This window comes from Saccopteryx leptura, chromosome 6 (assembly GCF_036850995.1).
Source record: "Saccopteryx leptura isolate mSacLep1 chromosome 6, mSacLep1_pri_phased_curated, whole genome shotgun sequence".
Classification (NCBI taxonomy): domain Eukaryota; kingdom Metazoa; phylum Chordata; class Mammalia; order Chiroptera; family Emballonuridae; genus Saccopteryx; species Saccopteryx leptura.
In genome coordinates this window covers 162,032,821-162,321,178 of record NC_089508.1, presented here as the reverse complement: position 1 = coordinate 162,321,178, position 288,358 = coordinate 162,032,821, and the positions used below count along the sequence as shown (strand labels likewise).

The window sequence follows — 288,358 nt, the reverse complement described above, 5'->3', positions numbered from 1 at the left end:
TACAAGAGGGAAAATAGACTTTCAGAGAAATTATTAAAATACATGGAGGTACTGAGGGAAAAAAAAAAAAGAAAGTTTTCCCCCAAAAAAGCCTTTTTAAAATCTATATGAGAAGCAAGCATCTTTACTGTAAACCTGATCTCTTATTGAAACATAGCAAAGACAATCTTCCAAAGCAAGCCATAGTTTCTCAATACTGCATATTTATCAAGCATTTACAATGTTAAAGTTGCTAGTTGTATATTTGCCAATATTCTAAGTACAATTAATAAAAATTAAGTGCAGTTTTTCCTCATTAAATTGATCAAACTTATAAAGATCTCCAATAGGACCTTATTGTTGAAACTTGTGGAAGAGAAGAACTCTTCTTGGTTTCTTTCCTCACTTCCTAAATTGTTCATATACAAAGGATATGATCACTCAGAGAAGTGAGAAAACAAGCTAAACCAAATGTAAAATAATAGCAATTTACAGATATTCTGTATCTTAATTTGTCTCACGTTTTTGAGGGTAATAAACTGTGATATATGGGGGTTATTTGGAGCAAATGTTTTCTAAATAGAACTTCGTCATAACTAATTTATTTCTCCCTGTGCCCCTTTATCAAGCAACCGAACAAAATTGAATTTACATGCATTGCAAAATAGACTGCATTAGATTTACAGCATAAACACAACCATCAAAGAATATAGAGGTAAGACCATTAAAATAATTAAATTATTTCTGGATAGAGGATAAGTCTTAATAAAGTCTTTCTTGATGGCAGCTTTCATCTTTCTCAGGTCAAATTTGGGGAAGGAGTCTCAAGCAAATTGGTAGAGAACTCAAACTCAGCAGTATTATGTTAAGATTTTTAAGCTCTCTGGTGCCAGCAAATCATGCAGCCTGGGGGCCTTGGCTCCAAACTTCTGCCAACTCCATTTTGGCAGTAAAGTGTTCTTTTGAACAAAGTTTGCACGTGTTTGGGGTGTGAAGTGGTTCCTCAGGCGTTTATCTGGTTTTATTCCAGTTTTGGGACTTGAAGACGAGGGTCGAAAGCATGAGATTTGTGTAGTTCATATGTGCCCTGACATAGACTATGCTAGTGATCTTGAATTTTCATTTAAACAAGGGCAGCTTTTTATTCACTGGTGTAGGAGTTATTGAAGTGGACCCTTTGGCTTACTCCTTAAATGCTAACACTATATTGAATCAGATCTCAGAGGCAAGTGTAGAGCTGTGGAAATTTCCTCCTCAGCCTCTTATTTACAGTACCACCTAAATGTGTTTATCCAGATGAAAAATCACTAAATAATAATTTGCAACTTGAGAGTGAAGGGGCCAGTAATTATTAAAACTTGATATTGTCAGATTATAACTATGAGCCTCTGATCTCTTTTTGGTATGAGTTGTCTGGCTTCATCTCTTTTAACCACCTCCACCGATCATAAAGTCATTGATTAGGAAACAACACCTGGCCCAGATGTGTGTGCTAACTTATTTCAGGGGTTCCTCTTCTTAAGGAAAACATATACAATCTCAATTTCCATTAGTTTTTCAAGTAATTCTAATAGAAAATCCTTGCATAATCTGGGTTAACACAGTTTGAAAGCCATTAAAGTGCTGTTAGAGCATTCTTTTATTTTTTGTTTTTCCTCCCCTGATTTAAGCGTAACGGGGCCCTGACAGGATAGCTTGGTTGGTTAGAGGCTCATCCTGAAGCACAGAGGTTGCTGGTTCAATCCCTTGTCAGGACACATACAGGAACAGATTGCTGTTCCTTTCTCTCTCTCTCCCTTCATCTCTAAAATGAAGAAAATAAACATTAAAAAAAAAGAGTAATGGAAAGGAAAAGTGCAAAAGTAAAAGTAACAAATGTTGAAATTATTATCTTACCTTTACCTTGAATCATGAACAATGGAATGCCAATTTTTAGAATACAAGTATGGTAATTTTTGAAAATGGTAGTTATTCTTGATACTTTAGCCAAGAGTATGGCCTAAATTCTTTTTTTTTTAGAGAGAAAGACAGGAAGGGAGAGAAATAAGAAGCATCAGCTCATTGATTTAGTTGTTCATTGATTGATTGCTTCTCATATCTGCCTTGGTGGGGGCTGGGGCCACATTCAAGCTGATGAGACCGTGCTCAAGCCAGCAGCCTCAGGGTTTCTAACCTGGGTCCTCTGCATCCCAGGTCAACACTCTATCCATTGCACCACTGCCTGGTCAGGCAACCCACTTGATATTTTAAATAGTATGACCAAGGAAGCCTCTCTGAAGAGGGAGTAACATTTAAGCATAGACCTGAAATAGTCATGGTACTATCTGGGGAGCCATTTCAGGCATTGTGAACGATTTATGACACATAAAATTCCCAAGTATAATCCAGGTAACAACCCATGTGATAACTACATATACATCTTTTTAAAAATATTTATTTATTTATTTATTTATTTATTTATTTATTTATTTATTTATTTTTAAGAGAGAGGAGTGGAGATAGTGAGACAGACTCCCACATGTATCCCCACCAGGATTCACCCACCAATCTCTGTCTGGGGCTGGTGCTCGAATCAACCAAGCTATTTTTAGAACCTGAGGCTGACCCTCGGACCAACGAGCCTATCCTCAGTGCCCAAGGGATGCTTGAACCAGTTGACTGCAGGAAGGGAACAGGGAGAGAAGGGGGAGAGGGAAGGGAAGAGTAGCAGATGGTTGCTTCTCTTACATGTCCTGACTAGGCATCAAACCGAGGACATCTATATGCTGGGCTGACGCTTTATGCATCTTTTTTTACTTTTTAAGGAGAAAAAAAGAAACTCATTAGATTTTCTAGGTACTCATTAGGTTTGAAGAAATCTCCACTTAATATCACCATTGCACCTGACCTGTGGTGGCGCAGTGGATAAAGCGTCAACCTGGAAACACTGAGGTTGCTGGTTCAAAACTCTGGCTTGCCTGGTCAAGGCACATATGGGAGTTGATGCTTCCTGCTCCTTCCCCTTCTCTCTCTCCCCCTCCCCCCTCCTTTCTAAAATAAATTTAAAAAATCACCATTACTCTTTATTTCCCATGATTATTATTTCATTATTTAATACAATAAAATGTATGGCTCTATAGTAAGGTGACCAATCGTCCTCCTTTAGGGAGGACAGTCCTTCTTTTGTAAGTTCCGTCCTCCCTCGAAAAATGTCCTCCTATATGTCCTCCTTTTTGATATTGGAAGACTAATCTGTAAATGTCTGTATTCGATCAATGCAGAGTCGATCTATTGTGTGTGATGTGACATATTTGTATTTGACATGATGATTCATCAAGGATCAGTATCTAAATGAGCACTTTTTCTTACAATTATTATTAAAAATTAATAGGCATGTAAGTGTAATTATAATATAAACTATTACAAATGTTTTATTATGCATTTATATTATAGTGTATTGTTGCAATGAATAAAATGTTTCTTTTATTTATGATATTGTTTTTTTCAATTTATTTTTGTTCTTTCCATTGTAAAAAAGTTGGTCACCTTATCTATAGACAAAGTGTCATAATAAGATATCTGCAATTTTAAAATCCAAAAAATGTTTTCTTAATTTATTAGTGGCAAAACTGGAACTGACATGACTCTAAAGTCTTTATTTAAACCATTTGGTGTGATTGTTAATGCATTTTATTGTGGAAACATGTATTTGATTAAGGGCTGCTGCACAGGAAAACACATGTTAAGTAAATTTTAGATAACATAATATATTAAATTCCTAAAATATTTTAAAATTTTTAATTTGGAAACTTATCTGGCCCCAAAGATTTGGGATAAAAGATTGCATACCTGTGTCAGATTTCTTCTTGATTCTCTGATTAAATATCACATTGATATTAATTTTTATATCCTTTATTAAAGTTAAATGTTTAGTGCTTCCAGTATGTATCTGGTGTTATGTAAATACTGTATATATTAACTCATTAAGTTCTCACAGCAACCTTATAAGTAAGTTCTATTATCTTCATTTTACAAATGAGGAACCTGAGGCACAGATTAAGAAAACTTGCCAAAATCATACACTACCAAGTGACAAAGTAAGGAATTGAACCTAGACAATTTTCTTTCATAGTTTGCACTCTTCCATTAAACTAACTCTCCCTTTCCCCATCCCTCTCTCCCATCCTCTACTTTGGAGAAGTTTTGACTCTGAAATATAAAACATCAAAACTGTATGTGTCTTTACAAGCAAATATCTTTCAATAATTTTTAAAGTTTTATTTTAATTGGTCCTGCTATAATTTAAGCCATTTTTATTTCCAATTGAAATTAAAGATTTACTTATCTTTATTCTTAGTCTGATAAATTCTCATGTTAAAATCTTGCCTTTTGGCCCTGGCCGGTTGGCTCAGCGGTAGAGCGTCGGCCTGGCGTGTGGGGGACCCGGGTTCGATTCCTGGCCAGGGCACACAGGAGAAGCGCCCATCTGCTTCTCCACCCCTCCCCCTCTCCTTCCTCTCTGTCTCTCTCTTCCCCTCCAGCAGCCGAGGCTCCATTGGAGCAAAGAAGGCCCGGGCACTGGGGATGGCTCCTTGGCCTCTGCCCCAGGCGCTAGAGTGGCTCTGGTCGCAACAGAGCTACGCCCCGGAGGGGCAGAGCATCGCCCCCTGGTGGGCAGAGCGTCGCCCCTGGTGGGCGTGCCGGATGGATCCCAGTCGGGCGCATGCAGGAGTCTGTCTGACTGTCTCTTCCCGTTTCCAGCTTCAGAAAAATACAAAATAATAATAATAATAAATAAATAAATCTTGCCTTTCGCCTGACCTGTGGTGGCGTAGTGGATAAAGCTAAAGTGTCAATGTGGAACGCTGAGGTCACCGGTTTGAAACCCTGCACTGTGTGGTCAAGGCACATATGGGAGTTGATGCTTTCTGCTCTTCCCCATCTCTCCTTCTCTCTCTCTTCCTCTCTCCCCCCTCTGTAAAATTAATAAATAAATAATAAATATTTAAAATCTTGTCTTTCACCGTCTTTTTTCTTTTCGCTGAATATTCTTAGATAATAATGAGGCACTACCCTTATTGTGGTCTTGTCAGGTTACATTAAAAATTTGGATCTAGTTTAGTGAGCAGTAGCATCTGCTAAATAAAGCTCTGTCAGTACTTTGTGGGTTTCACCACTCAATGAATTACATAACTTGCCTCAGATCACTTTATTCTAGGCATATTAAATTATAATTTTTGAGTTGGGATTGATTTTGTTTTCATTAGTTTGTTGTCAGGTAAGTGTTCTTCCATAAGCAATTAGAAACTGAAATAGTTTCTGTTCCTACTTATTTGTTTATTTATTGGTTATAGAAAAGCAAAATTGATTGAATATATATCATGAGCTTGGGCAAAGACTCTATTATGTATAACTCTGTAATATAGGTAAGGTCAATCTGAGCAAGTATAATATATTGAACTTTCCAAGTATCTATTCTTGATTATCCCAGAGATTCATTTTGAGAGATTAAACAAATCACTTTAGTCATTTTCTGTGAAAATTAATGTGTTGTCCTTGAATACAAAGATGAAGTTTCTGACACACACTCAGTAAAGCATTATCTTTTGTAATGTTGATAGACTTGTCCTGAGCCAAAAACAATTTCTCTGGGGTCATTCAACAGCTCGTGTTTGCTAAGTTTAGGGGTGTAGTTCATGGCCACCCTAACTAAAAAGGAATTAAACCCATCAATTTTGTCTCATTAGCATACCGATAAACCAAATGATCCTAACAAGTCAGTTATTAAATTGCTGGGAAAGAAATAAAAAAGAAACTGAAAAAAAATATATGCATTGAATTTGGCCATAAAGTACATCAGTTTATTATAAGAAAAACTGAGGGCTTTACCAAGGTTTACCTTGAGTAACTTTCTGTCTCCAATGAGGGACCAAAAAGATGAGATTCTTTCCTAAGTTCATGATCCTGGAGACACAGCTTTTATTCACTAGTTTCTCTGCAATATTCTACATTCATAATCTTCTATACAAGAGTTTTGAGGCACAGCATTAATATTTACCAAAGTGTAACAATGTCTGGGGATAAAAATTTAATATTTACAATTCACTTCCCCTGTATATAAATAAACTTGGATAAATTTATGTAATAAACAACTTTTTCTAGCTCTTCTGTTTTTCCCAACTTTTATTTAAGAAATCTTTCCTGTGTGGTAGTCAAGATTTGGGCTAGGTGATCCAATCTCCTAGATTCAAATCTCTGCTTTGAAAATCTAACAATGTGACTTTGGGCAAATTACTTAACCTCTGCAGGCCCCGGTTTCCTCATTATCAAATGAGGATAATAACACCAACTTTCACATAGATATATTATGAGGGTTAAATTAGTTAATTCATAAAAAGCATTTAGAAGAGGATCTGGCACATAGTAAGCATTCCATAAATGTTAACTCCCACCTCCTGTGGCATAACTTTTTCTGCCTCTCTCTCAAGGCCCAACTCAAGTTCTCTCCCTCTCTCTTTCTCCTTTTCAGATTTCAGGCCCACCAACTTTGGCCTAAGTTTAAAATTGTCCTCTTCATCACTCGATTCATCAACTGCATTGTTTTGAAAACCTCCAAGTATTCTTCCCTTTTCTCAGTGTAGGGCCATTTTACTCTCTCTCTCTCTCTGAACACTTATTTTATTGGTTCTTTATAGTAAATAGTAAATCTTCAATTAACACATTGAAAGATTTTCCTGTGATTACTAAAGTATGAGTTCCTTGACAGTAGGGACTGTGTCTTAATTATCTCTATTACTCCAGTCCCTTTGCCCTTCCCTGCTGCAAGTCTATGCTAAAGAAAGTTTTGTTTAGCCTGACCAGGCAGTGGCGCAGCAGGGGTCCCCAAACTTTTTACACAGGGGGCCAGTTTACTGTCCCTCAGACCATTGGCGGGCCGGACTATAAAAAAAACTATGAACAAATCCCTATGCACACTGCACATATCTTATTTTAAAGTAAAAAAACAAAATGAGAACAAATACAATATTTAAAATAAAGAATAAATAAATTTAAATCAACAAACTGACCAGTATTTCAATGGGAACTATGCTCCTCTCACTGACCACCAGTGAAAGAGGTGCCCCTCCCGGAAGTGCGGCAGGGGCTGGATAAATGGCCTCAGGGGGCCGCATGCGGCCCACGGGCCATAATTAGAGGACCCCTGGGATAGAGCCTTGGACTAGGATGCGGAGGACCCAGGTTCAAGACCTCAACGTCGCCAGCTTGAGCGCGGGCTCATCTGGTTTGAACAAAGCTCACCAGCTTGGACCCAAGGTCACTGGCTCGGCTCAACAAGGGGTTACTCGGTCAGCTGAAGGCCCAGGGTCAAGGCACATATGAGAAAGCAATCAATGAACAACTAAGGTGTCACAACGAAAAACTAATGATTGATGCTTCTCATCTCTCTCCGTTCCTGTCTGTCTATTCCTCTCTCTGACTCTCTCTGTTTCTAAAAAAAGAAAAGGAAAAAGAAAACTTTAAAAAAGAGAAAGTTTTTTTAATACATGAATTACTTTATTTAGCCTTTGTATTATTTATTTATTTTTATGCTGGATATTCTATTCTGAACCCTCAGTTTTACTGAAAATTCTCTTGCCCTCTTTATCTCTGGAAATTTAAACTTCACCGGGGGATGCTGAGATCCCATCCTGGATCATCACAATTTCTTGGTAGGTGGAGGTTAAGCTCCACATACTCCTTTGTATGTTAGGAAAAAAACCCACAACCCACCTGACCTCTGGTGGCACAGTGAGTAAAGCATCGACCTGGAATACTATGGTCACCAGTTACTTTGCCCTTCAAAGTAGGTTGTACTACCCTTCGCCAGTCACAACCCTGGGCTTGCCTGGCCAAGACACATATGGGAGTTGATGCTCCTCCCTCTTCTCTCTGTCGTTTCTCTCTCTCTCTTCTCCCTCTCTAAAATGAATAAATGAAATCTTTTAAAAAATCCCATTTAATGCTCCTGAATTTAGTTTTACTTATATTCTCTTGATTCTAGATAGACTAATGATTCTCTTTAAAAATCTATCAGTAGCTTTGAGAGGGGTTTTATTTTGCAGAACTCTTTGTCTCAGTCTTTATGTAAGGATAGGGCCATACCACCCTCAGTTTCTTTACATGCAGAATAAAACTCAGCTTTCTCTCACTTGGAGGAAGTGAGGATGAATTATATGTAACACATAAACAATAATATAATAAAATACCCAACCTGAGAGCTAGAACATTTTCCAGTAACTTGCATCTACTTTTTTTTTTTTTTTTTTTTTTTTTTTTGTATTTTTCTGAAGCTGGAAACGGGGAGAGACAGTCAGACAGACTTCTGCATGCGCCCGACAGGGATCCACCAGGCACGCCCACCAGGGGGCATGCTCTGCCCACCAGGGGGCGATGCTCTGCCCCTCTGGGGCGTTGCTCTGTTGCGACCAGAGTCACTCCAGCGCCTGGGGCAGAGGCCAAGGAGCCATCCCCAGAGCCTGGGCCATCTTTGCTCCAATGGAGCCTCGCTGCGGGAGGGGAAGAGAGAGACAGAGAGGAAGGAGAGGGGGAGGGGTGGAGGAGCAGATGGGCGCTTCTCCTGTGTGCCCTGGCCGGGAATCTAACCTGGGACTTCTGCACTCCAGGCCGACGCTCTACCACTGAGCCAACTGGCCAGGGCCTAACTTGCATCTACTTTTGTGTTTGTTCTCTATCTCTTCCTCCTGCCCTCAGAGGTAACCAGTATTCTATATTTTGTGCTTATCATTCCATTGATGTTTTCTTTTTTAAAATGTAGATTTATGACAATTTATATATACTAAAACAATATTTTGTTTAATTTGTGTGTTTTTAAGCTTTAAAAGATATTCTCTAATATATAGTCTTCTGGAATTTACCCTATTTAAAAAAATTTTTTTTATTGATTGATTTTAGAGAGAAAGGAAGGGAGAGAGAGAGAAAGAGAAACAGGAACAGTGATTTGTTGTTCCACTCACTTATACATTCATTGGTTGATTGTTGCATGTGCCCTAACTAGGGATCGAACCTGCAACCTTGGCACATAGGGACACTGCTCTAACCAACTGAGCTACCTGGCCAGGATTACCCTATTAACTTTACATTATATTTCCAAGATTCATTCATGTTGTTATATATAATGTTTATTAATTTTCAATACTATATAATATTCCACTGTTTGAATACATGCCTGACCTGTGGTGGTGCAGTGGATAAATCATTGACCTGAAACACTGAGGTCACTGGTTCAAAACCCTAGGTTTGCCTGGTCAAGTCACATACAGGAAGCAACTATTATGAGTTGATGCTTCCTCTCTCTCTCTCTCTCTCTCCCTCTCCTCCCTCTAAAAATAAATAAATAAATAAATTATTATGCATGCCTCCTGGTCACACATTCAAGTTTTCTCTTGGTTATATATCTATGAGTAGGATTGCTGCTTTGTAGAGTCTGCAAATATGCAACTTTGTGAGATAATGACAAATCTTTTCCCACTTTCCCACAATTTATGAGAATTCTACTCATTCATCAATATTTGGTATTTTTATACTTAATTTTTGCCAGTCTAGTGGGGGTAAAATGGTATATATATATTTTATATAATGGAAGAGTCATCTTTATGTAAAGCTTTTTAACTTCCTCTTTCTTTCTGTATTAAGAGTCTGCAGCCTGATTTGACATACTGAGCTTGGGATTCTGTTGAGAGAAGGCCATTTATTTGTGTGATGGTTTTTGTTAAGGGTATAAAGCAGAGTTGGGGGGCTACTAACTGAGTTGTCTGAATGTTGCTTTTAAGTTGATCTTACATAAAAACCAAATTATACACAGTCTAAAATTTCTTGTTAATATTTTACAGAAATGGAAATTTGTTAGATTATATTCTTTGCTATTAGGCCATCATAAATTAATCAGGCCTTGAGTTTGTATCTATCTGTAAACTATTTAAAATAAAAGGCTTCTTCAATCTGTTGATCTGGAATATTTCTATTGAATCAAGTTTAGTAAAGCTGTCTTTATATATTTCCTTGTATTTTAATTGTACCAAAGAGATTCAACTTACCCTCTTTTGACATGGTTATATGATCCAACACAAATCAGTCTCTCAAAGAAATCTTAAAACTCCAATTGTTCATCTTACTACTGTTACCCTTTGAATTGACACAAACATTAACCAGAAAAATAAGCCCAAACAGATGGTACTGCTACATTGTGCCCTAAAACATGTGAGATTTTTTAAAATTGAAAAAGTCATCTTGTATATAATGGTTTTTCTCAATAACTAAAAACACATGGAAATGGAAAAAGAATCTAAGGTAAATGACAATATATGTATATTTTAAATAACTTTTATAGCTTATGTTTATTGTCTTTAAAAAACAAACATTAGTTTGTCATTTGTCTATTTTTTCTTGCCTTTGAAAGATTTATTTATTTAAAAAAATTTTTGGATTGATTTTAGCAAGAGAGGAAGGGAGAGAAAGAGAGACAGGAATATCAATCTGCTCCTGTATGTGCCCTGACCAGGGATCAAACCAGCAGCCTCTGTGCTTTGGGACGATGCCCTAATCAACTGAGCTATCCACCCAGGGCTGAATGAAGTACTTAAGGGAAGGGACTGTGTATTTGTTTTATGTTTCTTTATTGTATTGTTAAATACAGTGTCATATTCCAAAGGGGAACTCAGAGAATATGAATTCAATGTAAAAGTCCTCTCTGTACCATCAATATTTATCGACTGACAAAATGACTAAGTGGATATTCATGACCAAACCATAAGAAAGCTGCAGTTTACTTTCTTCCTATAGTCTGTGGCATTATTGGAAATAATTATTCATCAGGATGAATACATTTATGCCAGGTGTGTGTTTTTCAACTCTATTTATATAGCTAACACCGTGTTTAGTAAAGTTGCTATCAACGTTTGGTTTCTTTCTATGTTCTCTTTTCCAGCCAAGTGTTAATCTTCATTTTCTTATTTCTATAATGCCAGGTATCCACCTCTATACTGATCAAGGAGCTGTTGAAAGAAGACTGACTCCTGTAAAATTCCCTTCAAGTGGGGGCTTTTTCTTTCTACCATGCAATGTAAGTGAGCTTCTTGTTGTTTGCTTGCTTTTGTTATTCTGTAAGTGATAATCTATAAAATGGGGCAAAGCTAGAGGTTAAGCCCTTACTTCTCACATGGATTGTGACATGACAACATCCTCACCATGGTAGACAGCCTCCAACAAGACCCTCAGTGATTCCTGCCTTCTGGTATTCACACCCTTTTATAGTCCTCTCCCATGTTGGATAGGGATTGGTCTATATGATAACAAAATATGGCAGAAGTGGTGATATGTCACTTGTAAGATTAGATTATGAAAGACTGCAAGGACACAGGGACCACAGGCCAAATTGGAACCTCAACTAGTTCTAAAGAGGTTGGAAAGTGCTAACCTGATCCCAAGCCAGGAAGATCCAGATCTTTCTTTAATCTAGAAAAAGTGAGAGAGAAAAACAGATATGTAAATGGAAATAAGTAGGAATTTCACTAAAAGATAGGGGGGAAAAATAAAGCACCCAATAAAAAGAAATGAAACACTGATGTATGCTACAATGTGGCTGAACCTTAAAAACATGCTAAGGATGCCTGACCAAGTGGTGGTGCAGTGGATAGAGCATTGGAATGGGACACGGAGGACCCAGGTTCAAAACCCCAAGGTCGTCAGCTTGAGAGCGGGCTCATCTGGTTTAAGCAAGGCTCACCAGCTTGAGCTCAAGGTTGTTGGCTTAGGCAAGGGGTCACTTGGTCTGCTGTAGCCCCCTCCCCCATCAAGGCACATATGAGAAAGCAATCTATGAACAACTAAGGTGCCACAATGAAGAATGGATGCTTCTTACCTCTCTCCCTTCCTGTCTGTCCCTCTCTCTGACTCTCTCTGTCTCTGTCACAAAACAAACAAACAAACAAAAAAAACCATTCTAAGGAAAGCCAGTCACAAAAGAAAAAAATGTATGATTCCTTTTATATGTAATGATCATAATTAGCTAATCTATAGAGACAGAAAATAAATTGATAGTTGCTTAAGGTTGGGGGTGGGGGTGGGGTGGGGGTTTGGAGTATGATGGCTTAGTTCAAAATTTCTTTGGAAGTAATAAAAATATTCTAAGACTGATTGTGGTGATGGTTGCAAAATTCTGTAAATACACCAAAGCCATTGAATTGTACACTTTGGGCGAATTGTATGGTTTATGAATTATATTTCATTAAGGCTGTTAAAAAAAAAATTGGCTTCTATCTTGGGCTTTCTCTTCTATCACTCTTTTTTTTTTTTGTATTTTTCCGAAGTTGGAAACGGGAGGCAGTCAGACAGACTCCCGCATGCGCCCGACCAGGATCCACCCGGCATGCCCACCAGGGGGCGATGCTCTGCCTATCCGGGGCATCGCTCTGGTGCAACCAAAGCCATTCTAGCACCTGGGGCAGAGGCCACAGAGCCATCCTCAGCGCCTGGGGAAACTTTGCTCCAACGGAGCTTTGGCTGTGGGAGGGGAAGAGAGAGACAGAGAGGAAGGAGAGGGGGAGGGGTGGAGAAGCAAATGGGCGCTTCTCCTGTGTGCCCTGGCCGGGAATCGAACCCGGGACTCCCGCACACCAGGCCGACGCTCTACTGCTGAGCCAACCGGCCAGGGCCCTATCACTTCTTCTTAAAGAAGTCAGCTGCCGTGTCTTGAGGACACTCAGACAACCTAAGTATGGAAAGACTTATGTGGCAAGGAACTGAGGTTTCCAGCTAACAGAGAGGAACTGAAACCTGCCAAATAAACTTGTCAATGATCTTTGCTAATCCTATGAGTGCAAAGTGGTGTCTTAGTGAAGTTTGAATTTGCATTTTTCTATTATGAGTGATATTAGGCATGTTAAAAGGCATGTTAATATGTTTAAAGGCATTTGTAGAACAAAAATAAAAACACGGACGCCATATTCAATGATGTGAGGAAACATCTTTAATCCCAAAGCATCAAATATGAGAGTTAAAAGTGGGTGGGGAAATGACAAATAACTTAATTTAGAGAAAGGTAAAACCTAAATACTGTACTGCAGAAAAGGAGGACACCAGCAATAAGCACACAGATTTGTCCCATGGAACCTCAGAAAGCCATAAGCCTCGGAGGGGTAAAGAATATGTGCAGAGAGGGAAGGGGCTGAACAGGGATGGGTAAATTATTTAAAATTCTATATAAGGATCAGGTAGAACCCAGATCCTCATCCTCCACTGCCGCCCCAGAGAGTTGATATTTTCTTCTCCTTCACTATACAGGAGACAGAAGGTGCCTTCTCTAAAGAAATTGAACTAGGGAACCTTTGAACTTGGTTACATCAGGCTCTGAGGCATGAGTAGGAAAACAAATGTATGGGATGAAAACATGGAAGTCTGTGTTCTAAACAGGACACTGCTCTTTTCCTTACTCAGCTTTAGAAAGCTAGCAACCAGATTGCTATCTCCAGGCAAAAAATAAGAGGACCTTTCTTTAAAGAACTGAACTAGACAGAGAAAATATAATTTTTTCTAATTTTAAAAACATCAGCTTCATGACAAATCCAGAGAGAGAGAAGGAGAGAGACAGGGACAGACAGGAAGAGAGAGAGATGAGAAACATCAACTTGTAGTTGCGGCACTTTAGTTGTTCATTGATTGCTTTCTCATCATGCCTTGATGGGGTGGGGGGTGGGGGGCCTCTAGCCAAGCTAGTGACCCCTTCGTTGCTCAAGCCAGTGACCTTGGGCTTCAAGCCAGTGACCATAGGGTCATGTCTATGATCCCACGCTCAAGCTTGATGAGCCCACGCTCAAGCTGTGACCTCCAGGTTTCAGACCTGGGTCTTCAACATTCAGGTCGACACTCTCTATCCACAGTACTACTACTGAACCAATCTCAAATGTAATCTTAACAGAGAGGCTTTCCCTGGTTACCCTATATTAAAAAACATCCTTAAAATTATTGTCTCCCTTTATTTTTTCATAGTACCTAATTCCAGATATTATATATTTATTTGCATATATATATATATATATATATATATATATATATATCAACCTTGACCAAAATGTAAGCTCTCTAGGGTAGAGACTTTTTCCGTTTTTGTTGACTGCCAGATTCCCAGAACCTAGCATAGCACCTGGTACACAGTAGATGCATAATGAAAAATTGCTGGCTGAAGGAATTAACCAATAAACCACTGAAAGGTGATGATAATATACTTTTTATTTTAATTTTTTAAATGATTAGTTATTGCAAAAAACTTTCTAATGCTGAACTATCCTTGCATTTCTAATGTGATTCCACTTAGTTTGGTGTTTAATTCTTTTAAAGTGCTGCTAAATTTTATTTTATTTATTTATTTATTTATTTATTTATCTATTTATTTATTTATTTTTTGTATTTTCTGAAGCTGGAAACGGGGAGAGACAGTCAGACAGACTCCCGCATGCGCCCAACCGGGATCCACCCGGCACGCCCACCGGGGGCGATGCTCTGCCCCTCCGGGGCGTGGCTCTGTTGCGACCAGAGCCACTCTAGCGCCTGGGGCAGAGGCCAAGGAGCCATCCCCAGTGCCCGGGCCATCTTTGCTCCAATGGAGCTTTGGCTGCGGGAGGGGAAGAGAGAGACAGAGAGGAAGGAGAGGGGGAGGGGTGGAGAAGCAGATGGGCGCTTCTCCTGTGTGCCCTGGCCGGGAATCTAACCCGGGACTTCACTCCAGGCCGACGCTCTACCACTGAGCTAACCGGCCGGGGCTATTTTATTTTTTAAAAGATTTTCTTTATTGATTTTATGGGGAGGAATGGCGAGAAGTATCAACTCATAGTTACTTCACTTTGGTTGTTCACTGATTGCTTGTCATATGTGCACTGACCCAACAAACCTAGGGTTTCCAACCTGCGACCTCAGTATTCCAGATTGATGCTTTATCCACTGCACTACCACAGGCCAGGCCAGATGCTGATGAATTTTATTTGCTAGTAGTTTACTTAATATTCTCTCAGTAGCTTTTCTTTTATTGTGGTGCTTTTACTAAATTTTGTTCTTGTATCTGCTTTGGATCAAAGCAAAGAAACATCTTTTTTTTTTTTTTCCCCTGAAGGCAGCCTAAATTTATCTTGCTTAGCAAAGGATAGAAAAAGAGTTTTCTTTAATTTAAAAAACAAGGATTGTTCCAGCTCATATTCTTCTTCAATATCTGAGGCTTAGGTTCCTCTCAACTCAAGTCCCATTATTGATCATGTCCATCAAAGATAGTGAAAAATTCCCTGAAAAGATGTTTATCTCTTTCAGAGGATTCAGATCTTCCCATTTGCCTGGTTAGAAATAGTCTTTCCAGGATCCTTAGATTTCCCTTCATTACACACTTTCTCTGGGTGAAGCTTCTGGGAGAGGGACCTCTGGGCGAACCTCTCTTAAATAGAGTGTTGACCATAATTTAACCCTTTTTTTTGAGAGAGAGAAATACAGGAAGAGAGAGAGAGAGAAAGGTGAGAAGCATCAACTCATAGTTGCATCACTTTAGTTGTTCATTGATTGCTTCTCATACATGCCTTAACTGGGAGGCTCAAGCTGAGACAGTGACCCCTTACTCAAGCCAGCAATCTTGGACTTCAAGCCATCAACCTTTGGGCTCAACCAGCGACCATGGCATCATGTCAATGATCTCATGCTCAAGCCAGTGACTCTGTGCTTTAAGCTGGTGAGCCCACGCTCAAGCTGCTTGAGGTAGTTAGTGCTCAAGCTGGCAACCTGGGGTTTCAAACCTGGCACCTCAGCATCCTAGGTCCATGCTCAATTCACTGCACCACTACCAGTCAGGCATAATTTAACTTTTAATTGATGACTCAGGATAATTATTAGGAACGTTAGTTATATGTGCTATAACAATGATATCCTCACTGGTTGATCCAGAAGTTGTGTGTGTTTTCCATTACCTTAAAAGACTTGGTGCATTTTGTTATTTTGTCAGCATTTTTGCTGTCCCTCCCTTCTTAACTTCTCTCTTAGAAATAAATGCCTTATTTGTTTCTTTTCATTTCCCATAGGCTTAAAAATAGCAACACACTTGTTAAAATTGGTCCTAAGAAAAAAGTCAATAGGCCTTGAGCCTGAGAGAATTCCAATGACAAAATGAAAGACATTAAAAACTTTTGACATCTCATTTGGCTGTTCAGTTTTTTCTTTTATGTTTATTATTCTATTCTAGATTATCTACTACACCATTAGATAATTAGAAAGGCAGTATAGAGCTGCCTAGGTTCAAATCATGGGTAGCTCTGGGCTTTTGGGCAAGAATCATAACTTCTCTGTGCCTCAGCAAAATGAGGATAATAATTATATTTACCTCATAGGGTTGTAAGGCATAAATGGTTTAATACATTTAGAACGACACCTAGACCATATTAGTACTCAATTTTAACTTTTATTATTATTACTATATTCCTAGAGTAGCTTTTCTTGATATTCTTTAAGTGCCTGATGAACATAGATGAAGATGGTCGAGGCCATATTTACATCTCCTTTTATCTTTTGTTCAATATTATCATTTTTCTATCTTTTAAGAAGGGAAATTGAGTCATAGAGAAAGAAAGTGATTTTCTTAATCATACAAAGCTGTTAGGAAACCATGAGAAAGACCCAACCCTTTTGAACTTTTTTCATAAATCAGTTATTTATATGATTATTTATGTACATTGAAAACGTGAGATTCATAGTTAGTGGAGTGGTTTTACTTATTTATTTAGCGAGAGATTGAGAGGTTGGAAGGGAGAGAGATGAGAAGCATCAACTCAGTTGTTCATTGATTGCTTTCTCATACAGCCTTAACCGGGGGGCTCCAGCCAAGCCAGTGACTTCTTGCTGAAGCCAGCGACCTTGGGCTCAAGCTAGCAACTTTGGGCTTCAAGCCAGCAACGATGGGATCATGTCTATAATTTCACACTCAAGCTGGCAGCCCTGCACTCAAGCTGGCAACCCGGCACTAAAGCTGGTGAGCCTGTGCTCAAGCTGGCGACCTTGAAGTTTCAAACCTGGGTTCTCAGCATCCTAAGTTGACACTCTATCCACTGTACCACCACCAGTCAGAGTGAAGTGGTTTTAGATGCAACATTCATATGGTATTATATTCTGTTACATTTCATTGGTTGTTCTAATAGACAACAGTATCACTACCATGAATTCATTCATACCCATATTATCTTAAAGATATTATAAGGTGGACCATAATCTAAAAAATTCACTTGCTCAAAGCCTAATGGGTTCTGTCTCAAACATGGACTAAGTAAAAGATAAGGTTACATATTTGAGAAGTATCAAGTTCTAGTTACAACAGAATGACATAGAGGGTAAACATCCTAGGTCCAGAACCTAGAAAGTCTGAGACATAATCTCATTTCTACTCTTACAGTCTATCCTGTCAAATTACTCTTGGTGAGCCTGACTGTTGATGGTGCAGTGGATAAAATGTCAATTTGGAATGCTGAGGTTGCTGGTTCAAAACCCCTGGCTTGCTGGGTCAAGGCACACACAAGAAACAACTACTACAAGTTGATGCTTTCCGCTCCCCTCATTCTCTTTCTAAAATCAATAAATAAAATCTTTAAAAAATATTACTCTTAGTGGTAATTTTCTCCATTGAAAATTTTAAAAAATTAGATGCAACAAATAACTTGTATTATGTCTCACCTCTGCTTTATTATTGTTGTTTTTTATTTCATTCTTTGGTTGTTCCACATCTACCTTGAAGACTTTTTTTTTTAGTGTCTCCCAATAAAGACTTACTGTCTAACCTTGTCACATAGAATCATTAATAACTAACCCCAACAGACTAAATAATTTAGGATTTTTTCGTTATCATGTGACTGAAAATCTGACTTAAAATGGCTTAAGTATATATGGAAATTTATTGGCTAACATAACTTAAAAAGCTAGGAATTATTGGTTTCAATCATACTTTGATCCAGGGGCTGGATAGTGTCAGTGGGACTTATTCCTTCTCTTCATCTCTTCATTCTGACTTCTGCTATATCAGAAACATTTCCTGGCATGAAGTACTAACTTCTTATTAGTTCCAAGCTTACAGCATCCTTACTATTAGTAATTTCAGAAAAAAAGATCACATGGCTCTCTAAAAGTTTATTGCATCTTATTTTCCACTCCTGAACCATCTCTGAAACTTGGGAAATATGATGATGACTTACTAGGTTGTAGTCACATACTCACTTCTAGACTATGACTAGAGTCAACACTGGCCAAAGTTCACCTAGTCAGAGAAGAGGAATATCGTAGTTTGTAAGAATAAATTAGAGTCTTACTACCAGAAGAAGGTTAAAAGAATGCAGAGCAGCAAAAAACAATTGTCCACTATGTGGTTTCCTAACTCATTTGTTGCTATAGTCCCCTTATAAATCTTTGTTCTATTAGGCCAGTCTCCTTATTTCTCCTGCTATATCTTGTACATTCTAATCTTTGCCACAAAACAGGACGTATTCTCCTCCAATTTATCTCTAAATACTACCCATTTTTTAAATTTTTCATGAAGGCTCTCCTGGATGCATCAAACTGTTCTTGAGAATTCATTAGTTAAACCACTCAACTAAATATATCAGGATGCAAATAAGTGAGAATGATTTATCACATGAATAATCTTCAGTCCTATGTGTGTGAAATAATATGCAAATTTAGATACCTTAACTAGTATAAATACAGATTACTGTGACATGCTATGCAATTTATGATGACAGACTATTCTACTGAGGCACCATGGTTGAGAATTGCTAATTTAGATTACTTGCTTTCAGCCTTAGGTCAGAACTCTTGTACTGTTGACTCATACTATATTATTCTTATTCTAATGTATTAATTTTATATAATTTCATAACATATTACAAATTGCAAAATGTTACTGAAAACTTCACAACTACTGCTATATTATTTTTTAGCTTTTTATATGTCATAACTCAATCCTAATCAGATTAAAAATTTCTTTGTCTTTTTGTCTGCATTAAGTAGTCAATTAACTAATATTTGTAAATTAATGGATTAAAAGATAAACTGGTGATGGGAAAATACTATAAAAATATTTCTAAGTAATTATAGTGGCAACTTAACAGATAGTTAAAAAAAAAGAATCTTCCTATTAGTTGCTGCACTGTGGTAGTCCCACAATATTTTATTCGCACTTTTATTATTGCATTTACAATGTTGGATAATAATATATCTTTTCAAATAACTATCTCCTCTTCTAAACTGTGAGCAATTAGAGCACAGCTCCTGGATTTTATTTTTTCTTATAATTCTGGATCATATTAGTAGCTGTCCAGTTAATATTTGTGGAAAGAATAAATAACATTTGATTTTGGGAGCAAAATACTATTTTCATTCCCTGCTAAAAAAATATGTATCTCCTTACCTTTCGGATTTTGAATATATTTTAACTAAATTTTCCTTCTAATCCATCTGTAGTGGAAACTATGGATATGGCTGGCTAATTATTTTGGGCTAAGAGGCACAGATTACTATAGTTTGGTGGAGTAACTATGCTCTGAGGCCTAGAAAACAATAATACCTTAAAGAGCACTCTGACACACTCTATAGAAAAGGAATAACATGGTGATAATAAAGAGATATCACTCTGTCACTTATAAGCAAGATAACTGGAATGCTATTGAATTAGTTTGAGTATAAGGGCATAAGAATCTAATGAAAGGTAATAGAGGTAGTGAAAAAGAAAAGAGGAAACATATTGCATATACTTTTATTAATTTGATTTTTTTCTGATTTAAAAGTAGTACTTTGATTTTCAATAAGAGTTTTAAGACTGTTTTATGGGGGAAAGAATAGTCTTTTCAACAAATGATGTTGGAACAAATGAATATCAACATGCAAAAGAATGAAGTTGGAACCCCATCTCACTCCATGTACAAAACTAATTCAAAATAAATCAAAGATAAGGATTACTATATTTAATAGAGCTGAAATTATAAAACTCTTAGAATAAATAAAAAATAGATAATTGTACTTAATAAAATTTTGTATATGGCCCTGGCCAGATAGCTCAGTTGGTTAGAGCATCATCTTTTTTTTTTTTCTGATTTACTTATTTCACTCCGTATAATGTTATCAAGTTCCCACCATTTTGTTGTAAGTGATCCAATGTCATCATTTCTTATGGCTGAATAGTATACCATGGTATATATGCACATCTTCTTTATCCAGTCTTCTATTTATTTTTACAGTGATTAAAGCCTTTAAGCAAACTCTTAGCCAATACAGCGAGAATCCATAAAAGAGTAGTGTCCTTAACATGTTCACCAAGTCCAAGTTGGCCCCAACACCATGCCAAATCCCTGAAAAATGCAACCCAACCCCAGTTCAGTCTGTTAGGAGCTGTCACAAGGAGCAGGAGTCCAGGAAAAGTCCACATCCAGGAAAAGTCCGCATGGCACTGGAATTGTTGTCACAATTCTATACTTTGCAGCTCATGTCCAAGTCCCAATGACCACTGCTTCTTGCTGGTAATGATTCAGGTAGACTGGAAAAGCCATCTGCAGCATGTGTGGAGATGGAGTTTCTGTTCTCCTCCGCCTGGAGAGATGAGACCAGGTTGCTTTTCCCTGGAGCTCTGCGACTGTGACTTGGTAAAGAGAACCTTGGGATACACTAAGCTAGGTGGCAGAGGTAGATTCATAATATAAGTTGGCAAAAGGGGGAAAGAGAGCTCTAAATTAGGAGTAGGTCCCAGCCTGAAATATGAGTGAGGTATTGAGGTAGTAGTTTGCAGGAGAAAAAGATTTGGCATCTCCTGTTCATCAGCATTCAAAAGAAATTAAAAAAATTTTTAAGTAAAAAGCATGATATGGTAGACCCATAGGAATTCCAGAATATGACTCCCCCCTTTTAAATTTTTTAAATTGACCTTAAAATATTTGCTGGGTACACTTTAATAATTCCTTGACTTTAAAGATTGTAAGAATGACAAAATACAGTAAATGCTTTTGCTCCATATGCAGGAGCATTGTCAGTTTAACCAGTTTAGGAAATCCAACAATAGAACAGTGCATACAGACAATGAGCTATAACATGCTTAGCAGCCTCTCCTGTTCTGACAGAAGTTACTATAAATCCAGAATATGTATCCACTGTAACGTGGACATAGGACTGTTTGCCAAATGAAGGTATATGAGTAACATTCATTTGCCAAAGTTGTCCTGGTATGGGTCCTTGAGGGTTAACTCCAAATGAAGGGGCAGATTGTAGTATAGGACCCCGTGGACAGGATTTCCCAATCTGCCATGCTGCTTCCCAAGAAAGTTGAAACTGTTTACTCAGGGCTGCAGCATTCTGGTGATGAATAGTATGAGACTGAATTGCTCGATCTGTCATGGTTGCTCCAAATAATTTTCTTTTGGGTAGCTTGATCAACAAGGGCATTCCTAGGCCCTGGCCAGATGGCTCAGTGGTAGAGCGTTGGCCTGGTGTGCAGGAGTCCCGGGTTCGATTCCCGGCCAGGGTACACAGGAGAAGCGCCCATCTGCCTTCCACCCCTCCCCCTCTCCTTCCCCTCTGTCTCTCTCCTCCCCTCCCACAGCCAAGGCTCATTGGAGCAAAGTTGGCCCGGGCACTGAAGATGGCTCTGCGGCCTCTAGAGCATCATCTTGAAACAGAGGTTGTGGGTTTGATTCCCAGTCAGGGCACAGACAGGAACAGATTGATGTTCCTTTCCTTGCCCTTCCTCTCTCTCTAAATCAATAAAATAAACATTAAAATTTTTTTGTATATGGAGTGAGATCACGGTCCAACTTCATTAATAAATATTAAAATGTTTTGTGCATCAAGAGAAATTAGCAAGAAAGTGAAAATAAAACCCACAGAATGGAAGAAATTATTTGTAAATCGTATATCTGATAAAGGTCTAGTATCCAGAATATATTATATAATAAATTCTTACAACTCAATAATAGACAACTCAATTTATTTATTTATTTATTTATTTATTTATTTATTTATTTTTGTATTTTTCTGAAGTTGGAAACGGGGAGTCAGTCAGACAGACTCCCGCATGCGCCCAACTGGGATCCACCCGGCATGCCCACCAGGGGGCGATACTCTGCCCATCTGGGGTGTTGCTCTGTTGCAACCAGAACCATTCTAGTGCCTGAGGCAGAGGCCACATCCTCAGTGCCCGGGCCAACTTTGCTCCAATGGAGCCTTGGCTGTGGGAGTGGAAGAGAGAGACAGAGAGGAAGAAGAAGGGTAGGGGTGGAGAAGCAGATGGGTGCTTCTCCTGTGTGCCCTGGCCGGGAATTGAACCTGGGACTCCTGCACACCAGGCCGATGCTCTACCATTGAGCCAACCAGCCAGGGCCGATAGACAACTCAATTTAAAATGTACAAAATACCTGAAGACATATTTTCAAAGAATATATACAAATGCCAACAATAATATGACAAGATCATCAACATCATTAATTATTAGGGAATTGTAAGTAAAAAAGAGATACTACTCTATACCCACTCGAATGATTGTTAAAAAAAAAACACAAAAAAAACAACAAAGCCAAAACCAGAAAATAACAAGTGTTGATGAGGTTGTGGAGAAATTGAGAATTCTCAGATATTACTGGTGGGAATGTAGTGGGTGCAGCCCACTGTGGAAAACTGTTTAGCAGATCCTCAAGAGAATTACGTAAGATATGGTAATTCCACTCCTGGATATATTTTCAAAAGAATTGAAAACAGATGTTAAACAAAAACTTGTACACAAATATTTATAACAACCAAAAGATAGAAACAACCCAAATGTCCACCAACAGATGAATGGATAAATAAAATGTGGTATATCCATACAATGGAGTATTTATTCAATCATAAAAAAATGAAGCAATAGTAAATGCTACAACATGGATGAAGCTTGAGAACATTATGCTAAGTGAAAGAAACCAAGCGTAAAAGTCCAAGTACTGTATGATTCTATTTATATGAAATATCTAGAAAAGGCAAATCTGGATAGTGAAGCTAGTCAGTCTCCATAGCCTGGTAAACAAAAAGCAGATTAATGGTTGCTGGGGGATAGAGGAAGGAGGGAATAGAAAATGACTGCTTAATGGGTACAGGTTTTTATTTGGAATGACGAAACAGTTCTGAAATGAGATGGTGGTGATGGTTGCACAGTATTGTAAAATGTACTTAATGTCATTAAACTGTATATGTTCAAAAGTTAAATTAAGGCCCAGGCAGGGTGGGTCAGTGAATAAAGCATTATCCCAGTGCACTGATGTCATGTACAAGAAGCAATCAATGAGTAGACAACTAAATGGAACGAGTTGATGCTTCCCTTCCTCCCACCACCTCTCAACTCAATGGAAAAAAAAATTTTTAAGGTTAAAATGGTAGACTGTATATTTTACAGAATGGGGCAAAAGTAGGTTTACAGTTATTTATATGGAAAATAATACAAGAATAAGCTCTGTTTCGCACACTCACAACTGTAAACCTTCTTTTGCCCTACCCTGTATGGTTTTTACCATAATAAAATAGTAATGCCTTATACTTTGACTGAGAAATTTCAATTTTAAGAATTCACCCAAAGGAAATAATGGGATGGAAGCAAAGTTATAAACAAAAGAATACTCACTTATTGGTTATTTAGAATGGTAAAAAAATCAGGACAGTCCAGAAGTAGGGAGATGACTTAGTTATTTATGATATATCCATATTATGGAATAATATACAGTTATCAAAAATCATGTTAGAGAATACTTATGAACATAAGGAAGTTTTATCAATAATATATCAAACAAAACCACAGATGACAGAGCAGATATAATGATTATCTTTTTAACAAGAAACTAATCTGTGAAAGGACCTGAGGGATATACACTAACTAGAATGTCAACAGTGGTTATCTTTGTATGTTGAACATACCCGTGAATTTTGATAGTGTTCCTTTAATTTTATGTGTATTTTCTAAGTTTTCTACTTTGAAAATGAATTATTTTTGTAATTTGAATAGAATAAACAATGAGTGCTATTGATAGCACTATCCCAATTCATTATAAAAATTTAGTAAGATAATTTTTAAAGTAGAAAATAGAAGTTATCTAGTATCCCACTACTTTATGAAAAATACCATAATTGTTTGGCATGGCTTTATTCACATGAATTATTGCTTACTCTTACACTCATTTTCAGTGTGTTTATTAATAAGTCCACATATATAGAGTATATTAATTACTTCAGTTATTATATATCAATCACTATAAATTAATCTTTAAGATAAAAAGACTACATACCATTGTAAAAATTTAAATGGTGACAGAAATACTTTATAAAAGTCCACTATTCCACCAATGTTTTCCCAATCCCACTCTAAACAAGTAACTACTAATATTGATATTGTTGCAGAAAATTTTGATCATTAATATACATCATGCACACACATGTTGTATATTTGTATATATATTTAGTTTTACCCAAATTGGATCATACTGTTTATACTATTTTGAAATGTAGGTTATTTTATAATCTTGGAAATATTTGCATATTGTTATACATGATATATCTTATTCTTTTTAATAGTGTTAGAGCTTTACATAGTATGAATTTATTATAATATATTTAACCAGTCTCCTAATGATGGACATTAAGTTACTTTTAAGGTTTTTTTTTTTTTGTATGTGGTTATTAGAACAGTAGAAAGGGAGCCCCTCTGTTTATATATCTCTGTATGTTTGTCATAGTATTTCTTTAAATGTGTATAACATTTTTTTTTAGATTTTATTTATTGATTTTACAGAGAGAGGAGGGGTTTGAGAAGTATCAACTCATGGTTGCTTCACTTTTGCTGTTTATTGCTTGCTTGTTGTACATGCCTTGACCAGACAAGCCCAGGGTTTTGAACCGGTGAACTCAGCAATCTCAGCACTCGACGTGGATGCTGTACCCACTGCATCACCACAGGTCAGGCATGCATGACATTTTAAAGGAAGAAATGATAAGGTTGTTGATAAGTTGGTCAGAAGCTTGATATTTATCAGTTCAACAAAGAGTTGAAATGGACATGAATTCATACAAAGTTCTGAATTATAAAACAGGATGCCACTTTATTAAATTATAGAAAGAGGTGTATTGGTTTGAAAATAGAAATCCGCCCTGGCCGGTTGGCTCAGCGGTAGAGCGTCGGCCTAGCGTGCGGAGGACCCGGGTTCGATTCCCGGCCAGGGCACACAGGAGAAGCGCCCATTTGCTTCTCCACCCCTCCGCCGCGCCTTCCTCTCTGTCTCTCTCTTCCCCTCCCGCAGCCAAGGCTCCATTGGAGCAAAAGATGGCCCGGGCGCTGGGGATGGCTCTGTGGCCTCTGCCTCAGGCGCTAGAGTGGCTCTGGTCGCAATATGGCGACGCCCAGGATGGGCAGAGCATCGCTCCCTGGGGGGCAGAGCACCGCCCCTGGTGGGCGTGCCGGGTGGATCCTGGTCGGGCGCATGCGGGAGTCTGTCTGACTGTCTCTCCCTGTTTCCAGCTTCAGAAAAAAAAAAAAGAAAAAAAAAAAAAAAAGAAAATAGAAATCCATTGTCCAGAGCTCCCCTTTTCTTGGTTACAAATTATCCGATAACCAGAAAGTTGATTCAAGAACAGTATACTTTAAAATAAGGAGGTTAAATGTATGAAAGGGATTTTTTTCAAGCTGTGAAGGATTAAGTCATCCTCCTTCACTTAACTATATACCTGTCACACAGATTGCAAGTTCACAACCCTCTAGACCTCTTAGTGCTGGAGACACATTGACATATTCTTGTTTATTTTTTCTACTCTTCAAAACAACTCTGTAATGAACTTGCCCTTGCTATTTATGATATCAGTTTCCATCATTTTGGATTGCATCTCATTTTGGACCAGTTGTCCACTGTTTGCTGTTTCTTTCTTATTTTTAAGATTTTATTTATTTTATTATTTTTACAGAGAGAGGAGCTGGGCCGGAGGGGAGGGGGTGTAGAGAAGTATAGTTGCTTCACTTTAGTTGTTCATTGCTTGCTTGTTGCTTCTTGTATGTGCCTTGACCAGGCAAGCCCAGGGTTTTGAACCGGTGACCTCAGCGTTCCAGGTTGCTCTGTCCATTGCGCCACACAGGTCAGGCGCTGTTTGTTTCTCAGTTTAAATGAAATTCTGTGCAGTGTTCGTACCAGACCACTCCTTTCCTTTCCTCAGTTCTTTCAGCTCCCAAAAGTGCTGAGGGAGGATGAGGAGCAACATTCCTTCCTTTTCTCCCTTTTAATTTGTTCTTCATTCAGCTCACCTCAAATGGAGAAATCAGTTAACTGGAACCATCAGACTACCCACCCTTTAGCTTGGAGGAAGAAAAGAGGGTAGTTTTAGCTTTTAGGGGTTCTTTGCTCAAATTTCTACAAGAATGGTAGAAGAAGGGGTGGCTATTTCAGTCACGAGTGATTGTGTTCTCCAAGTCTAAACCTAAAAATATTAAACACCAATTTTTGTGGTGGTAAATGTCACCAAACTGGGTTGCCTTTAAAACTACACAGAACCTGGCAAATATAATTTCAGCTCTTTTCTCACACTGCAGTATCCTTTTACTTACGCCATACTTTGACAGAAAAAGAATGGAACAAGCTTCATTTTGATTCATGAATGTTGTTTTTATTCTAAATGCCCCATGTGAGGGGCATGCTAAATGGACACACGATATATGCAAATTCACTTGCATACCCAGAGAAGGCAAATGAGGCTTAGTTCTTAGATTCCTTCATCAGGCTCCCTGGGTGAGAAGGCTAAGGAAAGAGATGTCTGTAACTGAGTTACAGAGAACGTCATGTTTGAGAAGGGAGAGGAGAGATGTTGGCTGCCATACAGCTCCCAGCATTCCAGAACCGGCATATAAAAGTGAGTGCAGCTGCCAAGGCAAGTGAAGGAGCTCAATGAAAGAACGGCCTTCACTGGCATGAGGGCGCCCAGGGCACAGAATGCATACAACAGGATAAAATGGAATCTCCAACCTCTCTGCTTTAGGTCTTGACCCCAAATCCTTGCATGTCACTCTTTAAACAGCTGACTATCTCCTCCTGCCTCCTCTCCGCTCTTGCAGCCCAGGCCAGGACTAGGATGCAGTGAGTGAGGCACAAAGTTTAAGGGGAGTCTAAAGACTCAGTAATCAAGATAATGTAATTTTATTTTATTATTTCAGAGAGAGAAAGAGAAATGTGTGTGTGTGGGGGGGGGGGTAGGAACGGGAAGCATCAACTCATAGTAGTTGCTTCTTGTATGTGCCTTGACCCAGCAAGCCTGGGGATTTCAAACTGGCGACCTCAGCATTCCAGGTCGAGGCTCTATCCACTGCACCGTCACAGGTCAGGCTAATGCAATATTTTTTAAAATTCAAAATTAGTGCAAAAAAGAAAATCCACAACCAAAAAATAGTCAAAATTTTACATAGAGACAGAATTCTGTCCTGCACTTGTACAATCCTCCCTTAGTCACCTCACCCTAAACCTTACTCTGGTTCCAGCAAAACTTGATTTGCAAAGCAGGTGGCTGGTTATAGCCTTCCGATTTGATTTTTTAAAGTACTGTATTAAAATATTATTTATCTTGATTACTGAGGGTCTTTTGGGGGGGCACCTATTAAATTTGATGCCCAAGGGTTAGTGTGCTACTCACTTTACTCTAGTTCTGGCCCTATTTGAATCTCTCCTTTTTCTTTTTTTTTACTTTATGATGACTCTATGAACAAGCTCTCTCCTGAACTTGACTTAATATAATGAGAACTGGGGCCATGCAGGCTGTACTGGTTTTTTCAGAAAGCTGTTCTCATTTCGCCTTCATTCTTCGCCTTCTTTCTCTGAAATCAGTTCCGCGGCAGAGCACTCTTAACTGTCCTTTCCTGTCCTCTTGCTGCTTGTCTTTTCTTTTTCCGAGCAGTGTCTCCTAAATCTAGGATCTGTCATCTCAAAAAGCCCTTCAATTCCTGTACTGACTTTAGACAACTAGGGGAAAAGAGAAATTTTCTCTGCTTGAGATGGAAGTCCTTATGCCTGAATCATGCCCACCACTCACAGGGTAGGGTGAGTTGGCTTGCTTAGAAGAATGGACGTGTGTACACGCCATGACACAGATGTGTCAAAATATCCCTGAGGTGCTTATGCCCGTGCTGTTTATAGAAGAGGATTTATTAATGGTCTTTACTTTGGGTTGTTTTAATGTTTGTGTTCTGTTCTAGGTTTGCATTACAGTGGAGTATTTCTAAATTATATACGTATACTCAATTATACACAATGAGAGGAAGGGTGGAAAGGAGAGAAAGAAATGAGAGTTTGAGTTTTGAAGATAAGGCTGAACCATTCCCTGAAATGAGGTTGTATTACAAAGGGAGCATGAGAGGGGAGATGTGAATCTATTGTTTTCTTACAAGACTATGTCTATAGAACTGTGTTTTATGAGTAGTTTAAGGACTTCTAGAGTAATTTTTGTCTATATTTAGTTTTTTCCTTATGTGTTTATTTTGGATCCTCATCCTCCCATCAATGCTATTCCACTGGATAGTAACAAATGATTGTTACTGTGTTTTTTTGGTTTTGGTTTTATGTTTTTGAGAGAGAGAAACAAGACAGACAGAGAGATGAGAAGCATCAACTTGTTGTGGCACTTTAGTTGTTCATTGATTGCTTTTTCATATGTGCCTTGAACAGGGAGCTGCAGCCACACCAGTGACCTTTGGCTTCAAGCCAGCAACCTTTGGGCTTAAGCCAGCAACCATGGAGGTCATTTCTGTTCTCCCATGCTCAAGGCAGCAACCCCGTGCTTAACCAGATGAGTGTGCTCAAGCCAGCAACCTCGGGATTTCAAGCCTGGGACCTCAGAGTCCCACGTCAACGCTCTGTCCACTGTGCTATCACCTGGTCAGGTGCTAATGTGTTTTGTAATAGTGTTTTTCACTTGTTTTCTCGTCCCTGATGTAGGGATAATACTAATACCGACCTCATAAGGTGATTAGGAGGATTAAATGAAATAATATGCCTGCTGTTTAGTAGGTATCTGATAAATATACATATTAGCTATGACTATAATAGGTCTGGAGTTGCATGTGTGGATGAAAAGGGGCCACACACTAAACCTGACAAGCTCAGGAGAGGGCTGCATAGTCAGACTTACAAACTCAGAGGTGGAAATTCACCACTTAGAATGATCTGAACATAAAAACGGTGAATAAATGTGTCTTAGGCCTGTAGCTCCTTGACAAAGGTCAAGTTTTAGGTAAGCCTGTTTATTGTCTTTTTGCATCTAAGATATCATATCTTTGAAACGTCAGAGTAATCTTCTTTTCCAAACCCCTCAGGACACAAGCACTGCACCAGAGCACAACACCACACACACAACCCCTCACTGGTTAGCTTGTTTTCCACATATCATTTCTATGTGCTGTAAATTTTAATTCTTAACTATCCTGTACCCACTAATGTAAAAGAAGTGTGTCTCTCTGTTTCACTTTATCCAAACCCAGAGATTCCCTCCTCTTTTGCTTTCTGCTGCCTCTTTAATCTACCACCAGTGAATTTCACTTAACTCTTACCTTTTATTCTAATGTATAAAACAAGCTGCAAAACTGCATTCTTCAGAGCATTTTACCAATCTGTTGAGATTTTGCTTCCCAGTAGCAACTGTTGTCAATTAGGATAAAATAAACTCATAAAAATTCTCTACAGGTTTGGACATTTTTTACATCAATGCATGGCTGCATGGTAGGTCTACTGTTTGAGGAGTTGCCACTAAAAATACTGTAGTGACTTCTGACTGTAAAGGTAAGGTCTATTCAGGCTTGCTTTTAACAGCATATTATGAGTTTTTTTCATAACAATGTGTTTAGTAAATTTATAGATCTGAACAATTACTAACTTTTAAGGACTACAAAGAAAATGTGAAGAACAAAATGTTATTAAGTAGACATAAAGTTTGAGTCCCTTTTTAATTTCTACTAATAGTTATCAACCACATTTTAATTCCTACTTCTAGTTCCAGGTGTTAATGGGAAATTAGCTTCCTTCCATCATTAGCAAGCTTGCTTTTCATGTTTAAAATATCAGTTTTGCCCAGACCAAGTAGCTCAGTTGGTTGGAGTGTCATCCTGATATATCAAGATTGTGGGTTCAATCCCCGGTCAGGGCGTATACAAGAATCAACCAATGAATGAATAAATAAGTGAAAAACAAATCAATGTTTCTTTCTTTCTTTCCCTGTCTATCTGTCTCTCTCTAAAATCAACAAATTAAAAAAATTTAGCCTGACCGATGGTGGTGCAGTGGATAGAGCGTCAGACTGGGATGTGGAGGACCCAGGTTTGAGACCTGGAGGTCGCCAGCTTGAGCGTGGGCTCATCTGGTTTGGGCAAAGCTCACCAGCTTGGACCCAAGGTCTGCTGTAGCCCCAGGGTCAAGGCACATATGAGAAAGCAATCAATGAACAACTAAGGTGCCACAACAAAAAACTGATGATTGAATCTTCTCATCTCTCTGCAGTCCTGTCTGTCTGTCCCTATCTATCCCTCTCTCTGAATCTCGCTCTGTCTCTGTAAAATAAATAAATAAATAAATAAAAAATAAAAAAAAAAATAAAAAAAATTTAAGTACCAGTTTTGGCAGTGGTACTCAAAGGTTTTAGCAGCTTGGTAAAATGACCCTATGAGCAGTTTTCTCCTGTTTTCAGTTTTCTCGTTCTCTTATCTGGTTGGTGCTCAGTCCTCATTCTGTTAGATTAGGGGGAAAGTTCCATCAGTTTTCGAGATATTTTTCTTCTCCTCTTGGCAAAATCTTACAGGAAAAGTTTAAAAAGTTATTTTACACATACCCTCATTAAAATGAGAAATCCCCCAGCTTCTATCATCCCTTCTAATCATTTTTTTTTTTTTTAATTTTTCTGAAGCTGGAAACGGGGAGAGACAGTCAGACAGACTCCCGCATGCGCCCACCAGGGGCGACGCTCTGCCCACCAGGGGGCGATGCTCTGCCCCTCCGGGGCGTCTCTCTGCCGCGACCAGAGCCACTCTAGCGCCTGGGGCAGAGGCCAAGGAGCCATCCCAGCGCCCAGGCCATCTTTGCTCCAATGGAGCCTTGGCTGCGGGAGGGGAAGAGAGAGACAGAGAGGAAAGGGGGGGGGGTGGAGAAGCAAATGGGCGCTTCTCCTATGTGCCCTGGCTGGGAATCGAACCTGGGTCCCCCGCACGCCAGGCCGACGCTCTACAGCTGAGCCAACTGGCCAGGGCCTAATCATTTCTTAATATCATTTAAATTGGCAAACTATGACCCACAGGCCTGCTGACTGTTTTTGTAAGTAAACTTTTATTGGAACACAGCCATGCCTGTTTGTTAACCTATTGTGTATGGCTGCTTTCCTGCTACAATAGAGTTGGGTTGAGACCATATGGTCCTAAAGCCTAAATATTAACTATCTGGCCTTTTAAGAAAATGTTTTATGGACCCACTGCTCTAGAGCATCAATAGCTTTCAGCTTTGTGGTTAGTTATGTGTTGCTGAATAAACAAAGTACCCCAAAATTTAGCAGCTGAAAGCAGATATTTATTGTTTCACGGTTTCTGTGAGTCAAGAATTCAGGAGTGGTTCAACTGGGTAGGTTTTTTTTTTTTTTTTTTTGTATTTTTCTGAAGCTGGAAACGGGGAGAGACAGACAGACTCCCGCATGCACCCGACCGGGATCCACCCGGCACGCCCACCAGGGGGCGACGCTCTGCCCACCAGGGGCTGATGCTCTGCCCCTCCGGGGCATCGCTCTGCCACGACCAGAGCCACTCTAGTGCCTGGGGCAGAGGCCAAGGAGCCATCCCCAGCGCCCAGGCCATCTTTGCTCCAATGGAGCCTCAGCTGCAGGAGGGGAAGTAAGAGACAGAGAGGAAGGAGAGGGGGAGGGGTGGAGAGGCAGATGGGCACCTCTCCTGTGTGCCCTGGCCGGGAATCGAACCTGGGACCTCTGCACGCCAGGCCGACGCTCTACCACTGAGCCAACCGGCCAGGGCCTCAACTGGGTAGTTTTGACTCAGGCTTTCTCATGAGGTTGCAGTCAAGATGTTGGCCAGGACTCCAGTTATCCGAAGGCTTAACTGGAGCTGAACCTTCCCTCTAAGATGGTTCATTCACATGGCCGTTAGTAGATGGCCTGAGTTCCTTGCTAGCTCTTGGCAGGAGGTCTCAGTTCCTTGCCACATGGACCTTCCCATGTGTGTCTTTAAAACATAGCATTTGGTTTCCCCTAGCTAGTGATCTGCGAAAGACCAAGGAGAAGGCTGCAATATCTTTTTATGATCTAGTCTCAGAAGTTGTATACCCTTATTTATGTCATACTCTATTTGTTAGAAGTAGGAAGTTACTAAATTCAGTCCACACTCAAAGAGAGGAAAATTAAGCTTCATATTTTAAGGGAAGGTGTATCAAAGAATTTATGGACAGATTTTAAAACTGACAAGCTTGATTGCAAACAATTTTTAAGCTATTTTTTAAAGGCCTAAAACAAGTTGACAGACATTTTCAGTAAAGAGCCAATTAGACCTGGAGAGCATTATGCTAAGTGAAATAAGCCAGTCAGAGAAAGACAAGTACCATAAGATTTCACTCATATATGGAATCTAATGAACAAAACAAACAAACAAAGAAAGCCAGTTAGAAAATATTTTTGGATTTGTGGGCCCAATGATCTCTGTTGCAACTATTCAACTGTGTGTATCAGGAAAGTAGCTATGGGCAATTGGTAAATAAATAAGCATGGCCTTATTGGTCACAATTTTTCAATTGAATTTATTGGGGTGACACTGGTTAATGTAATTATATAGGTTTCGGGTACTCAATTCTACAACATATTTCCATACAATGTGTTGTGTGTTTACCTCCCAAATAAAAATCTTTTTAAATGTTTGTTTATTGATTTTAGTGAGACAGGGAGAGAGAGGGAGAGACTTAACCAATTAATGAATAAATAAGTGAAAAACAAATCAATATTTCTTTCTATTCCTGTCTATCTCTCTCTCCCTCTAAAAATCAATAAATTAAAATTTACCTATAATTGTTCTGTTTTGCTCTGTCTAGAGAGAGAGACAGGAACATCAATCTGTTTCTGCATGTGTCCTGACTCGGGATCAAACTGGCAACCTCTGAGCTTCAGCACAATGCTCCAACCAACAGAGTCATCTAGCCAGGGCATAAAATTTAATTTACAAAAATAGGCAAGGAGTTGTATTTGGCTCATAGACTGTAGTTTGCCAACCCTTAGATCAGAAGATTTTTCAAGAACACAGAAAAGTCAACTCACATTGAAGAAACATAATTTAAAGCCAGAGATCTGTGCACCTTTGACTCTTTCCAACCAGGTCATAAGCTTCTCAAGGATAAGAACCATGACTTATACTTTTTATTCTTCTTCAGCACTTAATAAGATTCTGGGTATGCAGTTGCTATTTAATTAATAAGTTTATTATTTACTGAGTTCACAGTATTCCATTGTATGATTGTAAGATTACATGTATAATACTTAACCAATTGTTTCTGTTTCTTTGTGACTACAAGTAAGCTAAATAAATATGCTTCTACATATATATATATATTTGTATACACATGTGAGTATATTCTAGGAGAGACTCCTAGAAATAGAACTGCTCAGTCAAAGATCATGTGTACTCTTAATCTGACCAAAATAGTTTAAAATTAAAGTTAAAGTTAAATTTATTTCATATACTATATGTACAGTATTTCAAGACAAAGCTATATAGGGTGACTGTAAATTTATTTATAGACTTATAATCTTTGTAGAACCTTGTATGCTTTTTCTAGGTAAAGTAGAATAATTGAATGCTGATGACCAATATATCTATTGTCAAGGTCAGGTCTGTAGGTCACAGAGCAAGCAGAAATGAAATGTGTCTCCCATTACCATGTTTTCAGAAACTTCTTGAGATGCCTCAAAGCACGTTTAGACATCCCAGAACGTAATACAGAAACCGCCACTAGCACTACCCTTGCCAAATCAAAAATTCCTGTCTTGGAAGTTCTTGTTGCAACACAAATATATCCAGGGGGCAGTATGTGCCCTTATCTTACTGTCCTGTCAGTGTACCCTACGGAAAGTCCCAAGAAATTGGCCTTACACCATTGTACCAAGAAAGACGTTTTAAAGAGTCGTTCTCAACTAAAAGAATTATTATTGTGAGAAAGGGGAGGAATGCACCAAAATGTATTAAGTATTTACTAGGTAGCAGATTCTTTACTCATTTCCTGTTAAAGTAGATATTATCTCCCTTTCACAGATGAGGAAACATGTTTAAGGGTTTACTGACTTTCTGGTCAAAAAGCTAGTAAGTGGTGGTCAAATTGATTTGCATTGAGGTCTTTCTAACTCCAAAGCTGGTCCTACTATATTAGGCTGCTTCCAGTGTGCTCAGAATATATTGATATCATTATGATAGAGACACAGAAGACTTCAGGACACTGATCCTCTTAGTATGGCCTTGAGACATTTCAGGAAAATTTCAGCCATTGTTCTGTTTTGCTCTGTCCAAGAAGAAAGAATCAGGAGCTGTCCATCTGAAAGCAGACTTTCTAATAGGTTAAGGAAAGCCCACAGAAAAGATAGATGGGATAATGAGAAGGAATGACCTTGACTTAGAGTTGAGAGAAACAATTTAATTCAGTTATATTCTCTGGTTGTTTTGCTATTTAGAGGCATTAAAAAGGGGAAAGAAAGAGAAGGCAAATAGAAAGGAAAAGGGTGGTGACTGGGGGAATACCTAAGAATGAAACTATTTGTTATTAATGATTCCAATGAGACAAAATCAAAACTGAAACTTCTTTGCTGTGCTCTTTATGATTTTACTTTAGGGGGAAAATCTATTTTAGTGTATTTCAGCTTCTTACCTAAAAAATATTAGAAATAAACTGTGTGATTCTAGTAACTACTTCTCTCCTTGGCCAGGAGAATTGTCCATGGATTATATTTCTTCCCAATATATTATGTAATATGTATACACATAATATAATGAAAAAGTTAGAGGAAAACTTTATTCATTTGGACTCTGGTAATTAAGAATTTGTAAGAAAAATCAGTCGTAGGTTATGCTGAAATTTATGTCATTGAGAATAGTCATGTGTCACTTAACAAAGATGATGCATTCTAAGAAATGTGTCATTAGGTGATTTTGTCATTGTGCAAACATCATAGAGTGCACTTACACAAACCTAGATGGTATAGCTACTACACACCTAAACTATGTGGTATAGCCTAGGACTCTTAGTCTACAAGCTTGTACAGCATGTTACTGTACTGAATACTGCAGGCAGTTATAACACAATGGTAAGTGTTTGTGTATTTAAACTTATCTAAACATATAAGAGATACAGTAAAAATATGGTATAAAAATAAAAAATGACAAACCTTTATAGGACACCTACCATGAATGGAGCTTGCAGAACTGGAAGTTGCTCTGGGTGAGTCAGTGGTGAGGGAATGTGAAGGCCTAGAACGTCACTGTACATGACTCTAGACTTTATAAACGCTGTACACTTAAACTACAGTACATTGATAAAACATATTTTTTCAGTAATAAATAATCTTAGCTTACTGTAATTTTTACTTTATAAACTTTTAATTTTTTTAAACCTTGAAGTCCTTTTTTTTTCCCTTCAATGTTTATTTTATTGATTTTAGAGAGAGAGGAAAGGAGAGAGAGAGAGAGAAGAGACAAGAACACCAATCTGTTCCTGTAATGTGCCCTGACCAGGGATTGAACCAGCAACCTCTGCATTTTGGGACGATGCTCTAACCAACTGAGTTACCTGGCCAAGGCTAAACTTTTAGTTTTTAAAAAAACTATCCTACTCTTTTGTAATGGGACTTGGTTTAAAACACAAACACATTGTATAGCTGTACAAAACCACATTCCTACTTTATATCCTTATTCCATAAGTTTTTATCAAGTATAGTATTATGTACTGTAGGTTTCTTTATACCAGCATCACCACAAATACACAAGTAATGCATTGTGCTAAGACCTTATGTGGCTTTATCCCTAGGCAATAGAAATTGTTTTTTATTAATTGAAATTATTGGGATGACCCTGCTTCAGAAAACCATACAAGTTACAAGTGTTCAACTCAATAAAACACCATTTGCACACCATGTCATGTATACTCTGCCCCAAGTAATGTTTCTTTGCATCCCTGTTTTTCTTCCTTTGCCCACCTCCAACTAGCCCCACCCTTTTTCCCTCTGTCTCCACACTGTTGACTGTATTTATGTGTTAAGTATATATGTTTTTTGGTTCATCTTTTATTGTACCAATATTGCATCCCTAGAATAAATTCCACTTGATCATGTTGTATAATTTTTTTAAATGTATTGTTGGATCTGGTTTGCTAATATTTTATTGAAGATTTTTTTTTTTTTTGTATTTTTCTGAAGTTGGAAATAGGGAGGCAGTCAGACAGACTTCCGCATGTGCCTGACCGGGATCCACCCGGCATGCCCACCTGGGGGCGATGCTCTGCCCATCTGGGGTGTCGCTCTGTTGCAACCAGAGCCATTCTAGCGTCTGAGGCAGAGGTCACAGAGCCAACCTCAGCGCCCGGGCCAACCTTGCTCCAATGGAGCCTTGGCTGCAGGAGGGGAAGAGAGACAGAGAGGAAGAAGAGAAGGAGAGGTGGAGAAGCAGATGGGTGCTTCTCCTGTGTGCCCTGGCCAGGAATCAAACCCGGGACTCCTGCACGCCAGGCTGATGCTCTACCACTGAGCCAACCGGCCAGGGCCTTATTGAAGATTTTAACATTGATGTTCATCAGGGATATTGGCTTATACTTATTTTCTTTGTAGTGTATCTGGTTTTGGAATTAAGATAATTTTGGCCTTGTAAAATGAACTTGGAAGATTTCACTCCTCTTGAACTTTTTGGAATAATTTGAGAAAGAAGGTGTTAGTTCTTCTTTTAATGTTAGGTAAAATTCACCTGTGAAGCCATCCAGTCCAGAACTTTTGTTTGCTGGGAGTTTTTTCTTAGTATTACTGCTTCAATTTCATTAGTTGTAATCAGTCTATTCAGGTTTTCTGATTCTTCCAGATTCAGTTTTAGAAGATTGTATGTTTCTGGGAATTTATCTATTTCACCCACGTTATCCAACTAGTTAGCATATAGTTGTTCTTAGCATTTTCTTACAATCCTTTGTATTTCTGTGATGTCAGTTGTTACTTCTCTTTCATTTCTGATTTTATTTATTTGGGTCCTCTCTCCTTTTGTCTTAATGTGTCTGGTTAAAGGTTCATCAGTCTTGTTTGTTTTTTCAAAAAACCAGTTCTTGGTTTATTAATCTTTTGTATTTTTTTTTGTTTTTAGTCTCTATGTCATTTATTTCTGCTCTAATCTTTATTATTTCCTTCCTTCTACTTACTCTTGGCTTTGTTGTTTTTTTATGTTGTTTTTTAAAGATTTTGGTTATTGCCCTGGCCAGTTGGCTCAGCGGTAGAGCATCGGCCTAGCGTGTGGAGGACCCGGGTTCCATTCCCCGCCAGGGCACACAGGAGAAGCGCCCATTTGCTTCTCCACCCCTCCGCCGCGCTTTCCTCTCTGTCTCTCTCTTCCCCTCCTGCAGCCAAGGCTCCATTGGAGCAAAGATGGCCCGGGCGCTGGGGATGGCTCTGTGGCCTCTGCCTTAGGCGCTAGAGTGGCTCTGGTTGCAACATGGCGATGCCCAGGATGAGCAGAGCATCGCCCCCTGGAGGGCAGTGCGTCGCCCCTGGTGGGCGTGCCGGATGGATCCCGGTCGGGCGCATGCGGGAGTCTGTCTGACTGTCTCTCCCTGTTTCCAGCTTCAGAAAAATGAAAAAAAAAAAAAAAAGATTTTGGTTATTGATTTTAGGAAGAGGAGAGAGAGAGAGAGAAAACAGGCAGGAAGCACCAACTCATAGTCTTCTTGTATGTGTTTTGACCAGGCAAGCCCAGGGCTTCAAACCAACAACCTCAGTGCTCCAGGTCGACACTTGACCATTGCACCACCACAGGTCAGGCCTGTAGTTTTTTTTTCTAGTTCTTTTAGGTGTGGAGTTAGATTGTTCGAGATTTTTCTTGCTTCTTAAGGTAGGCCTGTAATGCTATGAACTTCCCTCTCAGGGCTGCTTTTGCTGTGTCCAAAATAATTTTGGGATGTTGTGTGTTCATTTTCATTTGTTTCCAGGTAATTTTTGTTTTTAGAAATCTCTTTTTATTTATTTATTTTTTATTACTTGATTTTAGAGAGAGAGAGGAAGGGAGAGAGAAACAGCGAGGGAAGCATTAATTTGTTGTTCTACTTAATTGTGCACTCATTGGTTACTTCCATATGTGCCCTGACTGGGGATTGAACCCACAATCTTGTTGTTTCAGGATAATGCTCTAACCTACTGAGCTAACTTCTGAGGGCACTAGGTAATTTTTTGTTTTCTCCTGATCTCATTGTAACCCATTCATTATGTAATAACATGCTATTTAGCTTCCATGTGTTTAAATATTTTTCAGGTTTTTTTTATTGTAGTTGATTAATAGTTTCATACCATTGTGATCAGAGAAAGTGCTTGATATGATTTCAATCTTCTTGAATTTGTTAAGATTTATTTTGTGTCCTACCACGTTGTCTGTCTTTGAGAATGTTCTATGTGCACGTGAGAAGAATGTATATTCTGCTGCTTTGGGATGAAGTGTTCTATAAATATCAATTAAATCCATCTGATCCAGTGTGTCTTTTAAGTTTGCTGTTGCCATGTTGATTTTTTTTGTCTGAATGACAGTGGAGTGTTAAAATCCCCTACTATGACTATATAGCTGTCGATCTCTCTTGTAATATCCATCGAGGCTTTCTTTATATATTTAGGTTCTCTTGTGTTAAGTGCACATATGTTTACAAAGGTTATATCCTCTTGCTGAATTGATCTCGTTAGAGTTATGTAGTGACCTTCTTTGTCTCTTGTTATGGTTTTTGTTTTGAAGTGTATTTTGTCAGATAGTATAAGTATTGTTACCTCAGCCTTTTGTTTTGTTTTGTTTTCATTTGCATGGAATATTTTTTTCCTTCACTTTCATTCTGTGGGTATCTTTTGTTTTTGGGTGGGTCTCTTATAGACAACATATGGGTCATGTTGTCTTATTTATTCAGCTACCTGTGTCTTTTAATTGGGGCATTTGTTCCATTTACATTTAAGGTTATTATGCAATAGAAAATTCAGCTCCACTATAATCTTTTTTTTAGTAGTTGATTTATTTTTTATTTAATAAAATTTTTAAATTTATTTTGTTAACATGGTTTCAAGTGTCCCACTCAATATAACATTTTTTAAATATAACATTCTTAATTCCCCACATTATGACCCTCCATGCCCCATGCAAAGTCTATTTTCATTCCCATTTCACCCTCTTTGCCTCCCCTCCCTCTACCTCTAGCCCCTCTTTCCATCTGGGACTTGCTGCCCTGTTATCTGTGTCTGTGTGTTATGTATATATAACTTGGCTAATCCCTTCACCTTCTTTGATCCTGTCCCCTCATCTCCCTTCCCTCTGACAGCTGTCCATCTCTTCTTTGTGACCCTGCCTCTGTTTCTATTTTGTTCCTCAATTTATTGTGTTCATTAGATTCTACATATAAGTAAGATCATATGGTATTTGTCTTTCTTTGCCGGCTTATTTCACTTGGCATAATAATCTCTAGGTCTATCTATGCTGTCACAAAAGGTAAGATTTTCTTCTTTTTCATGGCCACATAGTATTCCATTGTGTATGTGTACCATAGTTTCTTCTTTTTTTTTAATCCATTAGTCTACTGATGGATACTTGGGCAGTTTCCAGATCTTGGCTATTGTGAACAATTCTGCAATAAATATAAGGGTGCATATCTTCTTTTGAATTAGTGTTTTGGGATTCTTAGGATATATTCCTAAAAGTGGGATTGAGCTTCAGTATAATCTTATGATACTACTGTCTTATATGCTATCTGTCATTGACTAAAATGTCCTTATGCAGTGTATAGTGGTCTAGATTTAAAAAAAAAAATTTCAGCCTGACCAGGTGGTGGTACAGTGGATAGAGCATCGGACTGGGATGCAGAGGACCCAGGTTCGGGACCACGAGGTTGCCAGCTTGAGCGCGGGTTCATCTGGTTTGAGCAAAAGTTCACCAGCTTGGACCCAAGGTCTCTGGCTTGAGCAAGGGGTTACTCCGTCTGCTGAAGGCCCACGGTCAAGGCACATATGAGAAAGCAATCAATGAACAACTAAGGTGTCGCAACGAAAAACTGATAATTGATGCTTCTCATCTCTCTCCATTCCTATCTGTCTGTCCCTGTCTATCCCTCTCTCTGATTCTCTCTCTGTCCCTGTAAAACAAAATAAAACAAAACAAAAAACCCCCCAAAAACAATTTAAAAAATTTTAATGAAGTTATTGAAAGAACAAATGATGCCTTGGCCATATAGCTCGGTTGGTTAGAACATCGTTCTGAAGTGCAGAGGTTGCCAGTTCGATCCCCCGTCAGGGCACGTACAAGAATAGATCAATGTTCCTGTCTTTTCCTCTCTCTCTCTCTCCCTTTCTCTTTCTCTAAAATCAATAATTAAAAAAAAATTATTTTTTAAAAATGGTGATACTCAATTCATCTAAGAGAATTAGTTACCTACAAGTAATTTAAACAATCCCTTTTAAAAAAAATTTCATTGATTTGAGAGACAGAGAAAGAAAAAAAGAAAGAGAGAAACATCAACTCATTCCACCTACTTGTGCACTCATTGACATTTTTGATACATGCCCTGACAAGGGATTGAATCTGTGACCTCAGTGTGCTGGGAAACGCTTTGACTAGTGAGCTACCTGGCCAGGGCATACCTATAAGTAATTTAATACCTATTGTATGTTTACTGCTTCCATCTGAATAAAGGGAAAAAGTTGAAGTTATTCAGCAGAGAAATTATTGTTTGCATGACATTAAATAGCAACTGAATTAATCCATAAAGGAATACTATACAGCCTTAGATCAGCTTTTTGGGGAAGTTGAAAGTAACAAGTTAAAATATAATTTTCATAAGGAAAGGTTATACCAAAAGGAAGTAGAGAATTAGAGTCTAGAAAATATTATTGGAATTCACAAATGTAAGAGGTTTTTTGGTGACATCCAGAGGTTAGTTTTGGTAGTGTGGTGTGAATGGAAACAAAATTTCAGGGTTTCAAGGAATGACCAAGTAAGTAGTAAGGAAATGGCTTCTAGAGAATGTCCATTCCAAATATTTGGCAGACAAATTAGAGGGGAAAGCATAGTAACAATGGGGGAAGGGTAATAAGTGCAAGAGAGGAACTTTGCAAAAAGTGGGAAACTTCTGCGTGATTGAAAGCAAAGAAAGAAGACTAAGTCAGAAAAGAATGGGAAGAAATAGGGTTAAGAGGCTGGGTAGAAAAGGAAAAAATTAATAAATTAGACGTTGCAGCCTGGCTTGTGGTGGCGCAGTGGATAAATTGTCGACCTGGCACGCTGAGGTCACTGGTTCAAAACCCTGGGTTTGCGCGGTCAAGGCATTCATAAGAAGTATAACTACTACAAATTGTTGTATCTGGTTCCACCCCCGAAAAAAAAAAAGATAGATTAAACTTGTCAGTTAAAATCAGAACTGACCAAAAAATCTATCTGTGTACCATTTATCACAGAAACAGCTATACCATAAAGGCATAAACAAATTGAAAGGACATAAGTGGAAAAGATATGATGGGCAAAATTTACCCAAAACAATGCTAGTCTATAAATATTAGTACCAGACAAAATGGACCTTAAGGTAAAAAGTATTGTTAGGAATAAAGATTTTAAAAAGTAATAGAGAAATAACTTACCAAGAAGATGAATCTTAAAACATCTTCCAATAGCTCTAAAGCAAAAATGCCATTGACAAAATTGCCATAAATTAACAAATCTTTTATTACAGAGGGTGGTTTTTTTTTGTTTGCTTGTTTGTTTGTTTTTACCACATTTCCTACAGAAACAGAAAAGGCTGACAAAATAATAAGGATAGAGAAAATATGAACCACACAGTTAAGCTTGATTTAATGGACATAGCCAGAATCCTGCCCCCAACAGAGACTACATATTCTCAAGCACACACACAAAACCTATAAAACTTTTTACTACAAAGCCAGTCTCAAAAACTAACAAAAGAATTGATATCATACAGACAATATTTTCTTTTTTTGCCATAATGTAACAAAACTAGAAATAAACAAAAAGTCCCATACCCTGTAATAGAGTGATGTTTAGTTTATGGCCTTAAATAAAGGTGGATGGTAGTAGTGCCATTTACTGAGATGGGAAAGTCTGAAGGAGAAAGGGAATTCATAGCTGGATGGGTATGGGGTCAGAGGAGAGAAGAATCAGTCCAGAGATGTCTGGCCACCTAACACTTAGTAAGACAGATAGATGTATCTCAGCTGATTCACCAACCATAGATTTAATGGGCCTGCAGTGATCACATTTCTTTTCAAAGAATCCTTCTGTTTTGAAATTTTGTAAAAATTTTAAAAGATTTTATTTATTAATTTTACAGAGAGAGGAGGGGGAAACAAGAAATATCAACTCACAACTCAGTTGCTTCATTTTAGTTGTTCATTGTTTGCTTGCCATATGTGCCTTGACCAGGGTTTAGAACCTCAGACCTCAAGTGTTTTGTAAATCTGTTTGAAAATCACCTATTTCAATTATTGTGGCCAATTAGTTGGTTATGCTGCCACCTGGTGGTATACTTTAGGACAGCAGGACATGTGTTTTGTTTATTAGATGAATCCCTGTACACTTTTTTTTAAGTTAAAGAAAGCAAGGATTATAAAACCATTGGTGTCATTGTTCAGAATATCAACAGCCTCATCTCTACATTATGCATTCTTATCCATATCTTAAAATATCAATATTGCCTTCATAGTAAACTGTTATTATTGCAAAAGGTTAAATCCCCCCAAATGGAAAAAGCTTAATGCACAGAATTATAAAAATAGCTAATACTGTACTTGTTAAATGCTTACTATGTTCTAGGTACCACTGTCAAGTTATTTCATGAAAATTTCATTTAATATTCACAACAACCCTGTGAATACAATTATGCCTGACTTAAGAAAATTGAGGCATAGAGCCTGACCACGCGGTGGCGCAGTGGATAGAGTGTCGGACTGGGATGCGGAAGGCCCAGGTTCGAGACCCGGAGGTTGCCATCTTGAGCGCGGGCTCATCTGGTTTGAGCAAAGCTCACCAGCTTGGACCCAAGGTTGCTGGCTTGAGCAAGGGGTTACGTACGGTCTGCTGAAGGCCCACAGTCAAGGCACATATGAGAAAGCAATCAATGAACAACTAAGGTGTCGCAACGAAAAACTGATAATTGGTGCTTCTTATCTCTCTCCATTTCTGTCTGTCTGTCCCTCTCTCTGACTCTCTCTCTGTCTCTGTAGAAAAAAGAGGCATAGAAAGGTAAGTTATGTACTAAAAGCTTCACAGCTAGTAAATAACAGAACTGAGATTTGCATATAGGTAATATGGTCCTACAGCTCTTAAGTTTAATCATTATAAACATTGTTTAAATTAGGAAAAATGAAAATAATCTAAATGTTTAACAGTAAGGAAATGGCCCAGTAAACTCTAGTGTCAATTTGATAGAATATCATGCAGACATTTAAAATGATAGATTCAAAGATTAGGCAATAACACAGAAAACCATTTATAATGTGAAAAATCCAGCCAATGTTATGCATAGGGGTATGAGTTATATATACACATGTTACACTCTAACATTTTTTACACACACACATACACATACATTTTTCTGAGCCATTACAGTTCTTTATCTCTAAATACTTCAGCATGAATTTTTGAAAAAATTACTTTGCTCTATAGGTCTTAACTTCATACATTTACATTGGTATAATGCTTTTATATACTTTACTGTCCATAGTCCAAATTTTGAATTTAATGTAATATGGCCTTTGTAGGGTTTCCCCCTTCCAGTACAGGTTCAATTGAGGGGTCAGGCATTGCATTTAGTTGTCATGTCTCTTGAGCCACCTTAAATCTGGAACATATTCCAGTCTGTCTTTTTTTTTGAAATTTTATTTATCTTTTATTTTATTTTTAATTTATTGACTTTTAGAGAGAGAAAGAGGAGGGGGAGGCAGGAAGCAGTAATACATAGTTGTTTCCTGCATGTGCCTTGACCAGGGAAGCCCAGGGTATTGAACCAGTGACCTCCATGTCCCAGGTCAACACTTTATTCACTGTGCCACCACAGGCCAGGCCAGTCTGTATTTTTTTGACATTGACATTTTTGAAAAATAACTCCTCCACAGATCCACCTTTTTTTTTTTTTTTTTTTTAAGTAGAACACTTCATTTTCTGTTTATTTTCTCATGATTATATTGAATTTATAAACTTTTAGCAGGAATACTGTGTAGACAATGTTGTAATCTTTTCAGACTATTGCACCTGGAGGCACATGATGTCCATCTGTCTTTCATAGGTGACATTAATTTTAATTACCCAGTCAAGGTGGTGCCTGATTTCTCATCCATATAGTTATGTGTTTTCTGTCTTGCAACTAATAAGAAATGTGTGTGAGAGATACCATGTAAATATCCTATTCTTCACCAAAAATTTCCCTTAGTATTAGTATCTATTGATGATAGTTACTTGATCAATCTTTGCCATCAAACTTTCAAAGTGATGATTTTCCAAATAGCATTCTGCCCCCATACATATACCAGTTATCCCTCACAGGCCCACATTGTGACTTTCATGAGCTCTGTGCTCTTTTGCCTTTGCAGTCCCCTTTCTTCATAAATTTTTTTGAATTGTATTTTATGATCTAAGCTGCATTTATTATTATGTTAGTTTTCTTCTGATTTCTTTAAAAAATAAAAATGAAAACATTTTCATGGATCTTTGAAAGTATCATGGGCTTAAAAAATAAATGAATAAAAGTATCATGGGTTTTAGATGCTGTGTCTAATGGCTAAATTGACTCTGGATCCTTAGCATTCTGCTCTAAGCAAGAGAGTTCCCTTCTCCCCATCTCCCTCTCTCCCTCTCTCTCTCTCTCCCTTATATGAACTCATAGATTGCTATTTTTTTCAATAGTTTGTGTGTGTGTGTGTGTGTGTGTGTGTGTGTGTGTGTGTGTGACAGAGACAGATAGAGACAGACAGGAAGAGAGAGAGAGATGAGAAGCATTCGTTGTTGCGGCACCTTAGTTGTTCATTGATTGCTTCCTCATATGTGCCTTGACTGGGGGACTATAGCAGAGCGAGTGACCCCTTGCTCAACCCAGTGACCTTGGGCTCAAGATGGTGAGCCTTGCTCAAACCAGATGAGCTTGCGCTCAAGCTGGCGACCTTGGGGTTTCGAACTTGGGTCCTCTGCATCCCAGTCTGACACTCTATCCACTACACCACCGCCTGGTCAGGCTTTCCAATGGTTTTAAATTCACTCTTTTTACCTAGTTTGGTGCTCCAGTTGTTCCATATTTGGTCAATGGGAAGCCTCTTCAAGCTGGCCCCCATGTCCTTGCAGAATGCTCCCATCATTTTTTAGCATGTATAATCTTTCCTGGTATAATAAGATGTTCCAGGTCCCAAGGCTCCAAGACTCCAATTGTACCTACCTGCCCCAGTCCTGGAGTCAGCCTTTTCTCAAAGGAACCCAGGTTATTTGCTTTTATTTATTTTTTGAGAGAGATGGAAAAGAGAGAGAGAGAGAGAGAAGCATCAGCTTGTAGTTGGTTCACTTTAGTTGTGCATTGATTGCTTCTCCTACTTGCCTTGATTGGGGATGGGACCTCGGGCTCCAGCTGAGCCAGCGACCCCTTGCTCAAGCCAATAACCTTTGGGCTCATGCCAGTGGCCTTGGGCTTCAGGCCAGCAATCTTTGGAATCGTGTTGACAGTTCCATAGCCACTTCACACTCAAGCTGTCAAATCAGTGGTATCAGCATTTTGAGTTGACTCTCTATCTGCTGGGCCACCAGCACCACCACTGCTCAGGTCCAGGTTCTTTTTAGTGGGGAATGATATTAAAAGCCAAGATCTGGGCATTAGGCATACTCATTGCTATTGTGTTATATTTGCTTCTTGGACCTTTAAAAAGCCAGAACTAGGAACATGTATATACATAAGGTGACCAACTTTTCTACAAAAAAAAGGAGGACAAAAATAAATTGAAGAAAACAATATCGTAAATAAATGAAACATTTTATTCATTGCAACAATAATGCACTATAATATGATAAATGCATAATAAAAACATTTGTAATATTTTATATTGTAATTATGCCTACAGGCCTATTAGTTTTTAATAATAACACTGGGAAATAAAATTTTTGTTGCATCCACAAAAACACTTGTTCTTACCTAATTCGAGTGTGCTGATCTCAAGTCTGACATTAGTTTTTCTCTGTAAGCTACAGATTTTTTGCAATTCAAGATTTTAGTTTTCATCTTACTGTAAAACTTTCAACATTTAGTTTAACATAATGAAGTAGAATGTCTTCTTGGGCATCATCTTTGTGAAAATAAAATAATTTATATAATGCAATAAATACACTAATATACTAAAAGATATGATTGCATCAGAATTTGTCTACAATTTTGAAATAGAACATATTAAAACACTTATTTAATCATAAAATTTGCACAAAACTTATTTAAATTCTATTCAGGCAAAAATTTGCGTTTGTAGCTCTTGCGTTTGTGTACTTGTTGAGGACAATCTCGTTTGATGCTCCAGCAGTAGTCTGCTCATCACTAACAACTCCAAGATTTTCGGGAAACTTATCAAGGTGACTGTTAAGGAAGTTTTTTTTTTGTTTGTTTGTTTGTTTTTTTTTTGTAGCAGAGACAGAGAGAGTCAGAGAGGGGGATGGGCAGACAGGAAGGGACAGAGAGATGAGAAACATCAATTCTTCATTACGGCGCCTTAGTTGTTCATTGATTGATTTCTCATATGTGCCTTGACCGGGGGGCTACAGCAGATTGAGTCATCCCTTGCTCGAGCCAACAACCTTGGGCTCAAGCTGGTGAGCCTTGCTCAAACCAGATGAGCCCGCGCTCAAGCTGTCGACCTCAGGATCTCAAACCTGGGTCCTCCACATCCCAGTCCCACGCTCTATCCACTGCGCCACTGCCTGGTCAGGCTAGGGAAGTGAATCTTAACACTCATGTTACATCCAATGTCGCAGAAAGCCAGCAGCATCCTTTGAACCAGAAGTTTATAGTTTTCTGCTTTTTTGTTGCCAAGGAAGTTCTTTGTAACTGCCACAAAAGACTGCCATGTTGCTTTCTCCTCCTTATTCATCTTCCTGGCAAATTCTTCGTCACATATGAGGGTTTGAATTTGAGGTCCATCGGATATACCTGCTTTTATCTTCTCAAAAGACAGGCAGGAAAAGCAGAAATAATATGTTGAAAGCATTCACTTTCTCTATTCAAACCCTGAACAAACTGCTTCATTAAGCCAAGTTTGATGTGAAGTGGGGGAAAAATGATCCTGTCTCTATTCACTACAGGTTCATTCACAATATTTTGCATCCCTACATCCAGAGCTTCACGTTTCAGCCACTCCTTCTGTGTCCAGTGTTTCTCCCGAGCTCGGCTGTCCCACAAACACAGAAAGCAAGGATACTTCGTGAAACCTCTCTGTTGTCCTAGCAGGAAATTTACCATTTTAAGATCCACACAAATGATCCAGTTATGCTCCTCATACTTTAGAAAGTCGAGGACAGTTTTTATGTCATTATAATCTTCTCGCAGATGAGTTGAATAACCAATTGGTACCACTGCATAAACATTACTGTTGTGTAGGAGAACACATTTTAGACTCCGTTTAGAGCTGTCAAGAAATAGCTGCCATTCTGTTGGACTGTAAGTGGTAATGCCTAGCTGGCTGAGAAGACTACTGATATCATGACAGTAAACAAAGTATTTGTCTTCGGAAAAAAAGTCCACAAAAACTTGTTAACGCTTCCTGAAATGGGATACTTTAGTTGACCGGTGAAGTACATTCTTTTCTTGAAGCCTGGAGGCTAATAACTCAGCTGCTTTCTTCGATAGGCCCAAATCTCTTACTAAGTCATTCAATTCGGGTTGGCTAAACTGCTGAGGGGTTAATGACTGCTTGGCATCAGAAGAAGACTCTTCAGATTCCACAACCATCTCCTCATGCATCTTATCAAAATACACTTGATCATCATGTTCACTTTCTTCATCCTTAGAAGAAATAAAACCATTGAAAACTGGAACCAGGAGTGTCTCAGAGTGTGAGATAGGTCATATTGCTGAAGAAATATTTGGATATGCAATCATATGTTGTTTTTTCTTGCCGATGCCCTTTGTATGGATCAGACAGAAATAACAGTCACTGGTGTGGTCCTTAGGTTCATGCCAAACCATGGGAATACCCAAAGGCATTCTGGTATTTGCGTTTTCCATTTGTCCAGTCACAAAGCATTTCTTCACAATTATGACACACAATATGAGAAGCCCAATTCTTGTCTTGATCACCAAGGGGAACTTGAAAATAGGCAATATAAGCATGTGTCACAAATGATGAAACATTGCGCCTTTGATGTTGAAGTGTGTAACAGCCACATATATAACAGAAGGTGTCAGGACTATTCTTACATTTACGCCTACTCGAAGAAGCCATGATTCAATCTTTTTTTTTTATTTTTTTTTATTTAGTAAGTTTTTTTTTTTTTTAATTTTATTTATTCATTTTAGAGAGGAGAGAGAAAGGGAGAGAGAGACTGAGAAGGTGGGGAGGAGCTGGAAGCATCAACTCCCATATGTGCCTTGACCAGGCAAACCCAGGGTTTTGAACTGGCGACCTCAGCATTTCCAGGTCGACGCTTTATCCACTGCGCCACCACAGGTCAGGTGACATGATTCAATCTTAAAACAAAATAAGAGAGTGTTTCTATCAGATAATAATTTTTTACATTTATAAACAACGACATTATGTAAAAGTGATGTTTGTAAAACATTAATTGCCTTGTGGTTATGTTCAATCCAAGAGTCGTTGCCCTTTAACTCCAATTTAAAAACCAATGCATGCTGCCTGACCAGGCGGTGGCGCAGTGGATAGAGCGTCGAACTGGGATGTGGAAGGACCCAGGTTCGAGACCCTGGGTTTGCCAGCTTGAGCACGGGCTCATCTGGCTTGAGCAAAAAGCTCACTAGCATGGACCCAAGGTCACTGGCTCGAGCAGGGGGTTACTCAGTCTGCCGAAGGCCTGCGGTCATGGCACATTTGAGAAAGCAATCAATGAACAACTACGGTGTTGCAGCGAAAAACTGATGATTGATGCTTCTTATCTCTGTTACTGTCTGTCTGTCCCTATCTATCCCTCTATCTGACTCTCTCTCTGTCCCTGTAAAAAAAAATAAAAAAATAAAAACATAATTAAAAACCAATGCATGCCATTAACTGTAACAAAAAAAAATTAAAATTCCATAAAAACTAGAGCATGCATCAAAAAACGGATTTCAAATTTGGAATCAGCAATGCAGAAATATATAGAAACAGTTCTAAAACCTTGTGCAACAGAAAATGAAAAAAAAATTGTTCCCCAGTGTAATTGTAAAAAAAAAGTACTCACTTAATAAAACTAAATATTAAATAAAACTACTAATTTGGAGTGATATTCAGGTGTGTTTATCATTTTCTAATTAAAAACCATCTGATTTATGCAACTATTTAATAAAAATGCATTATTAATAGACATGGTTTGAGGTTAGATTTCCACTTTAAAACTCAAATTTCAGGAGAATACTTTTTTTATAAATAAATTTTTATTAATGTTAATGGGGTGACATCAATAAATCAGGGTACATATATTCAAAGAAAACATGTCCAGATTATCTTGTCATTCAGTTATGTTGCATTCCCATCACCCAAAGTCAGATTGTCCTCTGTCACCCTCTATCTAGTTTTCTTTGTGCCCCTCCCCCTCCCCTTTCCCTCTCCCTCCTTCCCTCCCATACCCCCCCTCCCCCCCACCCCCGGTAACCATCACACTCTTGTCCATGTCTCTTAGTCTCGTTTTTATGTCCCACCAATGTATGGAATCATGTAGTTATTGTTTTTTTCTGATTTACTAATTTCACTCCATATAATGTTATCAAGATCCCACTATTTTGTTGTAAATGATTCGATGTCATCATTTCTTATGGCTGAGTAGTATTCCATAGTGTATATGTGCCACATCTTCTTTATCCAGTCTTCTATTGAAGGGCTTTTTGGGTGTTTACACGTCTTGGCCACTGTGAACAATGCTGCAATGAACATGGGGCTACATGTGTCTTTACGTATCAATGTTTCTGAGTTTTGGGGGTATATACCCAGTAGAGGAATTGCTGGGTCATAAGGTAGTTCTATTTTCAGTTTTTTGAGGAACCACCATACTTTCTTCCATAATGGTTGTACTACTTTACATTCCCACCAACAGTGAATGAGGGTTCCTTTTTCTCAGGAGAATACTTGTAAATAAAATTATGTGTTTTTGGAAATTATTAAATAGATAATAAATTAATAAAACGTGAATTGTTCTTACCTATGATTGAATATTCACTGAGAAAGAAATAATCATGAGTCTACAATGTCGTATGTGCCGTGTCATGTTTCAGTAAGAAGTACACAAAGCCATTTGTGTGCTCAGTATATCGTGTGCTCTCTCAAGGTCTCCCATGCAGAGCACATACGTCTCATAATCGCGTCTCACCACACTGTACTGATCCTTGACGAATCATCATGTCAAATACAAATACGTCACATCACATGTAATGGATCGACTCTGCATCGATAGAAAATGGACATTTACAGATTAGTCTTCCAATATGAAAAAGAAGGACATGTAGGAGGACACTTTTCTAGGGAGGACGGAACTTACAAAAGAAGGACTGTCCTCCCTAAAGGAGGACGATTGGTCACCTTCATATACACATACATATACACATATACTTGGGCACATACATGAACATATATATAAACATAGATATTCATATTTTAGAAACCATGAATGCACAACAGTTTCTCTAATTCCCATCCACCTTTACAGGATACTTTCTTGGCTTCCCCCATTCCATACTTACATGTCTCTTCTTCCACTTTGAGAACCTTGGCTCCCAATAATGCAACACATTTACTCATTTGATCAATCTTAGATTACATCTAAAATACTTTTGGAATTGCTTTGCCCATATCACAATTAAAACTTTGTTAATGAGTTCAGGACTTGTTCACACTCTACTCTTTCCCTGCCATCCAAAGCTGAGGATATATTGTGTCTATAAGTTTGCTGGATTACTTTCTTTTTTAAATCTCTGATTCATAGAGTAAATTCTTGTGTATGGTGTGAAGAATGACTAATTTTTCTTTTCCAAATGGCTCTAATAGTAAAGAAAAAAAGACACCTAGAGGGTAATTCTCTGAAATGTTAATAATAATTGGTTGGAGGATAGGTGATTTTGTTTTTTGTATGTTTTCCTTGAAAAATATAGCTGAGCTTTCCAGCCAGAGCCATTTTTGCCTTTAGAAATCCTACTTCATCAGCACCTCCTTTGTGATATGTTTAACAGAATTAATTCATCCTCCTTGTCAGTACCTCTGTGCCTTATATGTATTTTTGTTGCTGTATTTTTCATACTGCTTTGCATTTATGTGTTTACAGCTATGTTTCCTCTACCAGCCTGTTGCTTCTTGAGGGTAGAACCATATTCTCAGTAAATATTTTCTTAACTGACCTGGTAGAGATAGAGAAAAAACATGCAGGGCTGTCTGGGGGTATCAGCCTGGTGGGACATGCTGAAAGAATTGGTGGTATACTAAATTATTGTGGTTCTCTGAGGAAAGAATTCCTGAGAAGTCTCTTCCTACCCTGTGAAAGTTTAAAAAAAAAAAAAAAATTAATTGGCCCTGGCTGGTTGGCTCAGCGGTAGAGCGTCGGCCTAGCGTGCGGAGGAGCCGGGTTCAATTCCCGGCCAGGGCACACAGGAGAAGCGCCCATTTGCTTCTCCACCCCTCCGCCGCACTTTCCTCTCTGTCTCTCTCTTCCCCTCCCGCAGCCAAGGCTCCATTGGAGCAAAGATGGCCCGGGCGCTGGGGATGGCTCTGTGGCCTCTACCTCAGGCGCTAGAGTGGCTCCGGTCGCAACATGGCGACCCCCAGGATGGGCAGAGCATCGCCCCCTGGTGGACAGAGTGTCGCCCCATGGTGGGCGTGCCGGGTGGATCCCAGTTGGGCACATGCGGGGGTCTGTCTGACTGTCTCTCCCCGTTTCCAGCTTCAGAAAAATGAAAAAAAAAAAAAAATAATAATTAATTTTTTTTTACAGAGACAGAGTCAGAGAGAGGGATAGACAGGGACAGACAGGAACGGAGAGATGAGAAGCATCAATCATTAGTTTTTCGTTGCGCATTGCGACACCTTAGTTGTTCATTGATTGCTTTCTCATATGTGCCTTGACCATGGGCCTAACAGCAGACTGAGTAACCTCTTGCTTGAGCCAGCAACCTTGGGTCCAAGCTGGTGAGCTTTGCTCAAACCAGATGAGCTCGTGCTCAAGCTGGCGACCTCGGGGTCTCGAACCTGGGTCTTCCGCATCCCAGTCTGACACTCCGTCCACTGCGCCACCGCCTGGTCAGGCCCTGTGAAAGTTCTTATGGGAGAAAGTATGGTCCTTGCTGAACCCAGAATTATTCTTATGAAATGTTTTTTATTTATTTTTATTTATTCATTTTAGAGAAGAGAGGGAGAGACAGAGAGAGAGAGGAGGGAGGAGCTGGAAGCATCAACTCCCATATGTGCCTTGACCAGGCAAGCCCAGGGTTTTGAACCAGCGACCTCAGCATTTCCAGGTCAACGCTTTATCCACTGCGCCACCATAGGTCAGGCGTGAAATGTTTTCATCATATAAACAACAATAAAGGGAATTTAAGCAAGAAAACATAACCCACAATGTCAATATCAAAAGTCTTCAATGGTTTTCAATTTTCTGTTCCTGGAGTTATTAACCCTGAACTGTCTGTCGGCTTGCTTCTATAAATAAAATGCTTTTCTGTTTCCTGTGTTTTGATTTTACACACCCACCCTCTTGGTTTTAGGTTTTGGTTTTTTCATTTGTTTGTTTTTACAGAGACAGAGAGAGAGTCAGAGAGAGGGATAGAAAAGGACAGACAGACAGGAACGGAGAGAGATAAGAAGCATCGATCATTAGTTTTTTTGTTGTGACACCTTAGTTGTTCATTGATTGCTTTCTCATATGTGTCTTGACCGTGGGGCTACAGCAGACCCAGTAACCCTTTGCTCAAGCCAGGGACCTTGGGTCCAAGCTGGTGAGCTTTGCTCAAACCAGATGAGCCCGCGCTCAAGCTGGCAACCTCGGGTTCTCGAACCTGGGTCCTCCGCATTCCAGTCCGACGCTCTATCTACTGCACCACCATGCCACTGCCTGGTCAGACTGGTTTTAGGTTTTAAACACCTTGTGGAAAGGGATCACTCATACATTTTTGTATCATCTCTACTACTAAAATTAAGCTCAAAGCAAGCATTCAGATACTTGACTGGTATTCTTCAAGCTACCAAGGTATTTTCAAGGCCTATTATATTTCAGATATTATATTAGGCTCCCAGTACACAAAATTGAGTAAAGTGTGGTATCTGCCTTTATGAAAAGTTGTAATCTAGCAGAGCCATAGCTAAAGTACTATGTATTTGGTATGGAGAAGCTATTTATAAAGAATGATGTGAATTGCCTAGGAAATATTATACATTACTATCCATATACAGTTACTGAATAGAACTAAAGTTTAGGAATGCTTTTATTATAATTACTATTTTTATTTAGCATTTATTCATACAATACATGTTATTGACTACCTACTATGTGACAGCCACTCTTCTAGCTTCTGGGAAAAACAATATTAAAGCCAACAAGGTCTCTTTCACATGAAACTTGCATTCTAGTGAGGAGAAACACAAACAAGAAAACAAATGTATAAGCAAACTATTATCAATGTGTGAGAATTGCTTTAATGAAATTAATGTGAAAAAGTTTGATTGAGGGCTACTCCTTAGATGGGTAATGATATAATATCTCTCTGAGAAAGTGACATCCAAACTGATAGCTAAATGACAAGAAGGATCCAGTCATGCAAAGATCTGGGGGAAAGTGTTCTTGGTATAGAGAATAACAAATGCAGAAGGCCTGAGGCCAAGGCAAGCGTGGTGTGTTTAAGGAACAGCAAATAGGTATATGCAGTTGGAACTGAACTAAACTACTAATAAAGGAACAGGAAAAGTAGGCAGATGCCAGGTAATATAAGATCTTATAGGTCAGGGTAAGAAAGATTTTATTCTAAATACAATGGAAAATATTGAAGAATTTTGAGCAGGGAGATGACATGTGATCTATATTTTAAAAAAGTTCTTTTGTAGAAAATGTGAGTGCTTAAAAGATGGTTGTGCTAGTCCATGGAAAAGATGATGGTGACTTATCTAAGTGATAACAGCAGGTGGTAACAGTGGAGACAGGAAGAAGTGTGGGGATTTACAATATATATTGCAGGTAGCATTGACAAGACTTGGATGAGATGTGCATGGTAAGGGAAAGTGTAGATTCAATGTCTTATAGGATTTTGGTGTAAGCAACTAGTTAGAAGGCAGTGCAGTTTACCAAAATGATGAAGAATATTTTGGAGGTGGAGTTGGAAATCAAAGTTGTATTGTGATAATGTTAAATTTTGAGATGCCTGTTAGAGTTCCAAGTGGAGATGTCAACTAGGCAATAGGATATGTGATTCTGGAATTCAGAGAGGAGGTAGGTATAGATATGTGGGAGTCATGAGCTCTTAGATATATTTAAAGCAATGAGATAACATAGGGAGCAAGGGTTGATGGAGAAAAGACGAGGTTTCTGTACTGATTCTGGGGAGTACCAACAATCTGAGGTTGATTAGAGGAGCACAAGCCAGCAGAGAAGACTTTAAATGAATGACCAGTGAGATAGGGTAAAGATCAGCAGTGTGAGGTATAACAAAAACCAAAAGAAGAAAATGTTTCAAGAAGCTGTTATGAATACTGCTGAGAGATGTAGGAAGATGAGGAAAGGGATCATTGGAAGTCATTGGTGACCTTGACTAGAGCTGTTTAAATGAAATTGTGCCGATGAAAACCCAGTGGGAATGGATTGAGACAATAGCAGATGAGAAAGTGGAGATAGAGCTCATAGACAACTGATTCAGGAAGCTTTGTTATGAATGAGAATAAGAAAGTGGGACAATGGGTGAAGGGGATATGGGGTCAAAGAAGTTCTTTATACATTAAAAAATTTTTTATTGATTGATTTTTAGAGAGAGAAACATTGATTTGTGTTCCATTTATTTATGCATCCATTGGTTTATTCTTGTATGTGCCCTGACCAGGGATCAAACCTGAAACCTTGATATATTGGGATGACACTCTAACCAACTAAGCTACCCAGCCAAGACCAAAGAAGTTTTTTTTTTAAATGGATGATATTAAGGCACATTTATCTACTGATAGGTGTGTCAATAAACAGGGACATTGATGATATAGCAGAAAGAAAAGATAAATGAGTGAGTCCTTGAAAAGGTAAGAAAGAATGGGATCTAGAACACTCTTGGAAGTATTGGCTTTTTATAAGAATAGGAACAGCCCTTCCAGTGTAGCAGAGAAGAGTGTGAGTACAGGCATGGGACAGTGGGCACATTGGTGGTGGAAAGAAGAGGTAATGACTGTCAGGTGTTTTCTTTCTTCTACCACAGCGGGTTGAGTTCATCAAAACAAAATCTATGCCTAACATTAGGTATAAAGTGCATAAAGGAAGTAAGTTATGAAGTCTCTAAAATAGAGTCTTACCTAAGATACTCTTTTGTTTCTATTGTGGCTTAACAAACTACTTCCAAACTTAGTTGCTTAAAACAACAATTTAACCTGACCCGTGATAGATAAACACAGTGGATAAAACATCAAACTGGAACGCTGAAGTCGCCAGTTCAAAACTCAGGGCTTGCCCAGTCAAGGCACATACAAGAAGCAACTCCTTGGAGTTGATGCTTCTCTCTATTTCCCCTCCTTTTCTCTCTCATCTCTCTCTAAAATCAATAAATAAAATCTTTAAAATATAAGTAAAACAACTTATTATTTTCCATTCTGTGGATTGCCTGATTCTTCTGCTTCAAATGCTATTGGCTGAGGTGCCAAGAATAATGGAATGTCCAAAATGGGCTCACCCTGATGGCTGGCAGATGGCACTGGCTGCTCGCTGGAAACTCAGCTGGGCCGTCAGCCAGGGGCTTTGCCTTTCCTCCATGTGGGTCTTTCCACACAGATGCTCAAGCTTCCCCACAGCATGGGGATCTCAAGGGAGAACTTCTTCCATATTGGATGAAAGCTGAGATGTTTGGAGGGAATTCAGTATTAGGATAGTTACACATTTTTTGGGACCAAATTTTACAGTTTACCCATACAGTCTCTGGGAAACCATATCCGTATTTTGTCTTGCTAATTAAAACTGTATGATAAGAATTCTTAACATTAACAACAGCTCTGATTTCTCTTAGACCTAGAAAATAAGCAGAGCTTCATTTCTCCTTTAGTGACTTGAATTTCTTTTTTCCAGGTAGAAAACTGCCACCTGTTACCAAGACTGCTCTTATTTTTCTGTGCATGTGGAAGATTTACCCTGAGTGCAAAAATTTAAAGTCCCATTCCCTCCTCCTCCATATTAGTTATAACATTTTGTGATGCACTGTCAAATACAAAAAATAAAAATAAAGCATTGAAAGAATGATTGCACACAGGGGAAATGAAGAGCTCTTACTTCTGACTCCATGAATATAAACACAGTCAATATGAAATTATACTCAAAGGTTTGTGTTCCTGAGAGAATGGAGAAAAGAAAACCTGAAAAGTGCTGTGTTCATGAGTAAAAAACTGGAGTCAGTAAAATAGGAAAGATACATATACAAATGAAATACTGATAGATACAAAAAAAAAAGGCACCTCCTGGGGAAAAGCCACATGGCCCATACTGATACACCTATCATTTTTTATTTCAAAAATGTTGAATTGTAAGCATTATAATTCCTTTTAAGGGACTTCTGTTTCCCCCTGGACTTACATCACAAAATTGCAAAGTAAAATATACCTGAGCCTGGAATAAAGTTCCACTGGAAAATATCATTTTGGTGAGGAAGTAGTTTTAGGGGAAGCAGCCCATGCAATATTGTAAACATTGTACCATATTTGTATCATATGTCTGCTAGAAATTATAGTTCCTATTTGGAAAACTTTCTATTTGCCATGGCATATATATATATATATATATATATATATATATATATATATATATATCTTAGATTTACTTTATTCATTTCCAGAGAGATAGGAGAGAGAGAGAGTGAGAGAGAGAGAGAGAGAGAGAGAAAGGAGGAATGAGCAGGAAGCATCAACTCCCATATGTTCCCTGACCAGGCAAGCCCAGGGCCTCGAACCAGGGACCTCAGCCTTCCAGGTCGATGCTTTATCCACTGCGCCACCACAGGTCAGGCTGGCTTCTGTCTTTTATTGCACTTTCCCTACTGTCACTCACAACCTCCCTTTCTAGACTATGGAAATTTCCTTTATATTTGTGGTTCTCAATGATTCCTATAATGATGAGAATCATCCATATTTTCACTATTTAATACAGCAGTCTCTAGTCATATATGGTAAGTGAGCACATGAAATGTGGCTAGTGCAAATGAAAAACAGGATTTTAAACTTTATTTCATTTTAGGCCCTGGCTGAGTAGCTCAGCTGTTTAGAGCACTGTCCCAATATGTCAAGGTTGCCGGTTTGTTTCTCCATAAGGGCACATACAAAACTCAACCAATAAATGCATAAGTGGGTGGAACAGCAAATCTCTCTCTCTCTCCCCCTTTCCTCTTTCTAAAACAATCAATCAGTAAAAAAAGTTTATATTTTATTTAGTTTTAATTGCTTACAATTAAAATGTAAATAGCCACATATGAATAGCGGTTACCATACTGGACAGTGCAGCCTAGTGTCTCATTTGTAGCTCACATAAGTCTGCTTACCTCCTTTTATCTAGAATTTTAAAATGCTAGCTTCGAAATCCTAATTCACTGATGGGCATTGCCCTATCATACAGTACTTATTTGTAGTAATTTGATTAATGTCTGTATCCCTAATTGGATCATGACTCCTTAGGACCAAGGGCTGTGTTTGTATTTTTCTCTCTTTTATATTATGCCCAGCACCTAGTTCAGTATCTGAAACATAATAGGTACTAAATTAATATATAAGTACATGAATGAATTTAAAAGTGTCCTTAGCCTGACCAGGCGGTGGCGCAGTGGATAGAGCGTCGGACTGGGATGCAGAGGACCCAGGTTCGAGACCCTGAGGTCGCCAGCTTGAGCGCGGGTTCATCTGGTTTGAGCAAAAGCCCACCAGCTTGAACCCAAGGTCGCTGGCTCCAGCAAAGGGTTACTCGGTCTGCTGAAGGCTCGTGGTCAAGGCACATATGAGAAAGCAATCAATGAACAACTAAGGTGTTGCAATGCGCAATGAAAAACTGATTGATGCTTCTTATCTCTCCGTTCTTGTCTGTCTATCCCTGTCTATCCCTCTCTCTGACTCGCTCTCTGTCTCTGTAAAAAAGAGAGAGAAAAAATAAGTGTCCTTATACTTTTGGTATAAATGCAGACTTCACTATCTCTCTCTCTCTTTCTGGTGTATGTGTGTGTGAGAGAGAGAAAAATCTAAAGATATGGAGAGGGGACCCTGGCTGAGTAGCTCAGTGGGTTAGTGTCATCGTAATATGCCAAGGTTGCAGGTTTTTAAAATTTTTGGTTGATTTTTAAAACGATTATTATTTTATTTATTGATTTGAGAAAGGATAGAGAGAGAGAGAGAGAGGGAAGAGAGGAACAACTCAGCAGTTGCTTCTGGTATGTGCCTTGATGTGGTTTCGAACTGGTGACCTCAACATTCCAGGTTGATGCTTGATCCACTGCGCCTCCAGAGGTCAGGCCAAGGTTGCAGGTTTGATCCCTGGCCAGGACACATACATAATCAGCCAATGAATGCATCAAGAAGTGGAACAACAAATTGATGTTTCTTTCTCTCTCCCTCTCAAATCAATAAATAAATTAAAAAAAAATTTAAATAAGGATGTGGAGAGGAAATCAAGACCAGGCTATTAAAGAGAAATCAAATTGGCTGCAGAATACTTTGGAATCAGAGCATAAGACTTCTTAAACATTTACTATATGCTAGACCAGGGGTCCCCAAACTACGGCCCGCGGGCCACATGCGGCCCCCTGAGGCCATTTATCCGGCCCCCGCTGCACCTCCGATAGGGGCACCTCTTTCATTGGTGGTCAGCGAGAGGAGCACAGGATCCATCCTCATCCTGTGCTCCGGGAGTACTGTATGTGGCGGCGCCACAAAGCGCAGCATGGCTCACATACAGTACTACTTCCGGTGACGTGGGATGCACGCATCAGGGCTCCGGAAGCGCATCATATCACTTGTTAAGGATAGCAGTGACAAATATGGAACCGGACATTGACCATCTCATTAGCCAAAAGCAGGCCCATAGTTCCCATTGAAATACTGGTCAGTTTGTTGATTTAAATTTACTTGTTCTTTATTTTAAATATTGTATTTGTTCCCATTTTTTTTTTTTACTTTAAAATAAGATATGTGCAGTGTGCGTAGGGATTTGTTCATAGTTTTTTTTATAGTCCAGCCCTCCAATGGTCTGAGGGACAGTGAACTGGCCCCCTGAGTAAAAAGTTTGGGGACCCCTGTGCTAGACAGTATCTTAAGTACTTTAGGTAAATATCTCATGTACTCCTTACAAGATGACCCTATGGAATAAGTACTATTATTATTATCATTTTACAGATGGTGTGGAGGACAAGAGGAGCAACTTACCCAAGATTGTACAGCTAGTACCTAGTAGAGCAAGCATTAAATCCACGCAACGCAACTTCAGAGCCTACCTTCTTAAACACGCTGCTGTGTTGCTTTTTTGTTTGATTGTGTTCATATGATGACAGACACCTAGGGACCTCAAATGTCTGCATTAGGCTTTTGTCTAAATTTAAGTTTCAGTAAGCCAGTGTACCCTGGATATTTAGGCCTTTTTCCAATGGTGCAGCTATGGGAGGTGGGAGAAGTGGGACCCGATAATAGACTATAAAAATTAACACAGGGTTCCTTTCCCCCAAAAGTCACACAAATATTTTTACCTCTAGGATTTAAAAAACATTTTTAAAAAATTTATTTTAGAGAGAGAACAGAAAGGAAAGGGAGAAAGGAAAAATAAATAGAGAAACATCAATTTGTTGTTCCACTTATCCATGCATTCACTGGTTGATTCTTGTCTGTGGATCGAACACCACCATGGTGCAACCTTGGCGCATCTGGACAATGCTCCAACCAACTGAGCTACCTTGCCAGTGCTAGGAATTTGTTTTCTTTTTCTTTTTGCTTTTTACATAATAAGGGGAAAATAAAACCTTTTCTTTAATAAACAAAATACAAAATAATCAACCCCCCTCCTCCAAATCTCTGGTGTATTAAAAAAATGAATGAAAACGAAGAGTTACTATAGTCACTGTGAATTAGCTAGTTTTTATAGCTTTCCCTCTCCGCTCCCCTCATCTTGTGTCACATGTTTAAAGCTCCATCAATATTCCATAGTTGATATTCCTGTTTAGTTGCTTCTCTGATTATTTTTATGGATATCCTATTTTTCTGTGTTAGTTACACTCTGCTTGCCTACCCCCCATCCCATCCATAACCCCATATTCATTCTCCACCCTTTCTGCTCTGAACCTAAAGCACTGACCAATATGGGTTACATCACCAGAGTCCCCTCACCTTCTGACCTCTAATAGGTTCAGCGGAAGCTTGGCACAAGGTTAGAAGGAAGAGCTGGAAGAAAGAGAGATTGGTGTATTTCTTCTCCCTTTCCCCCTACTTTGGTGCCCGGTTCTCACAGTAGCTGCCTAACAGCCTACACGGCCCAGCACTCACTGGGATCTATAACACTGTCTTTGCCTTGTCCTTTCATGTCGAGGGACTGAAGGTATGACAAACTCTTGTTAGTCCCTGGGTGCCTCTACATACCTGTTGTAGCCTTGAACTCTGTCCACATCTTTGTAAATAGTCCTTTTAATAAATTATTCAGTAAATTGTTTTAGGTAGGCCCCTGCCTTGATATATTTCCCCTCTAGCAGTTTCTTAAAGCAATTTCTTAATGGCAAGGAAGACGCCTAGACCTCCAACTAGGTATAAAATTAAATAGGCCTCAGGTAAATTGTCCCACAAATTGGATCGGGAGATTTTATCACTCTGTTTCTAACACTATTCAGGGGATAGAGACTCTGTATGTGACAGACACGTGTCCCTATTATGTGTATGAGATAGTTCACCGGGCTTTTTTTACAGCCTGAATGAAATGACCTCAAGGTTATTCATTCCCTTTGACTTAAGCTCTGATCATTAAGCAATCTTGTGATTACTTAATTGGTTTCCTAGGTAACTTGATCCAAAGAAAGGGATACTTTGGAGGGTGGACACCAACATTCCAGACTTTGAGAAAGTACAGACTTCTCTTCTATTAATTGAATTGGTATTTTTTTAAAAAGAAAAGAAAAAGAGTACAGTTTCCCATCTTTCCCCTTTCACATGCATACTACCTTTTTTTCCTTTCTGGCTTGCATTTCTAATACGTACTGTTTTTTTGTACTGTGCAAATATTTCAGTTTTATTAAATTTTACTGGACATACCTGACCAGGCAGTGGCACAATGGATAGAGCATCGAACTGGGATGAGGAAGGACCCAGGTTCAAGACCCCAAGGTTGCCAGCTTGAGCACAGACTCATCTGGCTTGCGCAAAAAAGCTCACCAGCTTGGACCCAAGATCACTGGCTCGAGCAAGGGGTTACTCAGTTTGCTGAAGGCCCAAGGTCAAGGCATATACGAGAAAGCAATCAATGAACAACTAAGGTGTCGCAACGAAAAACTGATGATTGATGCTTCTCATCTCTCTCAGTTCCTATCTGTCTGTCCCTATCTATCTGCCCCCCTCTCTCTTTGTTCCTGTAAAAAAAATTTTTTTTTTACAGGACAGTTATTTAGATAATGTATTATACCAGATATTGATCAAAATCTTACCATTTGTATTTTTTAATGCACATTACTATTTATTTTATAGAACTAACAACCCCCTTTTTTATTTATATATTTCTTATGACTTCTTTTTTCATATGGTTTCAGGCCTGTGTTCATATGGAGATTCCTCTTACCCTATAAATTTATCTGTATTTCTACTCTGATATTGTATCCATTCTCTGTCTTCCTTCCTGTTATAATAGAAGAATCACTTTTCCTGCCAAAGAGCAGCCCTTCTCTCTGTGCTCTTGTGCCCCTTCTCTCTTGTCTTTTGAAGGGCTTCACTCTTCATTTATCCCCTTTCTCCCATAATACTTTCTTCCTCCTCATCAGAACATTCCCATTAGTAAACAAGCAGGCTCTAGCATCTCCAGTTTGGGTAAAAACTTTCCCTTGACTTCACATCCACCTCTGACTAGTATTTCATTTCTCTACTTGTCAGCACAGCAAAACTTTTTGGAAAGGTTGTTTATACTGGCTGTCACCACTTCCTTACCTTACATTGACTCCATTCTGAATTCCTTCCAGGAAGCCATCACGCCACTGAAACAGCTTCAGTCAAGATCATTGGTGCCCTACACGTTGCTGAATTCTATAGTTCTTTCTCATCTTAGCCACTTAGAAACATTGGACAGTCTCTTTTTAAAATGCTTTCTTCTCCCTATGTGTATTTATGAACCAATGTTATCCCATTAAATTTAATTTCTAAATAAATAAAATGCTTTCTTCTCTTGTTTTCCATGATACCATTCTCTCAGCCTCCTTTCCTGACTCCTCCTCCTCTGTTCAACCTTTAAATGTTGGGTGGCCCCAGGGTTAAGTTTTAGATTTGCACCATGCTTGTGTGGCTATTGAGCACTTGAAATGTGGCTAGTCTAAAATGAGATATGCTGTAAATGTAAAATACACTCTGCATTTCAAAGACAGTATAAAAAAAGAATATAAAATATCTCATTGATAATTTTGTATAATTACATATTGAAATAATATATTAGGTATATTGGGTTTTTTAATTTTATTCCATCTGTTGCTTTTTACCTTTTTGATATGGCTACTAGAAAATTCAAAATTACACATGTGGCTCACATATATTTCTGTTGGACAGTGGCTCACATATATTTTTAGACAGTGCCATCTAGGTCCTGTTCCTTATCAACTTTCTTTTATCATCTTCTTATCTAGTTTCATAGCATTAAATACCATCTATATGTTGACTCCCAAATTTAGATCTCTAACTCTGACCTGTCCTTTGAAGTCTCGACTTACATATCCAGCTGGTTCTTAAATTTCCATTTTAATGTCCAACAGGTATCTCAGTATTAACATGTCAGAAATGGAATTTCCTGTTTCCCCTAGCCTCATTACTTGTTACGTTTCCCATCTCAATCAGTGGTGTCATCATCTGTCCAGTTGCTCAAATCAAAAACTGAGTCATCCTTGATTGCTCTGCTTTCTTTACTTACTTGATCTAATTTTTTTTTTTTGGTATTTTTCTGAAGATGGAAACGGGAAGAGACAGTCAGACAGACTCCCACATGCGCCCGACCGGGATCCACCCGGCACGCCCACCAGGGGCCACGCTCAGCCCACCAGGGGGCGATGCTCTGCCCCTCTGGGGCGTCGCTCTGCCATGACCAGAGCCACTCTAGTGTCTGGGGCAGAGGCCAAGGAGCCATCCCCAGCACCCGGGCCATCTTTGCTCCAATGGGGCCTTGGCTGTGGGAGGGGAAGAGAGAGACAGAGAGGAAGGAGGGGGGGTGGAGAAGCAAATGGGCGCTTCTCCTGTGTGCCCTGGCCGGGAATCGAACCCGGGTCCCCCACATGCCAGGCCGATGCTCTACCACTGAGCCAACCAGCCAGGGCCCTACTTGATCTAATCTTGGTTGGTTGGTTCCACCTTCAAGTTTTACTCTGAATTCCACCCATTTTTCTTTTTCTCCAGTGCCACCACCCCAGTAAGCCACTGTCACCTCTTACCCAGACTACTATAAGAACTTCCTGGAGAGTGACGTCATGGAAATAGCGCCATGAGCAGCACGTCTGACAGATCTCCCAAAATTTCAACAAATTTATCAACTAGAAACAGAAAAATCTATCCTTGGAGCATCCGGGAGCTCCACACACACTGAAGGCGAAAAGGCTGCTTTCACTTGGAACTGAGAGTCGGGAGGGAGCTGAGGGTGTGGAGGAAGCTAACTGCAGCACGGACGTTCGTTCAAGCCGAGGAGAGAGTGTGCCTGTGTGCTATCAACAAGACCACCCTCACATGCCATTAAGAAAAAAGAAATCGAATATCATGGATACAAAAGATAAAGAAGTAACACAGATAGATGTGGAAAAATCTATGGAGAAAAAATTTAATATATTGGAAACCTTGGAGCTAAATGACAGAGAATTTAAAATAGAAATCCTAAAAATACTCAGAGATATACAAGAAAACACAGAAAGGCAATTTAGGGAGCTTAGAAAACAACTCAACGATCACAAAGAATATATTACCAAGGAAATTGAAACTATAAAAACAAATCAAACAGAAATGAAAAACTCAATTCATGAGCTGAAAAACGAGTTAACAAGCTTAGCTAATAGAACAGGCCAGATAGAAGGTAGGATTAGTGAAATAGAAGAGAAGCAACTTGAGGCACAACAGAGAGAAGAAGAAAGAGACTCAAAAATTAAAAAAAACGAGAAAGCCCTACAGGAATTGTCTGATTCCATCAAAAAGAATAACATAAGAATAATAGGTATATCAGAGGGAGAAGAGAGAGAAAATGGAATTGAGAATATACTCAAACAAATAATAGACGAGAACTTCCCAAGCCTGTGGAAAGAACTAAAGCCTCAAATTCAAGAAGCAAACAGAACACCGAGTTTTCTTAACCACAACAAACCTACTCCAAGGCACATCATAATGAAGATGGCACAAACCAATGACAAAGAAAAAATTCTCAAGGCAGCCAGGGAAAAGAAGAATACAACATATAAAGGAAGGCCTATTAGATTATCATCAGATTTCTCAGCAGAAACTCTACAAGCTAGAAGAGAGTGGACCCCAATATTTAAAGCCTTAAAAGAGAGGAACTTTCAGCCAAGAATACTATACCCATCAAAGCTATCCTTCAAGTACGAAGGAGATATAAAAACATTCACAAATACAGAAAAGATGAGGGAATTTATCATCAGAAAGCCCCCACTCCAGAAAATACTAAAGGGGGTTTTCCAACCAGATTCAAAGAACAAAACAAAACAAAACCACAAGTAACAGCTCCACCAAGAACACAATAAAACCAAATTTATACTGTGACAACAAAAGAAAAAAAAAGGGGGGGAGAGGATGGAGATTAACAGTAGCAAAGGATGATGAAGCGCAGAAATACACATAAGATAGGGTACTACAATAAATATGGTAGGTACCCTTTTCATTACTTAATGGTTACCACCCTTGAAAAAACCACCACAGAAACACATGACTTAAAAAAGGTAGCAACAGAGGAAAGAAGTATGGAATACAAACAAACAAAAACAAATGATAGAAAAACAAAAGAGAAGAATCAAACAAGATATAAAACTAACAGAAAGCGCCTGACCAGGTGGTGGCGCAGTGGATAGAGCATCAGACTGGGATGCGGAAGGACCCAGGTTCGAGACCCCGAGGTCGCCAGCTTGAGCGCGGGCTCATCTGGCTTGAGCAAAGAGCTCACCAGCTTAGACCCAAGGTCGCTGGCTCCAGCAGGGGGTTACTCGGTCTGCTGAAGGCCTGCGGTCAAGGCACATGTGAGAAAACAATCAATGAACAACTAAGAAGTCGCAACGCGCAATGAGAAACTGATGATTGATGCTTCTCATCTCTCTCCGTTCCTGTCTGTCTGTTCCTGTCTATTTCTGCCTCTGTAAAAAAAAAAAAAATGCATGACACTTAAAAAAAAAAACCTAACAGAAAGCAATTTATAAAATGGCAATAGGGAACCCACAAGTGTCAATAATGACACTAAATGTAAATGGATTAAACTTACCAATAAGAAGACACAGAGTAGCAGAATGAATTAAAAAAGAAAATCCAACTATATGCTGCCTACAAGAAACACATCTAAGCAACAAGGATAAAGACAAATTCAAAGTAAAAGGCTGGAAAACAATACTCCAAGCAAATAACATAAAAAAAAAAGCAGGTGTAGCAATACTCATATCTAATAATGCTGCCTACAAGACAGAAAAAGTACTCAGAGACAAAAATGGTCATTTCATAATGATTAAGGGGACACTGAATCAAGAAGACATAACAATCCTTAATATATATGCACCAAACCAAGGAGCACCAAAATATATAAGACAGCTACTTACTGACCTAAAAACAAAAACTGACAAAAATACAATCATACTTGGAGACCTCAATACACCGCTGACGGCTCTAGATCGGTCATCCAAACAGAGAATCAATAAAGATATATTGGCCTTAAACGAAACACTACAGTACCTGGATATGATAGACATCTACAGGATACTTCATCCCAAAGCGACAGAGTATATATTTTTCTCTAGTATACATGGAACATTCTCAAGAATTGACCATATGTTGGGCCACAAAGACAACATCAGCAAATTCAGAAAAATTGAAATTGTACCAAGCATATTTTCTGATCATAAAGCCTTGAAACTAGAATTCAACTGCAAAAAAAGAGGGAAAAACCCACAAAAATGTGGAAACTAAACATATATATATATTTTTGTATTTTTCTGAAGCTGGAAACGGGGAGAGACAGTCAGACAGACTCCCGCATGCGCCCGACCGGGATCCACCCGGCACGCCCACCAGGGGCGATGCTCTGCCCACCAGGGGGCGATGCTCTGCCCCTCCGGGGCATCACTCTGCCACGACCAGAGCCACTCTAGCACCTGGGGCAGAGGCAAAGGAGCCATCCCCAGCGCCCGGGCCATCTTTGCTCCAATGGAGCCTTGGCTGCGGGAGGGGAAGAGAGAGACAGAGAGGAAGGAGGGGGGGTGGAGAAGCAAATGGGCGCTTCTCCTGTGTGCCCTGGCCAGGAATTGAACCCGGGTCCCTCGCACGCCAGGCTGACGCTCTACTGCTGAGCCAACCAGCCAGGGCCAACAACATACTTTTAAAAAATGAATGGATCAAAGAAGAAATAAGTGCAGAGATCAAAAGATATATACAGGGACACTACTCTTTTATGGATTCTTGCTGTATTGGCCAAGAGTTTGCTTAAAGGCTTTTAATCACTGTAAAAAAAAATAGAAGACTGGATGAAGAAGATGGGGCACATATACACCATGGTATACTATTCAGCTAGAAGAAATGATGACATCAGATCACTTACAGCAGAATGGTGGAATCTTGATAACATTATGCGGAGTGAAATAAGTGAATCAGAAAAAAACAAGAACTGCAGGATTCCATACATTGGTGGGACATAAAAATGAGACTAAGAGACATGGACAGGAGTGTGGTGGTTACGGGGGGTGGGGGGAGGGAAGGAGGGAGAGGGGGAGGGGGAGGGGTACAAAGAAAACTGGATAGAGGGTGACGGAGGACGATCTCTCTTTGGGTGATGGGTATGCAACAGAACTAAATGACAAGATAACCTGGAAATGTTTTCTTTGAATATATGTACCCTGATTTATTGATGTCACCCCATTAAAATAAAAATTTATTTATAAAAAAAAAAGATATATACAGGCCCTGACCGGTTGACTCATTGGTAGAGCGTCGGCCTGGCATGCAGAAGTCCCGGGTTCAATTCCCGGCCAGGGCACACAGGAGAAGTGCCCATCTGCTTCTCCACGTCCCCCTCCTTCCTCTCTGTCTCTCTCTTCCTCTCCCGCAGCCGAGGCTCCACTGGAGCAAAGATGGCCCAGGCGCTGGGGATGGCTCCTCGGCCTCTGCCCCAGGCACTAGAGTGGCTCTGGTCGCGGCAGAGCGATGCCCCGGAGGGGCAGAGCATCGCCCCCTGGTGGGCAGAGCGTCGCCCCCTGGTGGGCGTGCTGGGTGGATCCCGGTCGGGCGCATGCGGGAGTCTGTCTGACTGTCTCTCTCTGTTTCCAGCTTCAGAAAAATACAGGAAAAAAAAAAAAGATATATACAGACAAATGAAAATGACAATCCGACATATCAGAATCTCTCGGATGCAGCAAAAGCAGTAATAAGAGGAAGTTCATATCACTTCAGGCCTATATGAACAAACAAGAGAGAGCCCAAGTAAACCACTTAACTTCACACCTTAAGGAACTAGAAAAAGAAGAACAAAGACAAACCAAAACCAGCCAAAGAAAGGAGATAATAAAAATCAGAGCAGAAATAAATGAAATAGAGAACAGAAAAACTAAAGAAAAAATTAATAAAACAAGGAGCTGGTTCTTTGAAAAGATCAGCAAAATTGACAAACCCTTGGCAAGACTCACCAAGGAAAAAAGAGAAAGGACTTATATAAATAAAATCCAAAATGAAAGAGGAGAAATCACCACAGACATCATAGATATACAAAGAATTATTGTAGAATACTATGAAAAACTATATGCCACCAAATTCAACAATCTAGAAGAAATGGATAAATTCCTAGAACAATACAACCTTCCTAGACTGAGTCATGAAGAAGCAGAAAGCCTAAACAGACCAATTAGCAGGAAGGAAATAGAAAAAACTATTAAAAACCTCCCCAAAAATAAAAGTCCAGGCCCAGACGGTTATACTAGTGGATTCTATCAAACATTCAAAGAAGACTTGGTTCCTATTCTACTGAAAGTCTTCCAAAAAATTGAAGAAGAAGCAATACTTCCAAACACATTTTATGAGGCCAACATAACCCTCATACCGAAACCTGGCAAGGACGGCACAAAGAAAGAAAACTACAGACCAATATCTCTAATGAACACAGATGCTAAAATATTAAACAAAATATTGGCAAATCAAATACAACATATTAAAAAAATAATACATCATGATCAAGTGGGATTCATCCCAGAATTTCAAGGATGGTTCAACATACGTAAAACGGTTAACATAATACACCATATCAACAAAACAAAGAACAAAAACCACACGATCTTATCAATAGATGCAGAAAAGGTATTTGATAAAATACAACAAAACTTTATATTTAAGACACTCAACAAAATGGGTATAGAAGGAAAATATCTCAACATGATAAAGGCCATATATGATAAACCATCAGCCAACATCATATTAAATGGCATAAAACTGAGAACTTTCCACCTTAAATCAGGAACAAAACAGGGTTTTCCACTCTCTCCAGTCTTATTTAACGTGGTGCTAGAAGTTCTGGCCAGAGCAATCAGACAAGAGAAAGAAATAAAAGACATCCATATCGGAAAAGAAGAAGTAAAGGTATCACTTTTTGCAGATGATATGATCCTATACATCGAAAACCCGAAGGACTCCACAAAAAGATTACTAGAAACAATAAGCCAATACAGTAAGGTCGCAGGATACAAAATTAACATACAAAAGTCCATAGCCTTTTTATATGCCAACAATGAAATATTAGAAAACGAACTCAAAAAAATAATCCCCTTCACGATTGCAACAACAACAACAAAAATACCTAGGAATAAACATAACAAAGAATGTAAAGGACCTATATAACGAAAACTACAAAGCATTGTTAAGAGAAATCAAAAAAGACACAATGAGATGGAAAAATATTCGTTGTTCTTGGATAGGGAGAATAAATATAATCAAAATGGCCATATTACCCAAAGCAATTTATAAATTTAATGCAATTCCCATCAAAATTCCTATGACATTTTTTAAAGAAATGGAACAAAAAATCATCAGATTTATATGGAACTATAAAAACTCCCGAATAGCCAAAGCAATCCTAAGGAAAAAGAATGAAGCTGGGGGCATTACAATACCTGACTTCAAACTATATTTTAGGGCCACAACAATCAAAACAGCATGGTATTGGCAGAAAAATAGACACTCAGACCAATGGAACAGAATCGAAAACCCAGAAATAAAACCACATATATATGGTCAAATAATTTTTGATAAAGGGGTCAACAACACACAATGGAGAAAAGAAAGCCTCTTCAATAAATGGTGCTGGGAAAACTGGAAAGCCACATGCAAAAGAATGGAACTCGACTACAGCTTGTCCCCGTGTACTAAAATAAATTCAAAATGGATCAAAGTCCTAAATATAAGACCTGAAACAATAAAGTACATAGAAAAAGACATAGGTACTAAACTCATGGACCTGGGTTTTAAAGAACATTTTATGAATTTGACTCCAAAGGCAAGAGAGGTGAAGGCAAAGATAAATGAATGGGACTACATCAGACTAAAAAGTTTTTGCTCAGCAAGAGAAACTGACATCAAAATAAACAGACAGCCAACTAAATGGGAAATGTTATTTTCAAACAACAGCTCAGATAAGGGCCTAATATCCAAAATTTACAAAGAACTCATAAAACTCAACAAGAAACAAACAAACAATCCAATAAAAAAATGGGAAGAGGACATGAACAGACACTTCTCCCAGGAAGAAATACAAATGGCCAACAGATATATGAAAAGATGCTCATCTTCATTAGTTATTAGAGAAATGCAAATCAAAACTACAATGAGATACCACCTCACAACCTGTGTTGGAGAGGCTGTGGAGAAAAAGGAACTCTCATTCACTGTTGGTGGGACTGTAAAGTAGTACAACCATTATGGAAGAAAGTATGGTGGTTCCTCAAAAAATTGAAAATAGAACTACCTTATGACTCAGCAATCCCTCTACTGGGTATATACCCCAAAACCTCAGAAACATTGATACGTAAAGACACATGTAGCCCCATGTTCATTGCAGCATTGTTCACAGTGGCCAAGACATGGATACAACCGAAAAGCCCTTCAATAGAAGACTGGATAAAGAAGATGTGGCACATATACACTATGGAATACTACTCAGCCATAAGAAATGATGACATCGGATTATTTACAACAAAATGGTGGGATCTTGATAACATTATACGGAGTGAAATTAGTAAATCAGAAAAAACCAAAAACTACATGATTCCATACATTGGTGGGACATAAAAAGGAGACTAAGAGACATGGACAAGAGTGTGGTGGTTATCAGGGGTGGGGGGAGGGAGGACGCTGGAAGGAAGGAGGGAGAGGGGAGGGGGAGGGGCACAAAGAAAACTAGATAGAGGGTGACAGAGGACAATCTGACTCTGGGCGATGGGTATGCAACATAATTGAATGACAAGATAACCTGGACATGTTTTCTTTGAATATATGTACCCTGATTTATTAATGTCACCCCATTAACATTAATAAAAATTTTAAAAAAAGAGCTTCCTAAGTGTTCCCTTTGCTTCCACTCTTGCACCGTTACAGTTTCTGCCCCATATCTTAGAGTGATCTTTTAAAAATATAAACCAGATCATACTGTTCTACTTAAATCCTTCAATGACTTCCCATTGTACTTGGAATACAACCCAAACATAACATAGCTTGCAAGGCCCAGCATAAATCTGATCTTTGCTTATGTTCCTAACCCCAGACCATGCAACTCTTTCCTCTTGTTATAACAGTCTCCAACCTCACTAGCCTTTCCCCCACTTTGACGCTGAGTTTGTTATGGCCTTGGGCCTTCTGTATGGAATTCTCTCCTCTGCCTCAAATGCTCTGCTCCCAGAGTTTTATGTGACTAACTCTTCTTCATCCTTCAGACCTCAGCTCTAATACTGCCTCCTTAGATAGACTCCTTGAAAGTGGTACTCTGTCTGGTCTCATTTTATCTAGTCATACGCATGCTTTCTTTCTCTCTTCTTCCCCTTACTGAAATGTTTTATATATTTGTTTCCTTTTTTATGTCTGTCTCCCTTTAAGAGTGTAAGCTCTTCAAGAGCAGAACCATGTGTGTATTCTCTGCATCTGCATTCTCAGCATCTGGTATAAAAAGCTTGGTCCAGAATAGGCACTCAACACAGTTTTGAGTGATAAACTGCAAAATGAATATTAATCAAATGGATTTTTTAAAAAAAGAATGAATAAAACACTATGGAATAAATCATTTCATTTTTGGAATGAATATTATGGAATGTCTTAGAAATTTAAAGAGTTTGTATGCATTAGTCCTTAATAAATATTAATCCCTTAGTGTGATTGAATTTGTTAAGGTCAGCAAATTTGAGGCCCTTATATTTGCAGAGCATATGCTCTTTGCTCTCAGAATTGGGAGAGCTGAGAGGACAGTGGGACACTGAGCCTGAGAGACAAGTGGGAGGGATGACATTAAAGGAAAAAGTGTTGGAGGTGAGTGGGAGGTCTGGGGAAGCCACTAGCTCAACTGGTAAGAGCTCCTGACTCTAATTTTGCTGACCTTTTAGCTTTAGAAAGAAGCATGGCTGTTATTTCTTTAGCATCTGGGTCAGTATACATAGTAAGTTTTCAAGAAATGCTTTTTTCTTGAAATAAGTAAATAATAAGTAAGTAAATTTATAGATTTTAAAAATACCTCAGGAAAAGTCAAGTCCTAAAACTTCTGACCTTGGCCTGACCTGTGGTGGCGCAGTGGATAAAGCTTCGACCTGGAACGCTGAGGTCACTGGTTCAAAAAGCCCTGGGCTTGCCTGGTCAAGGCACATGTGGGAGTTGATGCTTTCTGCTCCTCCCTTCTCTCTCTCTCTCTCTCTCTACTCTCTAAAATGAATAAATAAATAAAGTTTAAAAATTTTCTGACCTTGGCTGATTTTGGAAGTATCTAGGAAGCCAATGAAAAAGAATGCACACAAACTAGAAATTATAAGGTAGAAACAAGGTTGAATTGGACACTCAAAGAGAGAGAAGGGAGAGGAGAGAGTGAGAAAAGAGGAGAGAGAGAAGAGAGAGAGGAGGATTTGAAAATAAGAAAATAATTTCTTCTTCTTGCCCTGCCTCACGCCCCCAGAGTTGAATCAACCTCAAAGTTCCTGTTGACCTCAGGAGAGGAGTCCAAATACACAAATCAGGAAAACAGAGGGAGGAAAATCTTTGAATGTTAAACAGCAAAACATCCAGCTTGAGGACATCTTATTTTTTTCCCAATCCAAATTAGATGTGCTATGACATGTAAAAGAAAACTAATGATGACGTGAATTCTGAGCGTATTATTTGATTGTGATACTACAGGACAAATATATCTGTTCAGATTGTATTTCTTCTCTGGTCTATTTTAGGGAGCTTCCGGATTGTATCTAAAAGTGATATCTGGAAAAGAGATAACAATTTGCACTCACATAGCACTTTTCATTCAAGAGTCTCAAAGCACTTTACAAAGAAATAGTATTATTATCCCAGATGGAACAATGCAGACAGAGGGGCTGCTACCTTTTTCAGCAAATTGAGGAGTGGAAGCCCTTGGACTCCTGACATAGCCCTAGGCTATAAATTATTGAATTAGGTTCTCTCTTGTTTGGGAACTGGGACAACCAGTGATGTGACTTTTTTTTTTTAATATAAAATAGAACATCAGGTTCCACTCTTAAATTTTTTAACATGTGTTCAAAACATATGAAAATGGGTAGTTTGAAAACTGATGTATTTGGGGTAAAGTATTGCTACTGAAACTAAGAAAAGTGGTTATTCTAGTTAGATAATAATAGCTAACATGTGCCAAGCATTATATTAAATGGGCTATTTATATATAATTTTATTTAAGACTTGCAACAATTTTATGAGGTAGGAACTATTATTGCTTTACCCATTTTATTCATTTGAGGAAACCAAGACACGGAGAAGTGAATTAATTAAGTCAAATGTCAGTTAAACAAGTGGCAGAACTGGAATTCAGAGGTAAGCAGTTTGAGTTCCTTGCCCACATTTTTTTTTTTTTTTAGAGAAAGACAGAAACATCAATTTGTTGTTCCACTAATTTATCTATTGATTGGTTGACTCCTGTATATGCCCTGACCAGAGATCAAACCCACAACCTTGGCATACTGGGACAATGCTCCAACCAACTGAGCTACCTGGGCAGGGGGATTTTCCACACTCAGCCAGTTACTCTCTGCCAGGTATTGTGAAGCATTTTGCATAAATTATCTCACTGAATCCTCAGAAAACCCCTAAGAGGTAGAGTTATTACTATCCCAATTTTATTGGAGAAGGAAACTAAGGCTTCCAAATGTGCAGTGACTTGCCCAAGCCCACATTCCACTAGGGATAGAGCCAGGATTTTGAAATGTAGACAAACGAACACTAGGCAAAAAAATCAGGGTTTTAGTGTTGTTCCTGCCAGTGATGAGGCTGTGTGACCTTGAGCAAATCAAATAATCTCTGTAGTCTCTATGTCTTCCTCTGTGAAAGGAGGACATGGGGCCACATTGATGCTATAGCCCTTCCCAGTGCTAATAGTCTCAGATTCTCAATATCTGTTTTCTACTTAGTTCCTTGTTTGAAAAACCCTTGGAGGAAAAGAAATTAACCACACAGAACCTGAGAGTGACTCTGGAAGCCAAATTTAGAAAACAGACCTCAAAAGGAGAAAAAATAAGCTTGCAAAATGTCTTTATTCAGAAAATGATACTGTCCTGCAAATGTCTGGCTTGATTTGTGAGATTCAGTGACCACAGCAAGGCCTTACACAATGCTCTAACTAGCTAGTTCTCCTGGATGTAGTAAGTTAAGTCATGTAATTTGGTTCAGTGGCCACTTCTGGCCACTAAATTGGCTAAAGCTGGAAGAAGTCCGTCTTGTGTGGGAGAGATCTGGGAGAAGAAGCCAAGCTTTTCATGTGGGTATTCTATCTTGAATTCCGAATGTCTATACCATTCTGTCTACTTCTGTTTTTGTTCTCAGTGATTATTATATAGTGACACAGCCCTCTGCTACCACATGAACCAGTTTTTTCACAACCTTGTGAGGAGCTGTAGTGGGTAGTGAACAGGCCTGGCTTCCATTTCTTGGTGTGGTTCTGTTAAAAGTGTGAGCTTGATCCAAAGGAAACAAAATTATTATCTCAAAGAGATATCTATACTCCCATGTTCATTGTAACATTATCCACCACAATAGTCAAGATATGGAAAGAACTTAAGTGTCCATCAATGGATGAATGGGTAATAATGGATGTGATGTATATATGTATATACAGTGTGTCAGTAAAGTCATGGTACACTTTTGACTGGTCACAGGAAAGCAACAAAAGACAATAGAAATGTGAAATCTGCACCAAATAATAGGAAAACTCTCCCAGTTTCTGTAGGATGATGCAGCAGCATGTGCGCATGCACAGATGATGACATAACACTGTGTATACAGCGGATCAGCCCACGGCCATGCCAGTCAAGATAGATGTGGATGGTACATGATCTTATCAATAGACGCAGAAAAGGCTTTTGATAAAATACAACACAATTTTATGTTTAAGACTCTCAACAAAATGGGTATAGAAGGAAAATATCTCAACATGATAAAGGCCATATATGATAAACCATCAGCTAACATCATATTAAATGGCACAAAACTGAAGGCTTTCCCCTTTAAATCAGGAACAAGACAGGGTTGTCCACTCTCTCCACTCTTATTTAATGTGGTACTAGAGGTTCTAGCCAGAGCAATCAGACAAGACAAAGAAATAAAAGGCATCCATATCCGAAAAGAAGAAGTAAAGGTATCACTTTTTGCAGATGATATGATCCTATACATCGAAAACCCCAAAGAATCCACAAAAAGACTACTAGAAACAATAAGCCAATACAGTAAGGTCGCAGGATACAAAATTAACATACAAAAGTCCATAGCCTTTCTATATGCCAACAATGAAACATTTGAGAACGAACCCAAAAAAATAATCCCCTTCACGACTGCAACAAAAAAAATAAAATACCTAGGAATAAACATAACAAAGAATGTAAAGGACTTATATAATGAAAACTTTAAACCATTGTTAAGGGAAATCGAAAAAGATATAATGAGATGGAAGAATATTCCTTGTTCTTGGATAGGAAGAATAAATATAATCAAGATGGCCATATTGCCCAAAGCAATATACAAATTTAATGCAATTCCCATCAAAATTCCTATGACATTTTTTAAAGAAATGGAGCAAAAAATCATCAGATTTATATGGAACTATAAAAACCCCCGAATAGCCAAAGCAATCCTAAAGAAAAAGAATGAAGCTGGGGGCATTACAATACCTGACTTCAAACGATATTATAGGGCCACAACAATCAAAACAGCATGGTATTGGCAGAAAAATAGACACTCAGACCAATGGAACAGAATAGAAAACCCAGAAATAAAACCACATATATATAGTCAAATAATTTTTGATAAAGGGGCCAACAACACACAATGGAGAAAAGAAAGCCTCTTCAATAAATGGTGCTGGGAAAACTGGAAAGCCACATGCAAAAGAATGAAACTTGACTACAGTTTGTCCCCCTGTACTATAATTAACTCAAAATGATCAAAGATCTAAACATAAGACCTGAAACAATTAAGTACATAGAAGAAGACATAGGTACTAAACTCATGGACCTGGGTTTTAAAGAGCATTTTATGAATTTGACTCCAAAGGCAAGAGAAGTGAAGGCAAAAATTAATGAATGGGACTATATCAGACTAAGAAGTTTTTGCTCAGCAAGAGAAACTGATAACAAAATAAACAGACAGCCAACTAAATGGGAAATGTTATTTTCAAACGACAGCTCAGATAAGGGCCTAATATCCAAAATATACAAAGAACTCATAAAACTCAACAACAAACAAACAAACAATCCAATAAAAAAATGGGAAGAGGACATGAACAGACACTTCTCCCAGGAAGAAATACAAATGGCCAACAGATATATGAAAAGATGCTCATCTTCATTAGTTATTAGAGAAATGCAAATCAAAACTGCAATGAGATACCACCTCACACCTGTTAGATTAGCTATTATTAACAAGACAGGTAATAGCAAATGTTGGAGAGGCTGTGGAGAAAAAGGAACCCTCATACACTGTTGGTGGGAATGTAAAGTAGTACAACCATTATGGAAGAAAGTATGGTGGTTCCTCAAAAAACTGAAAATAGAACTACCTTATGACTCAGCAATCCCTCTACTGGATATATACCCCAAAACCTCAGAAACATTGATACGTAAAGACACATGTAGCCCCTCGAAAAGAAAAAAAAAAAAAGACACATGTAGCCCCATGTTCATTGCAGCACTGTTCACAGTGGCCAGAACATGGAAACAACCAAAAAGCCCATCAATAGATGACTGGATAAAGAAGATGTGGCACATATACACTATGGAATACTACTCAGCCATAAGAAATGATGACATCGGATCATTTACAGCAAAATGGTGGGATCTTGATAACATTATACGAAGTGAAATAAGTAAATCAGAAAAAACCAGGAACTGCATTATTCCATACGTAGGTGGGACATAAAAGTGAGACTAAGAGACATTGATAAGAGTGTGGTGGTTACGGGGGAGGAGGGAGAGGGAGAAGGGAAGGGGGAGGGGGAGGGGCACAGGGAAAACTAGATAGAAAGTGACAGAGGACAATCTGACTTTGGGTGATGGGTATGCAACATAATTGAATGACAAGATAACCTGGACATGTTATCTTTGAATATATGTATCCTGATTTATTGATGTTGCCCCATTAAAAAATAAAATTATTAAAAAAAATTTTAAAAAAAAGATAGATGTGGATGGTACAGAGGAAAGTTCAGTGTGTTCTGTGGCTCACTAAATTAGAATCCGTGACCAAAGTGCAACACGAATATCGGCGTGTTTATAACGAAGCACCACCACATAGGAATAACATTACTCGGTGGGATAAGCAGTTGAAGGAAACCGGCAGTTTGGTGGAGAAACCCCGTTCTGGTAGGCCATCAGTCAGTGATGAGTCTGTAGAGGCTATACGGGATAGCTACCTAAGGAGCCCTAAAAAATCTGTGCATGAGCCCACATTGAACTGCACTGAATAGATATGAAACTGGGAGAGTTTTCCTTTTATTTGGTGCAGATTTCACATTTCTATCATCTTTTGTTGCTTTCCTGTGACCAGTCAAAAAGTACACCATGACTTTACAGACACACTGTATATCTCATAGGGGGTCCTCAGGTTACGACACAGTTCCATTCCTACAACAATGACATAACCTGAATTTTGGCGTAAGTCTAAACCTAGCCTAAGTCACTTACCTATCCTAACACAGTTGTAAAATCATAATCTGGAACGTAAAAACACAAGCCACAGAAAAAGGAAAAGAACATAAATATACTACACTGTACACTGTACTGTGTATTCTTCCGCCACATGCAACCAAACTAGTTCACTCACATAGTCCATAAGTATGACACTAATGGCATAAGCTGAAACACTCACATCTCAATTTTTTAAAGTTTTTATGGGAATAAGAGTTGTAAACTCAAAACCTCATATGTAGAGACTGTTGTAAATGAAATATATGCTAGGTGAAATAAACCAGATAGGGGAAGACAAATACTTCATGGTGGAACACATATATATTGTATGTGTTCTACCATATATATACCAGATTCCCCATGTATAAGACGCACCTTTTTTCTGAAAAATTTGGGGTCCAAAAACTAGGTGCGTCTTATACAGTGGTTGTATATTTTTTTGTTTGTTTGCATTTCTGTAGATGGAACTGAGGACAAGCCAATATATAAAGACAGTGATTCATCATCAGACACAGATGAGGACAAGTTAATGGATGGGAGTTTGACAGTGATGAGGAGTTGTATAAAATTTATGATGAATAAAACTTGAGTTCAATAACTTTATGCAATACATTTTTTTCAAATTTCAAGCCCCAAAATTAAGGTGTACCTTATACATAGAAGTGCCTTATACATGGGGAAATATGGTATAGATATATGATTATATAGTTATATATAGGAATGTGTGTGTGTGTGTGTTGTTACTAGGATTTGCAGAGTGGGAGAATGGGGGGAAAGGGGAGAAATTAGTAAAAGGATACAAACTTTTAGTTATGAAATGAATACACTCTTAAGATCTAATATATAACATAGTGACTACAGTTGATAACAATATATAATTGTAATTTGCTAAGAGAGTAGAACTTGTGTTCTCACACACACACACACACACAAAGTAAATATATAAGGTAATGGATGTGTTAACTCAATTGTAGGAATCCTTTCACAATGTATATCAAATTATCACCTTGCACACTTTAAATATATTACATGCTCACTTCGGCAGCACATATACTAAAATTGGAATAATACAGAGAAGATTAAAATGGCCCCTATGAGGTGTTCCATATTTTGTGCAGTGCCCCAGTGGGCATCCTCACACCCTTTGATTAGCTCGGAAGAAATATGAGTTAAAGCACAGTCTGTGGCACTTAATAGTAAAATTGTGACTTTTCACTATAAAAATATTTGTGTAAGGCAGTCTATGAAATGAAAACAAAGCTGAGTTATACCTGGGTTATTTGTGCTAATCTATTAACTTGCATTTCCTTTATAAACGTTAAACGTTCTAAAATTGACTCATTTAAAAATAAATAAATATATTGCAATTTGGTCAGTTATACTTCAGTAAGGCTGGACAATTAAAATAAATAAATAAATAAATAAATAAATAAATAAATAAATAAATAAATAAATAAGGAAAAAGAAAAACGCCGAATGTGTGAGCTTGAGTTTGTGATAAATCTTGGTTGGCTCTATCAGTAAGTAGTTTTGTGGTTTTGGGAAAGTAATTTAAATTCTCTCAGTGTCTCAATTTTCCTTATCTTTTTGTAAAATGATGCTTATAACCACTTGCTTTCTGGTGTTATCAATTTCAATAGTCTGGCATTTGTGGAGGTAGTGTGGAGAGATTAGAGGCTTCTCAGATGTTAATGACAGTGAGGCTGAGAGATGCCTCTCACTCAGAGAGCCATGGTGGTGCACAAAGCAAGCGTTTTGACCATGGGCAAGCCTAAATGAGAACCCTGATTCTGTCATTTGGGCAATTACTAAACTTCTATAAGGCTCTTCAAACGGTAAAGTGCAAAGTAATTGAGGCATGAAATTATAGATACGTTGGCCATTAATATATGGTAGCTATTATTTTCATTATCAGTTACTAAATTTACAATGAAGAGTTAGCAGGTTTAGAATACCAAGTTTTATTTTCTAAGACATAGATGTTAATCCACTTTTACCCCCAGAGAATAGTTAATATAGAATTAGGCTATCCTAGGAAACAAATACCTTCTACACTAAATGACTGAGGCTAACTCTGGAAGTTTGTCCTTGTACATATCACACTTTGAGAAAAACTGGACAGGTATCATTGTTCCCTTTGGAAGTCTCTGCCTAAGTTCCCACCTTCAGTGGCTGTAGGAATTCTAGTAGGCTTGGGATCCCAAAAGCTATCTTTGTATGCTAAAGAAGACAAAATTATTTTCTAACCCTGTCTTTTTTTTTTTTTTTTTTTTTTAGAGACAGACAGGAAGGAAGAGAGATGAGAAGCCTCAGCTCTTTGTTGTGGCACCTTAGTTGTTCATTCATTGTTTTCTCATATGTGCCTTTATTGGGGGGCTCCAGCTGAGCCAGTGACCCCTTGCTCAAACCAATGACCTTGGGCTCAAGCCAGTGACCTTGGGCTTCAAGACAGTGACCATGGGATCATGTCTATGAGTCTACACTCAAGCTGGTGAGCCTGCAGTCAAGCTAGGGACCTTGGGTTTTGAACATGGGTCCTCAGCATCCCAGGTCAATGTTCTAGCCACTGCGCCAGTGCTTCGTCAGGCACCTTTATCCATTGCGCCACCACCTGGTCAGGCATTTCTGACCCTTTTAAGCATGAGAATCTCATTTTAAGGTAAAAAAAAATTCAAGGAGTCTCATATAACAATAGTTCTACTTTAAGTAGCTTTTTTTTAAAAAAAATATTTATTTATTTACTTTTTATAGGGACAGAGAGAGAGTCAGAGAGAGGGATAGATAGGGACAGACAGGTAGGAACAGAGAGAGATGAGAAGCATCAATCATTAGTTTTTCATTGCGACACCTTAGTTGTTCATTGATTGCTTTCTCATATGTGCCTTGACCGCAGGCCTTTGGCAGACTGAGTAACCCCTTGCTTGAGCCAGCGACCTTGGGTCCAAGCTGGTGAGCTTTTTGCTCAAGCCAGATGAGCCCACGCTCAAGCTGGCGACCTCAGGGTCTTAAACCTGGGTCCTCTGCATCCCAGTTTGATGCTCTATCCACTGCGCCACCGCCTGAGGCTTAAGTAGCTTTTGATTGAGAAAATACGTGATAAAAATTAAGCAAGAGTGAAAACTTAGAGGATCCCTTCTTAAAACTTTTTGAATAGGTAGTATATGAACTTGTTACAAAGTCACAAGGTACAAAAGGGAATATCATGAAAAGTATCCTTTTTGTAGCCCATCCTTCAGCCACACAGTACCCTCTCAAAGCCAACTATTTTAATTTCTGCTGTGTTCTTTCAAAGGTAATTTATGTTCTGCAAATTTATCTTTTAAAAACAGACAAAATGATAGCATATCTTGGTACTTTTTTTTTAACCTTGATTCAGTCTTTATACTAGGCAGTGTCTTGTTACACTTTAAAATGGATATGTGAAAAAAAAAACAGAGAGAGGAGATATATTTTATTCCTCCTCTACTATTGAAAAGTTGCATTGCATTTTTTAATATACAGAATGTCTTAGTGTGCAATAACTACACACCACTTGTGAGATTCTCAGTTCTTCGGTTGGAAACCACTCTATAAGTAAAATATCAATAATATTCAACCTGAATTTTGTTTCTTATTTGGCACTAGGCATTGTTCTAAGCATTTTACACTTATCTCACATAACCTACATCCTTCAAATCCTTCTTCTTGTCTCAGTTTAAATGTTATCTCTTCAGAGAAGCCCTCCCTTATCCAAGTAGACCTACCCTCTTCCTTATCTATTATTCCCTATTGTTTCATCCTGTTTATTTCCTTTGTATCATCCTGAGTAATTCATGTATCACCCTAAGTAATTCAGTTACCTATTCATCTCCTTATTTACTGCTGTCTTTCCAAGTAGAATATGACTGTCTGTTTGGCTCAATGCAGTCTACCCAGTAATCAGTATTGTGCCTTGGTGTTTGGCACAGAGGAAACATTTGATTGGATATTTATTGAATATGTGCATAGTGAACAAAAACCAACTCTCTGTGGTAGACCCTCTTATTCCCTCCACTATATGGATGAGGAAGCCAAGGCCTAGAGAGTGAAATAGGCTCATCACGAAGTTAGTAAGTTAAAAAAATTGGATTGAAGCCCAGCTCTGCTTGACCCCAGAGTACAAGCTCTTCCCTACTATTTTAGTCTCAGAAACAGCAGATTGATTACAGTCTTGCCTGTGTGTGATCTTGAATAAGTCCCTTTTTCTCCCTGGAACTGAAAAACGAAAGGGTGGAATTAGCAATCTTCTTTATAGTGATGTTCTGTGGTGTGCAAGATCTGTGATCTATGAAATGAAAAGAGGGACAATGAAGAGGCCAACAAGATGGGCTGTGCCTGTAAAGAGCTGGTTTTCAGTTCACTAAAGATTCATTGCTTTTTATTCTATGCCAGGCACTGTGTTGGGTGCCCCATTGGATAGTGATCCAAAGACTAATAGGACATAGTCTCTACCATTAAGATGGCGGGTCTGTCTGATGGATCTAATGCAGCCCCCTTATAACTTTAAGTACAGTATAGGTCAGTGCAGTAATATGTATGAGGCACATGGTAATGCAGAAGAGGAAGGATTAGTTCTATCATGTGTATTATGGGGATAGAAGGGAGGGGCCTTGGGGAGAGAATAGTTTTCTAGGTGAACAAGGTGGAGGTGAGACTTATCAGACATAAGAGACATGTGCAGAAGCACACCAAGAAACAGCACAATGTGCTGAGGATCACTAAGGGAGGAGGTTGGCTTCCAGAGTGTGGAGCTGGTTAGGCCCAGGGAGTCCATGAAGAACCATGCTAAAGAGCTTGGACTTTACTCCTGAGAGCAGTGGCATTGGCAAATCATATTTACAATTTGTTTTCAGAAAGATCATTCTGGCAGTGGTTGATGGAGGAGGGTGATGGGCGAGGTGAGAACCCAGTTAAGAGGCTTTGTAGTAGTCCAGGTGAGAGATGATGGGCATTTGGAGCTCCAGTATTTATGGCAGAGTTGGAGAGAAGCTGGATAAATTAGAAATATTTAAAAATGTAGAACCAAAGGATTTGGTGATTGATTAGGTGAGGGAAAAATAAGATGAGACAAAAGGATTTATTGGAATGGATTGGGTTGCCAAGTATAAAATGGTGCCATTAATAATTACGGGGAGCCTGATCTGTGGTGGCACAGTGAATAAAGCATGGACCTGGAATGCTAAGGTTGCTGGTTCAAAACCCCAGGCTTACCTGGTCAAGACACAGGAGAAGCAACTACCACTGAGTTAATGCTTTCGCTCCTACCCCCTCCCCTTCTCTTTCTCGCCTCTCTCTAAAATCAGTTAATAAAATCTTTAAAAAAATAATTACAGGGAATTTGGAATGGTGTGGGAGAGAGCATGCTGCGATCATGCTAAGTTTGAAGAGTCTCTTAGCCAGGAGGAAAGGTCTAGCTCCCCCTCCTTCTTTTCCAGAATAGCAGTCCTAGCCTAAGTCAGACATCCTTGGGCCAGTCTCCTGTGGAGCCCAATCAGGGATAAAATACTCCAGAATCTCTGGAATTCCTGAGCTCCTCATCCTTCGAGCATATGAGCTGGGTATTGAAAACTTCCTGGATCCCGTTGATAGGAAGAGAATAGATTGCAGAATTGCTTTTTTAAAAAATTAGATATTGGCTCCAGTGGAGCAAACTTTCCTGCCTCTTGTAAGCATCATACTTTTAAAAAGAAACCATTTCCTGTGGAGCAGCCTCTGGCCTGACAGGCTCTGGTTCTCAGGTTGGATCCAGGAAGCCCCCACCTCTTTAGGGAACGGCTTTTTAAAAGATGAGGTTGCAGCCTGGACCCCCGGCGGTTGGTGAGAGCCCAGACCTTGGGGCTAGACCTTCTTCCAACAGCACCCCTGTTAGGTGTCCTCGATGCCGAGACAAGACCCCATGTAGCCTCAACTCTTTCCCAAATGACGGGGCTGAAGTCCTCCACCACTCAACTCGCTTCTACAGCGCTCACCTGGCGGTGGCAGGACGGAGCACGTGGGTTCGATTAGGGGCTGGCCTTTAGGGTCCTCCCATGGAAGGGGACAACCTAGGAGCCAGGAGATTGGACCGCCACCCCGGCAGCTGCTATCTCTCTGGCTGCTACCGCCGGTGGCCAAAGGCAGGGGCACGCCCTGTGTCCCATTCCCATGTTCATAGAACAATGCCAGAATCCGTTATCTCTACTCGGCCACCTCCTGACGCACTCCCCCACTGTCACGCCGATAAATCCGAAGAGCAGAGGATAGCAGGATCGTTCCCGCACCCCTGCGGGCCCAGAAGCTGGGTACTAAAGCAGTGCAGTCCCAAGCTTCCCCTGCAGAAGCCGCGCTCATCACTCGGTCCGGAGGTAGAGGGGGCGCGAGAGAGCAAGTGGGCGGGCGTCCCATCCTCCGCATCCTCCTCCAGGTCCTGGCGCGCAGGGTGGGAGCGCTGCGCGGCTCCGCGCTGCGCATCGCGGCCCGCTTGCCGCCTGCCCCTGTCCTAGCTGGGCCACGTCCGCGGGCTGCGGGTGGAGGGCTACGAGGCACTAACGTTACGCTGTTTCCGGTTTTCCAGCAGGCTCTGTTTCCCCTCCCAAGGCGGCGGCGGCGGAGCGGCGGAGCCCCCCAAATGGCCTGGCCAGATGCGGCAGGTTTGCTGCTCAGCGCTGCCGCCGCCGCCACTGGAGAAGGCTCCGTGCAGCAGCTACAGCGACAGCAGCAGCAGCAGCAGCAGCAGCAGCAAGAGGAGCAGCAGCAGCAGCGAGAGCAGCAGCAGCAGGAGCAGCAGCAGCAACCACAGCAGCATCTCCCGTCCCGCTGCGCCCCCAGAGCCGCGGCCGCCGCAACAACCGCAGCCCCGCAGCTCCGCAGCCCGGAGAGCCACCGCCCGCTCGCGAGCCGCAGCCGCCGGCGGCATGAGGCGCGACCCGGCCCCCGGCTTCTCCATGCTTCTCTTCGGTGTATCGCTTGCCTGCTACTCGCCTAGCCTCAAGTCGGTGCAGGACCAGGCGTACAAGGCACCCGTGGTGGTGGAGGGCAAGGTACAGGGGCTGGCCCCGGCCGGCGGATCCAGCTCCAACAGCACCCGTGAGCCGCCCGCCTCGGGTCGAGTGGCGCTGGTGAAGGTGCTGGACAAGTGGCCGCTCCGGAGCGGGGGGCTGCAGCGCGAGCAGGTGATCAGCGTGGGCTCCTGCGCGCCGCTCGAAAGGAACCAGCGTTACATCTTTTTCCTGGAGCCCACGGAGCAGCCCTTAGTCTTTAAGACGGCCTTTGCCCCCCTCGACACCAACGGCAAAAACCTGAAGAAAGAGGTGGGCAAGATCCTGTGCACTGACTGCGGTGAGTCGCCCCCTCTCTGCTGGAGAAAGGGGGAGGGGCGAGGTGGAGGAGAATGGGGGTGGGGCGGGGAGGTGCTGCAGGTGCCCGGCCGCTGGGGGTGGGGCCGCCCCTGGGCAGGGCGCCTGGCACGGGTGGGTGAGGGGGTTGAGGTTGGGGAGAAGGAGAATCAGACTCAAAGTATGCCAGAGGTGGGGAAGGGCGGGGGGGGGGGGGGGGAGGCGCTGTCCTGTGCCAGCAGGGATCTGCGGCTGATGTATGGCATGTGGGACTGGAAAGCTGCCATCATAGCCCAGTAGAGGCAAGAAAAACGGAGAGGTCCGGGTGGTGCTGGCCCGAGGCTCAGTGAATCAGGAGTGACCCTCGGAGGCCTTGCCCGTTCTGCTTCTACGGGCCTGCCTTGCCCAGGCTGGCAGGGTCTGCAGGAGCAGCTGGGCAGACTCCCAGGCTGTGAAGGCCTCGGCTTACAAGTTCTCCTAGGGAATGATGGCCCCCGCCCCCTCCTTCCTCTCCTGGGCTCCCGGCTTTGCTCATCCACATCGCTGGCGCAGGCAGAGTTGGACTTTTTCTGCTACTGTTTTCTGTCCTCCATGTGGCTCAGGTTTTTTTCTCCACCGTGATCTCAATCATGATTGCCTGCTCAGCGGGTAGCACTGCCTTCTCTTAACCTCCAGGACTAGCGGGCAGACACTTCTATGGGCTGTTTCTGGAGATCTTACTAGGTCTGTTAGTGGTGATGATGATGATGAAATAGAGTAACTTCTGCCAAATGCTGTAAGTTCAGCTCTGACATCTTACCGGCAGGATGTGTCGACTGCATCTCTCCTATTCATGATGTTGGGTGCTGCACAGGAATGCAGGTGATAAGAAATGAAACACCAAAATCTGTAGATCTGTGCAGCTGGGGATGGAGGTCTCCCATGTCAAAAGTCAAACGAATGTCATTTTAAGAGCTTTTTTTTTCTTTTCCCTGAATCCAGTACTTACTTTTCAGGAAGAGGTTTTAAACCAAACTGTCCCCATACTGGAATATTTGGTGTTATCTTATCTAATCCTTATTCGTGTTGGGATTTTATTTTGTCCCAACTGAGGCTGACTCTGGTGGTGCGTGTGGTGTGACTCTGAGCTGTGTGATCACTGAATTATGATAGATGTCCTGGGCTGTCATAGAAGTTGGTACGTTTACTCAGTTTACTGATTCTGGGTAGTGTGTGGAGGCTTTGAGTAAGTAGCAGCAAAGAATGTCAAATTGCTCTAAGGAAGTTTTGCTGCTTTCCTCTTTCTAGATAAATGCCTTTGGTTTTTGGAAGCTTACCCTCCTTGTGCCAACCCCCCATACACTACCACCACCACCACCTCTGTCCTTCAAAAGATAAATTTTAGTTAGTGGTGGGAGTATATCTAGGCATTAAGTTCAACTGTGATCACTTTACTTTGATCAGAAAAATCTTGCAGTGTCTTAATAAGAAGGGAAAAACATTTGGTGGTAACAGCAGTTTCTCTCTCTGGCATTGTTCTATGGAATATTGTTGACTGTTCTTTAATGGTGGTTTTATGTTCTGAAATGTTTTATGATGACAAGTTGAGACCAGTTAAGAATTTCTAATTTTTTATTCTGCTAAGTATTTTATCTGAGATCTCCTGGGGAGCTGTGGAACTGAATTGTGCAGTGGGAAATAGATAGTAAAAACATCTATTGAACCTTGTCCAAGGACAGCTTCTGTTTTGGATTTTGGTGAGTTGCTCCTGAATATGCACAGAGCATATTTCCAGTCTTGTCCACTGAGACCCAATGGTAATTGTCAGATAACACCATGGCGTGGCTTCTCTGCTTCCAGTCCCCCCCCCCCATCAATTATACCTTGTTTGTTTTAGTGAGCATTTAAGAGTTTAACAGTTGAATGTGAGATCATGAAAGATTTGGGGTTCAGAAATATAGTCTGCTTTTAAGTTATGATCATCTCTTATGATTAAAATAGCATGTATAGTATAGCTCTCAAAAAAGATAAATTTAGCCGCAATCATTGCAAAAGAAAGGGCCCTCACACATCATGAATAATCAAGGAGCAGGAATGGTATGGAAGTAAACATTTTAGAAGGTAAAATTATTTGCTTTGGATTGATAGTAAATAGATAGATGTCAGTTTTGGGGGAGTTATATAAGGGGAGTGGGAATTAAAGGACATGTTTGTGAGGAGAAACTTGTGGAACTGATGATAATATGACAGCAGAGCATAAACTGCATTTTCTTATTTTCTACTGTGTGGTTAAAGAAAACATGTCCTGGTAATGGTATATTAAATAAGGAAACAAAATCATCCTAACTAACCACAACACCTTCCTTGTGCTCAGCAGGAAATAACTAACAAATTCATTTTCTGTTTTCTATTTCTAAAGAAAGCCCTCTGGGCCTCAGGGTCATTGGGAACATTTTCTCCTTGGAGCAGATTTGCCCATTGCAAAATAGGGAAACTGGCACTTGGAAACTGTCATCATGGCAGTTATATTGAGCAACTGTGGTTGAATCGTTACTTTGTTTAGCCAGTTTCGGCTCTGAGTGTGTCTGGGTTCTGAAAGGTGTGATTCCTAGGGAGATCTAGAAAGTTGTGTTTTGGTAGGCCAGGACTTTGGGATGATGTGCAGAGGGGTATATTATGCTTAAAAGTTGGCACATGCCTCAGTAGCATCAACTCAGGGATCATACTGAACTCCTTCTAAAAGGGCCTCATAAATGTAATTTCACCGCAACTGTGAACTGTTGAGTTGAAGCTCGAGAAGTGCTCCTGGAATAAGCACTACCTGCCAGAGGAATATTTTTACACATCTAATGTGTATCATTTATCCAAAACGACTACCTCTGGTGATAAAGATTTGAGTAAAATCTTTGCATTTCTAAGAAGATTGCATACATGGAGAGGTTTTCTGTGCCTTCTGTGGAAAAGGGAGAGAAAAGTAGTTAGAAAGAACGCTCAGGGATCAGCAACTCTGTCCAGTGCTATAAAAGCATCTTGTTCTGCAAATAGTCCTGCATTTTTAACAATGATTGCATATATTTTCTTGTAATCCCACAATAACTTGTTGCTTTCATATAAAACCATATATATATGGTTTTAAGCTGTTTTCTTATTGAATAGACATAGTAGAAAGCATTAAAAAAAGACCATTCTTCCTTTGGGACTTTCTGATTTGAAGTTTTCTTCCAAAGTACAGTGCACTTTGTTGTTGAAGACAGAAAAGGTGTATTTCCCGGGGGACTTCACATTCTCTAGGGTGATTTAAACTTTTTTATTATTATTGTTAATTGGTTTTAGTGAAAGAAAGGGAGAGAGAGAGAGACAGAAACATTGTGCTGCTTCTGTCTGTGCCCTGACCAGGGATTGAACTGGCAACCTCTGTGCTTCAGGACGATGCTCTAACCAACCTAGCTATCCAGCCAGAGCTGTAGGGTGATTTTTAATTAATTTGGTGCCTAGATTCACGTATTAGAGGAAGATGGTTCACAAAATTCAGCATAACAAAAGTGACTGAATATTTTTAAAATGTTGTTTATTTAAAGAATCTTTTCGCCCTGGCCGGTTGGCTAAGCGGTAGAGCGTCGGCCTGGCGTGCGGGGAACCCGGGTTCGATTCCCGGCCAGGGCACATAGGAGAAGCGCCCATTTGCTTCTCCACCCCCACCCCCTCCTTCCTCTCTGTCTCTCTCTTCCCCTCCCGCAGCCAAGGCTCCATTGGAGCAAAGATGGCCCAGGCGCTGGGGATGGCTCCTTGGCCTCTGTCCCAGGCGCTAGAGTGGCTCTGGTCCCGGCAGAGCGACGCCCCAGAGGGGCAGAGCATCGCCCCCTGGTGGGCAGAGCTGCCCCTCTGGTGGGCATGCCGGGTGGATCCCGGTCGGGCGCATGCGGGAGTCTGTCTGACTGTCTCTCCCCGTTTCCAGCTTCAGAAAAATACAAAAAAGAAAGAAAAAAAAAAAAAAAAAAAAAAGAATCTTTTCTTCCCCAGCCAGCTGGAAACCCAGCTGTGCTGTAGCTTGAAGACGGGAAAGTGAAACTAGATGAGAAACTGACCAGTCCTAGTGGTGAGGACGACAAGACTTGGTTATAGATTTAGGGGTAGAATTACCATCATAATGTCATTATTCCTCAGCAGATTGTGATTCTTGGAGGCAGGAACTGTATCTCACCTTTGAGTTCTTGTTTCTCCTTGTCCTGCCCCAGTATTTGATGTTGCCCTGGCTTACAGTGAGACTCTCATAAGTGTCTTTGAATGGATTAAGTCAAGTGAAGTTAAAAAAGCAAGCCTCCAGATTAATACTAAAGCAATCTTAACTTGCCGCTCTGTGACACTAGGTCCTGTGATGAAAAGCTGAGTTTGATGATAGCCTTTACCTGTAGGAACCTTTCTTCCAAAGGAGTCATTATAAACTAGAGTACTTAACCACAGAGTGCTTAATCATTGTGCTGATTAGTGTTAATGGAATTTGAGCCATGGAGAATAAAGGTCCTGCTGGAAGAGAAAGACTCTCTTTTTTGGAGGGTAGATTACCATGCCCCCAACCCTATGTTTAAACAACAATGAAACAACTATCAGTTTGAATTAACAACTGATAAACTAGAGAAAGGTATATTAACTTTGTGATAACTTCCTCTTGGTTCCAATCCTCTTTACCATCTTTTATTATTGATGACATTGTAAATTTATTTCCTAATAATGCACAGGTATCCTAGAGGGTTTCTGTGTTCTACTAGCAACATAGACTCTCAAGATGTGATGTGCAGGTTACTTATTATTTTCTCTTTGGAAATAGAATATCAAGTTACTTTTTTCTTTATAAAATTGTATGTATATTTTTAATACATAACACATTTATATGGCTCATAATTGAGAAAGTACATAAGACTACAGTATATGGTGAGGCTGTGGCTGGGTAGTTCATTTGGTTAGAGCGTGGTCTTGATATGCCAATGTTGTGGGTTTGATCTCCAGTCAAGACACATACAAAAATGAGCCAATGAATGCATAAATAAGTGGAACAAAACATCAGTGTTTCTTTCTCTCTCTCTCTCTCTCTCTTCTTCTCTTTCTAAAAGTCAATCAGTAAGTAAAAATTAGGAAAAAAAGACTATATGGTGAAACGTCTCCCTCCATCCTCAGCTACCCAGCTCTAAGGCAATTGTAAGATAACATATTTTTGATATGTGTATTTCTCTAAAAGCAGAATATTTCAAATTAGTCTTATATATTTTTTAACAGATGAAGAATGTTAATTTTGCCATTAAGCTAATTTTATGGTAATTTCTTCCCATGTAATAGCTCTTAACCAGTAACCTATCTCACAAATATAATCCTAGGGTCAGGAGTGAACATACCAATTTACTCTTACATACAGTATTTTGCCGTTAAGAAGTTTTCCACAACAATTTTGTGAGTAGTTTTAATTGGAATGCTCAAAGGGGACAGTCAAAGATTTGTTACTGAACTTTGGGGATGCAGCTGTGCCCATACAGCATACTGTTTCACACTCTTGCTGATCTCACAGTAGCATCCATGTGAGAAATCACATGATTCCATGTAGGAAAAGAGAAAACTCCACAGTACATGCTTGCTTCAATTTTCATTTAGAAGCCAAAGACCCCAGTTGCTGATGAAGAGTTTGACTTTAACCATATTCGTGTACAGCTAGTACAAGTCTAGGGGGAATTAGCCTCTCAAATACTAGTTTTGTCTACGGCCATACCACCCTGAACGCGCCCGATCTCGTCTCAAATACTAGTTTGAAGTACTATTGTGTTTAAGGTAACTGATTTGAACATAGTGTTAAAATGTCAGAGGATCTGGGCACCTGCCAGGTGGATAAATGGGGAAAATGCATATATGCAAATCTAAACAGTGAAAAGTCTTAACCCTTTAAATCCTGTTGACTTAATGCTATGTAGCAATTCTGAACATTAATTTAGAAAAGAAATGATGAAGTCAATATCAATGAAGTCCCCACCTGTGCAGTTTCAACAGCTTGTTCCTAGGTCTTTCTTTTTAAGGTCTGAAGTGTTAGTATAAATTATACCAAACAGAAAAGGAATTTCCTCCCCAAATTTGAGTTTGGTTGGATGTCTGTCAAATGGGGATTTTTGTCTTACTTGTTTCTAGGGAATTAACCTTCCTCTCCCAATCTATTGATTGGAATTTGTACATAGAACTTCATCCAGTTTATGGTTTCCAAGAGGCGATATAAGGAACTCTTAGAAAACTGGGGAGAGTAGATAAATTGACTAGTAGAAGTACTAAATTATGACAAGTTTGAAAAAATGACTGTTGTACGTGAAATGAAAGGGGAGTCCTCTAAAAACAACAGCATGCAGATGAATTGTGGTGAGTGAGAGCTCCACGGAGGGCTGTAGGAATGAAGCAGACCTGGCCAGTGATTAAAAGGCATTAGGATGACATGAAAGAGAACATGCTGTACCTAGGTGAAGGCTGGGGAGCTTTTGCCATTCTGGGGTCAAAAAGACAGATTCACACTGACTGAGATCATTTGCTGCTAATTGGCTGTGATGTTTTGTTTTGTTTTGTTTTGTTTTTATTTATTCATTTTAGAGGAGAGAGAGAGAGAGAGAAGGGGGTAGGAGCAGGAAGCTTCAACTCCCATATGTGCCTTGACCGGGCAAGCCCAGGGTTTTGAACCGGCAACCTCAGCATTCCAGGTCGAGGCTTTATCCACTGCGCCACCACAGGTCAGGCCGGCTGTGATGTTTTTGGTAATTATGAAATGAGGTTAACTTACGGCACCTTCTTTCTCTGGCTAGTTGCTGCCGGCAGAGTGTGGCATACGAGCTTCTTCGATCTACAGTAACATTCCCTTCCCACTTCGTACATGCAGTGAAATTCAAATAGCCTCTCTGGGGACCTTCTCTGGGACAGAGCCTGTTAGCTCTTCTCTGTGCCTCCTCTCAGGACCTGATTGTGCAGCTTGCCTCCTGGAGTGGTGCTGGAGGTGGTTAACATTCCATTTACCCTTGCAGACATCTCCAGAATGGCCAAGGCACAGGTATCCTAGAGGGTTTCTGTGTTCTACTAGCAACATCGACCCTCAGGATGTGATGTGCAGGTTACTTATTATTTTCTCTTTGGAAATAGAATCCTAAATGGTTCTCTTTTTCCTTCACAGATTTCCTGCCCTGTGCTGAGGACATTGGCATCCCCTCCTCTTTTCCTCCCTGATCTGTTTATACAGACTGAGAATTTGTCTTTGTCCCTTAAGCTGGGATGTTTTACTTGGTCTTGATCTTGGTCCAACTAACAGAAGCCAAGCTGAACTAACATTCCTCAGAACCGAATGAATGAGAGGAAGGTCACCACATGGCTAAATACCTGGTCCAGCCCATGGGAAAGTCAGGACATAATTAATTCGACTGTAACAGTGATGTAAGCTGAGGTGGTTGTATCTTTTTGCCTAGTAGGCAGCTTCAGGGCATCTGGAGGCCAGTTCTGGTTCTTAGAGCATTTTTTTTCCTTTTTCCTAAAAGGGTAGGGAATGGGAACCTAATGCTTCTCCATGTCTCTCTTTAGTTGTAGTCATTCTTTCATCATTTCCTTGAAATGAGGTGTCTGCCATGCCGTGTGTGCTGGGTACAAGTATCCGGCCGGGGGTGTGGGATGAGTGGGCGTGGGAGGGATCTCCAGAGGGAGTTCTCCTGAGGATCACTACTCATCACCTTGCAGGAAGTGTGACACTCAGCTTCTCAAGTCAGGATCCCTCTCACCAGTGCCTGTGACTATTAATATAACCTCAGTTCTGTACGTCACCATGTTGCTTTGTCCAGTAACTAATTTCACAAGCACTGTCCACTTGATGACTCTATTCTAGAATAAACTTGTATGGCTTTTGAGAAGAGAGTTTATTTACTGGTCAGGATGAAACAAGTAGATTCAGTTGATGATCTGTCATGTCTGAATTTCTGACTCTGGATGAGAAAAAACAGCAGGGCTGTATCCAGTGCAACTTTCCCAGCATTGTCATTAGTTGATTGGATTTCAGGGGAGAAAAAAAAATAACAAAAAAGAAGAATAGTTTCTTTTTAAAAGGAAGGAAAGAAGGAGTCTCAGATCATGACATGATCCAATTGTCACAGAGTAGAAGCAAGGCCCACAAGTGAAAAGTTTCTTTCAAAGGACACTTGGGCCTTCCAACGGCAGCCTGTCAGACTGCTTACTCTTAGTTGGTTTCCAGTCTATAGTCTGTTCATTTGGGTGGTTTTATTTCTGAGACTCTCCTACCTAGGGCTCCACTCCTCCATGCTCCCCACTTTCCTACTTAGGGCTGCTGTCCTACTTGCTTTTGTCATAAATGTAATGGCCAGTTCCTCAGCCCCCCCCTTCCCAAGAACCACAGGAGTTTCCAGAAATTTCTAATACAAAGTTTCCAACTTTTCCTTGGACTTTAGGTCTGACAGACCTTGTGGGAAGGTAGGAACAAGGCCTGGGATAGGGACCTGTGAGGGTGGAACCATATTTGACAAATCTGGCTCAATTTCTCTCAGCTCTGGTTCTTTTGGACAAAACATGAGGTTTTTCCAAGAAGGCCCCTCCCATACTCCCAGGTCTCATTTCCAAAAGGCTAGGAGGATTCACCGACCTCTTAGTGACATGTACATTAAATTGTTTTGGTCAAGTACTAACAATAATCCTTTCTGATGGCACCTCTGAGGCTCAGCCCAGATGACTCAGGCCAATAGTGAGAAGACTGCAGGATGTGGAGCTGGGTAGTGTCATACTCTGGGAAGAGTAAGATATCACCACCTCTGAGAGAAACTCCTTGCTGCTGGGAAAGAATCTAATTTGTAGGCTGGAGGGAGGCACATAGGTGGCCCCAGATTGGGAGGGAGCTTGCTGTCTTTGTTTCTCAATATGTAAATTATCTGAGTAGGTTTCCACTGTGTGTGGTATGCTTTCAGCTAACAGAGAGGGCAAATGGGAGCTGGAGCTGAGATTGGTTCCCTTGGGAATACTGTTTTCACTTTTGGGCTTACCCCAGCTCCTACCTTTGCCCACACAGAGTGTGGGCTTCACACTTCTCCTGTGTGGTGTCTCAGCCTCAAGGCCTCTCATGAATGGTTTGCTTTAGGCTTGTACGGAGTAAGAGTTAAAGGCATTGGTTCTAGGTTAGTTCTGTGAAGGGTCACTTGAAACTTTAGTACAGGGAGCTGTGTCCAAAAGAAAACATCAAGTTGGGTTTGATGGTCTTCATTGGGCCGTCATGAACCATATGTGTGTGTGTGTGTGTGTGTGTGTGTGTGTGTGTGGTTTTTATTTATTGATTTGTTTTTAGAGTGAGAGAGAGAAAAACATCAATTTGTTGTTCCACCTATTTATACATTTATTGCTTGATTCTTATATGTGTCCTAACCTGGGATTGAACTCACAACCTTGGTGTGTCAGGACGGCTCTCTAATCAATGGAGCTACCCTCCCAGGGCCTTGAATCATATATTTTTAATATAAATACAAGAGCCCTGGCTGGTAGCTCAGTTGGTTTAAGTGTCCCAATACATCAAGGATGCAAGGATACATCAAGATCCCCAGTCAGGGCACATACAAGAATCAACCAATGAGTGCTTAAATAAGTAGACCAACAAATCAATGTTTCTCTCTCTCACTTTCTCTCTCTTCCCCTCTCTCTAATATCAATAAATTAAAAAAAAATACAAGAGTTTGCATTTCTCATCTCCGAAGTTAAATAACAGCCTCATCATTCCAGGGTAGGGATAAGGCTTGTCATTGTCAGGGGAGAATAGAAAAGGGCAGTAGTGCTGCTCTGTCCCCATGACTCAGTATAATCCAGCAGGCATTACCCTCCATTCTATGGTTCAAAGATCATTTTCCTTGGAAGAGTTTGTTACTAACAACTGTGGGTTTTGGGAAGGGGTTTCATGGCTGACTTGCACTTGACCTGGTCACTCTTCAGGACTGAAGCTCGTGTGTGTGTCTTTCCATGGGCTCCTGTAGTAATGTTGTAGATGTCATGTTCTGTTCTTTCTCTACCCCCTCCTTCACAGATTACTCCATGACAGGCTCTTCTTTTTGACTGCCTTGTAAAGGCCACAGTTCCAAAGGGACTGTCCTTGGTTCTCTTCTCAATTTGTGTAATCTGTTTTGAAGTTTTAACTTTACAGAGCATAGTGGTTAAGACTGCATGCTCTGGAGCCAACTTTGAAGGGTGAATCTTGGCTCTAAGACTTCCTAGCTCTATAACCTTGGGCAAATGAATTAAACTCTTTGTGCCTCAGGTTCCGCAATTGTAAAATGGGGCTAATTATAATACCTACCTCTTAGCATTGTGATAAGGACTCACTGAATCATTCCATGTAAAGTGCTTAAAACAGTACCTACTTGTAGAAAACATTTAATGTGGACTGGCTGCAATTACTATTATTGTCACGTTTGTTGATGGTAGAAAGAGAATGGCTTCGGATTCTTCTATTAAAATCTTGACTCCGCCTGATCAGGTGGTTGCGTAGTGGATAGAGCATTGGCCTGGGATACTGAGGACCCAGGTTTGAAACCCTGAATTCACTGAATTGAGTGCAGGCTCATCTGGCTTGAGTGCAGGGTCACCTGAATGAGTATGGGATCAGAGATTTGACCCCATGGTAGCTGGCTTGAGCCCAAGGTCACTGGCTTGAGCAAGGGGTCACTGGCTCCACTGGACCTCCCTGATCAAGGCAAATATGAGAAAGCAATCAATGATCTCTTAAGGTGCCGCAACCATGAGTTGATGCTTCTCATCTCTCTCCCTTCCTGTTGGTCTGTCCCTGTCTGTCCCTCTCTCTCTTGCAAAAAAAATAAACAAAAAAACAAAAAAGAACCCTGACTCTGTTCCTTACTAGCTATGTGCACTTGGGAAAATTCCCTTAATCTTTATGAGCACCAGTTCCCAACTGCCTACTGCACATTGTTTCAGTGACCTGTGGCTGCATAACAAACCATGACTAGATGTAGTGGCTTCAAACAGCAATGTTCATTAGTTATTATCTCTCACAGTTCTAGGGGTTTGCGGGGCTCTGCTAGGAGGTTTAGTATCTTTTATGTAGTCTGAGTCAGATGGTGGCTGAGCAGTGAGACAGTAGCTGAGATTGAGTCCTTTCAAACACATCTAGCAGTTGATTCTGGCTGGTTTTCCTCTGGGAGCTTAGCTGGGGCTGAGGTCCAGGGACTTTGCCTGGGTTTCCTCATAGCTTGGTGGCAAGATCCAAGAGTGAGCATTCCAGGAGAGGGCCAGTCCAAAGCTGTATTGAGTTTTATGATCTAGCCTCTGAAGTCACTGGCGTCACTTCCACCACATTCATTTTATTAGAAGAGAGTTGCTAAGACCTGATCAGTTCAAGGGAAGTGGAATTAAACATCATCTCTTGGTAGGAAGATTGTCAAAGAATTGGTGGACATGTTTTGAAACCATTACAGCTGGCCCTCTGGTCACATTTATTTATATTTCTCACACATGAAAAGTATACTCATTCACCCCCAAGATCCTCCTTCCTCAAAAGAGTATCATCTATTATAGCTATCTCAGGCTCAGAAGCCAGGGTCTCCTCGTCTAAATTAGGTCTAGGTATACACGAGGCATCTCTAATGAAGTTCCTGCATAGAGCAACTCAAATGCTGTTCCTCTTGATCTGAAAAGTGAATTAACAAAAGAAGTTATCTGCCCCCACCCCCACACATATAACATGCAATGCTGGAATAGACTTAGGATAACTGCTATAGATGCCCCTTTAAAAGAAATACGTAATACTTAAACATTGTTAGTGATGTTACTTATATTTTTTTACTTTAAATTTTGAAATAATTTCAGACTTACCAGAAAGTTGCAAAAATAATGCAAAGAATCCCCTTTGTCCAGGTTCCCCAAAATTATATAACCATGTAAAATAGTCAAAACCAGGAAATTAATAGTATTGATATAATACTATTGAACCTCATTCAAATTTTGAATCTATAGACCTCATTCAAATTTTGTCAATTATTTTACTAATGACATTTTGCTAGTCCAGGGATCCAATCTAGAATCTCACATCACATTTAGTTGTCATGTCTCCTTAGTCTTCTTCTACCTGGGGTAGATGTAGATGTTCACATTTAGAACGAGGGAAGCCAGCAGTCACTAGTGCGTAGCACTTCTGAAATCTAGCTTGGTACATGAGAAGGCTCAGTCTCAATTCCTGAGAATGATTTTTCTCTACTGTTCTTGGTTCTACCCTATGGCCTCCTATGTTTCTGCCCCCTGAATTATCCTTTCTTTTCCATAAAATGTTTGCAGCTAAGTAGTTTTCTCAGTGTTCGGTGTCTTTTAGGTGATGATCAGTCAGGTTTGGCCACAAGAGGAGAAATAAGAGAGGAACCAAAAAAACAAAAACAAAAATAAGTTGACTATGCTCACAGGGTGTCACTGCATGTCACATAATATCGCAGGGCAAGAGCCAGGTTTTGGTTAGGTGGTAGAAGACAGAAAGGGGGGAAAAACATTAGGTTAGAGTCTTTATTGGGGAAAGTGAGGAGGGCATGGTGACAAATTAGGATTGGCTACTTTGAATAGTTTTCATGGGCTCTAAACTATAGATAGGGGTTGTCTTGGTCCTGGGATGATAAGGGTCAGGTTAGAGGAGGTCTGTCTCTGGATTGGTTAGTTTACATATCAAAAGTATGCTTCTGGCTGAGTCCTTTGCTATCTCTAAGAATTGATTAGCCCTGAGGTCAGTCTCTTCCCAGAAAGGGTTTTTTAAATTTCAAAGCATCATAATATATAGAAAATAAAAACTATATATAGTACACTCAGCCTGCCTTCTTCCTGTAGAACTTTGGGAGTCCAAAGACTTCATTTTTTACAGCTTGTTCCTTTTAGTCAAAGTTGGAAGTGTTCCTGCTAGTACACTTTTTATTAAATTTTTTTTTTTTTTTTCTGAAGATGGAAACAGGGAGAGACAGTCAGACAGACTCCCTCATGCGCCTGACTGGGATCCACCCAGCACGCCCACCAGGAGCCATGCTCTGCCCACCAGGGGGCGATGCTCTGCCCCTCTGGGGCGTCACTCTGCCGCGACCAGAGCCACTCTAGCGCCTGGGGCAGAGGCCAAGGAGCCATCCCCAGCGCCCAGGCCATCTTTGCTCCAATGGAGCCTTGGCTGCGGGAGGGGGTGGGAGGATGGGCGCTTCTCCTGTGTGCCCTGGCTGGGAATCGAACCCGGGTCCCCTGCACGCCAGGCCGACGCTCTACCGCTGAGCCAACCGGCCAGGGCCTTTATTAAATTTTTTAAAATTGATTTTTTTTTTTTTAGAGAGAGAGAAGTGGGGAGGAGAGAGAGAGAGAAACACTGATTTGTTGTTCAACTTATTCATGCATTCATTGCTTGATTTTTATATGTACCCTGACCAGAGCTCAACCCTTGGCATATGGGAAAGATGCTCTAACCAACGGAGCTACCTGGCCAGGGCTTGCTGCTAGTACAGTTTTAAGAAATATTTGTGGTTTGCTTATGAATCTTATCAGGATTTACTACCTTAGACAAAAGCTACATTCTCAAAGCTTATCAAAATAAACTCTTCTCTGCCCTGAGCTCCCTGTGAGACTGCTGTGGGACACGTCCTTCAGATTAGTGGAATCCCTGTTCTTTGATGGGATGGACCTGGGAGGCACTTCCTTAGGATTCTTAGAGGGCCTTGAGTCTGTCTCAGAGATATTTTGAGGGATTGCCTTCAATCTTTCTGAGATTTTTTAGTTTTTATTTTTTTTTATTTTTCTGAAGTTAGAAGTGGAGAGGCAGTCAGACTCCCACATGCGCCCGACCGGGATCCACCCTGCATGCTCACCAGGAGGCAATGCTCTGCCCATCTGGGGCATTGTTCCATTGCAGCTGGAGCCATTCTAGCGCCTGAGGTGGAGGCCATGGAGCTGTCCTCAGTGCCCAGGACAGCTTTGGTCCAGTGGAGCCTTGGCTACGGGAGGGGAAGAGAAAGAGAGAGAGGAAGTAGAGGGGGTGGGGTGGAGAAGCAGATGGGCACTTCTGTGTGCCCTGACCGGGAATCAAACCTGGGACTTCCATACACCAGGCCAACGCTCTACCGCTGAGCCAACCTGCCAGGGCCTTTCTGAGATCTTAACAAAGGATACAATCCAAAATGTCTTAAACTGAGCTCATTATCATCTCCTTACCATATTCTATTCTATCTAGGATGACTATCTTAAAGGACATTGATTTAGTCTTTCAAGCCATTAGAAACCTCAAAAACTACCTTCATCCCTGTATGCAATGTATTATCAGGTCATGGCAGTTTTTACTACAGCAAAATTTCTTCAGTTGAGTTCTTCTCATTCATGATGCTGTAGTTGGGCACTTATTTTTTTTACCTAGACTGCTGTGGTAGCTGCTGAATGGAATTTCCTATCTTCAGAGTCGCTACTCTCTTCCAGCTACAGAGTATTGCTGGAATTAGCTTTCTAGGACAAATTAATTATCTCTCCCCAAACCAGAAATTTTCAATAGCTTCTTATTATTTGTAGGCCAGGGTGAAAACTTGCACATGGCATGCAAGACCTCCTACAATTTCACCCCCACCAGCCTTTAAGCCTTTAGCTCACTCTTCCACACTTACTCTTTGCTATAGCTAAAATATACTCTCTTGAGAATTTTGAACACATTTTACATTTTTCTTCCACATGGCTTCTGCACATTCTGTTTCCTTGGCTTGGTATGTTTCCTTTCTTCTTCAGTCAGTTGCTAACCTCCTCATCCTTCAAGGCTCAGATCAGATCCCACTTCTGATTCCCTCAGCCCAAATAAGTCACAGCATCCACTAGGTTTCTGTGCGGTTCAGCGCTCTTCTGTCATCATAATTCTATCACTTAGCATAGTCAGATGGGGAAGGAGGGTATATGTGTGTGGTCCTCTGGACCATGAGCTTCTCTCTCTCTCTCTCTCTCTCTCTCTCTTTTTTTTTTTTTGGTGACAGAGAGAGGGAAAGATAGGGACAGACAGAAGGGAGAGAGATGAGACACATCAATTCTTGGTTGCAGCATCTTAATTGTTCATTGATTGCTTTCTCATATGTGCCTTGACCAGGGGCTACAGCAGAGTGAGTGAACCCTTGCTCAAACCAGCGACCTTGGGCTCAGGCCAGTGACATTGGGCTTCAAGCCAGCAACCTTTGGGCTCAAGCCAGTGACCATGGGGTCATGTCTATGATCCCATGCTCAAGCCAGTGACCCTGCACTCAAGCTGGTGAGCCTGCACTAATGCTGGATAAATCCGTGCTCAAGCTGGTGACCTCAGGGTTTCGAACCTGGGTCCTCTGGGTCCCAGTCCAATGCTCTATCCATTGCACAACCACCTGGTCAGGCCAGATTGTGAGCTTCTTGATTGCAAAATTGAACTGGAGCAAAGGCTATATCTTATTTACTTCTGTTCTGTGTGCATACATACATAGATGGCTAACTGGTAACTTGAAAAGAGAATGAATTTTAATTTAGGAATAAAACTGGCAATTGGGAATAAGCATCTGGTTCATGGGAAGAGACTGGCCTAGGTACATATGTTGGTAGAGACAGCAAAGTGGTAAATTGAGATACTGCTTTAGATGAAAATGGAGGTTGTTTTAGAAATGAAGTGTGACACTGAACTCTTTACTATCATTGTTCCTGCTTTTTATAATAATCAAAACCAAATCTCTGATGTGTGAGTTGGAGGGTGTTTTATTAGCCTCTATGGGAAGCACCTTCAAAAGATTATCAGGGATAGGAGATTATTAGTGTATACCACTGACTCCCTATCACCTTCATGGTACTTTACATGTAATAGGAGCTCAGTAAATATTAGTTGGGCGAGAAATGAGAGAAATTATTTGTTCTCCTGTGTGACTCTAGGGTACCACATATGCCATACCCAAGGAACATAGCCAGGAGAGCTTGTTCAAGATCAGCTCAAGTTAAGAGAAGGCTTATTTGTCACAAGTGATTTATCCAGGGTCCCCTTGATACCCAGAGCATTCTGCTTTGCCACATAGGAGTGGAAGATATTAGGGCCTTAGGATGTAGACAGGGCGACTGGTATTAAATGAATGGCAGAATTGCAACCTGAATCAGACAGAAGTGACAGGAGCTTCTCTTAGGTGGCCAGGAGGAGAGCCGGGGCTGTATCCTTAGTTAAGGAAGAGGAGACTGTTCAAGCTTTGTCAGCTCTTTTGCCGTTGTTTTATTTTTAAATGATGAGAATCCTTCCTGGAAATCCACCTCCCTAGGTCCAGTCTGAACCCACTGCTATCCATTTAATCTTTCGCGGGCTGTACTTACACACTGGGCTTTGTTTTGAGCTGACAAATGGAGGTTTCTTCTTCAGCTGTGAGATCTGGGGTGGAGAGAGTGTTTCAAGCCCATTAGGTAAGTGGCATGGCATCAAAATAAAGCCTGTTTGGGTTTATAGTTGTTCTTTGAAAATTTTAGCAAAATCCTGGTCTGATGGACAACTAGATGTCTGGAATACTAAATTTCTTTTTTGAAGCTGCACTTCTCCTGTATTCCATTCTCAGTATCAAACCCAAGAAGCTTCTCCAAGTCTGTGATTGTGATAATTGGATGGGAGGGATTGGGGCAATTTATGAAGATGATGGGGGCCTGACCTCTTCCTGCCTTTGAAATCCACAAAGAAGGGAGAATGGGGAAAATGATGAATAGTTGATAAAAAAAAAATGGGGAGTGTCCCTTCTAAATTAGGACAGCTGACTCGGTGACAAAATTGTTTTACTCTGTCAATGATCCTCAGAACCAGATGCTATGGAAACAGAAATTAAACTACGACTTTGAAAAAAAAAGAAGAGAATAAAGTATGACTTTGGGCAGCTCTCTCCATCTAGTGAGGACAGAACAACCTCTTCCCTCTGCCCTTGCCCAGATATGGATTCCTCTAAGGAAGTCTCATGAGTATTGAGAGAGGGGACCTGTTGGGGTCATGTCCCTAGATTCCAGGAAAGGGGTAGATTCAGTTGAGAGGAGCTTCAGGGGATGTGGATTTTGCATCTGCTTGACCTTTGGCTTGTCCTTGGAGACTCTGTGCCTTACTGTTTTTGGTAGGGCTAGCTCAAGGTGACCTCCCTCCATTCCATAGATAGGAGAATTGGCCTGCTTGGTTTCTCCATATCCCTGAGAAACCGATTTTGCTACAGGATTGGGTGAACCATATGGCAGCCTAGATTACAGTGATTGTTGGCGTTTGTCAACAGAGAGTACAGGCTTCTTGGCTATAGTTAATCCCCCAGGTAGGGTTGCCACACCATCTGTGAACACAGCATATAGGATCAGCTAGATGGGTATGCAGTCCTGTTATTATCCACTCCCTGCTTCCCAAGGAAAGGGAAAGGCAAGATTATCATCGAATATTGGCTAATACGTTTGTTCGGGATTTTTTTTTTTAGCTCCTTTATTGTTCTTCAAGGATGCTAGGGAGATCTATTAGTCATGTATCTTGCTCTTGAGAAGTATACAGTCTAGTTGGGAATGTCAGATTAATGTGTGTCAATAGCAAGCAACATAAAGCAAATGGCACATAATCATTGCAAAGAGGGAAAATAGATTGTACAGTTCAGAGATAGGGAAGATCAATTAGGGCTGAAAATTTCCAGAACAGAGTTAGGATTGGAGGTCAGTCTTGAGAAATGAATGGGTTTTTGTGATGTAGGAGGATAAGGGAAAGGCTTCTGGGCCTAAAAACAATATGAGCAGAGCAGAGCAGAGACAAGCATGACGTCTTTACAGGAACAGGAGATTAGTGGGGTTGGGGTAGCCATATAGGAGAGATAAGATTAAGAAAGAAGAACAGGGCCAGATTAAAGAGGATCTCCAGAGACAGGCAAAGGAGTTTGGACTGGGTTCTGGGGTGATATGGTGCATTGTAGGTACTGGTGCAAAGATATGATATGAACGGAGGAATGTTTGCAAATACTTCACAGACACAATTTGGAGTGGACTGGAGTTGGAGAAGGATGAATGTTCAAGAGCTCGAGGGTGTTATAAAGTCCTTGAAGCCCTGGAAAGTAGGGGAAGAGTCAGATAAATGACACGGTTCCTTTCTGAATTCTATGAGACTTGGTGATGAGCTGGGTGGCAGGCATGAAGGAGAGAAAGAGGTCAAGTCTTGATCTTGGAAGGCTGGGGGAAAAATAGTACCATTTGTAAAAATGGAGAAATTGTGAGGAAAAGTAATTTTAAGGAAGAAAATAATGAGTTTGGCAATGATTTTATTTACTTAACAAATACTTCTGTGACACAATATTAGCACTGCACTAACCACTTTATAAGTGTTAACTCATTTAGTTCTCATAATAACCATAAGAAATAAACACTGTTATTATCCTCTTTATCATAATGGGAAAAACACAAGCATCGAGAAGTTAAATAATTTACCCAAGGTCATGAAGCTACAAATAAATGTCAGAGCCAGGGTTCTGAATCCAGCAGTTTATGCCGGGCTCCCTCTCTTTGCTGAGAGACCCAAGTAGAAAGCACAGGAAATGGTAGGAGATAAAATATTTTGGGGGTGCTTCCTTTTTGCAAAACTTTCTTTACAGGAAATGTAACAATGAATACAACATGAATATACCATCAAGGAACTTATAAGGTTCTAGTGAGGGAATGGCAGATCATCACATTCTGGTCAAGGGCACTAAGTTTATGCTATAAGACAAGGGAGCACATAAAAAAGAAGAGAGGATGACAAATACATATCAGTTAGAGATATCAGAACAGGCTCCAAGGGAAGGAGATGGAATTATGAATATAGACTTTGAAAGATGGATAAAGTTAGACTTCAGTAGTTAGTAGGAGGGGGAGGGCCATTCCTGATGGAAATAAAAGCTCGAATAAAACCATGGAAGAAAGAAGGTCACAACATTTTGGGACCAGCACACCACACAGTGCCTGGCTCAGTAAATGTTTGACCTGAATTATGATGGAAGATGGTTTCGTTAGGCTACAACTTAAAGCATGAGTGAGGAGGAGCAGTAAGAGACAAGGCTGGGTATCCAGTTTTCCCAGTGCCTCTTATTTTATTTTTTAAATATTTAAAATAGATTTTTATTGAATGAGTGGTTTTAGAGAGATAGAAAGGGAGAGAGAGAAATGTTGATTTGTTGTTCCACTTATTCATGCCATCATTGGTTGATTCTTGCATGTGCCCTGACTGGGGTTCGAGCCTGCAACCTTGGAGTATCAGGACGACACTCTAACCAGCTGAGCTACCCAGTCAGATTGAGGACACTGTCCTTTCTCCATTGTATTTTCTTTGATTTTTTGTTGAAAATTAGTTCACATATATGCCTTCTTATAAATGATTCATGAAAAATAAAACACATTTTTAAAAAAATTAAAACGGTAGCCTGACCTGTGGTGGCACAGTGGATAAAGTGTTGACTTGGAATGTTGAGGTCGTTGGTTCAAAACCCTGGGCTTGCCCGGTCAAGGCACATACAGAAAGCAACTACTTCAAGTTGATGCTTCCCGCTCCTATCCCCCTTTCTTTCTCTTTCACTCTATCTCCTCTCTTTAAAATCAATACAATCTTTTTAAAACAATACCAGTAAACCTTTAAAAAAGAGAGAACGAGAGGCTGAGGCTCTCCTGCTAGAGGGCTGGAGCCTAAATGGGAGGGTGAGACTGGGGATGTTGCGTTGCAAATCTGTGGCCTACAAACCAGGGGATGGCTGGTGCTGGAAGAGCAGAGGACTCTGGAGGGAAGACGGCGGGAAGGGAGGAGCCTCTTGTTTTTATCCATGTAGATATGTAGGTTATTCTTACTTTGGGAGGAGCCCAAATATTTCCTAACATAAAGCCTGTTGACTTGTGGATGTGGTTTTACCTCTCCTAGACTGGAGACCATTTCTGGCTCTCTGCCTTTGTTCTTCAGGGGTCTCCCAGCCACCTGGGGTAAATGAAGTTTTCATTGTCTTTGTCCCCTAAGTAGATGTAGACAGGAGTCCTAGATCCTTCTGCCTGGATTCAGGAAGAAATTAGCAAAATAGGAAGCCATGCTCATGTTATGGGTACAGAGGTGATAGTTCAGGTATACATAAGTTCCTAGTGTGGTACGAAACTTAAGTGGTCGAGGTTACTTTCTTGTAGGTCACAGGTAGTGACTTCCAGAGGATAGCAAAGCAGGGTTCATTCTAATAATCCACAATCCTTAGGCCTTTAAGGATCATTCTTAGGAAAACAGTGTTGAGGAGAGATAGAACTTAAAAGTACAAAGAACTTAAAAATACTTTACCCAGGGATTTCTTCAATGGTTGGGCTGGAATGGTCCTAACCTCAGATTTCATCTCATAAGAGAGCCCCATCCCAGGAGAGAGATGTCAGTTTAAACTCATTTGCCACTTACTAGCTCCATAACGTTGGGGCAAATGACCTTTGTGAGCCTGTTTCCTTCACTGAAAAATAGGGTTAGTGATATTTGCTTTTCCTACCAATAAGGATATTGTAAGGCTTAGAGAAAATAATGTCTGTCAAAGTACTTGGAAACTGCAAGTGCACTATCAGAGCATGCTGTTACTACAACTAGTAACCAGTTCACTTACTTTTAAATTAATGCTCTGAGGGGAGCTTTTACAAAACTTCTTCTTCTTCTTTTTTTTTTTTTTAATTTAGTGAGAGGAAGGGAGGCAGAGACAGATTCCTGCATGTACCCTGACCAGGATCTACCCAGCAAGCCTAGTAACTAGGGGATTATGCTCTGCCCATCTGTGGTGTTGCTCTGTTGCTCAGCAACTGAGCTCTTTTTAGTGCCTAAAGCAGAGGCCATGGAGCCATCCTCAGTGCCCATGGCCAACTTGCTCCAATTGAGCCATGGCTGCAGGAGGGGAAGTGAGAGAGAGAGAGGGTGAAGGGGTGGATAGGCAAATGGCCGCTTCTCCTGTGTGCCCTGACCAGGGATTGAACCCAGGACATCCACACTGGGACAACACTCTACCACTGAACCAACTAGCCAGGGTCTCAAAACTTCTTTATAGCCTCTCTGCCCAGGACTTAAGGGGCAAAGCCACAGAATGGGAGTTTGAGACGCAGCATAAAATATTTCCTCAGGCAGGCATATTCTTTTTCATTGGCTCTATGATGCACTTTCTCCCAACCTGCCCATTAACATTTCTGAAATTTGGCTGCGCCTTACAATTGATAGCATAGTAGTTGTGATGAATCAGTTAACTTTTTTCTTGAAACCAGGTGGGCCACATACACAAACTTCCTTTTTTCTACACGAGGGCCAAAATGCATGGGAGCCTTTTGCTGCCTCAGTAACTAGAATTCAGCATGTCTTCAGACATCTTGCTGTGTGTCACGGTCATCCTTTCCCATGGCACAGATCTCTGGAAGTAGAAGTTTGGCCTGAACATTTATGTCCTGATCTTGGGACATAACTTGCCTGTTGATTAAAAAAAACTCAAATGGCAATTTTGTTATTTCCTACTTCCTCCTAGAAGTGGAAGAGAAGATGCATTTTGCTGAGTGGATAGTTTAAATAACCCTGTGTCTGACTGCCTTGGGCCCTGGCGTAGTATTAGAAGGTGAGGAGGGGTCGGGAACCTATGGCTCATGAGCCAGACGTGGCTCTTTTGATGGCTGCATCTGGCTCGCAGACAAATCTTTAATAAAAAAAATAATAACGTTAAAAATATACAATATTCTCATGTATTACAATCCATTCATTTCCTACCGCTCATGTTCATGGTTGCGGGGGGTGGGGTGGCTAGAGCCAATCACAGCTGTCCTCCGGGACAACACCAAATTTTTATTGGATAATGCTTAATGTACACGAGTCGTTGTATGGCTCTCACGGAATTACATTTTAAAATATGTGGTGTTCATGGCTCTCTCAGCCAAAAAGGTTCCCAACCCCTGCTCTAACTTAAACCCCTCCAAGTGACCAGACAACTGATACACTCTCCATGAAACTTCTCTTTGGGATGAATTCTGTTCTTATTTGCTTTTTACCTTTGAAAGCTCTTTAGATTCAACTGCAAATTCTTAGTGTCAACTCTTGTTTCATCTCCTACGGATGATCTGGGTGTGGACTTTTTAGCTTTTGAGTTAAATGGCAAGGGGCCTTCTGAGCCACTCTCCTCTCACCCTCTGCTGTAGGTTCATAGAATATAGACCAAGGACTTGGAGTTATGAATGTAACCCCGCAGGTAAAGCAGAGTAAGTAAGAAAGAGGCACTAGGTTTATTGAGCATGTACTTTTTGCAGACACTACTTAATTTGATTCTTACAACAACCTAAAAGATGGATCTTACCTTCCCAATGTTACATCAAGGAACTTTGAGGCTCAGAACAATTAGGTGAGTTTCAAGTTGGTCATCCTAGTTAAAAGTGATAGAGTTCTTTTGAACCCATGCTTTCCAGGCAGAGGCAGTCTGAAAACAAAGAGAAGTGATAAAGGGATTACTTGCTCTTACTGATTACACAGGCATCCCCTCCTGGCTGATGTGGAAATGAAATGCTAGAGATTTGAAGAATTCTTTGTTGTTTTCTTCCTCCCTCCCTAACTCTGGAAGTGGGAGTGTGATCAGGCCTCTGGCTGGAGCAGGGCTGTGCTTCTCAGCCTCTGATTGGCCCTCTGGCCCCTGCTTCCAGGGCCTCCTGTTTCAGGTCAGAAGCTGCGTGGTGCCCTAGAAATAACCGGGTTTCTAGCCCAGCATGACTCCCTGGAGCCCCTGGGACTGCTAGAGCGATGCTTGCTGCACCTCTCCCCAAAGGTGTGTTTATTTCTGTTATGTCATTTGCTTATTATAGGCAGCCTGCTATCAGTTATCACCTCCCTGTGGTTTCCTGCCTTTTATTCACCTTCTGTCTTCCCCAATGCTTTGGGGACTCTGGGCCACAGGGGCCTAGGGGGCAGCATTCTGAATAGGCTCCTTCTACAGTACTTCATGAAATTAAGCTTCTCTGCTGACAGCCCCCACTTCCTGCACCCCCAGGGAGGAGCTTTTGTTAGAAGCACTGGCACTGTAAATATGTATCCTTTCTGTGTTCCACAGGAGTGCCTCAAAAGGTTGGGAAGAGAGCAAACTGGGAAAGCAGGTCCTAGATTGAAGTTTGGATCTGCAGGAGTCGAGTGCTGACCTCGGGTTTGTGTTTTGGCCTCTGTTGCCTGGTCTTCTGCTTTCTGTGACCTTGACAGGCACTTGTCCTCTTAAATCTTTGTGCTCTAGCACTGTTTCTGCACGTTGGCCGAAGAAAGGCTCTGATTGAATCCTGGTCCTAGAGTTACAGTCGTGGCTATGAGACAGTGAACTGGAGAATCTGCCCCAGATTCCAGTCTTAGGGGCGCTATAGGTTAGGTGCCCGATCCGGAGCGATATGGGAGGTGCACTGTGGACTATAGTGTGTCTCTGAAATGAGAGCTGAGCCTATTAGGCAGCTAGGCAGCTTCTGCCCTTTCCAAAGTTACTGTAAGAATGAGTGGGCCTTTCCCCTCCTAACACACCCACCTGTCTCTCATCTGCTGGCACTTTGTGACTTCTCTCCGACTTTATTGCTGTTTTCAGTCACTTCCCCAGATTTGACCTGGTTATACCTGGGCCAGCTCCCAGAGATCCTGTCACATCGCCTGTGGACAACTGGGCTTGAAGCAGCTCCCATTTGGCCTTGTTCTGAGACAGGAGCTGGGCAGAGGAGGAAATGTCATTTGTATTAGGTGTCAAGATGAGGCCCACAAAAGTTGTGTGCTTCCTGGGACCTACACTGCTCACCGAGAACACATCGGCCCAGAGATTCTGAGGTTTTCTCTGGAAAATAGCAGAGCTGACTTAATGGCTTTGTGTGTTGGAGGGACAAGTATAAACTGATATTCCGACTCACTCCTCCTGTGCTCCTGCCTTCTGAAGCACAGAGGGCCTGTCCCTTGTTGGCTGGGGCTGGTCCTCTGGCTCTGCCCTGGACTCCATCCCTTCTCATCTCCTCAGGAGCCTGAGACTGTTGACTTTTCTCTCAACTGTCTCATCTCTATCTTACTCTCTGCTGAATCCTTTCTCTCCATTTTATTTGTATGTGTGTGTGTGTGTGTGTGTGTGTGTGTGTGTTTTTGTTTGTTTGTTTTTTACAGAGATAGAGAGAGAGTCAGAGAGAGGGATAGATAGGGACAGACAGACAGGAATGGAGAGAAATGAGAAGCATCAATCATCAGTTTTTCTTTGCAATGCCTTAGTTGTTCATTGATTGCTTTCTCATATGTGCCTTGACCGCGGGCCTTCAGCAGACCGAGGAACCCCTTGCTCGAACCAGCAACCTTGGGTCCAAGCTGGTGAGCTTTTTGCTCAAGCCAGATGAGCCCCTTGCTCAAACTGGCGAGCTCGGGGTCTTGAACCTGGGATCCCAGTCCGATGCTCTATCCACTGCGTCACCGCCTGGTCAGGCATCCTTTCTCTCCATTGTAAGGTCAGTGGATAGAGGGATAGTCATGTGGAGAACTCAGACCCGCCCACTTTGGCTAGGACCGCCCACAATCAAGCCCGCCAAAGGAAGCTTCCCAGGAACCATTTGGAAAGAAGCGATTGTCTGCCAGCCAGTGAAATTTCACCACGTCATAGTAGCTCCACTTCCCTAGAGGGACCCTTTAAATATCTCTGCCGAGAAGGAAGGAAGAGGGCCAGAGCCGCAAAGTGTGGAATAATAAACGGCTTTATTGAGTACAGAGCGCACATCCTGCCCGGCAAGGTTCCCTGGCCCCGAGGAAAGAAAGATGAAGGAGATGGAGGCTAGGGAAGTTGCAGAGTAAACCGTGTGGGAGATATTTAAAGGGTCCCTCTAGTGAAGTGGAGCTACTATGATGTGGTGAAATTTCATTGGCTGGCGGACAATCGCTTCTTTCCAAATGGTTCCTGGGAAGCGGGCTTGATTGTGGGCGGTCCTAGCCAAAGTGGGCGGGTCTGAGTTCCCCACGGGACCATCCCTCATCCACCGACCTTACATCCATTTTATATCATACTCAAGTTTCTCCCATCTTGAATGACTGCTGATCTTTCTATTCTTTCACAGCCTAACTTCTCGAAAGAACAGTCTAAACACCGTGTCTCATTTCACGACTTCTCTCACACCCGTTTGGCTTCTTTCCCAATTCCCACTCCACCAAAACTGTTCTAAATGAACTCCATGTCCCTAATCCTACTAGACTGTACGCGCCTGGCGTCAGGGACTGTGTCTATCATAGTCACAGCTGTCCACCCAGTCCTAACACAATGCCTGGCATAGAGCTGGCACCAAAATTGCTTTTTATTATGAATAAACGACAGCTAAACTGGCGATGTGGGGGTTAAGATGAATTTGCAGAGTGATGTAAGTAGACAAAGTATCCAAAAGTATCAGGTTAAAGAAGTCAATAATAGTTCATTTTATGGTTGATATACTGTTTTGAATTTTTATGAGAATTTACTTGAGCCAAACTGACAACATATGGTGTGAAGCAAGATCTCAAATGCCCCCCCCCAAATTTTAGTTTTTACCAGGCCTGTGGTAGCTCAGTGGATAGAGAGGCGACCTGGAATGCTGAGATTGCCCGTTTGAAACCTTGGGCTTGCCAGGTCAAGGAACTTATGACAAGCAATCAATGAATAGCAAGAGCAGGGGTCAGGAACCTATGGCTCGCGAGCCAGATGAGGCTCTTTTAATGGCTGCATCCGGCTCACAGACAAATCTTTAATAAAAAAAATAACGTTAAAAAATATAAAACATTCTCATGTATTACAATTCATTCATTTCCTACCGCTCATGTTCCTGGTTGCGGGTGGCTAGAGCCAATCACAGCTGTCCTCCGGGACAACACCAAATTTTTATTGGATAATGTGTAACGTACACGGATCATTGCATGGATCTCATGGAATTACATTTTAAAATATGTGGCGTTCATGGCTCTCTCAGCCAAAAAGGTTCCCGACCCCTGAGCTAGAGTGAAGCAACTACTCCTTATTCCCTGCCCCCTCTGTAAAATCAATAAATAAAATCTTTTAAAAAATTATTTTAGTTTTAAATATGAGGAAACAAAAGCCCAGATAGTGAAATACTTGCCCAAAGTCATAGAATGAGATAGTAGCAGAGTTCTAACTCCTCCTGCCTGACTCCCAAGTTGGCACTCGCTCTCCTGCACCCCCACTCCATCTTGCCTCCCTTACAAGTGGCCACCTGTCTGGTCTCCAGTTGCAAGCAGAGCCCTGACATCAGGGCAGCTGATTGCTTCCTTCCTCACTGAGGGTGTGGCAGTTAGGAGCCACCTGTCCCACTCTGCTGCATAAGGAGCCGTTTCACTGCCCCCACCACCACCGTGTTAGAAATGAATGATGGGCTGCAAAGGTGTCTGAGTGAATGCCAGCCTTGCCTATTGATAGATGTGGAGCCCTGGAAGGGGAAGCACAAGGGATGTGTTTGTTGAAGTAACTTGATTTTCCAGTTTCTAGGTTATCAGAATTTGGTGCCCCAAGCCTGACGTTGGAGCTAAATCTTATGGGAGCCTGGTTTGCATATATACTTATGGACTCACTGTGCACCCACCTGGAAGCTCTACTAGTGTGGTCTGATGGTGAAGCCTCAGTTAAAGCCTGCAGGGAAGCCCATCTTTAGTAAGGTGGCCCATCTTCCATCGCATTGATCTGACCATTTCATTCTAATCATTGAGAATTATGTCCTGAAAGATCCAGAAATGGAAAGCTCCAGGCTGGGAGTGGCTGTGAAGGAAACAGGATACTAAGACTATGAGCCTTAGAATAATACTGGCACCTCACGTGTCCAGTTTCACCTCCCCCATTTTCAGTTTTGTTCCCCTATTATTTAACCAACATTATTGAATTTTCATTTCTGTCCTGGGTACTGAGGATGCAAAGATGAATAAGTCACATCCCTGACCCTGGGACCCTGGGAAGCTCACAGGTTAATGATAGATAGATCATTCATTTATTCATTTACTTGCTTATAAAATATTTGATAAGCATCTGTTACGTGCGAGGTGTTATGCTGGGCTGATTCATTCATTCAACAATATATGTGTTCCTTCTCTTTATCAGGACTTTTTCCAGGTGCTTGGAATATTTTTTTGAATTTTTTAAAAGTTATTTGAGAAACACCAATTCGATGTTCCACTTACTTATGCATTCATTAGTTGATTCTTGTATGCATCATGATTAGGGGTTGAAGCCCCACTTGTGTGTGTGTGTGTGTGTGTGTGTGTGTGTGTGTGTGTGTGTGTGTGTATTTTTCTGAAGTGAGAAGTGAGGAAGCAGAGAGACAGACTCCTGCATGCACCCAACCGGGATGCCCACTAGGGGGCGATGCTCTGTCCATCTGGGGCATTGCTCCATTGCAACCAGAGCCATTCTAGTGCCTGAGGTGGAGGCCATGGAGCCATCCTCAGTGCACAGGCCAGCTTTGTTCCAATGGAGCCTTGGCTGCAGGAGGGAAAGAGAGAGACAGAGAGAAAGGAGAGGGAAAAGGGTGGAGAAGCAGGCACTTCTCCTGTGTGCCCTGGCTGGGAATTGAACCCAGGACTGCCATATGCCAGGCCGATGCTCTACCTCTGAGCCAACTGGCCAGGGCCTGAAGCCCCAGTCTTGGTGTGTCAGGACAATGCTCTAACCAACTGAGCTGTCCAGCCAGGGTGGTGCTTAGACTATTAACAAACAAAAATCTCTGCCTTTATGGAATTTACTTTTTAGTGTGGAGAGATCAGTAATGTAGAATGCATATAATCAACAAGTAAATTGAATAGTGTTTAGAATTGATAAATGCTTGACAAAGAAATAAAGAACAGAAAGAGGTAAAGGGTATGTGTGGGGGTTGCAGTTTTAAATAGGTGGTTATAATAGATCTAATTTACAAGAAACATTAGAGCAGAGACTTGAAGGAGGTGAGGAAGTTAGAAATATGAACATCTTGGTGAAAGAAATTTTGAGCAGAGGGAATTCCACCTGAGGTGGAGGCATGCCTGGCAAGCTCAGGGAACAGCAGAAAGGCCCATGTGACTGAAGAGTAATGAGCTGAGGTTAGAGAGGCAGTGGGTGCCATGTCAAGAAGGGCCTTGTAGGCCCTTGAGGAGATTTGGCTTTTTCTTTTAGTGAAAAAATTATCCACAGGAGGTTTTGAGTAGAGGAGTAATATGATCTGACTTATATTTGAAAGAGATCACAAAGGCTGCTATGTTAAGACCAGACTTTGACGAGAAATGGTGAAGACAGAGAAACTGCCACAGACATCTAGGTGAGAGATGATGGTGACTGGATGTATTATGGTGACAAAGGAGAGGATGAGAAGAGTTTGGATTCTGGATATTGTAAAAAGATAGAGCCCAAAGGATTTCCAGATAGATAAAGTAAAGAGTGAGAGAGAAAAAGAGGAGTAAAAGTGATTCCAAGCTTTTTAACTGAGCGTCGGAAATGTGGTGTTGCCACTGAAATGGGGAAGACTGTGGGTAGATCAAATTTGGGGGAGGGGACGATAAGAGCTTTAGGTTTGGATAATTTGGATGTGTTAGGTGAAGATATGAACTGGAGATTTTATTCTTTAGATTTTATTTATTCATTTTAGAGAAGAGAGAGAATAGGGGGAAAGCAGGAAGCATCCACTCCCATATGTGCCTGGACCAGGCAAGCCCAAGGTTTCGAACTGGCGGCCTCAGCATTCCAGGTCAATGCTTTATTCACTGTGCCACCACAGGTCAGGTGGACTAGAGATTTAAAAATAAAAATTAAATTAAAATTAAAGAAATACATATATAGCCTGACCTGTGGTGGCGCAGTGGATAAAGCATCAACCTGGAAACACTGAGGTTGTTGGTTCAAAACCCTGGCTTGCCTGGTCAAGGCACATATGGGAGTTGATGCTTCCTGCTCCTCCCCCTTCTCTCTCTCTCTCTCTCTCTCTCTCTCTCTCTCCTCTCCTCTTTAAAATGAATAAATAAATAAGTAAGAAATTTAAAAAATATATTTTTTAAAAAAGAAATACATATATATTTATATGTAATGTATATGTATATGTACATATATGTATGTATGTATGTATGTATATAGGAATTGTCAGCATGTGGGTGGTATTAGAAACCAGGAAAGCAGACAAGATTACCAAAGGAACAAGTAAAGATGGAGCAGAAAGCAGAGTAGGACCTGAGACCCGCACACTGCAATGTTAAGATGTTGGGGGGAGGGGAGGAACCAGCAGAGAAGACTGAGTAGTGAGCAGTGAGGTAGGAAGACAACCACGTGAGCATGGTGACCTGGCAGCCAAAGAGAAAGTACACTAGGTAGTGGGGAGAGGTGGGCTCAAATGCTGCTGAGGAGCCAAGTAAGAGGAGCCCTGGACCTGGCCAGGTGGTAGTCATTGCGGATTTTGATGAGAGCAGTTTCAGTGTAGTAGTGGGTTAAAGCTTATTAGAGTGGGTTTAACAGAAAATGGAGAAGGAATTTATTGCAAGTTTGGTGCAAAGGGGAATAGAGAAATGGGATGAAAACTGGTAGAGGAAGTGAAATCAGATAGGGGTTTATTTTATTGAGTGAGTGAGCAAGTGATTTTAGAGAGAGGGGAAGGTAGGGTGAGGAAGAGAAACATTGATGTGTTGTTCCACTCATTTATGCATTCATTGGTTGATTCTTGTATGTGCCCTGATGAAGGATCGAACCCACAACCTTGGCATATTGGGACAATACTCTAACCAACTGAACTACCCGGCAAGGGCCTATTTTATCATTTTTTATTGTGATAAAAAATATATAACAATTACCATTTTAATCATTTTTAAGTGTGTAGTTCAGTGGCATTAAGTGCATTCACATTGTTATATAATTGTCACCACCATATCACCATCCACCTCCAGAACTTCATCTTACCAAACTGAAACTCAACTTTTTAATATGAGAGAAGTAACAGCATGTTTATATGCTGGTGGGAACAATCCAGCAGGAAGGGGAAATTAATGACATGGAAGGGGGAGGGGAGATAGTGGAAATACTTCTTAGAGTAGGGGCAGGGTGAGAGCTGAAGCACAAGTAGAGGGACGGGTGCTGAGGCCACAGGTAATTCATCATTAGTAACAGGAGGGAAGGCAGAGAGTGTGCATGGGTGTGGATAGATGCGTAAATACTGTGCTGTGAGTATTCTCTTCTGATTGTTTCAATTTTCTCAGTGAAGTAGGAAACAAAGTATGGGCGAGGAATTGTTAGACATTTGAGGAGAAAGAAGGAGTAGAAACAGTCATCTAGGAGAATGGATGAGTGAATAGAATAAACTAGAAGAGCAATCTTCAACTGCTGTGCCGTAAGATTTTTTAAAACAACCAATACCTGACTATTTAGTCAGGGGCACTGACCTCTTTTCCCTTAGATTGTCAAATAAAAATAAACGACAACAGCCAACACAAAAATAGCCATTCAGTGTGAATGCCCTGACTTTAACCATAAATATATGACATATAATAGAGTTGCATCTTATTGGTCACATTGCATAATAAGGCTGCATCTGATTGGTTAATTTTTGGTACCAGAAATCTTTGTATACAAGTATAGGCACCTATTTTTTTTTTAAGTCACTTTGGAGTAAAAAGGGTAGATAACACTGGAGAACAATTTTTTTTTTTCATTTTCTGTTGCATGAGGTTTTAGAACTGTTTCTATATATTTCTGCATCGCTGATTCAAAATCTGAAATCCATTTTTTTGGTGCATGCTCTATTTTTTATGCAATTTTAATTTCTTTTTGTTACAGTTAATGGCATGCATTGGTTTTTAAATTGGAGTTAAAGGGCAACGACTCTTGGATTGAACATAATCACAAGGCAATTAATGTTTTACAAAAATCACTTTTACATAATTGTAGTTGTTTTTAAATGTAAAAAATTATTATCTGATAAAAACACCCTCTTATTTTGTTTTAAGATTGAATCATGGCTTCTTCAAGTAGGCATAAATGTAAGAATAGTCCTGACACCTTCTGTTATATATGTGGCTGTTACACAGTTCAACATCAAAGGCGCAATATTTCATCATTTGTGACACATGCTTATATTGCCTATTTTCAAGTTCCCTTTGGCGATCAAGATAAAAATTGGGCTCCTCATATTGTGTGTCATAATTATGAGGAAATGCTTCGTGACTGGACAAAAGGAAAACGCAAATACCAGAATGCCTTTTGGTATTCCCATGGTTTGGCGTGAACCTAAGGACCACACCAGTGACTGTTATTTCTGTCTGATCCATACAAAGGGCATCGGCAAGAAAAAACGGCATATGATCGCATATCCTAATATTCCTTCAGCAATATGACCTATCCCACACTCTGAGACTCTCCCGGTTCCAGTTTTCAATGGTTTTATTTCTTCTAAGGACGAAGAAAGTAAACATGGTAATCAAGTGTATTTTGATAAGATGCATGAGGAAATGGTTGTAGAATTTGAAGGGTCTTCTTCTGATGCCAAGCAGTCATTAACCCCCTCAGCAGTTTAGCCAACCTGAATGGAAGGACTTAGTAAGAATGACATAAAAATTGTCCTTGACTTTCTGAAGTATGAGGAGCATAACTGGATCATTTGTGTGGATCTTAAAATGGTAAATTTCCTGCTAGGACATCAGAGAGGTTTCAGGAAATATCCTTGTTTTCTGTGTTTGTGGGACAGCCGAGCTTGGGAGAAACACTGGACACAGAAGGAGTGGCTGAAACATGAAGCTCTGGATGTAGGGATGCAAAATATTGTGAATGAACCTGTAGTGAATCGAGACAGGATCATTTTCACCCCACTTCACATCAAACTTGGCTTAATGAAGCAGTTTGCTCAGGCTTTGAATAGAGAAAGTGAATGCTTTCAACATATTATTTCTGCTTTTCCTGCCTGTCTTCTTCTTTTTTTTTTTTTTTTTCCCAGAGAGAGAGAGGGATAGACAGGGACAGACAGACAGGAATGGAGAGAGATGAGAAGCATCAATCATTAGTTTTTCATTGCGCGTTGCAACACCTTAGTTGTTCCTTTATTGCTTTCTCATATGTGCCTTGACCGCAGGCCTTGAGTGGACCGAGTAACCCCTTGCTGGAGCCAGCAGCCTTGGGTTCAAGCTGGTGGGCTTTTTGCTCAAACCAGATGAGCCCGCGCTCAATCCGGTGACCTCGGGGTCTCGAACCTGGGTCCTCTGCATCCCAGTCCAATGCTCTATCCACTGCGCCACTGCCTGGACGGGCTCCTGCCTGTCTTTTGAGAAAATAAAAGCAGGTGTATTCGATGGACCTCAAATTCGAACCCTCATACGTGACGAAGAATTTGCCAGGAAGATAAATAAGGAGGAGAAAGCAGCATGGCAGTCTTTTGTGGCAGTTACAAAGAACTTCCTTGGCAACAAAAAGGCAGAAAACTATGAACTTCTGGTTCAAAGGATGCTGCTGGCTTTCCGCGACGTTGGATGTAACAATAGCATTAAGATTCACTTCCTGAATAGTCACCTTGATAAGTTTCCCGAAAATCTTGGAGCTGTTAGTGATGAGCAGACTACTGCTGGAGCATCAAACGAAATTGTCCTCAACAAGTACACAAACGCAAGAGCTACAAACACAAATTTTTGCCTGAATAGAATTTTGCGCAAATTTTATGATTAAAATAAGTGTTTTAATATGTTCTATTTCGAAATTGTAGACAAATTCTGATGCAATCATATCTTTTAGTGTATTAGTGTATTTACTGCATTATATAAATTATTTTATTTTCACAAAGATGATGCCCAAGAAGACATTCTACTTCATTATGTTAAACTAAATATTGAAAGTTTTACAATAAGATGAAAACCTAAAATCTTGAATTGCAAAAAACCTGTAGCTTACAGAGAAAAACTAATGTCAGATTTGAGATCAGCACACTTGAATTAGGTAAGAACAAGTGTTTTTGTGGATCCAACAAAAATTTTGTTGCCCAATGTAATTACTATTATTATTATTTTTTGTAAGTCAGTCAGAATTATACCTTTTTTGTCAGATTGGCCAAAAAATTTATTTTTGGTGTGCCTTAGAATTTTAGTAATTAGTTTATGTGTGCCATGAGATGAAAAAGATTGAAAATCAATGAATTAGAGAGATACAGTATGATTGCCAGGCATCACAGAGAGCCCATCTTTGGTTCATGGGCATGAATTTAAAGTGAGACCAGTCTATGTGTCTGTACTTACTTACCTCCAGCTACACTTAATTGCATGGATGCAAGTGAGGATAGGATTTGACTAGGATTGTGGCTTTGCTGAATGAAGAAAGGGAATTATTGTAAAGATCGATTATGGATGTAAGCTGAGAGAGAAGGAAAGAGAGGACACTGTGTTCACTGTGAGGACCAGTGAAAGGATGTTAGTATTAATGGGATGAAGATCCTGTTAATATAAGAATTGTTGGAGTCTAAATGCTAGAGGGAGTGAGCTGGACAGTATGAGGCAGTATTTGGAGAGTGGGATACATTTGAGATCATGGAAAGTTGCAGTTCTCAATGCTGACGGAGACTTTGGGTGTGTAAACAAGTCAGTGGCTAGAATATGGTCCAGCACAGTTCAAGGAACAGAAAAGCCTAGGTATTGAAAGGACCACTTATGAGTATAATGACATTTCTAAAAGTTAAGCAAGGCTAGTATACATTTATGAGTGACAGACATGTGGCCTGTCCTCAAAGAGCTTACACATGAGATAAGCAAGTCAAAGGTACTGACAGCATAATGAGATAAATGCTCTGATTAGAAAAATAAATGGAAGAGGGAGGACACCTAAACCCAGCCTTGGGAGCTGGAGGGTCTTCCTGGAGGAAAGAGATTTGAATTAGGACTTTGAAGAACTCATGGTAGCTAACTAGGTAAAGAGAGAGAGAGAAGTACTCCAGAGAGTGGGAACAGTATGTGCAGAAATAAAGGTGAGACAGGAGCATGTTGGAGTAACTGAAAGATGCAGATGGCATGTACATTGGTAAAAGATGAGGTTGGGAAGGTGAACTGAATTGAATCATCGTGTAGGGCCATGGGGACTCTATGAAGGAGCTTGGATTTATCCCATGAGCAATGGGAGAAGTGCAGATGGACTGGGGAATTGAAGAGGGTGTTGAGGAATGCTTAACACTGTGATGGCGAACCTTTTTATAAAAACCGCCCACTTTTGCAGTGCTGGTCAACCTGGTCCCTCCTACCCACTAGTGGGCGTTCCAGCTTTCACAGTGGGCCAATTGTGGAGCCATTTGGTTGCTCTGCTACTGCCCACCATGAAAGCTAGACCACCTACTAGTGGGCGGGAGGGACCAGGTTGACCAGCACGGCAAAAGTGGGCGGTTTTTATAAAAAGGTTCGCCATCAGGGCTTAACAGATGAGTGACATTTGAGCTCGGTCCCCGTATCAGTTATCTATGTTTGCATAGCAAATTACCCCAGAATTTAGTGGCTTAAAACAACAAACATCTATTTTCTCACAGTTTCTGTGGGTCAAGGATCCAGCTGTGACTTGACCAAGTCCTCCCATCTAGGGACTTTCACAAGGGTAGAATTAGGGTGTCAGCTAGGGCTACAGTCATCTCAAGCCTCAACAGGGGTCTTCCAAGCTTCACTCATATGGCTATTGGCAGGTTTCAGGTCTTTGCTGGTATTGGCCAGAGGTATCAGTTCCTTGTTGTCACATGGGTCTTACCACAGGGTAGCTCATGACAGTGACTGACTTCCCTCGGAGCAAGCAAGGTAGAAGCCATGGTCCTTTTGTAACTCAAACACAGATGTGTCATCTCATCACTTTCATCATTCTATATTTATTAGAAGTGAGTCAGTAGGACCAGCCCACACTCAGGGGTGAAGTTGCAGAAGGGCAGGAATATTAGGAGGTGGGATCACTGGGGCCATCTCAGAGGCTGCCCACCACTGTCCTGAAGGAGGGCTCAGGAGTTTTCCAGAAAGCGATGGAAAACAACTAGAAGATGGCACAGAAAAATTTTAAGGAAGAGGGAATAACACAGGCAATGACATGAAAGTGTGCAATGTGCTATGTGTTCAAAGTGGTGGAAGAACTGCTGCTAAGATAGACTGTGGCCTCCTGGAAATGGTATTGTGTGCCATGCTGAGGAGTTTGGCCTTTACTGATTGAACTAAGAGAAGATCCCTTGAAGATTTTGGATAAGAAAGTGACCCGATTAGTTTTTGGTCTCTGATGGCTGTACACGGTACAGATGGGATTGGGAGGGACTGGTGACAAAGCACCCGCCAGTGGATAAAGAGGACTTGAACCGAGGTAATGGTAATGGCAATGGCCCTTGTGAATAGGAGCCAGATTCAAAGGCTATTTAGACCATAATTAACAAGTCTTGGAGGGCCTCCTGGGAGATTACAGATGTATCAGATGCTTTTGAAGTTCTTCACCTGGATTCCTGAGGGCTCTGGCTAGAACTGAAGGTGCCTAATCCAGCATGAGTAAGGCACTGCCCCTGTGGATGGGCAGGGAAATCGTCCTGGCATGCTTGGCCTTCACCCTGTGAACTTCAGGTACACATTCCTCATTCTATTTGTTGACATATTTAGTTCAAAGTATTTTATTTATTACTTTATTTTAATTTATTGATTTTTAGAGAGGGAGAGAGGGCAGGGGGAGGAGCAGTAAGCATCAATGCATAGTAGTTGCTTTCTGTATGTGCCTTGACTGGTCAAGCCCAGGGTTTCAAACTGGTGACCTCAGTGTTTTGGGTCAACACTTTATCTACTTTGCCACAACAGGTCAGGCTCAAAGCTTTTTTTTCTTAATATTAAGTGAGAGGCAGGGAGGCAGAGAGACAGACTCCCACATGTGCCCTGACTTGGATCCACCTAGCAAGCACCCTACCTGTCAATGCTCTGCCCATCTGGAGCTGTGGCTCTGTTGCTCTGCAACTGAGCCATCTCAGCACTTAGGCGAGGCCATGGAACCCTCTTCAGCGCCCAGGGCCAACTTGCTCAATCCATTTAAGCCATGGCTTCAGGAGGGGAAGAAAGATAGAGAAGGAAAAGGGGGAAGGGTGGAGAAGCAGATGGTCGCTTCTCCTGTGTGCCCTGACCAGGAATTGAACCCAGAACATTCACACGCCAGGCCAACACTCTACTACTGAGCCAACTGGCCAAGGCCCAAAGCATTTTTAAAGTACCTCTTGGCCCTGGCTGGTTGGCTCAGTGGTAGAGCGTCGACCTGGCGTGCAGGAGTCCCGGGTTCGATTCCCGGCCAGGGCACACAGGAGAAACGCCCATCTGCTTCTCCACCCCTCCCCCTCTCCTTCCTCTCTGTCTCTCTCTTTCCCTCCCGCAGCCAGGGCTCCATTGGAGCAGAGTTGGCCCGGGTGCTGGGAATGGCTCTATGGCCTCTGACTCAGGTGCTAGAATGGCTCTGGTTGCAACAGAGCAATGCCCCAGATGGGCAGAGCATCACCCCCCGGTGGGCATGCCCGGTGGATCTCAGTTGGGCGCATGCGGGAGTCTGTCTGACTGCCTCCCTGTTTCCAACCTCAGAAAAATACAATAACTAAATAAATAAATAAACAAACAAACAAATAAATAAATAAATAAAGTATCCTATGTGTAGAATCTCGTCAGAGTGATATGGGGAATACAGAGGACAGGCCCTTCTCTTGAAGGACCTTCAGCCTAGTTCCAGGAAAAAGAGATCTGGTTTAGGTTTCAGATACTTTGACACTGAGGACACTTGCATTCTGAGGCCAGGCTGATGGGAGACACCATGTGTCCCCATCCTGCAGGAGCAGCAACGTTCTGAGAAACTGCTGATTTCTCTGTGGGTCTGTGGTGTGTGGTGAATCCTCATAGCACAGTAGCACTGCTGAGCTTCCATCTCTGTTGATTAGGAAAGGGATTTCCTTTCCCCTATTGCATTCTAGACCAGCCTACCAGGATTTCTGGGTCACTTAAGGGACCCAGATCACCCCAATATGGTTCTGAATGCCAAGCTGCCATCTGGTTTGGGCAGGGTTCATTGTACCCAAGAGGGTGGAGAGATATGGTGACATTAATCCACAGTGCAGTGAGTGATGCTGCCAAGGGAGGGGGAAGTGCCATTTGCTAGGATCTTCTGGGAACGGGTAGAATCAGATTGGAGGGTGACCGCTAAGTGATTTCTAAGGGCCAGAAAGAATGGCTACTGAAGATGATCAGTGCTATGTAGTTGTTTGGCACATATTATCTCTTTTAGTCTGATAGTCCCTAGAAGGCTGGCACTATTGCTATTATCCCATTGTTCATATGGGGAACTGAGACTCAGAGGTTAAGTGACGTGCTGAAAGCCACACAGCTACTTAGAAGTAGTGGCAGGCCTGGTTGATCTTAGAATCCATATTCTAGCCTGACCAAGTGGTGGCGCAGTGGATAGAGCGTCGGACTGGGATGCGGAGGACCCAGGTTCAAGACCTCGAGGTCGCCTGCTTGAGCACGGGCTCATCTGGTTTGAGCAAAGCTCACCAGCTTGGACCCAAGGTCACTGGCTAGAGCAAGGGGTTACTCGGTCTGCTGAAGGCCCACAGTCAAGGCACATATGAGAAAGCAATCAATGAACAACTAAGATGTTGCAATGAAAAACTGATGATTGATGCTTCTCATCTATCTCCCTTCTGGTCTGTCTGTCCCTATCTATTCCTCTCTCTGTCTCTGTAAAAATAAAATAAAATAAAAGAATCCATATTCTAACCATATTACCATTACCTTCCCTGTCTTCATGCTTTTATTTTCTTAAGCCCACCAGTCTTGTTTCTGATCATATCATTAGTCAGAAAATCAATTTTCCTCTACTCCTGGGGTCTATAGGCTATTCTTTTTCCTAGGTTTTAAGTTGGCATTTTATGCTGACCCATCTGGAATTCATTGAAGTATGTCCACATTTTATTTGATTTTAGTTGTGCTGTTTTGGTCACAGCCAAAGTTAGCTCAGGTAAAGATGAACTTCCTGTAGGGAAACTTAGAGTGGTGAGCAGTAAGGGATCTCAAAGCAATTCATGAACGGGCCCACAGCAGGGCTGGACCTCAGAGACACTAGATCAGTCCCAAATGGACTGTGCCCAGCTTGGTTTCTGACATATAATAGATGCTCAATAAACATCTGTTGAATATATGCAGGTAACAGTTGTGTGGTCAACTGTCCAGTGAAAGGGGCCGGCAGCAACCCCAGTGGACCAGAACCCTTTAGGTCTGGCTGAAATCGTGTTTCCCAGGATACCTGAAGGAGGCTGAAATAGGAACACTAGAGATTCACACCTGTTGTGGGACACACCTCTGATTTCCCCACGTGTCTCCTGCATAGACGCAGAGCTTGTCCCCAGTGGCTGCAGCCCAGTGGGTATGGTACACAGAGGACAGTCTCCCCATTGTGCACATCCCGATGTGTGTCCCCACACCTGCTCTCGTGTGAGATGCCACTAGAGCATGGCTTCTCTGACAGGACTTCCTCTGACAGAGCTGGTGGTTATGACCTGCAGCACCAGATTCTTGTGTCTGAGATGCTGTTGAGGAATGGACAATGGAAGATCTAGATTCAGGTTTGTCTCTGTCACAACTCTGTGAGTTGGTCCTGATCTGGGACTTGGCTTCCTAATCTGTACAGGGAGGGGGTTTGGTCAAGTTTCCTTCCAGCTCTTGAGTTCTGTGAGTTGCTGAGTTGAGTACAAGAGCGCAGGAAATGCTAGCATCACCGTGTCTCCTTGACACCCATGGATAAATAGAAGCCAGTGGCCCCTGTGACGGAGAAGAGGGTTTCTGAGAGGGAAAGAATCTTTCTCAGGGTTTGGGTGAGGCTCTTTCCTTCTCTACTACTCAAAAGATACTTGGAAGGAAGCTAAGTCACCCAGGACTATTGAGGTGCCAGAAGTGAAGATGCCAAGAGAGGACCGGCAAACCGGCCTCCTGCTCCTCAGCCCAGCTGACGTCATACTGTCGGCATGCGGCTCCTTCCACCTGTCCCCCTCTGGCTCACCTCCTCGATTTTAGCTCTTGATCCTAAGCTGTGTTCTGTTTGTGTCTGTTACAGCTCTGGAGTGAAATGAACAATTTCTTTTTCTCCAGTTGGAAGAGGAAAGTTGCTAATATAAGTAATAAAGTCCTTGGTGTTCTGCGCACTGGGGCTTGTTAACTGCCAAGTCAGATCCTGTTTGAAGCAGAAGGCACTGCAGCTCGCACAGGATATGAAGCCGGTTGGAGGTGCCTGATGTACTGGACTTTTTCAAAGTCCAGGGGTGGAGGAATAAATTGGTGTCTTCCTTCTCCTGGAGGAGGCTTCTAACGGTAGCACTATAGTAAGTCCTTGCTTAAAGTCATGGATAGGTTCTTGGAAACTGCGACTTAAAGCAAAGCAATGTGTAATGAAACCAACTTTCCCATAGGTTGAGAGGAATAAGAGTTAAGTTCCTATGGCATATTTTTTATTACAAAAATATCACCAAACTTCTAAATAAAGACCCAAACATTTCTAATATTAAACATTGAAATAAATGTAAGCCATACATACATTTAGGAAAGATGAACAAAAACAAGAGGATTATATTCCAACCCCTTTATTCCAGTTCAGGGTCATGGTTGACCAGAGCCTGTCCTGGAAGATCAGGGTGCAAGTCAGGAACCCACCCTGGACAGAACACCCTTCCACAGGAGGGCCACTGATACTCCAGATGCACTCATTCCAACTGGGATAATGAAGACACGCCTGTTCACCCACGTGCACATTTCTGGGATGTGGGAGGAAACCAGAGGATCTGGAGGAAACACAAGCACACATGGGGAGAATGTGCAGTCTTGTAGACAGTGGCCCAGGCAATCGATCTTTTTTTTTTAATTGATTTGACAGAGAGAGAGATTGATTTGTTCTTCCATTTGTTTTTGCATTTATTGGTTGATTCTTATATGTGCCCTGATTAGGGATTGAACCCACAGCCTTGGCATATCAGGACAACTCTAACCAACTAAGCTATCTGGCCAGGGCTTGATCTTTTTTTCTCATCAAAGTTATAACAAAACAGTGCTGACTAAAGTGATGTTATTTGAGAACCTGCTGTATTGGCATTTTGAGCCAATGCTTCTCTGTCATGTAGTACTATCTTGTGCAATGTAGGGTGTTCAGCAGTAGCACCCCCCACCCACCCAAGTACAACTAACAAAAATGTCTCTAGACATGCCAACTGTCCCCTGAGGGGCAAAATTGCCCCAGTTAAGAACCAGTGTCCTCAAGCTACCATTGCACACATACTGGCAGCTTGTGAAATGAGCTAGGCTTTTGAGGACCAGGGTCTTTATTTTTAGTTTTACTTCTGACTCACTGAAGAGCTTAGGGCAAGTTAAGGAGACTGTCTGTAACTGTTTATTCACTTATAAAATGGAGCTATCTGCTTTGCTTACTAGACTAGTAATATGTTTGTTGGAGAAAATATAGAAGCAATAGAAAAGTATAAAGAGGAAAATCTGAAAAGATCTGTCAGCACCTCAACCTCCTAGAGATAACTACTACTGAGGGGTAGTATTTTCTTTATTTCTTTCTGCATTTTTAATTTGCACCCCTCTTCTCTCCCACATCACATCCACACAAAATCAGAATCATATCATAGTGTATGGCAAACTGTTCTTAGAAAATGCAATTTTTAATGTACACATACAAGGCTATCTTATGAATGTTTTGTGTTTTATTTAATCAGTGTTTGGTTGTATAACATTTATTGTAGCCACTTTCTTTTCTTTTTTTTTTTTTTAAAGATCTTATTTATTCATTTTAGAGAGAAGAGGGGAGAGGAACAGGAAACATCAACTCATAGTTGCTTTCTGTCTGTGCCTTGAATGGGCAAGCCCAGGGTTTTGAACCGGGAACTTCAGCATTCCAGGTTGATACTTTATCCACTGCGCCACCACAGGTCAGGTGTCAATTTCTTAATACTAGGGTTGATACTGAGATGGCAACGTTGTGCCTTAATCTTTTTTTTTTTTTTCATTATTAAGTGAGAGGCGGGGAGGCAGACAGACTCTCACATGCACCCCAACCAGGATCTACCCAGCAATCCCGCTACCAGGTAATGCTCTGCCTGTCGGGGCCACTGCTCTGTTGCTCAGCAACCAAGTTATTTTAGGGCCTGAGGCAGAGGCCATGGAGCCATCCTCAGCACCTGGGGCCAACTTTGCTCAAACCATTTGAGCCATGGCTGTGGGAGGGGAAGAGAGAGAGAGGGAAAGAGAGAGAGAGAGAGATGGAGGGAGGGGGGAAGAAGCAGATTGTCGCTTCTCCTTTGTTCCCTGACTGAGAATTGAATCTGGGACTTCTATACACTGGGCCAACACTCTACTGCTGAGCTAACCAGCCAAGGCCATGCCTTAATCTTTGTGTGCAACTCTGATTTCCTCAAGATAACTCCTAGAAGTGGAGTTGTTGGGTCAAAGGGTGGGAGCATTTTTTGAGGCTTTTGATGCGTATTATCAAGTTGCCTTCCAGAGTAGTTGTGCCATTTTATACCAGCCACGTGTGAGAGAGCCAAATTAGGCCAATCTGTACATAAAAGCTTTCTTCAACACCTCAGGCTTCTGGTAGAGCTGAACAATCCCCATTGTGATTGTAATAGTGCACAAGAGCCCTCCAAAGCACAGCAGGGGATCTGCTCTCATGGCGCGGCTAGGTCCAGTGTGTACTGACCAGGAAGAGTGACTAACAACACATTTTAGAATTATTGACAGAACATCCAAGACTACAGGGCTCTCAGAAGCTTGTGCCATGGAAGAATCCTTTCTCTTTGGCCTGGCTCCAGGAAGGGGGTGATGTGTGCTAATGGCCCTTTTTGCATTGTCTTTTGAAGGAGTCATTGACTTTAAAAGCCTGTGCCCTAGACATCTTTGGCATGTGGTTTTCCAGTAGGAATTCAGTGGCCTGTGTGGAAGGCGTGGGGAGTCGCATCTGAGGTGGAGCTGGCTAGGAGCACTGTTAGTGTCACTGCTGCCCCCTTGCTCCTCCCTGTACCCGACTCTCTCCTATTCTCTAGCCCCCTCCCCCGCCCTGGATCTTGGATGCATTGTAGGTTCTTCTGGTGAAAGAACCATGCTGCAAGTATAATTTCTCATCTCGAATGAGCCTGAGATGTCTGCAGTGCTAGTGATAGACTGGGCAATGGAGTGGGCATGTGGGACCTGAGATGTTGGGTCTGTGTGGTTGTGGACATGACCTTGATGGCCCTTCTGGTCTTGGTGACCCAAAACACTCTTGCCTGACCTATGGTGGCGCAGTAGATAAAGCGTCGATCTGGAACACTTAGGTTGCTGGTTCAAAACCCTGGGCTTGCCTGGTCAAAGCAAATATGGGAGTTAATGCTTCCTGTTCCTCCCCCTTTCTCTCCCTGTCTCTCACTCCCCCTCCTCTCTCTAAAACTGAATAAATAAAATCTAAAAGAAGAACTCTTCAAATGGCTATCTCTGTCCAATAATGTAGTCACTGTGTGGAATGGAAGGTAAGCAGGGGCAAGCGGTGATACAATCAAAGAGGTGGGTTTTGGCCCTGGCCGGTGGGCTCAGTGGTAGAGCGTCGGCCTGGCGTGCAGAAGTCCCGGGTTCGATTCCCGGCCAGGGCACACAGGAGAAACGCCCATTTGCTTCTCCACCCTTCCCCCTCTCCTTCCTCTCTGTCTCTCTCTTCCCCTCCCGCAGCCGAGGCTCCATTGGAGCAAAGATGGCCCGGGCGCTGGGGATGGCTCCTTGGCCTCTGCCCCAGGCACTAGAGTGGCTCTGGTCGCAACAGAGCGACGCCCCGGAGGGGCAGAGCATCGCCCCCTGGTGGGCAGAGCGTCGCCCCTGGTGGGCGTGCCGGGTGGATCCCGGTCGGGCGCATGCGGGAGTCTATCTGACTGTCTCTCCCCATTTCCAGCTTCAGAAAAATTAAAAAAAAAAAAAAAAAAGAGGTGGGTTTTGAGACCAAGGGCTTGCTCCTTTCTCATGGAGGCAGACACTGGGGGAAGATCAGTGTTGGCCTTTGCTGTGAGTCTAAAATTAGTTCCCACATCAGCAGGAACGCCAGCCAGCCTCTAGTCCCTGACCACCTTTCTCTGGCCAGGGGAATTGAAGGTGGAGATCTCTGGTAAAGTGCCAACTGGTGCTCATTAATGCCAATTTTGGTTGGATCACTGGGTCCTTTGATGTTCACAGGAGGAGTTCTCATATGTGGAAAGAGAGATGCTTAAAGCTTTGAGGTCTTTCCTTCAGATTCTCACTCTGACTCTAGGGAGTTCAGGGTCTAATATACTTTTGGGGAGAGTTCCATCTGGTGATACATTTCCTGAGAGGACATAGGTTCATCTTATTTTACAGGTAAAATGGAGGGAAAGGTGCCTGGGGTTGGATGATGTCTAATCAATAGTAAATCTAGAGGCATAATCTTTTTCTTTTTTCTTTTCTTTTTTTTTTTTTGTGACAGAGACAACAGAGATAGAGTCAGAGAGAGGGACAGATAGGGACAGACAGACAGGAAAGGAGAGAAATGAGAAGCATCAATTCTTTGTTGCGACACCTTAGTTGTTCATTGATTGCTTTCTCATATGTGCCTTGACGGGGGGGGGGGGAGTTAGAGCAGACCGAGTGACCCCTTGCTCAAGCTGATGAGCTTTGCTCAAACCAGATATGCCTGCCCTCAAGCTGGCAACCTCAGAGTCTCAAACCTGGGTCCTCCACATCCCAGTCCGACGCTCTATCCACTGCGCCACCACCTGGTCAGGCTTTATTTATTTATTTATTTTAAGTGAGAGAAAGAGAGAGGAAGGGAGAGAGATGATAAGCATCAACTAGTAGTTGCATCACTTTAGTTGTTCATTGATTGCTTTTTATATGTGCCTTGACTGGGGGGCTCAAGCCAAACCAGTGACCCCTTGCTCAAGCCAGTGACCATGGGATCATTTCAGCGATTCCACACTCAAGCCAGTGACCCCAGGCTCAAGCTGGATGAGCCCACATTCAAGCCAGAGACCTTGGAGTTTCAAACCTGGGACCTCAGCATCCCAGGTCAATGTTCTATCTACTGCACAACCACTGGTCAGGCACATAATCTTTCTTTTTAAATTCATTTTAAACTAATTTAAGACTCACAGAAAAGTTGCAAAAATAGTACAAAGTTCCCATACACAACTTCACTCAAATTCCCCTAATATTATCAGCTTCCATAACCAGAGTAAAATGACTAAAATTAGGGAATTAACATTGGTAATATATTGTTAACTAAACTAGAGGCCTTATTTGAATTTCACGATTCCCATGCATGTCCCTTTCTGTCCCAGGAGCCCACCCGAGATCCCACATTCCATGTAGTTGTTATTCCTCCGTCATCTCTGCTCTGTACCAGCTTTTCTGTTCTTCCTCATCTTTCATGTTTTGGCATCTGTGAAGAGTATTGGTCAGTTACTTTGAAGAATGGACTGCAGTTTGGATTTGTCTAATGTTTTCTCATTATTAAAGTGAGGTTTTAGTGTCCTGGCCAAATAGCTTGGTTGGTTAGAGCATCACTCCGAAGCACAGAGGTTGCCAGTTCGATCCCTGGTCAGGGCACATACAGGAATAGGTCTATGTTCCTCTCTCTCTCTCTCTCTCTCTCTCTCTCTCTCTCCTTTCCTCTCTCTCTAAATATCAATAATAAAAAAATTGTTTTTTAACTTTTTAAAGTGAAGTTTTGCCTTTTAACAAGATTACCACAGAGGTGAGCTTGTGTCCTATCTTACTGGGGATGATAACCTTGCTCACTTGGATAGGTGGTGTCTGCTGAATTTCTCTACTATACAGTTACTATCTTACCCTTTATAGTTAATGAGTATCATGGAGGACATACTTTGAAACTATGAAATCCTTTTTGACCACTAATTTTAGCATTCATTGGTGGATACTGTTTGCAACAGTCAGTTGGCTGTGGTATTTGCCTAATGGTAATTTTCTATTTTCCTCTTGCCTTCTGCATTTATTTTATTTTATTTTTTAAAAGATTTTATTTATTGATTTTACAGAATGAGAGGGGCAAGAGAAGTAGTTGCTTCACTCTAGCTGTTCATTGGTTGCATGTTGTATGTGCCTTGACCCGGCAAGGCCAGGGTTTTGAACTGGCGACCTCAGCGTTCCAAGTCGGCGCTCTATCCACTGCACCACCTTAGGCCAGGCCTGCATTTATTAATTGTAGAATATGATATTGTATCTACTGTACGATACAGCTAGAAACCTAATCTTGATGAGCTATTCACTGATCAGGTCTTTAAGAGCAGTAGCTCTTTCCAAAATATGATCTATTTCTCCCCTTCTACCTCTGTATATTAATTTCCCGTCGGTGCTCATGGTGAATTTGTAAAACTAGTACAGAGGGTTCCTGTATACCTCTCACCCAACTTCTCTTAATAGTAACATGTTATATAACCAGACCATAATGATCAGAAGTAGGAAATTACCTAGTTTATTTGAAGGCTGTTTAACAACTAGGCAAGAGATAATATAATGGTGGTTTGGATCAAGTGGATAATTGCAGAGTGATGAGAAGTGGTTGGGTTCTGGATATATTTTGAAGGTAGGACGTACAGGATTTCTGAAAGGATTGGATGTGGGGCAGGAGAAGAGAGGAGGACTGCAGGATAGCTCCAATGTTTTTTACCTGAACAACTGGTTTTGCCATTTTTTAAATTGGAGCAGGTTATAGGAGACATCCAGGCAATTTTGCCCATCAACTGACAAATCTCTTTTTCTCATCACCTCTCCAATTATCCACTTGATCTAAGCCATTATTATCTCTTGCCTAGTTGTTTTAATAGCCTTCAAATTGGTCTCTCTGCTTCCACCCTTACCCCTCTTCAGTCTGTTCTGAACACATCAGCCAGATTGGAAAAAATGAACAATAAGTCCGTACAGGAGTTTCCTCTGCTCAAAGCCCCATCTGGCTTTCTTTCTTGCTCAGAGTAAGATGACTAAAGGCCCACTTGCATGCTCTGTTCTGTTACCTCTCTGACCCCAGCAGCTACCCTTCCCCTTATTTCTCCCACATTACCCGAAGTGGTCCTACTTGTTCTTTTCTGTACCTGCAAGACTTGTTCCTGTCTCTGCACCTTTGTGTTTGCTGTTTGCTCTGCTTGGAATGTGCTTCACCTAGAGATCTGCATGGCTCATTCCTTAATCCTTCACCTCTTCGATGTCACCTCCTCACTGAGGACTTCTAAGGCCACCCTACCTAAAAGTGCAACTCTGTCATTTTCTGTTCCTCTTTCTGTTTTATTTTTCACCTTTGTTCTTACTATTATCTAACAGTACTGTATTTAACCAGTTTATCTTATAAATGTTGTCTGTCTCTGGCCTGACCTGGGATGGTGCAGTGGATGGGGCTTTGACCTGGAATGCAGTGGTTCCTGGTTCAAAACCGTGGACTTGCCCTGTCGAGGCACATACGAGAAGCAACTACTATGAGTTGATGCTTCCTGCTCCCCTTTTTCTCTCTCTCTTTCTTTCTCTCTCTCTTACCCCCTCTTTCTCTCTCTTCTCTCTCTCCCTTTCCTATCTCTCTAAAAATCAATAAATATAATCTTCATAAATGTTGTCTATCTCCTTCCACTAAAATTACAGACTCCAGAAAGACAAGGAAATTTGTCTTTTTTGTTCTCTGCCACATCTCTCGTATTTAGAATAGTTGCCCAGCAAACAGCCGATGCTCAAGAAATATTTGTGAAATGAATAAATGTCTGCTTTTATAATTGGGCTATATATTTATCAATTACTTTCTAAGGTACCCAAGGCACTGTGCTCTGTGTGTAGGCAGATAAAAAGAAATGTAAGATGTGGCCTTATATGATCAAGTTGCTTATAATTTCATCGAGGTAACAAGGTACCCATGTGTGAAAAGATAACTGAGGGTATGACCATACCATCATAAGCTGTGAGCATGTATTAAATACTATAAAGTATAGGGCACAGTGGCAAATGCTAGGGACAAATATGAAGACACCGTTTCTTCTGCCCAGCTCCTCCAGGTTGGTTGTGATGATGCAAAGGGAAACAAGTTCTAACTGAGTGATGAACCGAATGCTAAATAAATGGTATGGGTGTCGACAGGAGGTCATGGGGGAGGAGCTTGTCAGCAGGGTCTGCAGCAGCTGGCTTCGTGTGAAAGGTCTCACCTTAACACCTTAGGTCTGGAAAATCCAGGGGCCTCTGAGAGAGCTGATGTAGCTAGAACATAGGGTGTGAGGGTGGCGAGGAGGCAAAAGGCAAAGCTAGCAAAGTAGGTCACAGAGAGGTAGCGAAGGACCCTGAGTCCTGTGTTAAGGAGTTTGGACTTGCCCTGGCCGTTGACTCAGTGGCAGAGCGTCGGCCTGGCATGCAGGGGTCCTGGGTTCGATTCCCGGCCAGGGCACACAGGAGAGGCGCCCGTCTGCTTCTGCACCCCTCCCCCTCTCCTTCCTCTCTGTCTCTCTCTTCCCTTCCCGCAGCCAAGGCTCCATTGGAGCAAAAGTTTGCCCGGGTGCTGAGGATGGCTCTGTGGCCTCTGCCTCAGGTGCTAGAACGGCTCTGATTGCGGCAGAGCGCGCCCCCTGGTGGGCGTGCCGGGTGGATCCCGGTCGGGCGCATGCGGGAGTCTGTCTGACTGCCTCCCCCTTTCCAACTTCAGAAAAATACAAAAAACAAACAAACAAACAAACAAACAAAAAAACCCCCAGAGTTTGGACTTTATTCCATAGGTGGGGAGGAGACCCTGAAAAATGTTTGATGAGGGGACTGAAGTGATCACATGCGATGTTGGATCATACCTGATGATAGCATGGAAAAGATGGAAGGCAGAGAGAGAGAGAGTTTCTGTAGTATCCAGGGATGACAGCGTAGGCCTGAGGTACAACAGAAGAACAAAGAAGGTAATGGATTGGAGAGAGTTTGGGTGGGGGGGTGTCAGTACACCTAGGTGAATAATTACATGTAGCTGTCAGAGGAAAGAACTTACTGAAGATAATGCTCAGTTTTCTAACTTGGGTGACTGGATGGTTCCTAGAACATGGAAGGAAGAGTAGGGCTGGAGGTCAAGGTGGCAGAAGTGGTGGTGGTGGTGGTGGGGTGACAGCAGAGATTAGGAGGTCCACGTATCGTCCTAGTAGATCCACGTTGGTTTCATTGAGTTCCCTGATGTCTGCCCATGAAAATTGTATGATTGCTGGGCTGGGAGGGATGGTGCCTGTCCCCAGGGCTGACTCCTGGAGCTTCAGGTCAGAGCAGCTCCTCTGCCCACTGCCTCCAACTTCGAGTAGCAGCCCAGAGGAAGCCAATCCCGGCAGCAGGGAAAAGGAGGTTGGTGCCTGGGGAGCATCTCGGAGGGCTCAGAGTGGGCCAACAGGGAGCAGGAAGGAGGCTTGCCGTGCCTGGGAGCCAAGTTCAGCTCAGCTCTATTTTGGGTGACAACATTTACAATGTTCCTTTACCCAGAATCATTCCGCCTGCCTGCCCGCCTTCGGAGTTTCCAGCTGATGGGTTCTCACGCCTACTTAACAGCTGGCTTGGTTCAGGGCTCCCAGCTCACTGACTGCTGCCCTTCAGTCCCCTCTCTGTTTAGCAGGATGCCTCAGTCCCTGGGGTGGCCAGGTTGCTAGCTTGGTTCTCCCATAGCCTATAGGTGGTGAGGTGGTGGTGGGGGGCTGAGTGAGTGGCGTGGAGGCTGGAAGCAGCGTGGGGCGGTGGTGGGAAATGTCAGGGATCAGGCACAGAGGTGTGCAGGCAATTGACTCGTATTTCCGTGCTTCACTGACTCTGAAAGACCAAGTTACCGAGGAAGAAAATGCTTGATAATGATAATATTTTGTGTTTCCACATCTCTTGTGGAAAAACTTCCCAACTCAAGATTTAGAATCTGCGGTTGTCCCAGATTACCTTGGTAACTAAATCTGTGGGTGTTTATAGGTCATTTAGGGTTCTGCAGATATCATAGTGTAGAAGGGACAAGTGCCATTCTTTGACAATAAAAACTTAAGAGTATTACACATTAATTGTAGAAAGGGAATGTGAGTATAAAAAAAAGGATAAAAATGACCCCAGAGTCCCAATTACTCAGAGAACTTTGGCTAATATTTTGATACCATTTTCCCTGCTTTTTGTTCTGGGTGCACGTGTGTTTGCGTGTGGCACATGTGCATGTACTGTCCCTTGGCTCCCTCTGGGTTGGTATAGAATAAGACCCACGCCCTCAGCACCCAAGTCTTCTCACCCATGTATATTTCCCATGCACTCTGGGTGATTTCCCTCCCATGACACTCCTTGTTCAAAAATGAAATCATCTCCTTGTAAGAGACAGTTGGTTCTTCCAGGAGGTAGTGATGTTCAGAGGAGCTCAGCATGGATAGTGAGTGGGGAAGATGAAATTGAGGATCTAGACTCATCTTGCCTCCTGAATGATGAAGGCAAAGAGCCAGAGCACCAGGAGAGAACTTCTGGTCCCTCCTCTCTCCTCATGAGCCTGACTGAATTAGGCAGTGGCGAGCTCGATTTACTGTCAAATTGAGTAACCAGACTCGGGGGATGAGCAGAGAGCCATGGGCATTAAGGAGAAAGCCTTTCAGAGCAACATGGCATCCCTTGGAAAAAGATAGATCTTTTCTATCTTTTTCACCATAGATCTCTCCCATCGGCTTGTAAGCACCAGATTCTCTGCTGATATTTTTGGTTTGAGCTCACCTGCAAGGAGAACTTGAGGGGAAGATTTGAGTAAAGACAGTATATTTGAGAGAAAATTTCAGGAGGCAGAAAAGAGGGAACAGCATGAATGGGAATGAGGCAGAGGAGGAGGTGAAGCCAATATGAGGGTGTGGTATGAAGGGTCCTACTGTGTGCAGTGGGGACTCCATTCTTCCAGGGCCTCTTGGCAACCTCCCAGAGTGACTCATGGAATTGTCTGTTTGCAGGACTCAAGCCCGAGCACGTAATCACTAGCTCCCATTCACCACTAGCTGAGCTTGGTCAGAAAAGATCCCAGGGGGTTGTGTGCTTGAGCTCTGATCCTGTGAGCAGGAGGGGGTCTGAGCTCATCCAGATCAGCTATGAAGAAATAAGAGGTGGGCCAGGGGGATGTGATGTGGGGCAGCAGGAGGCTTCTGCTGTAACTTAGAAATTCTAGACCCTTCTTGGTTTCACTGATCTGAGCAGGTTCTTTCCCCTGCCTCGCCTCCTTTTCCTATCTTCCTTTATTCCTACAAGTCTCTTGTCTTGCCCCATGCTGCAAGTGACAGTTTGTTTCTGTAACTCTGGATAGTAGATGGTATTTGTTTTCAGCCAAATCCAGATTTTGAAATTCTTGGCTCATAATTCTATTACAGCCTTTTTAGGAGCAAGCATTGGCTTCCTGAGACTTGAGATGTGCCCCCCCCCGCGGTGACTTGGAGTTCTAAACGTCTTGCAGTATCACCGATAGAGACCAGACTTGAAGGCTGACAGCAGAGTAGAAGGGGAGGCAGGTTACCTTGAGCTGCGGTTCTCTGTCTGTGAAGGGCTACAGTTCTGATATGAAGCAGATACTGTGTGGCTCTGGTGTGGAGTTGGTCTCCCAGGAGAGCCTAACACAGGCTTACCTGAGTGTGCCTGAGATTGAGGGGTGGCTGGCCTCCATGGCTTTCTCAGCTTTTGATTTAGTCTGAATATATAAGTGTTTACTGCAATAAAGGCATTTCTTGTAGCCCTCTGAGGTTTTTTTCAGAACCATGCTCTGACCTGTTGGCTCTTTTGTGGGCAGCTTTGAGATTGGTCTCTCATATTTCTAGTGTAGAATCTAGAAGCCTTGCCTGATCAGGTGGCACAGTGGATAGAGCATCAGACTGGAATGCAGAGGACCCAGGTTCAAAGCCCTGAGGTCTTCAGCTTGAGTGCAGGCTCACCAGCTTGAGTGTGGGGTCTCTGGCTTGAGCATAGGATCATGGACATGACCCCATGGTCGCTGGCTTGAGCAAGGGGTCACTCGCTCAGCTGGAGCCCCCTGGTCAAGGCACATATGAGAAAGCAATCAATGAACAATTAAGGAGACAAAGGAGCCGCAACGAAGAATTGATGCTTCTCATCTCTCTCCCTTCCTGTCTATCTGTCCCTATCTGTCCTTCTCTCTGTCTCTCTCTCTGTCTCTGTCACACACACATACACACACAAAAAGAAAAAAGAAAAAGAAAAGAAAGAAACTAGAAGCCTAAAGAGATTAAATGACTGACCCAAAGCTATGTCCTTTTTCACTGGTGGCAGAGCACACTAGAGCCAAGGCCTCCTGACTCCCTCCTAGAGCTTTTAACTTTTCGCTCCCCACCCCCACCCCTGCCCCCTCCCACCAACACAGAAGCTGCACTTTGTTCACAGAAACTGCTCTCCCGGATTTTTTCCCTCTATTTCTGCTCTTTGGTGGAGTAGCTCTGCCGTGTCTTTCACCTGTTCCCTTAACCTTCAGGACAGGACTGTTTTGTTGACCTTTGTTCTTCCCCCTCCTTCAGTAAAGAGCATAGAAAGTGCTGTTTGGAGATAATGGTAACTCACTGCTTAATCTCCTAGAGTAGTGTTGGCAGACCACATGTCAGATGGTCTTTATAAAATCATTCCATTTATTCCCACTCTTGAGTCATCAGAGCTTTGATGTTTTGGAACGGAGGAGGTGCAGAGGGTCAGAGGCAAGGTGTTGAGTGACAGCTATGCCTTGGATGGCAGAGGAAGGGTAGGCTTTCTTCCTACTTTAGTTCTCAATTTTATATTTTCACTTTGGGAAATGGGCTTTTTCTAGTTCCTCATGCCCCAGACTGGTGCAGCCAATATGGAAAACAGTATGGAATTTCTCAAAAATTTAAAAATGGAACTGCCTTATGACCCAGTAATCCCGTTTTGGGTTATATAGCCAAAGAAACCCAAAACACTAATTTGAAAGAATATATGCACCCCTGTGTACATTGCAGTGTTAGTTACAATAGCCAAGCTGTGGAAGCAGCCCAAGCACCCGTCCATAGACAAATGGATAAAATGGTGTATATACAATGGAATATTACTCAACCATAAAAAGGAATGAAATCATACCATTTGCAACAGCATAGGTGGACCTACAGGGTATTATGCCAAGTGAAATAAGTAAGTCTGAGAAAGATGAATGCCATGTGATTTAACTTATATGTGGGAATATAAACAAACAAAACAGAAACAGACTCATAGATAACAGAAAACAGACTGATGGTTGCCAGAGGGGTGTGGGATTGGAGACTGGGTGAGAAAAGTGGAGGGATTAAGAAGTACAGATTGGTAGTTGCAAAATAGTCATGGGAATAGAAGGTACAGCATAGGGTATAGTCAATAATGTTGTAATAACTGTATGGTACCAGGTGGATACTGGAAAAATCAGGGAGAACATTTTGTGAAGTATATGATTATCTAACCAGTATGCTGTACACCTGAACCTGATACAAAAAAATACTGAATGTAAACTGTAATTGAAAGAGAAAAGAAAAAAACCCCCGTTGTTCCTCATTCCCAGTGACCACCCATAAGCCTTAATTAAAATTTGAGGATTATTTCCTACTCAATTCCCCCCAGATTTTTAAGTAAAATAATTTGACAGATGTTCATTGAGTGCAAATCACACATGCCCTTCTTTTGGGACTACAAAGAAGTATTCAATATGATCTCTGCCTTCAAGCAGCTTCTGGGATAATTGGAGGAACAAGGGACACATGGCAAAGACCAGGCCAGGCAGGTTTAAGTGCTGAAAGAAGAACATGACTGCTAAGCAGACGATCGGAGTACTTGGGGAGAGGAAGCCCCATGGATTGATCTGGTCAAGAGAAACCTTCTGAGAAGAAATGAGATTTGAGTCAGGTCCCTGAAGGGATGTGTGATCTTTTTCCCATCAGTGTTACAGGTGTCTCCCTTTGGAGTAGGATTTTATAGCATATTTTAAACACATCTACCACTAGCATCAATGTTAGGGTCCTGGGGATGAGGTTATTGAGTTCCCACATGTTCATCATAGTGCTCTTTATAATAGCCCAAGATTGGCAACAACCTAACTGTCTAACAATGGGTTAACTGGGCTGTGGTCTTCCATATTCCCCACGTTGTGGAATGCCATGCAACCATCACACATCATTTTGGAGAAGTTTACATATTGACATCAAAAAAGCATTTACAATAGATTGTCCAGTGGGGAAAAAAATCAGGTTCTGAAATAGTATGTCCAGTGTGAGTCCATTTGTGTTTAGTAACATAGTATCATACTAAAATGTGACTTTTTAAAAAAGATTTTATTTATTGATTTTACAGAGAGAGAGGCAGGGGAAGTGAAAAGTATCAACTCCTAGTTGCTTCCCTTTCATTGTCCGTTGCTGGCTTGTTGTATGTCCCTTGACCAGGCAAGCCCAGGGTTTCGAACAGATGATCTCAGCATTCCAGGTCGATGCTTTATTCACTGCGCCACCACAGGCCAGGCAAACATGACTTTTTAAAATCTTTTTTTGCTTATCCATTTTCTGAAATTTTGGTACATATGCATTAACTTGTAAATAAAATAACTTCTAAATGTTTTCCTCTTTTTTCAATAAGAGTTTAAATGTCTCATACCAATTGTGGATGGACAGACCCAGTGGAGTCACACATCCCTTATTCTGAGGGGACAGTTGCCAATGGCTCGCTCTGGTCATCAGATCTCTTTCTGAAAAGACAAGTTAGCCAGCTGGGGACAGGAGGTACCGGGACACTGGCTCATTTTTGGTCCAGAAAGCGATGCCTGGGAGGAAGCCACTAAGTGCTCCTTCTCGTTGGGGGAGCCTGCGTATTTCCTGGGCGAGTGGTTGGGGCTGAGTTGCCCCTGTCAGCCTATGTGGGAGCCGATTTTTAAAATCCAGGCTTCTTCATACTTTGAATTTTAGTCAGGGAATCACTGCTGCCCACTGTCTAGCTAACTGCAGTGCTGGAAAGAAAAAGGTGCTTTTGAGATTCTAAGCCTCTCTGGGAAAAGCTTACGAGACAAGAGTGATAGAATTCATCTTTTTGCACTAGTGGTGGGGACAGGGTCTCTGTTCCCTGAAAAGCTTATTCAGATGACCTATTTGGTCTAGACTTTGTGTCTGCCTTAGCAATAACTTATTTGCAATAACATTTTTTAATGCCCTTAGCAATAACTGTCATCTGAATGTCACATTAGAAGATCTGGTGCGTTCTTTTCCATCCCTTTCAGCAGGTTTGACATTAAAGTGTACTATATTCTAATTTGAATGCTAATTAGTATTTTAAAAATACATCTTTTATCACATTATTTCCCAAATCTAAAACTTTTCATCTCTCCTCATTGACTCTAGGCTCAAGTTCAGACTGGTATCCAAGGCCTTTCACATTCTGACCCAAACCCCCTTCATACCCTTATTCCAACCACTGACTTTCTTAAACCCTTTGTAGTTCATCAGAGCTGATCAATCTCTTGATTCACTGGCCCCCAGTACATTTGCATGCTGGCTCCTATATGCCTTGCCTCTCCGAATTGGCCTTCTTCATCTGGTGAAAGCCAGTGCTATGCTTCTGTCCCACGCAAGCTCAAGTCCTTCTTCCAGACCCCTTGCGTGCAGACCCCTCCTGGGCTAAGTACTTTTAGCACTATGGTCTGTACCGGTCGGTACCACTTATTTGACATTAAAAAAATGTTGAAAAAGAAATGTACCATAAAATTTACCATCTTAACCATTTTTAAGTGTATAGTTTAGTACTGTTAAGTCTATTTTCATTGTTAGGCTGTAACAGCTCTCTAGAACATTTTTTTTTTTTTTTTTTCATTTTTCTGAAGCTGGAAACGGGGAGAAACAGTCAGACAGACTCCCGCATGCGCCCGACCGGGATCCACCCGGCACGCCCACCATGGGGCGACGCTCTGCCCACCAGGGGGCGATGCTCTGCCCATCCTGGGCGTCGCCATATTGCGACCAGAGCCACTCTAGCGCCTGGGGCAGAGGCCACAGAGCCATCCCCAGCGCCCGGGCCATCTTTGCTCCAATGGAGCCTTGGCTGCAGGAGGGGAAGAGAGAGACAGAGGGGAAAGTGCGGCGGAGGGGTGGAGAAGCAAATGGGCGCTTCTCCTGTGTGCCCTGGCCGGGAATCGAACCCGGGTCCTCCGCACGCTAGGCCGACGCTCTACCGCTGAGCCAACCAGCCAGGGCTCTAGAACATTTTCATCTTGCAAAACTCTATACCCATCAAACACCAACTTGCTATTTCACTTATTCGGCATTTCATCAAGGACCATGTTTTGATATCATAAATGCTGAACTGTTTATTTCAACTAGTATTCAGTGAGCACTAGTGTTGCAGGTAAGTCCTTCCCAGGTTCAAGGGGACTATGAAGCAAGATGAGACACAGCTACCAAATATGAACCATTCACAATTGTTATTGAATAGACTTTTGATTTGTCATTTGTGTATGTCTCATCTCTCTAAATAGATGATATGAGAAGGAACATCCTATGAGCCACAGCAATTCCTTTTTTGGCACGAGACAGACTATCATGACTAAATAAATACAAATATGGTCCTTGGGTTCCCTATGACACTGAGGAGAGGGTTGGGCATGCACTTACTATGTGTTGGTGGTGATAGCATATGCTGATGTAAATGAGGATTTGAGTATTTCAGAGGTCTTTATGTGCTCTCCACTACACTGTTTTTTTGTTTTTGTTTTGTTTTGTTTTTAGCAAGAGAGAGAGAGAGACAGACAAGGACAGACAGACAGGAAGGGAGAGAGATGAGATGCATCAGTTTGTAGTTACAGCACTTCAGTTGTTCATTGACTGCTTTCTCATATGTTCCTTGACTGGGGGCTCCAGGTGAGCCAGTGAGCCCTTGCTCAAGCCAGCAACCTGGGGCTTCAAGCCTTCAGCGACCTTTGGGCTCAAGCCAGCAACCTCAGAGTTTCAAACCTGGGTCCTCAACGTCCCAGGTCAACACTCCATCCACTGTGCCACCACCTGGTCAGGCCACTGTGAGTTTTTTAAAAAGAGAAACTTGGCTCTGGCTGGTTTGCTCAGTGTTAGAGCATCAGTCTGGCATGCAGGAGTCCCGGGTTCGATTCCCAGCCAGGGAACACAGGAGAAGTGCCCATCTGCTTCTCCACCCCTCTCCCTCTCCTTCCTCTCTGTCTCTCTCTTCCTCTCCTGCAGCCAGGGCTCCATTGGAGCAGAGTTGGCCCGGGTGCTGAGGATGGCTCTGTGGCCTCTGCCTCAGACGCTAGAATGGCTCTGGTTGCAACAGAGCAATGGCGCAGATGGGCAGAGCATTGCCCGCTGGTGGGCATGCCATGTGGATCCCGGTCAGGCACATGCGAGAGTCTGTCTGACTGCCTCTCCGTTTCCAACTTCAGAAAAATACAAAATATATATATTTTTTTAAAAAAGAGAGAAACTTGTCTGTTCTTGCATCATAACAAGGTTACTTTTATTATTTTGTCTTATTATAAACACAGTATGTGCTTGTCAAAGAAGTAAAAAAGTGAAAATTGCAGACAAGCAAAAGATCATAATGCCATTAATAGATATAGTCTTACTTGCCCAGCAATGATGGCTGTCAGCTCTGTGCTTCTATTGTTCCTGATATTTGACTCTTCATATTCAGAGTCACATACGGTTGGATGTACCTTTTTAACAAAACTAAAATCCTAGTGTGGATACATACTCCTTTTATCAGCTTAGTGTGGTTTTAGTATCTTTACCTGTCAAAGGTGAATTCTATTGTGTTTTTTTTTTAAGTTTTTATTTATTGATTGATTTTAGAGAGAGAGAAAGGGAGAAAGAGAAACATCGATTGTTGTTCCAGTTATTTATGTATTCAGTGATTCTTTCCCCCCCTACTGATTAATTCTTGTACATGCCCTGATTGGGGATCGAACCTGCAACCTTGTTGGCAAATCGGGACGATGCTTTAACCAATTGAACTACCTGGCCAGAGTGATAAGTTCTATTGTAATATAATTTTGATACAACAAATAAGTGTTAGGGACCTAATTTATTATTTCCCAATATAGATATTAGGAATGCAACAGTGAATAAAACTTGCTTAAAGCTTCCCTTGTGAGCCCTGGCCAGTTGGCTCAGTGGTAGAGCGTCGGCCTAGCGTGCGGAGGACCCGGGTTCGATTCCCGGCCAGGGCACACAGGAGAAGTGCCCATTTGCTTCTCCACCCCTCCACCGCGCTTTCCTCTCTGTCTCTCTCTTCCCCTCCCACAGCCGAGGCTCCATTGGAGCAAGGATGGTCCGGGCGCTGGGGATGGCTCTGTGGCCTCTGCCTCAGGCGCTAGAGTGGCTCTGGTCGCAACATGGCAACGCCCAGGATGGGCAGAGCATCGCCCCCTGGTGGGCAGAGCGTTGCCCCTGGTGGGCGTGCCGGGTGGATCCCGGTCGGGCGCATGCGGGAGTCTGTCTGACTGTCTCTCCCCGTTTCCAGCTTCAGAAAAATGGAAAATATATATATATATATATATATTTATATATTTATATATATTTATAAAAATATATTTATTTATAAAAAAAAAAAAAAATATATATATATATATATATATATATATATATATATATATATATATATATAAAAGCTTCCCTTGTGGGTTGGGATGAGGGAGAGAAGATAATAAAATAAATAAATGAACAGAATAATTCCAGATACTAATAAAGGTTATTAAAAACAGGTGATGTGGGAGTGACTGGGTGCCACTTGAGATCAGATGACCCAGGAAGGTCTATGAGGAAGAAAATGTATGAGACTTTAGTGATACTAGGTAGCTACCATGTAGCGATCAGGGGGAAGAACATTTCAGAAACAGGACTCATACAAAGCTTGGGAATAACTTGGCATGTTTGAGGAATCGTGAGAAAGCCAGTGTGGCCGAAACAGAGTGAGGAAAAGGGAAATTATGCATCATGTCAGAAGGGTAGATGCAGATGGGACTTTTTGTAGGGCCCTGTTGGGCCTTGTAGGCCATGGTCAAGACTTTGGACTTTATTCTAAGGCCAGTTGAGAAGCTATTGAAGGGATTTATTTTAGGATGATTGCTCTCTATAATGTAATTTTCTTCATTAACAGAGATTAAAAGAGAGACATAAACCCCACATAATCAACTCACTAGATTCAAAGAAAACCTTTGATAAATATCAATATCCAACAGAGGAAAATATCATAAGTGATCTGGTGTATTCACCGAATAAATAGATTGTCAGCGAGGGAAAATGAGATTTTAAACAAATCAGGTAAATGCATATTACTAAGTGAAAGAAACCAATCGAAACCAATCTGAAAACACTACATCCTGTATGATTCCAACTAGATGACATTCTGGAAAAGACGAATCTATGAAGACAGTAAAAGATCGGTGGTTGCCCAGGGTTGGGGCTGGGGGAGGAATGAATAGGCAGAGCACAGAGGATTTGGGGGGGCAATGGAAATACTCTGTATGATACTATAATGGTGAATACATGTCATTACACATTTGCCCAAACCTGTAGAATGCGCAGCACCAAGAATGAACTGTAATGAAAACTCTGGACTTTGGATGATTGTGATGTGGCAATAAGGTTCATCAGTTGTAACAGAAGTACCACTCTGGTGGGGCCTAATGATAATGGTGAGGGTGCAGCATGTATGTGGGCAGGGGAGCAGGGCGACTCCCTGTACCTTCCCTTCAATTTTGCTGTGAAGCTAAAATCTGCTCTAAAAAGTGAAGTCTCCATAATTAAAAATAGGAAAAAAATTAGGCAAAACTAAACTATAGTGTTTAGGGATTAGGTTTGGGTGATAAAACTACTGAAGAAAAAGTAAGGAGGTGATTACCAAAATGTAAGAACAGTTACTTTTAGGTAGGAGTAGAAAGTGGCTATAATTGGGAAGGGACACATGTAAGGCTATTAAAAAGTTTTTAAGAACTCAACTATCATGACTATCATGATAGAATAAAATGAAAGGGAACTTTCTCACCAGATAAAAATACTAGAACAAACATTTTTCTAAGTGGGGAAATATTGGCAGTAATTCACTTTAAAACCAGGGCTGAAACGAAGGTGCCCATTATCACCAGTGTAAACATGCAAGAAAAACAAATGAAAGGCATACAAATTTGAAAAGAAAAAATAAAACAACCATTCTTTGCATTGTGTATTATTATTTGCATAGAAAACTAAAAAACACTATACAGACAAATTATTAGAAATAATAGGAGAATTTAACTAGTTAGCTTGATATAAGATTAGTATGTATAAGTAGTCTGTATTCTATACACCAACAGCAAACCAGAAAACGTAAAGAGGAGACACATTAAAAATATCAGAGCCCAACCAGTGGTGGCACAGTGGATATTGGATCAACCTGGGATACTGAGATCACAGATTCAAAACCCCAAGGTTACTGGCTTGAGCGCAGGCTCATCTGGCTTCAGCACAGGCTCACCAGCTTGAGCGCAGGGTCACCAACTTGAGCATGGGATCATTGAAATGATTCCATGGTCACTGACTTGAGTCCAAGGTCACTGGCTTGTGCAAGGGGTCACTTGCTCAGCTTGAGCCCCTGATCAAGGCATGTATGAGAAGCAATCACTGAACAACTAAAGTGCCGCAACTATGAATTGATGCTTCTCATATCTCTCCCTTCCTGTCTGTCTGTTTCTCTCTCTCACTCACTAAAAAACAGGAAAAAAAATACTATCAGAGAAAATAAAATATTTAAGTATAAACATAACAAAAGGCATTCAAGTCTTCTACAGAAAAAGTTCAATTTCATTGGTATAGCAAAAGGAGAACTAAATAACTGGAGGGAGATACTACATTCATAGATAGGAGAATTTAGTATCATGAAAGTGTCAATTCTCCAGTTTTCCCCTATTGAAGCTACAGCTTTCAATTAAACCCCAACCGGGTTTTTCACATCACTGGATAGGGATTTTTGAAATTCTGAAAAAGAAAAATGGAGAGGGAAGACTTGCCCCACCAAATGTCTGGACTTATTATAACGTTAAGGTAATGAAAGCAGTGTGGTATTGGCACAGGGATAAACTAACCAATAAAATAGACTGGCAAGCTCAGGCACAGATTCACATAGATGTGGAACTTTGGTATATGATAGAAGTAGAATGTCAATCAGTAGGGAAATAAAGAATTAATGATAAATGGAACTTGAAAAGAATTCGTATGCAAAAAGGTGAAATTGGATCCCTGAGTCAAACCGTATACAAAACATCAACTCCAGGTGGTATTAGGATTGAAATGTAAAAAAATGACAACTTTAAAACTCTTAGTAGAAAATATAAGTGATTCTCTTTTAGAAAGATTTTAAAATAAGACACAAAAATATTCACTACAAAGGAAAAATAGATTAGCTATATTAATATTAAGAATTTTTATATACCAAAAGTCACCTTCAAGAAAGTGAAAAGACAGTTTATAGACTGACAAAGATCTTTGCAACATATACAACTAGCAAAACATTAGTGTTAGGAATGTATAAGAAAAGGCTAAACAACCCAACTGGGGGAAAAAAGTCAAATGACAAGCATTTCACAGAAACACTTAAGACCAAAAGAAATATGAAGAGATATTCAACATCATTAGGATCAGGGAGGTGCAAATTAAAACTACAGTGAGATCATTTTTAGACCCATTTGATCAGCAAAAGTGAAAATGTTTATAGTACCAAGTGTTAGAAACAAAGTGGACCCACAGGATCTTCAAAATTGCTAATGGGAGTGTAATTTGAACAACTTGGGAAACAGAGTTTAACATCCACATACCCTAAAATGCAGACACTCTTCTCTAGATATATATCCAAGAGAAAATCTGGTGCATGTACTATAAGAATATGGACCAGAATGTTCATGGCAACATTGTTTATGATAATAAAAACCCAGGGGAAATAAACCCCTAAATGTCCATCAATGAGAGATTAGATAAACCATGTCTGTAAACACAAGGGAATACTGTATTGGACAGCAGTTTAAATGAATGAACTATAGTGGCATGCAATGATATGCATGAATCTTAGCAAAATACTACTAAATGTGAGAGTATTACATACCACATGTTCTTTTAATAAATTAAAAATAACTTTCATAAAATATGCATATTTAAGAATTCTTATAGATGCAATAATGCAACAAAAAAGAAAGCAACTGAATTGAGGATTCAGGCTAATGGCTGCCTGGCTGGGTAGGAGGTAAGGAGATGGGATGGGTGCGGGTCAGTTGGTAAGATGTAGATGATTGTCAAATTCCTTGCTTTTACTCTAGGTGGTGGGTTTATGAGTGCTTATTATATTAAAAGTGTGCTAGGGAGCCAGTCAGCAAGCTAGCCAGCTCTGGCTGCGATGTGGAGAATGGGCTAAAGGGGGTAAAAGTAGAAGCAGGTTGACCAGTTAGGAGGCTGTTTAGGAGTCCAGGTGAGAGGGGATGGCACTGTGATGGAGAGTTAAGGACAGACTGGGAATATATTTCAAAGGTAATAGAGGATGTGCTCTGATGGTTTAGATATGGGAGGTAAGGAATAGTCTATTACATGAAGCTACCATGATTTATTTAACAAGCTGCTCTTGTACATCTAGATGTTTACAATATTTTTTGCTCCATAAAATGTCTAAAATGAACATTCTTATAGCTTAATCTTCATAAATCTTGAATTCATTTCTTAAATTCAACTTCCAGAAGTGAAATTGTTATACCAAAGGATATGTGCATTTAGTAAGGATTTGGATACATGCTACCAACTCACTTTCCTAAACAGCTGAGCCCCTTTAGTTCCCACTAGCAGTATGAGGCAATACCCACAGGGAGTATTGTTCCATCCTCCGGATCTCCGTCCAGAGCTTATATCCAGGGACAGCTTGTGAATGGTCTTCCTGGCAGTTGAGGGCATGTGCATCTTCCTGGAATGACATTTTGCAGTCGATCCAGTCTCCCTGTGACCAGGATCCTTACTCTTCAGAGAGTATGTCCTGCCTCCAGTGGGTGTTCTTAGAGCTTTGGGCTCCTGCGCTGAGGCGTCTCCTGGAGCATGCAGTCCGGGGTGTGAGACAGCACAGTCTCCCTCTCCTTGGGGAAGGCTCCTTCACACATGGACCTAAGAGACCCGTTTCCCCTCTCTTCTGCACAATCTTTCACTCAGACTCTGCACAACCCTAACACGCATTCAGAGAGCCTTGGGGATTTCTAATGAATGTGGAAGTTTTTTCTGAGTTCATCGGGTAAAGGTCAAGCAGGCACATACAGGAATTAATTAGTTAATTATTCAAGTTCACGTCCCCTCGGAGTTTCCAGAGCTGTGCTGCCCAATACAGTAGCCAACAGCCATGGAGGCAATTTAAAGTGGAATTTAAGTTAATTAAAAACAAATAAAATTCATTTCCTCAGTTACACTAGTCACATTTCAGGAGCTCAATAGCTAGAGGCTCCCATATTGGATAACACAGATATGGAATATTTTCATCATCACAGAAGTTCTGTTGGACAGCACCGCAGAAGTTGGGTTACTCAGGAAATATTCCCAGAGGTCTTCTTAGGTGTAAGGTTGGGATGGTTAGTGAAGGTAGGTGGACATTATTGATATCAATTGATAAAACCTACAAGATTTTCCCTTGCTGATCCAGATCAGTTCTCAATGTTTCTAGGTGTTTGGTTGTTTGTTGTTGTTTTATGTTTTCCTCCTTGGCCTTGAGCAGGAGTCTTCAGTTCTGTGACAATTAGTTCTTAAGAACTGTGTGTACATATGTTTTATAAGAGAAGTCTGATCGCTAGTTCATGACATTGACTAACAGAGACCAAAGCCCTTTTCCTCCAGTGCAAGGTCCTAGAAGGAAAAACCCAGGGGCTACACCTGACATGCCGACAGGCTGAGGTGTTGCCCAGGTTTGCTGCAGTGGTCCTAAGGAAGAATGTTAAATGAGCCAAAAATGTAGAGTTCTTCATTCCTTCCTGTTGCTTCAGTTTCTTCTTGTGCATTATGAAGATAGAGTTGCTCTTGAGCATTTTAGAGATGCAAGACAGGAGTGGTAAATGTCATAATTCTGTCTTCTTTCTACTATCTGGGAGCTGTGGTCAGCATCTGCCTATGTCCAGTCGCCGCGGTGAGAAGCAGCTCTTCCCAGTGGCCTAAATACAGCCCTGGGAGCCCCAAATGCCACATTTCAGTCCTGGTTTGCATACTGACTCATGATATGACTCTATATAAGTCACTTCCCCTCTCCTCCCAATGGGTCATCAGGGACGAAGGCAGGATAATGGCCTTGAGTCACCTCCCAGAGAGGAGCAAATTAGGCAAAGAGGTGGCAAGCTGGAAGGGCAAAGAAGGAGCAACTCTAGAAGCGGCTCTGCAGAGAGGCCCGGCTTTCCCACTGCCTGGGCTAGCTGTCCACTGAGGCCTGGGAGCCTGGGACAGTTAGCTTCAGGTCTGTAAACTTCAGTTAGCTTCAGGTCTGTAAACTTCCATGACTTATGTGTAAGAGTAGGTGGGCATAAGCCTGCCTGCACTTTCTGCTTGGCATTGTGTCCAGCCCGTAAGGTAGAACTGAGATGCTTTATGACTCATTTACATGAACCATCCCTTACCCCGTAGGTCTGACCCTCCCAGACTGTTGGCCCTGAGTGAGGTTGGTAACAGTGTGGGCACGGCCCAGAAGACAAGGGTGGAGTGCATGTGCCTGTGTGTGGTGAGCCTTGCAAGCCTCTGAGCTGAAAGTGAGAGCAGAGTAAGTTATAGCAGTGGTCCCCAACCCCTGGGCCGCGGACCGGTACTGGTCCATGGGCCACTTGGTACCGGTCCGCAGAGAAAGAATAAATAACTTTTTATTTCCGTTTTATTTATATTTAAGTCTGAACGATGTTTTATTTTTAAAAAATGACCAGATTCCCTCTGTTACATCCATCTAAGACTCACTCTTGATGCTTGTCTCGGTCACGTGATACATTTATCCGTCCCACCCTAAAGGCCGGTCCGTGAAAATATTTTCTGACATTAAACTGGTCCGTGGCCCAGAAAAGGTTGGGGACCACTGAATTATAGGAAATCATCATCCGAGGAGACCGTCTGGGGGAGCAGAGGGCTCTTAGACTGTACCTGAGGACGCCTGGGTCTTGATCCTGATGTTGAACTTTAGTTACTTTGTGATACTAGTTGTCACTTAGCTTCTCTGTCTTTCTTATCCCATCTATAAAACAGGCTAACTTTCCTGTCCTAAACGCTGACTGTGGTTATGAAAAATAAAAAGGAGTTTAAAAATTAGCATTTATTATATTTTCTTATTTTAAATGTAATAAATGCTCATTATAGGAAACATGAAAAACCAAGGAACATAATTTTAAAAATCATTCGTAATTTCACTATGTCAAAATACATCCTCATTTTTCTTTCTATTTACTTACCTATTTTTATTGGGGCATAATTGGCATATACTGTTATATTATTTTCAGGAACACAATATAATAATTTGATATTTGTCTAAGTCATTTTGTGTTGTATGTGATTTATTTTCTTTTTTCTTAATGAAATGTTTTGGGGTTTTTTATTCATTTTAGAGAGTAAAGAGAGAGAGAGAGAGAGAAGGGGGAGGAGCAGGAAGCATCAATTCCCATATGTGCCTTGACCAGGCAAGCCCAGGGTTTCAAACTGGTGACCTCAGCATTTCTAGGTCGACGCTTTACCCACTGTACCACCACAGGTCAGGCTGGTTTGTTTTTTTCTTTGTTAGATATTACTGTTCACATACTTGTATACACTGCTTTTCTCACCTATTATTACATAATGACTATTACTCATGCCATTAATTGTTCTTCAGAAACCTGATTTATAATGGCTGATGTTTCATTATTTGAAAGAGCCAAACTTTAACAACTCTCCAAGTATAGGCCATTTAGAAGTCATTTCTAAATGTTTTATTATTATAAATATTGCTATGTTGAACAACCTTGTATATAAATCTTTATATATATCTCTTTCCTTAAAATAAATTCTTAAAACTGAGGTTACTGGCCTGACCAGGTGGTGGCACAGTGGATAGAGCATTGGACTGGGATGCAGAAGATCCAGGTTCAAGACCCCGAGGTCGCCAGCTTGAGCACGGGCTCATCTGGTTTGAGCAAAAAGCCCACCAACTTGAACCCAAGGTTGCTGGCTCCAGCAAGGGGTTACTCAGTCTGCTGAAGGCCCATGGTCAAGGCACATATGAGAAAGCAATCAATAAACAACTAAGGTGTTGTAACATGCAATGAAAAACTAATGATTGATGCTTCTCGTCTCTCTCCATTCCTGTCTGTCTGTCCCTGTCTATCCCTCTCTCTGACTCACTTTCTGTCTCTCTAAAAAATAAATAAATAAATAAATAAAATAAAAAACCCCTGAGGTTACTGGGCCAAAAGGTAAAGCTGATACAATTAAAGATATATATATACACACATATATATTCATATATATGAATATACAAGTGCAAGGCATTGATGAGAATGATGACAAATACCTATTTATTCAATATGCATTTATATACACACCTTATATACTCATTGCAATTGAGGCATTTCTGTGTATGTGAGGTGGATATCTCTATGACCCTGGAGGAGAGGGGAAGGGATAGACTTTTGCAGTAGGATTAGCGTCTATTTCTTTTAGAATTGTCTTATGCCAAGAAAACAAATCATTTATGGTAAGAAACTTTTCAGTATGAGAGGACATGGAGATTAAGCAAGGTATTAACAAAAAGAACAAACAAATGCTCACCTAAGTGTTTGAAACTCTGGGTTCCAGTCACTACAGGGACAAGTCACATTATTTCACGGGCGTGGGGAGACTAATCCTTCTCTTATCTGACATGAAGGAATGTTGTAAGGAGGTAATGGATTGTGTGTACGTGAACTCATCAGAAGTACCCCAGTGTAGTCAGGATCGTTCTTTTGCTTTCTCTAATAATGAGACTGAGGGCTGACGGGAGTAGAACAACAAAGACACAGAGGCGATGAGGGCAAGTGTCTGAGGACTGAGAACAAAGTGAGGCTAGGAAACCTCAGGAGTGTGGAAGAGTCCTGGAGTGCAGAAGCCCTCAGGCCAAGCCTTGCACTGGGCCCGCTCCGTCCTGGAGCTCACTCCCAGGCTAAGGCCCTGGGGCCACCCAGGAAGTAGAGGTCTTTCTCACCGGACACTGGCACCTTAGGACTCAACTCTCTGGAAGGCAGTTTTAGTGGCTTGTCTGGTCAAACTCACAGGCGCCTTCTCTTTCAAACCTGCAGATAGGCTGGCTCCTGGGCTGTGGGAGTGGGAAAGGGAGAGGAGGAGGCCACTCCGACCCATCTGCCCACCTCCAGCACAGCAACTGTGAGACTCACAACAGAATATCTTGTGTGAAACAGCTCCTCCTTGTTCATAGGAATGTGCAACACTCCGCAGTTCACAGGGACCAGAGAGCGAGGGTCATAAACAGAGGCTGGGGTACTGAGCAATGGGGATGAGTTAATCCCTCAGACGCAGGGCTTTGCCTGGGAGAGATGGGAGCTGCACTGATAAAGGCTGATGGGGGGGGGCACCGCAGAGATGGTGGTATGCACCCTGTTAAGGTAGGCTCTAACTGCAGCAAGCCCTAAAAGCCGCTCCTCAGCCAACTTAGTGTCCCAGACAAAGAGCTGGTCTTGAGAGCCTGACCCCAACCACTCTCCCTAGTGAGCAAGGCCTCTTGCAGGTGGATGGGAAAAGGATAGTCCCTGAAAACAGAAAAGAAATTATTTGTGGTATTTATTGAGCCCACCCTGAGCCAGGAGAGTCCCAGGAACCCCAGCAGGGCCCCCACTCTGTGAACTTAAACCTGAGGCACAGTGCTGACAGGCACTCTGCTGGTCCTCATGCTACTCTCCTGTTCTTACTGCTGAGGACTTGGGGAAAAGCAGCTAATGATCAGTGTGCGATGCTATAAATGGGCTCGGTCACGTGGTGCGGGCTAGGTGTGCTGTAGGAGTTCAGAAAAGGCAGAGATCAGTGTGGGTTGAAGGGATTAGAACAGGCTTCACAGAGAATGGGACCAGGATCCAGCATTTGAAGGTTTGGATCTGTTGTAAAGAGGGAGGGAGGAGGAAAGGAGTGGAGTTAGTGAGGATAGCAATACGCAGGGACAGTCAGCAAGGAGCCAGTCCTTTGGTACCCAGGATTGTGCAGAGATACTGGGAGCAGCTGCTGGGGGTGGAGAAGCAGTGGGAGCGTGGGGAGGCAGCCAGATTGTGGATTGTTTTGAATTCAGGCCAAGGAGTTTAGTCCTGACTCCATAGCAAATAAAGAGTAGAACGAACCCCTAATGCGAGGAAGTGTAGGAAGCCATGACTTGCTGATTACTCCCACTGAATTAATGCTCTTTTGCCCTCAGTGAGGTGGTCTAACGCCCTGGGCCATATAAGGCATCTTCTGAGCGCTGAGCTGTACTGCCCCAAGCACACTCTGTGGCTGGCATAGCCTTGGGGACAGCTGCAAGCCCCTCCTTTGGCAATAGCACCTTTATTCTTTTTAATTTTTTTCCCCCACCCCATTCTTTATTCTCCTGCACTAGTGTCTCTTAGGATGGCAGGCTAGGGTTTGTGAGCATTGGGGGGAGGGGAGGGCAGACATACTGGGGCATTCTGGGCTAGGCTCTGTGCTGGTGCACAGATGCATCTGTCTTTGGGCCTCACAGCCTGGTAGCACCAGATTAAGTCCCACACTCAGAGCATGACAGGCAGCTCCCTTCCTGGCAACCTGGAGCCTCCAGTGCTGAACTGGGTCTTCCTCCGGCATCCTGGAACTGTGGAGCCTAGATGGCATTCAGGGAGCTATGGGACCTGTGCCTTGATGACTTCCTTATTCTTGAGGGTCTGGGATAGAAAACGAACTTCAGTCTTGCTCTACACAGCCACCTGGATCCCCTCTGGATTGGCATCCCTGGTTAAGAGAAGGAGGAAGGCCACAGGGGCATGACTGACACTGCCCAGGGTGGCAGGGGTAGGCTCGGGAGGAGTGGCACACGAGCTTGGTCCAGAGCAGGAAGAGAAGCGCTGCTGCTACATTTTCCTGCCTGTGAATTCCAGCCCTAGGTGTGGGAAGGATGGTCCCAGCCCCTCCTGGGGGAAGGGGGTTTTGGAGGAGCAGGGAGGGCCAGGGCCAGGGCCCCATCTGAGATGAACAGCCCTCAGGCTGGTGCTAGGTGTGAGCAGTGGCCATGTGCTCCGCAGCAGCTCTGTCTGCCAGGCCTCAGCGCATGTGCAGGGAGCCCTGCCCGAATCCTGCTGGCTCTCTTCTGGGACCTCATTTCTGGATCAGTCACACCACAGGAAGCCCTTCCTGGGAAGCCACTGTCACTGTTGATGCTTTTGCTGACTCTTCACAGCCATGGCCACAACCCAGGAGCTCAGGCGGAGTGTCTCCATTCCCCTCCTCCCCTCCCAGAGGCATACAGAACTCTTCTCTGCACTCTGAGGCTCCTTGTAGGGGGTAATCAAGTCAAGTGGTGCAGAGATTTGGGCCATTTTGGACAAGGAAGTAGGAGGGAGATTCCCCAGGGAAAGGGGCTGCCTGGTGAGCTCAGACAAGTTTTGGAGGAGGATTTCTAGTGGTAGGAGGAAGGGGCAGGGGAAGAAACTTGGGGAAGAGGTTCTGTGCTGGAGACAAATGGTCGCGAAGATTGGTGTTGGCCTTAGGTGGAGTCCATCTTGTCTGAACAGGCAGATCTCTCTCCACAGTGGCCTCATTCTTTCGAGATCATTATTTACTCACAGAACTCAGAGGAATTGGGGTGGCTGGAAGGCAGCTGGAGGACTTGGACCCTTCTTGGACAGTGGATGACCTTCCTGTTCCTCAACCTTCAAGAATGTCTGTCTGGGAGTGGTTGGCATGGGATAGACGTCTGTCCTGGAGGGAGCACTGGCACTGATGTGCTGGGGGCAGAGCCTGTTTGCACATTCCGATGGATCTAAGGGTTGGACTCTAATGTCAAGAATTTCTCTTTATCATCAGGAAAGCCTTCAAGCCAAAAAAGGTGGATGCAGGAACGCAGTGAACATTCTGTGAATTAGCAAAGGCAATCCCCCGAGAGAGCTGGGGCTGGTTCTCTTCAGCACAGCTGTTTGGCTTGATCTAACGCAGGACCCCTGCCTGGAGTCAGGAGAGAGCTAGGCTGCTTCACCTGAGTGTTCCTAGCCTCCAGAATGGCTGAGTTCTTCCCAGTGTGGGGTGGGAATCTCATCACCAGATCCATTTGCCATCGATGTTCAGGGGATGAGAGGAAGGAAGAGAAGTGATAAGCAGAAATGGCATGGGATGCGACAGTGTGGGGGATCTTTGTGGAATCTGATGGGCCTTAGGCTTTGATTTTGTTTTGTTCCTGGCTTTACCAAATTTCTTAATTTTCAACAAAGTACTTTGACTTGAATTAGTTATATAATACTGCATTAAAAATCGCCTCAAAACAATGGCTTAAAACAACTAGCATTTGTCATCTCAATTTCTCTGTTTTGGGAATCCAGGTGTGACTTAGCTAGGTGCTTCTGGCTCAAGGTCTCTCATGAGGTTGTAGTGCAGCTGTCATCCAGGACTGTGTCATCTCTAAGTCCAGCCTGGGTGGAGGGATCTGCTCCTCAGCTCATTCAGGAGTTGTTGGCAGCTTCAGAAGACCTGCTTCCAAGCTCATGCACACGGGCCCCTCCACAGGGCTCCCTTACAACATGGCAGCTAGCTTTCCGCAGGGTAAGCAATCCATGAAGGAAGCCACAATCTTTTTATGCCCTAATCTCAGGTATAAAATGATGACATCCCATCATTCTCCATATGTATTTGTTAGAAGCAAGTCAATTAAGTCCAGCCCACACCCAAGGAGAGAAGATTACACAAGGGCATGAATACCAGGAGACAGAGATTTGGGGGACCATCTTAGCAACTGCCTTCCATATCTCTCATTTCAGCCTCACAACTCTAATGCTCTAGGCCAGGGGAAATAGTCCACAGGTGAGGGGGGGAGAAGCTCTAGAGAGGTGAGAGGCCCTGCCCAGGATCACAGACATACTAAGTGGTAGATTAGAATTTGAACTGCAGTGTCTGTCTGACCCCAGATTCAGTAGTCTTTCTCTGATGCCTTGATAACCTGCGCCTATTGATGTCTGTGGTTGGGAGTTGGAGCCGACTTGAGTTGACTCAGTATGAGGGGCTTTGATGCTTGCTTCTTTCTGGCTATTTCTAGACCTGGCTCTTAATCATCCCCTTCTATAACAGGGACACCTTCTACTGTACTCTTTTTGGTTTTTTAAACAAACCTTTACTTTAGTCATTTTAGATTTACAGAAAAATTGTGAAGATAGTCCAGGGGGTTCCCGTATATCCCAACCCACTTTTTCCTATTATTAACTTTTTCCATTGGTTTGGCACATTTGTTACAATTAATGAACCAATATTGACATATTGTTAACTAGAGACCATCCTCTATTCATATTTTCTTATTTCGCCTTTGTAATTGAGCCAGGAACTGGGCTATACATAATTTTGATGAATTCTCAGACCAGTCTTGAGAGGTTGGCACCATTATTATCTTTTTTTATATATAGAAGAGGAAAGCACAGCACAAAGAGATTAAGCAACTTGGTAAGATCACAGAGCTGTGCAGAAGCAAAGTGAGCATTTGAACTGTAGTCTCTCTCACTCCCACGTAGTGCTCTGCTCCACGCATGCCTCTCTTCCTCGCTGTCAGCCTCCGACTCCTGCTTGGAGGGAGAGAATTACTCACATAAGCACTAACATCTGGCTCGGGCCCTAGGGCTTAAGTTTATGGGACAGATAAGAGGATGCCAGGAGGCTGACTATTTTAGTGACCCACCCCTTCTGCCTCAGCTTTCTCATCTGTGGACTGAGGATTAGATTAATGACCTGGGTCTGTCTCTTCTGCCTCTGACACAGCACAACCCTGTCAGCCTATCCCAAAGCCCTTGTCCAGAGGATCTGGGGGCTGCTCGTGGGAACACTAGGAGAAAGTAGGTCCTGCCTACCCAGACACTGAGCTTTGTCAGCTTCTGGGGAATGAGTCTGCAGATAGCTATGACAAATCAGTCATTGTATAGGACCCAATTGCTAGACTGCCCTTAACTGGTTCAAGAGCCTTTAGGAATAAGGTCTCTAGAGAAGCCCCTCTGAGCAATATTTTTTTTCTGAAACAAAAGAAACCCACTCTTTGAGTACAAGCACTGAAAAGATCATTTGTTTATTCACAAAAGAGTGACTTGTAGAAGCCTAGAGGCAGCACTCTTGAGGGGTGAAGAACATGGTTTTGAGAGTCATACAGACCCATCCTGCTTCTCACAAGCTAATGACCTTGGACAAGTCTCAACATCACTGTGTCTCCATTTCCGATGTCTGTAATATAAGGAAAATATCAGCATAGCTACCTAGTGGAGTTGTTCTTTGGATTAAATGTAATAATATATGTAAAATGCTTAATTAAGCCCATAAAAATGCTTAATAAATAAATGGTAGTTATTTTTAGGGTTTGCTTCGATAATAGACTAGTTTTAATTTGAACCCTAAACAGTATTCTTTCTTTAACTCTGAGATCTATTGCCCTATTGAAGTCCCAAGTAGCTGGAAAGCACCAGTCGCTGAGAAGCAGTTCAGCCCTGGGCTACAGAGGGCTTACATTCACATACTGGGTGAGGGCATGGGGGTCCTCCTCCCCAGCTACAGAGGCAGCCTGTAGCCTTGGCATCACAGCCCCCCCCCAACCCTGATTGCTTTAGCCAGCCTGCCTTGGTGCTGCCTGATACTCCCCAGATGGCCCATGGGCTCTGGAGGGCCACCTCCCCTGTGCAGTGAGGTGAACAGGATTGTCTCCAGGCTTCCTCTTGCTGGTTGCCCCCCAGTCCTTGGCACCTAGCTCTGTGTCAACCTCTCTGGCTGTCCACAAAGAGACTTGAGTGCTGTCTATTGGCCTGGGACCCTGCACACTCAGGGAGGGGCATGAGAGCAGCCCTTTTATCATGGCAGGATCAGGCAAGGGTGGAAGGCTAGGCCCAGCTGGGCCACCCAGCTGGGATGACTCCTCTAGTAGGAGGTCCCATCTGTGTCTCTCAGGCCCTAGGGGATAGCAGAATAGGGACACTGTGAGTTCTTGCAGTGCCGGGAAAGGTGTTTAGACCAGGCCTTTTTTTTCCTCTCCAGAAAGCACACCATCAGAGAAGCTAGACTTGATTTTGATCTCAAGTTCATTGCTGCCTGGGGTTAGAATTGGCTGAGTGATTCCAAGAGATTTAAGGGGGAGGCACAGAAGCATTACTATATTAATGAGGGTGGCCTGGACATACCCACGTAGAGCACATGATAAATGGACTTTTGTCATACACTCACGAGGTGCTTATGTATCAGCATTCGAGAAACCTATTTTCCAAACGCTGGTTGGCTGCCCGCCCACGTAGGAAGCCCATGGCCCTCATACAGACCAGGAAATGACTGTTCCACATCCAAGGAACATGTATCATGTCTAAGGAGTCCTTCTGTGGGTCTGCCCCCTCTGGGTTTAGGAAGGAAGCAACCTGGATCTGTGGCCTGATAGCAGAAGCCCCGTAAGGGCAGGAGCCCTGGTAAGGGCCTGTTTGAAGAGCTGCTGTCCCCAGCCTTGGTGCTGAGAATGGGAGGCCCTGAGGTTGGGGTGAGGATTAGGCCATTTCTGAGGCCTGTGTCCTGGGTGGAGGAGAGCAGTGGTAACAGCTAGGGAGAAGAAGAGGCTGGATTTTTAAATGTGTAATCTAGGCTCTGACTGGCAGAAAAAACAAAACAAACAAAAAAAACTACTGACCCTAGCCGAGTGTGTGATATCTTGCTTCTGCCTCCAGCCTTTCAGGGAGCCCTGATCTCTGTTATGTCACCTTTTGCTATTTTACGATCCAGGTGGCTACTCCTGATGCTCGGATTCCAGTGCTGCAAACTTAAACCAAATTCCTTTGCTGGCCCAGGGCCTTCTCCTCTTCCTTTGGCTCAAAGGGATGCATTTTGGATACCCTGCTGCCTTCCACAGCCTACATTCCCTCTTACCAGGGACAAAGGTGCTCCCTTTGATGATAGGGGATGTGGAAGAGGAAAAGGGGGAAAGCTGAAGTCCTTGTCATGTTAAAGTCTTTAGTCATGGTTTTCTTGTGAGGAGCAGGAACCTCAGTGAGGAATTGCATGAAACTGTTCGGGGCGGGCATTTATATTTCTCAGCCATGCATGGATCAGTTCTCCGACTTTTTAGCCCCTAGACCAAACAGGGCCAGGGAGGACTGGATATCTAAGAATTGCCTGTGGCTCCTCATTTTTATTTTCTTTTCATTTTAAGTATCATACAAGAAGTGCTTAATCTAGTAATGTTAGAAAATATGGATAATCAAAACAGAAAACAAGAACACTCATAATCTTACCAAAATGTAAACATTTTGAACTAAATTTCTCCAGACCTTTTGCTATGTATAAAACATTGTTTTGCTTGACCTGTGGTGGCATAGTAGATAAAGCATCCACCTGGAATGCTTAAGTTGCGAGTTTGAAATGCCAGACTTGCCTTGTCAAGGCACATACGAGAAGCTTCTACTACTATGGTTTGATGCTTCCTGCTCCTCCCCATCTCTCTCTCTCCTCTCTAAAATCAATAAATAAAATCTTTAAAAAAAAAACCCATTGTTTTAAAAGTCTCATAATCTGCCCCTTTTTTAATTTAAAAGTTATCAGAAACATCTATCTTTTCATGGCAATAGCTGCATTTCTATGCCATTTAATTTTTAAATTTATTTTTAATTATAGTTGATATAAGAACTATACCATTATTCTGCCTGACCAGTCGAGGCACAGTGGATGGAGCATCGACTGGGGATGCTGAAGTCCCAGGTTCAAAACCCCAAGGTTACTGGCTTGAGAGTGGGCTCACCAGCTTGAGTACGGGGTCGCTGGTTTGAGCGTGGGATCATAGACATGACCCCATGGTTGCTGGCGTGAGCCCAAGATCACTGGCTTGAGCAAGGGGTCACTGGTTCATCTGGAGCCCCCTGGTCAAGACATGTATGAGAAGCAATCGATGAACAACCTAAGTACTGTAACTATGAGTTGATGCTTCTCATCTCTCTCCCTTCCTGTCTTTCTCTCTCTGGCTCTCAAAAAAACCAAAACCAAAAACAAAACAACTATGCCATCATTTTTAAAGTCTGCATGATATTTTATTTTATAAATACAACTCTAATTTATTTTACCAATTATTAAAATGTCTGTTTTCAATTTTTTGTTGTGTCACTTGTGCTTCTAGATAAAATATTTTGCATATTCTTACTTCTTTAGGATGACCTCCCTGATGGAATTATAGGGACTAACGATATGCACAGTTTAAGGCTTTTGATACCTGTTGCTAAATTATAATTCATAAAGATTATATCAATTTACACTCCACCACCAGTATCTGAGTACCCGTTTCTGCAGACCCTCGCCAATGCTCTTTTCCACCTTTACAAATCTGATTCACAATATGTTATTTCATTTTCATTTACTTTGATTAGCTTAAATAGCTGACTATTTTAATATTTATTAGCATTTTGTGTTTTTCTTTTTGTCTTTACCCATTTTTCTATTGAAGTATTTTTTTTTTTGGTTTACAAGATTCTTTTTAGATCAAGAGTATTAACCTTTATTTTGTTTGATACATGTTGCATATTATTTTCAGTTTGTTATTTGCCTTTAGTTTTGTGACATTCTTTGATACAGAAGATTATGTCTTTTAATGTAGTCAACATATCAATATTTATTTTGGACTGCCTTTGGATCTATGCTTAGAAAGACTTTTCTACTCCTGTGTTACATAAACATCCATCTAAATAAATGTTCTAGTGTTTACTGAACATGTAAATCTTTTAATTATCCACAATTTATTTATGTGTATTATAAGTATGGTTTTTTATTTGTTTGTTTGTTTTTGAGAGAGAGTAGTAAGGGAGAGAGATGAGAAACATCAACTCATAGTTGTGGCATCTTAGTTGTTCACTGATTGCTTTCTCATATGTGCCTTGACCTGGGGGGTTCCAGCTGAGCCAGTGATCCCTTGCTCAAGCCAGCAACCCTGAGATCAAGCCAGCAACCTTTGGGCTCAAGCCAGTAACCATGGGGTCATGTCTATGATTCCACACTCAAGCCGGCAACTCCGCACTCAAGCTAGTGAGCCTGTGCGCAAGCCAGATGAGCCCATGCTCAAGCTGGCAACCTTGGGGTTTCGAACCTCGGACCTCAGTGTCCCAGGTCAACACTCTGTCCACTGCACCATGACCAGTCAGGCTATAAATACAATGCAATTAACTTCTTATTCCAGCATTATTATTGGACAATCCATTCTTTCTTTCTTGATATAAAATTATAAAATGAATATATTATTAAACATTATTTTTAAAATTACAAAATAAACTCGTGTATTTATACTATTACATTTTATATAAGCACCGATATCCTTAATGAAGACTTTATTAGACACTTGCAATTGTTTCTTATCTTTATAATATATTCTATTGATCAATCTATTCTGGTGCCTGGTCCACATTTTTGAAGTTATTGTAGCTTGTTATATACATTTTAATACTGACAGTGCAATTTCCCTTTTTTTGTTGTTTGTTTTTCTTTATCAATATTTTTCTTGGCTATTCTCATACATTTTTTTTCTTACAGATGGATTTGGGAATCAATTATGCCCTTTAGCTTTTGATTGGAGTGGTATAAATTTAGAAATTAACTCAGGAAGATTAGCATTGTAAAGTACTACTTTTCCCTATCAATTCATGTGTATTTGTTTTTTGTTTGTTTGTTTGTTTGTTTGTTTAGTAGAACTAGAGCCTGGTTTCCTATTGGTAGATCCTGTACATTTCTTACTAACTTTATTCTTATCATTTTATGTTTCTATTGACATTGTTAATGCAATGTGGGTTTTTTTATATATTTTCTAATTGTATATTGGTCATATACATGAAAGCTCTTGATTTTTAAACATTGATTTTCTAACTGGAAGGGAAACATGCTATCTTCTGGTTTTTCCTTTGCTGGGTTTGTGCCAAAGGCATGTTTGACCTAATTTGTGGCTATTTAATTTCCTTCTGGATCTGGGCCGTAGTTCCTCTCTGCCATTCCCTGTGGCTGTAGCATGGAGTTTGGGGAAAGATGGCAGGCACTGTCATCCTTGTCTGCTACTTTCTGAGGATGAATGTATTGCGGAACAGACACCCACCTAGTTCTTTCCCTCCTCCAACCCCAGCCACTCGGACACTGGGGAAGTAGTGACTTATCATCTAGTGAAAAAACAGGTGCATGCATCAAAGCTGAGGCAGACAGAGAAATCACAAGAATTTGGATTAAACTTGATGCCAACTGTGGGAGTTTTCAGGAAAACTTAATGGCCTTTAAATGCCATAGCCTTGGCACCTGCGGTGGCTGATGGCATCTGAGGTGGTTCTTATTGTGGTCCAGAGGCAGGTTTGGATCAATTTCTTTTCTCCTCATGTTAGAGAAACTGGGCTCAGGCAAATCAAATGGACTCCAGGATGACAGTGTTGCAGCTGTGTGTTCCTTTAAGAATGATGGAGATTCATTAACTTTCAAAACTCAAGGGGAAAAAAAAGAAAACTGGTTCTGGAGACTGGCTTCATTGTTAAGTCTGAGGCAAACATGTTTGGAAGGATTTGATGGATAGAGCTAACTAAGGTTTTACGCATTCTGCTTTGGTGAATATACAGATTAGCACTGCCATTTCTCTAGGGGATTTTGCACTTGGGGTTATTTCCCTGTGATGAACACCCTTCATTCATCCTTCTACTTTCCTGCTGTTCCCTGTTGCAGTCTCACCCCCTCTTCCTTGCTTTCTGGTCTTTTGTACACAGATTGCATGCTGGAGTAGAAGGTGGCCTCAGAGGTTCCCTAGAACCTAGAAAAGATGAACCCAGTAGAGGGATATAGGGTTTGAATTGTTAGGGAGAGACATGAAGGGATAGGGGAAGTAGGAGTGGGGAGGGGTACATTGCCATGGACATGAAGGGCTGGAGTGGAAAGTGGAACTTAGAATCCTGTGCTCAGCCTTATTCAGGGCACAGCGCAAATGAGCCTTGTTGGCATTTTCTGGTGTCTCACTCTAAGTGTCCCTGCAGTGGAGGTGGAGACATTGCTCTAATGGTCCGGTCATGTGCCCAGACCTTATCCAGAGCCCAAACCAAGTCATTTCCTCTATTCCCTTCCTTTTGCCACTAGAACTCCATGGAAATCCATGTTGTTTTTCAAGCCTTCTAAAGAAGGAAACATCATGATCTTGGTTATTATCTTACTCCAATCTTTTGGGCCATCTTCTTCCCAGATTGTTCTATTTTACAGCTCATCTAACTTTTGCAATGTCAAATCATTTGCTTTGGCATGACTTAGAAAATGGAGAGAAGAGTCAGACACCTTTTTCTGTCAAGTCTTATAGGGACTTAAAAAGTTACTAAGGTTGTCTTTGAATTTTTGCCAACACAATTAAGTAAAAATCATACTTGTAAAGTGAGGGGTAGGATTCCTGGCACAGAGTAAGATCATGTTGCTTGTTTTTATTGTTATTATTTATATTATTATTCTTAGATCATGATAGCACCTCCAGTTTTCAAGTTCATATGTCAATTGTGGGAAGAGAATTGTTTCAATAGGATGGAAAGGGCCCATAGTTCCCTTACCCTTCCTGTTGAGAGGTTAATGTCGTATAAGCTAAAGGTCATCATATATTACTTGGAGTGGGTCTAGAGTCTCACCACCCTAAACACTAAAATCTTTGAAGGCACTTGTGTCTTATTTACCTCTGAAATCTTCAGTGTCTGGTATAGGGTTGATTCAATACATTTTTGACATGAAAAGTAGGGAGAGAGGAATAAGCTGGTGTGGCATCTCATCTTTGGAAGGAACACAACAATCCATGTACAGAAACTGCGCTTTTAGCATCTCTGCCAACTAGTAATCCTGTCTTGCGTGAATGCTTCTATTGCCTGATATCTCATTCCTTTTGAAAGTTGCCAGTGGGGTCAACTATAATTAGTCGGAATGTCCCTTCCATTGAAGCAGGGTCTGCTTCCTTTTAACTTCTACCTGTTGGGGTTAAATTAGAATGGTGCTCTCCAAGCACTGTCACAAGACCAGAATCTACCCTCCAGGGTTGGGGTCAGAAGACCAGCATGGCCTCTGAGCCTCTGCTTTGGCCAGTTCCCCTCCTTCTACCCCATATCAGTCCAGCAACATGTGCTAACTGTTTGCCATTACCTGCGGCTGAATGCATAATAGTCAAGGCTGCAGACTCTAGAGCTAGATCTTGACCCTGCCAGTTAGTTACCTAACCTCTCTCTGTTGAAATGCCCTCATTTGCAAAGTGGGATTAAAAACCCATACCACCTAGGGCTTAAATGAGTTAGTTCTTATAAAGCACTGAGCCCCGTGCCTGGCATGGAGTAAGTACTTCATAAATGTTAGCTGTTATTACCATTATTAAAATTGCAGCTGTTCTTGCTCATGCTGTAGAGAATTTTTTTTTTTTTTTTTTTTTTTTTTTTTTTTTTTTTTTCTGAAGCTGGAAATGGGGAGAAACAGTCAGACAGACTCCGGCATGCGCCCGACTGGGATCCGTCCGACTGGGATCCACCCGGCACGCCCACCAGGGGGCGACGCTCTGCCCACCAGGGGGCGATGCTCTGCCCCTCCGGGGGGTCGCTCTGTTGCAACCAGAGCCACTCTAGCGCCTGAGGCAGAGGCCAAGGAGCCATCCCCAGCGCCCGGGCCATCTTTGCTCCAATGGAGCCCTGGCTGAGGGAGGGGAAGAGAGAGACAGAGAGGAAGGAGAGGGGGAAGGGTGGAGAAGCAGATGGGCGCTTCTCCTGTGTGCCCTGGCCGGAAATCGAACCCAGGACTTCTGCACGCCAGGCTGATGCTCTACCACTGAGCCAACCGGCCAGGGCCCTGCAGAGAAATTTTTGTATAAAATTCTACCTTAGCCCTGCCCAATATCCTGTGTGTACTTATTGGTGTCTATGTCACTCACCAGACTATGAGTGGGGAAGGTCTCATTCATTTCTCATTCACTTTTGTTGCCTCTGTGCCTCACATATACAGATAGTCCCCGACTTATGATGGTTTGACTTACAATTTTTCGACTTCATGATGGTGCAGAAGTGATATTGATAATAAAATAATGAGATGTTCAGCACTTTGTGTTAGATGATTTTGCCCACCTGTGGGCTAATAATGTTCTGAGCACATTTAGGGTAGGCTAGGCCAGGAACGCTGTGATGTTTGATAGGGTAGGTGTATTAAATGCAGTTTCAACTTACGATGTGTTTATTGGGATGTAACCCCATTGTAAGTTGAGGAGTGTCTGTCTTAGGCACTGGAGGAATGTTTGTTTAACAAAAGAAAAGCTTTGGGTCTGTATTTAGGCTCTGATGCTTACCAACTATGAAACTTTGGACAAGTCATTTAACTCTTTGGAGACTCAATGTTTTCATGTGCAAGGTGGGAATAATGATACATACCTCTCTGGGTTTTGCAAGATTTAGGGAGACAATATATGTGAAAATCTTTGGTAAAGAGGAAAGTCCTAGGGGGAAAAAGCCTTACTCAGGTAAGGACAGTGGCGCTTAAGTTTCCTGAAGGCTGGAATCAAGTCTTGTAACTGTTATTCCCCTTTAAAATCTCCACAACACCTTACATACAGTAAGAACATCTAAGTATTTGGTCGGATAGAAGAATGGGTGGTTGGCTCAGTGAATAACCGGACCATATAATTGAGCATGTACAACTGTATTATCTAATATTTCATGTAAATGAGCTCTGTTTCCCCTAAAGCAGGGGTCCCCAAACTTTTTACACAGGGGGCCAGTCCATTGGAGGGCCGGACTATAAAAAAAACTATGAACAAATCCCTATGCACACTGCACATATCTTATTTTAAAGTAAAAAAAAAACAAAAAAAAAAACGGGAACAAATATAATATTTAAAATAAAGGACAAGTAAATTTAAATCAACAAACTGACCAGTATTTCAATGGGAACTATGCTCCTCTCACTGACCACCAATGAAAGAGGTGCCCCTTCCGGAAGTGCGGCGGGGGCCGGATAAATGGCCTCAGGGGGCCACATGTGGCCCGCGGGCCGTAGTTTGGGGACCCCTGCCCTAAAGCGACTGTGAATCCTTAAGGACCAGGATCATGTCCTAGAAGATGACATACAGCCTTCCTCCTCTAGGGTCGGGAGAGCAGGTTGCCAGGTTCCAGGGCTCTGCTGTGGGGCTGATAAGGTGAGCATCCAGCTTTCCACCAGGTGGCAGGGCACTACCTGTCTGAGCGTTGTCTGGAGCACCTTCCTTTTCTCTCCACCAGGTGGCGGGGCAGGCTGTGTATCTGCACTGCCCTCTGGAAGGAGGCCCCCATCCTGGGCTAAGGCTACCAGGAAAGCCTAACCAGGTGCCCCCTAGAAGTTGGCCTCCCTCCTCATTCAGGGCCAGCTCATAACTCTGCTGCCCTTTGGGGGCAATGGAGCTCTTGGTGGCCTTGCAGTCTGAGTCCTGTGCAGCCTGTTAGAGAATTTACCATATTGCAAAGCAGAGTGGTGTCTAGAATACAGCCTAAGGAGGGCAGGCCCTCAATGCAACTTAGTTGAATGGAGACCTCCCCCACAGGTCTTGGAAGGAAGCTCCGCTGTCTCTCTGGCCTTCCCCACTCAGAGCCTACCTACCAGATTCCTCCCTTTACACGACTGGGATCAAGGTCACTCCTGGGGCTGGCTGGCAGAGTTCTGTGGGCCTCTTCTCTGTGGAGAGGTTATTCAAGTCCCAGGTTGCACCTGAACTCTTGGGGATCCTGGCCCCTCAGCCACCAAGTCTCTTTCTTCTGTGTCAGCAGCTGCTTCTAGCTTCTAGCTTCCACATCCTCTCTTTTAACCTTTTCTCAGACAGTCTGGGCCCAACCTGGTGTTTCATCAAGGTGGGGACTACCAGAGAGTGGGACGACCTCGCAGGATGGAGCCTGACCGTGGCTACTAGGAAAGCAGAAGCTATTTCCATCAGAGGCTTTAGAGGTCAACCTAGCCTCCTCCCCACCGGTTCAAAGCACTAGAAGGAGTTGAGTGACTACATGGTCCTGCTCTTTTATGGGTAAAAAGATTGAGGCTCAGGATTGAAAATTTCTAAAGCTACATGACAGGTTGGGGGCTGAGCTCTGACTAGAGAATTCAGGCTTCCTACTGCTCCGGTGAGGCCATGAGGCCGTGTTCCTGAAGGTAACAGCCTCACCTTCTGAGTGTCTCTGCTCCTCTTCACACCGGGTCACTAACTGTCTTCTCTGCTCACCTCGGACACTGCAGCAGCATTTTTTTTTTATTTTTTTTTTTACTTTTGTTCTCTGACCTGGTCGGAGGGCACATGTGGCCACCTGTAGCAGGAAGGGAAGGGGACTTGTTTAGTAGGGATCCTGTGTGTGTGTGTGGGGGGGTCACCTGTGTCCTCAGGGTGCCCGAATGCGATTTCTATCCCTCTGCCCAGGAGGAAGGAGCACTTCTCGGGTGTTTACTCTGGGCCCAGTGCCGATCAGGATCTCAGATGGTCCCTGAAGATACTTGGATCTAGAGAGGAAGGGACTGTGAATAGCTTCTGTTTCTTCCATGGTCCTTGGCCCCAACATCATTCCATGCCTCCTCTTCCCCTCCAGGCACTCCCACCAGCCCCATCCCTATGGGTGGTACAGATGGAGGCCCCTCACACACGGTGCCCACATGACTGGCCTTGGGTCTCCTGCCATGCCCAGGGGGTAACCTCTCAAAGTAAGGGCAAGGCGGCAAGGACTCATCTACTGGCTGGAGCACTAGGGAAAGCTGGGCGCCCTGCATGCCCTGGCCCCTCCCAGGCCTCTTTTGAGCAGCTCTTATACCCTCTCAGCCCTCCGTTCGGGACAGAGGATGGGCCACTACCCTCTGCCCAGGCAGGTGTGCTCTGAGCTTCCTTTCTGAGTACTTAGAGAATTTTCTATATCTCAAGCATAGATTCTTTCATTTTCCTGCTTATGGCCCATCAGGGGCCCTCCCTGCCATGTTCCAGGTCTCCAGGGCCTCAGGTCTGCCTTTCTAGCCCCTCTGTAGGCATTTCCTCACCATCACTGGCCATACTGCACTTCCATTCTCTCCTTGTTTAAGCCACACACTCTCTTACTTCCAAACTCTTGCAAGTACTAATCCCTTTTTATAGGGGGCGGGTTTGTATCCCTTGAGGCTCTGAGTGCTTCTGTGAATAAAAGCAGGCTGGGATGTGTGTTCATGACAGTTTGTGATTCAGTGTGGGCACGTGTGTGTGTGTGTGTGTGTGTGTGTGTGTGTGTGTGCACGCGCGCGCGTGCGCCTGTGCCTATGTTTCTGTGTGTGACTCACCACACATTCTGTCTGGAGATAGATACTCCTCTAGGAGATAGATACTCCTCTAGGCCAGGGAGGGGATACATAGTGGAGCCCTAAGAGAGCAGGGGTGCACATTGGAGGGCCAGGTTGGGAACTGACGAATTCATGCTACTCTTTAGAGCTCATCTTAGACGTCCCTTTCCCAGCTACTGAGGACTGGTCTGGGTCCTCTGTTCTCACCTCTCTGATGACCCTTGTCAGACTGAGTTGTAATCATTTGCTCCCTGATAACCCTTCCTTACCAAAGTGCTGTCTCCTTAAGGGAAGGACCTGGGGTGTTTTGTTTTGATATCATGGAGGTGTCCTCAGCTACCAGTGTCACATAATGGATGCTTCTGGTAGATTGGGGGGGGGTGTAAGCTGGTGGTTGGATGGGTGCAGGTGGGCCTTCCTGGGAGAACTTCTTGCCATTCCTGATCTGGATTTTCTGGGCCTCTGGGGACTCCACTTTGTGTTTCCAGGCAATGAAGTTCAGTACTCAGAGGTTCTGAGGGTACAGTCCATTTATTCATACAATTTAAAAATATTACTGAGTCCAGTAAATAATATAGACATGGCCCTTAAACTCACAGAGCTTATATCCTAATGGAGGAAACAAATAATGAGTAAGCAAATATGAAAACAACACAAGCACAGATTGTGATAAGTCTTACAAAGGAAATGTCTAGGCTGACTCAGGCGCTAAGACAGGATAATAAGAGGGGCCGTGCCCACAATCCTCTGTCCCACAAGGGAACAGCTCTTTCTCTGCAGGGACCTCGAGTCACCACAGTCACTCTTTTCTCTGCTGGGTATACCACAGTCACATTCTGACCTCAGCAAGAGCTGTGCTGGAGAGCACTCCTGGAAGCTTTCCCTTTGCACTGACTGTGTCCGGGGTGATGGGCTTCCCAGGGTGGGAAGGCAGTGTGCCCGGGCAGCCAGGATGCCCCTGGCTCTGCTGGCTGGGGGCCATCAGGAGGGGCCTGGATTCATCAGCAGAGATGGAGCCCTTCTGTCCGGGGTCTGGTTGGGTGAATTATTTGATCTCTGATTACATACTGGGGCATCAGCAGGCTGGTGTGGGTGGCATAAAAGCTGTAGCCTCCTGGTGGCACCTAGAGCTACTGCCACTGGCACTATCCAGGAAGACCAGGTCAGTTTGGTGGCCTGACGTGGGGCTAGGGAATACAGTGCCTCCAGCTCTATGAGCCAGTATGGCCTGCTTTCTTTTCTGAACAGCTGTTTGCCTTTTGAGCAAACACATGGCTTTGGTTTGGGTGAGTTCATGTTGAGAGAGTTGGGGTATCCCTTTGAGGTGCTCTCCCTTGACCCCATGTGGAACATAGCTGTCCAGCTTCCTGTATGTCCCCCACCTCATCCCCCTCTGGATTACTCATATAGGCCCTTGGAGGTCTCAAAGGAGAGCATGTGCCAGCCTGTGCCCAGGGCAAGGGGGACCCTACTTTGTGAAGCCAGGTGGAGAGGCTGGAAGGCCAGCTTTGACCAGGTGGAGTTAACAGGGTGGTGGCGGGGTTCCTGCCCTGGGGCAGCACTGGCGTGTCTCCTGCCACCAACAATTGTGGTGCCCTTGCGTCAAGGCACCTTTGTTTCCCCTTCAGCTAGGAAAGTGGATGCCAGCTGCAGGTTAGAAGCTCCCGCTGGCCTGAGGCCAGAAATTCCACTCTCTTCCAGGGAGACAGAGTGGCGTCTCCTGACATTTGGACACAAACCATCCTTCTGGTATAAGTTTGACCTCTGTTGGCTCAGGGTAGATGGGCTGGACTTTAGGGTGGAGGTCATAGAAAGAGTTGGGAAGGGCCTTCCTCTCTCCCAGTACTGGATGGGACCCAGCCAATTCAGTAACTCCAGAGAATCGATGGAATGAGGGCAAGAAATAAAGGTCCCATGAACTTCAGGGACCCCCCTGATTCAAGGATGTAGGTCCAGCCTCCTTTGTTCTTTGGCCTGTCCACAAATGCCTGTGTCCAAAACCTGGTCCCCACTCCCTGCACGTGATGTGCTGATGTTTGTGCTAAGAGAAAGGGCATGTTTATGGCAGTATTTAGAAACATGTGATTGTGAGTGCATGTGCTCATGATTATGTGTGTCTTGGACTTGGGGGAGGTTGTGTCCCTTGAGGCTCTGAGTGCCTCTGTGAACAAGAGCAGGATGGGATGGTGTTCATGAGAGTCTGTGACTCTGGTGTGGGCACCGTGTGTGTGTGTGTGTGTGTGTGTGTGTGTGTGTGTGTGTGTGTGTGCTCGAGCATGTGTGCACATGCACCCGCACCTGTGCTTCTGTGTGTGACTCACCACACATTCTGTCTGGAGATACTCCTCTGGGCCAGGGAGGGGATACATAGTAGAGCCCCAAGAAAACTGGGGTGCACATTGGAGGGCCAGGTTCGGAACTAGAATTTGACATTTTCCAATGCTTTCCTTGATCTGCTTTTCTTCCCCTCCTTCCTTGTTGTCCCACTCCAGTCTTGGCCTGGAGGTATATGGGGGAAGAGAAGACCCTAAAAAGGCTCTGTGACCAATGGCCCTGCCAAATTTGGGGGCTAGGCACGGCTGGGCTTGTCCAAGAGTCAGAGAAGTGAGAGATTGGGCAGCACAGAGAGAGATGTTCCAGTTCCTGGAACAGAGCTCCCTTTTTTTTCTTGTTCTTTCTTCCTGGCTTGGAAATAATAGGTCTTCAATCTGAGATTAAGAGAAAAGGAAACAACTAGAAAAGGAACCAGTTTGAACAAAGACAAGTTGCTGGATATGAACAACACCCACTGTTGCGATCACGCGTCCTTACTAGATGGGGTTCTGCGTACTGGGGTGGGGTGGGGCTGGGCAGGGAGTGGTGGGGATGGTCAGGTTCCCTCACCACATGCCTAGGGAGAGGCAGGGCAGCAGGCAAGGGGAAGGGGTGGGCTCTGGAGTCCGCGGACCGGGCTCGAGCCTGCCTCTTATTTCTTAGCCAGACTTCACCTCTCTGAATCTGTGTCCTATCCTGTAGCCTGGAAGGTGTTGTTAGGACCAAATGAGAAAAGAAATACCCAGTGTTTGGCATAGTACATGTCACATGCTCAACATAAATGATACCTATATAGGGCTCAGTTCTTTCCATATATCAGGATCAGAGGGGTGAAGATAAGGAGGATTTTCAGGGAAATAGGGCTTAACTGTCAGCAGAAGTAACCCTCTTTATCAAAAGATCCCAGCAGAGATGCCAACCTGGTTAAGACTGGGATGGGATTTCCCCCGGGGCTGGTGCCTATACTTTATTTGTATACAAAGTATGTGTGTGCGCGCATGCATACGTGTGTGTGATGGGGGTGTTAGGAGAAAACATGTTGCCCCCACCCCAACAAAGACTCTGAAGATGGAAAAGCACTAAGGTAGATAGGGAGAGCAGATACCTATGTTTTTGAAGTAAGAATATGGCCCAAGAATATCTCCAGACTACCCTGGACAGTGGTTCTACATGTATCATGTCAGGCTGTTAAGCAAATTTAGAAGTGTTGGGGGCTATGATTTGAGGTCTATTTCATGGAGTTCAAATGTTGTGCTTGTCTGGAAACCATTGATTTGTTTGTTAATTTATTCACCATTCATCCATTCATTTGCTTGTCGTGGAGCACCTAGTGTGTGTACCATGTCAATCATGGCGGTTTGGGGCCTATAGAGAAATAAACTACTGAGATTGAACCTGGAGAAAAGAAATCTAAGGGGGAACCCAAATATAACCAATCTAGAGAGGCTTTTATATGACTCCATCTTGCCTTATTAATCAGACAAGTTGTATGTTCAAACCGCAGCAGGAAGGATTCAGGCTAGTTTTGAATTCAACAAATATTTGACACTGGTGGTTTAAAAAAAAAAAAAAAGCTTCCTGACATGGTTAGGCATAGTCAGAAGTCACATTTGTTGGGATCTGGCATGCCTGGGGCAAGCGGTGGAGTCGATGACCTCTTGAGGACCCCTTTACGCCTGGGCATCTAGAATGTTCCACCAGCTTGGTTGCTGACTTATGCTCTAAGACCTGAGCAGATGACTCAGTACTAATGAGCCTCAGTTTCCCTCTCTGTTAAACACTGATGAGAGTGTTTCCTTTCAGTTTCTCTCTGGCTTCCAGGGTTTGGGAACAGCAAGGGGCCCACCTCTGTCAGGTTGCTTGGATTTCTGGTAGGGTTTTTAGTTTTTTGTTTTTGAGAGACGGGGGGAGAGAAAGATAGGAAGGGAGAGGGATGAGAAGCATTAACTCATAGTTGCGTCACTTTAATTATTCATTGATTGCTTTTCATATGTACCTTGACGGGGGAGGGGGGCTCCAGCCAAGCCAGTGGCCCCTTGCTCAAGCCAGTGACCTCTGGGCTCAAGTCAGTGACCATGGGATTATGTTAATGTTCCCCCACTCAAGCTGGTAACCTTGGTGTTTTGAACCTAGATCCTCAGTGTTCCAGATCGATGCTCTATCCACTGCGCCACCACTGGTCAGGTAGATTTTTGAAGAGTCCTCTGTCATTTAACCCCAGGGAGTTCCTGTGAAGATAGTCTGAGCTGACTTCCCTGGATACACCCACATCCCACCCTGAATCCACGTGGTTCCTTCACTGCCCAGGATTTCCAGAGCACAGTCTCCATTTCCCCCCTGCCTGTGTGCCCTGTAGAAGCTAATTCTCCTGGAGATGCCAAGTGACTTCTCTGCTCCATTGCTTACTGTTGTAATTACCCTGGCATGGCATGCGCTTCCCAATCTCCTCCTCATGTATCCCATTCTGCCCTGTTTCAAGCCCACTGGTTTCTGGCCAGCCCTGCTCCCATTGGAGGTTCAGTTTTCTCCCCCTTCTGCCCTCTATAACTGCCTCCAGACTAGTGTTCCTCTCCGTGCTTGCTTTGGCTGTCCCAGTTCTGGCACTCAGCGTCTGCCACATGATCTTCCGTAGGGGCTCAGCAGTGTTGGTGGAAGGAAGGACTATCAGGGCTAGACCTGGGAGCCTAAAGGAGAGAGGGGAGGGGGGAAAGGATGCCAGGAGGTCAAGGACTAGTTTAGGGGTCCAGAGAGACAGATTGAGAGAGGTATGCAGGTGACCCTTGCAACCTGTACCTCCTGCCATCTAGCCATCCAGTAACCTGTTGCTCTTTGGGTTGGTCAGGAAAGCCAGAGCTTTGGTGAGAAGGAGACACTTTGGAAGAGCAAGGGGCATTTTCTCAGGGCTGCATCGGCCCCAAGTCATCTTGGGATCCAGGTTGGGCAAGTTTCCATGTCTCCAGGCCAGTCCAAGGATCAGGACAGAGGCTGTTGCAGGGGCTTCCTGCAGCTGACGGGGCTGCCAAGGAGAGGGCTCTTCTTTTAGAAGTCTGGGGGATGGCCTGATACCAACTGCTCTCAGGCTTCACCAGCTGCCCTGCCACCTCCAGTTCCCATCGGGGACCGAAGGGGCAACCCCAGTCCAGACACTGAACTGATGAAACAGAGCAGGTGTGGTCCAGCAGGCCCTCTGGAGGGGGTGCTTATTTATGAAAGCCTCCCTTCCCTGGTCAGCCTCCCATGAGAAGCGTCCTGGTGGGGGCGGGGTGCAGCATCTGACCAGATGTGGAGGTCACAGAGGGAATCCAGCCCATGCGGATGGTCCCCTTCTTGGCCACTGTCCATGGGCTGGTGGGAGAGGGAGGGCTTAGCCTTGGGGGAATGTTTTATTCTTTGGCTGCAGTAGTCTAAGGCCATGGCTTCCACATGTTTCTAAACAGGCTTGATTGTCCTCTGTAGTGATGTGTCACAAACAGGGCTGGAGCTGGCCAGAGTCCTGGCAGGAGGAGAAGAGAGGGGGCAGGCGTGGGCATGAGGGATGCCAGGATTTTCGGTGCAACAGGGCAGGAGAGGTTGGAACCAGAGAGAGGAAGCCCTGCAGGCAGCCCGGTCACAGAGATGCACTACTGTATAGGGCAGGTGAGGGCATCAGCCCAGGCTCCCCCTTTGCCTCCAACCGTAGACACACTCAACCCCTCACCCCACCCAACTAGCAAGGCCTAGAACCGTAAACAGCCTGAGTCAGAGCTGGGCAGCCGCTTACGAGCGTGCTGGTTCTATCATTAGCTGTAATAGCAGCATCTCACCCCACTGCTGGTGCCTTTCATCTGAGCCTCTCAAAGAACTTGACAGAACAGCAAAGGGCTCTATTATCCCCACATTACTAATGGAGAAACCAAGGCCCAGACAAGCCTGGCAACTTTTTCAGAGTTCCTGGAGAAGCTGGCAGGAAGTTGGGAGTGGGCCGGTTCTGTCCGACTTAGGAAGTACATTCTGGGTTCTTAAGTATCTTAGATTAGTGGTAGAGCTTCAGCCTGGCATGCAGAAGTCCCAGGTTCGATTCCCGACCAGGGCACACAGGAGAAGCGCCCATCTGCTTCTCCACTCCTTTCCCTCTCCTTCCTCTCTGTCTCTCTCTTCCCCTCCCGCAGCCGAGGCTCCATTGGAGCAAAGATGGCCCAGGCGCTGGGGATGGCTCCTTGGCCTCTGCCCCAGGCGCTAGAGTGGCTCTGGTCGCGGCAGAGCGACGCCCCGGAGGGGCAGAGCATCGCCCCCTGGTGGGCAGAGCATCGCCCCCTGGTGGGCGTGCCGGGTGGATCCCCTGTCGGGCGCATGCGGGAGTCTGTCTGTCTCTCCCCGTTTCTAGCTTCAGAAAAATATTAAAAAAAAAAAAGTATCTTAGATTTATTCTTTCTTCCATAAGTTGCCAATACTGTGCAGATAACAGCAGTAATAATAGCTACAACGTCCACAACACTTACTGTGAACCAGGAGATAGAGGCGCTGGTATTATTTTCACTTATGGACGAGGAAACTGAGTCATAGAAAAGTTAAATCACTTTCATCTCAGACAGCTAGTAACTGTTAGCATCGAGATTCAAACTCTGGGTGTCTGGTGCCAGAGTTTCAACCTCAGAATCACGTTACCGCTCCGGACCACACCTAGGGCAGACTGTGGTGCCTCAGCTCTGCGAAGAGGCTAGCCCTTGTCCCCTCTACCTCCCACCTTGGGGAAAATTGGTCTTGGGAATGACGTCCCAGATGCCATGACCTGGACCTTGGTTATGGGGACGTTGTGGAAGAGATTCCTGATTTGACATAGTTTCTGGGGAATCAGAGCCCAGAAGGGGTGCAGCATCACCAACCCTTACTCACTTTTCCTCAAGCCCGCTGACAAGGAGGCTGGGCCAGTGGCTAGCACCATGTCTATTCTTCCCTGAGAAGGGAAGCCCTCCATTTCTAAGGCAGGGAAGGGGTCTTTGGCTGTCTCGAAGCCCACACCCTCTCCGCTATAATGCCTGCTTTATTCTCAGTGATGTGCATGGCCCATGCCTAGCCACAATGGCTTCCTTTTCCTTTTTTTCCTTTTTATTCCTTTAATTAAAATTTTTTTAAATGTATTGATTTCGCCTGACCAGGCGGTGGCGCAGTGGATAGAGCATTGGACTGGGATGCAGAAGGACCCAGGTTTGAGACCTCGAGGTCGCCAGCTTGAGCGCAGGCTCATCTGGTTTGAGCAAAGCTCATCAGCTTGGACCCAAGGTCACTGGCTCGAGCAAGGGGTTACTCGGTCTGCTGAAGGCCTGCGGTCAAGGCACATATGAGAAAGCAATCAATGAACAACTAAGGTGTTGCACTGTGCAACGAAAAGCTAATGATTGATGCTTCTCATCTGTCTGATGCTTCCTGTCTGTCCCTGTCTATCCCTCTCTCTTACTCTCTCTCTGTCTCTGTAAAAAAAAAAAAAAAAAAGGATTGATTTCAGTGAGAGAGGAAAAGGGAAAGAGAGACAGGCAAGCAGAGACAGACAGACAGATAGAAACGTAGCTCTGTTCCTATAGTTGCTCTGACCAGGGATCGAACCATCAACCTCTGTGCTTTGGGACAATGCTCTAAATAAGCTATCCAGCCAGAGCTATTCTTTTAATGTTTTATTGTTCATGTTTTCCCATTCATGGGTTTTCCCATTCATTTGGTATTTGTGTGCCTAATTTTTTTTATTGAGGTAACGTTGGTTAGTAACATTATATACATTTCAGGTGTACAACATTATATAATTTGATATCTATATATTTGTGTGTTCAACACTCAAAGTCTAGTGTCCTTATGCTTAATCCCCTTTACATTGTATGTCACCCCTCCCCTAGGTCTGCCCTGTAACGTTTCTGGGGACGGGGCACAACTGGGTAAAAGCCAGCTTGGGGATCTAGTTCTGCCATAACTGGCGATGGGGCCTGGGACAAGTCACTTAGGCCCTCTGGTGGGCCTCAGTTTCCTCACCAGTGACATGAGGCTGTTGAATCAGTGCTGAGGTCTCCCCCTGCACTCAGTTCTGTGCCTGGCTCTCTGGAACTAGGATGCCCAGAAGGGAAATTCTCTTGAGAGAAGCCTGGGCACCTCGCAGACCCGAGTGGTGGGCAAGGAGGGCAGGAATGCAGGGAAGTGGTGCTGGGCCAGGCCACTGGCTCTTTCTGCTACATACTTCTATCTATTTCAACTGCTTGTGACTTTCTGAAAAGTTCGTGGTTTGGGGATTTTTATTTTTTGGTCACTTTTTTCATATTTTCCATGGCCTGGATCAATGATTTTTTTTTTTTGAAAGGTAGAATAAAAACCCCTCAGCTGTTTGTGAGCATTGCAAACACCCACAAAAAAATATCCCTTTCCATTTAGAAAAAAACAACAACTTTTTTTTTCCAGCTCATGTAACTCCCAAACAACTCCAAAAACTTCAAACTTGGCTAGTAATTAATCTTTAATAAAGGGACTGTACAGTATATGCTGTGGGAAAGAGAGTGTTCAAATTCGGAAACATCCTGGTGCTTGTGAAGCCCAGCGTTCTGTTCGAGTCAGCCCTCGGCCTGCAAAGCAGCCCCTCCTGAGAAAGCAGAGGAGACCCCGAGTCTCGGACTGGAAGCTCACGGGGCAGTGATTTGGGGGTAAGGTGGCCACGCATTCTGCCTGAAGATGCTGTTTCCTCTCCCACTCTGGGTGGTCTTTGCCTATTTTACAGACTGAGAGACTGAGGCTGGGCTAAGTTGGAGTCAGGCCTGGCACCGCTTTGTAAGATGAAGTGAACTGGTCCCAGGAAGGTTCCAGGAGGTCCCTTATAGAGTAGAGCTGTCACTGGTTCAGCAGTCCCAGGACCCACCATGGGGAGAGTCAGAAGAGCAGGTCCCTGAGGAAAGAAATGATGATGGCTCAAGTGCCCACAGGAAATAGAGGGCTCTCCCTTAGGTGAGAAAGGGCACCCTCCCCCACTGGACCACATGACCTGGGATCCATCCCTCAGAAACCAGCGTTTGGGGCCTCTCTTCTGTCATCTACCCTCTCCCCCAAGCCCCTCTTGCCTTCTTTCAAACTCCTTAACCTTTTGAGTAGTGAGTTTTTTTTCATGCTCACTGATCCCCGGGAGTGAGTTTGTTTGTTTTTTCTAAAAATGAAATTAGTTCCAGTTATAGTTTTATTAACTTAAAATCATGTTTGTTTGATAACAAATTTATGTAAACAAGAACATACATTGGCCTTTTTTTAATGTTGCCATCTGATCATACATTTTTTAATGTATGATTGCACTCTGGGTAGTCAGGAGGCACAAGGACGCACATGAACGTTCGAACTACTCAAAGGCTTAATCCATCCTGAAAGATGGCGTGCTATCCTTAGGTTCTCCCCTTCCTCTGACATCTATCTGTCAACACCTATGGCTCTGGACAGTGACAGCCTCCACCCAGGAAACAGGCTCTCTTCACTCCACATGCCAGACGGAGACGGAGCTGGGTGTTTTTAGGGGGTAAAGTGGGTGGGGGAGAGGTGGCAGTGCGGGAAGAACATTGGAAGCCTGATGTCGGAGATCTAAGTCTACGAGATCCACTTCTTGCTTCCTAAATGTCACTGGCAGACCTCTCCTCTCCTTGGCTGCCTTACCTGGATAGCAGGTAGGTGGGGCTGCATCCTCTCCAGCGCTCCCTCCAGGGCCAGGGAGCTGACTTGGTGTGTGAATGTGCATGCATATACACACATACGTACACATGCACCAAATTTGTGACTGGGTGGTGGTGACTAGCTAGTTCCCATCTCCATGGAACAAGAGAATAAATTAATTCTGCAGTGGACCAAAGCCAGACACAAGGAGCCACTTGGCCAACCACGAGGGTCCTGCAGCTAAGGATATGAGCCCAAGGGACATACGCCAGCAGGGTCATGGACAGAAAGACCTTGAGAAGGCCCTGCCAGCTGGGAGGGTAGAGAATGGACCAGCCAATGCCAGAATGTCACTTTCTCACATCTGGTTCCACATCTGGAACCAGCCAGATGCTTATTTCAAAGTGCTGATGAGGCCTGCCCTGGTTGCCTCAGAGAGAGGGCTGTGTGTTGACATTGTCTTCCAGACCCTGTCATCTTCTCCAGATGGTAGCCCATTTTTCAGCTGTGCTTCTCTGCTCTGGACACACCCATTGTACCATGAAGCTGGGGAGGGGTTTGAGGCAGCTTCATGGAGAGAAGCCTTGTCTTAGACCTGTTGTCAGGCACTAGAGCCTGTCTACATTTCAATTTCTTAGGGGGCAGCTATTGGCCTACCCATCTGCCCCATCGCCTTGCCTCCAGGAGCCTCCACAAGCCTCCACATCCAGCCAATTGGGATCTTGGCCCTTGCTGTCCAGCTGCTTTAGCCTTTACATCTAGCAGCTATGTGAGCGCTGCTTCCAGTTTACGGCCCTTGCTTGGTGAAAGCAGAGTAGGTGTGGGTCAAGAGGCACTCTTTTACCACTCTCTATACTTGGGTCCAATCTGTGGCCCATCTAGAACATCATATCTTCTTCTGAAGTGTCAAAGAGGAAGAAGCAGGAACAAGTACCTGATGCCTTTGGGAAGCCTGTGCTGGGGACCATGGGGGATGCTGGAAAGGCAACAGCCAGTTCCTGCTCTCAAGGATCCTAGAGTCTTGAGGATAGGAGGAGAGCTCTGAGGTCTGGGACCCTTAGAAGGAAGTCACAGTCATGTACTTCATGAATGGTGCTGCTTGAAAGTGTGGAAGTCAAAGGCAAGAGAAGTGAAGGCAAAAATTAATGAATGGGACTACATCAGACTAAGAAGTTTTTGCTTAGCAAGAGAAACTGATAACAAAATAAACAGAAAGCCAACTAAATGGGAAATGATATTTTCAAACAACAGTTCAGATAAGGGCCTAATATCCAAAATATACAAAGAACTCATAAAACTCAACAACAAACAAACAAACAATCCAATAAAAAAATGGGAAGAGGACATGAACAGACACTTCTCCCAGGAAGAAATACAAATGGCCAACAGATATATGAAAAGATGCTCATCTTCGTTAGTTATTAGAGAAATGCAAATCAAAACTGCAATGAGATACCACCTCACACATGTTAGATTAGCTATTATTAACAAGACAGGTAATAGCAAATGTTGGAGAGGCTGTGGAGAAAAAGGAACCCTCATACACTGTTGGTGGGAATGTAAAGTAGTACAACCATTATGGAAGAAAGTATGGTGGTTCCTCAAAAAACTGAAAATAGAACTACCTTATGACCCAGCAATCCCTCTACTGGGTATATACCCCCAAAACTCGGAAACATTGGTACGTAAAGACACATGCAGCCCCATGTTCATTGCAGCATTGTTCACAGTGGCCAGAACATGGAAACAACCAAAAAGCCTGTCAATAGATGACTGGATAAAGAAGATGTGGCACATACACACTATGGAATACTACTCAGCCATAAGAAATGATGACATCGGATCATTTACAGCAAAATGGTGGGATGTTGATAACATTATACGAAGTGAAATAAGTAAATCAGAAAAAACCAGGAACTGCATTATTCCATACGTAGGTGGGACATAAAAGTGAAACTAAGAGACATTGATAAGAGTGTGGTGGTTACGGGGGGAGGGGGGAAAGGGAGAGGGAAAGGGGGAGGGGGAGGGGCACAAAGAAAACTAGATAGAAGGTGACAGAGGACAATCTGACTTTGGGTGATGGGTATGCAACATAATTGAATGACAAGATAACCTGAACTTGTTGCCCTGGCCGGTTGGCTCAGCGGTAGAGCGTCGGCCTAGTGTGCGGAGGACCCGGGTTCGATTCCCGGCCAGGGCACACAGGAGAAGCGCCCATTTGCTTCTCCACCCCTCCGCCGCGCTTTCCTCTCTGTCTCTCTCTTCCCCTCCCGCAGCTAAGGCTCCATTGGAGCAAAGATGGCCCGGGCGCTGGGGATGGCTCTGTGGCCTCTGCCTCAGGCGCTAGAGTGGCTCTGGTCGCAACATGGCGACGCCCCGGAGGGGCAGAGCATTGCCCCCTGGTGGGCAGAGCGTCGCCCCATGATGGGCGTGCCGGGTGGATCCCGGTCGGGCGCATGCAGGAGTCTGTCTGACTGTCTCTCCCTGTTTCCAGCTTCAGAAAAATGAAAAAAAAAAAAAAAAGATAACCTGAACTTGTTATCTTTGAATATATGTATCCTGATTTATTGTTGTCGCCCCATTAAAAAAATAAAATTATTTAATAAAAAAAAAAAAGAAAGTGTGGAAGTCAGAGATGGGAGAGAGCAATCTGAGTTGAGGGTCAGGGAAGGCTTCCTGGTGGAGGTGCTAACTGGTCAGGAGAGGGACAGCCTGGAGCTTCCTAACCTGACATCTTCAGGTCCCGGATTACTCCATTATGTGTTGGGAAAGGGAAACTGGGCAGCTTCAGGGGTTGACAGTAACTCCCACAAGTTGGAGAGAGAAATGAGCAGAGAAGGTACTGTGGAGGGTGGGGAATTGCTGAGGGATACACATTTGTTTCTTGCTCTTCTTAGTTTGGGACCCCTTCCTCAGCCTCCAGAGCCACCTCTGCAGTGGGGTCCAGCCTTCCTTTCCCTGTCTCGGCATCTGCTTCCTCTTTGGGTACCTTTGCTTTCACCTGCATTCTCACACGTAGTAGGCAGGTAAACAGGTTGCATGGTCCTCAGTTTACAAAGGAAGAAACTGAATGTTAGGACATTTGAGAGGTTTGTCCACAGGCAGCCTGTGCCTGGGTTCTGATCCAGGTTTCCCCCTCTCTTTAGTGCAGAGGCGTTCCTAACACCATCTGGCCCCTCATATGCGCTCAGCTCCTGTCCTGCAGACAACCCAGTGTAGTCCATGGTCTGCCCTCAAGGAGCATCTAATACATAGATATCTCCTTATTTATGTTCTACCTCATTGAAAAAAGCATGTGAGAAGGCACCTGGTTCTACACCTCCTGAGAGACAAGTCTGGCAGATGTGAAACAGTTAAAAATAGTTCCAGATACGCATGTTAAGGGCCAAAGTGAGCAGCCAGCCCCTCCCATGATTCCCCATTGCCCACAGGACTCAGCCCCAGCATCAGTCCAGCTTACGCAGCCTTTCCAGATCTCACTCCTGCCAAACCTCTCAAGCCCCAGCTTTCACCATTCCTCCTCGCAGTTCATTCTTAACCCTACTGAGCTCACTGGAGTTTCCAAATCCATTACCTTCCCCCTCCCCTCATGATGTTCCTGCTGTTCTGACCCTTCTCCCTTTCTTTACCCTGCTAACTTGTATTCAGCTTTAAGGTGCCCACGTGTTTATCACCTCCTCCAAGAAGCCTTCCCTGATCCTCAGTGCTGTCCTTACCTCTGTGCTCCCATGGCGCTCTGCGCAAAGGAATTCTGAGCCCAGCATGCACATGCCCTCTTGTAACTGCCTTTTTCTTGTTTGATTCCCTCCAAACTGTAAGCTCTTTGAGGGGAGGATAGTGACTGTTTCATTCCCCATTTCCTCCCTGCTGTCTAGCATGACACCTAGCATCATGCAGGATGCCTGACACCTGTTGTTTGAACAGAAGTGATTTGAGCTGGGCAATACAAGATGCCAGCTGATGACAATCATGGGTGGGCAAATCAGGGAGCTGATGCTCTGTAGAGATGGTGGAACTTGGGCTCAGATAGGAAATGGAATGAATAGAACAATAATAACCATACTAATAGCTAACGTTCTTCTGTGCCAGGCTCTGTTCCAAGCACTTTCTAATTTTATCTTTACAAAAACTCTATGAGGTAGGCATTCTTACCCTCCCTGTTTCACAGATGAGTGGAATGTAAAAGGGGAATTTATAATGAGTTGGTGGAGACGAAACGGCATTTTATGTTAAGAAATCTGCATGAACAAAGATACAGAGGGACTTGGCAGGAAACATGCAGGGGCCGTGCGGAGAGGAGTTGCAGTGGAGGGCTGGGTTTAGGGAGCCATGGGAGTGAAAACTGACGAGGTTCAGGGGGGCTGAGTCACAGAGAATCTTTAAATTTGGGCTCAGAAGTGTGTCTAATTTAGATGTTAGGAAGCCATTGCTACTTTCTCAGCAGGAGATTGGTGGAGTCAGATTCGGCCAGGATGTTGATAAATTAATTAGGATGGAAAAGACGGGCAACTGAGCCAGAAGGAGGGTATTGACTTAACACAACTTCTTCCTCTTCTGTCCCTCCAGCCATTCCAGTTCTTCCCTTTCATCACTGCCCACTCTAGGTGTTGACATGAATGGCCTGGGGACCCCAGAGCTGGACAGCAGCTGCAAGTCCCCTGGGGCCTCAGCCAAGCCAGCTTGCTCCTTGCAAACTTGGCTGGGGCTGGCTGCTCAGGGCTGTGACCGTGACCTGGGCTGGGCTGGGCTGGATTTCTCCTCCACACGGTCACTTTTGCTAATGAGAAGCAGTTGTGTTTGCCTCAAACTTGTAGGAGGTAGAGGGGAAGAACAGACAGTCAAGCCCCTTACTGGTTTCTGCGTGTCCCCGACCCTTTGCTGGGTTCCATGCTTCCTCACCTTCCAACTACCACCTCCCCTTCCTTCCTTGTGAACAGTCCACCTGCCCTCAACCTTGGCCTACTCTTTCTGGTTGCTTTGGGTTTCCAGGGCAGAGGAGCTGCCTGGGGTGGGGTGGGGGGTTCCTCGAGGGCCTGTAAGCCAATTGTTGAGGATCCCTTTCACGGCTTCCTCTTGCTAAGGACACCTCTTTCTCCTCTTTCTCCCTATTGTCAGATGAAGGGCTTGAGTCACGTGGGCTCTGAGGTCCTTCTGGTTCCCCTGTGGATTTTCTCTTTCACTCTTCCTTTGTTTCTCCCTCTCTGCCCCAGCTTCTCAGGGCCCACACCTTCCTGTGCTGTCCTCTTCTCATCATCTAGCCAAGTTCCTCTGATCTTTTGAGAACCCCTATCCTCCAGGAAGCCTGCTCTGACCACCCCACCTTGTCTATGTTTCTGAAGAAGCTGGCTGGAGCCAGGCCCCATGCCCCCAGGTAGTAAGGCAGCCCAGCCCTGATGTCCTAGCTTTGCATCTTTCTGTCTTGCCTGGCTGGTTCTCTTCAGATGGGGGTGGGGGTGGGAATGGGAATGGGGACAGTGGAGAGGGGAGGAGTAGACAGCCATTTTAGTTCATTCCCTGCTGGAAGCATCCAGAATACCTAGTTTCAGGACAGCAGAGGAAAGAGGCCCTGAGTTATTCACTGGCTCACTTCTAGTCTTTCCCAGACTCAGGGACCCCTTTATACCCCTCCCCCCCATCATCCTTAACCTTTTAACCTCATCACAAAGGCTTGTGGTGGTCATGTCCACTGCTATGAGCTTTCTGTAGCTCTCTCTGCAGGGTGGGGGACCCCTTTCCCAGACCAGCCCCCCACTCCTCACAAGTCATGCATTGCTAGGGCCCAGGATTCAGTGCATGCCCCACTCTCCTGGGCTCCTCTCTACCCCAGAAAGTGAGTCAGAGGCCCGCTGACAACACTCAGGGCCTTGCTTTCCTCTCTCTCTTTATTGAGGGCCTTTTTTTATGGCGGTGCTGTTGATGGTGCACATATTCCACAGTATATGTTCAGGATTAGGCTGTACAATGAGATTATGACTCCCTCCTGTGCAGCCCCCACCCGGGGGAGCTTGCCCTGCATTTGGCCAGCGCACATCTGGCTGAGGTTCACAGCTGGCCAGATGTTGCATCCCTCTGAACCAGGCCTGCAGCCTCCTGCGCGCGCGTGCGTGCGTGCGCACGCGCGCACACACACACACACACACGCACACACGCACACACGCATACACACCACCTCCCTCTATTTGGAACATGGAACCACTGAGGTCATCTGGCTTTCTGAGCGGAGCTCGACCTTGGTGCAGTTATTCCTCCTGCGCCATAGTGGAGCAGGCAGGCTATTGGGACACATCTGCACTCATAGGTATGTAAATATCAGATTCCCTGATTCCAGCCTGGACAGGCTAGTGGGAAGGATCCACTTGAAACCAGGCTCTGAATCTGGAGCCTACCTGACCTCCCCCTAATCCTCACCCCCCACCCCAGGGGCAGGCTGCTTTTAACAGTTCCTCCTGCACTTTTAAGGTGCTTGGGGCACTGAGCCACACAAGCTCTCCTGTCTCATGCTGAGGCTCCTCTCTGCACCCTTCTGCTGCCTACCCACCTTCTCCCCACCTTGTTTCATTTTCCTCTCTCCCACATTTTGTAGTTCACAGCTTGCACAGTTTAAAAAAACAAAAGGTACGTCAGCTGAGCCATGGTCCCGCAAATAATTGAGAGGTGATCTGCCCCATTTGTTTGCCCATTGGTGTTGGCAGAGGCTGGGTAGGGGTTCAGGGGAGGGAAAGGAAACCAGCATTTATCAGGTGCCAACTATGTGTCAGGCACTGAGCTAGGTGCTTTAAATATATTATCTTGGTTAATCCTTGCAGCCACCCTGCAAGGTAAATATTAGTATCTTTGTTTTACACAGGAGGAAAGTGTGGCTCAGAAAGGTTAAATCCCTTGTCCAAGGTCACATGGCTAGGAAAAGGCAGAGCCAGAATTCTAAGCATAGGCTGTTTGACTGTAAGTTATATGCCCTTATGCCGTGCGGTCTCCCTGGCAACTTAGCTGATGACTGCCTCTACCCATCCATGGTCCTCCTTCCTGGCCACTGTACTCTGCAGAGACCCTGAGGCTATGAACTTTGGCCTTCCTGCCAGGCCAGAAAGGGCTGCCAGGGCAAGCCAGGGAGGTGACGTACAGCAAGGGGATGCTGGGCTGAGGTCACAGTGTTGTAGCCAGTGGATTTTCTGCTTGGTTGGTCAAGGACCTGGGGACTGAGACCTTAGAAACACAATTAGGAATTGAGAAAACTGGGTGGTGTAGGATGAAAGGCAGGCAGAAGGGCCAAGGAAGCATCTGTGGGGGACTTGGGAGCCTTCCATGGCTGCGGGGCAGAAGGAACCTCATTAGTGGGAGAGGAGAGCCACAGCCCAGGCTGCTGTTGATGACTTATCATTCTATCAGCCCTCCAAAGGGCCCAGCAGATGGAACATTCCAACAGCATTCCCAAGGCCCATCTTCCTGACCACAGAATGTGGCACCCTAAGGGGTCAGCCAAAAGTGGACAGGTGCCCTCCAGCCTGACCATGACTGACAAGGTCCTCATGGCAGCTCTAGGCCTTGGCTGCCATGGGCTTGGAGAGCAGGAGCAATGGCCTTACTTCCACTAACTTCATCCCAATTTATAGCTACAGATACACCCACAGACACACACAAACACTGCCTCAAACAACACTGTCATTGTAGAGATGAAAGTGAAGCACAATGAAGGTAAGTGACTTGTCCAAGGTCACATAGCCAGCATTGTACCATATGTGATCCTTCTCAGTCCGCATTCTGAGCTCAGCCCACCAAAGGGAGGCAGCCAGGGGCAGTGGGAACAGCACGGGCTCGGGATCATCCAGACTAGATTGAAAGCCCAGCTCCACCTCTTCTCTGCACCATGATTCAACATTTTGGAGCCACAGTTGCAGGTTGGCTGTGAGGATTAGAGACAGCATAGTAGATGCCCAATAAATAAGAGTTGTTGTTGGCAGCAGGTGCAGGATATTGGCTGGATTAGTAGTTGGGATGCAGTTAAGATGGTGACTAGAATGGGGCTGGAATGGCGGCAGTGATCAAGGGATGGTAACAATGACTTGCAAAATGGATCTCTGTTCGGAGGGCATTCAGGTTGGGCCTCTCAAGAAGTCTGAACCTGAACTTACTTGTTTCCCACCACTGGAAGGTTTGGTACGTGCAGATCCTGAGGTCAGATATGACCAAATGTCAAGTGTGGAGAGATTGTGTAGACCCTGGTTCAATCCTAGCTGTAGAGAATATTTGCCCCAGGAATCTGCCTGGGGCAGTCCAAGGCCAGACCCTACTTCTCCAGGAAAGAGGAGGTCACAGCACAGCATTGGGACCAACACCTTTCATTCCTAAGCAGGTGGGCATGGGAAGGTGCTCTTAGGTTTCAGGAAAAGGTGAGATTTTTAGCTCTTTCTCAGCATCAAGAATTTTTTATCTAGAGAGAAGCTAAATGTTCTACAGAGGGCGTGTCCTACCCCTGGGTGTGAGGGACATGCTGGGACATCCAGCACTGCATTCCAGCTCCTGAGGGATGAGCAAACTCTCCCACTTTCCCCTGGGATTGGTCATGAGGGTTCAGCCAGCCAGGGACAGGGCCAGCATTGACCATCTGTGTCCCTGGCATTGGGAGTTTGGTCTCTGTGTGTGGCTCACTCCAGCTGACCTTCTAGGGGACATGTTACAAATGTTGAAACAGCCTGACCCAAAGGCAGCTCTACCCTGGGGAGCCTGGAATTCTTTTTTTAATGAGCCTTTGAAATAATCCTTTGAATCAGTTCCCCTTAGGAAGAGTCTGGGACATCATTTTCTTAACAAATTTTCACTTGTCTCTGTCACGAATGCGCTGGTCTTAGCAGCAATTTGCTATTTAGACAGAAGCAGGAGCCATGAGAAGAATGTAGCAATTCCAGCTGCCTTTTGGGAGACTTCACCCCATGACCAGCCCCTGCCCTGGCTCTGAGGTTGTCTATTACTTTCCTTTTTTGTAGTTCAAAACCAAGGTGTGCAGAGCTTATGTGGGGGAAGCTGGTAAATATTAACACCTAGCCATGGCCAGACATCCAGCAAGGCTTCCTTAGAACCCACCATGTATATGGAAACCTTAGAGATGTGACTTTTGAGGGTTTGAGAAAGCTCTGTGCACCAAATTGCAGCCACACTGGGGCCATTTTTTTTTTTATCCTAAGTAGCTCTTCATAAGTAAAATGTAAATTCCCTAATTAAAATAAAATAGAAGCAGAGAAGGAAAGAAATAGCATAGAAGTCTGGCAAGAGAAAGACCAGCACGATTATAATGATCATCTTTAGGTGGTAGAAGTTCTAGTAATTTTTGTCTTCTTTGCATTTATTATGAACTACTTTTGAAATAAGAAAAAATTCTAATTCAAATTCCCCTTGAAGAAAGATCATGTTAAAACATCACCTATTTGTGCCTCAGTAAAAATCAGCTCTGGGTCCTTTCTTTCTTTTTTTTCTTTTTTTTTTTTTTAGATTTTATTAATTAATTTGGAGAGAGTAGAGAGACCAAGAAGTGGGGAAGAAAGCATCAACTGTCTCGTATGTCAACTGGGCAAGTCTGGGTTTTGAACCAGAGACCTCAGCATTCTAGGTCAATGCTTTATCCACTTCGACACCACAGGCCAGGCCTCTGCAACCTTTCCTAAGAGCAGGATGTGCTCAGGGGAGGGAGAGCATCTCTGAATCTTTACACCTGACATTGTGTGTCCTACTTGGTACCTCTCAGGACCATCAGATGTCTGTGGAATTCATTAATTGAAGGGTTTTTAAAGACTAATAAACAGGTGGAAATAATAGAAATTTGGTAGAAGAAAGACTGGGCCTCCCGGAGATCCTTTAGTGTCCAGAGTAGAGTTACTATTTTTTTTCTCTTAAAAGGAAAGGAAATGTTAAAAAATAAAAATAATACTTTTAAAAAAGGAAAGGAAAATTGGAGGCCCTTTCTGTGGTGATCAGATTAATCCTATCAGTCTTATTCCTCACTGAAATGACCACATTATGAAACTCTGGGGGATCCTGTTGCTTGAGACATGAGTGATCTGGCCTCGGGAGTCTCAGGGTCCTCAAGACTCAAAGAGCTTGGTAGTTCATGGGAGACTGCTTCCCTTGGCTGCTGAACTTGCCTGCGCTGAGGGAATCTTGGCTCTAGCTTCTGTCTGATCTGCATGTCCAATCTGAAATCAGGTTCTCTGTGTTCCACCTCCTAAGCATCTCTTCAGTTCTACAGTTCTCCTCATCCTCACTGTCATCCCCTTTATGTCACCTGGGAGTAGTGCCAACAGCCTGCTAACTGGTCCACTCCAGTCTCACATTTATTTTTCACACTACAATGAGTAAATCTTAATATGCAGATATGATCTTATGATTATACTGCTTAAAACCATTCAGTAGCTTCCCATGACATTCAGGATCAAGTCCAGACTTTTTTGTTTGCAGGTTGGCGATAAAGATTAGAGACAATATAGCAGGTGCCCAATAAATGGAAGCTGCTATTGCCCAGGATGTCGGCTGGGCTAGTAGTTGGGATGGGCTGCATTAGGGGCTGAGATGGTGGACTGGATGATTGGTAGTGATAATCAAAGTGATGGTAACAATGATTTGTGAAGTGGATCACTGTTTGGGGACAGAGGGGTCTGTTCAGGTTAGGTCTCTTAGGAAGTCCAGAGCTGAACTCTTTTCCCATTGCTGCAAGGGTATATATGTGGGAGTCCTGAGGTTGGATGTAACCAGATGTCAGGGACAATGAGATTATGTGGACCCTGTTTCAATCTCGGCTGTGGAGAGTATTTGCCCCCAGGAAAGGCGCCTGCTGCCTGTTTTGGTATGTCTCAGCAAGCGTAGTTGAGATAAAGTTCACATACCATACAATTCACCCTTTAAAGATTTTATGGTTATTAATATAGTCACAAAGTTGTGTAACTATCATTATAATCCATTTTAAAGCATTTTTGTCATTCCAAAAAGAAACCCCTGTACTCTTTAGCCTTCTATTACCCCCATTACTCCCAGCCCTAGGCAGCCGTCTATCTACTCTGTCTTTAGAGATTTGCCTATTTTGGACATTCCATATAAATGGAATTATGCAATATGTGGTCTTTGGTGACTGGCTTCTTTCATTTTGCATACTGTTTTCAAAGTTCATGTTGAAACATGTATCAGTACTTTGCTCCTTTTTATTGCCAATGATATTCCATTATATGTACATTTTGTGTGTGTGTGTATACACACACACAAATATATATATATAATATATATATATTATATATACACATACCACATTTTATTCATTAGTTGATGGTCATTTGGATTGTTTCTACTTTTTAGCTATTATGAATAATGCTTCTATGAATTTGTGTATGAATTTTTTATGAACACGTGGTTTTGTTTCTCTTGAGTATATATCTACCTGGGTGCAGGATTACTGGGTCTTATGGTATCTCTGTGTTTAACCTTCTTAGAAACCGCCAGACTGTGTTCCAAGGCAGCCAAACCATTTGACGTTTTCAGCAGCAGTGTCTGAAAGTTCTAATTTCTTCACCTCTTCATCAACACATGTTATTACCTGTCTTTTGTATTCTAGCCATCCTAGTAGGTGTGAAGTGGTGTCTCATGGTTTTGATTTGCATTTTCTTAATGACTAATGATGTTGAACATCTTTTCATGTGCCTATTGGCTATTTGTGTATCTTCTTTGGCAAAATGTCTATTCATGTCCTTTGCCCATTTTTAATCAAAGTTGTTTGGTTTTTGTTGTTGTTGTTGAGTTTTCCTTTGCCAATTTTAAAATTGAATAGTTTATCTTTTCATTATTGTGTTGTAAGCATTCATTATGCATTTGGGGAATATTGCCATCTTAACAATATTATGTTTTCTGATTTATGAGCATAAGATGTTTCCATTTATTTATATCTTCTTGCATTTCATTCAACAAAGTATTTTGTAATTTTGAGGGTTTGAGTACTGTACTTTATTTGTTAAATTTATTCCTAAATATTTTATTCTTTTTGATGCTATTATAAATGAAATCCTTTTCTTAATTTCATTTTTGATTGGTTTTGCAAGTGAATAGAAATACAATTGATATATTCTAACAAATATATATCTATATATATCTCATATATACATACATATATATATCTATGAATAAATATATATCTTGTATCCTGTAAACTTGCTGAAATTGTTTATGAGTTCTAATAGTAGATTCCTTAGGATTTTCTATATACAAGATCATGTCATTGGTAAATAAAGATAGTTTTATTTCTATCTCTTCAACATGAATGCCTTTTATTTCATCTTCTTGCCTATACATTTTTTGATGGTTGCCAAAAATCAGGGAACAATATTTTGACATGTGAAAATGTTATAAAATTTAAATTTTGGTGTCCATAAAGTGTCTAGGACTAGCCATGCCCATATTTACATATGGTCTATAGATGTTTTTACTCTGCAGTAGCAGAGTTGAGTAGTTGCAATTGAAGCCCATACATGACACTGTTGTCATTGTGCCCTGCTGCACTACAAACTACAATGATGTGTTTATACCTTGACAGTGTTTCAAGTAGCATACATGTCACTGTACTGTGACATTTTATTTTATTTTTTATTACCAGTGAACACTCATGTCAAAACAAGAAAAGAAGAAAAAAGTGGACTTGAACATTATACTTTTGAGGCCACAGTGGGCTGTGGATTATTTTGTTGTCAAATGAAATAACAAAGAATTGTTTATTACCCAATAGCTATGCTAAAAGAATACAATATACGTCAACATTGCCAAACTAAATGTTTGTCATAATATTCCCAATTCACAGGAAAGCAATGGTTAGAAAAATTATAAAATTTAAAATGGAATTTCTCATCACAGCAGGATTTCTTCACAAAAATAAAAAATGAAAATCATACTTGTAACCAAAGGAAGTTTCCAAGTGGCTCATTTGTTAGTAAAGCAAGGAAAGCTGTTTACAAATGGTGAGTTGATTAAATTGTGTTTGATTATAGCAACGAAAGACTACGTCCAGAGAAAATAAACTCACTTAAGACTATTAGCCCTTCGGCAAAAATAGTGGTTCAAAGAGCTGACGTCATTGGGAGCAACATAAATAGTAAATTAAAAGTCAAGACAAATGATTTCAAGAGGTTTTCCTTGGCTCTTGATGAGTTGACAGATGTTAATGATACTGGCTAGTTATTATTGTTTATCTGAGGAATCAATGCCAAGTTTGATGTGACTGAAGAATTAGCCTCTAAGAATGGTCTGTATATAGAATTATAGGTGAGCATAGTTGAGAAAATATTAATTCAGTACAACCTGAAGTGGAATCTGCTAAGATGTGTTATAACCTAATGATGGCAAAAGTATGCCTGGAGCAGAAAAAGGCTTAGTTGGGCAAATTTATAAAACTTGTGAAGATGTGAAAGGTGTTTAAAGCCTATAATTATTCATTGTATTATTCATTGGCAGGTACTTTGAGGAAAATATTTTAATGTATCATGTGTTACTCAACTGGTAGTGTCAACAGTGAACTCCCTAATATATATATTACAGATAGATATACTATATATATTCTTGGAAACTTGACCATTGACAATTCTGTGCATTTTTGTCAGAAATAAGAGGTGAATATATTAACTCCTTCTACCATACAGCATTTTGATGACTTAATAGTAGTAAAGTTTTGTTGTGATTTTTTGAGCTTGGAACTGAAAATAAAGTCTTCCACCACTATTATCAAACCTAAATGGGGCCCTAGCTGGCTGACTCAGTGGATAGAGTGTCAGCCCGGCGTGCAGGCATCCAGGTTTTGATCCCCAGTCAGGTCACACATGAGAAGCAACTATCTGCTTCTCTTCCCCTCCTTCTCCCCCTTCTCTATCTCTTTCCCTCTTGCAGCCAGTGGCTCTACTGGTTTAAGCATCAGCCCCAGGCACTGAGGATAGCCCAGCTGATTCAAGCATTGGCTCCAGATGGGGGTTGCCAAGTGGATCCCGGTAGGGACTCATGTGAGAGTCTGTAATTCTGTCTCCCCTCCTCTCACTTAAAACAACAACAACAACAACAAAAAACCCTAAATGGCTTTGGAATTTAGCTTTTGCTGCAGGCTTGATATATTTATTAATGAATTAAACCTAAAATTACAATACAGAACAATGCTTATTTATGAGCTTTGTGTTGTGCTAAAATAATCCCAACTACAATTCATGCTGACTGAATCACAAGTAGTGTCAAACTGCTTCGTGTACTTCCCATGCTGTCAGAAGTTGAAGTAAGAAGCAGGCTGTCCAGTCCCATAGCAATTTGAAGTGAAGCATTTTCCAGCTCAAACTATAGTTCCAATGATTTTTTTCCAACATTGATGCAAGTGCAAAGCAAGTTTCCATATTTCAAAATTCATGTAACTGTGGTTGAGAAGCTTCCACCTAACCTTCAATTGGAAGTGATTAATCTCCAATGTAATGACAGGCTAAAAGGCAAACATCAAGAGAAGAATCTAGTAGAATTCTAAAAATACCTTGTAAGTGATGAATATACTCCATTAAAATCATATGTTCATGCATTTGTATCAATATTTGGCAGTACTTATCTGTGTGAAAAGGCATTTTCAAAGACAAAATACATAAAATCTCACTGCAGATCAGCAGTAACAGGGAATATTTGCAATCAATTTTGATGCTAGGGAACACTAACTCTGCATCGCAATTAAGTGAAATATTATCCCCCCCAAAGAATTCCATTAATTCTTATTAGTAGACCTATATTACAAAGTATTGTGCTCAATTATTATATTTTGAATTTCATCAATAAAAATTGTGGAAATTTTTTTCTCTTCTCATATGAGTATCAGCAATGTAGCCTTGATTTTGCCTCTCAGCTTACAAAGTCTAAAATATTTACTCTCTGGCCCATTATTGAAAAAATTGGCTGGCCTCTCACTTGCGAGATGATAACCTAGCCCCCATCTATCTTCCCAATCTCACCTTTGTCCTTTAATGTTCCAGCTCAACAGAAATGTCCTGCAGTTACCTCTAATGCCACACTTTTTTTTTTTTTTTTGCACATCCTATACTCTCTGCCTCCAATACTCTTTCTCATCATCCCCACTTCTGTTGGCTGGCTCCTTATTGTCCTTCAAGTCCTAGCTTAGGTATAACTTCTTCAAGGACGTATTTACTGACACTCTCCACCAATGTGAGTTAGAGATTCCCCTTATGAACTCCCACAATGTCCTGTCCCTCCTCTACATGAGTAATCTTTAAGCAAAGGTACATGGCAGAAAGTTCAAGAATGTGTGACAGAAAATAAAGTCTGCCCATTTCAGACTCCAGACCAGGGGTCGGGAACCTATGGCTCGCGAGCCAGATGTGGCTCTTTTGATGGTTGCATCTGGCTTACAGACAAATTTTTAATAAAAAAAATAATAATGTTAAAAATATAAAACATTCTCATATATTACAATCCATTCATTTCCTACCACTTATGTTCATGGTTGCGGGTGGCTGGAGCCAATCACAGCTGTCCTCCGGAACAACACCAAATTTTTATTGGATAATGCGTAACATACACAGGTCATTGTATAGCTCTCACGAAATTACATTTTAAAATATGTGGCGTTCATGGCTCTCTCAGCCAAAAAGTTTCCTGACCCCTGCTCCAGACACTGAATTCTTCCTAGAGGGTGCCATTATTACATTTTCTTGGGTATCTTCTTAGAGATATTCTCTGTCTATATGGGACATACATATATGGGGTTTTTTCCCCAACAAATAATAGTGTACTATATATTACATAGTTCTGCACATAATTTTTTTCACTTACTATAAACTTTGAAGTTTATTCCATATGTCCAAGATAGAGCTGCCTCATCTTTTTTTTATAGAATACATACAATATATTTTACTAATTTTAAAGGTACAATTCTGGGTTTTGATAAATGTCTTCAGTCATATAAAATGCTACCACTCTCATATTATAGAACATTCCCATTACCTTCAAACATTCCCTCTTACCCATGTCATCACTGACTCGCTTTCTGTCACTGCAAATTAAATTTGTCTTTCTATAATTTCGTTTAAATGAAATTACAACGTATGTACCCTTTTGTGTCTGGTTTCTTTTACTCAGCATAATGTTTCTGAGTTTTATCCATGTTGTTGCATGTTTTATGTTTCTTCTGCTGTGTGTCTAAGTAGAATTCCATTGTATGGCTATATACCACAGGTCTTTATCCATTCACCTGTTAATGGACATTTTGACTGTTTCCAGTTTGGGGCAATTAAAACTGCTGTGAACATTTGTGATACAAGTCTTTGTGTGGACATGTTTTTATTTTTCTAAATGCCTGGAGGGGTATGGCAGGGTGATATGGAGGTATATGTTTAATTTTTTAAGAAACCACCAAACTGTATCATTTTATACTTTCCCAAAAGTAGTTCATTAACATTTCAGTTGTTCTACATCCTCCCCAATGTTTTCTTATAAAGATTTTATTTATTCATTATAGAGAGGGGAGAGAGAGAGGGAGAGAGAGAGAGAGAGAGAGAGAGAGAGAGAGAGAGAAAAGGGGGGAGGAGCAGAAAGCATCAACTCCCATATGTGCCTTGACCAGGCAAGCCCAGGGTTTTGAACCAGCAACCTCAGCGTTTCCAGGTTGACACTTTATCCACTGCGCCACCACAGGTCAGGCTTTCTCCCCAACTTTTTCTATGATCATTCTTTCTAGTTTCAGCTGTTTTGGGGGGCATAGAGTAGTATCAGATTGTGGTTTAATTTGCATTTAACATCTTGTCTTGTGCTTTTTTGCCATTGGTATATCTTTATGGGTAAGTGTCTGTTTAAATCTTTTGCTCATTTTTTTTGAGTTGTTTGCCTTCATATTACTTAGCTAGAAGAGTTCTTTATGTATTCTAGACATAGTTCCTTAGTCAGATATGTTTTGCATATTTTTGCCAATCTGTGGTTTGCCTTTTCATTTTCATAGCACTTTAGAAAGCAAAAGTTTTTAATTTTGAAGCCCAATTAATTTTTTTTTATAATTTATATTTTTGAGTCTTGTTTAAGAAATCTTTGCCAAACCCAAGGCTACTAAGAATTTTTCCTATGTTTACTTCCCAGAAGTTTTTTAGGTTTAACTCTTCTGTTTAGGTTTATGGTCCTTTTTTTTTACTTAGTGAGGTGCGGGGTAGAGACAGGAAGGGAGAGAGATGAGAAGCATCAACTAATGGATGCGGCACTTTAGTTTTTCATTGATTGCTTCTCATATGTGCTTTGTGACTGGGGGGGCTCCAGCTGAGCCAGTGACCCCTTGCTCAAGCCAGTGACCTTGGGCTCAATCTAGCAACCAAGGGATCATGTTGATGAGCCTGCACTCAAGCCAGCAAGCCCATGCTCAAGCTGGTGAGCCTGTGCTCACCCTGGCAACCTCAGGATTTCACGTTGAAGCTCTAGCCACCACGCCACCACTGGTCATGCCTGTGGTGCATTTTGATTTAATTTTTGTATATGATGTGAGGCAAGGGTGAAGGTTCATATTTTTTATATGGTCATCCAATTGTTCTATCCTCATTTGTTGAAAGATTATTTTCCCCCCAAGAATTCCTTGAATTACCTTAGGACTTTTGTTAAAAAGCAATAATCATCTATATGTAGATCTATTTCTGGATACCCTATTGTGTTGTATTGATCTACGTCTACTTTTGTGCCACTATTGCATCGTCTTATTATAGCTTTATAATAAGTTTATAAGACATGTTTATGAGAAATCAAATGGCAAAATGTTTTCAACTTTTTTCTTCCTTTTCAAAATCGCTTTGGCTCTTCTAGGTCCAATGTATTTCCACATACATTTTATTTTTTAATTTTATTTTTCAATTACAGTTTACATTCAATTTTATTTTGTATTAGTTTCAGGTGTACAGCAGAGTGCTTAGACAATCACATACTTTACAAAGTGGTCCCCTTGATATTTCCAGTACCCATATAACACCCACATAATAGCTACCCATGTAGTTATTACAGTATTATTGACTATATTCCCTATGCTGTACTTTACATCCTTGTGAGTATTTTGTAAATACCAGTCTGCACTTCTTAATCCCTTCACCTTTTCCACCCAGCCCCAGATCCCCGCCCCTCTGGCAATCATCAGTCTGTTCTCTGTATTTATGAGTCTGTTTCCATTTTGTTCATTTGTTTTGTTCTTTAGATTCCACATATAAGAGAAATCATGTCCTTATACATTTTAGAATCAGCTTATAAATTTCTACTAAAAAGTCTGCTGGGATTTTGATTAGGATTTCATTGTATCTCAATTCAGAGAGCATTTACATCTTAACAATATTAAGTCTTCTGATCCATGAATACAATATATCTCTCCATTTATTTAGATCTTAATTTTCTCAGAAACATTTCATAGTTTTCTGTGTGTAGTTTTATACATCCCTTGTCAAAGTTTCCCCTAAGTTTTTTATATTTTTATGCTAATAGTGTGTTTAAATTTTTTAGTTATTTTTTTGACTTTTTATTTTTAAACATTTCAAATTTGAAACCTAGAAGCATTTAAAGAATACACATATACCCTTCACATACAGTCACCTATTGATAACACTTAGCCACACTTGTTTCCTATCTCTCTCCAAACACTCATACATACACACACACACACACACTTTACTAAACCAATTGAAAGTAATTTGCAGGCACCATGATATTTTACCCCTAAATTCTATATGTATGTATGTATGTATTTATTTATTTATTTATTCATTTATTTTTATTAAGTGACAGGCCGTGGGCAGAGAAACAGATTCCCACATGTGCCCTGACTGGGATTCATCTAGCAAGCCTCCTACCAGGCGATGCTCTGCCCATCTGGGGTGTGTCGGTTGCTCAGCAACTGAGCTATTTTAGCTCCTGAGGGGAGGCCATGGAGATATCCTCAGCACCCCAGGCCAACTTGCTCAAACCATTTGAGCTATGGCTGCAAGAGGAGAAGAGAGAGAGAAAAAAGGGGAAGGGGGTAGGGTAGAGAAGCAGATGGTTGCTTCTCCTGTGTGCCCTGACTAGGAATTGAATTCGAGACTTCCATATGCTGGGCTGATGCTCTACTGCTGAGCCAACTGGCCAGGGCGGGGTTTTTTGTTTTGTTTTGTTTTGTTTTTTCATTTTGTGCACTTTACTGTACAGATTTTAGAAAGAAACACAACCATACCATCTGGACCTAAATGCCTCCTACATTTGCTTTTTGTATAATGGTGGTGTGACTTACAATCTTGCTAAGCTCACTTATTAGTTCTCGTAACTTTTTTATAGATTCCTTAGGATTTTCTACACATACAATGCTTATTTATGAATAAAGGCAGTTTTAGTTTTCTTTTCCAATCTGTATACCCTTTTTTCTCTTGCTTTTTTGCACAGTCTAGGACCTCCAATTCCATGTTGAATAGAAGTGTTAAGAGCAGATATCCTTGCTTTATTCTTGATTTTTTTCCCCAACCTTTTAAAGAAAATATTTCATCTTTCAGCATTAAGCATGATATTAGCTCTAAGTTTTTTGTAGATGTCCTTTATCAAAGTAAGGAAGTCCCCTTTTGCCCTGAAATTTTTTGTCCTGACTACAATATATGGACTTGATCAAATGCTGTTTCTACATCTACTTAGATGATCAATTTTTAGTTTGTTAATAGAGTGAATGATATTGATTTTCTAATGTTAAAACAGTTTTGAAATTTAGGGATAAACTTCACTTGTAGTACCCTTCAAAATACTGTTTGATTTTATTTTCTAAAAATAATTAATAAAATTTTAATCTGTGTTCATGAGGAATATTGGTTTGTAATTTTCTTTTTCTTAATGTCGGTGTTTGATTTTGGCATCAGGATAATGCCATTCTCATAGAATGAGTTCCCTTGTCTCCTATTTTTAGCAAGTTAGTGTAGAATTGGTATTATTTCTTCATTAAATGTTTGTTAAAATTTACATGAAGCCATCTGAACTTTGTGGGAAAGATTCTAACTACAAATGCTATTACTGTAATAGATACAGAGCTATTTAGGTATCCACTTCTTGAATGAGTTTGATAGTTTCTTCATTTCAAGGAAATTTTCTATTTCATCTAAGTTATTAGCATCCCATTGCTCATGATATTCCCACCTGTGTGGTCTATTGTAATGTCCCCTCTTTCATTGCTAATATTGCTAATTTGTATCTTCTGTCCTTTTTTTTCCCCCTGATTAGTCTGATTAGAGGTTTATCAGTTTTATTGATTTTTCAAAGAACCAACTTTTTTAAAAGTCTATTTTAAATTTTCATTTTTAAATTAATTTCTAAAGAGAGAGAGAGAAACATCACTTTGTTGTTCCACTTATTGGTTGAGTCTTTGAGTCTTTTTTTTTAATTGATGGATTTTAGAGAGAGGAAGGGAGAAATACAGAGAGAAAGAAGGAAGCATTTATTTTGTAGTTCCACTTAGTTGTGCATTCATTGATCATTTCCCATATGTGGCCTGCCTGTCCAGGGATTGAACTCAAACTTGGTGTTTCAGAACACTGCTCTAACCTACTGAACAAACCAGTTTAGTTTCATTGGTTGATTCTTGTATGTGCCTTGACTAGGATTGAACCCCCAACCTTTGCATATTTGGATGATGCTCTTGCCAACTGAACTACCCAGCCGGAGCTCAAAGAATAAACTTTTAGTTGCATTTATCTCTCTATTATTTGTGTTCTCTTTTCATTGGTTTCTATGATCAGCTCTATTATTTCCTTTTTTTAATTTATTTTTATTTACTTTGGGTTTAACTTGCTCTACTTTTTCCAGTTTCTTTTTTTTTTTTTTTTTTTTTTTCTTTTTTCTGAAGCTGGAAACGGGGAGAGACAGTCAGACAGACTCCCACATGCACCCGACCGGGATCCACCCGGCACGCCCACCAGGGGCGACACTCTGCCCACCAGGGGATGATGCTCTGCCCCTCTGGGGCATCGCTCTGCCACGACCAGAGCCACTCTAGCGCCTGGGGTAGAGGCCAAGGAGCCATCCCCAGCGCCCGGGCCATCTTTGCTCCAATGGAGCCTCAGCTGCGGGAGGGGAAGAGAGAGACAGAGAGGAAGGGGGGGGTGGAGAAGCAAATGGGTGCTTCTCCTATGTGCCCTGGCCGGGAATCGAACCCGGGTCCCCCGCACGCCAGGCCGATGCTCTACCGCTGAGCCAACCGGCTAGGGCCTCCAGTTTCTTAAGATGGAAGTTTAGGTCACTGACGGAGCTCTTTCTTCTTTTCTCTCATAAAGATTTGATTTCATAATTTTCCCTCTAAGTACTGCTTAAGCTGCATCCCACAAATTTTGATATGTCATATTTTCATTTTTATTTGATTAAAAATATTTCTAATTTCCCTTGTAGATTTCTTCATTGACCCATAGATTATTTTGAAATTTATTGTTTAACTTTTAAGTATTTAGGGATTTTTCATTTATCTTTCTGTTACTAATTTACAACTTAATTCTGCTGTGATTAGAGAACATACTTTGTATGATTTGAATCTTTTACAAGTTATTGAGGTTTGTATTATGGTACAGAATATGATCTAGTTTGGTAAAAGTTCTGTGGGAGCACTTGAAGTGAGTATGTTCTGTTGTTATCCAGTGGAGTGGTCCATGAATGTTAATTAAGATTATTAGGATTTTGTTTTGGTAGGTGGTTATTTCCAATCTTTTGCTAGAAATTATCAATGAACATCATTAATTTCTGTAAGTGAATATTGCTTGATCAAAGGATATATATATACATTAGAAATTTTGATAGATATTACCAAATTTCCTTCCATATAAGTCATACCAATTTACACCCTACCAGTAGTGAATGAAAGCTATTAGAGCACCTACTACATGGCTTGTTTCACCCGCAAGATTTATTGTTCATTATTGTACTTCCAGCACCTGGTCCAAGGCCTATAAGCCTTGTTTCCCTCTACCTGTTCTTCAAAAGTGACTTGGCTATATTTGGCCCTTTGGGCTTCACTCTTTAAACTTGGCCCCAGCAATGTGGTCTGAAAATAGGAGAATGGTCCCTTCCCTACTCCCCTTCACACTCTGCTCTCAAGGACCTACTCTTATCTACCTTCTCCAGATTGATTGCCCTGCTGATTGTGACCATCAGAGATTTTGTTCATCTCTGAACTGCTACATTTTAAGTTGTAACCTCAATCGAGTGCTTGATCACATCCTGTTTGTTTGCTAATGTTCATGTAGTTTGTTGCCTAACTAGATTATAAACTCAACTCCTTCAAGATTGGGATTTTTTTTCCCCTCTCTCTAGAATATTAACAAATTGAGTTACTTCTGTGTGACAGGTCTTGTCTTGGGCACTTTATACTATTATTACATCTCATCTTCACAATAGCCTTGTCAGGTAGGTATCATTTTCCTTGTTTCACAGATGAGAAAACTGTGAGGATCAGCAAGATTAGATGGTGACTCCAAATTTATCAGCTAGTGAGAATGAATGACTAGGCTAGCAACTCAAACTTGAGTCCATCTAAATCAAAGCCTATGTGCCCTTGACTTTTTACTCTAGTTGGACTTGAAACCTCTTGCTCTTGCTGGCCATCAGTCTGGCTGTCATCATGCAGAACAGACCCAGATAAACTGGTTCTTTAGATGGTGTCCAATGGCCCAGCATTCTCTGAAAACATCTTCAGCCTATCTGTCTGCTTTAGCCCAGGCTACCCTTCCCATCAGAATCCACCAATGGTCTGCCATTCCCTGAACCCCTACATGGTAGCCCACAGAGTCTTTGTTGTCCTCTGGGGTTTTCCCTGGCCATTTTTGCCAAGTGGGCCATGAGCAGGCCCAGCAGCAGACTATGAGGCATGCACTTAATCATCAGAAGCAGAAGTGTGTTCTGTGGAGATGGAAAGCAGACCTCCCACCAGGAGATGAAACAAACCAAAGGGAACCTATCTCAAGCTTCAATTGAACTCTGCTCCTTTTCTATCTCTGAGACCTGGAGGAGTTTGGTTCTCCTTGTTGAATCATTTTCCAAATATACCCTCCACGTGGCTAAAACAGATAAAACACACCATCTCTTCACAGTGGTTCTTTAGGAAACATCTTGCTTTCAGTGCCTTATAGACACGACCACCTCTCTGCTGCTTAACCAAGCCCTTTGGTTGACTCCAGTATCAGTAAATTGGAAAAGAAAACCTCTTTTTAAACTCAGTTACCTCCCTTCCCCCAAGGGAAGCACAAAATAGCACATTTGTAGAAGAAAGAGGCCAGTTATGATGTAGGCTGGTTTTTTGCTTGGGTCTAAGAGGGAATAAATGGAGTCCTGACTCAGAGTGGGAAAATTTTAGGAAAGGGAAAGGTGCTATGGGGCAATGCTCTAACCTTGTTATAGAAGCCCTCTCTGAAGCTAAAGGGAGGGTCTTGGGTAAAGAAGTGCCATCATGTATTCAAACAAATGAGCAGTGAAAGTCCTAGGCAGTGATTTTCTTTCTTTGTCCCTAAGGCAGAGTCAGAATGGACTAGAGCATGAGATAACTCTCTTCACTGACAGAGTGACCCAGCAGCTGATGGGAGGGTTGATGTGAGAGGAACTTGTGGAACGCCAACCCCCATTGGAGGAAAGAATCTGAGTGTTTGACGGGTCTTTAGAAATGATGATATCCAATCTTTTGACAAGGGGAGAAGCAATCCTATGGTTAAAAACATTTAGAGAGAAACCTACAAATAGCCTCCTAGGGCATGCCATTTCCTTGTTACTCAAATGGAAACAGGGCTTTGCTGTGTGGCAGGCATTTCTGTACAACTGTGACCTCTCTTCACACTGTCCTTCTGAGGAACTCAGAGCCTACATCTGAGCTTATTTAATCTCTTGCCTTCCCCAGGAAGCAGAAATTGTATCTTCATATGACAAGCACTATGACCACCCGCTGTGTTAGGTGCTAGGAGTACAGTGAGGAAGGAGAAAAGGTCCTTGTCCATTAAAGATTATGGTTTAGTCAGGGCGGTGAGGTCATGGAAATATTGTAGTAGATGCGTGATGTGCTTATAGAAGGCTTCATTGTAGGGAGGCAAATTCTGATCTTGTCCTTTAGGGTTGGGGAGGTATAGAAATAACAGGTGGCATAAAGAGTCTAGGAGCCAGAATAATCAATGTTGAGAAGAGGGAGGGTGTGTTTGGGAACCATGTGGCCAGAACAATTAGAAAAGACACAATATAAATACCATGAGTGCCAGGCCACAGGATTTGTGCACAATTTGTGAGCTGATTGAAAACTCACAAAGGCTTTTGAATAGAGGAGTAACAAGATAACAGCTTTTTTGAAAAGATTAATCTAGCAACTTTGTGTAAGACTTTTTAGGGGTGGTGGACTAGAGAGAGAGCCAGGGTGAAAGGGGGAAGTTGGGAGACTCTGGAAGGCAAGATGGTGGTGGTGGTGATGAAAATGAGTAGAGAGGAAAGGGCAGATGTGTTAGAAGAACAGTGTGTTGGCAGAATTAGCCAGACACAGCTGATGACTGGATATGATGCCAAGCTTTCAGTCAGAGAGAACTTCTGATTTTCATCTCCAGTGGCCAAGAAAATGCTGAAGCAGGCAATGGAAGTCAGCGAGTCAAGAACCAGAAGGAGCAGGCTCAGGGAGATGATGCTCAGTGCTTTTGTAGTATCTGAGCTCCATCTTCCAGGGCCAGGTAGGTGTCCAGCTGGAGTTAAGAACAGGGTTGATCATGAGGAAAGACCTGGGTTGGAGACACAGAAGTGATGGTTATTGCTGTAGGCATTATGGACATCCTTAAGTGAGGAGTGAGAAATAGATGGCACTGCCCAGCCCAGTACCCGGCTCCGAGCAGGACTCATATGTTTATGGAAGAGAGAAATAAATGATGGATGAATGAGCCTGGGGCAGAGTCCTGAGAAGCACTTACATGTATAGAAAACTAGGAGAATCAAGACAATGGCCCTGGGAAAAAGTATGTGGGAGGGAAACTTCCAAGAAGGAGTGGGCTCATGGTGTTCATTGCTGCAAAACATCGCAATCTTGGGAAGACTATCAGGATGGCTGGCTCTGTTGCTATGAACTGAGCAAGTTTCATAGCTTGCCTCAGTGATGGGGCTCAGTATGGGCATTCATGTTCATCTTGTTGTCTTTCCTGCTTTGTCATAATGGCTGCACCTGTCATGCAAGTATTGGCCATGGGTGGCTGACTGATGGCAAGGGAGCTCTATTTTGTCTCTTGCCTTTGACCAGTGGTAAAGGACTGCTGAGCATACCGTGGGGTGATAACGTGAGGACTGAGAAGGCTCTGTCTTCTAAGACAGAAAGGCTTTTCCTAGGGCAAGGGGCAGAGTAGCAGACATAACTGCCATCTCCGTAAAGTCTGCCTCTTGGCCTCCCAGAGAGAGTAGACAGAACTGTGAGCTGGTAGCCGTCCCATCTGAGGCCAGTGAAGTCATTGTAGGGATGGTTTTCTTTGGACATCAGATAAGAGAAAAGTGGTGCCAGAGAGTATTCAAAACTTGTTCTCTTCCTTTTCTCAGATTTCTTTTTTGTAATTTTCATTTTCCTGTGTGATCTATTCTTTGAGGAGCAAACCCACCACCTCTGAGCAGGGAACTGGAGGGCTTCAGATATAGGATGGAGATGAAAGGTGGGGTGAGAGGAGGGTGGGGAGGGGAGCTGCTTGGAAGTCACTGCAGTAAAGGTTCCAAACAGGATGGGGCAATAGGGCAGGGGTGAGGCATCTGGGCCCAGAGTCAGCCAAGAGTAACCATAGCAGGGACAGGGAGGAAGGGAGACTGCTACTCCCACGAGCATGTTCTCCCAATATGGTCTCTTAGAGAGGCAACTGTGACCCTTGCCAGGTACCACATCCTTTTATTAGGTTCTTCTTGGCCTCTTAAAACAAGACTGTATGAGAATGTTGACTCTGTGGAAGAAGCCAAGGTTAGACTGCAGTAGGGACATCCCAACAGTGAAGGCCTGGTAGTGAGTGGCTAGCACAAGGCCCTGAGCTCCATCCCCTCAAGAGCCAGGCAATTTTGCCTGACCAGGTGGTTGTGCAGTGGATAGAGCATCAACATGGGCCACTGAGGACCCGGGTTCAAAACCCCGAGGTCACCAGCTTGAGCACAGACTCATCCAGTTTGAGCACAGGCTCACCAGCTTGAGCATGGGATCATAAACATGACTCCAAGGTAACTGGCTTGAGCCCAAGGTTATTAGCTTGAGCAAGGGGCCACTGGCTGAGCTGGAGCCACCCGGTCAAGGTACATATGAGAAAACAATCAATGAACAACTAAGGTGTCGCACCCACAAGTTGATGTTTCTCATCTCTCTTCCTTCCTTTCTGTCTCTGTCTCTTTCTCTTTCTCTCTGTCTTGCTTTTAAAAAAAAAGAGCCTGGCAGTTTTCCTTCCTTCCATGATCACAGAGGGCACTGTGTCCTACTGGTTGGTGGACAGGTCTGGATGGAATGTGCTTGGAAGGTAAGCTCAGGTGATATAGTGCATGGACGGGCCCATTGCATCCACTTCGAAATGGAAGGAGAGTTGTAAATAGTGAGATCAGACCATTTTTGGAGGGATTGACTGAGCATTCACATATCACCTTTGGGCTAGAGGCAGGCTTGCCTGAGCCTAGAGTCTGGAGGCTGACCATTTGTAGCCTAATGAAGGAATGAAGCAGAACAGCACAGTTAGACAGTTTTCCTGCCCAGTGGTATCACTGTGCAGGAGTCTGCTGGGCACGACACCTCTGGACAGGCTGTGAAGCCAGAGGCCAGGCTGCTGAGACCTAAAACACAGCGGCATTACTCATGCCAGCCTGCCTGGAGTCTGGGAAGCCTTTGAGAGCCAGACTTGTGTGATCATATGTGCCTGAGTGCAGCCATGCCTGACTGTGTGCACTGCCTTGCACAATAGTGCTTCCTCCCCGGCTGTCTCTGTGGTGTCATCCTTCCTAGCTGACAACCCATGCAGAGGCAAGCATTAAATGCAAAGAGCCAAAATGCCCACATCGGTGCATACTGACCCTAGTAAAGCAGGCAGATCATGTGATGTGGTTTGTAATTTCTTGGAGTCCTGAAGAAATAAATATGTTGTGGTGAAGGTCATTTTACTCTTGTTTTGTGTCAGAGGAAGACCCTCACTCTCCCCACATCCTGCCACCACATTAGGGGCAGGGATGACTCAGAGGCTGTAGTGGCCACATTTGTTGCACCTGGGGTGCATGTGAGGTGGAAGGAAGCAAGCGAAAGGTGCCCTGGGCAGCCGGAATGGGCCCTGCCAGCTGGCAGGATCAGCCTCCCTGCATCTGCAGCTGGCTGCCTGGGAGACCCTGTGGAGTGGGTAGAGTGGTGAAGCCTGCCAGGCTGTGCTGGCCAGGCACTTCAGAGAAGATGGACCATAATCGTGCCCTGCCATCTTCCCTCAAGCTCCCAGGCCCTGCCGGAGGCCTCTGACAGACCCCGGGGGCCTTGCTGGGGCACAGCTCTTCCTTTAGCTTGCTTTGCCAAAGGGCCTATACTCTTCCCCTTAATCGGTTGGTCTAAAGGCCTGAACTATTCTTCTCCCCTCAACCCCCCAACTCCAGGGAGGCTAGGTTAGCTATAGAATAGGACTCCTGGACTATTAGCTATAGAATAGGGCTTTCACTACTAAGTGGTAGTGAAAGTCAAAGTAAATAGGCACCAGGGAGGAGCGGAAGCCTTTCCTAGCCACTTGACTACAAGAGAAGTTTCCCTTCCTGAGACCACAGGGTAGGCATATTCGGTGGGTACCAGCCCACAGGATCTGGGATTGCTAGTACTTTAGGGGGAGTATTATCTCAGTTTCCCACCAACATAGAAACTCTTGAGGGTAGAGGAGGACTCCCCCTACCCAGCAGTAAAAGACCACATACAAGAAAGTGCTGAGTTATGCAGTGTAGGGGTCCCCAGTGGATTCTTCAGTGAGACATCATTAGGAACCCAGACTTTCATTCCATAGGAATTTTGGCACTGGTTTGCAGTGAAGATTTAGCTTCTGACCAAGAAAACCATAAAGAAGACAGCCAGACAGTGGAAGCTATTGAACTGGCAGACTTGATGAACTACTTCATCCCGACACCTCGGTTAGTCTCACATCTTCCTTGACCTCGGGCTATCCTCTTGTTTCTGCCTTCCAAGGCCCTCCCTTTGGGCTGCCTCTGGTCTTCACATATACTACTGTCCCAAGACTCAGTCACTTCCTCTTCTCAAGATCCCCACACCGCCTGACTAGGCAGTGGCGCAGTGGATAGAGTGTTGGACTGAGATGCAGAAGGACCCAGGTTTGAGACCCCGAGGTTGCCAGCTTGAGCGTGGGTTCATCTGGTTTGAGCAAAAGCTCACCAGCTTGGACCCAAGGTCGCTGGCTCGAGCAAGGGGTTACTCGGTCTGCTGAAGGCCCGCGGTCAAGGCACATATGAGAAAGCAATCAATGAACAACTAAGGTGTCGCAATGTGCAATGAAAAACTAATGATTGATGCTTCTCATCTCTCCGTTGCTGTCTGTCTGTTCCTGTCTATCCCTCTCTCTGACTCTCTCTCTGTCCCTGTAATAAAATAAAATAAAAATAAGATCCCCACACCAACATCATTTTCACTCTTGTACCTTGAGGTGTTAGCAGCTTAGTTCCTTGCCTTCCGTGGAGGGATAGGCTCCAAGTGAACAATGATCTTTGTCCCAGAAGCAGCTGCAGAGACACCAGCGAGGCCCTGGAGAGGGAGGTGGCCAAGAGAGCCGGTGCCAAGCCCCGCCGGCCCAAGGAAGCCTTACAGATTCTTTCTGGAGGAAAGAACACATTAGCTGAGCCTCCCCAAAGAAGAAAAGTAAAAAGAACAGAGAACTATTTCCTTTAAAAGGGAATAAGAGCAGATGGAAAGAGGGTTTATATTAATGAAATCTCCGGATATTAAGGATGAAATAAATGCCAGGGAAGGTTATTATCATTTCATTAGAACACAAAGGAAGAAACAAACACGTTATTATGTGAAACCAAGAAGTTATGAGCAAGGGAATCCAGCAGGGAAGTTATTAGCTGGGCTAATTAAAATAGAGCAAGCCGGTTGAGTAATTCCGTCTGTAGGACACAACAAGGAAGACATAATTCATCGCCCTCGAGAAAAAATTCAGAGTTTTACTTTTTTCGTTTACCAGAAATTCCGCACTTCTGCTATTGCCTTGCAAATCAAAAAAGACTCATTCTTGTCAAAACCTAATTAATTTAGCACCAGTTCTGATCAGAAAAGACAGAAATCTACCAGAGACCCTTGAGGCCAGAAAGCCAGAATCCTTCTCCTATCCAAGGTCATTGGCGCCTGGAAGGTCCCTTCAATGCCTGTCTGGGGACCTTCACAGAGGTGGCAGCGGAAGGTGGGGTGAGGTCTCACTCATCTATCCCAGTGATCCTGGGCAGGGCTGGCCTATTCTCTATCTTCTTTTTCACTCACTATCTTCTCTTCTCTGCTTCCTCTTGGCATATTGAAGTTGGGAGTCCTTGGTACAGTAATGCTCGCTGGAGCTGTCAGACCCAGTCTTTCCAGCCAGCCCTGTTGGCAGCCCGCACAAGGGGTAAATGACCAACAGGACTGCTTTTGCCATGTCAAGCCACTTGGTCTCAGGGGCCTGGGATCTGCTTGTTTGGGTGGAGCTCCTATATCTGAGCTGCTGCCCCCTTCAGGAAGCTTAGAGGTCCCAAGCACGGCAGTCCTCAGCAAGCCAGATGGATCCTATCAGCCCTCAGGATCTTGCTGGTCTCTTGGGTGTCAGGCCTTATAAATTACAACAAGGGCTCTGGGTTTGGCTGAATCCTTTGAGGTTGATCTCCAAGGGATTTTGCTCAAGTTAAGGTACCAAAGAGCCAGAACTCCCAAGTTCTTTGGCACAGGCATAGGCACAGGATGCGAGGGCTAGAAGGGACCTTGCTGAAGGGATACTTTGTTGGAGAAGAAGAACCTGGATCCCAGAGAGGACCTCTGGAGAACACAAGATACATTTTAATGAAAGATTATGTGGAAGCTCTAGATAAGTTTTAAGTTCAGAGCAAAATTGAGCAGAAAGTACAGAAATTTCCCATATCCACAAAGGCATAGCCTCCCCATTGTCAGCATGCTTCCTCACAATTGTGCACTTGTAATATTTAATGCACCTACATTGACACTCCATTACCACCTCAAATTCATAGTTTACATCAGGGTTCACTCTTGGTGTTGTGCATTCTACGGGTTTTGATGAATGTTTAATGACACGTCTGCCATTACAGTATCTTACAGAATAGTTTCACTGACTTAAAAATCCTCTGTGCTTTGCTTGTTTATCCCACCCACCTGGCAACCCCTGATGTTTTTACTGTCTTCATAGTTCTGCCTTTTCCAGAATGTTATATAGTTGGAATCATACAGTATGTAGACTTTTCAGATTGGCTTCTTTTATGTAGTAATATGCATTTCAGTTTTCTCCATGTCTTTTCATGGCTTGATAGCTAATTTCTTTTTAGCATTGCTTCACTGTCTGGATTTACCACAGTTTGTTCTCTTACTGGAGGGCATCTTGGTTACTTCCAGGTGTTGACAAATATGAATAAAGCTTCTATACACATCCCTGTACAGGTTCTTGTGTGGACATGAGTTTTTAATTCATTTGGGTAAATATCAAGGAGCACAGCTACTGGATCATATGGTAAAAGTATGTTTAGTTTTATAATAAACTGCCAAACTCTCTTCCCAAGTGGCTGTACCATTCTACATTCTCACCAACAGGGAATGAGAATTTCTGTTGCTCCACATCTTTGCTATCGTTTGGTGGTGTCATTGTTCTGGGTTTGGGCCAGTCTAATATCTGAGTAGTGATATCTCATTGCTTCCATTTGCCATTCCCTAATGACATGTGATGTTGAACGATTTTAGTATATTTACTTGCCATCTGTATATATTCTATGATGAGGTGTCTGTTCAGGTTATTTGCCCATTTTAAAATCAGGTTATTCCTTTTCTTATTGTTGAGTTTTAAGAGTTATATATGTTGGGTAATAGTGCTTTATCAGTTATGTCTTTTACAAGTATTTTCTCCCAATCTGTGACTTGTATCTCATTTTCTTGACATTGTATTTAACAGAGCAGAAGTTTTTGCTTTGTTTTTTTGCTTTTTATTGAGATATAATTAACATATAACATGTAAGTTTAAGGTGTGTTCAAGGTATTGACCTGATACATTTATACATTGCAGTATGATTTCCACCAAAGCATTAGCTAACACGTCCAATGCATCACATAATTATCATCTATTTTTTGTGATAAAAAACATTTAGAAGTTTTTAATTTTAATGAAATCCAGCTTATCAATTATTTCTTTGATGAATTATGCTTTGGTGGTCTCTCTAGAAAGTCATCACCAGCCTGACTTGAGGTGGTGCCATGGATAGAATGTCAATCTGAAACACTGAGGTCGCTGGTTCAAAACCCTGGGCTTGCCTGGTCAAGGCACATATGACAAAAAAATCAATGAACAACTAAAGTAAAACAACTATGAGTTGATACTTCTCATTCCTTCCCCCTCCTCTCTCTGTGAAAACAATAAATAAAATCTTTTTTAAAAAAGTCATCACCAAACCTAAAATCATCTAGATTTCCTCCTGTGTTATCTTCTTGTTTTGTTTTGTTTTTTGCCTTTTACATTTAAATTTATTATCAGTTTTGAGATTATTATGAAAAGTATAAAGTCTGTGCCTATATTTATTTGTGTGTGTGTGGATGTTCAGTTGTTCCAATATCATTTATTGAAAAAATTATCTTTGCTTTATCGTATTGCCTTTGTTTCTTTGTCCAAGATCAGTTGATTATATTTATGTAGGTTCTGTTTCATTGATCTATTTGCCTATCCATTCTCAATACCACACTGTCTTGATTACTATGAGATTTGCTGCTGAGGAACACTCCTCAACCTGTAAAATAGAATCCAGTGCCTTAGGTTGTTGGCATGTAGGCCTTCACATCAGGATCCACTTCCGTTATTCCAAGCTAAGCTGGATTTCTCCTTATGCCTTGTTATAGTCCAATGGTTCTCAAACTTTTTGAAGTCGGGACACATTTAAAATCCTACAAATAATTGTAGGTGCACTATATACAAATTTCTGAGAAATATCTTATAATAATTAAGCCAAATATTAAAAAAATAAAGTCCAAGCGTGCTTTTATGGTAATTAAACAAAATAAATATGACAAAATTAAATTTATTCTGACATTAAAAAACATTTTTATATTACATTTTTTGAGTTATACTTTTTAGAGCTTGTAAAAAAGAGGGGTTAAAAAATAAAACAATGAAAAAGTTATCTTTTTATATATATAGATACATTCTTAGTAAGATTAGTAAATTCAGCAGGTCCTGGTGTGAATATGTTAAGTTTTTTCATTCTTGTGTTTATGAGAAACATGAGCCTGATGTGTCCTAGCAATTTCTTCAATGTTTAGGCATATATTTGAAAGGCAAACTCTCATTTCCTAATCAATACATTAAAGAATTTCTCTCTTTTTACTCTTAATTGTGTTGAGTGCAGAAAATCCCCACCATACATATCAACTTAACTTTATACCAAACAAAGGATAGAGGAAACTTGCCTCCAGTCTTTCCGAGGAACATAGCGGGTAGTGTAAACAATCCAGCACCACAGCTTAACAGCCTTTTGCAACCTAATCAGGCAAGTGGGGTGGGGGGTTGGGCAGACTGTCAGCTTACAGCCAATTCCCCACACCTCTGTCCCCCAAAAATCTAAACTCCCAAACCGTGTTGTTTTTTGGTCCCCAGTAGGCACATATTTCTCTGGAATACCATAGGGCGCACCTGGAAATCTTCTAGGGCGCACCAGTGTGCCCTGGCACACACTTTGGGAATCACTGTTATAGTCTGTTCTTTCTTTGGGATATTCCCCACCCTCTTTGGTTTGAGTGAATTTTACTTTTCGTTCAATCTCCACCAGTGGTGGTCTCATCCTTCCATGACCACTCCATCTTCCACAGTTCTATAGCACTTGTTTTCTAGACCAAACCTAGTCAGGTTTACAGGAAGAAAACTTATGGAATGCTAAACAGGTAAAGGCTTACTTCCCACCATCTTTCTGATTTTGGTTGAGAGCCTTGCACAGCTGTCTCAGGTGTGGTCTCTGCCTTGTACAATTGCTGCATTTTATTTATCATCTCTGTACATCGCTGAAGCCAGCATGTGTCATTGAAGTGGTTGGTTACCTAGTGTTCTGTGCTGTACCTCCATTGCTTCTCTCTTAGATTACTGTATTGCACATTCTAATTCAATTTTGCATGCGAGTATGTGCAAGAGACCACATCTCTTGCCTGTTAGTATGGCAATTGTGAGTTCTTCAGGACTAAAATTATCTACAACACCATTCCATCCCTCATTGTGCTTAGCTTGCATATACCAGATGCTCAGAGGGCCGTACTCAATAGAATTAAATTATCACAAAGCCAGGCATTTAGCCATGTAATTCACCCCCCACAAACCTCTACCCTGATACAAACTACACCTATAAGGGCTAAGATGTGAAACAAGAGAGTATCCAGATGCTTGATCACTCTAACATTTGGGTCTCTCATCTCCTTACCTCCCATGGCCCCTCCTAGAGTATCACTTTGCCACAGGGATTCAGGGAATCTTGAAGTTGGTTTTCTCCAGCAGCTAATGTATACAAGCTAAACACAAGGACCAGCTCCCTGGCAAGTGCTTCTTGCTCTTAGTAACACAGGGCCATAAGGGGCCTAGGGCAGGGATCAGGAACCTTTTTGGCTGAGAGAGCCATGAACGCCACATATTTTAAAATGTAATTCCGTGAGAGTCATACAATACGTTTAACACTAAATACAAGTAAATGTGTGCATTTTATGTAAGACCAACACTTTTAAACTACAATAAGTCTCTGAATTCTTTTTAATAATGTTGTTATGCTGTTGCTAACCAATGATGAATAAAGTACTTCTTACCATTAATGCGACTTCTGGTGCTGCATGGTTTTGCTGATGGCTTTATAGTCTGGTTGATACATGGTGAGGTTAAGCTTCATGCAGGCGTTGAGACTTCCATCCGTTAAACGTGATTGTAGGTTGGTCTTAACGTTCTTTAGATGTGAGAAAGACTGCTCACATGTATACGTAGAGCCAAATATTGTCAGTACAGCAATACTCACATGCTGCAGTGTGTGGTATGTGACAGGAAGTGCGTTCCAAGTTTTGACAATCAGCTGGTCTGCGGGTTGAAGTTTTTTCATTTCTCCCCACTTGTGTTTGCTCACCAACTCTGCTTGCTGTTGTGCAAGTCTTTCCAAATCTTTATTCAGTGACTTGAACTTATTCACCCACATGTCTGAGGCCTTCAGGTCAGCAGCTTATAGCTCAAAATCTCTGACGGAGACACCAGGGATGTAACTCAGGACGGCGCTATCCACTGAACACTTGTGTGGATGGGTGATGAACTTAAAAAAACGAGTGCACTCACAAAATTCTTCAAAGCGTGCTTTGAATGACTGCAGGAGATTAGATGTGAAGCCCGCTAGCTGCTGGAGATCAAGATGTTGAGCAGGGTCACTTGCTGTGCATACACCTTTAAACTCTCCCAGTTTTTCAAAGTGTAGTAAACGACCTGTTTCAATGTCAGTGATGAAGAGTTCCAGCTTGTTTTCAAATGCAAACACTGCTTGTTGAAGGGATAAGACTGTATTTCCAACGCCTTGCATTTTCACACTGAGCTGGTTCAGATGTTCAGTCATGTCCACGAGATAGTAGAACTTCAGGAGCCACTCAATGTTAGCTAACTCAGGATTCTCAACGTTTTTCATTTCAAGAAAAGTCCAGATTTCACTCAGACAAGCCACGAAATGGCTGAGCACCTTCCCTCTTGACAACCAACACACATTGTTGTGCAGAAGCAGACCAGGATAATTATTCCCAACTTCATCCAGCAGTGTTTTAAACTGGCGATCATTTAAGCTCGGGCAATAATAAAGTTGACCACCTGAATGACCAGTGACATCACCTCACTAAAGCTGCTCACCACACATCTGAGCACAAAGCGTGATGTAGGATGCAGTGAAAACTTAGGATGGGTCTCTTTTCTTGTTCACAAAGAAACGCTATGAATCCTCTGTTTTTCCCCACCATGCACGGAGCACCATCAGTACACACCAAAATAAATTTATCCATTGGTAGATTTTTTTATTTAGCAAACTCAGTGAAAGACTTGAATAAATCCTCCCCTCTTGTTGTCTCTTTCATAGGCAAAACAGCAAGACTTTCCTCACGTAGTGTGTCACCAACAGTATACCTTGCAATCATGCTGAACTGGGACAAATGGCTTACGTCTGTTGACTCATCCAAAGCGAGAGAAAAGAATGGTGCTGCATTTATGTCCTTCACTCAATTTGATTTGCTATCATGATGATATGATCATGAACAGTTCTTGCCAACAGAGGCATGTCTTTTATTGGTTTGATTATCTTGTCTTTATCCGAAAAGTCGTCAAAAAGTTCATTGGCAACATCAAGCATGAATGTTTTGGCATACTCCCCATCTGTGAATGGCTTTCCATTTCTCACAATTGCTAAAGCACCAGCAAAGCTAGCCGAATTCCAGTCACCTTGTTGGGTCCAAACATGGAGTTGCTGCTGACTAGCTTGCACTCTGCACTGTAGCTCTTGACATGCTTTCTTCCTGCTGTCCCCCGCTGGATATTTTGATGCAAATGTAGTATGGCGTGTGTCGAAGTGCCACTTTATATTTGACCGTTTCATCGATGCAATTTTATCATTGCATATTATACACACTGCAGAACCTGCTCTCTCCACAAAGGCAAATTCCTCTGTTCATTCCTGCTGAAAAGTACGATACTCCTCATCTTTTTTCCTTTTAGCCATCTTCTTCATCAAAAGGGTTTCTGCAATTAGCTAGCTGACTACTTGATTAAAAGGAGGGAAGTTTGCTTCCTGACCTCACAACGACCCATGTACGTCACACATTATCCAATAAAAATTTGGTGTTGTCCCAGAAGACAGCTGTGATTGGCTCCAGCCACCCGCAACCATGATCATGAGTGGTAGGAAATGAATAGATTGTAATACATGAGAATGTTTTATATTTTTAACATTATTATTATTTTTATTAAAGATTTGTCTGCGAGCCAGATGCAGCCATCAAAAGAGCCACATCTGGCTCGCAATCCATAATAGGTTCCCGACCCCTGGCCTAGAGGGTCATGGGGATGGGATGGTTAATGACCCTATGCCTATCATTTCCCTGACTTTGAACGTAAGCTCAAAACTGACAGAATTGCCTGCTTAATCTATATTCAGACTGAAGAAATCTGGGCTGACCCCTCTGCCTTTGGGAAGGTAAGCATTTCAGAAGCACACTGCCCTCCCTTCCGCAGGCAGGCATAGCTAGCTTCAGGCAAAACTTTTATGTGAAAATTCCCTTTAAGAGAGAGGGAAACAAATATTAGAGAGTGATTATTGACTTTACAAAAGAATTTAAGAAGAATTTTCTTCAAAAAACACAGAGCCATCAAGCAATAAAGTGTGATCCGATCTCCAACTCTTTACAGCAATGATCTGTAATATTCCTTCCCTTACCTCTTTGGTCACATACCTCTGTCTTTTGGAAATTTTCACCCTCCTGGCTAGGAAAATTCTTCTCCTACCTCTTTTTTTATTCACTCCTTTGATCCCTCCTGGTCTCATCCCCTGATGACTTTTTCCTGGCCTCTAAATATGGGCCTCTACCCATGAGTCTCTGCTTCAGCCCTTCTCTTTTCTCTCTGCAATTTTTTCCTGGCGCCATGCTTGCCCTGATGACTTTAATGATGCCCTTCAATAGTGACTCTTCAAACCCTATCTTCAATCCGAATCTCTTGAGCTGACTCTACCACTGCATTTTCTGATGTCTGCTAAGCATGCTGTGCTGGCAGCCCAAATCTAACTTGTTGAAACAGCTCAGGCAACTCTCCCCCTTGTTTTCCCAACTTCCATCAGTGTTCCAGACACTGATGTTCAGAATCTTGGGGCCTGTCCTGTCGGGGTGACTTACTAACCACATCTTAGGCCCTCACTTTTTTCATCTGTTATATGCCCTCTTTACCTCACTAAGATGATTGAATGAAACGAGGTATATGGAAACACATTTTGAGGTGTAAAGGAGCACACAAAGAAAAGGTGTAATCATGGTATTATCACCTTTAGATTCTGGGGGGTCACTACACCCACTTCATTACCTTGTGTTACCATTTTCTTCATCTCTGTATCTCTCATTCGTCCTTTTATCTCAATTCTTGATTTGACCACTATTGCCTAGCCTAGTTCGGTATCCTCTAATTCAGTGGGTCTCAGACTAGAGTCCACATAAGAATCACTGAGCAGAATTGATGGAAAATGCAATTGTATTCTCTTTAACAATAGTGCTGGGACAACTGAATATCCACATGCAAAAGGATACCTCACCCCATGTACAAAAAATTAACTCAACATACATCAAAGACAAAAAAACTTATGAGCTAAAAACACCCTTAGAAGAAAAGATAGGCATAAATCTTGCTGACCTTTGATTAGGTAATAGTTTCTATGATATGACACCAAGAGTACAAGCAACCAAAGAAAAAAATAGGTATGTTGGAATTCATTAAAATTTAAAATTTTTTTGTTTCAAAGGACACCATGAAGAAAGTAAAAGAGACCCTGACTGGTGGTGCAGTGGATAGAGCATTGATCCGGAGCACCAAGGTTGCTGGTTTGATCCAGGGGTGCTGGTTCCATCCTAGGGTCACCAGCTTGATCCCAAAGGTGCAGACTTGACTCTGAGATCACCAGTTCAAGCCCTAATCAGGGCACATATGAGAAGCAATCAGTGAGTACACAACTAAGTAGAGCAACGAGCTGATGCTTCTTTCTCTCTTCCTTCCTCTCTATCAAAATCCATGGGGGGAAAAAGAGAGTGAAAGATAACCAACCACTAATTGGAAGAAACATTTTGCAAATCATATATCTGATAAGGGACTTATACCTATAACATATAAAGAACTTTTATAATTAAATTATAAAAAGATAAATGGCCAAATGAAAAACAAGGAAAGATCCCTGGCTGGATAGCTCAGTTGGTTAGAGCATTGTCCCAAAGTGCAATGGTTGCCAATCTGATCCCTGATTTCTCTCTCTCTCCCTTCTTCTCTCTCTGAAATCAGTGAAATAAACATTTTTTTAATAAGGAAAGAATCTGAATACAAATTTCTCCAAAAGAGATCTACAAATGGCCAATATATATAAGAAAAGGTGTTCAACATCATTATTTATCAGGAAAATGCAAATCAAAACCACAATGAAATAATGTAACATTCCAAAAACCATTTAATTGTATAAATGGTTGAACTATGTGGTATGTAAATTATATTTGGGGGGTTGGTTTTGTTTTTTTTACAGAGACAGAGAGAGAGTCAGAGAGAGGGATAGATAGGGACAGACAGACAGGAATGGAGAGAGATGAGAAGCATCAATCATTAGTTTTTCGTTGTGACACTTTAGTTGTTCATTGATTGCTTTCTCATATGTGCCTTGACTGTGGGGCTATAGCAGACTGAGTAACCCCTTGCTCAAGCCAGTGAGCTTGGGTCCAAGCTTTGCTCAAACCAGATGAGCCCGCGCTCAAGCTGGCGACCTCAGTGTCTCGAACCTGGGTCCTCTGCATCCCAGTTTGACACTCTATTCATTGTGCCACCACCTGGTCAGGTGTAAATTATATTTTAATAAAGCTACTTTTAAAAACATACAATGAAAGATAAGCTTCACACTAAGATAATTGAAATCAAAAGTCAGATAAGAACAAGTGTTGACAAAGATGTAGAGAAATTGGAACCCTCATAAAGGCTGGGAGAAATACAAAATGATCCAATTCCTTTGGGAAAAACAGTAATTCCTCAAAAGTTTAAACAGAATCACCATATAACATAGGAATCCCACTCCTAGGTAGATATGTAGTCAAGAGAAATTAAAACATACAAAAACTTGTACACAAACATTATTTATAACAGTCAGAAAGTAGAAACAATTCAAATGTTTGTCAGTTGATGAATATGTACAATTGAATATTATTCAGTCATAAAAAAGAATGAAATACTGATACATTCTGTAACACGAGTGAACCTTGAAAACAGCACGCTAGTGAAAGAAGCCAGTCACAGAAGGTCACATGCACGATTCCATTTATATACAATGTCCAGAATAGTCAAATCTATAGGGACAGAAAGGAGAATAGTGGTTGCCTGGAGCTCCAGGGGAAAGGGGAGCTAAGGGATTCAGGGTTTCTTTGGGGAGGGGGTGAAAATGTCCTAAAATCAATTGTAATGCTACTTTCACAACTCTGAATATACCAAAAGCAGTGAATTTAAATGGGTCACTTGTATGGTATGTGAATTATATCTCAATTAACTTTAAAAATACAGTTGTAAGGAAAAAATTGATGGAAACTGGTCACAGAAAGCTGTAAATGCCAAGCTAAGCAGTGGGGGCGGGATTTTCTAGGGCATTTTCTCCAAGTGTGTTTCATGCACCATCTGCATCAGAATACTTACAAATGCCAAGTCTGGCCCCATCCCAGGGTCTGTAACCCAGGATTTTTGAATGGTATCAGTACTCCGCATTTGTAGCAAGCACCCCAGTGAGGCTGTAGCAGGTGGTACAGCCTATTGTGAAAATTATTGCATTGATCAATCTGCTGCCTCTAGACTCTTCCTGCTCTCTTCTGCCTTCCACCACAACACTGGGGGATGAGCCTTCGAGAGGAGAACTTGGGTCGGGGTCTCCTTCTCACTCAGAAACCTTCTATGTCCTCTCATTTCCTTGGCATGAGCTGCAAGGGCTCTAAGCCATCTGATTCTTACCCCTTTTTCCAGACTTATCTCTCAGGACTCCCCACATGAGTCTTTAATGTCGGTCAAAACTGGAATGTTTATTATTCTCTGAACCCACTTTGCGGGTTCCTGCTCGTGTGCCTTTGCCCAGGCTGTTCCATAATCAAGGAAAGCATCTCATATACTCCCAGCTCATCTTTTGCAATACAAATGTAACCATGATCCTTTCATTTTAACCATAATTGCTTTCATTTTAACTAGATGATCATCTAGAATTTACCACACCGCCTTTTATAAACTTTTAAGCTATGTAAATCTGCTGCTTGTAAATCAGATAACAATACTCAGAGTTATGAAAGAATACATGTTGATCAAGCAGCCCAGTCTGGCACATGATAGGAACATAGTAACTGAGCAAGGGAGCATGTAACAGGGTCTTCAGTGCAGAGGATGCGGGTATGAAGGGGGTAGGGCTGGCATGCCAGCAGCAAAATTCAGTGGCTCCTGAGAAGTTCAGTGTCCTCTCTGGGACCCAGAGATCAGGGATCTGCATCAGATACTGCTGTAATGTGTGCAGGACCTGGGGGGCCTGGCCATCACAAAGCCTGTCAAGCCTCAACAGCTCAGCTGGCGCCGGCTGCTCAAAGTAGCTGGAAACTGCTGAGCCAAATTCTCTTTTCAACTGTTGACCCTGAGTGGAAAGGCTCCTCCACTCCATCGTCCACCAGGTCACCTCATCTGTCTCCACAGCTGGAGAGAAGGCTAGAGAGCGGATTGCACTCTATTTGGCAATGAGCTCTTAAAAATAAAATGATTGTCAGATAATTATTTTACAATGCAACAAAAGCCCCCTTGCAACCATTTCCATAATTATGTTAAGCCATTCTATTTGTAAGAAGCTAATAGAAGACAAACCATTAATTAGCATTTTGTCTTTTCTCCCACTGCCCCTTCCCCCTTGAATTATTGGAGCTGTACCCAGGGGCCATACAGTGAGGATGCAGGCATACGGGTGGAAAAAATGAGGTGATACAAGGGTCAAGGCTCACTGATAGGAAAGAGTGAAGAGCAATGGAAAGTATCAGAATTTTTGTGATTCCAGTGGAACCAGTCCCAGGGCCTCCCATGGCCTCAGGTCCACCGGAGGGGCCCCATGTGGCTCTGCGTCCGCTCCTTTGGACCTGCAGTAGAGCAGCCAGTAGCTGTGCAGCAAGCTGAGCCCAATGTGGGCACATTCCCAGGGGCCTCAAAGACTATGGGTGGGGCGGGCACCTGGGCAAACAGAACTAAGAAACGGGCAGGAATGAATCAAGGACAGCTTAAATATGCAGAAATGCAGCTCATACCTCTGGGCACAAATAATCCCAAACAGAGTTATGTAAGGGATGGGAGGGATATGCTAGGAGGGATGAGGCTATGAGAGGTATACTAGTACAAGTGAAGGGGCAGGAGGGATACTGGGGACTTGGCAGAGGAGCTCATAGAGCTCTTCTCTTCAGGGTGTGTGTGCGTGTGTGTGTGTGTGTGTGTGTGTGTGTGTGTGTGTGTGTGTGTGTTCACGTGCGTGCGTGCATGTGCACGGGCATGCACATGCACGCATATTGGGGAGAAGGTATCATTCTTTGTGCAACCCTGGAAAGCAGCTAGAAGAAGGTAGCTCTAAGTGAGTCTGAGTTCTGTGCCCAGGGTTGCCTTCAGGTGGTGGACTTCCTGGTCCTGAGGTGGTGGGGACTGGGAAATGGCCAGAGGGCACAGATGTGGGGTCTGAGGCGCCATAATTTCCCTTATAAGTCAGTGCCCCTCCCTCTGACCTCCATATCTCATCCCAGCTCTCAGCTCACCTCCAGCCCTTTCTGCTAATTGGACTCTTCCTCTTCCTCCTGTAGTAAGCCCACCTTGACTGACTACCCCAGGTCACGCCAACTCTCTCTCTCCCCAAGGAACGTCCAGGATATTTAGTCTGATCCTCTCATAGGAAATTATCCATATTGTGCTGCCGCTGTTTTCTGTGTGACTTTTGTCCACCTGGGAAAGTCCTATCCTCTCCCTAGGCAGAGCCTTTGTGTCCTGCAGTGCCCAGCACTGTGGCAGTGACCGAGCAGGAGCTGAGCAAGCAACATCTGACTCTAAGGAGAAGCGAAGGCCAGGCAGGGGAGAGGGGCAAAGGCCTGGCGGGGAGTGCTCAGGCAGCTGAGCTCCGAAAGCCACTGGCTGTTAGGTGAGCCCTGAGGACCAGGGATGGTGGCTGGTGTTGAAGCGGCAACCTGATTTAGGAGGGAAGGGTATGGATAAAATTGCGTCAAGGAAGCACTTGGCTGGACATCAGTAAGAACCCAGCACAATATGGATAATTAGACAGAGGCCTGTGGTAGGCACTCACTGACCACAGTTTTTAGAACCCATTGCTTCAGAGCAGTGGGAGAAGGAGTCAGATTCACCAGAAGCCTGGGTGTGGCTAGAGCAGGGTGTAGGAAACAGATGTAGGGGTGAGTATGGCCAAGAGAGCCAACCATTGAGGTCACCATCATTGTCATCCTCCTTCTCATTGTTGTCATTGTCATGATGAGGGGAGGGGAGGGTTGATTTGATGGATGTGACCTGCAGCCCTAGAAAAACAGCAAGGGATTCTGGGGCAAAGTGCTCAGGTACAGGTGTGCAGAGCTCCTGAGGCCATGTGTGTGGGTGCTGGTTCCCATGGACATTTCTGTGTGCATTTACAGGCTGGCTTACAGAGTAGAGGTTCTGGAAACCAGTGGTGAACCTTCCAAAGGTAAAGGGGAGGCTGCTAGAGGACCAGCTACAGAGGCAGCAGGTGATAGCAAGGGACATAGTTCCCAGAGTTGGGAACATATCTGGAGACTCAGGGGCTCTTCTGAGTTTCATTTCTGTCTGAAGGTTCATTGTCAGAGTGGCCCTTGAAGAGCATTTTGGTTTCCCTTGTTTTATAGGTAAATAAATAAACATTAAGATCCAAAGGGAAAATATACCCCAAGAACCACCAGAAAAAAACAAAAACAAAAACTGGCCAAACTGTAAGAAGAAAGGTTTCTACCCCTATCTTGATATTTTATCTACTTGGAATTTATATATCTTGCTCCTGGGTCAATTATGGTATTCATGGCTCCAAGGTGCTCCAAGATTTAAGAGCCTTGACATTCTGGTGATTCTTGCATTGCAGTTAGTGCTGGAAATTTCATACTCTGTAAATAGGGGTTATGAGGAGAAGAAAATGGGTGATTTGGGTAGTGAGGAGAAAGAGGACAGAGCCAAAGTTCGGTCTTTAGGGCCTGCCACAGCCCCTATGAAGTTAGTGTCTGTGAGGTTGTTCATTCGGACCTAAAAGATCTAAGTCTGGCATGAAAGCCAGAACCCAGACCAGGCCAGGGAAACTGGGCTGTGGTCCCAGGAACAGCCAAGGCTAGGGTGGCAGGGCTGGGCTGGGTAGGGCTAGGCTGGGCAGGGCTGAGAGAGAGGAGAGAATTTTTTGCCTCCAGGCTCATAAATGCCTATATTGGGCAAGGCCTCTTGTTTCCTTGGGTGGTGACCAGGAGTCTCTCCAAATTTGCCAGCCTGGCTTGAATTGTCTGCTTCTGCCTATAAAGAGACTGCAACCTTCTATAGGGAACCCCCCCAGTCCTCAAGAGGATAGAATGGGCCCTAGCCCCTCCAACCTGACTTCCTCAAGTTGATGGAGAGTTATAAACAAATTCCATGTAGTAGGCTGGCCCCTCAGTACCCCTCATCATGACCCACAGGGCAGAGGACAACTACTTTTGGGACACATGGTTCCTATGGGTTGCTGATCCACATAGTCACTGTGTTCCCTGGGTGACAAAGACAGTGGCTAAGCCCTTGTGCATGGTCCCCACAGCCTGCAGGCCAGCAAATAAGTCATTATGTCATTACATAAATAAATTATGTACTTACACAAGACTTGGTGTATAAGTGCCAGTTAGCATTAGTATTATTGCTGTATAATTATGCATTTAGCTTGAAGAGGGAAGCAGGCTGAAGGACTGAATCAGTCCCAACCCTGAGAAAGGTGGACAGGCTCCCACCTCTCACCCCTCTGGGAACTGTGGCTCTGGGTCACAGAAGATAAAGAGCTGGAGTCTCCTATGTATCTCCATGCAGATGGGGCAATTTACCCCAAGGCTAGGCCCTTGAAGAGGCTGGCCCAGGCATCCAGGCTTACTCACCTGATACACATGCATGCCTTAGGCTTTCTGCCAGCCTTCTTACCTCCCCCCAGCTGAACAGAGGGGCTCAGTGACAACTCAGGGCTCTGCCAGGCCAAGAGACCACAGGAGGAAAGGGCTGAAGGAGAATGTGGGGCTGGGAGGAAGGCCTGGGAACCAGTAGCATCTAGTCCCCACCTGTGGCACTCGGGGCCACTCACTCCTCCCAGCAGCCCTTTCCCCCACTGGCCAGCTTGGTTCCTCAGATGGGTGGGCCTATCAAGATCATCTAGTTCAACCTCTCATATTTCAGTTGGGGAGGCAGACCAGAAAGGGAAAGAAACTTACCCAAGGGCACCCAGCAGGTCCCTGGGGAAACTTAAAGCAGCTTCTGGCCTCCCTCCCTCCAGCCTCTGTTCTGTTTCCCTCCTTTGTCATCTCCCAGTCCCAGGGCCCCTCCCTCATCACAGGGCTGCTCCAGTTTCTCACTTCCTCTCCCATCCTGCCACCAGCTCTGCCTGGGCCTGCCTGCAGCCTCACCTCTCCCCTCGTTTGCTCTCCCATTGCTGCCTCTGCTTTCTTCTCCCGGCCCCTAGAGCCAGGGGAGGCTTCCCACCCTCTCTTTGGCCAGTGCTTTTCCGCTGGTCCCTCCCAACATGTCTTGGGGCTCCTCCTGGGATGGGCTGCCCCTTCCCTTCCGTTGTCTTCTCGCTCCCAAGGGGACCAGAACTGAAGGAAAAAGACTAAATTCCTGAGCCGGGGGCATGAATTCTCTTCTGGATTTGGGGCTGGGTGGACCGAGGCAGGAGGAGCCTCCTAATGATGGCATTGGGAACAGAGGTGCTCACTCATCACAGCCCCATAGCCAGGGCCCACCTCAGGCTCTGAGGCAGCTGACTTGTACCCCATTGGAGTAGAGGGAAAGGGGAAGGGGTCAAAGGGCATGGCAGGGAAGCATGATCCAGCACCACAGCACCTTCCTCAATTCAGGAAGATCAGAAATGAATGGAGGACTGACGGGGAGCTTGGGTGGGCTGGCTGACTCAGTCTCTGCAGTGCCAGCCTCAGGAGAGTTCATGCACCAAGGTGTGCAAGTGTATGTGCTGAGCAGGTAGCACATGCTGGGAGGAATAGCCAGGGTTACCTGTCTGTGTGTGGCTCCAGGGGCGTTCCTTCCTACCTGGCAAGTGAATGCTTTTCTGCAGTGATCTCAAGTCTCCTACTCCTTTAACCACCCTGATTCTTGTAGCCTTCCTGAGCTGGTAAACTGCTCAGATTAAATTAATCTCAGGGCACAACTGGCAAGCCCAGGTATCGCAGCATCTAACTGAGTCCTTCCGGTCCACACTGCAGCCAGCCTCCTTCTTTTTGGCTGCCCGGTTCTCTGTAGGCTGTCTGAAGGTGGTGGAAGAATGAGTGAACTTGGGTGAGGGAGAACTCTGGAGTGGTATACAGGGATGCGCAAGCAGCAGCCGGGGTACAGCTTCAGGGACGGGTGCTCTCTGGGCTGGGTGAGCTGGGACTAGCCCCCGCGTGCCCCTCTCCTCAGGGCATACCTGGCTCCAGCCAGAATCCCACTGCATTCTAAAGTCACAGGGATATTGGGGCTTCCTAGGCCTTGCGTAATCCTCCAGGGTGACGGGGAATTTCTGTGGTCCTGCAAGGAGTGGCATCTTGATCTATTTCCTCCTCTGGCAGCCTCCCTGGGTGAAGAGTGAGGTGGAGGAGCCTCGTGACTTGGAGGCACTAAAGTGGGGGTGTCTGAGGGTAAGAATAGCCTCATCCTCTCCAGGACCTAACTCCTGGAGGGTACTGTGACTCGGGGCTGGTTCCGGGGTGTCCTTTCCTGGTGTTGGGGTGATACTAAGGAGCTGCTGTGGGCTCTCCCTGGCCTGAGCTCAATGACATTCTCCTCTCGATTTCCATCAGAGAGTGAGTTCAAGGGAAAGGGGCTTGGTTCCCAAGACCCCTTTTCAGGAAAATTTTATAGGCTATCCTCTTAGAGCCCCAAAGTCTCAGGTGGGGAAAAGAACAGGATGGGGTGCTTTTTCCCCCTTTTCACTCAAAGGCATTTTTGCACATGACTCAAACAAGTCTAAACTTTCCTAAACTTCAAAGTTTGCCCATGGCACAGCCTCAAAGTGGAGGGGGAAATGTTAAAAAGGAAAAAAGAAATTTGTTAGCCAGTTAAACATTGTGTTTTTGCTCTGTAAAGGAACTGAATTAACTTGTTATTTACTATTAGTGTCCCATTGTGAAACCAGGGGTGGGGAGAGGCTTCTGCTCGGGGTGGTGTGGTCTCTGAGCCATCTCCAGGTTCGGCTCTTCACCCACAGGAGATCGTACAGGGCATCACACACCTGTGGGAAGAGGAAGGGTTGGCCATGGCATAGGCCTGGCCTCCAGGGTCATTTTCAGGCTCCTAGCAGGAGCCCTGGTCTGGGTTGGGGATGCTCTAAATGCCTGCTGCCCTTCCCCATTGAAGCCTTTGCTGTAGGTGCTGGGAGGTCAGGGTAGTGGGAAGTCTGCCCATATGCCTTGTGATACCATGTGGCTCTCTCCACCTGCCTGTGACCTAGGCATTGTGCATCGGCCACAGAGCTGTAGACTGTGGGTCCTGAGGATAGTGGTTGGGCTTGAAGATAACCTTTATCTGCAATCTCTCCCTTTTTCACATCTTTTTATTTTCTTTTTGAAAGAGAAGCAGAGAGAAGAGGGGAGAGGAGGGAGAGAGAAACATCAATTTGTTGTTCCACTTATTTTTGCATTCATTGGTAGATTCTTATATGTGCCCTCACCAAGGTTTGAACCCACAACCTTGACGTTTCAGAATGATGCTCTAACCAACGTAGATACCCAGCCTGGGCTCCACATCTTCCTGAGCAACATCATGGAACGGTGCTTTCTGGCTCTGGGTCCTCAGCTGCATAGATTCCTAACCCTGCTCTGACACTTAATAGCTGTTTGACTTGGACAAATAAAAATAATTTCATCTGTCTACTTCTCCATTCCCTCATCCACAAAATGAGGAGAACAGTAGACTTAACTTCATAGTGTTGTTGTGAAGAATTATACATTAAGAATATAGGCTGAGCTATTCTTACTACTATTTTCACTGCCTTTACTCTCTGGTGCAGGCCCCCTTACCTGACCCTCACAAGTTCAGGTCCTGACATGTAATAGGCTTTAAAGTAATATTTAAGGGTTGACCTGCTTAAATGGTTCCCTTGCCTCTACTCTCTTCCCTTTTCCATCCATTCTACACATGTCAGTCAGATTAATTTTTCTAATGTACATATCGCATCCTTCCTCAAAAAATCATCAGTGAATTCCCCTTATTTGCTAAATAAAGTTGCAAAGTCTCTACCTGACAGTTCAAGTGTGTCTCTGGCCCGTGGACAAGCAGCACGGTGTGATGGGGGCTCTAGTGAATGGTGGCCAAGACGTGGGTCCTCACTTTGTAGCTTCCCCACTGCGTGACTTTGAATGAGTAATCTCCTCATTCCTGGTGTTGTTCCCTCTTTAGCCCTGAGATAATGACTGAACCTACCTACAGGGGTTTTATGGGGATTACAAGGATAATACATATTGTATAAGGTTCTTAGCACTGTTACCTCTACTAAATGCCCAATAGGTGTTTGCCATATTAATTAATAGTAGCTCCTCAAGTTTCCTAATATAAACCTGGTCTGCTCATAGTCCCCTGAGTGAGCACGCAAGCAATGCTTCCCCTCGGTCTTTGCCACATCTCACACATTGAAACCCCTCACCTACCCCCCATTGAAATCCTCCCCATCCTTAAAGACTTTCTTCAAGCCCCAGCTCCCCCAGCACTGCATCTGGGTGTCCCCGCCCATGGAGCATTGATACAAACCATGAACAGTCTTGGGCTCCAGGAGAGCTCTACCCAGGAGATGTTCTATTCAGCTGGCCATAGGCTTCCACTTGGAGCCATTTTTGTCTTGCTGCTCCCCTGGGCCATCTTCACTAGCAGGACAGGGTCACTCACTCATATGTCCCACAGGGAGGTACTGATCACCTATCACGATGCTAGGCTCCCAGCCTTAGAGGGTCCTGACTCTAAAACTAAAAACAATACAAAGTAATTTGTTCCTATAAAGATACATAAAAAGTACTAAGGAAGCAGAAGATGTCATCGTTGTCCTTCCCACCTGTCATAGACACTACTTAAAAGCTTTTAGAAGCAGACTGTTGCTCTTAGGATAAACCCCAATATCTCTCCTTGGCCCATAATATTCTCAATATTCTATTTGAACTGACCACTTCTTGCCTCTGCTCTTGGCTCCCTTCACACATATGTGCTAACCCATACCCCCACATACCTCATGTACACACACACACACATATATATATACAGACACACATATACTAATTAATATACACATGCACACCCCACACACTCACAACACACCCTTAAGCACACTGACTGCCTTTTGATTTTGCAAAGACCCAGGAGCTCCTCCTGCTCATAGCCATTGGATGTGCTGTTGCTTCTGCCGGGAATGCTCTTCCCCAACTCTACCCATTTCTTGCATCCCAGGTTAAGTATTTTCTAGGAAAAGCCTTCCCTCACTACAGTGTATTTACTCTACCAATCTGTATGTCAACATGTAGAAATGTTTATTGAGCTGATATGTCTCTTTAATATTGAGCACAATTTTAATGAATTCGTTGTTTGTATAATTAGTTGTTTGTCCATCCCCAACAAGATTGTAACCTTCATGTAAGCAGGCCCATGTTTCTCTTGCTCACAGCCATCCCCAGCTCTTAGCACTGTGCATGAAACATAGTAGGCCTTACTATGTATTTGCTAAATGAATGAACTGAGAGGTTGGCCAAACTGGGGAATGGACACAGAGAGGCGGAAGATGGAGGCAATGTCCATGCAGAGGGTTGATCACTGGTACTCTTGGAGCCTCAAGCCTGGGGAGACCGAGTGTAAGAGTTATGCCTCCTTCCCCACATCCCGACTGAGATGCAGTGAACACTCATCCCCATTCATGTGGTAATGGCCAAAAAGAAGAGAAGGCCATTCTGGGCAGAGAATGTACTACGTGCAAAGATGTGGAGAAGAGACAAGATAGTGTGTGTGGCCTGTAGGTAAATGTGACTAAGGCATAGGATTGGGGGCTAGAAGTCTATCAGCTGGAGCCCAGCGGAATAGGCCCAATAAGGAGCGTAGGTTTAACTCATGGGTAATAGTAAATGAAGTGACCTGGTTTAAGTTTTAGAAAGCTCACTCTGATGACCTTGAGGAGTTCAGAGTCTGTGGCCGGAGGAGGAAGTGAGCTGAGGTCAGGGTTGGATGGCTGGGAGGAGTGGATGTGAATGCCATGTTGGAAGCTGAATGAGCAGGAGTTGGAGCAGGAGTAGGACCTGGACTCCAGCTCTGGCTCCCCTCAGGACCCCTTGCCGCCCGCCTCACGAAGAGTGATACCACATGAATGGGGATGAGTGTTCACTGTATCTCAGTCGGGATGTGGGGAAGGAGGCATAGCTCTTACACTCGGTCTCCCCAGGCTTGAGGCTCCAAGAGTACCAGTGATCACCCTTCTGCATGGACATTGCCTCCATCTTCCCCCTCTCTGTGTCCATTCCCCAGTTTGGCCTCAAGGTCTGGTCAGGCCCCCAGGTAGCCCTGGAGCCCCAGAGTCCCTGGCCTTGACCCAGAGTCCTAGTCCGCTCCAGGCTCTCTTAAGGAAGACACTGTCCAGAGAAGCCTGGGGACCCTCTCCTGAGGAGGCAGAAGACTGGCTGAGATGATCTTTGACTGGGATTCCAGTTGGGATGGCTGTAAGGGGACACCTCAGGCAGAGAGAGGCAGGCAAACCGCAGGCTCAGGCTTTCTGGGAGCCAGAAGAGGGAGAGCATTTGCTATGTAACCCTTTACGCACCACACCGAAGCAGGAAGCAGGACACTGTCCTTTTTGGCAGCCCTTGTCCTATGGCTTGTGGGAGTGTTGTTTTTGTTTGGGGGTGGGGGGGAGCAGGGGGCATAGTCTCAATGTCTGAATTCACCTCCACAGGCCTTGAAGAAAGGAGCCAGCTGGTTTTGGCAGCCTGGGCCGTCAGAGTGTGTGTGGGAGGGGGCTACAAGCCACCTGGGGCACCCAGGCTTCCCTCAGGCTGCAGCCTGCTTTGGCTGGGAGGGGCTCCTGGGCCACCAACCCCTGCAGCCAAGCAGAAATGGCAGCTGCATAAAAGGTATTCCCCTAGATGGTGGCATCCCATCGGGTTGAGGTCAGACTGTCAAGGTTGAGGAGGCCCAGGCAAACTGCCTGTAAAGTTGGGGAGGGGAGTGGCACTAGGCAGTGGAGACCTGCAAGGAGCAAGAGCGCTTTCTACCCTGCTGGGCTGTCCAGTGGGCTTCATTTTGGTCCCTTTTTGGGCCCTCCTCTCGCTGTCTCCCCACCCCCATGCTGTCCTTAGCCTGGCCCTCACTGCGGGATCTCTACTCCCCCCTCCCCGATCATGGCTCAGGCCCCCAGCCCAGCTCGAGCCCCCTCTCCGGTGCGGAGGTCTGTGGCACTCTGCTGGGGAGCCAGTCCTGCCTCGCTGGCTCCCTCGCTTGGTGGGCCCAGGGAGGGAGTCCCCGCTCGGAGCGGGTGCCTGCAGCTCGCCCCCCTCTTCCCGCAGCTTGATCGGGTGGAGAGGGGGGGATGCGGGCGCCCGGTGGGAGGGGAAGAGTTAAGGCTCGCAGCTCCCCTCCCCCGGAGGGTGTGACCGCCTATAAGACAGGAGCTGCTCTCGGGCACTGGGGCTGCAAGCGGCGGGGGGGGGGGCGCAGCGTGGTTACGGAGAGGAGAGCAAAGGCCGTTCCTGCCTTCCGCACCTCGAGTCTGTCCCACCACTGCGGACCCCAGGCAGAATGTCGGAGTCCAGGAAGAAGGGCCAAGGCCGCGGCAAGAAGCACCGAGAGGGGAGGAAGCGGGAGCAGGACCAGGAGCCCGACCCCGGGGAGAAAGGTAGGGCACCTCAGCTCGCCCAGAAACCCCGTGTTGCTGGGAGAGACCTGCCGCCTGCTCACCTGCCCCCTGCGCTGCGCGGTGAGCCTGCCGCTCTGCAAGCCCCCCCCCCCCGGCCCCCTGCGGAGGCCGAAGTGACAGGCACCGAGGGGCGTGCGTGTCTGCTGCGAGCAGTCACGGCGGCCGGGTGAGCAAGGGACTGCGCACGGAGCCGGTCAGTGGCTGTGCGCACCCGTCCCCTAACCGCTCTGTTCCAGCGGAGGGGGGCGGGAAAGAGGCACTGCCTGCGGTACCGGCCTGCAGGTGAGGAGTCCGAGCGAGTGGCGGAATGGAGCCAGGGCACAATCGAAAAGACAGCGGACAAGCAGACACGGGGCCTGGCCTGGCAGCAGAACGCTCGGGAGAAGCTGTCACTGCATTCCCTTCCTGGAGTGTGCTCTGGGCTCACTCCCACCCATGTGCCACACCTCCGTGAGTTCTGCTCAGCCATTGGAGCGGGGCAGCAGCGCCTGCCACCTCCTGAGACCCGGAGGGGATGCCCAGCCCAGCGGGCAAGCCCCAGGGAGTAGGGAGCCGCTGCTTCTGTGACAGATACTTCCCTCGGAATATTTCCGTCAAGCAGTTAATCCCCCTTTAGTCTTCAGGAGTGATTCCCTTGGACCCTTGGGTTCTGTCTCCAAGGAGGGAAATGAGAAGGTGCTCTGGGTAATCGGAACCTGCGCTGAGACCCACTTTGGTGCCCTCCATGGGCAGCTGTGGGATGAAGGAGGAGGGATACCACTCAGTGTGTTGGTTTCGGGCTTCTCAAGGGTGGGCCTAAGGCATGCAGGTTCACCCCTGCAGAAACAGGCTTGTGTTGTGGGGTGCAGTTGGGTTCTCACTTTCCGTGGTATTTTGTTAATGTCCATTTTGTACTGGACAGCAGGCTAGGCATGTTCAAATGCTTCATCTTAATTTAATCCTCATAACAACCCCGGGGGCAGGTGATCTGAGCCCCATTTTACAGAGGGATCAGCTGAGGCTGACTGAGGTTAGCCACAAAGTAAGTTGCAGAGGTAGGTCTTAGGGGCTTCAAATCAGCATTCTCTGGACAATGATGCCCATTTTGCTGGACCTCTATCTCCCACCAGAGTTCCTGCTAGAACTGCAACATAAAAATGTCTTAGAAAGTACACTGGACTGGGAGTTGAGAGGCTTTAGCTGTGGTTGAGAATTTGGCCAAATGTCTCTCTTTCCTTTTCTGAATTTCTGTATAATAAGGGGCAGGTAGCAAGGTAGCCTCTGAGGTCTCTTGATTGGAAAGAGCCTAGGAGTCAACAATACCTTCAGCACAGTAGAGAAAATGAGCTAAGGGAATTTAAAGGCCTGCGCTGTGTTGTCTTCCTTATAGAGAAAGCCTCTTTGCCTATTTCTGTTGGGTGAGTGTGTCTAGGAGCCCTCCCTAAGGAAAGAGACACTGAGCAGTATGTGGGTCAGCTTTGGCTGGGCTTTTGTGGTGTGGGACAAGCTCCCAATCTGAGACCTGAAGGAATTCAGGATGCCTATTTTCAGGATCAAAATTCATGGCTTTGGCTTAGTGAGTCCCACTCTTCTCCCCGCCCCTCACATACACATCTTTGGAGGGCTGGCTAGGTAAGGGCACCCTCCCAATGTCAAGGTTGCAGGAGCTGAGCTGGTAGCAAGCCACGTGGTGGGCTCATCAAGTGGGAATATTAGTGCCAGGGAAAGGGGCAGCCTGCCACTAAGGGTAGAGTATGCATTGGAGCAAAGGTGAGGAAGAACTACAGGTAGAAGACTCTACAGCAGGGGTCCCCAAACTACGGCCTGCGGGCCACATGCGGCCCCCTGAGGCCATTTATCTGGCCCCCACCGCACTTCTGGAAGGGGCACCTGTTTCATTGGTGGTCAGTGAGAGGAGCATAGTTCCCATTGAAATACTGGTCAGTTTGTTGATTTAAATTTACTTGTTCTTTATTTTAAATATTGTATTTGTTCCCGTTTTGTTTTTTTACTTAAAAATAAGATATGTGCAGTGTGCATAGGGATTTGTTCATAGTTTTTTTTATACTCCGGCCCTCCAACGGTCTGAGGGACAGAGAACTGGCCCCCTATGTAAAAAGTTTGGGGACCCCTGCTCTACAGGCTTCTCAATGATCTCTTCCAGCACCTTCTAACCAAGTGAGAAAGTTCTTCTTCATGTCTAATTATAATCTTTTCTTCTCTGCTTCATCTTCTTCCCTGCTTCCAAGTAGACAGCCAGTTCTTCAGAATGCCTATTTTCAAGGAGTTGGCTGGTGAGCAGATACCAAACAAACCCAAGGCCTGGGCTAGAAGGATTTTGGAGACCTGGGAAACTTTGGAATGGGGAGAGCATAGGGAAGGGTCATGCTCTGAAACAAGATATCAGGTGAAAGTACCATTTCAAGCATCTTAAATCCCTGATATGTGACTAGGTGTGTGTAGGAAGAGCAGTGGCTCACTGAGCCACAGTGACCGACGGAGCCACAGAGAGCCACAGTGACTCAGAGCTGGAGGCTTCCTTCACAGGTCCCCTTCAGCCCACCTCAAGCTGCACACAGTCCTCTTATTGCCTGCTCAGAGTGCCCCACCCCGGGAGAATGTGGACACTAGGCAGCTGGAGAGGACAGGGGTCTTAGCCAGCATGCAGCCACATTTGATAGAAAGATTGAGAGGTACAGACATGGAGAGTATAAGCAATTTATTCATTAAAATTTTCAGCTTAGCCTGACCAGGCAGTGGCACAGTGGATAGAGCGTCGGACTGGGATGCTGAGGACCCAGGTTCGAGACCCTGAGGTCACCAGCTTGAACATGGGCTCATCTGGCTTGAGCAAAAAAAACCTCTCCAGCTTGGACCCAAGGTCGCTGGCTCGAGCAAGGGGTTACTCTGTCCGCTGAAGGCACATATGAGAAAGCAATCAATGAACAACTAAGGTGTCATAACGAAAAACTGATGATTGATGCTTCTTATCTCTCTCCATTCCTGTCTGTCTGTCCCTATCTATCCCTCTCTCTGACTCTCTCTCTGTCCCTGTTAAAAAAAAATTCAGCTTAGATAGGGGAGGGAATCGGGGAAGTAGGAAGAAGAAAGGAAGGAGAGAGAAGGAGATATTAATAAATTGGCTCCCCATCCCTGACCACAAATCAACAGCCCCCATCTCCTCCCTGCCACCCACATTCGGGCCAGTGTGGGGAAATAGGCTTTCCCTCAACAAGGAGTGCTGGGTGGGGCTGAACTGCAGGTGTGAGCCCTTCTTTGTGACTCACAGAGTTCATGGGGATGGTACCTTGTATCCTTACCTGAGCCTGGTTCCCTCCATCCTCCACTTCCCCTAATCCCTCCTTGGGCCTCTGGAAATGCTCTCCACTCTCACCTTCTCCATGGCATGGGCCGATCCCCAGCCCTCAGGCCCTGTGTCCCTGAGAATTCTGAGAGGAGGAGAGCAGTGAGATTCAGTGGGGGTTATAGTGCTGGTCCCAAAGAAAGTGATAACCTCTGGAGGTGCCACGATATTTTGAAAGGCAACTTGAGAATTGAACTCTTAAGTCACTGGCCTTTTCTGCATGCCCCCTGAAAAACTAGTCCGAGTTTTATGGGAACATCCCCTCTGTTGGAGCTCCCTTGTGAATTGGGAAGCTGTGTCTGCCACAGGAGGGCAGAGGGCAGATTTTGGTCTCCACTGGGGTGCCCTGGAGTATGAAAGTAGATTACCATCACTAGCTGAGAACTCTGGATACCTCTCATTTGAATGGATGCAAAGAATCCTTGCAAGATCTTTCTCTCCCATCTTTCCCATCTCCTGCCTCTGGTAAACATAGTACCCAGACTTCTAGGACAAACTCCTGTCTTTAGGCTGTCCAGGTCTGAGGTGGCGGTATGCCCATTTGCCTCTGGCTGAGCCATATCTGGGGATTGCTTTGGCAGCCTCCACCTCTGGCCTTGGCCCCTGGCTAACCCCGCTGAGCCAGGCACCTGGAGCAATCCTCCTGCCACTCTGGGGCTCAGCCTGTGCTTCACATTCTGCTCCGGCTCCCTGGCACCTCGGGGTTCATTAGGAACAATAACAACAAGCAGACAGTGACTTTGTACTTCCCAGCAGTCTTTCATCCTGAGAGCTCAAAGCACTTTACAGACCAGGACTCATAGGTCCTCAGCCCAGGCCCCAGGCACTCAGTGGGGGGGCCCAGGGGGGACAGAGAGCTCTAGTTTTCCAGATTGGCACAACAGTGGAGCTGGGGTAAGGCAGTGAGTCACCTGGGGTGGGGGAATCAGGTGGCCAGTAGGTCTGGGATAGAAGTAAAATTGGACTGAGGGCTGCAGGCTACAAGCAGTGGGAATATTCTCCCTTAAAAGAGTATAAGCTGGGCCCTTCCTCTCACCAGGTCCTTGGGCCCACGTGGGCTCTATGAGCTGCGAGAGGAAGAAGCAGCAGCTTCATGGGAAAGAGGGCCTTTGATTCAGATACTGTCAGGAATCCCCAAGTGATCCCTGTGACTGTCCTCTGCCCTTGGTGTTGGAAGGTTCAAGGTCGGGACAGCCCTGACCTTAGGACAGTGCCCACATGAGGAGTGTATGGAGGAAACTGTGCCAGCCCAACATGGACAGGCACTTGTCTTGGCCTCAGTGGGCTTTTTACAGTGGCTGCCTACACCTAGTCACCCCCCTCACCCTTTAGGCCTCCTCTTCTCTCTAGTCCACAAGACTGGCCTACGGGACAGTTGGCATATGGAAGAGAGAAGTCGGGTGTTTTTTAAACATTGGCAAAGCATTGCCAAAATTTGAGAGCTGGGTCCCATCAGAAGTATGATCCCTTTATGTTTCCCCACCATTTCAGAGCCTGTAGTCACCATACATAACTTAGCAGAAGTGAGTGGCAGCAACTCCTCCTTGTCATTCTCTAGCCCAGCCCTGGTCTAACCATCCATTTAGCAAGACTTTCAGGTCCCAGGCCACTTGGTTACTATACATAGTGCATATGCTTTTCTCACTTTTGTGTACTCAGTTCTTCAAGCATTCACTGAGCTCCAATTCTGTGATTAAGTCACAGCTGCTCTCTTAGAAGCAAAGACAGATCCTCACACAAATACCTGTGACTGGAACCAAGTGTGAAGCCAGAGACGTGTGCAATGTGTAGTGAGGAGAGGAATGATTTGTTCTGGGAACGTGTAGGGAAAGCTTCACAGAGGAGGTGACATTTGAGCTGAGGCTTGATGGTGAGTAGGAATTTATCTGGGCAAGAAAGAGCCTTCCAAGAAGTAGGAACATGGCCTTGCCTATTTGCATGGGCAAAGGGGACAGGGAGGGAGGGAGTTATCATTTTCTGAGCACTTACTACATGTCAGTACTGATTTTATGAAGTATACATATTATTTTGTCATTTCCACTTTACAGATGAGAAAACTCATTTGCCCCTGTACGCAGAGACCTCCCTGGCATCCCTCCTGTTCGAAAAGAGGCAGTCTCATGGGAAGAGGCTGTCCTGGCTGGGTTTTCTTACCTGTGGCCAGGGGCCACAGTGGTTGGGCAGCCTGATGGGCCAAGCATGGGTAGTCCTTCAGTGAGGCCCCCAACGTGATCATTGGCTCTGCTGTCCTGGGCAGATGCCTGCTTGGGCTGAGGGGGAGGGGAAAGGCTGAGTTGGGAGGAGTATTGGGTGGAAAGGGCTCTGAGATTAGCCATCAAGGGGCCCTATCCTTCCCTGAGCACTTGCAGCAGTCTTAATCTGGGCCACTCTGGGTACCCGTCAGTGACAGTCAGCCTTATATCGTTAATCCATTTGTTCAGCCTGTGATCTGTGAGCACCTACTCAGTGCCAGACGCCAGGAATATAGCAATGCTCCAGCACTTTTCTACTTGAGGCCCCCACAGTCTAGGAAGTTAAGAAATCAGTTTGCTCCAAAGTAGGAAGTCCCAAATAGGGCAGAAGAAACGCTGGAGAACTCTGTGTGAGGCAGAGATTGGCTGGTGGATTAGAGGAGGTGACGGCATCTGCAGAGATTTAGGTTAATAAGGCCTGCCAGCAATTGAGCTCTCTCTATTCCAGGTCCTAGGCTAAATTCTTGACATACAGTTCCCCCATTTAATTCTCACCACAATCTTTTTTTTTATATATAAATAAATTTTTATTTTAATGGGGTGACATCAATAAATCAGGGTACATACATTCAAAGAAAACATTTCGAGGTTATCTTGTCATTTAGTTCTGTTGCATACCCATCACCCGAAGAGAGATTGTCCTCCACCACCCTCCATCTAGTTCTCTCTGTAGCCCTCCCCCTCCCCCTCTCCCTCCTTCCCTCCCCCCACCCCCCTGTAACCACCACACTCCTGTCCATGCCTCTTCGTCTTGCTTTTATGTCCCACCAATGTATGGAATCCTGCAGTTCCTGTTTTTTTTATGATTCACTTATTTCACCCCGCATAATGCTACCAAGACTCCACCATTCTGCTGTAAGTGATCCAATGTCATCATTTCTTCTAGCTGAATAGTTTACCATGGTGTATATGTGCCCCATCTTCTTCATCCATTCCTCTATTTTTTTTTTTTTACAGTGATTAAAAGCCTTTAAGCAAACTCTTGGCCAATACAGCAAGAATCCATAAAAGAGTAGTGTCCTTAACATGTTCACCAAGTCCAAGTTGGCCCCATCACCATGCCAAATCCCTGAAAAATGCAACCCAACCACAGTTCAGTCTGTTAGGAGCTGTCACAGGGAGCAGGAGTCCAGGAAAGTTCCCCACAGGAAAAGTCTGCATGGCACTGGAATTGTTGTCACCATTCTATACTTTGCAGCTCATGTCCAAGTCCCAATGTCCACTGCTTCTAGCTGGTAATGATTCAGGTAGACTGGAAAAAGCCATTTGCAGCATGCATGGATATGGAGCTTCTGTTCTCCTCTGCCTGGAGATTTGAGACCAGGTTGCTTTTCCCTGGAGCTCTGTGACTGTGGCATGGTAAAGAGAACCTTGGGATACACTAAGCTGGGTGGCAAAGGTAAATTCATAATACAAGTTGGCAAAAGGAGGAAAGAGAGCTCTAAATTAGGAGTAGGTCCCAGCCTGAAATATGAGTGGGGCATTGAGGTAGGAGGGATAAAGGAAACACTATATATTAAGCAAAGCAGCAGAAAATAGGACTATCAACACCCACAACAGAGATCTTTGAGGGAAGAATAAAAAACCTGACTATTCAGGCAAAACATAGTTAAGTGGCCCTTGTGCAAATGAGATCAGTTTACCTGCTTCTTGGAAGAAATACCCTAGGCTCGTCCACAGTGTTGTAGATGGGGCCAACAGCCCTGGGCACCTTCAGCCTTCAGTGGCAAACCCCAGCTTTCTGGCCAAGGTTAGGTCATAGGTAGCTGGAGCAGGGCTGGAAGAGACTGAACCCTCCCTTAGAGGAGCGAGGGGGAAGCCCACCTTCCAGTGTCCCTGTTTCCTCACAGCAGAGGCGTGTGAGCCTGGCAGGCTTTAGCTCAATGACCTTCCTTTCCACTATTGAAGCAGGACCCAGATGGCATCCTATGAGACCCCTTTGGGGCGTTGGAGCCTTTAAGGGTGTATCCTAAAAGCTGGTAGTTCCCCTGATCTCTATTGGGCTTTTTCTGCCTCTAGGTATCTTAAAAGCCATTCTCAGAAGATCTCGCTGAGGGGTTTGAGGATCCTCGCCTATATAAATCTTTTCCATATATCTGGAGCTATTTGGAAAAAGACAAAACAGTGTTATTAGCTAGATCTAATAAAGAAGGTAGTAGTTTGCAGGCAAAAAAGATTTGGTGTCTCCTGTTCATCAGCATTCAAAAGAAATGTAAATTTTTTTTTTAAGTAAAAAGCATGATATGGTAGACCCGTCGGAGTCATTGGCCTGGTGTGCAGGATTCCCGGGTTCGATTCCTGGCCAGAGCATACAGGAGAAGCGCCCATCTACCTCTCCACCCCTCCCCCTCCCTCCCCCTCTCCTTCCTCTTCGTCTCTCTCCTCCCGCCCGCAGCCAAGGCTCCACCGGAGCAAAGCCACCCCGGGCACTAAGGATGGCCCCATGGCCTCCGCCCCAGTTGCTTAGAATGGCTCCGGTTGTAACAGAGCAACACCCCAGATGGGCAGAGCATTCCCCCCTGGTAGGCATGCCCGGTGGATCCCAGTTAGGCGCATGCAGGAGTCTGTCTGACTGCCTCCCCATCTCCATCCTCAGAAAAACACAAAAAATAAATAAAGAAAAGAAAAAATACTACAAAAAAGGGGGGGGAGGCATTCCCTTGTGCTAAAGCTCCAGGGAGCATGGAGTGAGCTTGAGTATGTCCTATGAAACATGGAGCTCTATGTTGACATATAAGTCTTTGATCTCACCGCAATCTTAAGAGGTGGATAAGGTTGTCCTCATTTCACAGACAAGGAAATAAAGGCTCAGAGAGGTTAAGGAACTTGTCTAGTTATACAGGGCGCCAATCAAAGCCTGAGTGCAACCTGAGACCAGTCTGAGCCCCCAGCTGGCAAGTCTGACCCTCTCGACTCTGCTTTTGCATGGGGAATGGTGTGGGGAATCGTAGGGGGTGTGAGGCAGGCAGAAGAAAGAACAGGTACATTTGAGGAGTAGCCAATGATTTTGATCTACCTGGAGTATACAATTCCTAAAGGGGATTGGTAGCAGGAGAGCAGTGAAGTATGTATGGGAGGGGGCTTGTTTACAGACCCAGTAAGCTTCCCCCGGGGGCCCTGGCCACCAGCCAAAGAAGGCAGATAGCCTTTCTTCTACAGATATCTTGGAGCCAAGGAAGGTTTCTGAATGGCCGGAGGCACGTAGCAGTGACTTTGCCTCGTGTCCATTGCTAGTGGAGTGGCACTGGGGGTGGGAGTGGGCACAGCACAGCCCAAACCAAGGCCTGGTAGACTAGAAAGGGTTATGAGGGTGTGAGGCTTGGTAGAAGGTGGAAGTTCTTTATCTTTGGGGAGAGTCAAGAGAGACAGTTGTCAGCAATGACAAGGTAACTGAAAGGAAGAACCCAGGAGCAAGAGTGGTCTTTGGAGAGAAGACAGGAAAACTGATTTTCCACATGTTGTATTTGAGCCAGTGACTGAATACTCGGGCAGTCATTCATTTGGGGGTGAGTTCTTTCCAGCCAGGTCTCTCTCACTAGCCAGGACCATGAGGCCCACAGCTCAGCCCCCCAGACCCAGAGTGCCTTGTCCAGGTTCTCAATACTTGTGGGTGGACTTGCAGGGAAGGAAGCTGGGCCTCTGGCAGCCCGGGGCCCCAGCACCCAGCACCCAGCACCCACTGGGCTGTCTGTATTTGGTGAGCACATGGGCCATATGCTTGGCTGTATTAGGCCCTGAAATCCAACATTTCTTTGAATTTTTTTTTATTTTTATTTTTTGCAAGAGAGACAGACAGGAAGGGAGAGAGATGAGAAGGATCAACTCGTAGTTGCAGCACCTCAGTTCCTTAGTTGTTTACTGACTGCTTCTCCTACATGCCTTGACTGGGGGGGGGGGTGCTCCAGCCAAGTTGCTGAACCCTTGCTCAAGCCAGCAACCTTGGGCTTCAAGCCAGGGACCGTTGGACCCAAGCCAGCGACCATGGAATCACATCGATGATCTCACACTCAAGTTGGTCATCCTGTGTTCTAGCTGGCGACCTTGGGGTTTTGAACCTGGGACCTCAGCATCCCAGGTCGATGTTCTATCCATTGCACCACCACTGGTCAGGATTCTTTGAATTCTTGTATTTTTATTTTATCTTAAGAATCCACATGAACTTGACGTTGTACTTCATCATATGTCTGTTTGCTTTAACACAAGCACGCTGCTTTTCCTTACTAATGAGTTTGGCAGACCCTTTAGAAAGAGGCCTAAGTTCATCCTGTGGCTTTGCCTGTATCCCAGTTTGTTTGAGAAGCAGGTCTTGTCTGGTGTATGAGGTGCCTCCTCTTTCCTGCCCCCATATATTTCCCATGACCCAGAGCTTCAGAAACAACTTTCTCCAGCCGGGCTGAGAAGGTGGGACGTGCAGGCCCATTCCAGAGGGGATGCGGATTCTGGGATCCCATTAGGGTCCTTGAGCAAGGGGCTGCCTAATCTAGCAGCAGCAGGCCCTCTCCACAGAGAGTTCCCTGGGCCCGGGCCCAGCCTTCCCCAGTGGGAAGATTAAGCAGAGTTTAGTCAAATGGTAATGGCCTTCCAGGCCTGTCATCTCTGGTTTTATCCTACCTCCACCCCCCGGCGGCTGAAGAGATAATAGTCAGAAGCCTCCATCTTTCCATAGAGAGTTTTCTCTTACCCATTCCTCTAAAATAGGCAGAGCATGGTTTATAGATGAGTCAGCTGAGGCCTGGAGAGGCTAAACTACTTACCTGAGGGCAGACAGCTGGAAACTCAGGAGACCTGGACAAAGACCTAAACTTCTGTGTCCTCAGCTGCCACGCAGTCCTCTGTGAAGCACTGCTTTCCTTGTGCCTCATTTGGGCCATCTCTGGGTGTCTCTGGCCTGTGCCTCAAGTATTGGTAAGAAACCAGGGAAACTGTGTGCTATCCTAGCAACTGCTTGTGAGCCTATGCAGTCTCCCTCGACATAGGTGAGTGGCATCCGCTAATTGTCCCGTCTCTGCTGCCCCTTCATGTACCAGTGTCTGTCTCAGCTCTGAGCCAAGGCAAGGACCTTCAGCATGCACCTGCCTGACTCCCGGGGCTGGGCATCTCTCCTCCTTGGCAGGGCCCCAATGAGGCCCCCAAGGAGTGTTTTGGGCAGGATGTCTGGCTCCTGGCAGAGGAGCTGAGGGCGGCTGTAATGTTGACCCTGGTGGCCAAGCCAGGCCTGTTTATGCCCTCACTCACACTGTATGTTGGGTATCAGTGGATGGGTATTTTGGGATGAGCAGACAAGATGCTTTAAGGCAGAAGCCATTTCTGTTGCTCTTGGAGCTGCCAGGTTTTGTCTCCTCGTCCTTCACCCTTGCCCTTTTCCACTTGCCCTCTGGAACAGCATCAGCCCCCCCCCCCCCTCTAACCCCCATCCCGGCCAGCCCTGGGCCTTCTGCTCTACCTTATAGCTGAGGAGCCAGGCACCTTGCCTGCTGAGCTAAGAGTCTGTCAGGTCTGGGCTGGCTTTCACTGGTGCAGGGAAGTGGCCCTCTGAGAGCTCTGCCCCTGCCAGTCTCAGTGTAGCCCTAAGCAGGGGACGGAGCCTGACCTGAGCACAGGAGCCATGCTATCTGGTCAGCGTCATATTCCTGATGGCTGGTAGGGACCCAGCATATCATAGGGCTGTAGGAAGTATTTGTTGGATGGGTGTGAGAAGAGGGCAAGGCAAGCCCAGGTACTAAACTGGGCCTGGTTGGCTAAGGAAATGTAACCCTGGGGCCACTCCCTTTGGGAGGCCTGGCCTGTGAGTGTCAAACAGCTCTTCTGCAGGCCATGGGAAGATAAGTGACTGCCCGTTTCACAGAGCAGGCCCTCTGCCCACTTAAATCAGCTGTGTTTTTAGTTGTTGGGGGTTTTTTTCTTTCTCATTTGAACTTGGAGTCTATAATTAACCTCCTGTAGGTCCCTTTGTGGGTGGGAGAAGGGGAGGGAGGGAGCTGACCCGCAGCCTACCAGCAGCAGGACGGTGGGAGACTTTGATGACATTCGGGCTGGCCACATTGTCTCCAGGTGTTGTCCTGCAAAGGGGACTGCTCAGCCTTAGTCATGAGATGAGAATCATTAACCCTTTTAAGAGTCCTCTGCCTCTGCCCCCTGGTTGCCGGGAGGGAGGCCATGCCAAACCAGGTCCTCCCTGGCTGGGCTGCCTGGCCATGTCCCGGGCGTCTGTCTTGCCCTCAGATCTCTGCAGGCTCCGCACCCACCGCCCACTGCCAAAAGGAATGAGGTTGCTGCTGTATCTTCTGGCCTTGTGGCTGGGATGTAGAAAAGGAGCAGCCCTGGCCGGCCTTGCTGTTATCTTCATATAATGAGGTGCCTTCTGGGGACTCCTGTCAAACACATACAGACCAGAGAGTCTACGAGGGAGCAGAAGCCACCAGATACCCCTTGGCCCAACTCATGGCTACTGAGATGTGTCTTAAGATTTTAGGGGACCCATCCTCAAGGAAAATCTTTTTGTGGAGACCAGGGTCATCCTTGAGAGACCTTCCTCTTGTTATAAAACGGCCAAAGAGAGCTTCCCACATCCCACACTCCAGACCCCCCTGCAGAGAACCCTAATACTGCTGCTCAGGTGGCACTGTACCGGGGAGAAAGGAAATGACAAAATAACCTCCAGGAGTGTGAGACCTCAACAGAGAGGGCTTGGGCTAAGGAGGAGACACTAAGGGAGGTGACAGGAGAGCTGCCCAACACCAAAGGGACCACCTAGACCAGCGGTTCTCAACCTGTGGGTCACGACCCCGGTGAGGGTCAAACGACCAAAACACAGGGGTCGCCTAAAGCCATCGGAAAATACATATTTATTATATGTATATGTGGGTCACGACCCACAGGTTGAGAACCGCTGGTCTAGACTATCAGTTGCCACCTACCCCCTCACATGTGGGGAAGAAACAGCCACAGGGAAGCCAGGTGTTGGTGACAGTTGTGGGAGCACAGTGTGGGAATTTTCACCTTCTTTTCACACTTCTCCCTGATGCCTCTCCTCTGTCGCTCTCCTGGGTACTGGGCCTTTGAGAGCCCCCTCTGTGCGGGGAAATGTGCACGGACTCTCAGGACCCTAACTCCCCCCTTTGGCTACAAAACTGAGTTTATAGAGAAATCTATTGCAGTCTTGTTGATATTGGCAGAACGTCAAAACAGCCTGACAAAAGGATCTGAACAATGGAATATTATGCAGCCATTAAGATGATTTAGATCTGTATTTCTAGATGTGCGAAAATGTTTTACAATATATTTAGTGAAAAAAAAAGAATACAAAACACTTTAGAGAGGAAAATCTTGAAGGAGATACATGCAAATGTTGCCAGTGGTTTTCTCTTTGGTGATAATTGAGTGAATTTAAATGTGTTTTTCTTTTTCCTTGTATTATATAATTTTTCACAACAGAAATGTATTTCTTATGTAATAAAACAATAGCAGAAGGGGACAAGCTCAACTCCTCATGGGGCAGGAGTGGCTACCCTGTGGATGGTTAGTCATTTCTGTCTGGGAAGAAACACAGAACCTGGCACATAGCAAGCACCCAGTGACTGCACATCTATTGACTGGGGGGGAGTGCATGCCCGGCGCATTGCTTTAGCTGTTGTCCTGACAAACCCCATTTATCCAGGAAGCCTTCTCCTCTCTCTGCTTGGTTCAGCTTTGGCCTCAAGAGACTCAGGGGACATGATACAGTGGTTTTCTTACTGCATTCTGGGCCTTGGGCCATCAAAGAGACCCAGACAATACTGGACCCAGATCAGAGAGGGGCCCAGGTAATGGCTAGAGCTGGTCTAATAAACACTATCTCAAAGGTCTGCTGTGTGAATAACCTCTTAGCTTTGTCCAGGTGTCCCCAAGGGCTAGTATTGGACTCAGTGGCTGGAAGCGCAGAGGGAGAAGCATGATGCTCAGAATAATAATGAGCTTACAATGCAAAAAGTAAGATCAAGTCATTTCCTGACTTGTAAGCCTTTGATGTCTTTCCGTCACATCTGCAAAGCAAATCCAGGGCCATCTTGGGGAGGTTGTCCATACTCCTCACCATAGAAAGCATTGGGCCCAGAAGTGAGGTTGCAGAGGTCCTCTGGGCATTGTTCAGGGTGCCACCTGGTGGGTGTTCGTGTCTTTCCTGCCACCTGAGTTGCTGCCCCTTGCCGCCAGGGACTTGCTTGAAACAAACAAACAAAAAAAAGCCTTTTTTCAGGGTCCTATGTCCTTTCAAAATACACATCCTTGGCTTTCAAAGAACTGTGCACTAAGATTTCTATAAGCAGGGCCCAGAACTAGTAGAGACATGGCTTTTAGTATAGTAGTCCCCCATTATCCTTGCGTGATAAGTTCCAAGACCCCCAAAGATGCCTGAAACTCCAGATAGTACTGAACCCTCTATGTGCTGATTTTTCCTATACATACACCCATGATAAAGTTTAATTTATAAATTAGGCACAGTATGAGAGTAACAACAATAACTAATAAAATAGAACAATTATAATAATATACTATAATAAAAGTTATGTGAATGGCTTTGGGGCCATTATTAAGTAAAATAAGGGTTACTTTAACACCAGCAGGTGTGATACCAAGGCAGTCCATCTAATAACCAAGGCAGCTACTAAGAGACTAATGGTCAGGGAGCATACACAGTGAATACACTGGACAAAGCAATGAGTCACGTCCCTGGCAGGACAGAGCCAGATAGTGTGAGATTTTATTGTATTACTCAGAACGGCACACTGTTTAAAACTTAATGAAGCCCTGGCCGGTTGGCTCAGCGGTAGAGCGTCGGCCTAGCGTGCGGAGGACCCGGGTTCGATTCCCGGCCAGGGCACACAGGAGAAGCGCCCATTTGCTTCTCCACCCCTCCGCCGCGCTTTCCTCACTGTCTCTCTCTTCCCCTCCCGCAGCCAAGGCTCCACTGGAGCAAAGATGGCCCGGGCGCTGGGGATGGCTCTGTGGCCTCTGCCCCAGGCGCTAGAGTGGCTCTGGTCGCAACATGGCGACACCCAGGATGGGCAGAGCATCGCCCCCTGGTGGGCAGAGCATCGCCCCTGGTGGGCGTGCCGGGTGTATCCCGGTCGGGCGCATGCGGGAGTCTGTCTGACTGTCTCTCCCCGTTTCCAGCTTCAGAAAAATGAAAAAAAAAAAAAAAAAAAAAAAAAAAAACTTAATGAATTGTTCATTTCTAGAATTTTCTATTTCATGTATTTGGATTGTGGGTAACTGGAACCTTAGAAAGCAAAAACATGGACATGGGGTTATTACTATATCTCAATTGGTTCTTGTGAGGATCTGTTAAGACATAAAAGAATATTCTTTGTAAAGAACACAACATGATACAAATGTATGGCTATTTTTATTTTGTCATTTGTTGGGCGGATAAAATGTATTATGCTCACTTTGTTAAAGATAACACGAGGAGGTAGTCGCCCAGGTGATATTAATGTGTGTTGGGGTGGGCTAGGGGCAAGCAGAATCCTTGTAGCCTTGGTTTTGGGATTAAGCCTGTCCCACCCTTTTTGGTGTGAGGTGGTAAAATCCTATCATGCCTCAGAGAAGTGACTTTGTATTAGAGACTTCCCTGTTATGTATATTGGATTAAGGGTTTGGATTTCTACACTATAAAATGGGGACAGAACGAGAGTTTGCGCTCTTGGTTCCTGAGATTATCTTCAGAGGAGAGAGCAGAGCAGAGAGCAGAAGGAGGCCATGTGGAGGAGGCCAGGAGAAGCAGCCAAGATGGCGGAGTGCTGAGTGAGATGCCAGTTTGTGTAGAGTTTGTATCTGGGATAAGGAAGGAGATGGGGAACTGAGGAGAAGAAGGCTGGTGAGCTAGAAACCTTTGATTCTAGGAAACTCGGATAAGTCAGTGGCTTTGTGAGCACTGAGTGTGACTGGGTTTTGGAGCCCAGTGTATGTTTTTACTTGCCCGCCGGGTGCAAGGTAGGATTAAAGGCTATGGCCCATCAGTTTTTGGCTCCGCTATTTCTTTACCAACTGTCCGAATCCAATGCGAACCTGCAAGGGCTGGGCTGCTCTGATGCTGGCTCTGGCCATGGCTTCTGGCTTTACAGTCATTCTTTTGAACAGTGCTATCTAGTAGGAAGATAATATGATCTACATAAATAATTCTAAATTATCTAATAGGCACATAAAAAGTTATCCCAAAAAAGGGGAAAGAGGACAAATCCAGACTTCTTGTCCTGGCTCACATAGCCACATGTTAGTCATCTGGGCAAACTCTCCAGGCTCCTGTTATACCACACCTGCCTTCCAGAATCTTCCAGCCACATAGGCCTCTTTTATCTAGCTGCTTATCACTGCCTCATAGTTCCTGCTGATTATTTGCCATTGTCTCTCCTCACTAAAGTTCAGACTCCCTGAGAGCAGGAAGCTTAACTCTGTTGTTCACAACTATATTCTCAGGACCCAGAACAGTGCGTGGCATGTAATAGGATGGATGGATGGATGGATGGATAGATGGATGGATGAGTGGATGAGGAACAAGTGAATTAGATGGGACTGTTCTGAAATGAGTACACTATCAAGAAGTGGCTATTGGGTCACACGGGCTTCTCCCTAGATAGAGAGGGAGAGCTGCTTGTGACCTGAAATGAAGTCTTGGGCTTACCATTGGTGGCAAGGAATGACTTTGGAGCCCCCAGTTCTAGGCCTTCTGAATCAGGGTCATGTCTGTTGTTTCAGGGGTCGATCTCTATGTAACTGTGCCCCCCAACCCCCATCACCACCACGATTAAGCAGTGGACATAGGCTCAGTGCATAATGTTGCACCAGGACTCATGTCAGAAAACAAGGAAGTAGAGTGACTACTACCACTTGTTCTCACCAAGTATCACCCCCACCCTCACCCTGGCTTGTTGGGAGGGAGATTGTCCATGGGGAAGGGTGATTAGAGGGCTCCACTGCAATGAAGGTCAACACTCTTCACCCTGAGAAGAGCTCTCTGTGTCCCTAGTTCACAAGAAGGGGGAGGAGAATAGTTGGAGACCACCAGTTGACCATGAGGTTAGACCCCTGGATGTCAACCCAACCTTAAGCAAAGCCACTGTGAAGATGTGTTCACTTATTAACTAGTCATGAGTGATATGCTTACAATATGTGTACTTTCCTATATGTATGTTTTATTTTTATTATTTATTTTTTAAACTCACATGCTTGGGCTCACTCTCACAGGTTCTGCTTCACTATGTCTAGGATATGTCTTAGGCATTTATTGTAATTTTTAAAGCTTTCCGTATGATTCTTATTAGCATGTAGGGTTAAGAACTATTGATAATCAGTGACTGGGGACCCCGGAGCAAGTAGATAAAGGAGGGTGGGGCTGCAGGTAAGGGGCAAGGTGAGGAGGCAGGACTTCAGTCCCATTTAGAATAATGATGTTCCAGAAAGTCCAACAGACTGATAGCTTGATAAGCAGAAAACTTCTGGATAGCCCTATGTATATATAAAATATAAGAAGTAATTGGTGGGAAATGTAGCAAAAGCTTCAGAGCCTTAATATGTATAAAGAATTCTTACAAATCAATAAGATGAGCACCCAATAGAAAGAGTACAGACAAGAGCAGACAATTCAAGAAGAGGAAGCACAATGGGCCAATACACTTAAGAAAATTGGTCAGCCTCACCAGGAATCAAATAAATGCAAATTAAAACAACAGAGACATTATCTGTTGCCTAGCTAATTTGTCAAGATTAAATACATGATAATACCTCCTGTTGGTGAGGGTGTGGAAAAAAACAGGCCCTGCTATTCACGGTGGGAATACAGATGGATGCAACCCTTCTAGAAGGTAATTTGGCAACCACAAAGCTGAGGGAGATTGCAAACCTTTTTGACACAGCAATTCCACTTTTAGGAAGATTGCCTTAGGAAATAATCGCAGATAATAATAACAATAATAGCTAACCTTTATTAAATGCTGTGTGTATGCCAGACTCTATGCACATTATTTCATATAATCCTCGCAGCCATCATCTCATGAGGTAGGAGCTGTTACCACCTGTTATTTTACCATAGGAGGAAACTAAGGTGCAAAAAATTAAGTCAGTGACCTGAGGACATAAAACTAACAAGCAGCAAGGCCTGGATTTGAACCCAAGCAGTCTGAGTCAAGAGCCACATTAACTGTACAGCAGTGTACACTTGGGTGTGTGCATTGGATATATGTATCATGTCTGCACTAGAAAAAGCTGCAGATGTTCCTCTGGGTTTGTTTATAAAGGGGAGGGAGGGAGGGAGGAAACATGCTACATGCCCCATGATAGGAATTGCTCACATAAATTGTGATATACTCATACAGAAATATTATGCAACTGTGCCAAATGATGCTATAGAAAAAAGTGTGTGTGTGAATACTAGGGTTTTTTGTATATGTATGTTACTGGGAATGATTCCATTTTGTTTTAAAATGTGTGTGTGTGTATGTGTTGTCTGTGCACAAATGATCTTTGAAAGGACAGAGAATGAAATGATAAAAATCAGTTGGTTGCCCTCTAGAAAGGCAACTGTGTGGCTGAGGTCAGAAGTTAGAGACTTGTCTTTTTAAGCCATATACCTTTTTCATTCTTGAATTTTGAATCATCTGAATATATTATCTATTAAAATGAGTATGTATCTATAAACATGATTTTCCCAAATAACAGGGCGGACTCGGCCTGGCCTCCTCCCTCCCTTCTCCTTCGAGCTCCAGCCCTTAGCTCTTGGCTGGGTTGGCTCCTCCCTCAGCCTGTGTTGGGACAGCCCCTCTAGGCTTCAGCACCAAATGCCTCCATGAACCATAAGGTGATGTCAGTGCAGCTGACAGTTCCCCTGAGGGGAGGAATGTCATCATTGTGGTCTGCCTGGGTCCCCTGGCCCAACCTGGGACAGAAGTTAGATCATGAGACTGAACTCTGGGAGACAAGGGTTTGAATCCCAGTTCCATCACTTTGAGGAAGTGACTTCACCATTCTGTGCCTCGGTTTCCCTATCTATAAATGGGTTTAATCATTGCAATGAAATCATGGGGTTATTTTCATAAGATAATGTACGCAAAGCTCCCAGTACCATTCCAGGCATGCAGGAAACTCTCAGTAGGCAGTGGCCATGCTGACATCACTGCAGACACTCTGTGAATGCTTGTTAAGTTGAACTAGAAAATGAGACCTGGAGGGCCAGCTCCCCAGGCCCAGCCCAAGGACAGTGGTTCTTTCTCCACGGCTCATGCTTGGCACTGCCGCATCACCACCATGCTTACCTCCCTGCCTTGTACCCCCACAGCCACCCGACCCAAGCTGAAGAAGATGAGGAGTCAGACGGGACAGGTGGGGGAGAAGCAATCGCTCAAGTGCGAGGCAGTGGCAGGCAACCCCCTGCCCTCCTACCGCTGGTTCAAGGATGGCAAGGAGCTCAACCGCAGCCGCGACATTCGCATCAAGTACGGCAATGGCAGGTGAGCAGCGGCCATCCTACCTCCTGGCATCTCTCCTCCCGAGAAGGAGGGGCCTGAGCTGGCAGAGCACAGGGCTGTGCCCTCAGATCCACCTGTGGATTGCAGCATGCATCTGGGAGTCATGCGTGGTGATGAGATGGTTTCCCAGCTCAGCAAGCTGTACTGGGCAGAGAGCTAGAAAAGGGGGAAGGGCACATGGCTTTGACTAGTGTTGGGGGCACCTGTGTCTCAGACAGTTTCCCCCTGTGACATGGGGATTGTCTTAAACCTTAGAGTCAATGCTCCAGGGAAATAAATTAGAAGCTCTGGTGCCTCCAGCTGTGGAAGGCGGCCTCTCTTCTGAGTTGGGTTGGCCAGGAGGGGCTTCAGGCACCAGGGACACCAGGAGTCCAAGGGCAGCTTCTCATCTCTCTCCTACACCTTACAACCCCTGAGAGCTATTAGGAGGCAGGACAAGCAAGAGGGGAGGCCCCCAGCTGCCTGCTAAACAGAGGTTCCGCCTGATCTCTGTTCCGTTGGCCCTGAGGGCGAGCAGGAGTTCCCTCTGGCTGAGGCGCTCCAGCCCTCTGGAGTAGCATACAGCCACCCTCTTCCCGGCTCTCGTTTTCCTCCTCAATGCTCTCAAAATGCAAACAAAGATGATTGTAGAGGACCCCAGCCTGCCCCACACAGAGAGATGGAATGCCAAGGCTGGGCCGCTCCTGGGTTGCTATATGGCCCAGAGGTGCACATTCTGACCCTAGTCTCCAAATCTGGGAAAGAGGGGTGGGGGGAAAGGGTCTGAGAGGCACTTCCAGTTTCCCGACTATCCTTTCAAGAGCAGTGAGCAGAGGCAAAACTGGTCACCTGGAAAATGGCCCAAGCAGAAAACAGTAATTTATGAAGAGTTTGGTTTAGATCGAAGGTGTGTGGCTGAAAGAATGCTGCTTCCTGAGGGAACTGGGCAGAGGGACTTTGTGTGTCTCCAAACTACAGGTTTAGCAAGAAACCCATCAAGCTCCCCTTCTGAGGTCACCCAACCACTTCCCACGACCTGGCCAAGACTGGCTCCACGCCAGAGAAAAGACTGGACAGGCATCTGTCCTCTCTTCCTGGAAGGACAAGGGAGGACACTCTCTTCTGACTTCTGTTGTCTCAGTGAAGTAGGGGAGAGGTCATCTTCCAGAAAAACAACAGCAGTTAGGAAACAGCACGCTCCATTGTCTCCTCACTACCCTGAAACATGTCCACAGCTTGGCCACCCTCATCCCCTGTTCCTGACCCTTGTGTCACGTTCACACTCACCCACATACTCCTGCACACGCATGAGCACACACTCCCTTGGAGCCCCTGCGCCTCCCACAAAACCCGTTCTCTGGTGACTTCAGCCTTTGTCTCTACTTTGTCTCCACTCGCGTCCCTGCAACTCCCCAGGGCCGTGCCTTTTCCTCCTCCAGCTTCTCCCCATCTCACGGCTTCCCTCCACCACCACTGGAGTCAGTGCCATGCCCACAGACTCCATTCTCCTTGTCCTCCAGTCCTCTTGGCTCTGCTGGCGTCTGTCCTGTAAATACATGGCTGGGGCTCTTCAGAGACCCAGTGACCTCCACGTTTCCTGGCCCTGCGCCTCCAGACCCCACGGCATGGGTGCCACCTGCTCCTTTGCCCCTGCAGCCCTCCTGCTCCTCCTGAGCCTCTAACTGCCCTCTCTGGGTCACCGTCAATGCTGGAACCTTCCTGTCTTTTGGCCTTCGCTCTCCTCCTCCCTCCCTCTCCACCTGGGGGCGATTGCACCCTCTCTTATCTGATGACTCCAAGCCTCCATCTCTAGTGTGAAGGCTTTTTAAAAAAACTTGAGTTTCAGACCCATGCTACCAGCTGAACACTAGATACCCCACAGGCATCTCTGATCCAGAATGCCCCAGTCTAGCCTCTCCCTCTTGCCCCCCTGGCCTTGCCTCACCTGTGCTGCCCTCTCAGCCTGGCAGAACCAGCCTGCTTGCTGCTCAGCACTGCCCCATGCTATCCCCTCCAGCTGGGTCTGCTTCTCTGGAAGGAGGCCCCTTCTCCCTGCCCCACAGGCTTCTTACCCACAGCTGTTAGCCTCCTTTCCTCCATTGTCCCACTCTTAGCTGGCCCCACCTTTTCTGGGCCATAGGCCCCTTTGTGAATTCATTTCTGTATCTAACATAGCATCAGTTGTGTGCCAGGCATTCTGCCAGGGGCTGGAGATACACCAGGGCATGGAACTAATGTGGTCCTGGCCTTCATAGAGGTTCTAGTGTAGCTGCTGCTGTAGAATCTAGGTAAAGGCCGCCACCCTTTCTTCAGAAAAAAAAAATGTGTCTCATTCACCCAGTTTTGCTTGCAATTCTAGAAGTTTACAGCGTCACCGACTCTCATGACTCTGACAGGGGATGACGATCTTTCTAACATGGGCACATATCCGATCTCTCATTCATTTACTTGACAGATCTTGAGAGCCTGCTGTGTGCCAGGTACAGCCCAGGCCTTGGGGCCCTTCCGACTCTTCTCTTCCTGGCCTCTAAGTCACTACCCTGCTGTTCCCCAGCACCTCAGTGCTCCAGATTGCTGCTCTTTCCTTTCATGACCCTGGACTTGGGCCCAGGATGTTCCCTCTGCTGGCAGCAGCCCCCCGCACGCACACACACACTGTCCCTGGAAAAGTTCTCCCAGGCCCAGCTTAAATGTCATATTCTGGGACACCTTCCTGAGCCCTCCGGGCAGCTGTCATTATCTCCTGTCATGATGCCTTGAACACAGTTCCGTTGTATTGTTGGGGTGGGGGTCTGCCTCTCTTCCCAGCTTGAGAGAGCCTCACACACACACCCTCTCCTCTACATGGCCTGGCAGGGGAGATTTAGTTCAGTGTTGCATTAATGAGAACCTTGGGACTAGCTCTCCTCCCTTGGGTACAGGGTGACACTGGAATTGGGCAGGTTGCCCTTTGGGTTGATCTAGCCTTTGAGTACTTCAGCATCCTGGTCAAGTCTCAGCTTCATCTGACAAATAGGTCAATCGTTCCAGAAACAGGGACTAGTCAAGTCTTTTCTTGGGTGTTAGGGACCCCTAAGAGCCTGAAGTGTGGCCCTGTCCCCTTCCTATCAGGACCCCATCCTATCTGCTGCCTTTCTGAAACTTCCTTGACCCACCCGTCCTGCCCCTGAGTCCCAGCAGGGAGTGGATGTGGTGGAGGAGTGGGCCATGCTGGGGAACTTCTGATTCCTGCATGGTGGCTCAGAGAGGGCTGCCACCTCCACACACACACACACACACACACACACTCTACCTGGTGTGGGGGCGGGGACAGCGTGGGGCGGGGTTCTCCTCTCCGGTGTCATCCCTTTCCTTCTGCCCTCACTGCAGCTCGCTCTCTGGCCCCCCTCACACTCCCCTGCCCCAGCCACTCTGTCTTGACATTGTTCTTGGCCTTGCAGCGACCACCTCCCTGGCAGGTGCTGGCCACCACATGAGGGGGTCTCACCCGAGCCTTCCTGTGCCAGGAGAAAACTGGCCCCCCAAGCCCTGGGCACAGAGCCCTCCCCTGCAAAACCGGGTGTTCCCTTATTTATGAGGGGCAGGCTGGAACAGGCCCCTCGGGCAGGCAGGGGAGGTAGGTGCTGAGGGAAATGTGCGGGGAGACGACGTGGCCACCCAGATCTCATCCCTGCCAGAAAAACACTGGCTGAGGAAGGAAGGGAGAGGTGTCCATCACAGGAGCAGGCCTGGGTCAGCATGGCGAGGGGGCACCAGGCCTGCCAGGAGGTAGGAGAGAGACCTCATCCTGGCGGCCAGGAGTAAGAAGAGAACGCAGAATATGTCATCCCCATCCTGTCCCCACCCCCTCTGCTCCCTCAGGGCCAGAGAGACCCGTGAGCCTCACCCTTCACCTCTGACCCCAGGGGCTCTTTAAGCAAGTCTGGGGTGGACATCCCTCGAACAGGCAAGATCATCACACAGCTGGTACATGTGGGGTCATTTCTGTCCCCTTGCTTCTTTCTGGTTCCTCTAATGGGAGGGACCCTTCCTGAACCCTGTCCCTCTTTCCCCAGGTCTCACACACTCCTGTGTGGGAAGCCCTTCTTTCCAGTTCAACCTTTATCCCTCCAAGTAACTGTGGGCCCAGCTCTGCCTGTCCTGCTACATATGATGTTGTGTAAGGGGAGGTTCTTTAAATTCAGCTGTGGGTGACAGGAAAGTTCTGGCTCTGGGTTCGTTTTACCTTGACCCTGTGACTCTCAGGTTATCCCAGATTCTGCTTTTCTAGTGTCAGGAAAGATCTGATAGCCAGGAAACAAAGAAGCCTGGTCCTGAGACATCTGGGCTTTGTGGAATCCAATTAGGCTAAAACCAGGAAAGAGATGCTGTCTTAGCCAGAGGGGCCTCCAAGTCTCTGTTTAATGAAGAAAACAAACTTGAATTGACAGAAGAGGTTTGTAGGCAGACACCAGGCCAAGGAGACACAGACTGGCTTGAACAGGAAACAATTGGCATGGGGGGTGGGGAGGGCCAGGCAGCTGTTGTGATAACACCAGTAAGGATATCGCCATAGCAACAGGGCCTGCCAACTAGACAACCTCATGGACCCTTCTTTGCAGGACCTTGGAGTGAGGAGGTCTGAGGAGAGGCCCACTCCCAGAGACAGAAATGATCCAAGAGACAGGTGCCCATAGCATAGCCCAGTAGAGATATGGGTCAGTTAGCTGATTCCTCCCCCCAGCCCAGCCTTTCTGCTCACCCCCTGCCCAATCCTCCTTCCCTCATCGCCTTCCTGGCTCTGTCCTCAACTCCTGGGCCCAGGGCAGTGGCAGCTGTGCTACCACACCTCCTGTTCCACCACCCCTCCAGCCCACTACACATATTCTGGAAATCCGGTGTTTTAATTGGGACTAAAAAGAGGAGATTACATCACAGAAAGAAATTTTCATGCTACTTCTTGCTTCCCCCTGGGGGCCAGGCTGGAGTCCCAGGCTTTATCCAGAGCTCTGACCAGCCCCTGGAGAACACTGGGGCAGAGCAAGTGGTGGGCGGTGTGAACGGACCCTGCAGAACCCAGGCACCCTGGAGCAGGTGCAGAGAGGCTCTTGGAAAAAAGGAGAGGTTTGGCAGGGTCTTCAGAAAGAAGGAGAACCAGGGCTAGGTGCCCTGGAGTCACACACAGCACTGGAGTCCCTGCCCAGGCCTGGCCCGCATCTCTCAACCTACAGGGGCTAGGTGCAGACTCCTCCAGAGAGGGCTCGCCCCAGGGTCTCGCTGCAGGAGATAGTCCATGTCCTCACCAACTCCAGTTCCTTGTCCATCTCGGCCTTTTCTTTGCCAGATGCCCTCTAGCATTCAGTTTTTTTCATCTGTGCTGTCTAACCCACCTCCAGATTAGCCATGAGGGTCAAGCCAGGCTACGAGGATAGGATCTCTTTGTTCCCTAAGCTATCCAAGCTACTGACACTCAGAAGGCACTCAGTAAACACTGAATGAATGAATGAATGAATGAATGAATGAATGAATGAATGAATGAAGCGAAAGACCCTTGGAGGGGCCAGAGTGCCCCTCACTGGCAGGGCTAATGTGAAGTTAGGGGAGAGCCACAGGTTAGAATTGGGAGGCTGGGCACAATTGCCATGGGAACCTGTTAGACTGTTAGAACAGTCCCTGTGCCCGCCCCCAGGTACCTGGGAATAAGCGTCGCATATAGGGTAACAGGCTGCCACTTCTAAGGGAAGGCTGAAGTAGTGGGTGAGCCAGAGGCTGACCTGTTCACATTAGGGGAAGAACACTGGGACTGGGGGAGGGACACTGAAAGAAGAGAAGAAAGGTAGCCATGTGACTTCCTAAGAGACCCCACTTTCCTTGCTTAGAAAAATAGCTACAAATAAGGGCCAGCCCCGAAAACATGGATGTGGAAAGTCACAGATTTAGAATGTGTGATAGCCACTAGCCCTGCCCTGTGTTCCCCTGAGTGCCCAGGTCTCCTTCCAGCTGCAGGGACTCAGTGTTCCACCCAGACCCAGACTCTACTTCCCATCCACACTGCACAGCCACTGTGGCTCTGCAGGGTGAGGTGACCTCTGGGTGACCGCTGGGGAGCCACAGGCAGCCTGGGCCCTGGCTCATGCCTCTCCCTCTCTTATTTCCTCCCTGACCAGAAAGAACTCACGACTACAGTTCAACAAGGTGAAGGTGGAGGACGCAGGGGAGTACGTCTGCGAGGCTGAGAATATCCTGGGGAAGGACACAGTCCGAGGTCGGCTCTCCGTCAACAGCGGTAGGTAGTCCCTCAACACAGGGAGGGGTCCTATAGGGGTTTGGTGGGGTGGGCTAGTTGCCCCCCAGCCCTGGGGAGGCCGGCACATGATCCATCTTGCACTTGACTGCCCTCCCTCCTGCTGCTGCCATATCAAGCCCCGAGATCTGGGCGATTCAGAGAAATGCAGTTGAAGCATAAATGTTTAGCTTTGTTATCTGGGCCTGGAAGAGCCGCCAGCTCTCATTTTAAATACCCTAAAAACTAAATATTTTGAAACCAAGAGGTGGAGGTGGGGGAAGGATATTTTTAGAAGGCAATTATGGGAGACTGGGCTGCCAGGACCGGGCTCTGGGGAGAGGCAGGCCCAGGATGTGTGTGCGAACTGCCTGCCTCCTGCCTGTTGCTTTGCTGGGCATCTGAGTGCTGGCAAGCCCTCTCCACTGGGCCATGGTGGGAGGGGTCGTCGTGGGAGGGGCCATGGTGGGACGCTCCAGCGTCTTGGCCCCAGGGACAGCCTCTGTTCAGGGATGGCTGCCCCTTCCCCGCATGTCATCCTCTCCCTTGAAAACGTATGAGGTCATCAGCTCAAGGCATGCTTAGCATCCTCTCTCCAGCTTGACCGTGGAGGCTGCCTCCTGCTGAGCTGTCCTCTGTGGCCCTGGTTGCTTCCCTCAACTGGGGGGCATCCTCAGGCCGTACCCCTCTACGCTAGCACACCCCACAGAACTCTTCCCTCCTCCTGATGCCCCCAGACCTAGCATCCCATTTAGCTCCCAGGTTATTTGGGTTCTCTTCCCAGTCCTGCCCCTGTCACAGAATCTAATCCTATCTGTCCTTGTCCATCTGTATTACTACCATATAGCCTAGCAGCACTCTCTAACCCAGCCTGGGCTATAGAAAACTTGCAGCATTGCTGCCCAGGGCCCCAACCTCAGAGGAAACCTGGCATAGACCCAGTCTGTCCTGTAATGTAAGGGACCCCTGCTCTCCCTGCCCCTCAGGTTTCTTCGTCTGCCCGGCCAGGGTCTCACAGATCCTGGACGGGCTTCTTTCTGAATCTCCCTCACACCTGTCCTTTCCATTCCAGCCCCACCTCAGGAGCAACCTCGGCCCAGGTTTTATCCCTGATCACCTGAATCAGGGCAGAGGCCTCTGAGGACACTTTCATCCAGTCATGCACACACACACACACACACACACACACACACCCGGGGCCACAGAACAGACTGTCTGTCCCACAGCCCAGCTCTCAAGGTATAAATGATCTTCCGGATCCTAACTGCAGCCTGTCCCTTGCCTCCCATTATTACTCCTTCCATGTCACCTCTCCAAGGCAGCCTTCCTCCCTGACCACTTCCAGTCCGAGCCCCACACCTGGGCCACTTTTTGGCCAACCCTGATCTTGTGTATCTCTTGAATTCTAGGCTTTGATGGTTCTTCAGCTCCCATACTGAGCTTTCCCCGTGGGTGTGACCTCCCCAGTGGAACTGTGAGCCAGAAGTGGGGAGAGCGGGATGATGCTTCTCCCCAGGGGTTTCAGTCACAGCTACAATTACTGAGCGTGTGCTCTGTACTGGGCTCCCCACTGTCTCTTGAGCCCTACTCAAGGCCATGATACATTTTATAATTATGAGACTGAAGCTCAGAGAGGTTAAATATTTGCCCCGAGTCAAACAGCTCGCTAATGATAGAGCTTGCAGAATAAAAGTATTTGACAAACACTGAGGCCATGCACTCCAGGAGGCGGTGTGGGGCCTCTGGGCCTAGCACAGTGTCTGGCTCATGCAGGCACCTGGGAAATATTATATTATATAAAAGGACTTAGAACCTGACCCAAGGCCTCGAACTGTCTCCCATATGCCCCATCCTGGGCATGGTTGTAGTGGGGGTACCTGAGCCCCTCCTCCTTCCTACCTGTCCCAAGCCTGGGAATATGGGCCCACGGAGGGGGGGGGGTGTCCAGCACTCAGGTCCACTTGAGGGTTTGAGGTGTCCTACTTCATTATTCAAGACTTTCTTGGTTAGAACTGACAAGAACCCAACTTAACACTACCTACAGAAGGAACTTACTAGTTTATAAAACTGAGATGCCCAGAGGTAAAACTGATCCCAGATGTGACAACTCAGAGCAGGGGTCAGGATGCTCTCTCCCACTGTGTGCTGGCCTCATCTTCTCCTACTGGCAAATGGGCTCCTCCCATGTTTGGGGGATGGATTGGGAAGAGGAGGCCATAGCCACAGACAGTCCCGGGTTTGCACCATCTCAGCTCGCCACCAGGGGAAAAGGGAGAGCTGTCTCTGTGCCTATTCATACAACCACAAGGTGGGTTCCGACTGCTCCTGCTCAGGTGAAGCTCCCATTCAACCTGGCCACTGTGCTCAGGGACATGAGGTGCCACCATCGCCAGGCCTGTGAGTGTGCAGAGGGGGTATTGAGAGGCACAGCACTCTGAGTGTGGCCTGCCAGAACTAGGGGGGGAAGCGGAAGGCACTTCCTCAGAGGTGTGCTGTAAGCAGAGGAGGAGCAGAGAACCACAGGTGTGCAGGTGTGCCCTCTTTCCTGCATAGGTCTTGGGGCCTAAGGCTGGGGACTTGTGAGATCCCTCCAATAAGCCACAACTCACCCCACACACCGGCTCCTATCAGCCCTCAGCAGCCCGTGACCTAATGAGTTAAGGAACCAGACAGAGAGCTTTAGGCTGGGCCCCGAGGACTTCCCATGTGGCTCCTTACTGTTGTCCCTTCAGCCTGGCTGGAGAGCAGCAGGGAAGGGTGGTGGAAGGAATCCAGAGCTTGCCTCTCATCCCAGCTCTGAGGTGCAGCCCAGGAGGAGTTACTCCACCTCCTTAGTCTTGAGCAGGGGTCCCCAAACTACGGCCCCCTGAGGCCATTTATCCGGCCCCTGCCGCACTTCCGGAAGGGGCACCTCTTTCATTGGTAGTCAGTGAGAGGAGCATAGTTCTCATTGAAATACTGGTCAGTTTGTTGAATTAAATTTACTTGTTCTTTATTTTAAATATTGTATTTGTTTCCGTTTTGTATTTTTACTTTAAAATAAGATATGTGCAGTGTACATAGGGATTTGTTCATAGTTTTTTTTTATAGTCCGGCCCTCCAACGGTCTGAGGGACAGTGAACTGGCCCCCTGTGTAAAAAGTTTGGGGACCCCTGGTCTTGAGTTTTCCCATCTGAGGCTCAGCTGCATGATCTCTGAGCCCCCGCCTCCTTGCTCATGGAGAATCCTCTGTGATTCTAAGTTTGATGTTGAGGCTGACATCGGTACACCTAGCGACCATCACCACACACACACACACACACACACACACACACACACACACACACACACACACCACCTCACACCTCACCATACCTCTTCTGTTCGCCTGTTCAGTCCGTGGCAGGCAAGATCCTGCCCTTGATGAGGGTAGCTGACCAGGGCCACTGGAGGGGACCAGAGGCACCTGCTGGGAATGTTTTCCCAGATATCATGCCCAGGCTCCCTGTTTTCCCAGGGAACCCAGAAAATCTGCTGCAACCACACCCTAGAGATGGGGTGGAGGGCAGGCAGCAGGCACCTGTGCCTGCCCCCCTCTGACTCATCCCAAGGTGGGTTGGTTTGGCCCGCCTGGGCCCCAGGGAAGGCAGGGCTGGCTACTGGGGTGGGGAGGCTGGAAGATGGCATGGGAAAGCTGGCAAGGAGCAGTGGCTGCTCAAGGGACACTGTGGTGGCTCTTTGCCTCCTGTAGCTCTGTTCCGGTGGACTCAATGTTCCTTCCCCAGTCACAGTGCACCTTCTTGCAGTCACAGCTCTGCCAGCTCACAAGAAGACATCCTGAGTTGGCTGAGATGAGGAGGAATAGGCAAGAAGTCTGTGGTGCTTTTAGCAAAACAACCTGCTTGGTCCAACCCATTTCTGAGTTGGAGAAACCAGCTGCTTCATCCCCTGGTAAAGAGACCCTGGGAATGCCCAGGGTGGTTGTACCAGTCCCAAGGTGCCAGGCTGGGCCTGGTTTCACCTGGAGGGCAGGCCATGGAAGCCCTGGTGAGGCTTCTGGGTCAGTTCCTTACCTGGGAGCTTAAAAAGGCTAGCTGTTTAATCATGTGGTATATTCACACATGCATGCACACACATGCATGTGCTCTCACCGATGCATTCAGTAAGGCCTTACTCAGCAGGACCCTGTTGTGAGCTCTGGGGAGTCACAGTCTGGGCTCCCAACAGAGTTCCTTAAGTGGCAGAAAGCTAAAATGTGAACTCAAAGTGTCAGCCTGTCCTAATGCACTAAAGGGGAAGGATAGGCAACTTAACCAATGGGAAAGGGGGCATCCTGGGCAAGTGGCAGGGGAAACTGGATGGACGAAAACACCCTGGCTTGAGCCGTGAAAGATAATCAGAGGCCTCTCTATGAGCGAAGAAGAGGCGTCTGCCCCTCCTGTCCCACCCCCTCTCAGGTCCCAATGAATTGACTCACACCAAGACACTGCTGGCTGAGGGAGGCTTCCTGGGCATTTCTCCAAGTCAATTTGTTGAGGTCTAATTGACATAATATAAAATTTACCCTTTCTAAAACACACAATTCAGTGGTTTTTGGTATATTCACAAAATGTATAACCATCGCCACTAATTCTAAAACATTGTCATCGCCTCAGAAAGAAACCCCCATATTCATTAGTAGTCATTCCCCATTTGCCCCTCCCCCTAATCCCTGGCAACCACTAATCTGCTTTCTGCCTCTGTGGAGTTACCTATTCTGGATACTTTATATAATAGAATCATGCAATATGTGGCTTTTCGTGACTAGTTTCTTCCACTTAATATGTTTCCAAGGGTCATCCTGTGTTAGCGTGTATCTATACTTCTTTACTTTTTATGGCTGAATAATGAATGCTCTATGGTATGGATATACCGTGTTTTGCTTACCCACTCATCAGTGGGTTTTTGGGTCATTCAAGTTTGTTTTCACATTTGGGCTATTGTAAATAATGCTACTATATCATCCGTGTACAAGTCTTTGTGAGGATATATGTTTTCAATTCTCTTGGGTATATACCTAGGAGTGGAAACACTGGGCCATATGATAACTCTGTGTTTAATTTTTTGAGGACCCACCAGACTGTGTTCCAGAGTAGCAGCACCATTTAATATTCCCACCAGCATGTGTGCCGGTCCGCCTTCTCCTTGTCTTCACCACCACTTTTTATTACCCATCGCTTTTATTGAAGCCATCTGAGCGGGGATGAAATGGTATCTCACTGTGGTTTTAATTTTTATTCCCCTAATGATCTCCCAGAAATATTTGCATTTAATAGGAAACAATGCTTTAATCTGTAGAAAAGATATATCCTCATCAGCCAAGGTTCAGTGGTAAAATGAGACAGGCAGGGCCCCTGCCCGAATGGAGATTTCATGCTAGTGGAGGGGCTAAGCTTTAAACAGCTAGTAATTGCACAACTAGTCATTTAATTATGTTAGAACAAGTACTACAAGTACATGTATACAAAGCTAAGAGAAAGAGTAAGGAGGAACCTGAGCAGCCTCTCTGAGATACTTAAATAGCATTTGTTAGCTCAGTTTTTGTGGTTCCAGCATAGTTTAGCTGATTCCTGTAGCTCAGGGTCCCCCACAGAACTTTAATCAGGGCATCTGGGCTCAACCTGGGTCTTTGGGGTGGGGATAAGGGAGTCAGGATCCACTTAACAAACTCACTCATATGGCTATTGGCAAGCCACAGGTCCTCACATTCAGTTGACCAGAGATGAGATACTGATGTTTTGAAAGTCCTGGACAAGAAGGCACCTGGCTTGTCAGTCACGCAGGACTAAGCCAGTGTAGCCTGAATATGCAGCCAGAGAGGAACAGGACATGAAGCAGGAGAGGTGGGGGGCCCAGACTAGACCTTGGAAAAGTTGGGGGGCTCTATTTTGGTGCATATGGAAGCTATTGCTCGGTTTTATTAATTGAAGTGATTGATCAATATTTTAAAAATCACTTTGGCAGCTGCAAAGCAAAAAGGTTAGAGATGAAGGCAAGAGTAGGGGCAGAAAGACCAGTGAAAAGGCTATTGTGGTCATGCACAAAAGAGACCATGGCGCCTGACCAGGCGGTGGCGCAGTGGATAGAGCGTCGGACTGGGATGCAGAGGACCCGGGTTCATGACCCCGAGGTCGCCAGCTTGAGTGCGGGCTCATCTGGTTTAAGGAAAAGCCCACCAGCTTGAACCCAAGGTCGCTGGCTCCAGCAAGGGGTTACTCAGTCTGCTGAAGGCCCGCGGTCAAGGCACATATGAGAAAGCAATCAATGAACAACTAAGGTGTTGCAACGCGCAATGAAAAACTAATGATTGATGCTTCTCATCTCTCTCCGTTCCTGTCTGTCTGCCCCTGTCTATCCCTCTCTCTGACTCACTCTCTGTCTCTGTAAAAAAATAAAAAAAATAAAATAAAATAAAAATAAATAAATAAATAAATAAAAGAGACCATGGCAACCAGGGCTGGGGAGGCAGGCTTGGGACAGAGACGGAGCCTGGTGAGGCCTTAGAAAGGCAGCCCTTGGTGAGAGACGGCTGGGGAGACAAAGGAAGAAGCGAATCAAAGATACCCTCTAGGTCTTAGGTTTGTGCCATGCAGTCACTGGCTGGGCAGATGATTGGCAGCTGAGTTTGGCACGGCTGGGAGCCATCCCAGTGGGATCATCAAGAGAGTAGCCAGACTCCGCAGCTTGGAGTCCCTGTGTCATCTTCACTTCCCCAAACCCAGGAGCACACAGGGAAAAAATTCACATCCGCTGATGAGGGAGTGTAGATGTGTTGCCTTGAGAGCCCATGTGTGCTGGGGTGGCATGAATGCACATCTTTGGTGTGGAAATCTCCCTGGCATGAGCCTTCCCACCAGCAGAGCTGCACTGTGATGACCCGGGAAGGCCCTGCCATTATAGGGGGTGGCCTCAAGGTACTTCTTACTGAGATAGAATGGCCTATGTCCCTTCCTTTCACACCCTCTGAGACTGGCTCCCCCCTTTGGCCTCCCTTTTTGCCTTTCTAGATCCCCAGACTAGTCCCATGATAACACAGTTCTGGCAGCCCAGGCCAGTGCATCCCAGCTGGGACCCAGTCTTCCTTCAGGAATTGTCCTCTGCCTGCGAAGGCCTTGATGAGCCTAGACATGCATGTGGACAGACCCAAGCGTGCAGTTATGGTCCCTGCCACCATCCTCACTGATGTCTGCTGCTCACTCAGCGTAGCAATGGGCAGACTCTGCCACCATGACTATAGTGGGAGTCACACTGGGCCAGGACAAGATCTCTCTGGCTTAGCCAAGACCCACAGGAGGACCCAGGCCTGTGGTCCACATCTGGTTTGCACTCATGTGCCTATGTCAGAACTTGGTGCTGACGTGTCCTTCCACAAGGGACTGGACGCTAGCATGAGTGCTCAGCCAGGCATCAGGGTTCCGAAGCCTTGTCGCAGCACACACTGTGACTCTGGACAGGCATCTCCCTGCTCTCTTTCCTCACTCCCCCTTGGCAGTGGAACCAAAGGGCAGGACAACCTCTGGTGTCATTTTGGCATTGGGATTTTATAACTCAAAGGCGTGGTCACACCTCAGCTGTTTCTCTTTTCTGTCCCTTTCTTAGTTGCCTGGGTCTCACTGACCCAGAAGTGGGGCAGAGACCGTCAGGAAGCCTCCTCTCCAGCCAGCATGTGGGTCCCAGATGGGCGTGGAGTTGAACATGGGCCGGAGCCCTCAGCAGGGGTGGGGCTCAGGATGCCAGACCAGGAGCAGGCACGATGTGGAGGGGAAGGTGGGAGCTGGCCCTGCCCGCTGGGTTTTATCAGTGAGCTCCTCAGACATATACAGAGGCGAAACTGTGTATACACTCCCAGTCCCACGCTCCATCTGTCTCCCTGCACGTCTAAACACTGAGGGCGCCGAGCGCCTGCCCTCCACGTCCTCCTCCTCCTCGTCCTCCTCCTCCTCCTCCTATCGGCCCCCATTACTACAGGAGGTGATAGACACTCAGTACCCCTGAGGAGACAAGACTGGCCAAGGTAGGATGGTTCCTCTCAGCCAGGAGTTCGCTGCTGGGTGAGAGTGAGTCCTTACCGGCACAGAGGCTGCCCAACCTGGAGGCACAGCTAGGGGTTAGCTTACAGATGAGAACTGACATTTGAGGTAAGAATTTTCACTTGAAACCAGCTTTCTGGATGCCATCCTATGGGGAAGCAGAACTTTAGTTAATTTTCATTTATCAAATGAAGCCTATCAATCGTGTACGCAGTCTGGGTTAACAGCCTTTCATCCTAGACTTGTTCTCACCTAGTGCTCACATCCCAGCTGTCTCCCAGCCCTCTCTCCAGCCTGTCTCCTCTCCAGCAACCCGAAGCCCAGGGTTTATAGCCTGTGCTCTCCGAGGCCCAGAGCTTCCTCCAGAGACATCAGCTAACTAGGTGGGGATGGAGGGGCCACCTGGGAGGGCAGACGCCAAGAAGACCCTGGATGCTTATGGAGATGGGCCTGGTGGCCTTCACAGCATTCCTGGGAGGACTGTCCCTTCCCCCCCCCCCAACAAAGGGAGAAGAAATGAAAGCTAGTGTTCTCCCCCCATCTCCTTAGGTCTTAGACAAGGACGGTGTCCAAGTGGTGCCCTTCCCCCCAAAGTGTAACTTCCTTCTAGCCACTGTAGGGGCCCAAGCGTGCAAACGGCTGTGATGTCCCCTCCCTGTGTCTTTGTTCCCCACAGAAGATGTATTGTCTCATCTGCCTGCTGGGAAGCCCCAGGAAGGCAGACAGGAGGGGGCAGAGGTGGGCCTCATTCCAGTGGAGGGAACAATTTTTGCTAACCTCTCACCATCCCCCCAAATGGAAAACCTTCCTGGCCTTTGGAGGTCTGCCCAGAGCAGGGGCTCAGGGTGGTGCTGGGCAGATGGTCAGAGCTCACAGTGACCTCCCCTTTGCCTTGTCGGTGACTGAGAGGGCCCAACCATCCCTGCCCAGCCATCCCTGCAGTATCTGAGCTTCAAACTTTGAGATCGGCAGTGAAGCACCATAAAAGAAGTGGTTCCTGGGGCCCAGAGGTGGGCTCAGTGGGTCACTGGTACATGTCTCTCACACCTCCAGTGAGCACCACTCTGTCATCCTGGTCGGGGCACGCCCGGAAGTGCAACGAGACAGCCAAGTCCTATTGTGTCAATGGAGGCGTCTGCTACTACATCGAGGGCATCAACCAGCTCTCCTGCAAGTAAGTGACCAGTGGGGGCGGGTGTGGGGGCAAAAGCAGGGTGAGAGAGGCTGGGGCAGAAGTGGGGGGCTCTAGGAAAAGGGGTCTCTGAGGGACATAGACAGGGAGCTGTGCCCCACTTCCTAGAATACTGACAGATGTAAGCTGTAAAGGGCTCAGGGCTTCTGCGGTCCCAGTTTCCCAGCCCCCCTCTCCCGATCTCCTGATGTCCGCCCTTTCTCCAACACCTTTTGGGAGATGGGGAAGCCAGTCTATGACCTAGGCATTGGGTTGGTTCTCTCTCTCTCTCTTCCCCTCCCCATCTCTCAGCAGCTCTCCAAATTGTTACGATGAACATTTCCCAAGGTGTGACTGCCCCAACAGTGAGGAGCCCGGCAGGGTCAGGTAGAGCATGAGTCCTTAGGTAGCTGAGGTTCTGCTCCTGAAGCCTTGAGGGGAGAGGAGGGCTCTGCCCCCAGTGCTCTCTCCTTGCCTGGCAGGACCCAGTCTCCAGATATGCCCTGGGTGCTGCCTGTGCTACTTCAGTCCCTAGCCCCTCTCTACAGGTGAAGGAGCTCCAGTGGGGACACCACTCTGGGTGTGACCCAATGGGGGAGGTCAGAGTTGAAGAAAAACTCAAATTGGAGCCTCTCTGCCTCCCCAAGTGTCAGAGCCTACTGTCCAGCCAGGCAGGGCTGTCCCAGTAGGGCCTCCCAGGAGCTTAGATCCACCTGTTCCGCTTACAGACAGGGCAGGTGGGGGCATGGGCATCAGCGAGGCTTGTTCAAGCCCAGCCAGAACTTTTGGGCAGCTGTGCCCACAGGGCCCCTCAATGGTTCTCTGGTAGGGGAATGAGGAGAGGAGGGGCACTTGGTGAGGGAGCACAGGTTCTGGATGGATCCTGAGGAGGAACAGGTGGGAGGTCTAGTTAACTTTGGGTTTTCAAGGCAACCCAAGCCTCTGGCCTAGCAAGGTGCCGAAGCTGCCCCATTCCCATGGCATCTGGGCACAGGCCACCAGAGCATCGACAGAGATTCAGAGAGGCGTTCGCCCTCCCCCCCAGACAAGGTCAGATTCAGCACTCCTTGGCTTTCCTGCTCTCCCTCCTGACTACCACCTTAGTGGTACTTCTCAAGACCACCCATTACACAGAGTGATAAGGAGAGGCTATGCTCCTTCACACTCGCCCCTCAGTACTGCTGGCCTCCTTCGCTAGCTTCCTCCCGGTCCCATCCTTCACCTGCTGCCATCCCCTTCCCGCCTCCCCCATCCTGAACCTCAGGGGACAGTCCCAGCAGCAGCAGCAGCAAGCCCCCCAGGGAAGTTCTCAGCCCAGACTGTCCTTCATCCTTTCCCTCCTTCCGCCTCTAGGCCCTGGGAACATTCTAGCCTTGAGCATGCTCTGAGCTCTCTAGAACAGACCTATAGAAAGACATACAAAGCATTCTGGTACCCCTCACAGAGACAGCCCAGCCTGTACTCCCTTCCTGCTCCCTGCAACACGCACACTCCAGGCTTCTCCTCTTGCTTAGCCTCTTGGGGCCTGAAACCGAGAAGGGACCCAGCAACGGCAGGGAAGGTTTCAGCCACCAGGACAGGTGCCGGGGCTGAGGAGGGCTGGGGGCCCAGACTCCAGCACTAGAGAGTTTAGGGTGGGAAAGAGAGTGAGGGCTCCCTGAGGGCCCTGCCACCAAGGCTGTCTGGGTCCCCCCCCCAGCTCCACCCGAGAGGAACAGAGGGCAGGAGCCTGGGCCATTGTGAAGATAGAGTCCTGCTTCCCCTCTCCCCCGGACAACTGAGGGGTCACAGCTTAGCACTTGAGCTTGGTACCCAGAACCCCATCACAGCCGACCCTGGAACCCACTTCTCTGACTCCCTGAGCCCTCAGGGGAGAGGGGCATCCCAGGTGGGGACTACAGTCAGGAAGGCAGGTCCTCAGAGCTGTGCTGGAGAAGGACAGGGGGGGAGGGAGGCTGGGCAGAGCCCAGAGGCCATTCTGGGGGCGGGTGAGCCGGGAGGAAGGGGGGGTAGGCCTCTTGGGGTTCTTGATGACACCTGAATGGAATGAAAAGGAGAGAACTCAGGAAATGGGACTCACGTCTTACCATTTGTGCTGTTTGTTTACTTTTTATTTTTATTTTTTTGCATTTCCGCTTAGCTTGGATAATGAAACTAGACTGGTCAGTTTCATTCCAGTTTCTATAAAACTCAGTTTTCCTTCTTGGTTTTCTGACACTTGTTGTTGTGTATTGATTGGTTCAGAACCCTGCAGGGAGTGTTGGAGAGCAGGCACGCTCTGCCCCTCCTGTTTTTCTGGAATTCAGAGCCAAAAGAAACAGTGTCGCTGATACTGAATTTTGTTTTTAAAAAGAAAATTTAGGGGGATTTGAAAATGGGGGTCCAAATCAAGGGGACTGTCTCCTGTCTGGGCCAGACGGGGCCTCTGCACTTCCTCTCGCTGCTTTCTCCTCTTCTCTTCGTGTCTTTGTCGAGCACGGTTGGTGCGTGACTCTTGGGGACTGGTTCAGGGGATGATGACAGAACAAGACTCTCTTTCCAGCCCTGTGCACATACCAGCGGCATGCCTTCCTTTCCCATCAGCTCATCCCCCCATTCCTTCTGCCCCACCCCATTTTCAGGTGACTCCCCATCCCATACCCATGTGCCTGCTCATCCTCTCCACATCGCCACCCCACCCCTCATGAGGCCAGAGACCCTGCCCTCCCTCCAGTGCCTGGGGCACAGCCTCATCCTTCATCCTCCCCCTCCTCTGGGTGAGGGCAGCACACATGGCATTATCCCCAGGCTACCAAAAGGAGAAACTGAGGCCCGGGAGGTGGGGTGGGAAAACGGGGAGGCAAGTCCCAACCTCGCTGTCACCCCAGATGCAGCCTGTGGGCTCTCCTCTCTGCCCCTCTCACCCCTGCTCTTCTCCAGCCCTGGGCATAGACCTTCCCATCGTCATAGCTGGGAAGACTGTTACCTGCCACTCCTTCTAATCTGTCCCCTGTGCTCCTGTGCCAGGTCAGATCCTGTTTAAGTGGGAACTATCAGCCAGTCACTCACACTGAGTTCAGATTCCCCCTCACTTCCTGGGTGACAGGCTAAAGTAGCCTGTCCCCTGTTACCTGGTCCTGGGTACAGAGTAGAAAGGCTGTAGGCCCAACCCCAGAACCTTCTCTAGGGAAACCCCAGCCTCCTGGATGCGGTTCATCCTCAACAGACAAGGCTAAGGTGAGAACAGGAGTGTCCAGGAGCCCCCTGGAAGGAGCCGGTGCCCATAGAACAGCATGGGGTGTCATTCCTCCCCACCCTACGCTGTGCCCACCCCCCACTGTCTTTTCTTTTGTTCAGCCCCTGGGGCACACACTTTCCCAGGGCAGGAAGATGAGGACCATGTCGCACAACTCCAGAGGCAAGTTCGTGTTGTAGATGATGTCCAGGGCACCGCCTTGAGTTGTGCTGCTCAGTGGCCACTAAAGATATGAGGATACAGTTGGGTTAGTCCAGGCTGGGTGTGGGATCAGGGACACAGGGATGTACTTAATTATCATTGCTCCAAGAGCCATGGGACAACATTCCTGACTGTCAGCATTGGGAATAAGATCCCCTTGTTTCCTCCTGCCCCTGCCCCTACACGCCCCATTCTCTCTAACACACCTAACACACACACACACACACACACACACACACACACACACACACACGCACACACACAGGTTTTCCCTGTCTCCAAAGCCAGACTAATCTCAGATATTGGACACAGTCAAACCTATCTCTTTCTTGTTCCTTTGTGGATTTCAAGAGTCATTTTGGCAAGTTTCTGGGTCTTTATCCTCCACCTCCAAGGGTGCTGCTGCTTGAAATATCACTTCTCCCCTTTCCGTCTGCCTCCCAAGTGGACATCAGTTTCTGAGAGCTGAGGAAGATGAGCTGAGCCTGACTGGAGCTGGTTGGGAAGCCATAGCCTTAGCCAAGACCTCCATTTTCCTGGGCTGGGACGATTGAGGATGAGGGCCAGGGATCAAAGACGGATGGGCTGACAAGGTGGCAGCCAGCTCCTCTGAGCCACCCTGTTCAACAGGATGAATGTGCATCAGTTTCACTTGTAGCCCCCCTCCCACTATCTCCAGACACACTTCCCAGCCGCCCACCACCACACACTGGCGAGGCCTAGCTGCACACACACTGCCACCACTGCGGGGACCAGTCTCCTGCCTCCTCCGAGGGAGACAATGTCAAGGCCCAGAGAGACTCCAGTTACCTGCTCACTGACCACTGCCAATCCTCCAGGCTAGATTGCTGGCCACAGGGTTTTCCTGAGTGTCTATCACAGCCAATGGCCACCATTTCCTATAAGCTTAAGAGGCTACTGATTGTTTGTACACACTAAACTGCTCAGAGGTAGAGTACACTCTCCTCTTGATTGATGTTGAACAATGACCTATTATTGAGGGGACACTGGTGATGGACTGGCCTAATTTCCTAAGGAGGAAGAGGCAGAGGCAGCATAGACCCATCTCTGAGTAGCGGATAGGATTAGTCTAGCCCTGTCTGGAGGGCTTCCCTGAGGTATCTGGCTTTGCTGGGGTTTAGAAGAGAGTACAGGGCTGGGCATGTCTCCCAGAAATCTGCAAGACAGGGACTCACTTGAGGGGAGAGTGGCAGCCAAAGAGCAAAAGGAAGTACACCTGGGGGAAGGATATTATGGTCAGGGAGATGGGAGTAGGTGGTGCTTTGCAGCTATAGAGAGGCAACGTGAGAGAATGAGCCCCCGCCAGAGCCAGGTAGCAGTGGAGGAGTAGGTCATGGGGAGAAGGCTGGAGTGCCAGGCAGCCAGTAGGCTCCTGATGTGGAACAGGCCTTGGGGTCCCCAGGGAGCCTCCCCCATGTCCCACCGTAGTTCTTGCCAGTTCTGAGCCAGCTTTGGAGTGTTGGTGATTCTGGCTTTTCTTTAGCCTCGCCTGTTCTCCCCACTAAGCTTTCCCATGTCAATTGCTCTAGGACAGCCCTCCCCAGACTGTGTTACAAGGGTTCCTCAAACAAAGACGGCCCTGGTCAAATAAACTTGGGACACACTGGAAACTTCAATTCTTTCCCCCTAAAAAACTTTGTGTAGCCTTTCATATGCCAGCGTGCACTGCCACTCTACAAGAAAGCCTAAACTTATTTGGCCGTAGAACCTTCAAGAGAACAGATGAGATGTCTCCATGACCCCTTTTGTCATGGGCACACAGTCTGGGAACAGCATTTTAGCATTCTCATCTGAGTTTCCTGGGGACTGTTTCATGGATGAGAAAACCTGCCCAGAGCCCTGAAGAGAACCCCTTGGTAGGGCCTAAAAGGAATGGCTCCCTAGAACTTAGTATTCCAAAGAACCCCAGCACCCTGCCTGCTGACTGCCTGGCACCAAGGGGCTATAGTTCTGGCTTCCTGGGGCCCCAGGCAGGTCAGAAGGGAAGTCTCAGGGATCATAAGAACAATTAGGCAGTAAGTTCCCAATTTCCCCACCTTACTTCCCTATTCATTCTCCTCCCTGCCCCACCCCACCCCCACTACCCACAGAGCCACATCTATTAGAGAGATTTGAAGGAGATTTCTGAGCCCTCCACCCAGCCCTGACTCCAGCCCCTTCTGCGATGAGTGTGCCCCAGCGCCCGACTTGGTTTTCTCATTCATCACTGTGCACTTTGATTTCTAACCTGAGCCTCGCGGATGATGCCAGTTTGTTCTGTGATTTTTCCCCTTTTCCTTCTCCAGATGTCCAAACGGATTCTTCGGACAGAGATGTTTGGAGAAACTGCCTTTGCGATTGTACATGCCAGATCCTAAGCAAAGTATGTTTGAAGATACAAACACGAGTCCCTGCTCCTTAGAAAGCTTCTGGGTGCAGTCCCCCCCAATGTAGGGCATAGGGCCAGGGGTGTTGGTTGTTTTGATCTTTGGCTGTTTTGTTTCCTTTTCTTTTCTGTATTTTGGTTTGTTAGTTTTTTGTTTTGTTTTGTTTTGCTTTGTTTTTCATTTTTGGCCTAATCCTTGGGTTTAAAGTTCAGGGCTGCAGGTAAGGGGCACAGTGGCAAGGCCAGTACAAATGGTAACGTTGGCAAGGAACCTGGCTGGCATTGGCAGGAGCCTGTGCCAGGGTGTTGCGATATCTGTGTCTTGCTATCCTGGCTCTCTCTTTCTGGTTTTCTTTCTTTTGGTAGGTGTCCTGTGGGATACACCGGGGACAGGTGTCAGCAGTTCGCAATGGTCAACTTCTCCAGTATGTCTCTTTCTTCTATTTCCTTTCTTCCCTGGTGACTGACAGTCTCCCCCTGTGGGAGGGTTGGGGCTTTGTGTAGCGAGACTAGAGGGAGACATGGGGATGCCCTGGGCTCCTCTCAGTCCTCAGTGCTTACCAGCAGCCTGTGCAGAGGAAACCATATGCCCCTGCCACCCTCACATCCTAAGTCGCTGTACTGCCTGGGTGCAGTGACACCAAATTCTCCCTGCACCTGGCTGGAGCGCCGCTCAGGCCTCCTGACTGCTTCTGGGGTCAGGCAGCCTGACCAGCATAGGAAGAAGCATTTGCAAAGTCCTGACCTGCCTCTGAAGGCCTTTTGGAGGGTGTCAGGCTGCCAATGGGGAGGGCAGTGAGTGTGTGCACATGTGTGCTGGTGTGCTTGGGAGAAACGAGTTCTCGGAAAGCCTGCTCTGGGTCAGGCCAGAATTGGTTTGGGTTCAGCTTTCAGTGATGGGGAGTGGAGAAGGGGATGTTGAGGGAGAACAGATCCCATGGCAATGGTTACCACATTGGCCAGAGACCGCAGACATTTACGTGGCTACCGGATGTGGTTGGGGTTGCCATGGATGCTAAAAGATAGAGGGACTGAGGGATCAAGAGGTAATTGGTGACTCCCTCCAGCCCTCTCTGGTCTGAGTCCCCATCCAGGTGTTCATCCCTTCTTTTCTTGCACTTCGAGGGTGGAGCTTTCTGGTGTGCACAATGTGAACCCCGTGGCCAAAGGATGAGGCCACAATTATGGTTTTCTTTGGAACTGGGAGCAGTTCCCTTTAAGTGCCACCAGGTGGAGATGGAGCAGAGCAAAAGTCCCAGCTGGCCAGGGACTGTGTTTGGGGCCCAGCGGTCTGTTGGCCTGCAAGGCCGGACCTCCTCCTGGTACACTAGGACCCTGCTTGCCCCCTCCCATCCCATCTCCTCCTCTCCAGAGAGGACAGCTGGGTCTCATGAGGGCTTAGGAACCACAGGGATGGGGCCTGGGCATGGACAGCTGGAGCTCCAGAAGAGGCTGAGAGCAGGACCCCGGGGGCCATTGAGGTAGTCCTTGGAAAAAAGGGATTTGGGGGTTTGGATCCTCAGGCCACAGCACAAAAGCCTAGAAAATGCTACCCTCTCCCTCCACTTCTAGGAGCCTGGAAGCCAAGACTTGGAGAGGAAACTAGAGTCCAGGGGGAGGTAAGGGCTGGTCGGCGGAGATGGTCAACTATCTTTGTAAAGTGTGGGAGGCAGCACTGTCCCAAGACCCTCCCATTGAAGGTCAGAGAGGAAGGCCAGGGTGATAAGAGCAGAGCCCGTGGGCAGGGCATGTGGCCAGTAGAATTCTCTAGAGCCCAGGTTCCAGGAAGAATTGCAGAGTGAGATCCAGCCCTATTGGAGGACCATAGGTCAGGAGGGGGATCGGGATGGGGCAGAGCAGCCAGGCAGAGGCGGAGGACCAGCACTGAGAGGAGTGAGGGCCTGTTCCTTTTCACCTGTAGGTCCAGAGCCTCTCTGGCTTACAGGACTGCTCTGGACAGGGAGTCCCAGTCCATCCTGAATCAGAGAGGCAGAGCCTCTGAGCTCGGCCACTGGCCAAGCTGCTCTGCCAGCTGGGCTACTTCAGCTTTCAGCTCAGATCTTCTGGGATGGTCACCAGACCGGGAACTCAGAAAAGCGCCTGGCAGTGCAGCCCAGGCCTTCCTGCCTAGTGTAACCAGGCTCACTGCTGCTCCCTTGTTAGCTCTGGGTGAAGGATTGATACACTTTGCCCAGAGCACTTCATGCAGCGCTGTCTCAGATAGATCATTATTAAAAAGGCAGAGGAAGATGCTAGCTTAAGTGTTCAAGCTTTAGATTCAGATAGACCTGAATAAAATGCCAGTTCCTAAGCTTACTAGTTTTGGGGCCTCATTTAACTTCTCTGTCTTTGTTTTCACATTTGTAAAATGGGGATAACAACATTGCTGCCTGTAAGGTTGCTGTGAGGATGAAAAGTGATGTATAGGAAGGGCTTAGCAAAGAGCCTGCTGTTTGGGTGCAGCTCAGGCAGGAGGGCCAGCATCAGCCCCTGGAGGCTGATTTCTAGCACATCCTGAGCACAGGGTCTGTCAGGCCTTCCTCCTCTGCACAGCCAGCCATTAGACTAGGTTAGTTCTTGCAGAGGCCACGGAATCAGAGCCTGTGGCCACATTAGGACTTTGAAGCTTCTCCTTCTACTGACAGCCCAAAAGTCAAAACTTTTGTGTCTGTATATACCACCCCCATGTAAAAGAGCACTCACCTGCAGTCATATGAACACACAAGTATATATTCACACATGTGCAAACATGCATGTTCTCACATGTACAAATACATGAGCATATGCTCTAGAGCCTATATCATGGTCTCCTTGTCCAGGCCCCTGTGGCTGCGTATCATAGGACAAGCCCAGGATGAACACTTTGTATATTGTCTGTTAAACCTGGCCCTGTTGGAAGCCAGCACCATGTTGGCATGGTTACTGGTCAGTATGAAATTTCTACTCAATAGGACCTGTCTGTGACTCAATGGTACCACTCTACCTGACCAAGCGGCAGCCAGTGAACCTGATAAGTGGTAGACTTTTCTTTGCTGGGGCTGTATAGCTGCAGGCCCCTCAGAATTCATCCCCAATGCAGGGAGAGCAGCACTGCCTTCCTACTGACTGGCCAAGCCCTCAGTGACATCACCAGTCCTGCCAACCACCCCTGGTCCATCCTAAACAGTACTGGCCTCTGACTCAAAGGGAAGGACAGTCAGGAGGCCCGGAAGCTGCTGCAATGGCTACTACTAGAGGAGTGATGCAGACGAACACTCTTAAATGGCTTTAGGAGCCCTGCTCACTTCTGCAAATTGTCACTGTCCTTAGGACTAGCTGGTCAGAGCTGCCCAATGGACAGGAATAGCCATGGTTTAGCCCCAAGAGACTGAAGATGTGGCCTCCATTCTCCCTTCTACCTCCTAATTTGCTATGTGACCTTAGGAACGAGTTCTAGCACCACTGAGCCCCAGCTGCCTCATCTAATACAGCAATAGTCAAAAGTGGGGCCCAGGCCAGCTCTATGAACCAGTCTTCTTAGTGTTCCAGGGCAAGCTAGGCTGCTCTCTCTTAGGAGGCACGGCTGGATATCCAAACAATGTGAGCTCTCTCCAGCTACCTGGAGGGTCCCCGGGGCCACAGGTTTAACGACTCAGGGAAAGTTGCCCCCGAAGACTCTGAGTTTGTCAAGTCTGTACTGTCTGCTTAGCACAGGGAGAGGTGTGGATTCACTGTGCTTACGGTGACTCCTACTCCAGCAGTAAGAAAATGACTGCAAAGACACCACATTCGAGGTCACTCCCAACCTCACATTTCACAGGATGCACAGAAAGGCTCAGATTTGGAAGGGCTGGGTTCATGCTTCAAAGGTGTCTCTGCTTGGAACTGGGGGTCAGGGACCAGGATCTTCCTCGAGCCTCTTTCCATCTGAGCCATCTTGGTCCCTGGCTCAGAGCCACCATGCTCTCCTGCCCTTTTCCAACTGCAGAACCCTCTGAACCCCTGTGAGGAGGCAGAGGTCCAGGGATGACAATGCAGAGGACTTCCTGCTGGTGTCCCGGTGCTCTCCTTCCTCTGCAGGGGATGAGAGCATCAGCACACAAGTTCACCTGCTCCCTGATTGAGCTGAGCTTACTGTGTGCATGTGAGGAGGCCACGGTGTGGGCCCTGCCCCTGTGTGGAGCCTCACACTGTCCTGCCCTGCTCACATCTGACTCCTCACTATGTGCAGGCACTTTTGACAGATGAGCAAAGATTATGACTTTCCCACAACCATAAATTAGGGGCAAAACTGAGCCTCAAGGTCTGCAGACAGGAGCTGGCCACTACATGAGAATGGCAGGTGAGTTTTTCAAAAACGTTATGGAGATTTCTGGGCTCCCAACCCAGACCCTGTTGTCATTGGTCTGGTTCTGAAGCATAGCCAGGTTGCAAACCACCCAGAGATGCCACGGTGAGGCCTAACCTCCATTTAACAGAGACTGAGAGCTGGAGAGACTGGGTATGCTTGGAGTGGCACGCTTAGGAAGAAGGGCCTTCTTACCTACACCTTGGATGGCATGGGCACCTACCTCGCAGGGCCCTGCAACTGCACATTTGCAATATGATCCCACTTTAAATATTGGCCCACCACTCAAGGGGCACAGTGAACCCACTTGTCTCTCTCTCAGAGTTGCAGTTTGCTTACCAAAGTTGCGAAATCCAGCTCGAACCCTGAGGACCAGCCCCTATAGGCTTCCAGGGTGTTGGGAGCATCAAGTGGAGAAGTTACCGGCTGCCTGGGGCCTCCTCCACTCCCCACTCCTGTTCCTCACTCCTCACAAACTCTGAGTCTCCATGCCCAGGCTCCTAGTAGATGGACAGGCCAGTGGGGCCTGTGAGGGCAAGACAGGGACAAGGGACCATTCTGGGGGCCCACACCCTCATTCTGAACAGAAAAATAAGCTCCATGAATGGGCTCAGGGCTGAGCAAGCTGTTTCCAGGAGAGGCTTGAGAGTGCTGAGGGCCTGGCGCTGGTGTTGGGAGGGGGGAAATGGGGACTCCTCCTCGGATCCCCGCCCTCACTCACCTTTCCTCCCTGGGACATAAGCCAACTGACTCTTGCGCCTCTGCCTCCCACCAGGTACTAACCCCACAGCTCATCTCTAAAGAGCCTGCCCTGCCTGCTGATCCTAACACTTCCTCTCTCCACCCCTCTCAGGGGCTCTTGGGGATGGGCTCCCGGGGAAGGGCTCAGGAAGCTGGGAGGGGACACCACTAACCTGCTTTCACCTCACAGGCTGGCTGCTGGTGTCTGAAGAGTCCTGACCAACGTTTCTCTCTCTCTCTCTCCTGCCCTTGCCCTCCCCCATCTCTCTCTGTATCTCTCCCTCCATCCCCTTCCCTCTCTGACCCTCCTCTCTTCTGCACTGCCAGAGCACCTTGGATTTGAACTAAAGGGTACGGAGCCTTCATTTATCACTAAGTGCCGTCCACACAGCCCTTCTCCACAGCCTCTGACCCATGTGTGCTGGGTGTTTGGCTTCCTTTCCAAAACATGGACAAGGGAAGAGTCCCAAATTCTTCCCTGGCCTCATCAAGATGGCCAGTCACAAACTACTTTGATTTAGGGGAGACAAGAGAAGCTCATGAAAAGCAGGGCACCCTGGGAGTCACACTGTGGCCGCAGTGAATGGCACTGCCCCCTTGCCTGGGGCTGACGGCTGGGAGGCCTCCGAAGGGCGGGGCCTCCTGAGCTGTGTACAGCCAGTGGGTTGGAGCCTCGAGAGCCCGTGTCTGGAAGCCATGGCATCTTGGTTTGGAGGGTTGTGCAGAGAGGCAGCATTTTCCACTTAACTTTAATCCCCTTGCCTTCTCCCTTTTCCATCTCCATTGCTTTCCATCCTGCACCAGGCTGGCGGCTGAGAACACTGTTTGTCTCTGCCCCCAGCCCTGGGTCTGCCAGGCTTTGCCATCTGCTTGAGGCTGTCACTCCCTTCATGATCTGTTCCCACGATAGCACGCAAGTTCGTCTGTAAGCAAGGGTGTAGGGAGGGCTGGCCTCTGATGCCTGCCCTCCTGACCCCCTCCTCGTGGAGAACCTTACCTCTCTCCTACTCCTGCCCTCTGGCCCCTGGAAGACACCTCGGATGGGAAGGGACTTTGAGGGGTCATCTGTCCTGCTCTCTGGCTTGTGCTGGAAGGCTCCACCCTAGCTCAAATGTCCAGATGTTTTACAGGGGCCGAGGCTTCTGTGGTGTCAGACTTCAGATGTGGTGTGGAGCCTTTAGTAATGGAAAGGCTGTTTCATGGCAGGTTTGGGGAGGCCCCAGGGCCCCGCCAACCAGCTGCTATCAGATGTTCTCAGTAGAAGCTAGAGCTAAGTCTATGTGAGAGTGTCTGTCTGTTGACTGTGACGGGGTGGGGAGGAGAGTGGCTGATTCTGGGTGGGGTCTGTGTGGCGTGGCAGGGTGCACAGCAGTGGATCTGTAGGGGTGTGTGCTGTAGAGGGTGAAGGTGTTTATAGTTGTTAGGTCTCTCAGTGTAGGGTGTGAGTACATAGAGGGGCGCAATGGAATACCTTTAGTTACAGGTTGAGGTTGTGCAGGTAGAACTGTGAGAGTGCGGAGGAGAGTGTGAGCCTAAGTGAATATGTCTGCATCTGTCATGGTGGTCTGTACACTCATTCACTCACCAACTCAACAAACATCTGCCAAACCCTGGAATTTGCCAGAATCTGGTGATCTGGCACAAAGTACCCGCCTTTCTGATGTTCAGATTCCCAGGGTAAGACAGATAATAAAACAAACTGGAGAGCTATCAGACAGTGGTAAGAGCTATCCAGAAAATAGAAGGTAGTAATGGGGTAGTGCCTAGCTGGAGTGGGAACAATTAAGCTGTCAGGGAAGGCTTGTCCAATGAGGTGACATTTAGTGACATGAAAAGTAGCCAGCCCTGCAGAAACAGCTGGGGGAGAGTGTTTGAGGCAGGGGCACAGCAAGTCAGCAGTGTGAGCTTGCCTCATTCAGTGGACAGAAAGACTGTCCACGACTCTGGAGCATAGGGGACATAGGAAAGAGGACCACAGGTGAGCAGAAGGGAAGGGGGGAGCCATCATAAGGCTTTGAGTTGTATTCAAGGTGCAGTGGAAGCCATTGTGAGCCATTTGTGGCTGTAAATCAGTATGGCTTCTGGCTGGAGAACAGACTGGGTTGTGGGACAGGGTGGGGAGGAATAGAAGCAGAGAAACCAGTCAGAAGGTGACCAGCTGTCCAAGTGAGAAACGGCATTATCTTGGACTAATCTGGAAGCAACAGAAATGATGAGAAGCGATCAGATCCACGGTCTACTTGGGAGGTAGAGCTGACAAGACTTGCTAATGGATCAGGTACCAGGGTAGGTGGGGAGGAACAGAGTAATCAGGAATGATTTGGGGCCTGAGCAACAAGAAAGGTGGGCTGCCACTGAAGAGATGGGGAGAGCAGGGAGCAGGTTTGGAAAGAGGGCGGGGATCAGAGCTTGAGCTGGGCCATGGCCCTTGGATTAGAAGTCTAGAGCTCAGGGAGAAGTCAGAGAGGAGATATACATTTGAGAGTCAGCTGCACATAGAAGGCCCTGAAAGCCAAGTCTGGGTAAGAGCATGAAGGGAGAGAGGGCAGGCGGGGAGAAGGAAGCCTGAGAGCACTGCCCTCCTGCCTTGCAGCCCACATGGTGGAGCAGGAAGCAGCAGCTGAGACGGAGACATTAGCCAGCGAAGGGGGAGCAAACCCAGGAGAGAACAGGAGTGAGCCCAGCAGCTCTCAGGGGACTCAGCCGAGAGGTTGTCAATGACCATGACCAGGGTGGTCTCAGATGAGTGACAAGAGACAGGATGTCTGACTGGAGAGGGCTGAGGGGTGGATGAGGATGAGAACTTGAGGCAGGACACGGACCACAGAGCCCTGAGATGGGAGTCTGGGGTAGAGAGTTGTTTGTTCAAGAGTCCACATGACTGTGTGTCGGTGGACATGACTGCACGTGCACGTGTGTGTGCGTGTGCATATGTGTGTCTCTGGATGTGTGTGGATGCATCTTTGTGAAGGGGTCTGTGGGGTGTATCAGACAGGCAGAGTCCTCCAGGTGCGCGTGTCCGGAGGGTTTGTTCCCCCAGGTGCTGACTGGTGGGTATACCTCTGCCACAGGAGGTGCGGCACGCCCGAGGGCTGGGAGACAGCTCCCAGGGCTCAGAACAGAAGCCATGTGGGAGGGCCAGCCAGCACGTGCAGGTGGGGACAGCAGGGTGTCTAGGCTGTATGCCTTCACTATGGCTTTTCTCCTGTCCTTCCTCCTGCTTTCTCTGTTCTAGAAGGGTAGAGGGCACTCCACCAAGAAGTGGGAGGGGGAGAGGGCTAGTCGGGTCTTTTTGAGGGCTTTGAGGCCCATCCTAGGTTAGCTCCTCAGAAAGGGTGGGACTATACCTGGAGCACAAGGACTGTCCTGGGGCACAAGGGCCATGCTGCCACTGGGAGCTTCTCACAGAGAGGGAAAGGAGGGCTGGCATGGGCCAGGGCCACAGCCCTGACCAGGCTGCAGGGATGAACACAGGCCTTTCCCCATGGGCCTGGTCTGCTCTGCCAAGCCTCTGGGTCAGATGCCCTGTCACCAGCCCAGAACAAGCCACTCTCCACCTTCTTAGAGAAGCTGCAGTAGCAAGCCAGGCCTCTGCCCGGGGTTGCATGTTCACCACCATAAAGAATAGCTCCCCCAGTCCGTCAAGGTCCTTAAAGCCACCAGGCCATAGTGGGACAGGGCAGGGTTGCTTGCCAAGCTGAGCTGCCCTTGTCTATGGCCTTGGAAACTTCACCTCCATCGCCCTATCCCCTGCATTTTCCACTCACATGCCCCAAGCAGGGCGTGTGGTTTGGGAAGGTGAACTTGGGCATAGTCACTTGTGCCCAGATCCATGGGTAGGTGGAGTTTGGGGGAGCAGAAAGCAATCCAGGAGCAACGGGTAGGGGGGAGGAGACTGCTGGGGAGGGAAGGAGAGGGGAGGAGCCGGGCAAGACCGAGCAGAAGAAAGCCCAAAGCTTTGGGGGCAGGGGGTGTCTCTGCGCCAATGTCGCCACAGGTCAACCACCTACCCGGCTCCCTCACACCCCCTGCCTCTGCAGAAGCTGAGGAGCTGTACCAGAAGAGGGTCCTGACTATCACTGGCATCTGCGTGGCTCTGCTGGTTGTGGGCATCGTCTGTGTGGTCGCCTACTGCAAGACCAAGTGAGTGTCAGGCATTCTGGCCGAGGCAAGCCAAGCCAGGGCTAAGCCTCACAAAGGCCGCTTTTGGGGGACAGGCTTTCCTCCCCCCTCCACCCCTGGTGCCAGGCCTACCCCATACACACACCTTCATATGCCCCAGATGCCCTCTGCAGTTTCTATGGGGCCAAAGGGCAGGAACAGAGAGTGGGGGAGACGGGCCTCAGAGAACTGAGAGGGAATGATCATGAGCACAGGCATTTTAAGAGGACTTTGGGTCTGAATCCAGCTCAACCATTTCCATATGACCCTGAGCAAACGGATGAATCTGAGTCCTCTTCTATAAATGGCAATAGTCCTAGTCTGTACCTCAGAGGACACTCTGAGGGAGCATCTGCCCAGTCCAGTAGGCATGCACTGGGCAGGGTCGGGGGGTGGGGAAGTGCAGAGAGGAAGGGTACATCCCCAAGGCAAAAAGAGGCTTCAAAAGGCACTGCCTGGTCCCACCTGTGAGCAGTCCAGGCAAGATCACAGAGAAGGTGGGGTTGAGCCATGCCTGAGCAGAGAAGAGGTGGGAGCAGAACCCCAGGGCAAGGGGAAAGAAAGGGCGGAAGAGGTGTGGGCAGTTCTAGTAGAATACGAGCTAAAAGACAAATGCAGGACAGGGTCAGCTATGTTCCTGGAGCATAAGCAGGAACTAGCAACCAGCAACCAGATCAGCGGGTACAAAGGATTAGAGTCAAGAGAAAACAGCTAGAACCCAGATGGCACCAGAGGACCTTGAATGCCAAGCTAGGGAGGCTAGGTTTATCCTGCAGGTAATGGGGAACCAACAAAGATTAGAGAATGATGTAGTGCAGAAAAATGAAAGGTTTGTCACATTCTTTTCTGGAGAGCAAGAATCTGAGCATAGCCACCATTTGGGGACTGAACCCCTTGGTCTTGAATTCTGCTACCCCTATATGGGATCCAAGGCCCTGACAGCCTTGTGTTGAATGCGTTCAGGACCAGAAAGGTCAAAGAAAAGTGTGGAGGAAATTGGAATTCAGGTAGGGGAGACTGGGTCCATGTAGGAAAATTGAGGCCAAGCACTGGGGGGAAAGCAAGCCCTATGTTCTAACCTCCACTGCACTTACTCATTTTCTCAAAGAAACTTCAAGAACATGGCCAGTACCCTAAACATGAGGTCCACTGTCACCGGACACATTTCAGGGGTACCTCAATTCAACCAAGGGCACAAAGGGGTTCCCTGAGGAGGAGCATTAGGCTGGGTCTGAGAAATGAGCAGAAGTTAGCAGGTGAAGAGTCTGAGACTGTATTCCTGCTGGATTAACAACAGCATGTGCAAAGGACCAGAGGCCAGAGAAGGCAGGCACGGTGGAGGATCAGAAACAGCCTTCCAAGGTTGCAGCAAGCTTGGGTGGAAGGTGGCCAGTGACAGACAGAGCTGGGGAGAGATACAGGAACTGAGGGCCAAGGAAGGGTTTTAAACAGGGGGGTGACATGATTAGACTCATGGATTATAAAACAAATGTAATGAGCACTTACTATATACCAAAGTAAAGTAGCTGGATAGGCCTCAACTCCCTGACCACTGCACTCTTATGTTTTCTTCATAACACTTTGCTGAAAGTATCTTGTTCATGTACTTGTTTATATGTTTATCATCGACCTCCCTACTGACCTGCAAGCTCCAAGAGGGCAGGGACCATGTCTGTCTCCTTCTCTGCTCCAAAATTGCATCTGGCACATAGTAAAAGCCAATAAATACCAAGTGAATGGATGAATGAGAGGGCGGGCCAGCACTATGCTTTAATATTTTATCTCCTCCTGATCCTCCACTGAGGTAATTGAGGTATTTGGGGTGGGTAAATGATCACCCCATTTTATAGATGAAGAAAGTAAAACATGGAGAATTTAAGTAACTCGCCCAGGGTTACAGAGCTAAAAAGTAGTGAAGTTCTACTCTCTCAGCAGAACCAAAGCTCATTACACAATGCTCAGGTCCTGTTACATTCAGGCTAGTAGTGATGGTGTAGGGACAGACTGGGGAGTCCTGAGGGCAGCCTGGGCATGACAAGAGCAGGAGGCCGCCAGGGCAGTCCAGGCAGAGGAGACTAACTCCCCTAGAGGGGCAACTAGGGGAGTTCAAATGTGTGTGGGGACATGCCAGGCGAATGCACCCTTCCCCTGTGCAGAAAACAGCGGAAGCAGATGCACAACCACCTCCGGCAGAACATGTGTCCAGCCCATCAGAACCGGAGCCTGGCCAATGGGCCTAGCCACCCCCGGCTGGACCCTGAGGAGATCCAGATGGCAGATGTAAGTGGTATTCCCAGGTCCCCCTCTGAGCCCTCACTGTACAGATAGCCCCCTTGTGCCCATAAAGAGTGGGCCAGGGCAGCAGCCAGTCCCTCCCATGTTCAGCCTTGTTTGCTAGCCTAGTCTTGCCTCACCAGGATCACTGGTCTTGCTTTGCCCACTTCTTTAAGAAAGGGTAGGGGGACTGTTGGTCCACAGGGGCCATCGCTACCCCAACACCGAGTCACTAATCCAGTCGACCAGCCCCCCAACCCCACCAACCTGGAGCTTAATGCCTCGCCTTCCCATTTCCACCAGAAAGGAGGGCCAGCTCAGTCACCTGTCACTAACTCCTGCCCAACTCTGTTCCAGTATATCTCCAAGAATGTGCCAGCCACAGACCATGTCATCCGAAGGGAAACTGAGACCACCTTCTCTGGGAGCCACTCCTGTTCTCCGTCTCACCACTGCTCCACAGCCACGCCCACTTCCAGCCACAGGTGGGCACCACCAAGGTCCCCAGAGAGATGTGCAGACTCCTTTACCTGCACACAGCGAGGACATATGCATCGCACACCTGCCTGCGACACACACAGAAATCACCAGCCAGGCTCTGTATTGAGGGTCCCTCTGTATGGGAGGGTGAAGTGGGGGGCACTCCAAATCAGAACCCACTGCTCAGGGGACCAGATCCCCCTTTCCAGTCTGAACCAGCCCCAGAGAAACAACAACATCAGTGTGCTCCCCCTAATGTTTAACTTGGTTAGGACCTCATTAGCACCACCTTCTCTGGCATCGGTTGCCAACTCACTCAACCACCCAGAGCTATTTAATGCCCTCTCCTGGGTTTGGCCACAGAAACCTTAGTCCACCTTAGCCTTCTTTTCTCCAGAGTTGGGGAGGCCTGTCCACATAAATGCAAAGGCTCACACAGCTCAGAAATAACATGGTTGGCCCCTTTCTCCCCTGGGGACCAACATGGCATAGGCAGGCTCCCTTGCACTGGCCACTGGGGCTCCTGACATAGGTGGCTAAGGCCCATGAAGTGGAAGAGCTGAGGCTGGGGGTGGGGCTGGGGCTGGGGCTGCAGAGAGGAAAGGAAGCGGCCTGTGCGCGCTGCAGCTCACCCACCCACGGGACCCAGCCCTTCTCCCTGTGCTGGGGTTGGGCATTTGTGATACTGCCCATCAGCCCAGAGTGGAGAGGGCAGTGAGCTGAGGGAGGCTGAGATGGAATGAAGAACCGGGGATGGGGGTTAGGACCATTTCTGCTCTGCTGCCCTGCCCCGTTCTGACCACCACCCCTACCTCCTCCTGGCTTCTTCAGGCATGAGAGCCATACATGGAGCCTGGAACGTTCTGAGAGCCTGACCTCTGACTCCCAGTCAGGCATCATGCTGTCATCAGTGGGCACCAGCAAGTGCAACAGCCCAGCATGCGTGGAGGCCCGAGCACGGCGGGCAGCAGCCTACAGCCTGGAGGAGCAGCGCAGGGCCACCGTGCCACCCTACCATGACTCCATAGACTCCCTGCGTGACTCCCCACACAGTGAGAGGTCAGTTCCTACCCTGTGACCTGTGCCCCACCTCTCCCAGAGAGCTGGCACCCCTAACCCAGGGCCAACCTTTAGGGCACCTCAGAGACATTCCAAAGAGCCTCATTCACATCTTCCAGATGCGCAAAAAAAATCCCTAAATGGTTCGGTGATCTGCTCATGTCATCACCATGTTAATGACAGACTGGCTCTGTAGCTGGGCCAGTGGACCCTGGTGTGCAGTGACCATCTAACTTAATTGTCCTACTAGGACACTTTTCAGAGTAGAAGAGGATGTTGTTAATAATTGTACTGGAAGATCAGGAACAAACGGGCTGTCCCGAACAAACCAGAACATATGCTTGTCTTGCCCTGGTGTTACCTAGGGGCCCCATGTCCCAGCAGAGACAAAAAGGCACTAAAATTGAGCAGATGGGAGGATGGGAGAGGAGGTTGTCTTACAGGACAACCAGGAGACTGATCAGTACAGGATGGGCATGAGCCAAGAATGAACGCAGGCCCGAGCAGTGAGAACCAGAAAATTCCCCTTCTTCCTTGACTCCAAGCCAGAAGTCATAGGGCCAGCCCCCTTCCTCAAGCTCAGCCTTGGCAAGTGGAGTCTGTGGGAGGAGAGCAGAGGACAGTGCTGAACACCAGGAACTCCAGGCTGGAGTGGAGGGAGAGCAGCAGATGTTCTAGCCTCAACTCAGCCTACTCCATGCTGTCCCCATGTGGGGCAGGCCTGCCTGGGGATCCACCTGGTTCTTGCTCCCAAGGAGTTCCAAGCCACAGGCACAAACCACTGAAGCTCACAGCTGCCCATGGAAAGTTCTATGCACAGGGCACCCAAACAGGGCAAAGAAACCCAGTGTGACTACAGGCTCCGGAAGCAGCCAGGTTTTCTAATCCAAACCCAGCTCCACGACCTGTGTGACTTGGGCAGGTTGATCACCTCTGTGCCTTCACTTCCTCAGCTGTAGAGTAGGGAGAACAATGCCTTATCATCATGGTTCTTGTGATGGCCACCAGAGATCACATGCACTTTGCCTCCTACCTGGCATGGAGCTGGTACTCACGAGATGTAACTGGTGTTATCAATGGCAACAGGACTCCTTAATGATTGTGAGGTAGAGAGATGCGGAAGGAATTCCAGGCCAGATGAACATTTTGAGCTGTTATAGCAGAGGCATTTCGGAACATGGCTGGTAAGAGAGATGCCTAGAGCACAGTGAGGTGTGGGAAGAGGAGCTGGGCCTGAACAGGCAGGCCACAGCCAGATGGATGGCTGATGGCCCTGGGCTTCTACTCAGGGAGTGGGCCTTGGGTGGGTAAGCAGAGCTGTGGCTTTAAGAGTGCTCTGAGGACTGCAAAGAGTGAAGGAGGAGAGAACCTGGGTTGGGAAATGATGAGTGTGAACAAGTAGGCCCAGGATGGGGTGGAGCAGGGTGGAGAGTGGCTCCAGGAGAGGGAGAATGGGTTCGATTTGGCGGTTAATCGGATGTACATGTGGGAGAGGGAAGAGAGGGGCATCAGATGATTCAAAAAGAGTAATGGGGACTCCAGAGAGCAGTGAGATGCCAGCTCTACAGTTTGGAAGAGAGGGCATGCAGGTGGGTGGACCTTGTACTGAGGTGGACAAATGTTGGGCAAAAGGCTAATGGACCTCAGCAAGAAGGGCATGGAGGAAGAAAAGAGACAGGTACCTGGGACCCAGACTGGGAGATATTAGCAAGAGCCAACTTTTGGAAGAACTGGTGGTCTTTAGCCCCAAGCAGAGATACTTTGGTGGGGTCTTGATAACTGTCAGCCCTGAAGTGTGAGGAGTCCTCTACTGAAGCCATCAGCCATGGGATGAACTGTCCCTGCAGGGACAGTGAGTCCAAGTCATAGGGGTGGCTGAATAGGGACTCGTAGCTTCTGGAATTGGGCAGTATGAGTCCTGGTTTCTGCCTAGCCTCTGTTCAAATCCCAGCTCCACCACTTCCTGGCTGTGTGAACCCTGAGTGACTTAAATGTTCTGAATCTCGGTCTCCTCATGTGTCATACGGGACTAACATAAGGGTCTTAGAGAATTACTGTATTATATGAGATAGTATATGTCAGATGCCCCAGCCTAAGCATGACCTAAAGTAACAACTCAGGACTACCAATGACTGAGCATCCCCACAGTAGAGGACCATTCACGGAGGCTTATCCAGGCCCAGGCAGGCACTGGGCTAGAACATCCCATTGATACACTGATGGATTTGTGGTTATCCCTGCTTAACAGATAAGGAAACTGAGGCTCAGAGTTTAAGGAAATTGCTTAAGGTCACTGAGGCTTACCACCATAATTCTTGCAGTCATGCGTGACCTCCGGAAAGACCTTTGCTTTTCATTAGGTTCTGCCCCACCTCCGGGCCCCAGGCCCATGCCTGTGCCTTTTCCCGCAGGTACGTGTCGGCCCTGACCACGCCCGCGCGCCTCTCTCCCGTGGACTTCCACTACTCGCTGGCCACGCAGGTGCCGACTTTCGAGATTACGTCCCCCAACTCAGCGCACGCGGTCTCGCTGCCACCGGCCGCTCCCATCAGCTACCGCCTAGCGGAGCAGCAGCCGCTCCTGCGGCACCCGGTGCCTCCCGAGCCCGGGCCCGGGGCCGACATGCAGCGCAGCTACGACAGCTACTACTACCCCGCCATGGGGCCCGGGCCGCGGCGCGGCGCCTGCGCGCTGGGCGGTAGCCTGGGCAGCCTGCCCGCCAGCCCCTTCCGCATCCCGGAGGACGACGAGTACGAGACCACGCAGGAGTGCGCGCCCCCGCCGCCACCGCGTGCTCGCGGCGCGTCCCGCAGGACGTCGGCGGGGCCTCGGCGCTGGCGCCGCTCGCGCCTCAACGGGCTGGCGGCGCAGCGCGCACGCGCGGCGCGGGACTCGCTGTCGCTGAGCAGCGGCTCGGGAGGCGGTTCGGCGTCAGCTTCGGACGACGACGCGGACGACGCGGACGGGGCGCTGGCTGCCGAGAGCACGCCCTTCCTCGGCCTGCGCGCGGCTCACGAGGCGCTGCGCTCGGACTCGCCGCCGCTGTGCGGGGCGGCGGACAGCAGGACTTACTACTCCCTGGAAAGCCACAGCACCCAGGCCAGCAGCAGACACAGCCGCGGGCTGCCCGCGCGGGCCAAGCAGGACTCGGCGCCCCTCTAGGGCCCTCCCTCCCCCCTCCCCCGTCTTTAAGGAGAAGGGAGACCACCGACTGGAGAAAAGAGGAAAAAAAGAAATAAAAATATTTTTATTTTCTATAAAAGGGAAAAGGTATAACAAAATGTTTTATTTTCATTTTAGCAAAAATTGTCTTATAATACTAGCTAACGGCAAAGACGTTTTTATAAGGAAAATATTTATATGTAACATCCTGATTTACAGCTTCGGAAAAAAAAAAGAAACAACAAAAAAAAGAGAGATGGGACAATTTTTTGACTCTTTAATAGAAACCTATATTGTGGTGCCTTTTGCTGTACGCTAATCTGGAGCTCCTGGAGAAAAGTGTGGTTTCTGGGGTGGGGGTGGAGGGAATGTAGGATCCTGAGCTGGTGGGGGCGAGAAAAAGCAGTCAGAGAAGAGGCTTCGGGGTTGGGGGGTGAGATGAGGGGCAGTGATGGATTGGCCCTTTGCCCCCTTGCAAGTCCTGGGTCCCCTGAGGAAAGGCCAGGGATCCTAGGCTTGGATATAGAGTTGGGGTCAGGTCATGTCCAGAGGGAGACTAAGGCCCAGCGACAGCAACCTGAATGGGGAGGGGGCCTCCCCACTCCTCACAGCTGCTAAGGGAGGGGGCACTGAGTACCAGATCTTCCCAACAGTTCCCCCCCCCCGGGAGGGGGCAGCTCTGCCAGGGCCCCAACGATCAAGGCTCCTCCTCCCCCATGGCCTCCAGGACGCCCCTCGTCCTCTGCAGCACCTTCGTTTACAGGTCGTCTTTTCTATTTTACGCCTGCATGTCCTTTGCATTTCAGATTCTTTATAGATTGGATGCATGGTCACGCTGGGACCGAGAAGAGCCACTCGACAGTGTATTTGATCCCCCTTTTAGCAATAAAGTAACCCCATTTCCTTAGCCCAACTCCCAGCCTCCAACCCACCTATGACTTCCACTCCCTCTCCATCTCCGTCCTCCCCACCCCCCCAAAAAAAAAAACTGGGTCCACTGCTAATTTGTCAAAAAGGTAATTGTTTAAAAAATATCCCAAACCAATGGGAACCCTGCCCTGAAATGTCCAAACACCTGACTGTTGACACTTGAACATTTTTATATTATAAATAAAATCAGAAATAACTCATGTTTGACTGTGTGTGCCTAGCCCCCAGGTGAGGAGGGCAGACAGAGGATGAAGACCCGGGGTGGAGATGTATGGATGTTGATGTGAAGATGGAGAGGGCCAGGGTAATCCCTGGGAGGAAGAAACAATCTTCCTGGCTCCAGTTCCCAGGACAGGCTCCAATCCTCCTCCCTCTTCCAAGAACATTCATAAGGGATCCCCCCTGGCTGCTGGGGAACCCGGCCAAGGAGCTGACGCAGATTACTCTGTTTCAAGCTCAGCCTCAGAGCCCTGACCTGGAGCTACAGAGGCCTGACTGAGGCAGCAGTTTCCGGGCCTAGGTGGGTGAGGAGGGAAGGATTGTGGGGTTGGCACTGGGGCAGCTGAGGCAAGATGACCCTTGGGGCCTCAGGCATGTCACAGGCAAAGTCTGGACATGCAAGGTAGATAATGGGTACCCTCAGCTGCCAGGAGGACCACAGCTGCTACAGCTTGTTAGCCCACAGGGTGTTACACTTTTCCCAACTCTAGCCCTTTAGAACTAGGGCTTGTCTAAACCCGCAGTCCCTGATGAAAAGCACATGATTTCAGACATAGGGAAGGCAGAGAGAGGTAAATCCAGGGTTAAGAAACCTTTACCCTAGTTGATTAATTTATTAAACCAGTGCCCCGTGCCAGGAACCATTAGGTTCCGGCTCAATATAAGGAAGTCTTCAATTCAAATTGCTCAGGTGTTTGCCTTGTGTGCACACACACACAAAGACCCCCAGGTTGTATCTGGTCAGTTCAAAGACCTATAGATGGGAGGGACAGAGATTTAAGATTGAGAGGACTTAAGTAGCAACCAGTCCTGAATTCATTTTTTTAAGATATATTTTTATTTTATTTATTCATTTTAGAGACGAGAGAGAGAGGGAGAGAGAGAGAGAGAGATTGAGAGAGGAGAGAGAGAGACAGGGGGGAGGAGCTAGAAGCATCAACTCCCATATGTGCCTTGACCAGGCAAGCCCAGGGTTTCGAACCGGCGACCTCAGCATTTCCAGGTGGACGCTTTATCCACTGTGTCACCACAGGTCAGGCCCCAGTCCTGAATTCAAATTCCACCTCCACCCCTCACTAGCTGTGTGATGTCTCTAGGCTACAGTTTCCTCAACTGAAATGGTGATGCTAATATCTACTACAAAGAATTGTGGAAGTTATATATATATCTATAAAGCACCAGTATAACTCGGGCTCATGATACAGGCATACTTCAAAGATATGGTGGATTCAGTGACAGACCACAACAGTAGAGCAAGTCTTGCAATAATACAAGTCAGAATCTTATTGCTGGTGAAGGGTCTTGTCTTCAATATATAAAATATGCAACATCTGTGAAGCACAATAAAGCAAAAC

General features: G+C 44.6%; 1 protein-coding gene and 1 pseudogene across 4 annotated transcripts; both read left to right on the top strand.

Moving 5' to 3' along the window:
- Window positions 1-79,505: 79,505 nt before the first annotated feature.
- Window positions 79,506-79,589, top strand: LOC136377857 (U6 spliceosomal RNA; annotated as a pseudogene).
- Window positions 79,590-84,957: 5,368 nt separating this feature from the next.
- NRG2 (neuregulin 2) lies at window positions 84,958-285,983 on the top strand. 4 transcript variants are annotated; one of them, XM_066343498.1, is made up of 11 exons: window positions 84,958-85,811; window positions 248,178-248,349; window positions 254,493-254,611; window positions 263,711-263,831; window positions 270,017-270,075; window positions 275,046-275,069; window positions 278,759-278,861; window positions 281,036-281,159; window positions 281,511-281,638; window positions 282,465-282,692; window positions 285,104-285,983. In XM_066343498.1, exons 1-11 carry the CDS (start codon window positions 85,115-85,117, stop codon window positions 285,852-285,854), a joined length of 2,526 nt encoding a protein of 841 aa, XP_066199595.1. In that variant the 5' UTR covers window positions 84,958-85,114; the 3' UTR covers window positions 285,855-285,983. The 4 variants fall into 4 exon arrangements, with proteins under 4 accessions (XP_066199595.1, XP_066199597.1, XP_066199596.1 ...); XM_066343500.1 differs by lacking the exon at window positions 275,046-275,069; XM_066343499.1 differs by lacking the exons at window positions 270,017-270,075; window positions 275,046-275,069 and adding an exon at window positions 269,571-269,647.
- The last annotated feature ends 2,375 nt before the right edge of the window (window positions 285,984-288,358 follow it).

Excerpts from the sequence above, each read along its gene's own strand:
- NRG2 (XM_066343496.1), top strand. The coding sequence starts at position 85,115 with ATGCGGCAGGTTTGCTGCTCAGCGCTGCCGCCGCCGCCACTGGAGAAG. Across the intron at positions 269,648-278,686 it reads CATGCCAGATCCTAAGCAAA|GGGGTGTCTCTGCGCCAATG; the intron begins GTATGTTTGAAG and ends CTTTGGGGGCAG. Across the intron at positions 281,639-282,464 it reads ACGCCCACTTCCAGCCACAG|GCATGAGAGCCATACATGGA; the intron begins GTGGGCACCACC and ends TGGCTTCTTCAG.